The 288,358-nt window shown below is 40.2% G+C and overlaps 2 protein-coding genes and 2 non-coding genes across 19 annotated transcripts; all 4 read right to left on the reverse strand.

Annotated features, from left to right (window-relative positions):
- On the reverse strand, window positions 12,141–174,498 carry HUWE1 (HECT, UBA and WWE domain containing 1, E3 ubiquitin protein ligase). 16 transcript variants are annotated; one of them, XM_013986152.2, is made up of 85 exons: window positions 174,380–174,498; window positions 174,080–174,179; window positions 168,191–168,321; window positions 140,234–140,302; window positions 135,345–135,443; window positions 134,148–134,354; window positions 131,533–131,685; window positions 120,886–120,948; window positions 118,082–118,159; window positions 117,182–117,229; window positions 117,033–117,101; window positions 116,478–116,577; window positions 114,476–114,597; window positions 113,733–113,883; window positions 113,456–113,583; window positions 112,758–112,898; window positions 112,449–112,554; window positions 111,590–111,715; window positions 111,009–111,110; window positions 110,481–110,561; window positions 97,885–97,991; window positions 97,320–97,497; window positions 96,360–96,451; window positions 95,517–95,728; window positions 89,352–89,409; window positions 88,208–88,384; window positions 84,187–84,432; window positions 83,045–83,178; window positions 75,863–75,957; window positions 71,594–71,782; window positions 69,215–69,431; window positions 68,223–68,345; window positions 67,158–67,395; window positions 66,540–66,770; window positions 65,204–65,326; window positions 64,670–64,765; window positions 63,531–63,800; window positions 62,387–62,539; window positions 60,279–60,406; window positions 59,591–59,672; window positions 58,757–58,933; window positions 58,133–58,292; window positions 57,486–57,844; window positions 54,934–55,129; window positions 52,753–52,920; window positions 51,016–51,161; window positions 50,617–50,683; window positions 48,404–48,618; window positions 45,119–45,330; window positions 44,478–44,660; window positions 41,350–41,522; window positions 40,849–40,997; window positions 40,025–40,100; window positions 39,077–39,175; window positions 38,355–38,488; window positions 38,002–38,170; window positions 36,493–36,721; window positions 35,694–35,872; window positions 35,321–35,410; window positions 35,005–35,159; window positions 33,614–33,659; window positions 31,880–32,167; window positions 30,290–30,545; window positions 29,643–29,773; window positions 28,942–29,156; window positions 28,577–28,865; window positions 28,337–28,439; window positions 27,001–27,547; window positions 25,267–25,870; window positions 24,340–24,458; window positions 24,071–24,227; window positions 22,832–22,964; window positions 22,354–22,556; window positions 21,681–21,808; window positions 20,062–20,158; window positions 18,273–18,428; window positions 17,595–17,840; window positions 17,193–17,310; window positions 16,438–16,578; window positions 15,262–15,549; window positions 15,046–15,151; window positions 14,520–14,637; window positions 14,041–14,222; window positions 13,572–13,762; window positions 12,141–12,776 (listed from the first exon to the last, which is right to left on the reverse strand). In XM_013986152.2, the coding sequence occupies exons 4-85, from the start codon at window positions 140,276–140,278 to the stop codon at window positions 12,674–12,676; spliced, it is 13,269 nt and encodes a 4,422-aa protein (XP_013841606.1). In that variant the 5' UTR covers window positions 140,279–140,302; window positions 168,191–168,321; window positions 174,080–174,179; window positions 174,380–174,498; the 3' UTR covers window positions 12,141–12,673. The 16 variants fall into 16 exon arrangements, with proteins under 16 accessions (XP_013841606.1, XP_005673709.1, XP_020935841.1 ...); XM_005673652.3 differs by having other exon boundaries at window positions 12,145–12,776; window positions 114,476–114,576; XM_021080182.1 differs by having other exon boundaries at window positions 12,145–12,776; window positions 75,890–75,957.
- MIR98 (microRNA 98) lies at window positions 32,564–32,643 on the reverse strand. Its single transcript, NR_038546.1, has one exon. It is a non-coding gene; the product is annotated as a microRNA 98 (primary transcript).
- MIRLET7F-1 (microRNA let-7f-1) lies at window positions 33,428–33,510 on the reverse strand. Its single transcript, NR_038500.1, has one exon. It is a non-coding gene; the product is annotated as a microRNA let-7f-1 (primary transcript).
- L1TD1 (LINE1 type transposase domain containing 1) lies at window positions 80,104–83,038 on the reverse strand. The gene has a single exon (XM_021080187.1). It carries the CDS (start codon window positions 81,433–81,435, stop codon window positions 80,641–80,643), a length of 795 nt encoding a protein of 264 aa, XP_020935846.1. The 5' UTR covers window positions 81,436–83,038; the 3' UTR covers window positions 80,104–80,640.

Genomic DNA, 288,358 nt, shown 5'->3' on the forward strand with positions numbered 1-288,358 from the left:
ACCCAGGAGTTCCCATTGTGGCGCAGCGGAAATGAATCCAACTAAGACCCATGAAGTTGTAGGTTCCATCCCTGGCCTCGCTCAGTGGGTTAAGGATCCAGTGTTGCTGTGAGCTGTCGTGTAGGTCCCATGTTGCTGTGGTTGTGGCGTAGGCCGGCAGCTGTAGCTCCAATTAGACCCCTAGCTTGGGAACCTCCATATGCCATGGGTGCGGCCCCAAAAAACAAAAACAAAAATCAAACCAAAACAAAAAAATAAACCATCACCCAACCCTTTCATTGTTACTAAGGAATCTAAAGAAAAAAAAAAGATTATCAAGATCTCTGCAGATTGGACACAGCCTTGAGGCAACACTTTGAAGTTATACTGTTGTTCTTATCAGGTGAAAGAAAATGGTTTCTTATAGTCATTAGGCAGGCTAATAGCTGCATACCAAGCTCCAGGGGTTATGTTAAGTTGTTCCAATAATACTTTAGCTGGAATAGCAGCTGCAATTCGAGTCACCATCTGATTAAATTTATGATAGTCTGTGGTCATTGGCCAAGATTCGTCTGACTTCTGCACAAGCCAGACTGGTGAATTAAATGGAGATGTGATACGTGTCAACACATCCACTTCTTTAAGTTCTTTTATGAGGCCATTAATCTCTGCATTCCCCCAAGGATGTGTTATCACTTCTGGTTTACTAACTTTGAAGGGAATGGAAATTAAGAAGCCTAAATGCACTTCTTACCATAATGGCTCTCATTATTATCAGCAAGCTGATACTGGTATTATGCCAGTTTCCAAGCATGTTTATTCTAGGGATAAATTTAGGAATTGGAAAAATAACCACAAGATGGGTTATGGGACCAACTGGACTCAATGGGAATCAGACCTGAGTTAAGACTCTATCACCTGATAGTCGTAAAGCCCCCACTTTGACTGTTGGGCCACAGTTACCTTTTGGGTTCCTAGGAATTAGTGTCAAATCAGAAGCAGTATCAGTAATCCTCACAAAGTCTGGGTATTTCCTTTTCCCCAATGCTTCTTCACTTTTTTAAAAAAATTATATGGATTTATTTATTTATTTATTTTTGTCTTTTTGCCTTTTCTAAGGCCGCTTCCTGCGGCATATGGAGGTTCCCAGGCTAGGGGTCTAATTGGAGCTATAGCCACCGGCCTCCGCCACAGCCACATCTATACAGGATCTGAGCTGCATTTTTGACCTCCACAGCAACGCGGGATCCAAGCCATGTCTGTGATCTACACCACAGCTCACGGCAACACCAGATCCTTAACCCACTGAGCAAGGCCAGGGATTGAACCCTCAACCTCATGGATCCTAGTCGGATTTGTTAACCACTATGCCATGATGGGAACTCCTATTTATGTTTATTTTTGAAGTAATTTTTTTTTTGTCTTTTTAGGGCCACACGTGTGGCATATGGAAGCTCCCAGGCTAGGGGTTAAATTGGATCTGCACCTGCCAGCCTACACCACAGCCACAGCAATGCCAGATCCCAGCCCCGTCTGCAACCCACACCATAACTCACGGCTTAACCCACTGAGTGAGGCCAAGGGTTGAACCCATGTCCTCATGGATACTAGTCGGGTTCGTTACCACCAAGCCGCAATGGCAACTTCCCTCCTTCACTATTAAATGGCCACAGGTCCGCCTGGGGAAGGTTTGTAGGAAGATATTCTTGCAGCAATGGTGTAGGCTCCTTTCTCAAGGGGACTTGGACTGTCCTTCAATCAAGGGGCTCTGGGTCTGTGAATTGATTTCTGGAAGCAGAGGCTGACTGTCTACTGTCTACTGTGGTGATTTCAGTCAGATTTTTGGCCACTAGATCTAGAATTTTTCCTGTCATATAGGTTGAGCAATATTCTAGTAGCCTATTCATCTGTTTTATTCCTAGGAACATCATAATCATTTGCCTGTACGTTCATGCTGCCCTTTATGTAGATGTGCCCATCTTGTCTTTGGCAGTTAAGTGCTGCCACTTGGCCCCTGCTTCTCTGGGATTCTGTCAGGGCCACTGAAACCAGGGAAACTGTCTTAGCCTGTTCTGGTTGCTCTAACAGAATATCATAGACTGGGTGGCTTATTAATAAGCACTTACTTCTCACGGTTCTGGAGGCTGGGAAGTCCAAGATCAAGATCCAAGTCACTGCTTCCTGGCTCTCTTCTTCCTGTGTCCTCACATTGGTGGAAAGGTCTAGAGATCTCTCTGGAGCCTCTTTCTCTCTCTTTTTTCTTTTTAGGGCCGCACCCATGGCATATGGATGTTCCCAGGCTAGGGGTCAAATTGGAGCCACGGCCACAGCAACATGAGATCTGAGCTGTGTCTTCGACCTACAATGCTGTATCCTTAACCCACAATCCACTGAGAGAGGCCAGTGGATACTAGTCTGATTCGTTTCTACTGTGCCACAATGGGAACTCCTGGAGCCTCTTTTATTTTATTTTTTTGTCTTTTTAAGGCTGCACCCGTGACATATGGAGGTTCCCAGACTAGGGGGCCAATCAGCTTCCGGCACACCACAGCCACAGCAACGCGGGATCCAAGCAGCGTCTGCGATCCAAGCACCGCAGCTCCTATACCACAGGTCACGTCAATGCCAGATCTTTTTTTTTTTTTTTTTTTTTGTCTTTTTGCCATTTCTTGGGCCGCTCCCTCGGCATATGGAGGTTCCCAGGCTAGGGGTCGAATCGGAGCTGTAGCCACCGGCCTACACCACAGCCACAGCAACGTGGGATCCGAGCCGCGTCCACAACCTACACCACAGCTCACGGCAACGCCGGATCATTAACCCACTGAGCAAGGGCAGGGACCGAACCCGCAACCTCATGGTTCCTAGTTGGATTCGTTAACCAACGAGCCATGACAGGAACTCCTCAACGCCAGATCTTTAACCCACCGAGCAAGGGCAGGGATCAAACCCTCAACTTCATGATTCCTAGTCGGACCTAATCGCCTTCCAAAAGCCCCATCTCCAAATAACATCACACTAGGGATTCGGTTTTAACATATGAATTGTGGGGTAGAGCATATTCAGTGTATAGCATTCTGCCCCTGACCCTCCAAAATTCATGTCCTTCTCACAAGCAACATTCCATCCCAGCAGCCTGAAAAGTCTTAACTTATTCCAGCATCAACTCTAAAGTCTAAAATCCAAAGTCTCATCTAAATAAATCTGATGATAGGGTGAGACTCAAGGTACAATTTATTCTGAGGAAAATTGCTCTCCAGCTGTGAATCCAGAAAGTCTTGCTTTCTTTTTTCTCTTTTTTGCCTTTTTGTCTTTTTAGGCCGCACTGGAGGCATATGGAGGTTCCCAGGCTAGGGGTCGAATGGGAGCAGTAGCTGCTGGCCTACACCACAGCCACAGCAACGTGGGATCCGAGCCGCTTCTGTGACCTACACCACAGTTCACGGCAACGCCGGATCCTTAACCCACTGAGGGGGGCCTGGCACCGAATCCGAGTCCTCATGGATGCTAGTCAGTTCGTTAACTGCTGAGCCATGATGGGAACTCCAAGTTTTGCTTTCAAATACAGTGGAGGCGCTGTACATGCTTCCAAAATACAGTGTTAGGACAGGCATAGGCTGGACATTCCCATTCCAAAAGGGAGAAATAGGAGAGAAGGAAGAAGTGACAAGGGCCTGAGCAAGTCCAAAACCCAAGAGGAAAATGCCGTTAGACCTTAAGCCTTGAAAATAATCTTCTTGGCCAGGTGTTCTGGCCTCCAGCCCACTGGGGTGGAGGCCAACCTTTCAGATACACTGGGGTGAAGCACAGTGGGGTGGCTTTTTTGGGCAGGGGTTGGGCCCCTAAAGCTTTGGACAACTTGCTTCCACATGGTTCTCTGCCAGAGGCTTGTGGCTCTTGCCTCTGGAGTCCTGAACCTGGAGCTCTGCCAGGAGGCCCAGTCCTTTGAAATCTAGGTGGAGGCACAATGTCCTATTGGTTCTGCTCAATGCAGCCCATACTACCCCAGGCCGCTGGAGATGCACCTGGGGCCGCTGGGGAGCCCAGTGGCAAGTGCGGTAGCAGAACCCACCACGTGAGGTGGTGCCAGGCAGTGTTCCAGTGGCCCCTTCTTTGAAATTACCCTGCCCCCAAGTCCTTTGGACTCTGGGTCTGTGATCAGAGGGGTAGCCCTGATGATCTCTGGATTGCCTTCAGGAACATTCCTCCCCTACAGTCATTCCTGGCCTACAGAAGAGAGAAACCACAGGACTTTCCAAGGATGCAGGTGCTCTTCTCACTAAAGTTTTTCTCACTGTCTTGGTGAAGGTACTGTCTTCCGAGCCTTGTCATAGAACATAGAAGGGGGTTGTGTGCTGTCCAACATTCTTATCACTCTGAGCCTTTGGATTCTTCCCTCCATATCATGCCAGGGCACCTCTGGTATCTCAACCTCATTCACTGTAGGCCGTAATTGAGTCTCAGTTTCAGCTAACCAACCAAGTAAACTCTTAGCAGCACCACCTCCAGCTGCTTGTGCTGACATATTAAATCCAGAATCTCTAGTAGGTGTACCCATATCAATGATGTCTGCACAATCTAGAGTTATATTTTGCCCTCCTTCATCTAACACTCTCACAATCCTCTTCTGCGTATATTCCCCAGGTTTCTGCCAATATATATCAGCAAAGTCTTGCAATTATTTTGGTGTGTAAGCTATTTCTTCTTTGGTCATAGTGTGCACTTGTTCACCTGGACCATATTGAGATTCGACTTCAAGGTCTATCAGCAGTAGGGGGTATTTGTGGTGGATCTTTTTTTTTTGGGGGGGGAGTGAAGGAGAAAAAGATAGCTTTATTGCTTTGCCAGGCAAAGGGGGCCACAGCAGGCTAATGCCTTAAAGACTGTGTCCCTGTGGCGGATTTTTTTTTTTTTTTGGTCTTTTTAGGGCCATACCTGCAGCATATAGAGGTTCCCAGGCTAGGGGTCTAATCAGAGCTGTAGCCACCAGCCCATGCCACAGCTACAGCAATGCAGGATTCAAGCCATGTCTGCAACCTACACCACAGCTCATGGCAATGCTGGATCCTTAACCCACTGAGTGAGGCCAGGGATCGAACCCACATCCTCATGGATGCTGCTCGGGTTTGTTATCTGCTGAGCCATGATAGGAACTGCCCTGTGGTGGATCTTGAGAAGAATGAGCATCCCTTTTCTAGACATCTGGACCTAGTGAGTTAATCACAGCATTTTCTTTACATTCTTTTTTCTCACATTATCCTCCATCATGTTCCATCATAAGTGACTAGATATAGTTCCCTGTGCCATACAACAGGATCTCATTGCTTATCCACTCCAAATGCAATAGTTTGCATCTATTAACCCCAGACTCCCAGTCCATCCCACTCCCTCCCCCTCCCCCTTGGGATACCACAGTGGTTTTTAAGAAGAGAAAGGTTAATCTTAGACACTGAAGGGCAAGCTACTTCCATCAGGAAGGAAGGCTCAAAGCGACTTGGTTGTTCATGATTGTCAGTTTTATCTGGGACCAAACAGATGTCGCTCTTCCAAGTTTCTGGATCCCCTTCGTTACCAGTCAATACCATAACTTTCACATGAGAAGCTTGTCAAGACTGGGAATTCAACTGTCATTGTAATGCAACAACTTTTACAATTAAATGTTGTATTTGCTGTTCAGCAATATTAGCCATGTAGCTAGGCAGCATGAAAGCACTGTGGTTCTTAGATTGTGACCTAAACTGAGAAATTAACAGACAGACCTAAGGGAGTTTCCGTCATGGCACAATGGAAATAAATCTGACTAGGAACCATGAGGTTGCGGGTTTGATCCCTGGCCTTCGCTCAGTGGGTTAAGGATCCGGTGTTGACGTGACCTGTGGTATAGGAGCTGTAGTGCTTGGATCGCAGATGCTGCTTGGATTCTGCATTGCTGTGGCTGTAGTGTAGGTCAGCAGCTACAGCTCCAATTCGACCCTTAGCCTGGGAACCTCCATATGCCACAGGTGTGGCCCTAAAAAGACAAACGACAAAAAAACAAAAACAAAAACAAAACCCACACCTAAGCTTGTTGGTTTTCTCTTTTAAGTGCTCAAGTGGATTCAAAATCACCCATCCCCCAATCGTGGTCTTCGTAGTCATGATTACGGTCATAATAGTCAAGTGCAGCAGCCATTTCAGCTTCCAGGGCACATGCTTCAGTTGGCACTTCATCACAGTCAACCCAGGTTGATTACTTGTTATATACCACTGCGTACCATGGATTGCTAGCATCCATTTCTCATTGGCAAGGAGTTCAGCACTGTGTCTAAGCCCAGAGGTGTGAACAAACCATCCCAAAGTCTCATCTCTGTGGATCTATTTCCTGGCCCCACTTCTGGTAACAAATCTGTATCAGCCTGAGTCCTATCTGGAGAGAGGAATGACACAGTAATTTGAACAGGGAAAGTTAATATAAGGAATTACCTGTAACAGGGGATTGGAGTCATGAGGGCTTGGTTAGAGAGATGTGAAGAGAACTCTAAAGAATACAGAAATGGCAGATATAAGAAGTAGTCACTATCCCTAAGGCTGAGAGAGAATGCCCCTGAGCCTGAGATCCAGATTTTGTTGGAGAGACACGACTATAGTTCACTGTATGGCAGAGAAGTCACTGCAGTGCTGCAGTGGTGGAATTTGCCAGAACTCTGCCTGCTGGGAGGCAGGAGAAAGCTGTTCATTGACGGCTGCTGGCCTCTGTGTACCACAGGAGCCAGGCCCCGGGGAAGCTATGAGTACCTCAAGATCCAGAGTCATTCTGCAAGTTTCCGTCATGGCTCAGTGGAAACAAATCTGACTAGTATCCGTGAGGATGCAGGTTTGGATCCCCAGCCTCGCTCAGTGGGTTGGGGATCTGGCATTGCCGTGAGCTGTGGTATAGTTCGAAGATGCGGCTTGGATCCCATGTTTCTATGGCTGTGGTGTAGGTCGGCAGCTGCACTTCCAATGCGAGCCCTAGCCTGGGAACCTCCATGTACCATGGGTGTGGCCCTAAAAAGACAAATAAAGAATAAAAAATCCAGAGTCATTCTGCTTGTTGCCAGACTGCCTGAGGGTGAGTGCTGGGGAAGGAAAGGTCAATGGGTACCACCATGCATTGTAGAAATCAGGCACTGGATGAGTTTGTGATAACTGTAGGAGTCTGATGCTAGAAAAAGCTATGCAGAAGGAGTCTGCCAAGCGAGCACACAGGAATCAGGAAGGAATCCTCTTTTCCTCTTGCAATATCTCTCCAGCACCCTCTACTGAGAAAGCTTCAGTGCCAGCTGGCAAAGGAAATATAGTTAAAATACGCTTCATTATCACAGACTAGGCAGAAAGAGTGAATTTGAACTTGAGAAGCAATAGATTGATAACCAGCACACCATGGGTCAAAGAAGAAATCCTAAGAAAAACTAGCAAGTATTTTGAGTGGAATTAAAATGAAAATATAGTGCATCAGGATGTATGGAAAGCAGTCAAAGCAGTACTTAAAAAAGAAAAGTATAGCATTAAATATGTATATTGGAAAAGAATATTCCCAAACCAGTGACCTCAGCTTCTACCTTAAGAAATTACGATAAAAAGAGGAAATCAAACCTAAAGTAAGCAGAAGAAAGAAAATAAAAAGGAGCAGAAATCACTGAGGTAGGAAAAAAAAATAGTAGAGAAAATCGAAGAAACCAATAGCTGGATCTTTGTGAAGGTCATAAAACTGATAAACCTCTAGCAATGTTGATGAGGGAAAAAGGAGAGAAGAGCCAAAAGACTAATAACGGGAGTGGGATTTTGGACAACACTACAGATCCTGTAGAAATTAAGATGACAAAAAGTGATGTTGGAGTTCCTGTTGTGGTGCAGCGGAAACTAATCTAATTAGTATCTATGAGGATGTGGGTTCAATCCCTGGCCTTGCTCAGTGGGTTGGGGATCCGGTATTGCTGTGAGCTTGGATCCTGCTTTGCTGTGGCTGTGTAGGCCGGCAGCTGTAGCTCCAATTTGACTTCTAGCCTGGGAACTTCCAAATGCTGCCTTAAAAAGTAAATAATAACAGGAATTCCCTTCGTGGCTCAGTGGTTAACGAACCTGACTAGGATCCATGAGGATGTGGGTTTGATTCCTGGCCTCGCTTAGTGGGTTAAGGATCTGGTGTTGCCGTGAGCTGTGGTGTAGGTGGCAGACGTGGCTCAGATCCTGAGTTGCTGTGGCTGTGGCGTAGGCAGGTAGCTGTAGCTCCGATTTGACCCCTAGCCTGGGAACTTCCATATGCCGTGGGTACAGCTCAAAAACAAACAACAAATTGGAGTTCTCATCGTGGCTCAGTGGTTGGCAAATCCGACTGGGAACCATGAGGTTGCGGGTTAGATCCCTGGCCCTGCTCAGTGGGTTAAGGATCCAGCTCACAGCTGTGAACTGTGGTGTAGGATGCAGACACAGCTTGGATCTGGCGTTGCTGTTGGCTGTGGTGTAGGCCAGCAGCTGCAGCTCTGATTGGGAACTTCCATATGTCACAGGTATGGCCCTAAAGAGAAAAAAAAAAAAAAAAAAAAAAAAAAAAAAAGGAACCTAGGCACAGAACTTACATCCTTCAAAAAAATTAACTCAGACCCAAATGTAAAATGGAAAACTACAACTCCTAGAGGAAACCATAGGAGAAAAATTTAGATGACTTTCGGTTTGGCAATGACATTTTGTTTGTTTTTTCTTTTTGGCTGAGCCCATGGCATGTAGAAGTTTCTCCAGTCAGGTATGGAACCTGAGAAACACCCCTCACTCCTCCACAGCAATGACAACACCCGATCCTCTTAACCCACTAAGCCACAGGGAAATCCGGGAATGGCTTTTTAGATATATCACCAAATGCATGTTCCATGTAAGAAAGAATTGATAAGCTGGACTTCATTAAAATTAAAAACTTCTGCTCTGTGAAAGGCACTATCAGAATGAAAAGACCAGTTGCAAACTGGTAGAAAATATTTGAAAAAGATGTGTCTGGTAAAGGATTATTAGCTGAAATAAACAAAGAATTCTTAAAACTCAACAGTAAGAAAATGAAAAATCCAATTAAAACATAAGCCCCAAACCTGGGAGTTCCCACTGTGGCTCAGTGGGTTAAGAACCTGATAATGTTTGTGAGGATATGAATTCAATCCCTGGGCTTGCTCAGTGGGTTAAGGATCCAGCGTTGCCGTGAGCCGTGGTGTAGGTTGCAGACGCAGCTTGGATCCCGCGTTGCTGTGGCTCTGGCATAGGCCAGCGGCTACAGCTCCGATTCGACCCCTAGCCTGGGAACCTACATATGCCACGAGAGCGGCCCAAGAAATGACAAAAAGACCAAAAAAAAAAAAATTTGTCCATCTCAAAACATTGTGAAATATCTCACATGTATAAGTTAACCTACATGCTCAGTACCAGCCACCTTAATAAAACAATATAGTTTAAGCCCTCTGGGTAATGTACCTCTTCCCAACTGCATCCTCTTCTGTCCCCCATAGCTTATCCTGAACATTGTGCAGCACTTTGTCATACTCATGCATGGGCTTCCTTACTCTTCGTACATGTGGATGTGGTTTTTCATGTTCCTGGTACATATGTATATAGTATTTTTTGGTAATTTTTAAACAGGTAGGTCTCATAATTTACTGCTGTGTAGGTTTTCATTATATGAATTTATCAGATTATTTTCACTTGGATAATAAATGTTTACATGAATGTTTCGTTCATTATAATCAGGCCTCTTGCTGGACTTACTTTTGAGTTCTTTTTTTTTTCCTTTTTTTTAGGGCCGCATCCATAGGATATGGAATTTTCCAGGCCAGGGGTCAAATTGGAGCTGCGGCTGCCAGCCCACGCCACCCATACCACATCCACATCCACACGGAATCCAAGCCACATCTGCAACTTACACCATAGCTCATGGCAACGCCAGATCCTTAACCCACTGAGCAAGCCCAGGGATCAAACCACATCTTCATGGATACTAGTCGGGTTCATAACCCGCTGAGCCACAATAGTAACTCCTAAGTTCCAATTTTGATTTTCTTGGTTTAGCAAAATAGTTTCTCTTCAACAGCCCCACCTGGTTTCCTACTTTATGGAAACAGTTAGAACTGGTAAAATAGTGTTAATGGTGATCACTGACCACTTGATGCGCTCGCAGTGATGATGGCTGTTGGTCGGAGGCTACCTTATTAAGGTAGTATCTTTACCTTTAAAAGTTATCAGGAATAGCTACTATTAGCAAATGCCTTTGCATCTTTCTCTTTTGATACTCAAGCGACGAATATCACACCATAAGCATATCTTAAAGGCCAATGATGCTTGGTCACATTTGGTTTTTGTGGTATGCCATTGAATTAGATTTATTTCCTTTCAGGATTATTCCATCTGTATTCTCAACTTCCAGTCCTTGCACCTCTTTCAAATTTAAATGACCTATCATTCTTTTCAAAGAACCAGTTCTTAATTTTTATTTCTGCTTACTTATTCTCTCAGGCCACTATCCTGCGTTCAACCATGCCCTATCAACTGGGGCCTCCTGCTGCCTTGACCTAGATTGCATTCCTATCCTTAATTTTCACTGTCACATGGTCTTATGATCCAACCCAAGTGCCCTGACAATAGAAAGCCTTTCCTGATCTCCCAGGCTAGACCAGGTACTTCTCTGGGCTCTCAGAGACCCCTTCCTACATCTGGTCACAGAAATGACCTGTCTCCTCCCTAGAAGAACTAGAAGGTTATAGCAGGGACAGGGTTGATTCACCAGTCTTCTCAGTGGTCAGGAGGGCCAGGAACAGACAAGTGTGAAAAAAAAAAAAAAAAAAAAAAAAAGACTAGCAGCCATTTACATCAGGACCAAGGGATCAAGTTAAGGCCACACATACCACTGTTTTCCTAGATCTACACTTTGGAGCACGGCCAAGAGGAAAATATTTAAGTAGAGCCTCAGAGAATGAGAAAAAACACAAAAAGTGAGTACTACTTGAGATTTTCTTTTTGCTTTTTAGGGCCGCACCCACGGCACATGGAAGTTCCCCAGCTAGAGATTGAATTGGAGCTACAGCTGCCAGCCTACACCAGAGCCATGGGATTCCGAGGTATGTCTGTGACCTACACCACAACTCATGGCAACGCCAGATCCTTATCCCACTGAGCGAGGCCAGGGATCGAACCTGCAACCTCATGGTTCCCAGTTAGGATTTGTCTCTGCTGAGCCACAAAAGGAACTCCAAGGTTATTTTTCTAACTAAACTTTTATTACTTTTTTCTTTGAAGGCTCGAACCAAAGTCCTTTTTTTTTTTTTTTTTTTTTTTTTTTGTCTTTTTGCTATTTCTTTGGGCCGCTCCTGTGGCATATGGAGGTTCCCAGGCTAGGGTCGAATTGGAGCCGCAGCCACTGGCCTACGCCAGAGCCACAGAAACGCGGGATCCGAGCCGCGTCTGCAACCTACACCACAGCTCACGGCAACGCCGGATCGTCAACCCACTGAGCAAGGGCAGGGACCAAACCCGCAACCTCATGGTTCCTAGTCGGATTTGTTAACCACTGCGCCATGACGGGAACTCCTCAAACCAAAGTCCTTAGATCAACTTTAAGTGCTGGATGGAGAAAAACAAGAGACTGCTGGGTGATCTGTGAACAGACTGGCAGAGAAACAGATGATGAAACAGAAAGGATGGGAAAACTGTTCTGAGGAGCAGAACAGTTAAATTAATTGCTCACTGAAATTTGTTAGAAATAAATGAAAACATTAATAAATGAAACCAAAATTTTAAACTCAGCTCCAGACTTGAGACCTTTATAAATGCTCACCAAATAGAACCTTTCAGTTGAGTGATTTCTCAGAATCTTCCTTAAAACCTGCTAGTTTGTTCCCCTAGAGCAAGGTGATGCTTTGTTCTTGGCTGCAATCTCTTAATACCATCACCACCCTCAAGTGCAAGTGCAAATCCCATTCTGAAAAAGCAGATTCCTCCAGTTTCTAGTGGCTGCTGATCTGATTGTGGGGAAAATGACTCTGAAGGAGGATGCACCAGTGTGGTGACAAAAGACTATTGTGGAGAGTCCATTTGGATCTGTTCTCCAGCCATCTAGCATGTGCTCAAGCAGTGTTTCTTTTTAAACTTGAAAAAAACTCCATTGTGAAAAGTGAGTTATGAAGAGTGCGCTTTATTTGAAACCTCCACAACACAGACGCCAATCTTGTCTCGCATTGAATCATTAGCTGTGCACATCAACACATTCCAAGCACAAATTAAGAAATGCAAACAGAACAAAAAAATATATATATATATAATTTTTCCCCTATCCAAAGGTTTCAAGTCTCAATGCAGCAAATCCTTCTGAACACAGAATCTGAGGAGCACACTGTTCAAACAGTTGGGACAAACAGGTCCCTGCAAAGGCTACTGCCTTTTTAACACATGGGGTGGGGGGATCATGGACGGCATGGAACGGGGAGAGGAAGTGAAGAAAAGGGAGAAGGAGAGAGAAATGAACAGGAAAGGGGGAACGGGTATGCTCTGGGGAAAACTGGGTAGCTGGGACACACACATGGTGAGTTGGTGGATTTCATTTATTGGTTTTTGACATTTTCTTTCTGGTTCTTTTTTTTGTTTCCACTTCCCCCCTTTCCAGGTCCAACAATGGTAGAAAAACCCCATAGTAGTGGGCAGGGCCTTATTAGGCCAGCCCAAAGCCTTCAGAGCACTCCTGGATGGCCAATAGTAGCATGTGGCGGAGCTTCTCAAAGCTCTCATAGGCAGGCAGGTCCAGCTGATTAAAACTAGGGAAGGAAGAAAGACCAGTCTGTGACAAAAGATGACAACCAAATCCCTGTGTTCCCATGGTTCCCACTTGATTTCTGCTCATTAACTCCTAATCTTGTCCTAGCCCTGCCTACCCTCCTCTAATCTGGTCCCAATATTGACCACCAGGCACCTAAAGCATAAATCTGACCCTGCCACTCCACCTTAAACACTGTGGCCCAACATGAAAGCTCCAAGGAGGCATTCAGGATCATTGGTCACCTCTGTCAAGTTCTTTAGCATTCTGCTCCCTGCAACTCCTTGTTCAGGCCATGCTAAGCCCTGGAATACACTCTGCTCTCAACGTGGCAGTGTTTACCTGCAATGTTTCCCTAGCCTCACTAGGAGTCTGGGCCAGCTTCTCATCTCAAACATAATTTTTGCCACAAAAATCACTAAATTGTGAACTACATCAGGTCCAGGGTAGCCAGAACCAGATTTGGGTTCCTGACCATGGGGCGGGGCCTAGAAGTGACAAATATGTAAGTTTAATCCAAACACCAAAAAGGAGGAGTTCCTGTCATGGCTCAGCGGTAACAAATCTGATGAGTATCCATGAGGATGTGGGTTCAATCCCTGGCCTTCCTCAGTGGGTTAAGGATTAGGTAATCGCTGTGGCTGTGGTGTAAGCCAGCAGCTATGGTTCCAATTCCCTAGCCTGGGAACTTCCACATGCCGTGGGCATGGCCATTAAAAAAAGAGAGAGAGAAAGAGAGAGAGAGAGAGAGAGAGAGAGAGAGAGAGAGAGAACAAACCCTTCATCTAAATCTTACCATGTGTGAGCTGAAGGCAGGCGGTCTGTGGACCTGTCATCTCGATGGATCTGAAACTTCTGAATGCCATTCATGCCTTCAAGGGCAGCAAAACCCTGCAGGGGCACCTTGGAAGTGCCCGTGACAAATTGGAGGAACTTGGCACGGTCAGCTTGATCAAAAGAACGCAATGCTCTCCAAAACCACTGGATCTGCAGGAATGGAGACAAGAACCCAGCATTAGGTAGAAAGCTTCTGGAAGAAAGAGGGATGGGATTTAGAATGTTAGGCAAGTCTCTTCTGTGAGACAGGTTTCAGTTTCTCCATTCATTAGATGACCAACGACATCACCTGAAAATACTCCAGAAGAGTAAAGAGTTAGGTACAGAAACACATAAAACTCCCTTCCCATAAGAGTAATGGTTTTATTTGGTGTCATACAAACGAGCACTGCTTAAGGATACAGGGAAGGATGCCAGCAGCAGCTCACCTGAATAGAGTTGGACTGGTACTTGTGGTATTCAGTGTTGGATTTCAAATCGTCAATGTCAATTGTAGGCAGTCCTGATATAAGCAGTTCTAACTCCTGCTCAGTGAAGATGGAAATGAGGCGCTTTGGAATGATCTCATAGAAGCCTTCTAAGAAAGCTGCCAGCTGTTTGCGGATGGCTCCTGGAGAGAGAACCAACAAGCCATGTGGCATCTGAACTTGAGCAACTGTTAGAGGTCAGAGATTCCCAACCTGGCAGGATGCTGACTGATCTGCCTACCTCACCTACCACTCTGTTTCTAGGCCCTCGTATGAGGGTGGATGAAGGGAAATATTTTTGGTCAGGTTTTTGGACTCCATTTATGCAAGGCATTTGTGGCTGGCATAGGGGAAGAGAAGAAACAATGTCTGTGAAATGAGTAAGGCCTGAGGTCTTCCCATATTGAGCAACTAGGGGGTCTAAGGGACATTTCCCCTACCTGTCATTCTCATCTGGCACACCAGGTGTACATACTCCTTCTTATTCTCCTCTGTTACCAAGATGTTGGCCCCATTGGGTTTGAGGTCACGAACTTCACAGACTCCAAACTCTTGGACCTAGAATATCCAAAACGCCAGTAATATGAATCAGGTTTGGTCTAGGATGGGACTTAACATAGATACCTGGGAACATACCCTAAACTCTTAACTATATCCTAGGCAGAGCGATGGCATAAGGTCATTAAAAATAGTGACTTTTCTCATGAGCTCATAACCCCCTAATAGGGAAAGGCCAAGGGTTTGGTCCTAAAATGCATAAAGGCCAACAGTAAGGAAACTGTCAGTAGTAAAAGGGCACAGCTAACACAAAACACAACACGATCTATGGAAAACAGTTTGGGGTGAGAGCAGTCTTTTTAAAAATTTTCACTTGTATTTACTTGTATAATTTTTCTACAGTGAACTATCTTTGGGGATGAACCTAGACTAGCTGGGATATGCTATGGTCAGGATCTCCTGACCTACCTCAGTGCTGAAGGTGAGGTCATAGCCTAGTGTGGAGACATCATTTTCCAGCAGATAAACCAGGCCCTGGTAGAAGTGGTAATCTTCGCTCTCCATATCTGTATATCTAGATAGACACAATTAGGGTCATCAGTTGGGGTGGAGAAGCAGCCTATATGTATGGGACACAAAAAAAGGACCAGATTTCTGGGACTCAGGGTTTTGTTGTATCCTCACCTGACAGACTTGCCCAAGATGTGTTTGTAGAAGGACCGAGTGAAGTAGCACTCCAGAAGGCGGTTGTCATATACAGCTTTGGCCACAATGCGTCCAACAAACTTGAAGTAGCTGAGGTGGTTGGGGTTGCAGTGGGAAGATGGATTGATGGTGTAGGTGACCCGATCACCAGGTGAGGTACGGAACAAGGCATACATAGGGTTAAACATCTCCCGAGAGATGATCATATACCACTCCCGCAGGAGCCCTCCAGCATCCTGCCCTTCTTCTCCTTCAAACACTATATACCTGGATAAGAGAGAAGAAACAGATGTGCAAAAAGCGTAGGACATATCATGCTTTTGTACAGCATGGTCCAAGTGAGTAAGTGATTGAGTGAAGCAGTGGCTAGGGGAGTACCGTGCCAGGGGAGCCTGGAGGACAGGTGGGGATCTGGGACAAAAAGGGGCATTGCTGATGGAAGAGATGTCCTGAAGTATCAGTAAAGGCTCACTGATATTCCAGAACACAACAGGAAAGGTATGAAAGCATAATAAGGCCTCCCTTAGGGAAAGCAAGAAGAGGAGTCATCAAGTGGTATCAGAGAAAGCTGAGCTCAGAGTATTGACATCTCTAAGGATTTGGTGGTGGAGTAGGGTTTATCTCGTCTTGGAAGCCTCTCTTGACTCCCTGTGGGATAACATGGATGGTAAGCCCATGCCACAAGGGAAGGGTGGAATCTAAGTTCCTGAGTTCAAGAGCCTCAAACTATTTCAGTAGGTCTTACCATCTCATTGGCTCCCATGACATGCGGTATTGCAAACTACATTATCTCCTCTGGGTGGCATCAGAATCACTAGTGAGTCATTACCAACTTGTTAGGGGTCCCCCTCAACCTAGGATACCATTTGCTCAGCAGGTTTCCTGTTTCTGGTGTAACAATGGAGAAAGCTCTCTTTGCAAAGCCATCAGGTGTACCTTTGTAAATGCCAAATATTCTGTCCAGGAATTACTGCATAGCTCAGCCCAGGAACCAGTTGGCTCAGTGATTAAGCCAGATTCCTATTAGGATTCCTACTGGTGAGGGCAGCACCCCTCTAAGTTCTCCTGTACATCTGGGCCCTGAGTAAGACTTTACCGCCATGTAGGAGGGTCCCAACCCTCTCATCCCATCTATTTTCTGCTCTGGCCTCTTACAATCGATTCTTCATTTCTTCAGGGGATTTCCGGTGCAGCTCACGATAGGAGTCTTCAAACACATGGTCACGGCGGACGTGCACAGCCATGTCCTCTTTCCGGAGCCCCTCATCCAAACGCTCCAGCTCTTGGCGGAAATATCTGGAGATAGGAAAGGAAAGAAAATAAGGTTAGGAGTGACAGGTGCCTGATTATGATGAAGACCCACAGTGATGTTCCCCAAATCCTCCAGACACTTTTGACTCCTGCTCCCCACCTGTTCCCCTAGGGAAATGCCCCCTATCTGGTAGAGTCAGGTCATTCACTATCAACTCTAATTTTTTCCCATCTCCAATAAATAGGGCCCTCAGACATTATGGCATAGAGTTTCTGTAACAACAGGGTAATTAAGTATACGTAGGTGCACAGGAAGGAAGAGAATAAAAATGACAGGGGTGCTGTGGAGCCCTCCCCCACGCCCTGCTGTAAGTATACTATAGCTACCTGTACCTCCTGATTACCCCAAAGGATGGACTGGGACTTTAGAAATGATGTGGTTAAACAAAAGCTTGCATTTCTCTGATGAAGAATGGAGACTGGGCTGGAGAAGGCCAAGGAGTCTTTAGGTGGCACAATGAGTCTCTTCTCCCTGCCCAGCACCATTCCAAGGGCTGCCACCAAGGGAATTTTCCTTCCCTAAAAACACTACCCCAGAAGGAATTCTGGTTCCTTTCTGGGAGGGGGGAGGCCATTCCCCCAATGAATAGGGCACATACTTGCGCTTGACATCAAAGTCGAGGACACGAATGTAGTCTACCAGGACAGCAAAAGGCCCATCAGCAAGGTGCGTGGTAGACTGCCGTAGGATCTGGTTTAACACAGTGCGATGAGTCTCTGAGGGGAAAAAGGACAGCAGGAATCAGCACATCATGGGTCCTGGAAGAATGGATGACAGCCAACCAGCCGGTAACTCTTTTCCTCATTTCAGAGGAAAAAAGTAGTGTGGCACACAAGGACTTCCAGTCCCAGTCCCTACCTCACTAGCCTCACTTTCCAACATACATATCCCCTCCCTCCCTCTTTCTCACCCTGCAAATCAGATAAGAACAAAGTGTATGAAATGACCCTGTAGGAGAAATGAAGCCTTCTACATTTGAGGGCCTAAGAATTCCCTGTACCTGCAAAGCGAAGAAACTTCTGTGTATCAGGGGGCAGGCTTGAGGAGATGTGCATAGACGAGGGCTCCCGGGAGAAGAATGGGTCAAGGGAGGAAGGAGTGGCTGGGGTTAAGGGGGCAGGGGAGAGTGGAGGAGGCTCGTCCTTGATATGTGCCAGCTGGCTCTCACGGGTGTCTCGGATAGGAGGCTTGCTCTCCCGCTCTGTGGCATGGACCAGAAAGAAGGCCTCAACAGCAGGCTGTAGCACTGAGGATAGGATTGAAAGGAAAGTGACATTTTACTTTATAAACTTCAACATACAAACCTCTTCACCTTCACAATCAAATTTCAAAAGTACTATATGAAAAAACAACAAAAACCTGCAGGAGAAATATAATGGTACCAAAGAAAAATGAAGCCACAGATGAAGTCAGAGCTTCCCAAAAAAAAAAAAAAAAAAAAAAAGGGATAGGCAAAGAGTTATAGATTCCCCAGGTCTAAACAGTAAAAGAAACCAGCTAAAAAGAGAAGGCAAAGTTTTCTGATGCTGATTTCAGAGGGAAAAAAAAGTTTCTTTGAACTCTCACTATGGAGACACTGAGGGAGAGGAGTAATCTGGAAGGAAGAAAATTAAGTTGGCAGAAAGGGCCTCAGAGCAGATCAGTGGGTTGGGACCTGGGCCCTGTGGCCACAACTCACCTAGAACTGCATGTTGGTCATGAGATTCCTCCAGCTCCTTTAGACACTCTCCCAGCATGTCCCAGAGCTCATCCAGGCTCAGCTGCTCACTGAGCAGGGGTAACTCAGGTGGCCTCTCCTCCTTTTCCTTCTCCCCCTGTGGAGTTCCATCTGAGCCTAGAGGGCACACAGAGGAGATATTCAGGAAGCCCTTGAGGCTTTTCCTTCATTCACATCAAATGCACAGGCCATCAGACAAATGAGTAAACTAGTCTACTGGCCACTGAGTAACATATGAAAGCAAGCTCTAGTCCTAGACTGGATGGTATTTAAATTTACATTGAATAAAATTAATACAAGAAAAAGTTTGTTTAGTTATTTACACTAGACACTTTTCAAGTGTTCAATAGCTATCTGTGGCTAATGGCTATTGCAAGGAAATTCTACCAGACAGCGCTGGTCTTCTCATTGCCTTATTAGCTCCCACAGAAACTAAGGGTCATTAAATGGTTTAATGTATTTTTAAAAAGGGGGAGTTCCTGTTGTGGCTCAGGGGAAACAGCCCGACTAGTATCCATGAGGACGCAGGTTTGATCCCTGGCCTCACTCAGTGGGTTAAGGATCCAGTGTTGCCATGAACTGTGGTGTAGGTCATAGATGCAGCTCGGATCCCTTGTTGCTGTGGCTGTAGTGTAGGCCGGCAGCTGCAGCCCCAATTTGACCCCTAGCCTGGGAACTTCCACACGCTGCCAGTGTGGCCCTAAAAAACGAAAAAACTGGAGTTCCCGTTGTGGCGTAGTGGTTAACGAATCCGATTAGGAACCAATGAGGTTGCGGGTTCGGTCCCTGCCCTTGCTCAGTGGGTTAACGATCCGGCGTTGCCGTGAGCTGTAGTGTAGGTTGCAGACACGGCTTGGATCCCGAGCTGCTGTGTCTCTGGCATAGGCCGACGGCTACAGTTCTGATTGGACCCCTAGCCTGGGAACCTCCATATGCCGCGGGAGCGGTCCAAGAAATAGCAAAAAGACAAAAAACAAAACAAAACACAAAACCCAAAAAACCCAAAGTATTCTTTTTTTTTTTTTGGTCTTTTGTCTTGTCGTTGTTGCTATTTCTTGGGCCGCTCCCGCGGCATATGGAGGTTCCCAGGCTAGGGGTCCAATCGGAGCTGTAGCCACCGGCCTACGCCAGAGCCACAGCAACGTGGGATCCGAGCCGTGTCTGCAACCTACACCACAGCTCACGGCAACGCCGGATCGTTAACCCACTGAGCAAGGGCAGGGACCGAACCCGCAACCTCATGGTTCCTAGGCGGATTCGTTAACCACTGCGCCACGACGGGAACTCCCCCAAAGTATTCCATATGAAGTTAACCTTGAGAAGTGCTGCTAATGATAGCACCTGGGTGCTAGCTACTGCTCTAAGTGCTACACACACACACACAAACTTATTTAACTCTACGAACATCCCTATTTTAAACAAGGAAACAGAGAAGTTTGCCTCAGGTCCCAGAGATAGTAAATGGGGAGACAAGACTCAAATGCTGTCTCCACACATAATATCGTATCATAGATTTTTTTTTTAAACTACAGAAATTGCAATGTGTGCTATAATTCTCCGACGAGGACTGGTGGTGATGGTTAGTGATCTTAGTTGATTGGTATGTGCCTATCAACATACAGAAACCAGGGTTCAGAACACAGTGGAAAACACTGAGCTTATGTATGTGGAAAGCAGGGGATCTAGCAGCCATTCCATGAGGACTGACTCTCCCTTTTTTGTTGGGTTGGAAATGGGAAGTAGTACTGACCAATGGACTGAGTATCTTGAGCACTGGGAGATGGCTGGTCCACATCCATGGGTGACTCCTCCCTTCGAACAGATGCTTCTGACTGGCTTGACTCCGACTGGATAAAAGGGAGACAAAGTCACATAAAGGTGCAACTCTGTTTTCCTTAGGGACAGGCTAGAGACTGCTCTATAATTTCTCATACATCATAAGCTTGGAAAGAAGCCTCCCATACAGAAAAAAGTTTCCCTAGGAAGCTCTCTAGGACAAAAGAATGGCCTTCCTATGTCCTTTGTGGTCCTCCACCCTGAGCTAGCAAGCTTTTCCAAAGAGCTTTCTGAATGCCCACATTTGCCTCTACTCCAGGCCTGGGTCTAGTCAGGCACCAGCCTCCTGGATACAGACTTTAAGACTTCTAGGGACAGTTTACATATGAATATATGTGTGTGTGTGTATATACGCACACACACAATCTATCTATCTATATATATACACACACACATCCCTCATACACATGGGCAGAAGGTAGGTTTGCTCGTTCCTGTTTGCTCACAAAAGGGGAAATGAAGGGAACTAGTGAAACCTTTGATGGGTTGGATTTAAAAAGCCAACATCTGGAGTTCTCCTCGTGGCACAGCGGAAACAAATCCGACTGGGAACCAGAGGTTGCAGGTTCGATCCCTGGCCTTGCCCAGTGGGTTAGGCATCCGGCGTTGCTGTGGCTCTGGCATAGGCCGGCAGCTGTAGCTCCCATTAGACCCCTAGCCTGGGAACCTCCATATGCCGCAGGTATGGCCCTAAAAAGAAAAAAGCCAAAAAGCCACCATCTGTCCTAGCAGGTGTGGGAAAAGACTGGGCAGGAAATATACTGCAGAATAGTTCTCTATTGTTTCCTTCTACCTTGTTGGAGCCACAGCCCTCAAATTCTAGGCTGTTCCCAGCATGCTCAATGAAATGACACTGTGTAAGAGTAATTAGATATAAAGGAAAAACAGGCCGCAGGGTACATTTCTATCTCGGATCTTGGGAAGGTGACTTGCATTGTTACGCAAAGATAGGAAAACAGTAAGTGCCATAGCATACACACAAGATGCCAGGCTTTTCTTACGGCCACTCTGCACTGCGATTCCAATAATGAACTGGCTACCTAGGAACTTGAAGGCTTTCTCCTAAAAGTGCCTGAGTGTCTGGGTGCCAAGGGAGTATGAATAGAGGCAGAGACCAGGGTGGAGGGACCAGGCAAAGTAAGAAGAGGCTATATGGAATATGGGCCAAGTTTGGGTGAGTTCCAAGGGCAGGATCCCTGACATGTCTCTGATGTAGTTGTATTGTTCCGTAAGACTGGAAAATCTTTATCCCATATCCCCTTAGAACCCAGACACTTAGCATTATGCAGTCTGCAAAAGCGCCACTGCTGACTGGATAGCTGGGAGTGAAGTATGATGGCCAAGCTTTAAATCAAACCAAACCAACAAACAGTAACGAAAGCACCAAGAGAAAGTAACCCTATTGTCCAGAAGCATTCATACAGCAAACTTAATGCAAAAGCATACAAGGTAAGGGCAATGAAACCCCACTGATGATGTGGTGGGGGAGGGAGGAGAGACAAATGAATGAGGGGCCACAGGCATCATGCTAACCGTTGCTGCTTGTTGCTGTCTCCGCGCCCTTTGACCCTCACGTACCATTTGTATAATGGCATCAGCCTCAGCCTCCAGCTGCCGAACAGCTGCCTGGATGCTGCTAGCTGAGCCTAAACCGGAGGAACCTGGGAGAAAGAAAAAAGAAGGTAAGATGTAAACTGTAGAAAAAGGGAATGCTCAATATTCTCTCTCCCATCTCCTGGGCTGCCACAGGGCATCTGGCTGAGGTCTTTGAGCTTTAGCTCAGGTAGCCTCAGAGTGCTCATCACCAGGCACTAAGAGCTACCGTCACAGATAAGGATAGGAGACACGGGGCTAGACAGATGGATGGTGGCAGGTGAGAGGGCTCTGTGGAACGGGGGGAAGACATAGCATTTGGCAGGCCATGGCTGAGGCAACATGGCTATAAAGTTTTAGCCAGGAGTGATCAAGGAAGCAGAAAGGAGGCATACTCAGTAAGTTAAATCTTGTTCACCAAAAGACAGTGAAATTTCCTACGTAGACGGCTTGAGTGAGATACAGAATGCAGCCACCAACATTTTAAGAAAGGATCATCACTTCCTTTTGAAAAAGTCAAACAGGAAGGAGACATGACATTAAGTCTTGTCCTCCAGGGTCTTGTTTTTCTACCACCAACCCTGCCCCTCAACTGGATACCCCAGTTCCATACCTAGCCTGCCTGTCTGCTTGGCTTTCTTGTTTGCTCGGCGTGTGTCGTCCCGGAGCTGGATGATGACCTGCAGTACCCTCAAGAAGAACTTCTGAGTAGATGTCTTGGATGTCAACATGGACATAGAAGGCAGCTGGAGCTCCCGACCACCCAAAGGTCGCTTCTGAGATGCCACGATTACCACATTCTCAGCCATGTCAAACCTGGATAGTGTAGAGGTGGCTTGCATATACTGTGTGTGTTTAGAGCATCAAAGCATAAACACCCAGCGCAATCAAGGCTTTCTGGTGTTAACCAGAGGGATAAGGAATTTCAGGAGAAACTCACACAAGCAGAAAAACAGGGTCAAGTGTATATGGGACAGAAAGAAAATCTGCCCAGAGAGGGGGGAAAAATAATAACCAGGAAACCAGTAGGAGCAACTTTTTAGAATGTCCCAGATCCCAGCCCCATAGCCAAATGGGCAGCTGCTCCCTACCTGCTCTGCATTTTGCCTTTCAACTTGGTGGTCTGTGGCTGCTCCTCAGGCAAGCCATCAGGAGAGAGGGTCTCACACTGGGCTCGCCGCTGCTGTTCCAGATTGTATTCCCGTAGCTCAGCCAGAAGGGTTCCTGGGTAGGCAGAGAAGCCAGCAAGTGTTCAGAGACTTCTCTAATGAAGCAGCTAAAAGCCAAACCTTTCCAAGAAACCTTCCTAGACCATCCTCTTTGCTCAGGTGTAGACAACCTGGAGTAAACAGGAATTTTGCTCTGTTCACTTTACCATATGTGCTCCTGGATCAACTGTTCAGGGACCACTGGCTCACCTGGCCTCTAGAATTTGTTCAATCTAAATATAGCTCAGTGCAGAGGGGAAAATAGTATCTCTCTTGAAGCCTGTATAATTCTTGAACTTCTGAGTTTTTTGTGGTAATCTGAGAAAAACTGTTTAACCTCTCTCCCAATTTGCTCATGTATCTTATTAATGGGCCTGATACTGCCTAATTTCAGAAGGATGTCTTGAGAATTAGGAGATAACTGTCTAGTAGAGTGATAGGACACTGCCTGGCCCATGGATACTGAATAAATGGTGGCAGTCAAGAAATGCCAGAGTCCTCTTCTGGAAGAACTTCGTAATTTTCATACAACAAAGAATACCCTAGGTCACCCTAACTCTCATATCATCTCAACCTCCAGGGATGTTTGTGAGGAGGTAACTTAAGCAGTTAGCTGAGACCTAGGGAGACCCATGACTGGGACAGGGGTAGGAAAAAGCCAAGAGAATCTTTAGGCTGAAAACAAATCTGGCTTTGCTCTTTGATTCGATGACTCTGTTACCCCGGGTTTTAGTTTTCTTCTTGATAAAGCAGGAAGAAGACTGAAACCAGATGCTTTGTAAGTGTTCTCAGAATTTTTGTACCCTCAAAACTGCACAAAGGCAGAGGTTGTTATTCTGACTCTCAATTCCTGAGCCTAAATGTAGTGCAGATGCATGTAGTGGATCTGCCTCAACAGGCTCATCATGTGCCTTTTATGAGTGTCCAGAATGGAAAAGCAACCCTGGCCCTATGGGTGCTCATTTTCCTTCACTAAGCATCAGATGAGAGTGCATGGGGGCTGTGCTACAACAGCATAGCTGAGTTCAATTAAGCCGGGGGGTTCAGGGAAGGCTTCCATAAAGAGGTTAACACCTAAGTGGAAGGTTTTAGAAAGATAGGGTGCTTTATTCCTATTATTACCTATCTGTTTGCAAAGGGTATAACCCAGATGGCGGGCTCCATTTAGTAGCAGCTTCAAAACAGTGTCCCGGGTTCCAGGGTCCCCCCGAGAGAGCTGCAGTAATACATTGGCTGCATCTTCTAGGCCCTCTTCAGAACAAGAGTGGGATGTCAACACCTGGGAAAAACAAGGGAGATGGGGTAAGCCCCAACATGTGAACTAAAACATTATCCACCCCAGTTAACCCTTTCTCCCCCAACCTTGGAAGGTCAGAAGAATTTGGACTTACCTCCACAGAGAGCTGGAGCTGGTTTTCAGTGAGGCCAGAGGATACCATTTTAAAGTCTGTGCTGCTGCTACCCATATCACCCACCTTTGCTGGAGATTTGCTGGCCTTAGTAGTAGAAGCTTTGAGGAAACACAAAGAACACTGTAAGCCTCTGAAACCTGCATGTCAGAGACTTCAGTGGTAAAGCCAAGGAATCACTGTACTGTTCAGGGCTTCAAAATGGAAAAGTAGTGAAAATGATAGCCAAATCCAAATGACTTCAGATGCCAAGGACTCTTATGACTACCTTCTAAAGTGACAAAGAATCCTAGACATTTTTCTCAACTGTTCTACCATCACCCTCAGAAAGCCCCCTCCAAAATCTGTTCCTTCCAATGATGTTTACTAGTCTGTTACAGAGCTCAGTCCACTTGCTTCCTGGGATTACCTGGCCATTCCATTTTACCCTAATTCATATTGTATCCTGCCTGCTCTTAACTGTTTGCTGAGAACTGGCTTCTTGAACCAGGTTAGAAAGTTTGGGAAGTCTTTGAAAACAGGGACTTTCCTCCTTTTGGTGCTTAGCCTAGGGGAAGCCACATTCAGCGAATGCCTTCTGTTCTTCACAGGAGTGGAAAGGAGGGAGGGAGGGAGAGGGAAGAATGGGGGCGGGGGGAGGGAGGGAGAAAAAGAAGGAGGAAAGGAAGATAGAGTATGTGTGTTCATGTGTATGGGTATGTGGAGGTGGGGGGGAAGGGAGAGGAGGAAAGGAGGGGAAGAGGGAAGACAGAGGAACTTGGGCCAATGAGGATGAGAATGAACATGTTTGGCTCTCACAAACACAAACCAAGCCGATTGCTATCATTTAGGGAGGAATACTGGGATGCAGGAGTGGGGGAGTGAGGTAGGTGTACACACCCCAAATTCCCAGCTTACATCCACACTTACTTGAAACAGTAGTGGTAGCAGTCGTGGGGGTAGTCACTGTGGTCGAAGCGGCTACGGCAATGGTGGATATAGCCGTGGCAGCAACCAGGGCTGGAGCAGAAGTGACAGGGGTGGTTGCAGCAGGGGGAGTGGGCGTGCTGGAGGCAGCAGTGGTAGTGGTAGTAGATGTGGTTGAGGTGGCAACAGTGGTGGAAGAAGCACTGCTGCCAGAATTAGCCTGTGCTTCCGACACTTTGTTTTCTGGGAGAGCAATTGAGATGAGAGAAAGGAGTCTGAGGAGTTTCTCGGTTAAGAGAGAGCTCCGGCGGATGACTGGGTGTGACAACATGTTCATGAGCTGCCCCAATGGAGAGGCCTCAAGGCTGTAGGGGGAGGTTTCCCCCTCACCACCAGCGCTCACTGGCACTGACTTCACGGAGTTCTTGCCTTTCCGGCTGACATTCATGTTGTCCAGTTTTACCAATAAGTCCCAGAAGTCTGTGCAAATGCCACTGCTGGTGGACTGTGAAGAGCATGGGCTGCAGGCCTGCTTACTACCCCTCTCCCGATCACTCTCACAGTTTGTTTCTTTGGTCCGCTGCTGTGTGAAGTGGCTGGGAAACACCTGCCGGGAAAAGAAGGATGGGCTTGGTCTAGGAGGTCTACATAGAAAATGTCTTCCTGACAAGTAAAGACAACTGGCACCTAGATGTAACACAGGAGTTTTATCCAACTGATGTTGTGAAGCAGCCTAGAGAAATGAACAAAAGCTTGGTAGGGAGGAGTTCCTGCTGTAGCACAGCAGGATCAGTGGCATCCTGGGAGTGCTGGGACGCAGGTTTGATTCCCAGCCTGGCACAGTGGGTTAAGGATCTGGTGCTGCCACAGTTGCAGCTTAGGTTGCAACCGCAGCTTAGATGTGATCCCTGGCCTGGAAACTCCATACATTGCAGGGTGGGAAAGAAACAGAAAGAGAGAGAGAGAGAAAGAAAGAAAAAGAAAAGCTTTGGAGAGACACAGATGATTAGCAAACTCTTCTAAAAAATTTTTTTTTTTTGCTTTTTAGGGCTGCGCCCATGGCATATGGAAAAGACCAGGCTGGGGATGCATCAGAGCTGTAGCTGCTAGCCTATGCCACTGCCACAACTCAGGATCTAAGCCTTGTCTGTGACCTACACCACAGCTCATGGTAACACTGGATCCCCAACCCAGAGACAAGGGATCGAACACGCATCCTCATGAATACTAGTCAGACTTGTTTCTGCTGTGATGCAATGGGAACACTGATTAGCAAACTCTTTCTGAGCATCCATCTCCATACTTATAAAATGGGAGGCTACCTATACTGCTGTGCAAAACTGTTGAGATTAGAGATAATTTGCATAGTGCCTGGTACAAGGTAATCCCTCAACAAATGGGAGCAAAATTATTAGAAAAAAGACTAAACTAAGTTCCAACCAGCTTCATCACTTATTAGTCACATGACAAAACTAAAAATTTTTGAATCCCAGCTTCTTCATCTGTAAAATGGGAACCATACAGACTGCTGAGGGTTGTTCTGAGGACTGAATGAGATTATGCATAAAAATCATAAAGAGTGAAGATAAAGAACCCCACAAAGTTATTTACTACACAATTTCCCAGAAGCAATACAGGCCTCAGTACCAACAGTGAAGACTTGTTAGCTCCCCCAGAGTTCAGATTTCACCTAGTAACTGATACCCCTCTTCTATCTCTAGGAGTTGGGTTCCTCACCTTGGCCAGTTGAATGAGTGTGTCCAGAACATGTCTGCAGACAACAGGAGCAGCCTGAGGATGGATGTGGACAGTGGAGCCACTGCTTGCATGCTTCTCAGTATGTTTGCGCCCTCCTGAACGCTGAATCTGGAATATATTAGTCCTGCAGCCTAGGGCTGCATCCATGGATACTGAGAGCCAGGAAAGCTGGTTGGAGCTCTTAGATTCCATTTTGTGTAGTAGGTCCAGGGGCCGGTTCTCATGGCTGCTTGACCCACAGCTCTTGCTTGACTTTTTGCCCTTTTCCTCACTTGAGGACAGCTTGGGTGTTTCAATGCATAGCTCACTCTCACTGCTGCGTTGCAAGATGGAGAGGAGGCTGCGGATGACCCAGTGGCGGGTCTGGGCATGGTAGCAGAGATTTCTCAGTACTCGGTGCAGACGGCTAGTATTGAGCTTTGGCTCATCCACAAAAAGCAGTACCAGAAGACAAGACAGGGCTTCGTGATCCAGGAGGAGCCGTCCCCGGAGGCGTAGGAGAGTATCCACGTTACTGCCAGACGGCCTGGAACAGTGCATGGTTTCTGGGTAACACTTTGGCTAGAGCTCTGGGATTAGGCACAGGCTTAAGGGAGGGGGATGAACTGGATACCTCCCAGGAATCTCAAGAAGGGAGGGTGTCCAGTCCAAGGACTCTAAATGGTAACAAGAGTTGCCCCCTCGAGTGCTTACTACGTACCAGTCACTTTACAACATGTATAACAGCTTCCTCACAGGGCTACTGTAAAGATTAGAGAACCCAATTGTGAAAGGAAGAGCAAGAGGCTCAGATAGGTTAACTGACTTGCCCTACATCACACATTCCAGCCTAAGTCTGTATCATCAACTGTTAAAATTGGACTGTCCCTAGAGTCTTAGGAGATAATGCTTATTTCAGCCTTCTTTAGACTACCAGGAGATTGCCTGCTGTATAGAGTGATTACTCCCTTCACATTTTGGCATGGTCCACTCTGGCCTGGTTAGTAATAAATTCTCTACTTCTGCAGCCTAGATGTTATATTCTCAAGGCAAGCAGCTCACTCTTCTCCTATGTGCATGGGAGGCAGGTGGCTTTTCTTGCTGTAACCACAGCTACTGCCTGCTACCTTACTTTGGGATTATGGTCTACAGTAGCTACACTAACCCAAAAGTGTGGCTTTCTGAAGGGGGAGTCCAAAGATCTGGCTTCCCCCCATTCATTCAAGCAAACATTCTAGAGAGATATCCAGCCTCTCCACCTATAAATAAAAGGAATTAGACTAGTAGCAGACATGAGAGGTGGTATGGCAAGGTGAACAAGGACAGGCAATAGTACCTGTTATGACTGCTGCTACCCCCCATCTGGAAGGTGCCACCTCTCTGCACAGCAAGGCGAGTGTACTGGACCCCACGGTTGCCACTTAGGCGACTGGTGAAAGCTGGAAGGAAAAAAAAAACGAAACTAAAATTGGGCAGGGCATGTGTACTGCACTACATCCAGGTAATACAAAAGGAAAGTGTCTCATGTGGCTAAAGCTAGACATTCCAGAGCCCTCCCACTTGTCTCCCTCTGTACCCGGGCTTCGGAGAATGGCAGAGAGTGCAGAGGTGCTGCTGTGCCCAAAGAGCCGCTCGTGCATGAGCTGCCTCTGCCGGGCTTCCTGCTCTCGCCTCAGGGCTTGGGCCTCGGCTGCAATGTCAGGTGGCATCACGGCCAACACACTGTCCTCCATGTCCTCTAGGACACTACGGCGCAGGTCTGAGGGCAGAGTCTGGATGAAGGTCACAGGGTCCATGGGGGTGTCCGAGCTGGCATTCTGTGCCAGTTCTCTTCGCTGTTGCTCAGCTCTCTGCTGTGCCAGCACCTATGGAGCAGGAGGAGTCAATGGGGGCATACCTATGGCTAGGCAGCCTGGTCCCACCAGCCCCCCGCTCACATACTTCTTCCTGGATGGCTGGAGGCAGGGCAGCCAGGAACTCAGGGCTCACTTCAGTCACACCAGGATTCCCCACCACTGCAGGAGCTGAGCTATTTGTTGAGGGGGCAGTCCGTGTTGGAGGACGAATGCCCAGCTGGTTCTGCAGGACTTCTCGGCGGATGTCATCAGGCAGAGCAGCCAGAAAAGAGGGGTCTACACCCTCGGGGAGACTGATACCTAAGGGAAGATGCAAGATGTGAAGGGACTTCTCAATTTTACTGATGCCTAAAACATACTTGGATGAAAGAAACCCATGGCCTTGTTTTGGGGGAAACCACCTTTGTCTGTTCTTACTACAAGCCAATAATACAGAACACAGAGAGAAGGCCTACCCACCCTTTCTCTAGGCTCAGAACAGCTCTTGTTATGTGCCAGGTTCTCTGTGTGCACTGTCACTTAACCTTCAACAAGACCCCACCATGTAGCTATTATTACCGTCTCAGTATCAATGAGGATCAAGATGCTGAATAATGGCTCCAGATCCTAAAAGGTGGTGGGAGAGTGAGGATGACTCCAAAGGCTTTGGCTCATTCCACTGTGCAGTGTCAACATCCCCTTACTACAGATCCTCCTCCCATATATATGCTGCCCTCTGTCTGGTTTGAACAGTTTGACTGGTGGGCATTCCTAAGCTAAGATGGCCTGAGCATACATGCAACTCACCTGCAAGAGGATCTTCTTCTTCACTGCTTGTTGAAGGCAGTGGCTCTTCTAGGATTCCCCGGGAATCTGCTCCAGAAATGGCCACAGCAGAATCTCTGGTGGAAGAACTCTCAGAGGATGCAGGGGGAGAGCTGAAGGAAATCATTTTCAGGTTGTTCTCTGTATTACATTTTCCTACTTATTTTATTTTTTGTCTTTTGTTGTTGTTGTTGCTATTTCTTGGGTTGCTCCTGCGGCATATGGAGGTTCCCAGGCTAGGGCTTGAATCAGAGCTGTAGCCACCAGCCTACGCCAGAGCCACAGCAACGCAGGATCCGAGCCATGTCTGCAACCTAAACCACAGCTCACGGCAACGCCGGATCGTTAACCCACTGCGCGAGGGCAGGGACCGAACCCGCAACCTCATGGTTCCTAGTCGGATTCGTTAACCACTGCACCACGACGGGAACTCCTTTTTTTTTTTTTTTGTCTTTTGTTGTTGTTGTTGCTATTTCTTGGGCACAGTTTCCTACTTATTACCCCTTTTCTCACAGAAGCCAAGTTGACTTCCCCAGTATACAAAGCATGTGCATTAGTTAACATGTACGAATGTGGCTTGATGTACCCGCCAACACATCCTGCCCTCCTCTTACTCACACAGAGCTCACCTGTCCTCAGGGGGCTGGGTAGGTTCCCCTGACCCATCACCCCTGCCTTGTACATCTGGCACAACTGGTGGGGCATCCCCAGGAGTGGAGCTGCCAGCTGTGGGCTGCTCAGAACTGCCAGCTGCTGAGGTGTCACCCACAGCCTCCTCCAGGGTGCAGGAAGCCAGGCTGCTGGTGTCCATAGGAGAGCCTTCCAGTTGACTGCTGACAGCTGTCAGAGCATCAGAATCTTCAGCTCTCTCTGGGGAAAGAGAGGCTAGGAGGAAGTCACATGGAGAAGTTAGATCTCTGCCTCGAAGAGGGGGCTGAATTAAGAAGCAGCCAGACAGACTTCTCACTTCTTCACCTTCATTTCACGCTGGTCTGATGCTCCCCCCTCAACTTCATTTGCTTTTAAAGGACTCAGCTTAAGTCCTTTCTATCATCTCTTGAACATCTATAGTGTTCCAGGCATGCATGTGAAGTACTTCTCTAGGCACTGAGGTAAGGGATCCTGTCACTTCCAAATTCCCTGCAGGCACCACTTGCATATGTCCTTTGGTTCTGCCTATCTAAACAAACAAGGTTCCCTGAAGGAAAAAACCCCTACACCTTAAGGTTTCTCCAGAGCATGTCACAGGCAGTATAATACAGAATGGCGATAGCAAATAGGCTTCAGTTGACCCTGTTGGAACAGTGCTGAGAAGAACTTTGAGGCCCCATTTCAAACTAGTGGAAATAGTGCCATGAGATAAATGGTGTTGGTCAGGATGGGAGAGCTGCTCTATGTATGGTCATGTGCTTGCCATTCCTGGAAATGTTGAAGGAAAGCAAGCTTCGGAGTTATATAGACCTGAATTTTTTTTTTTTTTTTTGCCATTTCTTGGGCCGCTTCCGTGGCATATGGAGGTTCCCAGGCTAGGGGTCGAATCAGAGCTATAGCTGCCAGCCTACGCCAGAGCCACAGCAACGCAGGATCCGAGCCGCATCTGCAACCTACACCACAGCTCACGGCAACGCTGGATCGTTAACCCACTAGGGCAGGGATCGAACCCGCAACCTCATGGTTCCTAGTCGGATTCGTTAACTGCTGCGCCACGACGGGAACTCCTAGATCTGAATTTTAATCACAGCTCAACCACTTACTGAGTGATCTTGGGCTAATTATTTCACTTCTGAGTTTCAGTTTGTTCATGGAGATAACACCCTCTACTTCGGAGGATTTTTTTTTTTTTTGGCCATGCCTCGCAGCATGTGGAAGTTCCCAGGCCAAGGACTGAAGTCGCTGCATCTTTAACCCTCTGTGCTAAAAAGGAACTCCTGGAGGATTGTTTTTTAAATAAGCATGGCATGATAGCCAGGAACAGAGCAACTACCTCAAACTGTTGGCATCATTACTAGTATCATTAAGATACTCAGATGTATAATCACATGAGTACAAAAAGAAACGTCGACTTTAGCTAAAATGGTAATGTGCAAGATGAGATCCTACTATGAGGGCTTAAGCTTCTATTATTCCTCTAAGGTAAGAGAGTAAAGATAAACCACCAAGATGTCCATTCTTCCCTCCTGTTTTATACCTCCAGCCCCAAACCCTGAAATTCTACTCACTTATAGTGGGAGCAGGAGATAGTTCCATCTGAGTTGTTTCCGCTTCTCCACTTGGCCTTGTGGGACCCAATTCTTCTGGCTCTACAGGCATCAATAGTTGTGTAGAGCTCCCCCCTTCTCCAGTTGGGGACTGCAGCTCTTGAGGAATCTCTCCCAAGGCTGGTGGGGGTGGGAGTGTTGGTTGCTGTTGTGAGGGCTGCAGAGTTACAAGGGTCTCCTTGGGCTCAGATGTAGCTGCATCAGTTGAAGATGGGGTTGTTGGGTAGCTGTCAGGCATGGGAGTCCCATCTTTCTCGGAAAGAAAGACAATGGGGTTGTCATTCAATCAGCACATGTGGCATGACAAGTATCCCACTCAGTGATGCAAGAGTCCCCTCAACCACCAAGTGCTTCTAGGATCAGCTTGTGGCTGGTCTAGTATACTCAGGATGAGGGCTAAGGCGCAGTGCTATCTTAGTCCCTGAACTGAAGATGTGACTCCTTGTAGATTCTAAGAATTAAATCATTTCTGTGCCCCAGGTAGAAGGGGGAGAGTTCAAGTCACTCTAATATTTGCCTCACCTTAAATATTACCTGTCCCCTTCCACCTCCCTTGTCTTGCAGTCCTGACTATCCAAGGAACATCTAAACCTCTGATGGAGGCAGCGGTATCAAGGTTAAATGTGAACATGCTACACCCCAGGGAAAGTAGTAAGTTGTATAGTTATCTTCTAATTGGGGCCTAAAATCCCTACCCCACAACAATACAACTTACTACCTCACCCCGGCATGAGCAGAATCCTCTAGAAGGGCAGGAGGCAAAGAGCCATTTTACCTGACGACAGGCCATTTCAAAGACCTTTTGCTAGATTCATGGCCACCAGGACACCTAACCTGTTTCACTGCTTTAAAAAAACATTGTGTAGGGTTTGGTAGAATCATTTCCCAACTCAAGTGCCAAAGGAGACAGAAGATATAGGGAAGGAGAAGAAAATTGAGGAAATAGGGGTGGAGGAGACATATAATACTACATGGATCAGTTGTTAGAATTACAAAATGGTGCTGACATTAGGAAGATTAGACGGAGGAAAAGAGAGCATATAGTAGTAATACCATTTAGCCCACAGAGCTGTCTTCCCTCGAAGCAGACTGTTCAAGACAATATTCCTAGACTTTTAGATTCCACAGACCCAATGAAATCTTATATAAAAAGAAAAAATAACCAACTTTTATTTTAGCCAAGTAAGAAAAATATCCCATTAATATCACTTATTAAAAATATTTGATACCAAAGAAGTAGGAAATACACAATCTTCATAATTTATAATGGTTTTTTAAATTGAGCAAATTCAGCTTTCTGAAAAACTCATCAAACCTCCCTTGTTCTGTTTATTGCCACTGAGGACTGGTATTTAGGAACCACTGTCATCAGGCACTCTCATGGAAGACCACACCATGATAGTCACAAAAGGGGACAGGACCCATGGCCTTGCTACATATGCTAGAACACAGCACAGCATAATCAGAACGAGAACCTAAACAGAGCACGTCGGAGGGGAAGTGTACTACCGTGGGAAAGACAGTAGACTGTATAGTTATCTCCAAGATGGGGTATGACCCTAAAACTATACAATCTACTACCTCATCCCACAGAGCACTAGTGTTCATCTTCAGCCCACTTAGGCCAGCTACTTGGAAGGGTCAGGATAAAGAACCAACCAATTAGCAAGAAAAAGAGAAGGGAGGGAGAGTTACCTGAGAGGTTCTGTTCAGTGGAGTCATTTGTCTTAGATGCAGTGCACTGCAAAGAAAAGGGACAGACCAATGTGGGACTTTGAAAGCACATGAGTTAGAGGTCAACTGTAATAGTCATCATCTCCCACATATGACCTAGATGGAAGATGAGCACTTTAACATGCAAATATATCTAAAAATGTTCAAGGATGGCTTGGGAACAAGGGGGAAAGAGCCAGGGAGCTGAACAGTGAGAGGAAAGGATAATTAAAACTATGTTAGAGTTAGGCTTGGGCATGGTACATGACCTGAAAATCATCATTGAGACCAGCAACAATTTCTTAAAAAAAAGTTTCATCTATGATATCTATTTCCCTTCCTTGGGTTCATGATGTACACTTTTCAATCACATGTCAGGTTTGCTTATTTCCTATCCTTTTTCATGTGTTTGAAACAATGTTATTAGCTATTAGGTAAAAGTTCTATACAAAAGTATTTGTTAGATCAAGTTTATCACAATTGAACATTTCAATATCCTTTAAAATCTATCTGCTACCCTGAGTGTTGAATGTGGTTTAATAAAATCTTTCAACTTTAGTCTTTTAATTTCTTTGTATTTCTTTCTTTAATATGGTCACATCTGTGGCAATATGGAAGTTCCTGGGCCAGGGACTGAATCCAAGCCACAGCTACAACCTATGTCACAGCTGCAGTAATGCCAGATCCTTTAACTCACTGCACCAGGCCAGGGATTGGACCCGAGCTGCTTCAGTCAGATTCTTAACCCACTGCGCTACAGTGGGAACTCCTAATTTCCTTGTATTTCTATCAGCATTTACTTTGTATATTTTAATGCTATATCGTTCGAAGTTCCAGAGGTTTCAGAAAAAACAAAATCATGTTAGAGATTTCACAAATTGAGCCCTAGAAAATGACATGTGACGTTCCGGGTAGGAACATTTTCTCTGATCTGAAGCCTAGCCCAACTAATTCAAATGTTGGAATGGTATCATATTGGTAAGGTATCCCCAATACTTGGCAAGGCAATCCACTGAGAGAAATGGGAGTGAAACACCAAGAGCATGGGCTTAGTCAAGGTCATTCTTCTAGTCCACCAGTAGTCAGTGAAAGTAGAAGCTACATAGTGTAATTGGTGAGTTAGGAGGCGCTCTTGGTCTGGCTCATTTCCCCCTGCAAAACACTGGAGAAGTAATTCCCCCATCCTCCGGGTTTGAATTTCTTTGCCTAAAAACCATGCAATTGTACAGTGAATTTGGAATGGGATATCTCTCAGGTTCAACGTGAATGTCCTGGACTCTTCGGTGACTCTTGATGCCATGTGTATGCCAAAACTGAGGTAAAGTTAAGGCTGACATAGCCAAATAAGAATACTCTCAGCTCTTGGGAATCACCTGTGCACTCTGATCCCTGTTCTCCTTATCTTCTTTGCCTTTGTCGGTTATCTTTGTTTCTTCCTCAGCTAGCTGTTTCCTGCGTTTCTCCCGCCTTTCTTCCAGCTCCTCATCCCTCAGGAATTCCAGGTGATTGACAATGGGCACTTTAACAACTGGACCAAAGAAGCAAGGATCAGAGGTTACTCAGGGGAGGTGGGGGAGAAAGCCAAGAGGCAGAGCTTATGGCCACAAAGAACCAGGGAAACAATTTTCCACACAACTGTCCCAGCCCTGGAAGACTCACTACTGCCTTGATAAGCAAGCTGCCACACACCTGAAACACAGTCATGCATGCTCTCAGCATCAAGAACTTTGCATTCCTCTGTCCAACGGGTCAGAGCTGTGGGGATGCTGGATAGGGTCCCTGTAGAGGAACAAAGGAAAGTGAGACTCTACCTTATCAAATATCAATGAATCCAAAAATTGCAGTACTTCCCTAACAGGACCCAAGGTCTATCACAAAGTTTGGCACACCATAGGTATCCAGATATAATAGTTTTATTATTGCCCTTGGTCTCAAGTCACTGAATGGTTCTGGCTCCTATAAAATGGGGTTTCTCTAGGCAGGGTAGATACTGTTTTGCTTTCCCTCAGAAGGGAAAAACAACCCGACAAACATTACCCTCTCTTTCACCACATAAACTTGCCTGCTTGGCTGGTAGCTGTGCTCTGATCATGGAAAAAGTCATCCAGTAGTTCATCATCAGATCGGGCGATGATGTGGACGTCATCGTTGCCCACTAGGAGGCGGGCCCGGCCCCGGCTTTGAAGGGGAAGGCTGCTGCTTAGCTGAAGGATATCAGCAGCAGCAGAGGGACCAAGCAACCTGTAGGGTAATGGTGGGATGCCATGGTCACTGAACATTTATAAGAGCCCTGCAACCTGTTACTGTGAGATCCTTCCTGTATTCTCTAGGAAATGCATAAGACTATCATGGACCTGATCATATTGTATGTAAGTCTTATGTTTCTAACCACTCCATTAGTTTGAAACTTCTTTTTGGCTGAGGTTGCAAATTTCTCCATAGTTCCTAGATCGATGTCACTGATAATGAATGCCAGGTACTGCATTAGAGTATAATACCTTTCTTGTACACCTACTATAATCTGTATATTGACCACTCTGACACCTTTATTTTTTTCTTTCACTTCTACAATGTTTCTTTTTAGTGGGGAAACTCTAAGCCCAAGGGCAAAGATCCTGTCTTGTCTCTATCTTTAAGTGCTATGTGCTTGGCATATGAGACAATTAATGATTTGCTGAATGTATACATGGAGCACTTAAGCAAAAGAACATGTTATACAATCTGGTGTTCCCCTAAAATATGCACATATAATTCACAAAGAAACAGGACTAAAACATTTGTGTGTGTGATGGGAGCATTATCCTCCCAGGTCCAGACAATACTGAAACTCAGTAAGTCCAACAATCTTTCTTGTGACTCACCTCTGGAGTATAAGAGGAGGATTGGGCTGGCGATTCCCAGGGTAGTGAACGTGAATGGTATGGCCTGTATTGGCTGTCAGCTGCCTCAGGGTCCTCTGACTGCGTCCGATGCCCTGGGTAAGACGCGTTGTAGAGGAGCCACTGCCCAGTGTCAGGGAACTGTGGTCTGCATGGCGTACCATCAGTGGGTGGGTGGTAGGGATATTTCCTGGGGATGGGGGGATGTCTGCTGCAAGGACAATATGCAAAGAGGTCAGTGCCAAAAAGAAATTTCTTCCATGGTTGTTCAAGCAGAACCATGTCTCCTGGGCCTTACTTCCTCACACGGAAACCTGAGCTTTGTCCTTTCTCCCTCATTCCCACATTTCATCTACAACCACTGACACTATCATAACTTATGCCACTACCTCTCACCTAGATACTGTAACAGACTGCTAAATAGTACCTTTTCCCAATCCATTCTCTACACTAAGCCACAGTGATACCTGTAGGCCCCTAAGAAACATGCTGTTCTCTCGGCCTTGAGGCTCCTCTCCCCCTTTTTCACCTGTTCTTTTGATCTTAGCCTAGATATCACTCCTTCTGATTCTACAAATTGGCATAAAAACCCTTTATTCTCTGCTTTCTTACCAAACTACAATGTAATGCCTGCTTACTCCTAATTCCTAACAGACTATAAGCTCTTACGAAGGAAAAGGACTGCTGTATCCCTGGTAGGCACTCCTCAACTATTTGTTCAATTTGCTGAATGGACAGAGGCTCAACTTAGTAAGAAAGATTGATGGAAATCATAAAAACGCAAAGAAAATCACAGAATAAAAACTATCTTGAAAATAATGTAATCCACCCCATTTTTCTTTTTACATTTTTAATTTACAGGTGACAAACTGAGGCTCAAAGAGGTAAGAGACTACTTGGCCAAGACAACAGACCAGAACAGTTCAGTGTTTTCTACTATGTTGTACTTGTGATCTGAGGGTAAAGACCTGCCTTCTCAAGACAGCTTAAGAACTCGATGCTAAAAAGGCAATTCTGATGTTGATGGGGGAGGAGGGAAGATTCTCTCTCTCCTCCGAAAAGATGCATCCTTGATGAACAGAGTGAATGTGTTTAAATCTACTCTCCAATGCCAAGCTCAAAGGTGTCCATCCAAACTCTCAAGATCCACTGCTACAGACATTAGGATTAGTAATTTCCCTATCACTGTAGCGTGCACATGGGTGCCTGATGCAGTCAGCCTTGGTCTCACTTTTTAAAAAAATTCAAGAGTATCATCAAGTTGTCCAGGCTCTAAAATGGCTGCCTGTTTACTGAAGTGGAGAGAACAAAAGCAGCCTCTCATAATTCCTTCTTCTAGGTTTATACTTATTGAGAAAGATGGATTCAGATATCCCTTGCCCCAGAAAGTCAGCATAGGAAAAGAAGTGCTTTCTGTATCAGATTGATAGCTGCTCTGGTTCAGGGTGTAAGAATCAAGAGATAAAACCCAGCTGAGCCCCTGTATCTTACTAGCACTGGAGAACATGTTGTCAAACTCAATGATGAGATCATCCTCCCGGTCAAAGCGCTCAAATCGGACCAAGGGAGAAGCGTTCATATCAGGGTAATCCTCATCCAATTCCATTTCAGAGCCATCGTCGTCATCGTCTTCATCTCCCTCTTCACCTTCATCATCCTCCTTAAGGGGAAAATAGGAGATGGAGAATTGCTGGAGGTAAGGATTTTCTGAAGTCTGGTGTCATGGCCACATTTGCACATGAGGGAGGGAGGCGCTGAGGCTAGCAACCCAGACTGTTGGTTTTCTCCAGCTGTGTTCCCATGGAAGAGGTTGTCTGAACCACCCAAACACAGTCCCCCCTCACCTGATCATCTTCCTCATCTTCCTCCTCCTCCTCCTCTTCATCCTGACTATCATCCTCATCCTCGTTACTGCCACTGCTGTCCTCTTCCTGAGTGTGCTCCTCCTCATCCTCAGGGTCCAGGATATTCATGGAATCTAAAACAAAGGGAGCACATTGGAGGACTATACTGAGTAGCTAGAAAACAGGCTACTGTGCAGGCCGGCAGACTGAGTGGGAAGGCAATGGGGTATTTGACTCTAGGAGAGGAAGAACCAGATCTGGGGTGATGTACAGACTTAGTGAGCCAGCCCTGATTTCCTGAGAGTGCCAATCAATGCATCAACACGCTGAGAAGGGTGGCTGAATGTGGAGGCTGGCTGTACAGTGGTGCTTGAGGAGCCATGGTCTAGGACGTGGCCAAGTCTGTTGGTGCCCCCTTGCCTTTCCAGCCCTACTTTGCTACTGACTGCATCCTGTTGGTAAGAGGGAAATCTGTAGCGATGATAGCAGGTGGGTGAGAAGAAAGCGAACCAAGTAAGAAGTGACAAACTTTTGGGCAAGCAGTAGTAACATGTTATTTGAAAAACTGGCTGAGGATAAAGTGGATGGTGTATGTCAGCGCATGCAGACAGATGCTTCCTTATTCTGCACATGTGGGCAGCTGCCTCCAGGAAAACCCTAGTGTAGTGTCTGTCAGACGTGCAGGGCAAGAAGGGAGGCCTTTCTGGCCTCGGCACTCTCACCTTCTCGGTTGGCCTGCAAGGTGGAAGCTTGGCTGAGGTTGGAAGGAGCTTCATCCATCAGCACGTCCTCTTGTGATTCATCCTCTCCACTTCTGCTCACTGAAGGTTACAGAGCAGAGCCTTCACTGAACAACAGAGGACTTCCCTTTCCAGATTGGGTGCGCCTAAAGTAGCTATGTACACCCAGCAGATATCCATTTTTTTTTTTTTTTGGATGAGGGAGAAGACCTGGGTTCTCTGCTGTTGACTAGCTAGGTGAGCTTGGCCAGTCACTTTACCTGTCTGAGTCTCAGTTTCCTCATCTGTAAAATGGGATGATCACATCTGCCCTGCCAATCCCACTAATGTGAAACCACGGAGGATAAATGGGTGTGAAAAAGCCTTGTCAAATTTAGGAATACATGTCTACTTCCGTTTTTCCTTTGATTTCCTTCATCAATAAAAGTAAAAAAAACAAAAAACAAAAAACAAATAACACATACCCTTGGAGCCAGGTGACAGTAGAGTACCTTTGCTGTTTTCCCTCTTGAGTTGTTAAAAGGGCTATCCTTAAGGGAATGATCACTATTTTTACACTACTGAGACTCAGAGGCAGAAAGCCCCTGGATTTCACTGAAGAACTGAAAGTTAAGTGCCTTCTTACCCTACAGCCTCTATAGCCTCCTCTAGGCCTCCATGAATAAACACTCTTGATGTGCCTGATGTATTATCTATACTGATGGCCACCCCCTCCACCCCTCCCACACAGGCAATGCTTCAGACCAGCCACAGGTCTGTAGATGGCTTGTGAATTTCTCATCTGTAAGACTGTCAACATCAAGACAAGCAGCAATCTAGGCTGGCTATGAGCCCTTAGGCAGAGCTGAGCAAGCAGATGATGAGAAAAAGGGTCCTCCCAAGAGAGACTGAGGCAAAGGAAGAGGCTATACTCAGTTCTGGGGCTCTCACCTATAATTGTACTGTTCCCAGATCCGCCATCCCTCTCAAGCAACTCATCTATCAGGTCCTCCAGCTCATTCTCAACCTGGAGAGAAATAGAACATATATATGGATGCACACAAGTCTATCATTGTGCTCGCACTGAAACCCTAAAAAAAGCCAGCAAGGGAGCATATATTTCTAGGATAATATGTGACAGAGGATATTACATAAACACCACACACTTGGTGCTAAGAGCACAGAAACTACCACGTGCTGCCAATCCACACTCAGACTGTCCTTCAAATAGGTTCGCCCAGTTATCTGAGACCAGATTAAGTCTTTATACTGTTCAGGAATACATGCAGATCTCCTTAGAGCTAGCAGCTCAGGACTATAGGCCCCGTTTCTTACTATTGCTACCAGCTCCAGAAATTATAACGCTTTCTTTAGGGTCTTTAGAAGACTGCCATTTGAATGCCCCAGTGAGAGCTGGTGCTATAGGTGCAACAGTGATGTTAAGGAGCTTCCATTAATGACTAGAGCCAAGTAAATCAAAGACCCTGGGCCCAAAGGGCGCAGGCCAGCTTTCCACATCAACATTTCAGCCATGACTAAGTTTTCCTGTTGGGATCTATTCCATTTCATAGCACATGGCATCCAGGCCCTGAACCCACCCCTCATTTAATACAATTGAAACACATTTGCTGAGCATCTACTAAGCATATCATCTGTGCTCCTCTTCAAAATAGACAGCATTTAGGCAAGGATCTAAAGTACTCACCCACCCACAACACTTTGGGGTTTTGGTTCAGTGCCACAACAGGGGTATGCTGGGTGATCTGCCTCCCTACCTGCATCTCTTGTGAACTGAGCACCTCAGGCTGCCCAGCAATCACCACTGAGTCGGTTTCAGCCTCCCCATCCATGATATCCCCATCTGCCACCTCTGTCTGAGTGACATCATGATCCTCCTCCTGCACTTCTGCTTCCCCAGGCTCGCCTGAAACAATCAACCAACCAGCAAAATAATCAAAGGGTGCCTATGAGTGGGGCACCACGAGGCAAGCATGAAGACAATAAGGTCCCTTCCTTGGGAAAATTTGCAAGTTCTCAGAGAATAAATGAATGGGTGACAAAGGAAAAGACAAGGCTACGTGTGAGGAGAGCCAAATAAGGCTGCAATTTTAAGGAATTCTTTGTGGGGCAGATTCCCACGCCACTATGACAGATCTGTGGAAGGCCAGCAAGTTCCCAGAGAAACAATACCAAGCCAGAACAGTTGTGATGCCATGCCCATAAAATAACTATGCCCACCCAGCCAGCTTTCTAGTCCATTGGCTCTTATTCCCTACCTGGATCCTGCTGGTTGCTATTAGAATCCTGAGCAGCTCCTTGGGCATCCTGCTCAGACTTGCTCTTGCTTGAAGCACTCTTGCTGCCAAAAAGGCTACTGGGCTGGTTCACAATCCGGGAAAGTGTTTCCAAAGGCTTCAGAGCAGCATTGACCGTGTTGGCCATGTTGGGACTGAGATAAAAGAAGATATAGAGATGAACTGAGCACAGAAATCCATGCTAAGGGAGTTCCCGCTGTGGTACAGTGGGTTAAAGGATCTGGCATTGTCGTAGCTGCAGTGTAGGTGGCAGGTACAGACAGGATTAGGTCCCTGGACTAGGAACTTCCATATACCATGGGTATGGATGGCCACACAAAAATATAAATCCATGCTAAAAGGAACCAAGGCTAATCAGAAGGTGAGCCTGAGACACCTTATGCCAGAATGCCTGCAAAAAAGCAAGCTTAAAAAAATTAATGGGGTCATCACTACAGGCCAAATTTGGTCATCAAAAAGAATAATGACGGTAATGGATTATAACAGATTAAATATACTCTACAACCACAGGGATACCAAAAGCAGGCAGAAAGAGGTCTTCATTATATAAGAACACCAGCTAATGAAAAGGAATGAGAGCATCAGAAAACTATCACTTTGCAACCAGCAATGTAAGCGATCTAGGCAAAGATCAATAATGAGTGCTAAAACTACTGAGTTGAAAATCTTCAGGCATAGGATATGCATGTGATCTTCACATGAACTCAAAGGATCATCTCACAGATGAGGCAAACATCACTAGATAGTATTCTTGTCAAAAAAGTTTACCCTGAACCTAGCCATAGGAAGCAATTAGACGAATACAGACTATGGGATGTTCTCTAAAACATTTAACCTTTTGGATTCTTTAAAACAGTCAAATGTCAAGAAATGAGACATGCGACAGTCAAATGCAATGAGTGATGCCCACTGGATCCTGGATCACCACGTTCTTCCCTAGGTTATAGACACTCTTGGAGTAATCGGGGATATATTAATATGTAATATATGGTGGGTACTAATATATTAACGGTAAATTTCTTAGAGGCAATGATGGTATTCTAACTATGTAATACATGGGAATGTTTGTTCTTAAGAGACACATGCAAAAGTATACAGAGGTTAAGCATCACATTGTTATAACAAATTTCAAACAATTTAGCTCCAGAAAAGAGGAGGAGAAGGGGGAACTAAAGCACATAGGACAGAATACTCAGTACTGTTTAGTCTAGGTGAGACATACAATGCTCATTACACTACTATGAGCTCAAAATTTTTAGATGTTTTAAAAAAATCGATGAGGTTGTATTAAAAGGACAAAAAAGTCAGCTTTAAGAAGCCCCATAAAGCCAAAAGATGTAATGAAAAAGAGCATGAAAAGGAGAATGACTATAATGATCTAGGTAATTCAGCCAGATTTTAAAATTCAAGGAAAATTCATGACTCCATAATGTTCTGTTTTCTTTCTCCACAGAAAACAGAAAGCCAGAGCTGGCATTTGAGGAGACTGTTGAACCCATTTTTGACTTTACTCTGAAAACTGGGGACTAAAGGGAAAAAATGAGGTCTTTATCTTGCCTTTTAAAAGTAGGAACTGAGAGTTCCTGTTGTGGCACATAGGAAACAAATCTGACTAGGAACCATGAGGTTGCGGGTTCGATTCCTGGCCTCGCTCAGTGGGTTAAGGATCTGGCACTGCTGTAGCTCCAGTTGGACCCCTAGCCTGGGAACCTCCATATGCCGTGGGTGTTACCCTAAAAAGACCAGAAAAAAAAAAAAGGGACAAAAATAAATAAATTAAAAAAAGGAGGGACAGATTTTCCCTCTTGAACTGGAGCTATAATCACAGAAAAATAGCAGCTAGTAATGTAGAAGGAATGACAGAAATTAGCAAGTTGCACTGATGACCCTCTAGGAAATTAAAAGACACAGGCAAGGATTATCAACTGGTGTTAAGACCATTAATTAGGTATACAGTTGATATATAGTTGAACTAGAGTCCAAAGTAATAATATAGTTTATTTTCTAGTAAGACGGGGGAAAATTTAACAGTACAATGATAATTATAACTCTTCCCTAGTGGTTAACCTTACCATGATTAGTTCAAAGAGATGTATCTCCCCGTGACACAATATGAGATGTACATCATCTATGATATATCTTAGCCAATAATGTTTAAATTGCTCTGTTAAGCCTCTACCTCTAAGTCTACAGCATATAGGGAGTAAAGGAACATGTTAAATTGCACTGCATGAAACAAAGTGGACCAAATCTCAAAAAAACATTCTGGAGAACAAGAACTGGCCACTTCAACCAGATAGTGTCATGAAAAACAGCAATAAAATGAAGATTTAAAAAAAATTAAGGATCTGTGTTAGAATAACAGAGACTCAGAGGATATAACCAGATGCAATATAAGGTCCATAATTGGATTCTGGTTTGAACAAAAATTATGAATATGGATTTGGGCATTAGACAGGATGAAAATTTACTTACACAGAAAGGCAGAGATGAGTAACAGAAAACAAACAAAAAAACCCTCCAAACGGTAACAACTCCCCAAATCAAAAATAAACAAGTCCTCAAACAAAACTCACATTAAAAACAAAAAACAACCCAAACCAACAACAAAAAACTCCCAACCCAGGTTATACAATAGCACATACATGATCATTTTAGTAAAACATACAATATGTATGTGAGGAAAACCACTGCATACCTATATACAGTAAAATAATAGTGGTATCTGAGTGATAGGAATAGTGTCTATTTTTGTTCATCTGTATTTGTTACTGTTGCAATATAATTTTCTTTTAATAAAAGGTTACTTTTAATTAAAGGGGGGAAGCTTGGGAAAAAAATTACTGATACAGTTGAACTCCCCAGTTTGCCAGCAAATAAGAAAACTAAGGCCTAAAGAATAGAATGTGTTTTGCTTAAAAGTCACAATACTAAGAACTCAGGTTCCCACCTACACTCAAACTTTTCCTATTATACCGGCTGCTCACTAATTACCTGGTGAGGGCATGTGAAATACTAAGCAAATGAAGTATGCAGCATGATTAAAGAAAGGGTAAAAGCCTGGGGCTAGAGCTCAGGAATGATATTACCTGGACAGGTCCAGGCTGTGAGGTACTCTGGCCAGGTCATTAACCAGTCCCTTCTTCAGGAAGAGTCGAATGATGTTATTCATGCCATTGTGTTGGGTCTTGGCTGTGGCACTGCTGTAGAAGCTGGAGGTGGAGGGGCAGGACTCCATGATAGTACTGATGATACACATCACTGCCTGAAGCCTGGGAGAGAAGTTCAGCATCTCCATCATGTGAACACAGCCTATTCTTAGGTCACATCTTCACTAACTTGCCTCGGATAACCCTCCTGCGCCCTTAAGTGCTTCCTTCTGGAAGTAACATCTAAACAGGTAAGAATTCACTCCCTGGATGGAAGCATTCTTTATTTTCTTTAAACACAATTTTAAAAAGTAAAGTTGAATATAACTCAACTTCTCACATGAAGACCCTAGAAATATAATGAAAACATCCCGTTGTTTTCTCTAAGCCATCTGCCTACCTCCTCCAAGTATCATCAGTGTTTTCAAAATTTTGTAGCGCTAGAACTATCTAAGAGAACCAGAGAATGTATAGTGCCAGTATGACCAAAACTCCCATTCAAGTGCAAGGAATCCCATAGACCAAGACTGGAGTTAGGGGATGATACTGGTTATCAGCACTAAGTTGGGCATGAAGTTTACCTGGCATGCTTCTCTGTACTCTCAGCCATAGCCAGTGCCCTTCCCAGGGCTGCTTTTACTTCATTCACAAGGGCCACCTGGGCATCTGTGCCACTCCCTGCGGCAGCCAGGCTTGCGAGGAATAGGCGGGCCAGGGCAGGTGTATCCTTGTCTTCTGCATTCTGGGTATGTGGAAGGAGGTGGTCCAGAACAAAAGCTAGCACACTGCAGTCCTGAAAAGTTATTAATCATGACATTTACTCACAAGCACAATTATGCCATACTGTTTGCACATCAACAAGGTACACACATACACAGAACTGATCCTTGAAGTCACCCATTTTTTTTTTTTTGGTCGTCTTTTTGCCATTTCTGGGGCCGCACCCACGGCATATGGAGGTTCCCAGGCTAGGGGTTGAATCGGAGCTGTAGCCACTGGCCTACGGCAGAGTCATACATAGCAACTCGGGATCCGAGCCGTGTCTGCAACCTACACCACAGCTCACGGCAACGCTGGATCCTTAGCCCACTGAGCAAGGCCAGGGATCGAACCTGCAACCTCATGGTTCCTAGTCGGATTCGTTAACCACTGAGCCACGATGGAAACTCCAAAGTCACCCAATCATTATTAGGCCCACTTTACAGATAAGAAAATCAGGGCTTAAAGGTGCAAGCTAAGTGAGAGCAAATCTAGAGTTTATGCTTCCAATTCCCTTTCATTTCTCACTATAAGTTTACACTTCATTAATCTTCATTAATCTGAGGCCTAAAGAAATGTGGCTTGAACAAAGAACTTAGGTCAACGGTGATGATTCAAACCTTGAGTCCTAACTGAGTGCTATAATCATTTACTGACACTTAGAATGTGCCCAGGGTCCTAGGTGAGAAACTGGCAGGGGCTGAATAAGAATCACACAGCACAGTCACAGATATGAATATGCAGAAATATTTAATGCAGGATTACTTAAAATAGCAAGAAAGGCCCAATAACAAGGAAGGAAATAAGTCAGACTTTTTTCCCCCTCTGACATTGATTTCTACCCTGATAATTCTTTACCTTAGAAATAAACTTAATTCTGTTGTCATTCAAACACATCTTGGATGAAAAATGCACTAGAAATTTTGGAATTAGAGATGATAGACACACAACGGTGAACGTACAAAATGCCACTCACTCAATTGTATACTTTAAAAGCTTTGCAATTTGGGAAAGCATTGTGACTGAGTATAAAGAATTTGGATATGAAACTAGAGACCTGGCTCTAATCCTAGTCCTGCTACTCTGCAGAGTGGCCTTGGACAAGTTAACAATGTCTCTGAGCCTTCTCCTTTCTCTGTTAGGGGAACAATACCAACAACCTTACAGTGCCCAGGTGAAGATTTTCAATAGTATCTGTAAAGCATCTATGGGTATTCATTGCTAGTAAACAGTCATTTGACATATATGAAAGTAGATACTTATTCAAATGCAATTAAATGTCTTATTCCACAAGTATGCTATTATAACTACAACTGGCATAAATGAGTTTAAGTTTTGAAATAAATGTCTAATGTATATTTAATATACATACTCCATAAAAGACTTACATCTAGGATATATGAAGAACTCAGGAGAAAACAAGAATAAAAGACTTTTTGACACTTTGGAAAAAAGACTATCCAAATGGTCAATAAAGGCAGGGGCATTTTAACCATAATGCAATAGCACTATGAACCTGAATGGCTAAAATGAGAAATAGGAAAAATACCAAGTACTGGCAAGGAGGTGAAATAATCCAAATTCCCATATGCTGTGCTGGTGATAATATAAACCGACACAACTGCTCTGGAAAACTGAGCACTTGCTAAAGCTGAAGAGAGCAGCAATTCTCTTCCTAGGCATATACTACCCAACAGCAATACTTATGTACGTTTACCAAGATATGTATAAGAATGACTGTAGCAGCACTACTTTTAATACTTCCAAAAGGAAAACTAGCCAATTGTCTATCAGATAAAGAATGGATAAGACTGTGTTACAGTCACACGATGGAAGTCGTTATAGCAATGAAAATAAAACAACTACACACAAAGATGAAGCTTGCAAACATATTAAGCAAAAGCCAGACACAGGAGGACACAGCATAAGATTCCACAGCATAAGTGTAAAAACCAATTTATGAACTCAAGATAATGGAAGCTCAAAGGGGACGGAGAGATGCACAAAAGGCATGAGTGAGGTAGCTTTTGTGGAGTTTCTAATGATTTGTTTAATGTTTTGTTTAGGGTGGTAGTCACCAAGAAAAATTAACTGGAGTTGTGTATTTTTGTATATATTTTTAGAGCTTGGATTAAGATAAACATTGCTTAAAATAACAGTAGCTGCTTTCATAGATTCTTTGCCTGCAACGTTACTGCTCCTGCTCCATTCTCACACACACCCTTTACTGCTTACTAACCAAAAAATAATTATGGTGACCTCCAAAACAAGGTCCCCTTTATGAAAAAAAAAAAACTCCTCGAGCACCCATTTTACATAAATGGGACCATGATATGGTTTCTTAAAGTGCCCTCCCACTTGAAAAAGTCCACCCTGTAGATAATTCTATATCAAGACACATAAAAAATAACTTCATTCTTTCCCACACTCTATTGATAAACATCATTTAGGCTTTTCTTATATTCTGTTTATAACCAATACTGTTACCACATCAGCTGTCTTTGCCAGCTGTTGAGTACATCTAGTAGATATCAATATTGTGTATTTGGTTTATTCTGTCCCCGAGATACTACTCAAATTCCACATATTCTCTTTAAACCAATTCTTCTTTTACCAAAAGGAATAACCCCCCCCCCCACAAAACAAGCAACATCTGAGTCCTTTATTTCATCTTCATGCTCCACATCCAAATCTTGTCCATCTCTACCTTTAAAACATCTCTTCAACTCACTCATTTTCCCTTCCAACTTCACCAAGGTTCTTTATTACCTAGACTACTATATCAGAGTCCTAACTGATCTGACTCTAATCTTGCCTTTTGCAGTCCCTATAAGGCAGACCAAATGATTTTCTAAAAGACAACACAAACAAAAAACCCCCTATATTACATCAATTCATTCCCTGCAAATGAGCCTGATGGAAAAAAATCAGGCCTAGCTAGCATCATAGAAAAAAAAAAAAGGCCTAGTTCTTTAATGTGTCTTAAGAGGCCTCTGGCTCTGTCATCACTGTGCTAGCATGCATGGGTTCCTAGCAAAGCATCCAATATATAGCAGGTATTCAAATGATGACAGTATAAAATCTTAAGCAGGAATTAGAATTATTACCTCTTTGATCAGCTCAGACTGGCCCACAGTGTAGCTGTAGTTGGCAATCAAAGTAGCAATACCAACATAGGATCTCACCAACTCTGCCAGAAGACGAAGAATAGTGGAGGTGGGCATTAAAGGTTTGCTGCCCTTGCCTTTCTGCTTGCCTTCTTCAGAGGCCCGGTCCCCTTCTTTATCTTTCTTCCCATCCCGAGACTCCTCTGGAGTTGAAGCTGTTGAAAAAGAGCCAAACACTAGTTCAATTCCACACTGGAACATTGACAAAATCAAGCCTTAGGTGGAAAGGATACCACTTTAAGCCACTAGTACAAATGAAATGCCCTCTTCCTACTGCAGTGGAAGGACATATAGCTAAGATGACTCAGGTCTCAGATATGCTCTATGGGTATAGTACAACAGGGAGGCTTTTCCCAACTCTTCACACATCTTCCGTCATTTCCCTCTACTTATACATTTTATGTTCCAGAAATATTGTACTAGTAGTAGTTCTCCCAACATGCCTCGTATACTTTTACCTCTTTTTCCCACATGTCTGCATGGCACATGTTTACTTAATCTAGCTCAGCTCAAATGCTCATCTCCTCTATAAATGCTTTCCTGTTTCATCCAGGCAAGCTAAGATAGTATCATATCATGTGCCTACTATACCTTATCCCAGTACATCTCTACTCCAATAGTTGTATTATCTTAATATTACAATAATTGTGTCTCCCTTATTAGACAAAGGTGCAGGGAATGAATCTGATTAATTTTGGTGTCTACTACAGTTTGCCACATAATAGACAATGATACCGAATGATACTGCCATCACCCGTACTATACACTACATATGAGTAAACCCACCAAAAGAAGTTAATCAACACTTTACTAATTATGAGCATTTAAAACTCATCTCCAGGGACTAATCTAGTATTAAGTACAACATCTATTAACTCAGATTTCAAAGGTCTTTCTTATCAAGGAGAAGTAGTTCTTGAAAGGTCTCATTAGAATCATTTCCACATGACATTTCGCTAATTTTTGGTGAGTAGCCAATGAGCTCTGTTAGAAGGCAAGAATCCACCATGAAAACCTTATAGCTAGAACAGCATTACTATCACCAAAACTCTATAAGCCAGCATGGAAGCTACCAAAAGAAATATATGGGAAGGAATAAAGAGTAGAATTAAAAGATGTTACCATAGCAACCGCTACTAGGTTAGTTAAGTTACAGTTCTATTAACTTTATTTATTCATTTATCTATCCATCCATTCATTAATTTTTCTTTTTAATGGCCACACCTGCAGCATATGGTAGTTCCTGGGCCAGGGGTCAAATCAGAGCTGCAGCTGGGGCCTATGCCACAGCCACAGCCACATCAGATCCTTAACCCACTGAGTGAAGGCCAGGGACCAAACCTGCATCCTCACAGTGACAACATTGGGTCCTTAGCCTGTTGGGCCACAACAGAAGCGCCCATTTTTTTTTTTGTCTTTTTTGTGCTATTTCTTGGGCCAATCCCGTGGCATATGGAGGTTCCCAAGCTAGGGGTCCAATCGGAGCTGTAGCCACTGGCCTACGCCAGAGCCACAGCAACGCGGGATCCGAGCCGCGTCTGCAACCTACACCACAGCTCACGGCAATGCCGGATCCTTAACTCACTGAGCAAGGCCAGGGATCTAACCCGCAACCTCATGGTTCCTAGTCAGATTCGTTAACCACTGTGCCACGACGGGAACTCCAGAAGTGCCCATTTTATTTTCTAAATGAAGTACAGTTGTTGTACAAGTTAAAGCTGTATAATACAGTGATTCATAATTTTTTCTTAAGGGCTGTACCCATGGCATATTTAAATTCCCAGGCTAGGGGTTGAATTGGAGCTGTAACCACCGGCCACAGCCACGGCAGATCTGAGCCATGTCTGCGACCCACACCAGAGCCCACACCAACACTGGATCCTTAACCCATTGAGCAAGGCCAGGGATCGAACCCAAACTAGCATCCTCATGGGTACTAGTTGGGTTCGTTACCGCTGAGCCATGATGGGAATTCCCAAGTGATTCATAATTTTAAAGGTTATACTGCATTTATAGTTATTACAAAATATTGGCTATATTTCTCGTGTCACACAATCTATGCCTGTATTCCCCTATCCCCTGACCAGGGCACCCAGTTTCTTCAAGCTGTCCTCTCAAGAAATAAGAACAAAAGAGAAAAAGTGGACCATTACCTTCTCCTTGGGATGTCCCAGATGTGGAAGTCTCAGTAGAGGCACCATCTGCAGCAAAGACCTGACTCTATGGAAAAAAAAAATTACTGAGCCATTGTTAATTTCAAAGACCACTATCCCTGAATGGCAGGACTCCTTTACAGGGTACTGGTTACAAATGCTATAGATTCTCTTTGTTTCATCTTTCAACACATTTTCCCTTTATATACTAAATCTGTGGGACACCATCATTATAAACAGCAACTGAGAGACTGGGGGGAAAGGGAACAGGGGAAGATGAGAATGAAAAATGAATTACATAATTTACAGATACATCAATTAATACCTTTGAAATTTTGTTGGCATAACCCTAAATACTAAGAACACAGATATTGAAAAGGGAGGTTGGAACTGACTTACATTAATGGAAAATCCTGACTGTGTATCAAAGTCACTGCTCTGACGAGTAAGTGACCGGTATTGCTGGTATACATCATCACCCATGTCTTGCAGGAGTTGGCCAACTTCTTGAGTCATACCCCCAGGTTTAGGATCAGATTTGTCTGCTAGAAAAACAAAAACAAGATGAAACTCTTCAAACTGTGTAATGTTAATACAGTCTGGTAGCTCGGTCAGTTCTGCTTCAAGTTGGTACAACTGTTTACATGGTAATATGGCTAGACTTTAAGAATGAGAAGTATATATAGGGAGTTCCCTGCTGGTCTAGTGGTTAGGACTTTCACTGCTGTGGCCCAAGTTCAATCCCTGGTCTGGGAACTGAGATCCCACATCAAGCTGCTGCATGCTGTGCTCCCCCCAAACCCCCAGAATGAGATATGTAGAGACAGCACGATTGAAAGCCTCATTTTATCACTAGTTTTGGGACCACAGGCAATTTAGTTTCCTCACTGTCCTTAGCTGTCGCTACTAAACTTATGAATATACCTGATATTTTGCTTAGTATAGTGGGAGGTGAATAAATGGTTGTTTATATAGCTAAATAATTATATTTTTTTTGGAGGGGAAGGGTTTAGGAGGTGGGGGTAAAAGTTTTATGATTGGGGAGTTCCTGTTGTGGCTCAGCTGTTAATGAACCCAACTAGCATCCATAAGGACGCAGGCTCAATTCCTGGCCTCGCTCAGTGGGTTAAGGATCCGGCACTGCCGTGAGCTGTGGTTTAGGTTGCAGACATGGCTTGGATCTAGGTTGCTGTGGCTGTGGTATAGGTCAGCAGCTACAGACCTGATTCGACCCTTAGCCTGGGAACCTCCATATGCCTTGGGTACGGCCCTAAGGAAAAAAAAAGATAAGGTTTTGTGATTGTAGGAAAAGCAATGAGCTCTGTATGTATACGAATAAGAGTGCTACATGAAAATTTGACTTATTAAATGCACTATTTATCAATTTTTGGCAATTCTGTGGGACCTATCAAATAAGTATTTCCTGAATAAAACCCAGAAAGATTAGACTGGATTGGGTCTGGGTTCCATGCAATTCATTCATGACCTTCCTAATACTTAAAAGTAGCACCTTAACTAGGAAGAGAAGATTGGGATGCTGGTCTCAAAGGTCAGAAAGCCTAGCTACACCTTCTAATATTGTTCCCAGCTCTTTGGGAAACAAAGATTTTTTTCTCCTTTTCCTTTTTCTCTGGCTGCCACCACGGCATGTGGAGGTTCCCAGGCTGGGGATCGAACTTGTGCCACAGCAGCCACCCAAGTTGCTACCGTGACAACACGGGACCCTTAACTTGCTGCACAAGAAAACCCCCAAAGATATTTTATTTTTCTGAGTGAAAACATTAGAGACTTCTTGGTGTTTTATTTTCAGCCTGCCCATAAGATGTTATTATTTCCTTTTTTAGTCTTTGTTCATTATTCCCTCTATATGGGATGTACTTTCATACAACGACTCTAGTAATCTCCTTATCTCGACTTATTTTAGAAATCACTTAAGAAACTTTTCTATAGGTCCCACCTCTACCTTGGCATCTGTCATCTTATGTGACTATTAACTTGTTCAGAGAAGTGCATTATGTGTCTTATTCATCTTGATTCCTAAGAAGTGGGCAAACAGTTGAGAGCTCATTAAGCCATGAATTGGTTGAAATGACCCAAGCAAAGTGCCCAGCCTCCTCAGGCGGGCTAGTTACATACCTTCCTCTGGAGCATGGTATGCAGCCAGAGCATTTAGCATGTCGTAGATCACTTCCTTGATAGTATCCGGAATAACAGGCAGAGGTGAGGGCTTCAAAGGAGTTGTCTTCACTAGCTGTACAGCATTAGGGCCTTTAATTCTAAGATTCTCAAATTCATCATCTGAGGCTAAGCCAAAGTGAGACAGAAAAATCATTAATGAAGCAGTACCTATATTAGGTTACAGATAAGACTCAGGAGGGGGGCCACTTCCAAGCATTGTTCAAGTAGTCTACTTGAAAATCTGGCTTTTATATTCCCTAAATCCACAGACTTTAATATAGCAGTATCAAATAGTTTTTTTTTTTTTTTTTTTTTTTTGTCTTTTGGTTGTTGTTGTTGTTGCTATTTCTTGGGCCGCTCCCGCGGCATATGGAGGTTCCCAGGCTAGGGGTCGAATCGGAGCTGTAGCCACCGGCCTACGCCTGAGCCACAGCAAAGTGGGATCCGAGCCGCGTCTGCAACCTACACCACAGCTCACGGCAACGCCGGATCCTTAACCCACTGAGCAAGGGCAGGGACCGAACCCGCAACCTCATGGTTCCTAGTCGGATTCGTTAACCACTGCGCCACGACGGGAACTCCCTCAAATGGTTTTTTAATAAAAGAGTACAGGCTTTGGAGTTGGGGACACTTTGTTTTGAAATCCAGTTCTGTTACAGGATCATAGCCAAATTACTTCAATAAGCCTCGATTTTCTTTCTTGAAAATTTGAATGATTAAAGGGGGCCATACATTAGCAAAAAGGCTCCAAAAATAATCAGGCCCTTTCCCAACTTTTTATTAAAAATAAACAAACCAAAAAACCAGAATTCCTGTGGTGGCACAGCAGAAATGAATCTGACTAGGAACCATGAGGTTGCAGGTTCAATCCCTGGCCTCACTCAGTGGGTTAAGGATCCAGCATTGCCATGAGCTGTGGTGTAGACTGCAGATACAGCTCGGATCTGATGTTGCTGTGGCTGTGGTGGAGGCTGGCAGCTGTAGCTCTCGTTGGACTCCTAGCCTGGGAACCTCCATATAACACTGGTACGGCCATAAAAAGCAAAACAACAACCAAAAAACAAAACAAAACAAAAAAAAAAACCCCACCCACAATTCAACAGAAAAGTTGAAAAAGGTTAGTACGAAAAACATCCATATATTTTTCATCTAGAGTCACCATTTGTCTACCCCTAAATATGTCTGACAACCTGTACCTCCTAAGATGAAGGATAATTTTTGCTTTTGTTTTTCTTTTGGCTGCCCCATGGCACATGGAGTTTTGGGGGCTAGGGATCACATCTGAGCCACAGTTGTGACCTATGCTCCAGCTGCAGCAATGCCAGATAGTTTAACCTACTGTGCTGGGCCAGGGATTAAACCTGTATCCTGGCTCTGCAGAGATGCTGCCGATCCCATTGTGCCATAGTGGGGACCCCCCAAGTATTTTCCTTCGTAACCAGAATACCATAATATCCAAGAAATTTAACATAGATAAAATTACATTATCTAATATATAGTAAGTACTTTAATTTCTTCAACCCCCCTTTGTCTAGATACAGAATCCCATCAAGGTTGGTGGTTTTCTCTCTGGTTACCTTTTATCTAGGAGACGTTTGCATTTCCCCCCCTTTCTTGACAGCAGTATTTTGGAAGAGTCTAGACCAGTTGTTTTATGCAATGTCACACAATTTGCATTTATCTGATTATTTCCTCATAATTAAAGGTCAAACATTTTTGGCAAGAATACCCCAACGATATTATGTACTTTCTATTGCATCACGTAAGTCACATGTCCATTTGTTCCTAAATTATCACTCTATCGATAATTATCACTCTATCTACAGAGATAATAATAGTTCGTAAACTATTCACTGTATTGTGAGCCCTACTGCCACATCAAGATAAGTTCTTTTAAGGCAAGGACTAGATTGAATGAGTCCTTGGCATCTCTAGCAGGAATCATCACAGGGCAAGGAGCAGAGAAGCTACTGAACTACCTATGAAGTAACCCACATGATCAACCAGCAATATCCTAATGTTTGCCTAAGGAGGTTTTCCAAGATATGTGTCTCCTTGCAGAAAATCTTTGGGGTTATACTGCACAATTTTGAGCTACAGACCTCGAAGTCTCAAAGGCCAGGAGAAAGGTAAACCCACCAGTTCCTGAGCCTCGAGGGGCTGGAAGGGCAATGCGGATACAGCAGTTGGCCACTTCTGTGAAAATGTCTGGATTGCGGCATGCGGCTGGCCCAAGGACACGAAGGATATAGTTGATCTCCCGAGAGCCAAGGCTGCCTGATACAACACCAGAGGTAGTGCTCCCAGCTCCACTTGTAGCTGCTGAGCGAACAACCTAGTAAAGAAACAGAGAAGAGTACTGATTAAAGATCACTTTCTAAAGCACAAGGACATTCAAGGAAGAGTTACCAGGATTAAAATACTAACCAAGCTCTGCCTCAAGACAGTGGATGACAGCCTTTGATCTTTGGGAGAAAGATACACTTGGGTCTTTCAAATCCTACTCCTTCCCCATTCAAAAAATGTGGCTTATAAAAAAGTTACAGCATTCAATGTATCCATAAAACTACCAATTATAAGACTAGATGGTATATGATCTTCATAGAAATTGGCAAACCTACACTCCACTATGTAGATCACTGATCATCCATCCGGATTATGGCTCCCAAATTTAAGTGCCAGCTGCTAGTCTTCCCATGCCATCCCTATTTTAAACCAGAATGGTTCAAACTCACCCACTGTATTTTCCAGGATCTATTTCTTTGTGGACTATGTACCTAAAGGTAAACATCTTTTGGACTCTTAATGCTTTTCTTAACAAATCAGCTATGATCTTTAGTTTAGCAATATTAACATCTATATTTTGCTTATCAGGCTGCAATCATAAAATAATTCCGAGTTTTAAAATACAGTCAAGTGTAATTCCACTATAAAGAATGTGTCATAGTTTATTTATTCAGTCCTCTGCTGGATATTAGATCTCTAGTCTTGATATTACAAGCATTTCTACAGTGAACATTTTTGTATATGTACCTCGGCATACTTGACTTTAGTTATCAGATAAATTCTTAGCCATAGAATTTCTAGGTCAAAGGATATCTTAAACTGACAGTACCAAATTGCCCTCCAATGTGGCTGCACCAATTTCCACTCCTACCAAAAGTAAGAGTATGCCTGGTTCTCCACACCCGTACCTGCAACGGATATTATCAAGCATTTACATTTTGCCACTTGATATGTTAAAACTGCCACTGATTTTCCTTTGTTCCCCACACCCCCCAAATAAATTTAAGTTTAGAAATTCTCTGTCATCCAACAAAAAACTCTATTCTTTCCTAGCATTTTTAAAAGCTGTATAAGCTTTAAATGTTTTAAATATATCTGTCTGTATATTGCAGTTTCTTCCCTGCTAGGCTGTCTCCTGACCTTGGATCAGTGTACATGCTGCCTTTAAGAGCCCTCCTTCTTTTGACTTTGCTCATGTCAAGTAAAATCAAAGAGGTTCCTCGGAACTGTCTGAAGAATGTGAGATATATACTCATATATACACAGATGAATAAAGTGGCACCAGATTTCTGGTAAGCAAGGTAAAAAAAATAATTTATACCTTTTGATCCAATTTTTAAGATTCTATAAGAAAAACAATAAAAATGTGACAAAGCTATGCACAAAAATGCAAATAGCAACATGACATATAAATGTGGGAAACAATGTTCCAAGAGAGGAAACTGGAAGTGAAGTCTGGTAATATTCACATGATGATTGTTGACAAAGAACTAGTAGAGGGAAGTGTGTAAAAGTACCAAGGAGAAAAAGCCTTACTAGTAAGATGTTAGCCCCCAACCCCTCTGTTGATGTCTTAATGTTGATGTTATAAAGGTTATTATTTCTCTAATTACTTTATTTCTTCTACGGTTTTATATGTTTCCTAAAATAAACATATTAAACCTCAGTTTTCCCATGTGCACAATGGATATTTGTAAAAAGAGCTTATCACAGTTATAAATATTCCATAAACTTTACTACAGCTGACACCTGAATGGGGAGGTGAGGGGCACAAACCCTCTGTGCTATTGAAAATCCAGGTATAGTTGGCCTTCCACACTTGGAGTTCTATATTCATGGATTCAACCAAATGTGGACTATGTAGTACTACAGAGTTTACTATTGGAAAAAATCTGCATGTAGAAGTAGACCTGGGCAATTCAAACCTTTTTTTGCCAAGAGCCAACTGTACTTTTAGAAGCCTGTTTAGAAAACAGCCTCTTGGGTGAAGTACTCCTACAAGGGAATGAATTTTTTTATTTTTTAGCTTAAAGACTTTAAAAAATTTTATATTGGAGCATAGTTGATTTATAATGTTGTATTAATTTCAGATGTATGGAAATGATCTTTAAAGCATGAACTTGGTAGAAAGTATTCCAGTCCTTTATTAGGAAGTTTTGGTTTAAGAAACTTATATTGCTAGAGAGGACTTTCTAGATAAGAACTATCATTATATTGAATTTAAATTTATTTTTAAATGTTAAGCACCTGAGCAGATAGATGGGACATTTTTGCTGGGCAGAGCATATTATCTATAATACCTAGCTATATACCTGAACAGATACCAGAAGTCTATCTGTTCTGAGACCAAGGAGGACAAAGTAAAATATAAAGCTACACCAGAATTAGACACCAAAAAGACTCACCTTTTCCATGGTATGACGGAGGGTGCAGGGGTCCTCAATGATATGTCTTAAGAGAAGGGTGACCAGGGGAGTAAACCCATTGAAGCCTGAACTCTGGGTCAAATTCAAGATCATGCGGGTACTCTTCAGCTCTGCAAACATCATGGCATATTTGTGGTCTCGGGTGAGCCTCAGGCAGAGGCGAAGGGTGGCATGCAAAGTGTCTGGGTCCACAGGGACTCCTAGCATGCTCACACAGGCCCGGATTAAAACAGTCACCATATCCTCTGTCAGGCCCTGGATCAGTATCTCCCCAATTTTTGTTTCTTCCAGGCTTGTCTCCTTTTCAGTATTTGTACTGTCTAGAGCCAAGGGGGTATCTACAAATGGGAAAGTAAGTGTTCGGACAGTTAGCCTGACATTTCCTCTCATCTGCTCCCTCCTAAGTAACCAAATACTTAGGTCCCATTAAGAGAAACATACCAAAAAACAATGCTAAGACCAGATGAAAAGGGATATAAAAAGGAAGGACTATGTATCTTTAAGTCACCAAGCAATCTGATGGGTAAGAAATTACTCATGATGAAAATGGCCAGAATTTAAGCTATAAAGACATACTAACTTTATGTAAGACACTCCTTGAAAGATTCAAAACTAGAAGTCCATACCATTGGCTTTATTTTCTTTACGTTTGATATCCATTTCTTTGCTTTCTTCCAGTGTCTTCTCTAGTTCCTGTCCATTGCTGTTTTTAGAATTTTTATTCAGCCGTGGTACCCTCAGGAGTGTCAACATCACAGGGCGCCGGTTCCCTGTTTCCTCATTAACCTATGAATTCAAGCAGACAGAAATATCTCTACCAAAAAAAGAGCTGTAAGGGGGGAGTGGACAGGTTGGAACTCCCCCGCAAAATTCTGTAATGGAAGGAACCTTGGCAATTTATCCCATCCTTATCATATATAGAGAGAAAGCCTGAAGGTCACCAGAAGGAAAGTTGTACGTACACACAAGATCCTACTGCAAATTATAAACTTCACAACAGAGCAGACACCATCCCCAACCATTCCCTAATCCTTGACTAAACATTTAAAATCATTTCTGGGTGGAAGAGTATCAAACTGCCACAGCCTCAATGGCCTACCTAATGACTTTAGAAAGATACAGTTCTCTGAAAACTGTATCTCATTTAATAGTGGTAATAGTGGTAACACAGGTCAGGATTGCTAGTTCAGGAAGAAGCAAATGGAAAGGCATACCCAGCCCCTTGCCTTTTCAATCAAGTGAGCTTGTACCTGCACCATTGTAGTGAACTGGACAGTGTATCTTCTTCGGCCTGCAGTGAAACGCACACTTGTCTCTCCAGATTTCCAGGCAGAATCAATAGTGCTGTTGTTGCTTGCACTGTAACTACACCAACGTCCAGAGCGGTCATCAAACCAGCGCCAGTTGTTGTTGTTGGACTGTAGATACTAAATATAAGAGCACAAAGTTTATTTCCTATGAGGTTGACTGTTAGAAAAAAATATTATTTTCATCAGTGTTCATTGCTAAAGCTAAGCCAGGAAGAAGAAATATAATGGACATTTAATGTATTTTGGAAACCAAGAAATAAGTTTTTATATATGTTAATCCTCACATTCTGGAACCTCTCCATAGGCACAGAACACTTTATTACCCTTATTCTGTGATCTACTGCTTTCCTTTTGTTTCCAACTATTTTCCACAAAAGGTAAATGTTTAGATGTACTGGAACAAAATTTCTCTTTCTGAGAAGGTACTGAGATGATACGGCATATATAATTTTCACATAAGGAGCACTTGCTTTTGGAGGAATTGTTGCATACTCAGTCCTTCACATAACAGAAGAGCCACTCCTCCTCTGGACATAGCACATTTCTTTAACATTTACTTCCAGGGTAAATTCTTAGGCCCTATGGCAAGCAGCTCCATAAAAAAATTAATTCTAACTTTCCATTCAGAAGAGGAAACTATCAAGATAAGATGCCTCAAGAGATCTATGCTTTGATCAGAGAACATTTTTTTTTTTGGTACCATATTCTCTTTTGGTCTATTCTTGCCTCAAGATACCAAGTGGTTCTGCTCACCATATACACTATATTACGTACCTTAGTCATTTGGGCTCTCCTTTTTGAGGATATGGCTGTCTTTTCATAGAAGTCAATCAGGAGTAACACTGGGGTGATCCACCTAAAACAGGACAAACGATTTACTCAGGGCAAGCCAGAAACCTGCAGACAACAGGGAAATGTATCTTGATTTCATCAGATACCTCACAATTTTTCTATTTTACAAATTTTATTTTATTTCATTTTTTGTCTTTTTAGAGCTATACCCATGGCACACAGAAGTTCCCAGGCTAGGGGTTGAATCGGAGCTGTAGCTGCTGGCCTACACCACAGCTACAGCATCGTGGGGATCTGAGCCACCACATGTCACGGCAACACTGGTTCCTTAACCCACCGAGTGAGGCCAGGGATTGAACCTGCATCCTCCTAGATACTAGTTAGGCTTGCTAACGCTAAGCCACGACGGGAACTTCTTTTTTTCAAATTTCATGGCTGCACCCATGGCATATGAAGTTTCTAGGCCAGGAACTGAACCCTCGCCCCTGCAGTCGGATTCTTAACTCACCATGCCACAGCAGGAACTCCATCTCACAATTTTCAAACTATAAAAGGTAGCCAAGATTTGTCCCACAGATGCTCCAGAAAAGTGCCTGACTCAAGCCCTAAGCTGAGGGTCTAAGCTTTAGGGCAACAGAAATGAGACCAGGAGAGATACAGGGTAACTCACTTTGGGGTCTGGACTTCCTTTTGTTCCTTGGCGGCCTGTAGGCAGGGCTGAACCACTTCCAAGAGTTTGATTAGGACATTAAGGATGCCACTAGATTCAACCACCCAAGCACATGGTAGTTTCAACTCCTGATTGATCAGAGGACAAAAAAAACAAACAAACAAACAAAAAAAAAACCAAAAAACCAAACACCAACTTTTACTCAGTATCAAGTATTAGCATGGTATAGAACATAAAGGTGAACACTAACAGAATTGGTTGAATTCAAATTCCACTTCCCCCACTTATGAGCTGTGTGATATGAGATGAGTTCCTTAAATTTTCCAGGCCTTGGGTTCTTCATAGGTCAAAGGGAGTAATAATTTCTTTCTTTCTTTCTTTTTTTTTTTTGACTTTTTAGGGCCGCACCTGAGGTATATGGAGATTCCCAGGCTAGGGGTCTAATTGGAGCTATGGCTGCCGGCTTACGCCACAGCCATAGCAATGGGGGACCTGAGCCACAACCTCATGGTTCCTAGTCAGATTTGCTTCCACTGTGCCATGACGGGAACTCCAAGGGAGTAATAATTTCTATACCCAGGGTAAATGTGATGGTGTCCAACATAATGTTTAGTATATTAGTGTGTGCATCATATGGAAACTGTTATTAGTATCCTTAATATCATTAAGAACTGCCATCTAGTCTAGCTGAAAAGCTTCTGATTAGAGAAACTTTATTTTAATAATTTTTATTTACTTTTTTTGTGTCTTTTTAGGGCTGCACCTGTGGCATATGGAAATTCCCAGGCTTAGGGGTCGAATGGGAGCTGCAGCTGCTGGCCTATACCATGGCCACTGCAACACGGGATCAGAGCTGGGTCTGGGACCTACACCACAGCTTGTGGCAACACTGGAACATTAACCTGCTGAGCCACAATAGGAACTCCAAGAGAACCTTTATAATCTTCCAAGGACATTGGAATAATTAAACACAGCAACCAGTTAATGGGTTGCTTTATTACTTAAAGTGTTATTTATTTAACAGGAAATGACTGGAAGTAATTTAAATGCCCAACCGCAGGTAATAACTTAAACGAGGGGATGTCCAAGATGTAATAATATATACATGACATGGGAAAATATTTATAATACCGAGAGAAAAGAATATAAAACTTTTTAAATACAAAGAGTCTGATCTTGTGTTTTTTTTCTTTTTGGCCACACCTGTGGCATGCGGAAGTTCTTGGGCTAGAGATCGAACCTGCGCAACAACAGTGACCCGAGCCACTGCAATGACAACACCAGATCCTTAACCTACTGAGCCACAAGAGAACCCCCAACTATTTAAATGTATATTAAAGACTAGAAGAATATTTAACACTGTCATTTACGATTTTTTTTTAAAAAGGGGGGGTTCATGAGTGGTCATTCTTATGATTTTACTGGGGATCCCCAGCATTCGGTACTTTGCAACCTTTCCCAAAAGTATCTATTCATAAGTGCTATAATAAGAACTACCACTTCCATCACAAAGGAAAGTTCTAAGACTGTAGATACATAGTTTGACACATACTGAACTTAAAACTCCTGAGTTCTATAGTTTACTCCATTAAGTCCAGGTTTTTCAATTAAATAAGAAAGGAACAAGTGAAGAGTAACCTGTTCAAGGTCAATCCCTATGCTTGTTAGAACAAGAACATGTCCTGGCCAAACCAAACTTTACCTCAAATAATCTGCTGACTGACCAGGTAGGAAAGAAGAGATAGAGTCTATATGACACCTACTACCCATTTCCACATCTCTGGCTGCTAGTTAGTTTTCCTCACAGAAGCCAAAAGTATTCCACAACTTAATTGTGATAGTCATTCTAAATACCTTCTTTTAATTGCCACCCCTCAATCCTCTAAGACCCAATTCAATTAATTAAAATTTGTTCTGAGAAACCCTTCTCAGAAATGATGCATATATTGCCCTCCCTGAACTCACATAAAATTGTTTATACCATTCGTGTGGCATGGAATGCTGTATTTTGTACTTTTCTCTCTACCTTCTCCAATTTCTCAAATAGTAGGTGTTTGAAGATTCTTTGATGAATGAATGAATCTCAGGGGCCAAGGTCTAAATCTTACCTCAAAAAGCAGTGTTAAAAGCAAGATTCTAGTAGCCAAATTGGAGGCCTGGGGCAGGGTGGCCATCTGACTGATCCACTCTGACACAGTTTTTGTGTCACTAGTTGTCAGGGGAAGAGCAGCTTTGATCAATACATCAGCAGCTTCCCACACCTAGAAAAGCAAAGAAGTGGCCAAGTCAAATTAACTGTAGATAAAGTATGATGAGGTTTGTCAAAACATTCTCAACCTTGTAAAATACCTCTACCTCTAACACATTCACTGAAGGAAGGTAAGTAAATATTAACATATTTACTCTAGGGATTTAGTGTCTGTATCAAAAGAAGATGTATGCTACTAACGGAGCACCTCTAAAAAATTATTTTCTTAGGTTAGATTACAAGTACTCTAAATTCTAAGTTAAAGGAAATTAATATTTTACACATTTCTGGTGCATAATATAATCAACTCCATAAAGGTTCTACCAACTTAAAATCTTTACTACACATGTCCCAGAATTATTAAAAACAGAAACCCCCCCAAAACCCAGAATGTTAGAAACATTGGTCTTGCTTTAGTATTCATGTTGAAAATTTCTTGTAATGAATTCTATATAACTGGTTTTTCCTATTAAGGTTTTGCACAGTGACCCAAGCAGTAACAACACTGGATCTTTAAACCCCTGCACCACAAGGAAACTCTAAGAGTTATTTCTTATTCTATTTCAACAACTAGCAAACATTAATTTTACAATGAAGAAAATCACTCCTTGAAAAAAGCCTACTCATTAGGAAGGGGACTCACTTGTCAAGATGGTTGTTATACAGAAACAGAGGGGAAAACATTTATTTACTGTTAGTCCAGAGGGCCTAATATGGCTCAAGAGATACATTTTGGACATTTTAGATGAATCTAATAAGAGTTATGTAGAAAAAAAAAGGAGCTTTGATTTTTCCTTCCAAAGATTTTTTTTTTTTGGTAAAGTAGTTAATTCATGTTTTCTAGGAAACAAGAAAGAGTTAGATAACCAGATCTATAGAATTCCAAGAAATGCATCCACATTGGATAAAATGCAAACACTGATTTCAAAAAATAAATCAGGCTTTGATAGACAGTAGGGAAACCATTTTATATACTCACTTCTTCTGGCCTCTGGAGAACTTACCTGATTAACTACTTGCTTCAGAATCATGTCTCGATAGTCTGCTCCATTACGTTTGATTGCTGTCATGATCAGATCACACACTCGGTACACTGTGTCTGGGAGCTCATCAAGAAGGTGGAAGCAGCCTGGCAACATGGTATCTGTGAAAGTGTGGAGCTCATCTTGCTCCAATGGATCAGCATCCTGGAACTTCTCTAGACATTTAGCCTCTTCCTCTTCCTGCTTTTCCCGAGCTTTTCGTTCCTCCTCCTCCTTCCGGCAAGCAACTTCCTGGAGGCAGGGAAAGAAAAATGATAGTATTTAGGAGAGTTGAAGGAAGGAAGTGAGAAGACTCTAAGAATATATTTGCCGGGAGTTCCCATCGTGGCGCAGTGGTTAACGAATCCGACTAGGAACCATGAAGTTGCGGGTTCGATCCCTGCCCTTGCTCAGTGGGTTAAGGATCTGGCGTTGCCGTGAGCTGTGGTGTATAGGTCGCAGATGTCGATCAGATCCCACATTGCTGTGGCTCTGGTGTAGGCTGGCAGCTACAGCTCCGATTAGACCCCTAGCTTGGGAACCTCCCATATGCCGCGGGAGCGGCCCAAGAAATGGCAAAAAGACAAAAAAAAAAAAAAAAAAAGAATATATTTGCCCTACCATATGAATATTCTCCACCTTCTCTTCAAGTAGGTGATACATTCATTAGGGTGTGGCAACGAGTATGAGGGCAGCTATACAGGCTAAAGCAAGACAGGGGAAGAACGCTGCCAATCCTCAAAGCATTGGCAACTTATTTGCATCATCCTACATCACCTCCCACAAAATCATTTGTAGACACTGTCCTGCATTCTCTTCCAGTATGGTAAACTGAAGTGATTATTACCTAGGAAAAGACAGACATATTTGACCTAATGGGCACTACCAAGTACATTTTGGGCCTCTTATTTGATAGTAAATACCAATGCTTTACCTGTTTCACTTAAAGCTTCAGGTCAATACAATGCAGATTAGTGATGGCAAGGTTGGGATGAATGAGCACTCTCATGTCTTTGTTTAGACTTTAAATCCACCAATCATTTTGTAGTAGTAGCAGAATGTTCGTAGAAATACTAAGATTAATGTGTCAGACCCTCTTGGATGCCCCATTTCCTAGTTACCTCAGGTGATTCTGCCCTTTGATCCATTGGGATATCCTGTCCCAGAGACATGGCAATTGCTCTCATCATCTGGTCTTCTTCGGACATACTCAGATCCTAAAGAGCAACAACAGAAAAATCCAGCAATTACACACACCTCATAAGGAATCAGACATCCTGTGCTCAAGCTTTAGAGAGGAAGAGAAGGGGGTCTGAATGCCTCTCCCTAGAGTCAAACTCAATTAGGCTTACCTCGTCATTACAAGGATAAGAAGGAAAAATCACCATGAAATTAAATATAGGAAAGGAGCTTCAATGTAACCACCTATTCTGCATCTCAGAAAAGAACCTCTCCAATCACTTTCTGACTGTGGATAATTTATCATCTTCGGCAAAAGTCTAGTAATTTGCACAGTTGAGAGATAGGAAACTTCTGCTTCTTATATTCTAGAGCTATGACGGTTAGCACATACAGAAAATATTGACATAGAGAAGTAAAGCACATCAGTAGCCAAACCAATGCCCTGAGAGATTAAAGCCCCTGAGCCAACTCACCCTAACAACTCCTCCCATGATCGGGGGAGGGTGGGTTAGAAGGTACTCTGTGGCCTGCTCCATGGTGCTGGTGTTCAACAGGGCCTCCATGGCATGTTCCCTTGTGAAGCCCATGTCCATGAGCTACAAAAAGAATGCAGGATCTCAAAACCATGGTAAAAGAGAAATCCAAATCCAAACATTTTAAAAGGAATCCTTGAAAGGTGGAAACAAATTTTCCTAACTTCTTACTGAGAACATTTACCAAGCTAAGGGATTTAGATAACATGAATGATCTTTTCTCCCTGGTGCTTCCATACCATTTCAACAGAACTACACATTGAGGCAAGGAGCCAAGGTGATTCTAAATTCTATCCTTTAAGAAAATTCAGCTAGATGATTATTATCAAGATTACTCTAATTCAAAGACTGATATTCACACACAGAGCAAAAACAAGTCCTACTTTTCTTGACCAACTGGCAACAAAACAAGAGCCTGAAAAACTGACCCAGAAAATATACAACTAGGAAATCATCATGAGATGCACAGAAAGATATGTACCAAAATCACCCCCACACACCACAGCTTTACAACATCAAATAACAAGAACACCAACATGTCCAGAAATAAAAGAATGACTAAGTAAAAAAGACCTATTTTCTTAATGATAATAGTATAGGATTATATACTGGATGATGTTAACGATGTAAAAATATGGCATAGAACTAAGTGATGAAAAAGGACACAATGACTATCTTATTTTGGTGTATTTCTAAATTTTCTTCAACTGAACATTAAAATGTGACATGTATATAGAAGACATGTTTGATCAGGACTCTAGATGTAAAGAAAATACATGAACGTACACAGAAATTCCTGGAGGAATATGCTAGATGCTTTTGAGATTGAAATGTTAGGATCATAAGTGCTTCCTCCCCACTTCTAGTCTCCAATTTATTTTTATTTAAAAATGAAAACAATGAATAAGATTTCAGAAAGCTCCTGCTGGGAAATAAATCTGGGTTACAATATCCTTTTTCTCTTAATAGGTTAATCGGAAAGAAGTTGAGGATTGTTTGCCTCTAAAGAACATGGCAGCTGAAGCCTATTGAGAAAACTGTAAAAGAGCTCCAATACTAAGCATGCTAGGGAGGACACAAATCTTTTACCTATTAGGAGTACTGGGACTTCACACCAGCTTTCTCAGGAGAAGAAAATAAACACTAAAAGAGGCAGCAAATTTAAATCTATCCCCTGACTAACAGGACTATGTACTTAGAAACTCAGAAACCCCACAAGCAATGCACTCCATCAGGTGCAAAGTCTGGGCCCTGGAGTGTGAGGCTTGAACCCCACCTGTTGTAGTTGTTGCTGGTTGACTTGTGGTTCCCGGCGAGAGCCACCTTCCTCTTGTCCTGTATCCTCTTCTCCTCGAGACCCCTCCTTCTCTTTGCTCAGTCTCTCTCGAATCACAGGTTCTCCTCGGAGGATGTGGCATAGGATGGCCAGCATGGATTCAGCCATCCGCCCACCATACACTTTCAAGGGTTTCCGGTTCCACAGGTTCTTGATGCAAGTAAAAGCTGCCTATAAGTCATTTAAAAAGCTGTGTGAAGATCATTTTGTCTCAACTCAAAGCCCCATGAAGAATAAGTCGAAGACCTACGAGATGGTCCTTCTACTAATCCATTAGTACAAACAACAAAATCCTAGTTAGTACTGAGGGGGCTCGAGGAAGCACAGAGAAGGGGCATTTAACCCCACCTAGAGGTAACCAATCTGAAGTTTACAGCCCAAATGTTTACACCACAGAAAATTATAAGTGGTCTTGAGACCATTCTGCACAAGGTAGTGCAGAATACAGTGGGAGGAAGATCCACGGGTTCTCCAACAATCAAGTTATTTCACTAAGGAGAACAAAACAAAGTAGAAACTACCTAGTTGGCTCTTGGTTTTTGAATGCTGAATACTCACTTTCTGAGTTACCACAAGGAAACGGAGGGCACTGAATTGTGGAAAGTTCTGAACACCTCCAGGCAATTTGGCAGGCAGAGAATGCGGAGATTCAAGCACCGTGGTGGGATTCACCATCTTCTCCACCAACATTAGCCAGGCATCCAGGAATTCTCCTGTACCATCAGGTAAGTCTGAATGTTCTAATCCTTCAGCAACAGGAACTTTGCCACCCATGGACAGAGCCCAATTGAAAGTTCTAAATTCAAATAAGAGAAAGTGTAGAGGTAGAATATTAGTATTTTAGATTGAGGTGAGGGAAGAGAAAGATAGGAACACATTAAAAAAATTCCCAAGTCCCTCCTGGAGCTGTTACTTCAGTCTGTCCAATATTTATTAGCTTTACCTTTAAAAAAAAATCTGAAGTACAGTTGATTTACAATGTTGTGTTAGTTTCAGGTATACAGCAAAGTGATTCAATTCTCTCTCTCTAGAATATATATATACACATATATGTATTCCTCTCCATTATAGGTTATTACAAAAGATAGTGAATATAGAGCTTTACCTTTTATTTGGGTTTTTATTCCAGCTTTGCCAATATATTATTGACATATAACATGTGTAAGCATATCTAAGTTTAAGGTGCATGAAGTGATAATTTGTTATATACATATATGGCAAAATTATTACTACTTCTACCTTTACTTTTTAAAGCCAAAAACAAAAAACCCAAAGTGAAGCATAGCTTAGAATTTTCTGACCAAAAGCATAAAAATTCTCACATTCAGATAAGTAGTAGAAAACGATGTCTAATAGAAAAATATGTATCAGGCATTGAATACCAACTTAAGAGAAAAGGAGGCCCTTACAAACATGTCTAGGACAGGCGAAATCCCTCCCTCCAGGAAAATGGAGATGTATATATACAGTTAGTCCCTTAAACATGAGAGGGTACAATCAATGGCTGTCTCTATATATTCCACTGTCACAGGATAGGTGGCTTAAAAAGTTGTGGGCTTCTAAGGTACACAGAAAAGACCAAACTCGAAGCAATGCTTCTCTATGAAGCAACATGATTCTTACTCAAAAAGAGCATTGTGGCCTCCAGAACAGAGAAATTTCTGTAGCATGAGGTGGTAGGGATATTTCCTCTCATCAAACAGCATTGGGGATGTAAAACCAACTGAGCAGATGAAGAATGTTAGCCTGAAAGAAAAAAGCAAAAATCAGACACAACTTAGAATAGATTTACAAGGAGATCCTACTGAGTAGCATTGAGAACTATGTCTAGATACTCATACTGCAACAGAACAAAGGGTGGGGGAAAAATGTATACATGTAAGGATAACTTGATCCCCTTGCTGTACAGTGGGAAAAAAAATAAATAAATAAGGAAAAAAAATTTAACCTTCTCTGAAGAGACACAGAAGCAATGGGAAATTCAAGTAGTAGAAGTCAAGAGTAAAATTTAACACTGCACTCAAGTTACTAGCAGATTGACTAGAATACAGGTGGGTGACTAGTTTGGATATTAAAATTTCTAAGGCAAAAAAGGGTGACAGTTCCTACCTACTACAAAATACAAGGTTACTGGAATGCAGTTTGATTACAAATGCATTTTATTTATTTATTTATTTGTCTGTCTCTTTGCCATTTCTTGGGCTGCTCCCACGGCACATGGAGATTCCCAGACTAGGGGTCTAATCGGAGCTGTAGCTGCCAGCCTACGCCAGAGCCACAGCAACGCGGGATCTGAGCCACATCTGCGACCTACACCACAGCTGACGGCAACACCAGATCCTTAACCCACTGAGCAAGGGCAGGGATCGAACCCGCAACCTCATGGTTCCTAGTCGGATTCGTTAACCACTGCGCCACGACAGGAACTCCACAAATGCATTTTAAAATCTCTTTATTTTAGACCAAGTAGAACCAAAACAAGTACCTTAACCTATATTTGGGGTATAGATATCTAGTAAAACAAGGGACCTCTAAGTCCTCCAATTCAGTGGCTTACTCTACATTCAAGTAGAGAAGGAACCAGTTAGCTATTTCATCTCAAGCAGAAATCTCACCTGAAGCGCGGAGTAGGTGTATATGGTGGAGGCTGCCAAGATAAGCCCTTTGTGAGGAGCTTAGTGAGGGCTGAGGCTGTTGATCGGGCAGCAGGTGTTGGTGCTGTGGTGGTGCTGGCAGCATGATGGCTCCTTCTCTGGCGGACAGGAGACCCCACACAAAGTTTAACAAGGAGTCCAAATAGTTCAGCAAGTGCTCTGCCTAACCTGGAGGAAGCTGGAATCCAAAAGTAAGAATAAGGCTGTATAGTATTTTCAGAATGGTTTCATTATAACAGACACGTTACTGTTAATACATTTTAATGACTGACGACTCCCCTCTCCTACAACATTCAATGAAACACCTCGATTTGTCTCTACATATGATAATCTGAAAAAGAAGTTCCACAGGGAATAAACGCCTCTTGAGGGCAAGAGGCAGAGATGTATGCTGGCACTCAATATATAATAAATATGAAAGACAAACAAGATAAGCATTCACACTGTTTGAGGAGGTATAAATTGAAACCACCTTTGTAGAAAGCAATACACAATATAAACTAGTTAATAAGTACATGATACGTCTATGTGTTGAATTACTGAGTCACTTAAAATGCCTACAGAGAACTTTTAAAATGGCAAAAATGTTAACACTTCAGACCAGAAAAGAACTTCTCATATATATTAATGGTGTTTTATCTCAACATTAAATGTATGGTCCCCAAAGGAGAAAAAATTGTTAGCATAAAAATTTAAAAAGTGGCCTTCTTACAAAAATTTTATAAGGTGTTAGGTAGATTATAAGCACTTCCAATGTTCATTTGTAGGAAGCTTTTTAGTATGTATTACTGAACCAAAAGAAGTAGAATCCAAATAAATACATGTACAAGGAAATGTATAGAAAAAGGGGAAGAAACTATTTCTAAATATATGAGTGTTTCCTTGCTTTGCTTAAAACATCTCTCTGTACTTTTTCTACAATAAATATTACTCTTAAAATCACAAAATGCTCACTGTATTTCTGAAATAAATATTATTTCATCATGATCTACAGATAAAGACTAGTTTTAAATCAAAGTACTTCTCTTATTTATATACAGGTACATGTTTTATATACATGAACCCAATGTGAAAAAATACGTTCTACTTGAGCTGATGTCACATATTACACCCAAAAAACTTAGTTAAGCTCTGAGGTATATAGAATAATAAGAAAGGAACAGGTTTTCCTTCTTCTTAATCCATTCAAATTAAGATCTCCTAATCCTAATGAGGGAACAGCCTACAGACACTTGCACTGCCTGGCTGGAATCTGGGTATGCCTAGACTGAGAGTTTAATGCATCTAAAAATAACATTTAAGTTTTATACTTTTCCACCACTGACCACAGGTAAATAGACAGCCAATTTAGTAGTAAAAGGTAGCTAAGAAGGATGAAAGAGAAAGAAGGCCAGTAACCAGAAACAGACATCAAAAGCACGGGCTGGGCCTACAGAAACCTCATTAACATTCCAAGGTCATAGAGCATCTTCTTGGATGGTCAATTTCCCTTCAGTTTGGGGAAAATGGCAGTAGACTTTCAAATTAAAACACAAGGAGAAGAATAAAAGAAATCAGAACAGGACATAAAATTCAAGGTGGTTGTAAGTAACAAGTGGAAACACCAAAGGCCATGTTTTGCTTGCTTTTGGGGGCAGAGCTCCTGATTCTCAGGAATTGTCTTCATTTTCCTCTAGATTAAGGTATCAGAAAGTGGCAAATATCAAAAAACATACAAAATAGGTTTCCCAAATACTAATATTACATGAAGGGGCAAATGATGGCAAAGACAGATCAATGCACATCCTCACTGTGGTCTTGTATCATGTTAATGCAGTCTCCAGAGAGCTGCCAAAGTAACTAGTAAAATATCAATCAGCTGTGTCACCTGCCTGCTACGTTTAAGGGAGAGAGAAAGGAAGAGGAGGCTGAGTACAGTAGTCAGACAGATAACAGGAGAGAAGGACTTAATACCACAAAAGCCAAGAAGAGTATTTCAAGAAGGAGGAGAAGGTAGGTCAACCATCAGCCCTCAGACAAGTGAGAAGAGAAATGAAAAGTATCCAATGGACTTAGGAACAAAGAGACAAGTGATACCTTGGTGAGACATTTGAGGGGAATGGTAGGAGCAGAAGCCATCTGCAGTAGTAGAAGAGGCAGTAGAAAGGAAAGGAGGGGTAGACCTGCCTTTCAGAAAGCGATTCTCTCGTCTCTGTATCCCTGACAGTTAGTATAAGCCTGTCACATAGCAGATACCTGAAAACGAGCTAGTTAAGTTTAAAACTTCCTTAAAGCCATACCAACTCAATCGGTATGAAGACTGATTAAGGCTCTAAAAGACAGTGGAACAGAATTACTCACCTGATAATAATGGCTTGATTTGCTTGATTCTGGCAGCCATGGCAGGTGTGATTTTAGATTTGCCCTTAGAGTCTGAAGCAGGTTCATCTGTCTCCATAGGAGCCAGTGTGTCACCATCAAGCCCAATGCCTTCCAACAAGCCTTGGGTAGAAGCATCCATACTTCCAGCGGTTCCATCCTGTTCCCCATCTGCAGACATAAGAGGGGAGCAGTAAGACCACGTTGAACCAGCACTTACCTGGTTCCATTTTCTCAAGAATCCCAAGAAAGAGCTACCTGTAGTATAGTGCTTATTACTCTTTAAATGTCCACAACTTCCTAAATCTTAACCCCCCCCAAAAAAAAACCCCCAAAAAACTGTACTGTTGGAGTTCCTGCCATGCTGCAGTAGGTTAAGAATCTGACTGTAGGGGCTCAAGTTGTTGCGGAAGTTTGGGTTCAATCCCCAGTCTGGCGCAGTGGGTTAAATGATCCAGTGTCTCCACAGCTACGTCCTGGATTCAATCCCTGACTGGGGAACTTCCCATATGCCATGGGTGCTACCATAAAAAAACAAAAAAACAAAAAGCATACAACTGTACTGATAAGCTTCTCTCCCTGGATTCCTTCTAAGTAGCTAACACTGACACTTTCCCATGAGAGCATATGAAGTCTTAATCCAGTGCTACCTTGGAAGACTATAGGTACACTGCATGATTCAGGAACTTCACATAGACTATAATGTGCACAGTGATCCCACACTCTCAAGGTGCATGCCCTTCTAGAATTTTATAGCTTATTAATAAACTCAAATCATACATCACAGATTACCACTGGAAAAACACTTCCTAGAATTTAAGATTTTTGTTTATGAATGTTGAGATGTGTCTTTTATTATTATTTTTGGCATAGTGCTCTGAGACCTAAGAATCAGCATTAGGAAAACTACAAAACACTTCCAAGTTTTCTTTGTAATATTATGGAAAAACTGTGGAAATGGAGTAATCTTTGTTAAGTGTGTGAAAGAAACGCTAGGGAAAAAAAACTGAGTTGTTATGCAAGGCAACTCTTTGACCATGAGTCCAATTTTTTTCTGGGTTCGTTGTAAAACCAAGATTTTATTCTTTCCTTGAATACTTTGACAAAATTTGAGATTCTAAAGTTTTTTAGTGTATTATCTTCAAAATTAACTTTGCCAGAGGTTTGTATATATTATCTCCCCTTTCCCCACAATACAATAACTAGATGTCATGTAAGTCCTTACTTGTTTCATAAATTATCTCTGCTTTCTTTCTTTCTTAGATCCTTAACCCACTGAGCAAGGCCAGGGATCGAACCTGCTTCCTCATGGACGCCAGTCAGATTTGGTAACCACTGAGCAACAACAGAACTCCAGCCACAACAGGAACTCCTCTGCTTTAAGTTCCTTAGCATTTTCTCTATCTATGGTAATCTCACAGTACAATTTCAAAGTTTAAACATATTTGATAGTTTTTAATACACAGAATGATCTTTACTATTTTCTTAATAATTTCGTCAAATTTATTTTCTCCCTGAGGCAGAGTATAGGACAAAAAACTTTCTAGAAAAGCTGGTCTTACTAATTTTAGGTTTATTGCAGTAGAGCCAGAAGACTGTATAATTTCTGCTTATTGCAATTTGGAACTTCTTTTGTAGTATAATATAAAAGTTACTTTCTAAAATGGCACTGTCCAATAGAAATATAATGTGAACAACATCTGAGCTTGGCTAGGGAACGAAACTGTGCCACCTCAGAGACAATGCTGGATTCTTTTTTTTTTTTTTTTTTTTTTGGTCTTTTTGTTGTTGTTGCTATTTCTTGGGCCGCTCCCGCGGCATATGGAGGTTCCCAGGCTAGGGGTTGAATCAGAGCTATAGCCACCGGCCTACACCAGAGCCACAGCAACGCGGGATCCGAGCCGCGTCTGCAACCTACACCACAGCTCACGGCAACGCCAGATCGTTAACCCACTGAGCAAGGGCAGGGACCGAACCCGCAACCTCATGGTTCCTGGTAGGATTCGTTAACCACTGCGCCACGACGGGAACTCCACAACGCTGGATTCTTAACCTGCTGTACCACAGTGGGAACTCCAAAAGCTTAATTTTTAGTAATACACTACTTAACCCAATATAATAAAAATTGTTACTTCAACATGTAATCAAATATAAAAATATTTAGATATTTATGTAATTATTAAAAAAGGAGATATCTCTTTTAACACATCTGAATTCAATTTTCATTAATTGATCTATATTTCATGTAATTTACTGGAAAAAAAAGATTCACATACCTAAGTTGTACATACTTAAGTCTTCCAACAACTGAATAAAGTAATAATTGTTATATTTAAATTAATAAGAATTAAAAGTTCTGTTTTCTCTGTCCAACCTATGACTTCATCTTAACTACATATCTGCAACAATTCTATTTCCAAATAAGATCACATTCTCAGGTGCTAGGAGATTAGTACTCCAACATATAATTGTGTGTGTGTGTGTGTGTGTGTGTCAGGGGAACCACACAATTCCACCCATAATACACTCCCCTTAATAAGGGGCTGGGGAGAAGGAGGGAGAGAGAGAGAAAGCATGAGTGAGAGCATGCACATGGAAAGGAGGAATGAAAGAAATTTTTTTTTTAATTTTTTTTTTTGCTTTTTAGGGCTGTAGCTGAGGCATATGGAGGTTTCTAGGCTAGGGGTTGAATTGGAGCTGTAGCCACTGGTCTATGCCACACCCACAGCGACAGGGGATCCGAGCATTGTCTGCAACCTTCATCACAGCTCACGACAAGGCTGGATCTTAACCTACTGAGAGAGGCCAGGGACCGAACCTGCATCCTCATAGATCCTAGTCAGGTTTGTTAACCACTGAGCCATGAAGGAAATGCCTATTTTGGTTTTTTAGAGTTGCACTAGCCACATTACGAGTAGTCAACAGTCACACATGGCTAGTGGTCACCAAATTGAACACCTGTGGTTCTAAAGTGATCCACAGCCACTTAGAATGGTAATTTACCATATTTAACCTAAGAAATTAAGGTTCTGAAAAATAAGCATATAAAAATTAAAGTCCTGGAGTTCCCGTCGTGACGCAGTGGTTAACGAATCCAACTAGGAACCATGAGGTTGCGGGTTCGGTCCCTGCCCTTGCTCAGTGGGTTAATGATCCAGCATTGCCGTGAGCCGTGGTGTAGGTTGCAGATGTGGCTCGGATCCCAGGTTGCTGTGGCTCTGGCATAGGCCGGTGGCTACAGCTCCGACTGGACCCCTAGCCTGGGAACCTCCATATGCCGCGGGAGCGGCCCAAGAAATAGCAAAAAGACAAAGTAAATAAATAAAAAAAAAGATAAAAATTAAAGTCCCATCATACACTTTGATAAAGCAATTTCTAATTTTTTTTTTTTTTTTTGGCCATGCCTGCAGTATGTGGAAGTTCTTGGGCCAGGGACCGAACCTGAGACATTGCAGTGACCTGAGCCACTGCAGTGACAACACTGGATCCTTAACCTGCAGCACCACAAGATAATTCCTAAGAATCAATCTTATATTTGCATAAAACTACATACAAAGATGTTAATTTTCCAATATAGTACATTAGAAACTTAATAGTGAATGGTTAATTCATGGTACATTTACATGGCACTTAATGTTAATGGAAAAAAGATCTATGAAGTATTTTATCTATGACAATCACAACAATGTTAATAAAACATATCCTCAGGGGAAAAGATTAGGTAGACACTTCTGAAATATTTTTTGTAGTACAAACATGGGTGATTCTTCTTTCTACTACTACATTTCCTAATTTTTATCATTGTATTTTTAATAGAGAAAATAAATGAAAATAGTTTAACATAAATAATTAAAAACTAATGAAAGAGGAGTTACCATCGTGGTGCAGCGGAAATATATCCGACTAGGAAACATGAGGTTGCGGGTTCGATCCCTGGCATCGCTCAGTGGGTTAAGGATCTGGTGTTGCTGTGAACTCTGGGTCGCAGACGCGGCTCAGATCTGGAGTTGCTGTGGCTCTGGTGTATGCTGGCAGCAACAGCTCCAATTGGACCCCTGGCCTGGGAACCTCCATGTGCCGCAGGTGCGGCCCTAAAAAGACAAAAAACAAAACAAAACAAACAAACGAAAACAACTAATGAACAGAAAAAAGAAGACTACAGACGATAGAGCTAACTAAAATTTCACAGCAGACCTGTAAAGACACAGAGACAGAACTTAAATGGCTAGGATTTTGGTTTCTTGGAGTTACCTGATCTTTTTCCGCCCTGGGTCGTACCTGCCTTCTCATCCTTTGGAACAAGTTTCTGCATGTCCGCCTGACCAAATTCACACCCAGATGGTAGGCTGCAAGGAGAGAAACAGTGAGCAAAAAAAAATCCCTGACAGCTGTCTTTTTTTTTTGGATTATACTATTTCCCTTTTTAATAAATTTTCACATATTATAAAGATGGCTATTTGCATGTATGTTTTTTTTTTCTACCCTCCACCCCAGGTCTAGTGATTGGTAATTTTTTTTTTAAATATTTTTTTTTTATTTTCCCACTGTACAGCAAGGGGGTCAGGTTATCCTTACATGTATACATTACAATTACATTTTTCCCCCACCCTTTCTTCTGTTGCAACATGAGTATCTAGACAAAGTTCTCAATGCTATTCAGCACGATCTCCTTGTAAATCTATTCTAAGTTGTGTCTGATAAGCCCAAGCTCCCGATCCCTCCCACTCCCTCCCCCTCCCATCAGGAAGCCACAAGTCTCTTCTCCAAGTCCAAGATTTTCTTTTCTGAGGAGATGTTCATTTGTGCTGGATATTAGATTCCAGTTACAAGTGATATCATATGGTATTTGTCTTTGTCTTTCTGGCTCATTTCACTCAGGATGAGATTCTCTAGTTCCATCCATGTTGCTGCAAATGGCATTATGTCATTCTTTGTTATGGCTGAGTAGTATTCCATTGTGTATATATACCACATCTTCCGAATCCAATCCTCTGTCAATGGACATTTGGGTTGTTTCCATGTCCTGGCTATTGTGAATAGTGCTGCAATGAACATGCGGGTGCATGTGTCTCTTTTAAGTAGAGTTTTCTTCGGATAGATGCCCAAGAGTGGGATTGCGGGGTCGTATGTATAGATTTCTAAGGTATCTCCAAACTGTTCTCCATAGTGGCAGTACCAGTTGACATTCCCACCAGCAGTGCAGGAGGGTTCCCTTTTCTCCACAACCCCTCCAGCACTTGTTATTTGTGGATTTATGAATGATGGCCATTCTGACTGGTGGGAGGTGATATCTCATGGTAGGTTTGATTTGCATTTCTCTTATAATCAGTGATGTTGAGCATTTTTTCATGTGTTTGTTGGCCATCTGTATATCTTCTTTGGAGAACAGTCTATTCAGGTCTTCTGCCCATTTTTCCATTGATTGATTGGTTTTTTTGCTGTTGGGTTGTATAAGTTGCTTATATATTCTAGAGATTAAGCCCTTGTCAGTTGCATCATTTGAAACTGTTTTCTCCCATTCTGTAAGTTGTCTTTTTGTTTTCTTGTTGGTTTCCTTTGCTGTGCAAAAGCTTGTCACTTTGATTAGGTCCCATGGGTTTATTTTTGCTCTCATTTCTGTTGCTTTGGGAGACTGACCTGAGAAAATATTCATGATGTTGATGTCAGAGAGTGTTTTGCCTATGTTCTCTTCTAGGAGTTTGATGGTGTCCTGTCGTATATTTTAAGTCTTTCAGCCATTTGGAGTTTGTTTTTGTGCATGGTGTGAGGGTGTGTTCTAGTTTCATTGCTTTGCATACAGCTGTCCAGGTTTCCCAGCAATGCTTGCTGAATAGACTTTCCTTTTCCCATTTTATGTTCTTGCCTCCCTTGTCAAAGATTAATTGACCATAGGTGTCAGGGTTTATTTCTGGGTTCTCTCTTCTGTTCCATTGGTCTGTCTGTCTGTTTTGATACCAGTACCACCCTGTTTTGATGACTGTGGCTTTGTAGTATTTCTTGAAGTCTGGGAGAGTTATGCCTCCTGCTTGGTTTTTGTTTCTCAGGATTCCTCTGGCGATTCTGGGTCTTTTGTTGTTCCATATAAATGTTTGGATTGTTTGTTCTAGTTCTGTGAAAAATGTCATGGGTAATTTGATAGGGATTGCATTGAATTTGTAGATTGCTTTGGGTAGGATGGCCATTTTTACAATATTGATTTTCCCAATCCAGGAACATGGAATATCTTTCCATTTCTTTATATCTTCTTTGATTTCTTTGATGAAAGTTTTATAGTTCTCGGCATATAGGTCCTTTACCTCCTTGGTCAGGTGTATTCCGAGGTATTTGATTTTGTGAGGTACAATTTTAAAAGGTATCGTATTTTTGTATTCCTTTTCTAATGTTTCATTGCTGGTATACAGAAATGCGACTGACTTCTGAATGTTAATCTTATATCCTGCTACTTTGCTGAATTTATTAATCAGTTCAAGGAGTTTTGGGGTTGAGTCCTTAGGGTTTTCTATGTATAGTATCATGTCATCTGCATACAGTGACAGTTTGATCTCTTCTCTTCCTATATGGATGCCTTTTATTTCTTTTGTTTGTCTAATTGCTGTGGCTAGGACTTCCAAAACTATGTTGAAGAGCAGTGGTGAGAGTGGGCATCCCTGTCTTGTTCCAGATTTGAGTGAGAAGGCTTTCAGTTTTTCCCCATTGAGGATTATATTTGCTGTGGGTTTATCATAAATGGCTTTGATTATATTCAGGAATGTTCCCTCTATACCCACTTTGGCAAGGGTCTTGATCGTGAATGGATGTTGAACTTTGTCAAATGCTTTTTCTGCGTCTATTGAGATGATCATATGATTTTTGACTTTTTTTTTGTTAATGTGGTGTATGATGCTGATTGATTTGCGTATGTTGAACCATCCTTGTGAACCTGGGATGAACCCAACCTGGTCATGGTGTATAATTTTTTTGGTATGTTGTTGGATTCGGTTGGCTAAGATTTTGTTGAGAATTTTTGCATCTATATTCATCAATGATGTTGGGCGATAGTTTTCTTTTTTGGTGGTATCTCTGCCTGGTTTTGGAATGAGGGTGATGGTGGCCTCATAGAATGTCTTTGGGAGTATTCCTTCTTCTTCAACCTTTTGAAAAAGTTTAAGGAGGATGGGCACCAATTCCTCTTTATATGTTTGATAGAATTCACCTGTGAATCCATCTGGTCCTGTACTTTTACTTGTAGGGAGTGATTTTATGACCTCTTCAATTTCATTTCTAGTGATTGGTCTGTTCAGTTGGTCTGTTTCTGCTTGATTCAGTTTTGGCAGGCTGTAAGATTCTAGAAAATTGTCCATTTCTTCCAGATTGTCAAACTTGTTGCCATATAGTTGTTCATAGTATTTGAGTCTCTATTTTATTGATTTCTTCTTTGATCTTTATAATTTCCTTCCTTCTGCTGACTTTAGGACTTTTTTGTTCTTCTTTTTCTAATTCATTTAGGTGGAGGGTTAAGTTGTCCATTTGGGATCTTTCTTCTTTTTTGAGAAAGGCCTGTATTGCTATAAATTTCCCTCTGAGCACTGCTTTCGCAGCATCCCATAGGTTTTGAGAGGTTGTGTCTTCATTATCATTTGTTTCAAGGTAGTTTTTAATTTCCTTCTTGATGTCCTCATTGACCCATTGGTTTTTTAGTAGCATGTTGTTTAGTCTCCATGGAGTAGGTTTTTTCTCTTTCCTTTTCCCATGGTTGATTTCTAATTTCATGGCATTGTGGTCAGAGAAGATACTTGAGATAATTTCTATGCTCCTAAATTTATTGAGGTTAGCTTTGTGTCCCAATATGTGGTCGATTCTTGAGAATGTTCCATGAGCATTTGAGAAGAATGTATATTCTGATTTTTTTGGATGTAGTGTCCTGAAGATATCAATTAAGTCTAACTTTTCTATTGTTTCCTTTAGGATCTCTGTGGCTTTATTGGTTTTCTGTCTAGAGGATATGTCCATTGATGTGAGGGGGGTATTAAGGTCTCCTACTATGATTGTATTCTCATCAATATCTCCCTTTATGTCTGTTAATATTTGTTGTATGTATCTGGGTGCTCCTATATTTGGGGCATATATGTTGATGATAGTAACATCCTCTCCTTGGATGGATCCCTTAGTCACTAAATAGTGTCCTTCTTTGTCTTTATGTCTTTTGTTTTAAAGTCTATTTTGTCTGATATGAGCGTTGCGACTCCTGCTTTTCTGTCATGTCTATTGGCATGAAATATTTCCCCCCACCCTTTCACTTTCAATCTATATGTATCTTTTGTCCTAAGGTGAGTTTCTTGTAGGCAGCATATTGAAGGTTTTTGCCTTTTTATCTACTCAGCCAACCTGTGTCTTTTGATTGGGGCATTCAGTCCATTGACATTTAAGGTGATAATTGATAGATGATTATTTATTGCCATTTGAACCTCGTGTTCCAGTTGATTCTACAGTTCTCCATTCTTCCTTTCTTTTTTTTTTTTTTTTGGTTGGATGGTCTCCTGTTATTATCTGCTTGAGCGTATTTTTTTCTTTTTTTCAAATGCAATATTTGGCTTTGGCTTGTGGTTGCCCTGTTTTTTAAGTATGCTAACCCCTTCCCATAATTGTGTGTTTTAGCCTGATGGTCCTGTAAGTTCAAACCCTTCATTACTATATTAAAGTTAAGAGAGACATACAAACAAACAAAAAGGGTTATTTACCTCCTAACATCCCTTGCCCACATTTTATGGTTTTGATGACTCTTTCTTATTTTTTTCCTTTTAATTTTATTTTGTTTGAAGCATGTTCATGATTAAATCTGTATGCTGGCTTATTTGAGTGACTGCTCTCTGATTGCGGTTTCCTCAGTCCTAGTTCTTCCTCTTCTTCTTTCTTCTTTTTTCTTTTTTCTTCCCTTTCCTGCCTTTCTTTTTGGTTTAGAGAAGCCCTTTCAATATTTCCTTTAACCTGGGTTTTGTGTTGCTGTATTCTTTAAGTTTTTGTTTGTTGGGAAAAATTTTTTATTTCCCCTTCTATTTTAAATGATATTCTGCTGGATAGAGTATTCTAGGTTGCATATTTTTTCCTTTGAGCACTTTAAATATCTCTTGCCATTCCCTCCTGGCCTGTAGTGTTTCTGTAGAGAAATCAGCTGATATTCTTATGGGGGTTCCCTTGTAGGTAACATTCTGTTTTTCTCTTGCTGCCTTTAGGATCCTCTCTTTATCACTAACTTTTGCCATTTTTATTATGATGTGTCTTGGTGTGGGTCTGTTTGGGTTCAGTTTGTTTGGGGCCCTCTGTGCTTCTTGTATCTTGAACCCAGTATCCTTTAGATTTGGGAAGTTTCCAGCGATAATTTCTTCAAATATATTTTCCATCCCCTTATCTTTTTCTACTCCTTCTGGAATTCCTATTATGCGTAGATTGGCCCGCTTTATATTATCCCATAGGTCTCTTATATTGCTTTCCAGTTTTTTGATTCGGTTTTCTGTCTGTTGACCAGATTGAGTGATTTCCATTATTCTATCTTCCATATCACTGATTCGTTCTTCTGCATTATTCATTCTGGTTTTTACTGCCCTTAGTTCAGTTTGCATCTCTGCAAATGAATGTTCTAGTTTTTCTTGGCTCCTCCTTACATTTTCTAGCTCCTTTCTGAGGGTATCTGCATTACTGTTCATATCGTCTCTTAATTCCTTCAGTATTTTCACTATTTCTCTTTTGAACTCCAGGTCTGTCAGACTGCAGAGATCTGTTTCATTGTTGACTGTTTTAGGTGAGTTCTCCTGTTGGTTTGACTGGGGGTGGTTTCTCAGCTTCTTCATCTTGCTTGTTGTTTTCTTTCTCCTGAGGGAGTTGTACTCTCCGTTATCGGGCAGTGTTTGCCTTGTCACTGCCGTGGAATATTTCCTGAGGGCTGGCGTTGGTGCTCAATCTTTTTTGAGGCAGTGTGGCTTTTCTGGAGTGTTAATGGGGCTAACAGTGTTTCTTTGAAGCAAAGGAGGGCTTCCTGAGGGAAGACAGAACTGGGAGGTCCACATCACGATGGTAGCAGATTTCACTTGGTCATGCAGAGCTTGCTCTGGTGTTTTTAGGCTGTGGGGTTCTTGCAGGGGGTTGGCGGTGTTGGGCAGCTGTTCCTCAGGAGTGCAGCACCCCCTGGGGGCTGGAGCAGCTATCTGGGTCGCTGAGAACCTAAGAGGCTCTTCCCTAGGGCAGCCCACCTCAGAAGGACAGCCTGAGAATGTAGGCGGATCTTTTCACAGTCCGGCCGAGCTTGTTGCAGCTTTTCTGGGCTGCAGGGGCTCTTCCAGGGGGCTGGTGGTGCTGAGCAGCTATTCTGCGGGAGTGGGGCACCCCCTGGGGGCTTGGGCGGGTAGCAGGGCCACTGGAAGCCCAAGAGGCTCCTCCCCAGGGCAGCCCGACTCAGAAAGACCGTCTGAGATCTTTTCCCGACTCGGCCAGGCTTGTTGCAGCTTGTCTGGGCTGCAGGGGGTCCTGTCTGGAGCTGGCAGTCCTATGCAGCTGGTCCACTAGGTCTCAGCACCCCCTGGGGGCTTGGGCGGGTAGCAGGGCCGTTGGAGACCCAGGAGGCTCCTCCCCAGGGCAGCCCGACTCAGAAAAACCGTCTGAGATCTTTTCCCGACTCGGCCAGGCTTGTTTCAGCTTTTCTGGGCTGCAGGGGGTCCTGACTGGAGCCCTGACAGCTGTCTTTTTAATGTTGTGCTTATTTAATGTCTCTGACCCGCTTCACTGACACCAACATATACCTGTTTTTAAGTTAACCTAACAAAACATCTGCAATGATGGAATTCTTGAGGTAGCACTCAACAAGGTTTCCAACTCAACTCTCTAGATCTGGCTAACAAAAGGACCAAATTATAAATACCTACCGTGCTGACACAACATAACTGGGATATGAGGTCAAAGATGTACAAGACGACACATCTGCAAGCAAGTCCTTCGGCTGCTAAGTGGGAAAGACAATGTATGGATGCAATGTTTGTGTCCCCTCAAAATTCAAACACTGAAATCCTAATACCTGATAAGATGGTATTAATAGTAAGGCCTTTGGTAGGTACTTAATTCTTAAGGGTGAAATCATCATGAGTGAGACTACTGCCTTATACAATAGGCTCCAGAGTCCCTTGCCACCTTGTGAGGATACAACGAGAATTCTGCTATGTGGAAGAGAGCCCTCACCTAACCATGCAGACTTCTAGTCTCCAGAACTCTGAGCAATAAATTGCTATTGTTTATAAAGACCCAGTCTGTGGATTCTGTTATAGCAGTCTGAATGGACTTAGACAGACAAGGAAGCCTCTGAACTCACTTTTCTGTCCTTGACCAAAGCAATCCTCCAGGCTTACTAAGCTTAGTTTCTCTGTTAGGAAAGACAACAGAGACAACAAAAGAGATTAACAATTCCCTTACCTGTTTGGAGTACACAGGGATAGAAGGACAGTGCTTTCCCACACCAGGGAACAGTATAACTGGCTCAGCTTGCTTAGAACACTCAGACCCAACTGAGAGCCCCACTGGTTTACGGAGATGGAACGAATTTCACTCTGCAACCAAAGTAAAAAGGAAGGTGATCTTTGGGATGACCTCTGAATAATTACATTCAAAATCAGCTATTTAAGAAGGATAAGGGATTCTATTTTTCCTTATTATTTTCGGAGTTGTCTACTTCATCCAAATTTCCACATTTAAGATCACAGTTCCACAAGGTATTCTCTTACAATATTTATCTGTCTCTAACATCCCTTCTCATTGCTTTTTTGTAAAGTGAAAAACAGGAGTCACAGGCATCTCCTCTTTTCTAAATCAATTAAGGAGTTTTATAGACTCATTGACACTTTCTAATTTTTTTAGGTGCTGAGAGGTCTTGTTATTTCCCTTTTATTTCTTTACTTCAATAAATAAATAAAGCCCTCAAGCTTTGTCATGTAATTATTTTTTAAATAGTTCATAACTATGCTTTTCATTTAATTTGATCCAAAGAACACACTCCTGTTCAAGGGCATAAAACAGGGCTGCTAAAAATATTAAACCATTAATCTTTAGACTTGATGCTTGACTACTAAAGGTAGTAAATAAAACTGTGAACACTCAAAAGCAAACAAAACCCCAAAAACTTAACTTTCTGGAACACGTAACATGGGCTGCAGTTACAAGGTTTGATATTTGGAAAGTCCTTAGTAATCTGTTAATGCATTTGTAGAAAGAGTAGGAAATAAGGCCAGATGAGCACCCAATTGAGCTTGCCTGCTAAAAGGGGTGACTATATATACCCCTATGATCTCTATGGATGTTATAGATCTATTAATGCCTGTTACTTATCTCAACCTCACAAAACAAATCATATGAGCACTCAACTTCTAATGAAAAAGATACTAAGGGAAAGTGAATCTAGACAGCAACCTGAAGCGTAAACTCAAGTGACCCACCCAAAAAAACTCCTCACCCTTAAACTGTTCTTTTATAGCAACTAGCCTAAGTAGAACTGCTTCTAAGCACACTAAAATGCCAGGTATATGCCCTAGGTATCTCACTGACTTTAAGATAATTCTTACCTGTCCAACTCTGCATGTATGAACAAACATCATGATGTAGGCGTGAGCAGCAGTGAGTGCATGCAGTAGAGGTGTGGCCTGAGCTGATAGGGTAGCATCAGCAACATTGCCTGCACAAGCCAGTTCTCGCAGCAACACTGAGCCCCCAGGGGATTCAATTGGGCGGTGTAAGGGCTCCAAGGAGGAAAGAATGGAGTCCAACTGCAGAAGACCCTCCTGAAGGACTTTGGGTTCATGTGACAGTGTCTGAAATAACAATAATAATTAAAGCATTAATGTACAATTAACTTCATGTGCATATATCTTGAACAGTCACAATGAAAGAAGTCGAAGACTGGTTTCACTAATTTCAGATGTGGCCATGGTCTCTCACCTGTTAAATGGAGCCAAAATATGAATGCAGTTATCACATACCTTTATGCTTCCTTTAAAAATAACATATTACGTCTTTAAATGAGACTTTCAAACATGGTCATATTTAAAAGATGGTGATGACCAAATTGGAATATTGTTACAACAAAGACTCTGTGCACTAAGATTAATCTCAAATTTTGCTCAATAGAGAGCAATATTAGGCAAGGTCCCAAAGCATGGAAATGACCCACTATTACAAATGTACTTTTTTTTTAAAACCACAATAAGAGACAATTATAGGATAGGCATCAGCTAGGTAGGTATTTTCTTTTTCTGGAGACAAGTCAAGGATTATACGGCATTTGTAATTTCTTTTTGAATCTACAGAAAAATCTTGACAGTAAACACTATTACTTGCCATTCAAAGACAGGAGAATTTATGTGTCTTTCCTATGGCTTTATTTTTTTTTTTTTGTCTTTTGGTTGTTGTTGTTGTTGTTGCTATTTCTTGGGCCGCTCCCGCGGCATATGGAGGTTCCCAGGCTAGGGGTTGAATCGGAGCTGCAGCCACCAGCCTACGCCAGAGCCACAGCAACGCGGGATCCGAGCCGCGTCTGCAACCTACACCACAGCTCACGGCAATGCCGGATCGTTAACCCACTGAGCAAGGGCAGGGACCGAACCCGCAACCTCATGGTTCCTAGTCGGATTCGTTAACCACTGCGCCACGACAGGAACTCCTCCTATGGCTTTAAATAAATCTATCCATCCTCATGCAGTCTATCTTAAAGCAGGTAGTATAATGATGGAGCAGCTTTTTCCCCTCCCTCCCTTATGAATAACACTTAAATATTTGCAAAAAGAGCAAAATGAAATATTAAATGCAGATGTCACAATTATGGATCTTTCCATGTAAGAAATTGGATTTCTGATTTTTAGCAGAAATTACTTATCATTGCACAACCCAACTAATAAAGATGCTTCATAGATTTAATGCATCAATTCTTCCTAGAATCCCAACACCTTTTTTGTTAGAAACAGAAAAATCCCTCTTAAAATTCATACAGAATCTCAAGTGATTCCAAATAAATATATAAGTATCTTAAAAAAGAAAAAGTTAAAGGTCTCACACCCCCAGATTTGTAAACTTACCACAAAGCTACAGTAATCAAGTGTAGTACTGGCATAAAGACAGACATCAGTACCAATGGAATAGAACAGAAAGCTCCAAAATAAAGACCTGCATACACGTATGGTCAAATGATTTTTTGACTGGGTTGCCAAGACAAGGGTGCAACAGGGGAAGGGCAATCTTCAACAAATGCTGTTAGGAAACCTGGATAACCACGTGCAAAGGAATGAAGTTGAACCTTACCTTACACCATATAAACAATTTATTCAAAACAGATCAAAGACCTAAAACTACAAAACACCTGGAAAAAGCCACAGGATAAAAGCTGTATGACACTGAATCTGGCAATGAATTCTTAGATATGACAGAAAAGCACAGGCAACGAAAGTAAAAACAAAAACAAAATAAAACTCCCCCACACAAAACCAAATTGGACTTTATCAAAATTAAAACCCCCTTTTTTTTGTTTCAAAGGTTACTATCAACAGAGAGAAAAGCACCCATGGAATGGGAGAAAACAACCTGTAAATCATTTACCTGATAAGATTAATATCCAGAATATAAGAACTTCTACAACTCAACAACAAAAAGTAAATCCACCTATTAAAAAATGGGCAAAGGACCTGAAGAGACATTTTTTCTCAAAGACATACAGATGGCCAATAGGCATATGAAAAGATGCCGACATTGCTATCAATAGAGAAATGCGAATCAAAATCATGAAATCTTATTTCATACCCCTTAGATTGGCTAGTATCGAAAAACTTAAAAAATAACAAGTATTAGTGAGGATGCAGAGAAATCACAGAACCCTTGTGCTTTGCTGGTTGGAATGTGAAATGGTAGAGATGCTATATGGCAGTTCCTCAAAAAATTATACAGTATGGCAGTTCCTCAAAAAATTAAAAACAGGAGTTCCCTTTGTGGCGCAGTGGTTAACGAATCCGACTAGGAACCATGAGGTTGCGGGTTCGGTCCCTGCCCTTGCTCAGTGGGTTAAATGATCCGGCATTGCCGTGAGCTGTGGTGTAGGTTGCAGACGCGGCTCGGATCCTGCGTTGCTGTGGCTCTGGTGTAGGCCGGTGGCTACAGCTCCAATTCGACCCCTAGCCTGGGAACCTCCATATGCCGCGGGAGTGGCCCAAGAAATAGCTAAAAAGACAAAAAAAAAAATAAAAATAAAAATAAAAACAGAACCACCATAGGATCCAGCAAATCCTAATTCTGGGTAGATACCCAAAATAACTGAAAGCAGGGTCTCATTTTAAAGTCAAACTCAGGAATTCCCGTCATGGCTCAGTGGTTAATGAATCTGACTAGGATCCATGAGGACGCAAGTTCTGATCCTTGGCCTTTCTCACTGGGTTAAGGATCCGGCATTGCCGTGAGCTGTGGTGTGAGTATATGCTATAGGTCCAGCCCTAAAAAGCAAAAATGAATAAATAAAATCAAACTCAAACTTGGGACCAGAGACTAGAATGGTTGCCGGGGGTGGGGTGGGGTGGAGAGTTACATAGTCAAGGGTACATATAAAGTTTTATTTAGAAGATTAATAAGTTCTGGGGATCTAATGTAAAGCATGGTGAGTATAGTTGATAAATACTGAATTATTTATTAGGAATTTGCTAAGAGAGCAGTAGATCTCAAGTGTTTTCACCACATACATAAAAGCAGAGTCTTGGAGAAATATTTGTATACCCATGTTCCATAAAAGTGGAAGCAACCAAAATGTCTATTGATTAATGAATGGATAAATGAAATGCAATTTATATACACATTGGACTATTATTCAGCCTTAAAAAAGGAAAATGCTGACATATGCTACACACAGATGAAACTTGGGGACATTATGCTAAGCAAAATAAGCCAGTCACAGAAAGATATGAATTCTATTTACATGACATACCTAGAACAGTAGGTATTCAGAGATAGAAAGTAGAATGGTATTTACCAAGGGCTGGTAGGGAAAGGGGAATTGAAAGTTGTTGTTTAATGGGTACAGATTTTCAGTTTTGCAGGAGAAGAGAGTTCTGGAGATGAGTTTCACAACAATGTGAATGTACTAAACTAACATACTTCAAAATGGTTAAGGTGGTAAATATCATGTTATGTCTATTTTTCCACTATTTAAGATAAAGAAACTTCATTTTTGGGCAAAATTTGAGCAATGAACTATAGGTCAATCATACTTAAAATACACAACTATCAAGCCTGAGAAAGGAAAAAAAAAATACATGGCTAAACAATACCAGATTGTGTTAAAACCTAGCTCCAAAGATTTCTTGGAGATGTACTTTCCCTTCCAATAACCTCATAATGTTAGAACTATAAACAAACATAGGAACAAAGAACACTTTGACTTTTCTGTAAGAGATAATATGGTACACACTATTTATTAGCCACAAAATTCACTTGTAGTACATAATCACAAATTTCTTCATTATGTTTTAGTTCGAGGGGAATAAAAACACATATAGAAGTATTGCAAAATTGATTTCTAAAAGAAATGAAAACATTTGGCCAGATGCTTCTTACCAATATGGATTTGCAGACACCTGCAACAGCCTGACAAGCTGCAGATGTGGGAAAGTCAATGGGCAGATTAGGAAGACCCAAAATGGTAACCAAAGGCAAGAGTCCTTTCTGATTCACAAATTCCTGGCAGTGGTCATCGGTTGTATTGTTGCTCAGAATAGATTCCACAAATTTCATCTAGGTAATGAAGATTTTAAAAAAAGGTTATTAGAGTTTGACATTTGGAACTAAAATGTCAACTTGGAATAAGGACATGGGTAACCTTATAGTCATGAAATCAGTATTTTCTAGAATATTAAAATCTCAGGTAAGTGGAGATAGATATATATGAACCCTGAACACCCAGAAAATAAGGCCTAATTACAACTTCTTCCAAATTTACCTTTTCAGCCACATCTAAAATCATATAATTTGAAGGCACAAGGCCACATCATGAATTAGTGGCAGAATCAGATCTTATCTCTTAATGTGCTCATTTAGCGCTTCTTACATGATAATGTGTTGCCTCTCCCCTGGAAGAGGATACTTTCCTTCAAATGTACTCATAATGCTTATAATGCAAATGAAACCTAGAACTCTGGAAGAGCATTTTATATGGGTAAGAAAGTAAAGTGTGGGTCACAAACACTTTAGGAAAAAGAGAAACCATCTCTGAAAGTCTGGAAGTGCATTACTGGGCTAGAACAAATGCTGAGTGGGCTTCCCCTTATATGTAAATAATTCTGAGAAAATTCAAACTCTTCACTTTTTCCTGTGAGACACATAGGAAATTAAAAGAAAACATCACTATATATATGTATTTTTGGGGGGTAAAAGAGAAGTTAATGGGAAAAAATGGCAAGTAACAGGAAAAAAATATGTTGGTACAAATTCAAAGAACATAATTCTGGATTGGCCTAATCCTCTTGCTTGGATTCCAAAGGGGAATGAACATAAAATTGGGAATACCAATAAAAAGGGGTTGTTAGCTAATTTTTGGCAAATTAGTCCCACAGAACAAGGTTTGCACATCTTTCCCCACTACTCTGCACTCGAAGGGCCCCAGTGAAAATAAACACTGAAATTATTAGATTACTTGGTAACCCCACACATTTTCCAGAAAAGCACACACCTTTTATTCAGTATGCCCTACCATTAATCTTACCACATTAAGGATGTAATCCATGAGGGGAATAGGAATACGTTCCTCTGTACCAACAACCCTGTTAAGGAGAAAAGAGTTAAGTTACACGGAAATCCACAATATCAGTGCAAGAAAACAAAGCAAAGAAAAGGAAACAGCATGAAATTCTAGGACTTCTTCTCAGACTTACAGCCTTTAGTATATAGTATATGGAAAAAAAGAGCTGAAATTAATTTTCTTTTTAATTAAAAAAAAATTTTTTTCTCTCTTTTTAGGGTCACACCCATGACATAATTCCAAGGCTAGGGGTCCAATTGGAGCTGTAGCCACCAGCCTATGCCAGAGCTATAGCAACGCTGGATCCATGCCTAATCTGTGACCTACACCTTGGCTCATGGCAATGCCGGATTTCCAACCCACTGAGCAAGGCCAGGGATCGAACCTGCGTCCTCATGGATGCCAGTCAGGTTCGTTAACCGCTGAGCCACAATGGGAACTCCTGAAATTAATTCTGAAGCTAGCTTTCTTAGCCTGAGCACATTGAGAGCACAAAAGGAAAAACCAAGCTTTCACAAACAGCATTTGTACATATCACAAAAGAAATTATTCTATCTTGGGAAAACTAAAAAAAATTCATCAATAGGAAAGATATTAAAAATAAACAAGTTCAATTAAGAGACTATTTAAATATTTGCTTGAAGGGGCTAGGCAATGAAACAAATACAAAAACATCTTTACCATGTTCTTACAACAGGTTTAAAGTTATAGAGAGCGAAAAATGGAATTTAATTTTGCTCAAAATTCCATGCTTAGATTGACAAACCATTCAGAATAGTTGAAGTTCATCAAAGAAATTTCCAAGGCTTCCTTCTCTAACAACCTTTTCCTGAACTATCCAAAAATTGTAATTAGGTCTTTTTTTTTTAAGTGATTTTTTTCTCCATTATAGTTGGTTTACCGTGTTCTGTCAATTTTCTACTGTGACCAGGTCCTTTTAGTTCAGATGCTTCAATGCTGCACTGAAGATAAAAAGACTGCAATGCCATGCTGCAGAAAATGCAGTCATTAGCTCAAAGGAAAGAGATGTAAAAAACTCCAAAATTATACTGAAATGAAACAAAATCTACATATTAAGACAAACCCGGAGTTCTCGTCGTGGCACAGTGGTTAACGAATCCGACTAGGAACCATGAGGTTGCGGGTTCGGTCCCTGCCCTTGCTCAGTGGGTTAATGATCCGGCATTGCTGTGAGCTGTGGTGTAGGTTGCAGACGTGGCTCGGATCCCACGTTGCTGTGGCTCTGGCATAGGCCACCGGCTACAGCTCCAATTCGACCCCTAGCCTGGGAACCTACATAAGCCACGGAAGCGGCCCAAAGAAATAGCAAAAAGACAAAAAAAAAAAAAAAAAAAAAAAAAGACAAACCCTAGCAAAAAACAAAACTTGAGTCAAAATGGAGCATTTTGGATATAGGTCCTTGGAAGAAAAGGGCAGAAAGGAGAGGTAGGGGAGGGAGAAGGCAGGAAAATTGGCAAGAGCCTAGTAATTTTCATCTCTGAGCAAGATAAAATGTGATCAAAGATTTGCTAGGCATGAGGACATTTGGCAGCAAAATGAAAACTAGGCAAAGAGAGTGGAGAGAGAGACATGACGAATGGCTTTAGAACCAAAATATCCAGACCTTGGGCTTGTGTAGGTGTTGTGAACATGTGAATTTGGGCAAGAACTTTGTACAAAGGGAGGACCTATAAGCTAGGAATGAAATGATTCACAGGAAGATTACAAACTTTTCCTTGACTATAAACTTTCTCAGAACCACTGCAGCGCTCCCTGGTACATACACCAATTGTCCACCCCAGCTTTTCTTCACCTCCTTAGGAAGACCCCAGAGATCCACTGCTACAGCTAAGGAGTGTGTGGCTCTAGCCTAAGGAGACATCTGCCCCTTTGCAGAAGCCAAATACAAAGGTAAAGAGCCGAAGTACTATCATGAAATGGGACCTAGGTACTCCCTTCATTTGCTAGATGTAAGTTGGGGAGAACAAGAGAGAAAACAAACCAACAGTGGTTCTCCAGGAACAAACTTGTTCACTAACCATTTTTCTCCCAACCCTCATCTTCTCAGCTTCCAGGCTCAGGACATCATATAGGAATAGTAAAATGATTAACTCTGTTCAGCAGAAATCCCCCTACCAAATGGTTTTAAGAAAAATTCTAATCCTAACTTCATATGAAACTCTGACCCACAGCATCTTTGAAACAATTAAAGACAACATTCCCACAGTAAATGAAACAATTTACCTTAACTGTCATATTTAAAACTTCTGCCTCTCCTCCTCCAAAACATGCAAACATTCCCAAACTTAATTTTACCCTGGTCACTTTTACATGTGTATTTATGGTTCTGGAGCCCTTAATCAGACATAGACAAGGATTCAAACTGAGTGTCATAGTACATGGATATAGGACAACTGATCTCATGTTTTAGGTTTGGGGGGGGGTGGGTAGGAAAATCAGGTCTTTCTTCTTACTCCTGAGAGACAGCTGCCTTTAGCAAAGGATTCCTCCCAGTCGAACAACTGCTTCTCTGCATGTGCTGCCTTTAAAGCCCAGACAGTTGCTATTCAAGTTCTAAACACATGGTTTTATATAACCCATTTCTTGTTCAGGATAGGTTGTTAGATCAGGTAAAATAAATGGAATAGATCACAAAAATAAACCATGGTGCCTCAACTAAAAACCATGGTTACTTATCCGCAAATATATTCACCCCAGCAATATTAGTTTTGCTGAAATTAAACAATTTAGAAGGCAGAAGAAAAGAAGCCAAAAGACAACTATTTAAAACTACTTGTGGTGAATGCCTCTGAATGTAGAACAGAACTCCATGTATTTGGGGTTGACTAATTCCAGATCCCTAGCACAAAACATGTGTCTCAAGATCAAATAGGAACAACCATTTTTTCAAATGCCGACTGCTGGTTTCGGGGGCAGGGGGGAGGTAAAAGCACACTGTTTTAGCCTGGGGGGAAAAAAAAACTTGTAACAAAAGTTAATCAATAGAAGAATAGATAAATGCTGTAGTATATTTAAACAACAGAATACTATTCAGCAACAAAAACAACATACTGATAAGACATACCATGGATTAATTTCAAAACATGCTATTTAAAAGAAGCCAGATATAAAAGAGTACATTCATCAGATATGATACACATACATATAAGACTCCATTTACTCTATTTATATGATATTCCAGATAGGCAAACTTTCCCATTAATAATAGAAATAAAATAAGTAGCTGCCTCAATTTAGGGTAGGGAAATAGGAAACTTTGTACAGTTAGTGGATTATAGAGAAATCATACCTCAATTAAAGAGAATGGAAAAAATTTACTTATGTGTGTATTTAAGGCATTGGAAAACAGATGTGGGTATGGGAGACAAGAATTTGTTTGGAAATGCAATTGAAGAATTTTGGATTAGGTGGGGCAGGGATACAAACATGACTTTTGGGGAGAGGGGTGGCACGCAATGTAAAATTTTCTAAGCCGCTTCCCATATTGGCAGAAAGTATAGCGCAACTCCCACAACTATCTGAGATAAGGAGATAAAAGAACCAGTTAATAGATTGTGGCTTTCAAAATGGAGGTTGCGTCCAGACAGTCTTTTTCATTCCCTTGAAGCTCTAATAATCCACATGATGACCCAAGCTTGTAAAAGTGGCAAAAGTGGAAAAGTACACATATTGCTATCTGTGAGACTCTTGAACATGTCATGTCATTGAGGTACTGATCAACACCCAGACCAGGGAGACTACAGAGAACACTGATACCATGAACAGCAACTATTAGAGTCCTTTGCAAATTAGAAGCAACAAATGACTAGTACTATGGTAGGGCATAATGTTGTGAGTCTAGATTTTTTTTTTTACTATTTCTTTATTCTCGTTCATGTTTCATGAGGCCCAGCTCTCTTGGCATTTAGGACTTGGAATCCTTAATCTAATGCTTTTATTTAGGGCCGCACCCGCAGCATATGGAAGTTCCCAGGCTAGGGGTGGAATCGGAGCTATAGCTGCGGGCCTACGCCACAGCCAGAGCAACGCCAGATTCGAGCCATGTCTGCGACCTACACCACAGCTCATGGCAAAACCAGATCCCTGAGCAAGGCCAGGGATCAAACCTGCATCCTCATGGATACTAGTCAGATTCATTTTCACTGCAACACAATGGGCACTCCCTAATGCTCTTGATTCATTCCATCAACCCACTAAATAAAATTGACTGATTATCTACTATATACAAAGTAACTGGGATACTTTGTAGAATGATACACTGTCCTTGTTTTGGAGAAGATTAATGGGGGAAATCATTAGAATATATAAACAATTTTAATAACACTGTTGGGAGAACACAGAAGATCAACTTCCCATTTGGAGATTAAAAAAAAAAATTCCTATAAGAATAAGACATTTGAGCTGGAGTTGCAGGAAGCTGACAGATGGAAAAGGAGGAGATAATCTGGGATGGAAGATATATATGGATAGAACATAGTAACACATGACATCCCAAGAAAAGAACTGAGAATGAAGATATACGAGGGCTTGAGAAAATATCAATTTACTACAACAGCTTAAAATCTGGGCATGTTAGACAAAAGGTACAAGATGTCCAGGCAGAACAGTTATGTGCAGATGAATGTACACAGCTTGACTCAAAATCTCCACCACTGTGTACAATCAAGAAATCCTCCCCTAGTTTACAACCAGGAAAGGGAACCCTATCCCAGCAAGGTGGCTGACAATCAAGGGTGTGGCAATGAAGCACCAAGATTCCAACTTCTTTGCAAATAACGTCTTGCCTTCTTTTAGGGTATCCTCCTTTTCCAGAAAGAGAACATTCCAATCAAAACAAAAGATGGTGCTAGATGAAAGTAAGGTTGCCTTTTTAGATAAGGAAAATATATCTGCCCAAGAAAGCAATGCACTTAGTTAATGCATTATCTCCAAAAAGATTCGTATCAACAGGCTCATTACTTTCTAGAGTTCCAGGAGGGCCTACCTGTTTTGGATTCTAGACCAGTTGCTCTTCCTATCTACTCCACCATAGTCTTCTCCTAAGTCCAAAGCCACCCTTCAAGACCAGCTCAAACCCATTCATATCCATGCGTAAAATGCTTATGCTTTCCTCATAGCTACTTTTACACATCAAAAACAGTTATTAAATGAGTGAATGCATGACTGTCCAGAGGAATCGCACCCATTTCTAGCAGGAAGGCGATTAAGAGTTCCAGCTACAGCAGGTGCATTTCATCCCTTGCATGCAAACATGGTAAGTAAAAAACCAAAGTGGACTATCTACCAGCAGTCTTTAAGTTCACCCTCTCCCAGTAAATCAATTTTTGTGTACAGCACACTGCAAATAAATATTAGAAGGAAAATCTACTGTGCCTAGATAAAATAGTATACTTCAAAGTCTGATTTATTTGGAGTGAACAGATCAAATGAACAAAAAACAAAGACCAACCAACAAGAAATCTCTTAACCCTTAAGAACTTGTTAAGAGATAGGCTTCAAAAGTGCAACATGTCTCATATTCACTTACGGAAACATTTAAGCAATCAGTGACATGGAATATGAAATCAACAAAGTGAAACCATCTGATTGTTCAATTTGATATACTAAATTCTGATTCAATTTCATGAACAGTTTTTTTTTTTTAACTTTTGTCCTTTTTAGGGCTGAACCTACAGCACATGGAGGTTCCCAGGATAGGGGTCTAATCGGAGCTGTACTGCTGGCCTATGCCACAGCCACAGCAATACCAAATCCAAGCTGCATGTGTGACCTACACCACAGCTCACGGCAACGCCAGATCCTTAGCCCACTGAGCAAAGCCAGGGATCAAACCCGCAACAACCTCATGGTTCCTAGTCAGATTCGTTTCCGCTGTGCCACAACAGGAATTCCTCATGAACAGCTTTTTAAGAAAGAAAGCTTTACTGAGGCAACCAAAACAATTAAACACCAAAGCACAAATGACACACAAGGGTCAAAGAAAGAAAAACTATAGACATTCAGGGACTGAAGAACCTTAAAACTGGATCTAATCCAACTCCCTTAATTTTACAGATGAAACAATGCTCTAGATCACAGTGTTAGAGAATTTGTCTTGTGAACACTCACTGCTGATTAGGCTCAGTTTCATTCTGCTGGGTAGAATTAAAGCTCTGCATGGCCTGTACTTCCTCTTCCTCTTCATCTTCACTAGAGGCCTCTTCTGCAGCATGATTAGACCTTGGGGGAGGAGCAGTGGCAGTGCCATCTGCCTTCTGGATTGATGGCTTCTGACAGATGTACTTAGGGTCTCTTCCAAGATTACAGATTTCTTCAAGTAACTAAACGGCAAAGGAAACAAGATTGTTTATTAGTAATTAAGGAATGTGGAGATGACTAACATTTTTGGAGCACTACTTACATACAGAAATCCCAAAATACTTTATACATCATTCCTGGAATGTAGTTATTAACCTCGTTTTACAAAGAAGGAAATTGAAGTCCTATGAAGTTAAGTAACTTCTTCAGGGTCACATGGCTATTATGTGACTGACTGACTGAGATCTGACTCCAAGTTCTAACTTGCCAAGTACCAGTAACTCATACTAGTTTCAACAATTCTAAGAGGTAACTGGCATGGATAGTAAATGTGAACAAAAACCAAACTCCAACCCAAAAAAACCCCATAAGCAACAAAGATTATAAAGGGTAATTAATATGCTTTTACAAACAGAAGCTAAGCCTTGGCAACTTCTTAATATCCTATAAAAGAAAGTAACACATAAGTGACATTTGTCAGGGGAGGGACTGGGGGTGGCCTGAAGAACCAACCCAAGGACTTGGGACAAAATGAGGCAGACATAATGCTCTTGTAGGTATAGTCTAAGAATCCAAATGACTTCCAGTAAACTATGCCTTTTCCTAAACACTCCAATTTCACTGCTTTTTCATGCCCAACGGGCCACTTCCCACCTTGATGATCGCAGTTGTCGCATCTGTTTTGAGGGTGGGCTGATGTCTCATAAGCTCATCAACAGCACTCCCCAGGTTGGAGGCAGTATCCCCTTAAAGCAAAAAAAATGGAACTGTTAGAAAGACCGCATAAAATATAGCTCGAGCTATTTTTTGTGCCAATATAAGGAGGAAAGAAGAAACCGAGCTGGTAGTGTTTTTCTAATGCCATGCTTTCACAAGTGAATTCACACCAACCTCCGCAACCAAATCACTAGGCAGGAAAAAGGAAACCTATCAGTCTAGTAAACATATTTTAAAGCAACCATGTGTGCTATATTCTATCCTAGTAATCTCTACTGCCAAAGTCTGAACTAGTATTATAGAGTGAAGAGAGAGCAAGAAAAGAAAGAAGTATATAAACTTTTAGTCCTTTCTGCTCCAGTAAAGAATGTTAGTGGGTAGAATGCTACAGTGGTGGCTGAAAGCACAAAGCACATTTTTGAAAACTGGATTCTTTCTGGAACCTTACCTTCCTTCTATGTCTCAATGGTCTGGTCTCAAATACATTGAGAAAGAAACCTATTTATTTGTGACTATCTTAGGGACCTGGACATTAGAATAGAAGATTACCAGGATCAACACCTTGGGACTCCCTATCTCCCGTTGCTGAAGACTAGATGGTAGACCTGAAAGTCTACTGCTAATTCTCTAATATCTATTTCTTGCCAGCAGTATAACAGAACATTTAACTGTTGAGAAGCATGGACGTATTATGAGCAGAGGTTATAGATGAAGTATTCTTTTTTACCTGCAAGAGAATGTATGGTGATAATTCCCATTAAGCTTAGCATACCTAACCACAGAAATGGAATAAGGGCAAGGAAGAGTTTCCTTGCTAAATGGTGGCTTGATAATCACCTAAATCTTGGCATGACAGCAAACCAATTATGTACTGTGAGATAAATTCTGGTGACTTACCAAGAGGATCAGAACTCCTCCTCCTCCGCATGGCTGGGAGGTAATCTGGAGACAAAAGAACTTTGAAGAGACGTTCAAAAGGTTGACACTGTACAAATGACTGAAGACCTCGGGCATTCAAGCAGAGTGCACTGAATACATTTGGGAGGGAGCCAAGGACTTCACGGGTAGCAGGAACCTAAAGAGATGATAAAGTGAACTTGGAGACACCTGAAAGAGTCCAGATAGAGTTAGGAAACTCTGGCCAGGGGTACTATACACAAGACTCCTTACAGGAGTTCCTGTGGTGGCGCAGTGGAAACGAATCCAACTAGGAACCATGAGGTTGCGGGTTCGATCCCTGGCCTTGCTCAGTGGGTTAAGGATCCGGCGTTGCCATGAGCTGTGGTGTAGGTTGCAGATGCATCTCGGATCCAGTGTTGCTGTGGCTGTGGTGTAGGCTGGCAGCTATAGCTTTAATGGGACCCCTAGCCTGGGAACCTCCATATGCCAGGGGTGCGGCTCTAAAAAGCAAAAGAAACAAACAAACAAAAAGATTCTTTACAAAGCAGCAGAAAGGACTCACATCTTTGATAAGCAGAGCATGCAGCATGACATCTGTCAATCCATTATCCTGGAGTGAGGACAGCAGTGATGGTTCTTGAAATACGAACACAGTCACCACTTCAGTAGCTAAGAAAAAGGATAAGAAATATAAGAAACTGAAAGATTCTCCACAAGTATTAAAACTCCAAAGGCTCAAATAAAAACAAAGAACTCAATGTACAACAATTTAAATGCATGCATATGCTTACTATGAAGTAAAAGTACTTAATACTGCTCATTAGAGATCGATCACTGTTAGGAATTTAGTGACTACCCTTTCAAGATTTTTGGAGGGTAATGTACAGGCATGATAATTATAGTTAATAATATTGTATGGAGTATCAGAAATGCCAAGAGTAGATTTTAGGTGTTCTCCTCACAAAAAAGAGTAAACTATGTGAAGAGATAGTATGTTAATTAGCTTAACTGTAGAAAATATTTTACTAGGTATATCAAATTATGTTGTATACCTTAAATACAAACAATTTTTAAAAAATATGTAAAGTGAAAAATTTAAGATTTTTTACATTAATGAACATATTTTTACATTAACGAGGTTAACTTTTTTCCTAATTGTAATATGCCTCCATATGCCATGAATGCAGCCCTAAAAAGCAAAAAAAAGAAAAGAAAGAAACGCAATGCTTTTGTAAGAAAATGTCCTTAAAAATTGCCTATCAAGACAGTTCCCTTCGTGGCTCAGTGGTTAACGAAGCCGACTAGAATCCATGAGGATGTGGGTTTGATCCCTGGTCTTGCTCAGTGGGTTAAGGAGCCGGCATGGCCATGAGCTGTGGTGTAGGGTCGCAGACGCAGCTCGGATCTGGTGCTGCTGTGGCTGTGGCACAGGCTGGCAGCTATAGCTCCAATTAGACCCCTAGCCTGGGACCTCCATATGCCTTGGATGCAGCCCTAAAAAAAAAAAAAAAAAAATGCCTATCAAGAAATGAAAGAAAGGCAGAATAGACCAATAATTACAAGAGTTTTTTAAAATTAAAAATACTACCAAGTAACAGAAAGGAACCAGGCCAACAATTTTAGATGTATTATGAAACCTTCTAGAAGCAATTAAAACATGGCTTCCTAATTCATTTAATGAAATTTTTGAAAACTTTATAAACCATCTATAAAACAAACTTGTAACTGTTGATGCCTGAGAACTAAAAGAAACCTGAGGATTTTCAGTTCAAGATGGTGAACAAAACACCACTCATCAAATGCTATTGAAACAGCAGATAATACTGCTAATTACTGGGACCAACAGTTGTCAGTGAACTTTGTTATTTCTGATGAGCTATAAATGTATGGCAAATGTTAAGTCCTTTTGGGGTTTCTACTGGTATATGACAGACCCTTCCATAGACTTTCATTTGTACAAAATGTGTAGATTCCAAGGAGCTACTAAAATTGAGTATTCATAAACTAAAACTAGTGTATTACTAGAGGTTACTAAGACATCAAGTCTGTCATTTTAAGGAGGTCTAACTATAATGCTAAGTCATAATAACACTGTGCAATGGGGACAGTTTAAACTCTCTTTTAATATTAATGGATGATTCCTATTTGTCTCAGCATATTTTCCACTCCACTTCTCCAGAGGGAGTCACTTAATCTCTTTCTTAAGATCCATGATATAATAATCTCTGTGAATGTAATTGTGTTTAAATATATGTATTTTATTCTGTAAAAAAAAAATAAAAATAAACCTCTACTACTTGATTAAAAAAAAAGAATTACAAAAGTATATTATTGTGTATGGCAAATATTTTGGGGGAACACACACCAAAATTATGAATAGCAAGCTCTCTGTGGGCTGGACAGACAGGCGCTTTCACTTTTCATATCTATAATGTACTATACCCTAATGTTTGCGGTTTTTTGGTTTTTAAAATTTTTTATTATAGTTGATTTATAATGTTGTCAATTTCTGCTCTACAGCAAAGTGACCTACTTATACATTTACATATACATTCTTTTTTTCACATCATCCTCCATCATATTCCATCACAAGTGACTAGATATAGTTCCCTGTGCTATACAGCAGGTCTCATTGCTTATCCACTTCAAATGCAGTATTTTGCATCTACTAACCCCAAACTTCCAGTCCCTCCCATGCCCTCCTCCTCCTCCTCCTTCTGAAACAGTCGGTAAGAAAATAAACAAGTGCCAAAACAGTATGAATAGAAGATAGGCTTTAAAAAAAACAGAATAATAATTACAAAAGTACATTATCGTGCATGGCAAATATTTTGGTGGAATACACACCAAAATTATGAATAGCAAGCTCTCTGTGGGGCTGGATAAACAGGGGCTTTCACTTTTCATATCTATAATGTACTATACTGTAATGTTTGCACTTTTGTAAGAGCTAATGTTACTATTTCATAAGCAGGACGATGATTAAGATCCATTAAAAATAATACAGAGCAGATGGCAAAACAGCGTGACAGATGAATCTGATGACTCGCCTCACTGAGTATGCGCTTTAGTGGAAGGAGCCCTAAACTCAGGGTCCTAATATCTGGCCTGAAGTCCCAGCTTCCTCACTTTTTAGCTCTCTAATCTTCAGGAAATCACTTAACCTAAAATCCTCCATTCAGTCATCTGTTTAAGGATCATGATAATAGCAACCTCAGAGATGTTTATGAGGATTAAATAGAATACACACACACACACATAAACACACACACACAAAGCCTAGGTAATCTATAAAGGGAGTAAAGAAAATTACTAAGGTGAAAGATAGACTGGCAGTTTCTCAAAAAGTTAGAGTTACCACATGACCCAGCAATTCCATTCTGAGTATACAATCAAGAGAAATGAAAACGCATGTCAACAGAGAAACTTCCACACTTGTTCATAGCAGAATTAGTCTAACAGTCAAAAAGTGGAAAGGACCCAACTGTCCATCAATGGATGAATGGATAAAAAAATGTGGAATAGCCAAGCAATGGAACAGAACTTATCTGTAACAAGGAATGAAGTACTGATCCCTACTATGACAGGGATAAACTTTGAAAACATTACGTTAAGTGAGAGGGGCTGAACACAAAAGCCACATACTATATAATTCCATTGAGATGAAATGTTCAAAACAGATAAATCCACAGAAATGGAAGGTAGATGAGTGGTTGGGGGAAAGTAGAATTGGGAGGGAGTGCTAATGGGTTTGGAATTTCTTTTGGTGATGATGGAAATTAGACTGTGGTGATGGGTGTGTAACATTGGGAATATTCTATACAAACACTAAATGGTATACTTTAAATGGTAAATTTTATGTTGAATGAAGCACATCTCGAAAAATACAATAAAAAGAGTATTACCAGAGAAAAAATAAAATTAATAGATGATTAAAAATTAAAATGGACACACACAAAAACCAATTAGCTCCAGATGGAACCAAGCAACTAACTCCTAAGACAAAAGTTCTCTTAAAAATAAGCTAATAGTTGGCAATCAAAAGCATCTTGGAAGATTATAGAGAAATTCTCTCAGAAAGCAAATAACAGGAGATCAATATGATAGTCTTACTGGCTACACAATAGGGTTTCCAGAAGAGAACATATAGGTTAAAAGGAACCAATGAAGTTTTCCTGAAGCAGAAAAAAAAAATCAGATTTTACAAAGTGCCTAATGAACTGCTATGGGAGCACTGAAAAGAAATAGAACTAAATATATTCTGATAAAATTTGTGAACTTCAAGGGTGAAGAGAAAATGAAGTTTTCTCTTTACAAAGAAACAAGAACCAGTTTAACATCTGGGTTATCCACAACATGAACATAAAAAAAGAGAAACATCCACAGAATTCTTTTATTTATTTATTTTATTAAAGTATAACTGATTTACAATGTTGTGCCAATTTCTGCTGTGCAGAAAAGTGACCCAGTCTCATTTATACACACAGGATTCTTAAAGAAAAGGAAGTATAAAACCCTAAAAATTACTGAAAGACATATTCCAACTAACTTAAAAAATGAATCAAAGAAAGAAGTAAAGGCAGGCTAAAGGTTTTATTTTGTCTAGTATGGCAGAAGACAGAGTAAGACATTTTAAAAGTCTAGATGTTGATAAAACAATAAAAAAATTAAAAAATAAAAAAATTAATGTAAGATCCAGAATACGAAAACAGCATTGAGAATTCAGAGGCTCAGGCTTTTGTCTTGAGGGTAATTTACCTAACCAAGTGACCTCGGTTTTCAAGACTGTTCAGGGTACTTGGAATAGGACATAAAAGCACAGGGGCATATATTTAACGAGTAGAAAACCTACTAGAAAGAGATTTCATTTACATTATGGACGGCAATCACATGTGATAGAGCCTGCTCAAGAGTTGCTGCTTTCCATTTCATGACTGGGTCACTCTTGATTAAAGGATGGGACTCAAGAGTCAACACAAAAGCTGACTGTGGTTATTTGGCACTGCAGAACACACTTCGACAAAAGTATGTCCATTTCCCATGTTTTCATAGATTCCTGGGTGGCAGTTAATGGTGTTTTTCTGGCGAATGGACTCAAATTATTATCCCATTCAGGATCATACCCTATGGAACCTTCCACATTGGGGCTACATTGCTGCTCAGACTTTGCATATTACAATTGGTTTCATGCCTCAACTCAAGCGAAGACCACAACAGAAGCACATTTTAATGCTCAACTCAAGCGAAGACCACAACAGAAGCAGATTTTAATGCCACAGCTAACAAGCCCACACCTTTTAAATAAGCTCAATGGGTCCATGAGATGGCCAGTCACTGTAGTCCCCAGACCCTTGAGTAAATATTGGGTTAAATATTGTGGTATCCCCATGGACAATGGCCTTACCCAAACTCTGGTTTCTTAATGTGATCTTTTTTTTTTAAATAATACAATTGTAGAATGTTATTATTTAATTGTATAGTTGCATTATTTAATTATAAATATCATCAATTCTTTGATGGAGAGGAAATCAGAATCAGATGTAAGAAGACTTCAGCATTCTAAGAATGATGTCAAATGACTGCCTTCATGGTAGATTAAGCACTTATTTACTATGAGATAATACTTCTTCAGAGATTCCTTGTTTGTGTATCAATTGTAGATTTTTGGTTTGCAGTTATTCTAAAGTTTTGATATAAGAGTCTATATGTATATGAGATTGCTTTAAGTTGTTGTTCTCTTAATTGCAAGGGCATCTCCAGTGTCCTGCATTTGTACCCACCTCTTCTCATGATTTCTGACTTTGGTGGGATAATTGTGCATGGATGATTTCGTATCTTTAGTGTACATTTACTGGCGAGCCTTGTCATTTGTGGAATTTTTGTTTCTGCTTGTGGCCTTTTCTTTTCTGCCTAGAGAAGTTCCTTTAGTATTTGTTGGAAGGCTGGTTTAGTGTTGCTGAATTCTCTCAGCTTTTGCTTATCTGTGAAGGTTTTGATGTCTCCTTCAAATCTGAATGAGAGCCTTGCTGGGTAAAGTCATCTTGGTTGGAGGTTCTTTCCTTTCATCATGTGAAGTATATCATGCCACTCCCTTCTGGCCTGCAGAGTTTCTGCTGAAAAATCTGCCAGGATAGCCTTATCAGGGTTCCCTTGTATGTTACTTGTTTCTTTTCCCTAGCTGCTTTCAAGATTTTCTCTGTCTTTAATTTTGGTCAGTTTGATTAACATGTGTCTCGGTGTATTCCTCCTTGGGTTTATTTTGTATGGTACTCGTGCTTCCTGGATTTCAGTGAGTGGTTCCTTTCCCGTGTTAGGGAAGTGTTTGGCTGTTATCTCGGAATATTTTTTCTGTCCCCTTCTCTCTCGCTTCTCCTTCTGGCACCCCTATAATACGGATGTTGGCACGTGTCACGTTGTCCCAGAGTTCTCTGACTCTCTTCATTTGTTTTCAATCATTTTTCTCTTTTCTGTTCCGCAACCATAATTTCCACTAATCTGTCCTCCACCTCACTTATTTGTTCTTCTGCCTCCTGTATTCTGCTGTTAGCTTCTTCTAGTGAGTTTTTTATTTCAGTTATTGTATTTTGCATCTCTTCTTGTTTTATATATTGTATCTCTTTGGTCACTGTGTCCTGTAAGTTATCCATCTTTGCCTCCAGTTTATTTCCAATGTCTTGCATCATCTTCAGCATCAACAGGCTAAAGTCTTTTTCCTAGAGGCTGAGAATCTCCTCATTGCTTAGCTGACTTTCTGGGGCTTTTCCTTCCTCCCTCATCTGAGTTATAGTTCTCTGTCTTTTCATTTTTACAGGTTTTTGGTGTGGTGACCTTTTATAGATAATAGGGTTGTAGCCTCTCTTACTTCTGGTGTCTGTCACCCTTGTGGCTGAAGTCTGTATGGGGGCTTGCTGTAGGCTTCCTGATGGGAGGGACTGATGCCTGCCCACTGGTGGGTGGAGCTGATTCTTATCCTTCTGGTGGGTGGGGCTTAGTCTCTGGATGGGATTAGAGGCAGCTGTGTGCCTGAGGGGTCTTTAGGTAGCCTGTTTACTGAGGGGTGGAGCTGTGATCCCACCTGGATTGTTGTTTGCCCTGGGGCTTCTCAGGCTGACTGACAGGTGAGACCAGATTTTCCCAAAATGGCCACCTCCAGAGAAAGGGAACTGCTGAATATTCCTGAGACCTTTGCTTTCAATGTCCCTCCCTCACAACAAACCACATTCACCCCTGTGTTCCCAGGATGTCCTCCAAGAACTGCAGTCAGGTTTGACCCAGATTCCTATGGAGACCTCACTCTGCCCTGGGATCCAGTGCATGTGAAAGTCCGTGCGCACCTTTAAAGAATGGGGTCTCCATTCCCCCAGTCCTGTGGAGCTCCTGCGCACAAGCCCCACTGGCCTTCAATGCCAGATGCTCCAGGGGCTCTTTCTCCCAGTGACAGATCCCCACACGTGAGGGTTTGATGTGGGGCTCAGAACTCTCACTCTTGTAGATGAGTCTCTCTCTGTGAACCAGTTAGTTTTCAGTTTGTGTTGCTTCCCACCCAGGAGGTATGGGGTTGTTTATGCCGTGAAATCGCCCCTCCTACCTCTTGATGTGGCCTCCTCTTTTTCTTCTGGAATAGGATATCTTTTTTAAGCTATCTGGTCCATTTGGGTGGGGATTGCTCAGCTTTTAGTTGTGAATTTTGTTGTTTTTAGGAGAGAAGTTGAGCTCCAGTCTGGAGCCTCTTAATGTGATCTTTATGTACTGCCCTCATTGGCATCATGGCCAACAGAAATACATGGAAAGGAATAAACAAACACCCCTTCTCTGACTAGCAAATTTGTAAGCGATTGCCCCAATCCACTGGCACAATGCTGTGTCCTCACAAAGACTGATTGTTATACAGGCCTGCTCTTGGTTTATCCTTCCTGCCATCCTACTTCTAACAACACCACTATTATAGGCATCGCAAAATGTTAGTTCCCATTGGGCTTCCTAGTAACACTGACTCTCATGAGGGTACATATTTTACTGCTCATTCAGTCTGGATATGGGGTGTAAAAACAAGACATCACTTGAGCTTCCAATCTGTCTTATTGTCCACAGACAGCAGGCATAACAGATAAACATAACAGTCTACTCAAGGACACTCTCTTAAACTTATAAAAAAGACAATGTTCTCCTAAATGGGTCTCTCTTTTGCCCACTTTCTTAGTTATTCTGAATTCTTAGCCTTTTAAGTCATTTGACAGCCTAACAAAATTCTGCTAGGAATTGCTATTCTCTTTTCTAGCCAGAAGGGGGACACTCCCCATATGGGAATCTATCATACCCAGATGAAATCCTTCCTCACTTAAAGATCATTCTCTTTTTTTGGAGTTCCCGTCGTGGTTCAGTGGTTAACGAATCTGACTAGGAACCATGAGGTTGTGGGTTCGGTCCCTGCCCTTGCTCAGTGGGTTAACGATCCGGCGTTGCCGTGAGCTGTGGTGTAGGTTGCAGACGCGGCTCGGATCCTGCGTTGCTGTGGCCCTGGCGTAGGCCGGTGGCTACAGCTCCGATTGGACCTCTAGCCTGGGAACCTCCATATGCCGCAGGAGCAGCCCAAGAAATAGCAAAAAGACAAAAAATAAAAAAAAAAATAAAAAAAAGATCATTCTCTTTTTGATTCTGGTGTAATCCATAGACTGGCACTTGTATTGAGAATGGATAATGGACTGGGATTCACTGAAAATTAAGAGCCCTCCTCCTCCCAAACTGACTATTTTGTATGCCATGAGAAATTTTCTGCCAAACACCTTTTTCAACATGATAGTCTACTACCTGGAGAACCCTCTTTGCCAGAAATGGAGATCTTGGTGCCTAGCTGGCCCCACATCCACAACTTTATGGTTCTTCCAAAGAGGAAAGGAAAATCTTAAATTAGTTTCCAGTACCAACATTCTTTTTTTTCTTTTTTCTTTTGCTTATTTTAGGGCTGCACCCATGGCAATGTGGAGTTCCTAGGCTAGGGGTCTAATTGGAGCTACAGCTGCCAGACTATCCCACAGTTGAAGCAACACCAGATCCGAGCCGAGTCTGTGACCTATACCACAGCTCATGGCAACGCGAAATCCTTAACCCACTGAGCGAGGCCAGGGATCCAACCCGTGTCGGATTCATTAACCACTGAGCCATGACAGGAACGCCTTAAATTATTTCTAGCACCAACATTCTTAAGTAGGATGCTAGCTCTGGATCCATTCTATTACAGAGATACTGAATGAGAAACTACTACATTATCTGAGATAACAATGCCAATGGCTCCTATAATAAGTGGGAATCTCCAGCATGCCAAGGCCCATAGACCACAGGTCTGAAAATATTACGAACATTCTAGTTCCATCTGGCCTGGCAATACTTCATTTGGCTGGTTTGGGTCTGGGATCCTACCATTCCAGCTCAATGCCAAACTTTTCGGGTTCTTTCTTATCCATGCTATAACCTCACTCAGGCCACAGTTTTCCTGTAAGAAATTATGCTATAACTCCTGGAGACAAAGCAATTCAGTCACTTTTATAATTATTTCTCAAATGTATAAAACTTTCCTTCAAGGTTTTGGGGCTAGGCCAGGACCTTCTACAAATCCAGAATCCCAGATGATGATTTCAGCATAACTGATAATCCTGGCCTCAATGCTGATACCCTCAAATGTTAACTGCCCCCTAACTGCTGTCATATCACTCAAAACAACTCCATGGCTCCATGAGCTGATTTCTCCTCATTTGACAGTCCCATACTTCACTCTACATTATCCCACATTTCTTTCTTCCTCAAACTGATGGGCAATATTTTTTGTAATAGTAACAGAGAATGTCACCTAACCGCTAAACCTCCAATGTTACCAGGTGCCCCAGAGGCCAGGCAACCACTTACACAGATAAATATTGCCTCCTTGGAGGTCTTCAGTATTCATACTGACTGTCATCCTCCCTAGTTAAGCAGTCCACAATCACTATGCTGTTATTGGCATTAGCTAGGCTAGGGACAAAGCATATGTATACATCAACAGATTAAAATGTGGCAAGGATAAGACAGGAGGTAAGAGAGAAGAAAAGGCAATTGGGGAAGTTAAAGGGGACATGGCTGGGTATAAAAGTTGGGGGAGTTCCTGTCGTGGCTCAGTCATGAACCTGACTAGGATCCATGAGGATATGGGTTTGATCCCTGGCCTCGCTCATGGGTTAAGATCTGTCACTGCCATGAGCTGTGGTGTAGGTGGAAGATGCGGCTCGGATCCTTTGTTGCTGTGGCTATGGCTGGCAGCAGCAGCTCTGATTAGACCCTGCCCGCCCCCCAGCCTGGGAATGTCCATATGCCGTGGGTACGGCCCTAAAAAGCAAAAAGTGGGGTAGAAGCGCCAGAGATGGGCTTCAGAAGGAATCAGAATCTTTATTTGGTGAGTTTCAGCATGTAATTATTGCAGTGGGACTTCATAATCATAGCAGGTACTTTCTCACTGACTTCTTCATGATCTCCCTAGCCTCCCCCACCAATTGAGAGTTTTTTAATTTTTAAAAATTATAGTTGATTTACAATATTCTGTCGATTTCTGCTGTACAGCAAAGTGACCCAGTTACACACACACACACACACACACACACACTCTTTGGTTCACATCATCCTCCATCATGTTGCATCACAAGTGAGTAGATACAGTTCCCTGTGCTAAACAGCAGGATCTCACTGCTTATCCAATTGAAAGTTTAAACGGCTATCTTGCCCTTGCATGTCTACCCTGATAAAATTTGCTGACTAGAAGCTCTACCCTCCAATGCCCTTAGGCTACTGGTTCTCCAGTAACACAACTCCTGCTCATCAGGGTCTTCCATACTTCACCACCTGTGCCCTTCTAAATCCATATACCTTCACCCATGTCCTATGGATATCTGATACCCAGGGTACCTTAGATCTGACTAGAAAGCTCTTTCATCAAGTCCTGTTACAAAAGAGACCATCTTTTTAGCTATTATATTGGGCTTCATCTTTGGTATAACAGCACAAGTTGAGGTGTTTTCAATTCTGTAACACACATCTCATAAAGACTACCCAGACAATGGCATAACTCTTGGCTGACCATATAAATCCAACAGCTCAGACCTTAGAAGCCCTTAATGAGGGACAAAGCAATCTTTGTTAACAGATTAGCATTATATTACCTACTGGTATTTCAAGGTAGAGCTTGTGCCTTACTTAAAAGGGGACTTCCTGTTGCATGTGGGTTAATAATATAGGAAAGGTATCCAGAATAGTTCAACAAGTAAAACAACAAACTAAAACAGCTAATAATATTACTAAACTTCTCTAAGAGATTCTCAGATATCCATTAATTTCTTTTCCTGACCATCTACTTTTGCCTGGGTTTCTGAAAGGCTCCACACTATCATTAATGAAGCTAAAATAATAATTGCTAATTATTCTGGGTTTCTTTTGCAAATTTGGTCCCTCTCCAATACAAGTTTGTTTATAGGAAATCTGGGAGGCTGTTAGGCTAATTCAAACACCAGGATGAATTAAGACTTTAAAGAAGGAATTTTGATCTCCATCGACATTTTGTTGTGTATGTGCTCAAAGGTTTCATTTAATGCTTCCTGAATTATCCTGAGACAGCGCACCTGCTCCCCACCCCTACCTGACAAGCACATGTATCCTCCTGTTGCTTCTTAAACTGCCCCTTTAGAGAAAAGGCCTGTGAACTTGTTCTTCTCTGTTCTAGGGCTTTCTCCCAAAGAGAGAGCCATCATTCCCTGACCCTTGACTTGGGGTTTCTCCAACTGTGTAATTAATCTTTCTTTTATTATACAAAAGGACTATTGTTATGCATTTTTCCACCTGAAACTAACCTTGGAAGGAAGTCTCTCCATGTTAAAATGGAGTTGCTGTAACACAAGGAAACACTTCCTTGATCTGGTCAAGAGGAACAAAACATTCAACACAAAAATTTTCTGTTAACCTCAAACATAACGGTGAAATACTGAGTGCTTTTCCCCTAGGAACAAAACAAAAAGGCCCATTCTCACCATTTCTGTTAAGCATTGTATTAGAATCTTTGTCAAGGCAGTAAGATTAAAAAAAAAAGCATAAAAATCATAAAGAAATAAAACTATTTGTAGATGACAAGACTTACAGAATATTTTAAGAAATCAACAAAACAACTATTAACTAATTTAGTGAGATCACAGGATTCAAATATACAAAAACCCTAAATTGCTTTGGCAAGGGAGTTTTGCCAAACACAAAACACAAAGTATGTGCTGGCAGTATCCAAAACTACTTCCTCTAGACACCCCCAAAGTATTAAATATGTGTGATACTGGTACAAGGAGGGCTTCTCTATTCTATACCTCTCACTAAATTCTTTTACAGTTTTAGGGAGAATTCCAGAAACATATATATCTCGTGTATTGTCTTGAACTTGTACGGCTCTCAATAAATGCCAAAAAAATGAGGTTTTAACAACAGTAGTACTCAAAGTAATGCTAACGTCAAAATGCAAGCAAATTGTCTACAAATAACTACAAAGTACCCACAGGTTCCAAAACTGCATTTTTTACAGAGAGAAACAATTTCTATAGTACAGCTAATGGGTGTGACATTTTTTTTTTTTCCATGACTGCACTTGTGACCTATGGAAATTTCTGGGCCAGGAGAAATACCACAGCCAAGGCAATACCCAATCCAAGTCACAGGTTGCAGAAACGCAGGATCCTTAACTACTGAGCTAGGCCAGGGACCGAATCCACATCCTCGGAAACAATATTAGGTCCTTAACTCACTGAGCCACAACGGGAACTCCTGACATTCAATTCTGAGAATGAAAACCATTCTGATTGGACTTTCTAGACCAAGGTTAGGGACTAACTGTTGAATAAAGATGTTTCTTATCACACCTGCAAAGAAAGTGTGGCACAAAAAGCCAAATGCAAACTAATACTATGTATTACAAATGATTCGTAATACACTGCAAATGGATATTTATTTGAAACTCAATTTTGACCTTTCTCTATTTCATCACCAACTAGAAAGATACATAATCACACAGTAGACAAATGTGGATAGTAAAATCCTGCAAGGGTATAAAACACACAGAGAACTCTTTTATTTTAGTTTGATACAAACATCAACTCCACTTACCTAGGAGAAAGAGCGATGGGCCATAGTATTCTGCGTTGCTGATGATGTGTTTCAGGGAGGTAGGCAGAGAACCATCCATCACTAAGAGAAAAGCAAACGTCAAGGAGAATACCATCAGTCTGGGAGTAGTTTGATGAGTGGGGATAATGGAGCAATCAATATATTACATATGCCACACAGTGGTGAACAAAAATCTATGTTGATTCCAATTTAATAGCCCCCACTTGTTTCTTCCTAATATTCTATTATTTATTCCCTTTCCATGCAATAAATAACCTTTTAACTGTGGGTCAAAGAATAAAAGAATACAGATAATGAGAGACAGAGTGGGATAGCAGGCTGGAAGTAAATACAGATTGAAAAGCTGAAAAGGAAAAAAACAGGTGAATCATTATGATATCCTTAGGTCTAGGAAAAGTGACACTAAACTAAAAGCTATTCAAAGTGGCATAGCCTCTTCCTAAAAAGTATGAAAAGGACCAATCTTTGAGAGAGTCACCCTTCCAGACAGTATTTAGAATCAAATACCATGTCGTATGCCATCTGAGAAAGCAGGGTCTTGAATGGCCTTCTTGAGGAAATTCAACATTGATTTGAGAAGTGCAGCTCGCTGTGGAATACACTGGACTCCTGGCAAGGGAGAAAGAGGATTATACTGGATTCACCATTAGACCACAAGTAATAATTTTTAGGAGAATCATACACACTATAGCAACACTAGCAGGTATTCGAAGTGGTATCTCTGAATGTTGGGACAAACACTTACCTAAGCCTTAAAGCTGGAAAAAATAAACCACCAAGGACTACACAAAACTACATTAAAATTAAAAGTCTAGAGTAAAAAAGAAAAATTACAAAGTAAAAAGATTAACTCTTTGATCGCCAGTTACTATTACCTGCCCTCAGACATGGCTATTTTGATAAAATTATAAAACACTATGAAATAAATGCTAATATGAGAAAATGAATGCTGGAATGGTAAAGTAACATGCCCAGTCTTAAGAGGCAAACCTTCAAATGTACCACTTAACGCTCCCTCAAAGCACCCTGCTTCACTAGTTTAGTAATTCAATCAGTGTGACTGGCTGTGTATCTACATGTCTACACACCTGGACGAGGGCCAGGGCCAGAGGAGATGCTAGTGCTGCTAGAACTTGATGCTCTTAGTTCAACATCCAGCCGATGCTCCATAGAGATGGATGAGCCAGGACTACTTTCCATAGTCACATCTGCAACTAAAGTAAAAGTTATGATGAGGAAATTACTTTGAATAAAAGGCACGACCAAAAGAAAGACTGTGAATATTTTTCCTATGAGGTGAGATGAATGATATCAATGTGAGGATTAAAATATTGAAACCCAAAATGAAAATAAATTTGACCATTGAACAACACGATTATGAGTATCTGGTCTTCTTCCTGATATTATGATTTGAAGGTGGTTCCCTACCCAACAACTTTTTCACCCCTTTCCTTTTCAAAATAGCCAGATAGTTTCAGAGGGTCTCATTTTAGAGTCCATATTCTCCTTATCTTTCTGTAACAAATATTTAAACACCTACAATATATTAGACACTACCTGAGATTATAACAGTGAACAAAACAGTATCCTCATCTCATAGAATTTACATTTTAGAGGGAATAAGGTAATGAACCAATACTTAAGGAAATAGCTATTAAGTCTTGAAAGAAAACAGATTAACACCATGGAGTGACTGCAGAACTCTACTGCAGCTCCACCACCTGCTTTACTTTCCATTTCTATTCCCAACAACTTGTGCCTCCCTTTTCTGGTTATCCTTGTGGAGAACAATACACAAATCGTTTATGGAGAAAAAATTGTTTTGCTGCAAACAATATATGCTCAAGTCAGTTGGGCACTTTAGCATTTATCAGGAAGAATGAAAATTGGGGTTGGATGACAGGAAGATGTCAAGCACAAAAATACTGACTTAGTAACTGTTATTACCATCCACATCAGTTTCCATTTCTTCTCCTTCTTGTGTAGTACTGGGTCTCTGGATCTTTGGCTTGATCACAAAGGGACATTCTTTTCTGCACAAATCTACTTCATGCTATGATCAAGGGAAAAACAGTAAGATAATCCTACACATATACTGGAGATTAAAACAACTATAACAAAACAATGTCACAGGCAAATTATACAATTAGTTTCTAAAAACAAAAGAGGGATAAGATGGCTCTTTAGGGTTATTATAAGAGTTCCCAGACTCAGCTCTCACTACATTTAAGTACATGCAAACTGTTTCTTGTATACCTCAAGTCTATAAATGAAGATAGAAAGTCCACTATGAGACTGAAAAGCTGCCATGTCCAGGTTGGTGATGAGATCAACCACTCTGACGGCTCTGGTGACAAATGTTATCTGGTCCTGTTCATCACCAAGAAACTTTATGACCTATCAGGGAGAGGAAAAGGTAAAACCAATAAAATGGAAAGACAAAGCTGTAAATTATGTGCTCTTTTGGAAATAAGCAGTCAAAGGTCTCAGGGAAACAGCATGGTATAGCAGAATAAAATATGTTTGATTTTTGGCGCTTGTCAAATGATAGCTCTATCACTTCTGAGAGACAACCTCCTGAAGTAATAGGGACATAAATTACTTTTTAGGATTAAATATTCAGGAAGAAAAGAGCTGGTGCCTGGTGCCCAGCACATAGCAAATCCTATCATTACTAAAGTCATGATAAGATGTGGCAACATCTTAATTAGAACCCAAAGCCTCCTATCATACCATGCTGGACTATGATCAATTCTTAATAATGGAAATAGCTGCTCACAGTTGTTAATGAGGTAACTAGAAGGCCAACTTGTGAAATTAAGTACAACATTTTCTGAGTAAGCTTTCTTATGCTAACTCTTCTCACTGTAAACCACTTCAAACTTAGAATTAATTCTATACCCTTCTCTTAGTTGATTCCCCACAGATATATATTTTTTAAAAAAGTAAAGCACCTTCAATAAGGCTTCCATCATTCCACAGGAGACCAAGGCTTCACCACCAGCATCATAGCTGGCCAAATGGTATAAAAAAGAGAAGAGAGCAGTGGCAAACTGGTGAGGGTATGGATCCATGGAAGGATCTACAAGGGAAGTTTGGGAGAGGGAGAGAAAGAGCAAACTCAGAATTTGGTGTTAAGTTGGCAGGATGTTAAACAAAATCAGGAAAAAAAAAACAAACAAAAGGGTAGGGCTCTTCTTGGTACCTAGGATAATAACCACCAAAACTTACCAATCATGGCCTGGATACAGTTCCGCACAAGTACAGGCAAAAATCCATGGTAGGAAGCAGTTCCAGTACAGTCAATAATACTGCTGAGTTTGGGGGTTCTTTCTAAGTGGACAATTGATGTTAATGTTCGTAAAGAAGCAGCTTTAATCTCCTATGAAAACAGAAGTTAAATATACATGAGATGTGTTAAATAAGAAGTAAATGACTGAACCAAACAGTTACAATACCTATTCTAAAATTTAAGTCATTCTATGGAGTTCCCGTCATGGCTCAGTGGTTAATGAATCCGACTAGGAACCATGAGATTGCGGGTTCGGCCTTGCTCAGTGGGTTAAAGATCCAGCATTGCTGTGAGCTGTGGTGTAGGTTGCAGACACCGCTCGGATCCCGCGTTGCTGTGGCTCTGGCGTATAGGCCAGTGGCTACAGCTCTGATTCGACCCCTAGCCTGGGAACCTCCATATGCCATGGCAGCGGCCCTAGAAATGGCAAAAAGACAAAAAAAAAAAAAAAAAAGTCATTCTACTACTACTGGTAATTGCTTGGGATAGATAAAAGTCTGGTGAGAATAATACTGAAAATCCACCATATGTTAAATTTATAGCTAAATATCCAAAGAGGAGGAGGAAGTAAAAGGGCTAAACTTCCCTCTTGTGGTTCATTCTAAACCGCTAAGAAAAACCAAAAGGCAAATAAATACATAACAAGCCTGATATACACAGGAAAATATTAATAAATACTCACCATAAGCTGCTTATCTGTTATCTGAAGGACATCTACCAACTCCTCTATCAACCCATTATACAAGATACTGTTTGCTGACTCCTGCAAGGCATTGGAATACACTGCAAAAGGAGAAATAAACACTTTAGGCAAGAAGGCAGTGGTCAAGCCACTGCCCAATGACAAACCTTTGGCATCTACTGGTTCTGGGGAAGGATTCCCTTCCCACCAGCATTAGAGGGCAGAATCACTGAATTCTAGAGGACTGAATTAAATACGGTGATAAGCTCTAAATACCTACCAAATCAGAACATTCTTCTATTAATGGTATTGTCTTAAGCTAGGATTTTCAGGATTGAAAGTATGAAAAGAGAATGAAAGGTTAATTTTTTATAACATCACTACTTGATAAGTATTATGCCATGGACCTCCATTTTAATCTCTTCATGTATTCCTGTTTTTCACTGGAAACACATAAGCTCTAAAGAACAGATTTAATGGACTATTGCAGACTGAGAAACTTGTATGACACTGGAGTAAAACTTGAGAATGTGGAGTTCCCATTGTGGCGCAGTGGTTAACGAATCTGACTAGGAACCATGAGGTTGCGGGTTCGATCCCTGCCCTTGCTCAGTGGGTTACACAGCTCGGATCCTGTGTTGCTGTGGCTCTGGCATAGGCTGGCAGCTATAGCTCCGATTTGACCCCTAGCCTGGGAACCTCCATATGCCATGGGAGCGGCCCTAGAAATTGGCAAAAAGACAAAAAAAAAAAAAAAAAAAAGTTGAAAACTTGAGATTGTGTGTAAATCCATTTCCAATGAATCCCACAGAGGTAATACTGGAGAGAGCCTTCTAAAGTGCAAACTAGTGAGATTTGAGCACATTCATTTAGTTACGCTGAGCATAAATAGTACAGTAGAATTTCACTTCAAGGAATTCAGTGTTTAAAAGAGTAGAAAAACAATAACATAATAAAGAATGGTAATATTAACAGCAGCTACCATTTCATACCTTCTATGGGCCTAGCCTGTGCTTTACAGGTTTTCATTTAATCCTGATCAGCTTATAAAATACATACTGTCCCAATATTAAATGAGGAAACTGAGGCCAAAAGAATAAATAGGTGCCTAATAATCTGCTGAGTCAGGGTGAAAGCCCAGGACTGACCCCAAAACCAATGTGCTTTCCGCTCTACCTACCACCTTACAGGAAAAAGTAAAATGCACAGTATTGACTATTTAATGAATTTCAAAACTTCACTCCCAAGAGTACCCATCGTGGCACAGCAGAAAGGAATCTGACTAGAATCCATGAGAATGTGGGTTTGATCCCAGGCCTTGCTCAGTAGGTCAGGGATCTGGCGTTGCCGTGAGCTATGGTGCAGGTCGCAGTCATGGCTGGGATCTGGCATTGCTGTGGCTGTGATGTAGGCCGGCAGCTGTAGCTCCGATTCGACCCCTAGCCTAGGAACTTCCATGTGCCATGAGTGTGGCCCTAAAAAAATACAAACAAAAAACTATACTCCTAAAGAAGAGGAAGATGAAATGGCAAGAGGGAAAAATAGGGTGCAGGGGAAAGATGAGTATCTGAACACCCCAAATTTAAAAAACAAACTAACAAAAAAAAGGCATTCCCACTATGGCATAGTGGGGTTAAGAATCCAACCATAGCAGCTCAGGTCACTGTAGGGAGTTTCATCCCTGGCCTGGCACAGTGGGTTAAGTGATTCAATCCTTGACCTGGGAACTTCCACATGCTGGGGATGCAGCCATTAAAAAAAAAAAAAAAGACTAAACTCATGTGATATGTCAATAACCATCACATCCTCTTCTGATCCATCATTTGGGAGCCCAAGAATGATAAATAACAGTGAAAACTAGGAATGCTGGCAATTTTACAATGTAACTTGCCACCTAGGTAATTACAATAAGCCTTAAAGCAACAAAGACAGATGAAATTCAAAGGAAATCAAGTCTAAACTGCCTAACCAAGGCCTGTTAATTATAGTGTTATTCGCTTACCTAATATGGATATTGCATGCAGCCTGGCCTGAACAGCTTGCAATCGCTTCCTATGATTAGAAAAGCCATGGGCCAGCCGTATGTGTGTAAATAACAGCATCTGTAGAGACATAAGACCTAAATTAGAAAACCAGTGGAAAAGGTGACTACATTTTCTGAGGGCTAAATCTTACTCATTGGGCTATTTGATAATTAGCAAGAGTTCTAATTTTAATTTTTTAATCAAATTAAATATTTAATCACCATTACAATGAGCAGGAAAAACAACAACAACAACAACAACAAAAAACTAAATGTTTTCTCTTTTGGTACCCAAAAGCGTTGAGCTACCAACCACTTATTAGATACTCATGGTGAATAAGACAGCTTGGTTTTCCTCAAACTCTCATAAGGGCCTAGAAAGTAAGTATCAGCCTCATAAAAGATGAGGAAACTAAGGCCCGAGAGGCTAATGTGGTCGTGGTCCGACTACATTATCTCCCAGCCCCAGCGCATACCAATGATCTTATATAGGTAACAACTACACCCTTTAGATATTTTTAAGACATATCATACCTGCTTATCCTTAGGAATGCTGTACATTTTGGTAAGAGATTCCATGATTTCAGAAGGACTTTCTGAAATCTACATTAGAAAAAAAGAGTTAGGAACAAAAAGTGAATCAAATATTAAGAAACTAAGCAATAGTCAAAGATTTCTCTTACCTTGTCAAGTTGCTCTATGTGAATATAATGTAGTGTATTACTAGTTGTCTGAAATTTAAAAGACAGAAGAATTATTAGGAGTCACTTTATACCTTAGCTTCCCCTGCCTGCAATTACAAGAGCTATCTGAAAAACAAATGTCACCCTAGGTTGAAGCCTCAACTAATGCTTTTAAAATCAAAGTATCTTTTGAGTCTCCCCAAATATCCATTACATATAGATTATATTCTCAGGAAAGCTTCTTGGAAAGCAGCAGAATCAAAACACAATGCACACAGTCAGATACGTTTCATACTCTTCCTTACCCTTTTTTAGCCTTCACTGACTAAATACCTAGAGCCTCTGTTCCGTATTCACAGCAAAGAACGAATCCATGAAAATGGTCTCTCTCTAAATATCTATTAGAGCTGTTCTCAGGGCACCACTAATCTAGAACGATTATTATTTTATATTACATACATTGTAATGTAATAGAAAAAAGATCTTATTCACTAGTCTACTTCTAAACCAAAGTGAAATTTTGTATCTCCTCAAAGAATATGGAACAACCAGATAATTGAAGCAGGACCCTGTAAGCAATATATAGACTTCTTGCAAGCTGGCTAAAGTAGAGAAAGTTGAGCCATGACTATCCAGACTATTGTACTACATGGTGGAAATCTCAACTGAGACTGAGAAAAGTAACAGTGCTTCATAAATAGAGTCCTGTCTTTTGGCAATTTCAACATGAGAGAGATTCAAAGCTATCAGAGCCAGGCATACATTGAACACATTTCTGGGAAGTTGCTGGGTTTATTTAGCTTAGCAGGGCAGCAATGTAGCTTAACATCATTCCCTCACAGAAGTCAATCCCAGCTATAGATCACAGGCTGTATTTGAGCAAGTGTGAATGAAACTCACCCTTTTCTCAATTTTGACCTCGGCCCCAGGGTCTGCATAGAATTCAAAGTGTAGTGTAGTTGCACTGGGTGGGTATTTCTGCATATAAAACATATGAAAGAATCAGATACCATCTTGTCCCAAATCTTCCCTCAAAGCCCTAGCCACTTGTCCAACTCATTGTGGCAGCAGAATGGGCAGCATAGTCAGCAGCTACAGTGCCTTCACTCCTTGTTTTAGCAGAGCTCAGATATAACAACACAAAATCAGGAGAATGGAGCCCAGAGCTCCAAAAGCTTTCATATTCCTTACTTGCAAGTTATTAGTTGCTTTTTCTCGCAAGAGATCAATTTTGACTATAGTTATTCTTAAGAGGAAAGAGGGTCAAGTCTGCCCTCAATAATGAATAAAAATCCAAGGATGAAGGATAAAGACAAGGAGGTATGTTCCACTTCGAGACTGGAAGAAAATATTATGGAAACCTTAGTGTGTATCACCACTTTTTGAAATATTTTACTCAAACTTTGCCCCATGGACACACCTCCATAATTCTTTAAATACTCCTTCCCATACCATTCTACATCATTTCTCATGATATCCAACTGCTTTTCTGCACAGGTAGATACCAAGTCAATATAAACCAGACTCTCACAAAAACTCCTCTTTAGCTCTAGAAAAAGCAACATGAAAAACAAATTAAGACTGTCAATCCAGGGAGTTCCCATCGTGGCACAGCGGTTAATGAATCCGACTAGGAACCATGAGGTTGCGGGTTTGATCCCTGGCCTCGCTCAGTGGGTTAAGGATCCGGTGTTGCCGTGAGATGTGGTGTGGGCTGCAGACAGGGCTTGGATCTTGCATTGCTTGTGGCTCTGGCATAGGCCGGTGGCTACAGCTCTGATTAGACCCCTAGCCTGGGAACCTCCATGTGCCCTGGGAGCGGCTCAAGAAAATGCAAAAAGACAAAATAAAACAACAACAACAACAATAATAACAACAAACAAAGACTGCCAATCCAGCAGGCCCATTAAAGTGTATCTTTGAAAGAAACCAGTAGCAGTGGTTGTCTCTGGAGCTGGAGAATTACTATACACTCTTTATACTGAAAAAATTTTTAATGTGTATGTCTTACTTCCTTTTAAAATAGATAAACTTTTCAAAATCCCATGACATGCCAAATATCAATAAAATGATGCATGATTTCTCAACATAGATTGGGACCAAGATGGGTAACAGACACCATAAAAGACTACAGAGTATACCATACTGTTTTGCCTAAGTGGCCAAAAACAAGATTGATACACAAAAGGAGCCTCAGAATTATTCAACTAAACTTTAAGATGAAAAACTAGGGAGTTCCCATCATGGTGCAGCGGAAACAAATCCAACTAGGAACCATGAGGTTGCAGGTTCAATCCCTGCCCTCTCTCAGGGGGTTAAGGATTTGGCGTTGCTATGAGCTGTGGTGTAGGTCACAGACACAGCTCAGATCTGGTGTTGCTGTGGCTCTGGCGTAGGCTGGCAGCTACAGATCCGATTAGATACCTAGCCTGGGAACCTCCATATGCCATGGGTGCAGCCCTAAAAAGACAAAAACAAACAAACAAAAAACACCCAACCCAAGAACTATTTTCTCAGAATTAGAATTCTAAACTGAAAACCCTTTAAAATTTATATAGCTTTGATGATTAAAACAGGCAAATATCACCTCCCATATCAACCAGTATACATTCATATAATGCACACTAAAGAAAGTATACCAGCTAAGGTGGGAAAGTAACTTGTTCTAGTTTGCAGTTTTCTGTGACCAGAAAAAGAACCATTCTCCCAGAGGAAAAAAGGCTTGCTAAGATAAATATGCTAAATTTCATTGCAGCCATTTGTCCTATACACGACAAACAAAACAGTACATCTGCTGGGAAATATAGTTGCTTCATGGCATGGAATTAACCCAATTGTGCTTTATGTGTTAATAACCCAATTGTGCTTTATGGTTCTACAGTAACACATCAAAGCAGAGGGGTGGATGGCCTGAGCTCATAACCTAAACATGGGTTTGCCACCACCGTGAGACAGGGCATGAGGGGAAAACTTGGAAAGCACAAGAACATTTCAAGTTCTCAGTAACCCAAATGGCAGAACTGTTCTCCAAGCAGCCATTCTTTTTTTTTTTTTTTTTTTGTCTTTTGTCTTTTTGTTGTTGTTGTTGTTGCTATTTCTTAGGCCGCTCCCACGGCATATGGAGGTTCCCAGGCTAGGGGTTGAATCGGAGCTATAGCCACCGGCCTATGCCAGAGCCACAGCAACGCGGGATCCGAGCCGCGTCTGCAACCTGCACCACAGCTCACGGCAACGCCGGATCGTTAACCCACTGAGCAAGGGCAGGGACCGAACCCGCAACCTCATGGTTCCTAGTCAGATTCGTTACCCACTGCGCCACGACGGGAACTCCAAGCAGCCATTCTTAAGTCATGCCAGAGTGCCCAGAGTTCTGACAGTTCCAGTGAGATAACACAAGGAAATGTACTTTCTGGGATTTTTCATCACTTTCAAACTGATTTGCCAAATTCAATTTCCTACTCAAGAGATGGGTATGATCATACACTGTATACTGTGTTTCTCAGATTTTTCATTTACCACCAGTACACCAAGGACCCAAGCATTTCTACAAAACGTATCCTAGGTCTCAATTGTTCTCAGGTTCCTCAAAGGTCCTGATGTGAAGTGGCAACTTTAAATACCATATATTCATTATTAAGTAAGGCTCAGAAAGAGACCATACACAGCTCTGCCAAAAGACATTCATATCCCAAAGAGTTACTTACCATCATATGCAAGTCTCTGCAACACTCTGCAAGTCCAAAGCCATTCTCCTTTCCACCCCAGCTCTTGGAAAAGGAAAAAAAGACAGTATTAAAACACTGCTTAAGGCCTATTTGTATATAAAATATTTAAGAGTATGTGGTTGTTTGGAACACAGTGTTAAGAAGACATCCAATGTTAAAGTCAAACAAAAAGAGGGAGCAAACAAAAGCAAGGACTTAAGTAAAACTCAAGGCAAGATGGTCTGCCTAAAAGTGATTTCTCCAACAAGATCAATTTTATTGTTCCGTGAGGATGCTACTGGGAAGAACATAAGCAGCTATTGCAAGCTAAATGCATTTTACATGCCTGTAGTCATGCTTGCTGAAAAGTCAGTCCTGATCCATGGGGTCATTAGTACTACTATGTTTTCCATGCTCAGCCTGCTCACCTTGCTCACTAGTGTGGAATCACATGCTCTCCAGTTCCTCACTTTTTGGCATAGCCAAAGTGCAAAGTAGAAGATTCTGCATTGCTTACTACTATTGTACTCTGCCACCACAGTCTAAAAAACTCATCAGGTAAGGTAACGGGGGAAAATAGCTCAACTGTACACTAATGTTGACTTCTAAATTTCAAACCCTAGCCATACAATCTTGCTTAAAACCCAGCCTACATTTTCAACAGCATTTGAGAAATCAATCATTTTTGTCTAATTCAGAACTCTCCCAGGGGTAGGGTGGGCATTTGCTCAAAACATTCAAGAGTAAGCATATTAGTCCCTGCTTCCTAGGAAAAGGCATACAGTTGGGATAAAAAACAGTTAAATCGAAAAGTTTGGAAGAAAGGTTAGGGAGTAAGATGCTTTGAAAAGCTCCAAACCTGAGACTCTAGGAGGCCACATGTATGCCCAAGTTTGGGCACATTTTCAGAAAAGACCTCAGAAAGCACTAAATTTCCACACCTCTGGCTGACATTAGGATCTAAGCAAGCCAGGCGTGAAGGCTAAGCCAGAGTTGTAAACTTCATGGTGGAATAGCAACAATAATGAGTACTGATACTGAAGATGCCAACATACACATAAAACCCATAGGAGAAGACTGAGATATTTTTATTTTCAGTTCTAAGAGTTTAAGGCAAATCACTAGCAGAGCTAACAGAATAAATTTCAATGACCATACGAAACCAGTTCAGCAAAGTCTAAACAAATACAAACCATAACAATAAATCTTAGGAAAGGGCAAGGATCTGATTTTCAGAGGTGCCACATTACCTTGATTACTCAATAACAAAATGAGGCATGCAAAGAAACAAGACACTATAAAACAATCATGGGGCGAAGACATGGGACAGTATAGCAACCTGAGGAGTGATATCAGCAAGATGGCTGAATAAGATGTCTTTTGTTGCCCCCACCCAAATCAATTTGGCATCCATCCAAGGACAAAAGTGCCTTTGGAATTCCCATATGCAAAGGGAATTGGGAGAAGTCTTGCCCACCGGTTTGTTGGATAATAGGCATAGAGACCTCAGTCTCAGCTGTGGACCCTGCAGATGCCTGTGAACTGACTGCAGCCACTCTCAGCAGCTGTTTGAAAGCCCCAGAGCACTGTCGTAAACAACCATCCATGGATGATAAAGAACAAAAGCATTTTTTAAAAAAAGAGCTAAAATAATTTGTTAATGAATACACAATATAAAAAGAGGTAAACTGACATCAAAAACGTAAGATGGGAGGGGAGTCAAAAGCAAAGTTTAAGGAGTTCGTGTTGTGGTTCAGTAAGGAACCCAACTAGTATCCATGAGGATGTGGGTTCGATCCCTGGACTCGCTCAGTGGGTTAGGATCTGGCATTTCTGTGAGCTGAGGCTATGGTGTAGGCTAGCAGCTGAAGCTCTGATTCAACCACTAGCCTGGGAACTTCCATATGCCACATGTGCGGCCATGAAAAAAAAAAAAGAGCAAAAAAGTAAGGTTTAAAAAAGTGAAGTTTTTTTGTGATCAAAGTTAAGTTGTTAACACCTTAAAATAGACTACTATATCTCTAAGACGTTTTACGTAAGGCTCATGGTAACCACAAAGCAAAAACCTAGATTAGGTACACAAAAAATGAACAGAAGAGAATCAAAGCATACTACTATGAAAAATGACTAATTCACAAAGAAAGGCAGCAAAAGAAAGAGACTAGGGAAATATAAAACATCCTAAAAAGAATTAATAACATAGTATTACTGAGTCCCTGGCTATTAATAACTACTCCAAATGTTGATAGACTGATTTCCTGACCAAAAGGCACAGAGCAGCTAGATGGAACAAAACAAAAAACAAGCCCCAACTAAATGCTATCTTGAAAAGACTCATTTCAACTTTAAGGACACACAAAGTCTCAAAGTGAAGAGGTGGAGAAAGATGTTCTATGTAAGTGGAAACCAAAAGACAGCAGGGGTAGCTATATCCATATCAGACAAAACAGGCTTTGATTCAAAACCTGTAATGGGAGACAATTAAGGTCATCATATAATGATAAAGGGGTCAATTCAAAGAGGACATAACAATTCTAAATTATATGGCCATATATGGGAGCATCTAAATGTATTAAGCATATGTAGTTCCCGTCATGGCTCAGCAGTTAGTGAACCTGACTAGTATCCATGAGGATACAGGTTCAATCCCTAGCCTTGCTCAGCAGGTTAAGGATCTGGCGTTGCCGTGAGCTGTGGTGTAGGTTGCAGATGCGGTTCGGATCCTGCGTTGCTGTGGCTGTGGTGTAGGCCGGTGGCTGCAGCTCCAATTGGACCCCTAGCCTGGGAACCTCCATATGCTGTGGGTACGGCCCTAAAAAGACACACACACACACACACACACACACACACAAAAGTATTAAGCATATACTAATAGATATGAAGGAAGAAATAGAGAACAATACAATAATAGTAGGAGATGTCCATATCCCACTTTCAACAATGGATAGATAATACTGAGAGAAAAATCAAGAAGGAAACACTGGACTTGAACTATACTTTAGACCAATGGACCTACTAGGTGTATATATGTTTTATGCAACAGCAGGAATACACACTCTTCTCAAGCCCATGTGGAACATTCTCCTAGATAGATTATAATGACAGGTCACAAGACAAGTTTTTGCAAATTAAGGGCTGAAATCCTACTCTTTCCAGACCCCAATAGTATGAAGCTGGTATTAGCATAAAAACACACATAGACCAATGGAACATAATCATGAGCCTAGAAACAAATCCTCACATGTACAGTCAACTAATATTTAAAAGAGAACCAAGAATAATCAATGGGAAAAGTATAATTTCTTTAATAAATGGTGCTGGGAAAATTGGATAACCAGTTTTCTGGATAACAGAGAAAAATGAAATTAGACCCCTATTTTACGCCATTTGAAAAATGAACTGGAAATGAATTAAGACCTGCAACCATAAAACTCCTAAAGAACTCATACAACCCAATAACAACAAAAAAAAAATCTGATTTTAAAATGGGTAGAGGAACTGATAGACATTCTTCTAACATACAAATGGCCAACACTTACATAAAATGGTACTCAGTATCGCCACTAGTTATCATGGAAATGCAAATCATAACCACAATGAGAAATCACCTCATACCTGTTAGAATGGCTATTTTCAAAAAGACAAGACATAACAAGTATTAGTGAGTATTAGAGAAAAGGGGACCTTTGTGCACTGCTGGTGGGAATATAAACTGGTATAGCCACTAGAGAAAACAGTATGGAGGTTCCTCAAAAAATTAATACTACAACTATCATATGATCTAGCAACCCCAGTTCTGGCTATATATCCAAAGGAAATCAGGACAAAGATATATTTGCAGTCCTATATTCAGCGCAAAATTATTCATACTAGCCAAGGTACAGAAACAACTGTTTATGGATGAATGGATAAAGAAGATGTGCAATACACACACAATAAAATATTCAGCCATTACAAAGAAGGAAATCTTGCTTTTTGCAACAACATGGATGGACCTTGAGGATATTCTAGCAAGTGAAATAAGTCAGAGAAGGACAATTACTGTATGGTATCACTTATATCTGGAATCTAAAACAGTGAAACAGAAATAGAGAGTATTTGGTTGTGGGAAAGTGATGGGGGTTGGGAGAAATGGGGTGATGTTGGTCAAAGGGTATAAACTTCCAATTGCATGATGAAAAAGATCAGGGATCTAAAATACAGCATGGTAATTATAGTTAACAATACTGTATTATATACTTCGAAGTTGCTAAGAGAGTAAATCTCAAATGTTCTCACCGCAAAAAAAGAAATGGTAATTTTGTGAGGTGATGGAGATGTTAATTAACCCTACTGTGGTAATCACTTCTTAACATGTATCAAATCACCATGTTGTATACCATAGTTACATGATGTTTCATTTCAATTATATCTCCATAAAACTGAAAAAAAACTAATAGAAACTGTTCCTGACAAAGTCCACAAACTAGATTTAGTAGGCAAAGACTTTAAACAAACTATTTTAAATATACTTAAAGAGCTAAAGAAAATCATATATAAACGACTAATGGAAACCATGAGAATGACGTCTCATCAAATAAAGAATATCAATAAAGGAGTTCCCGTTAAGGCACAGAGGAAATGAATCTGACTAGTATCTATGAGGATGTGAGTTTGATCCTTGGCTTTGCTCACTGGGCTGGACATCTGGCGTTGAACTTCTGTATGCCACAGGTGTGGCCCTAAGAAGGGGGTGGGGGGGAAAGTGCTATACAGGAGCAAAGATTTTATTTACTTTTTTGTTTGTTTGTATTTTAGGGCCACACCCCTGGCATATGGAGGTTCCCAAGCTATGGGTCCAATCGGAGCTACAGCTGCTGGCCTACATCATGGCCACAGCAACATCAGATCTGAGCTCTGTGACCTATACCACAGCTAATGTCATCTCCAGATTCTTAACCCACTGAGAGGCCAGGGATTGAACCTGCAACCTCATGGTTCCTAGTCAGATTCACTTCTGCTATGCCACGACAAGAACTCTTTTTGTCTACTCTTAAAATGAAGTTGGTATTGGTGCTCCCATTGTGGCTCAGTGGTTAATGAATCCAACTAGGAACCATGGGGTTGCGGGTTTGATCCCTGGCCTTTCTCAGTGGGTTGAGGATCTGGCGTTGCCGTGGGCTGTGGTGTAAGTTGCAGACACGGCTAGGATCCCACATTGCTGTGGCTCTGGCGTAGGCCGGCAGCTACAGCTCCGACTGGACCCCTAGCCTGGGAACCTCCATATGCTGTGGGAGCGGCCCAAGAAATGGCTAAAAGACCAAAAAAAAAAAAAAGGTTGGTATTAATTTGAACCAACATTTCAATAATGAAAATATTAGTTGTAATACACAGGAAAAACATTAATAACTAGACAAAAGATAAACAAGAAAATAGAAGACTTTAGCATTAAATCAACTAGATATAACAGATAAATACACAGAACAATCCACCCAAGAGCAGAATACACATTCTTCTCAAGTACATATCCCATATAGACCATGTTAGGCCACAAAATAAACTTTAAGTTAAAAAGAAAAAATCTTATAAAGTATCATACCCAGTGACAATAGAAACTAGAAAGCCACAATAAAAAGAAATCTGGAAAGTTAACAAACACATTGAAATTAAAAAATATATTCTTAACAACCAATGGGTAAAAGAAGAAATCAAAAGAAAAATTCCTTGAGATGAAAGCACTTCATATCAAAACTTATAGGATACACTTATGTGATAAAAGTGCTTAGAAGGAAATTTACAGCTATTAATTGCCTACATTTAAAAAAGAAAGATCTCAAATCAGTAACCTAACCATCCACCTTAAGGAACTAGAAAAAGAGCAGCAAACTAAACACAAAGCAAATAGAAAGAAAGAAATAGTAAAAATTGGAGCAGAGATAAATGAGACAAAATAGAAAACCAGCTAAACCAAATTTGGTTCTTTGAATAAATCAACAAAAATAGACAAACCTTTAGCTACACTGTCCCAAGAAAAAAAAACTATGTTCTTGCTTTCTCATGCCTTTTCTTTCTTTTTTTTTTAGGGCCGCATATGGAGGTTCCCAGGCTAGGGGTCCGATCGTATCTGAAGCCTCCGGCCTGCTCCAGAGCCACAGCAATGCCCAATCCGAGCAGCATCTGTGACCTACACCAAAGCTCATGGCAATGCCAGATCCTTAATCCACTGAGCAAACCCAGGGATTGAACTTGCATCCTCATGGATGTTAGTCAGGTTCGTTAGCCACTGAGCCACAATGGAACTCCCATCATGCTTGTTCTTTTTAAATATACATATAAATAGGAGGAACCAGTGAAAAGTGGAAGATTTAAGATAGCTACTATGTTCATCTTTAATAGCACCCAAAACAAGTTACTTGATTTCTCTGATTTTTACCTCAAGATTGAGACTATGCACAGGCATACCTTGTTCTACTGTGCTTTTGCTTTACTGTGCTTATAAGATGCTGTTTTTTTTAAAACAAATAAACAAACAAACAAATTGAAGGCTTATGGCAAACCTGCATTGAGCAAGTCCACTGTTTTTTCTTTTTTCTTTCATTTTTCCAACATCATTTACTCACTTCATTCATGTCCATTACATTTTGGTAATTGTTGCAATATTTCAAACCTTCTCATCATTATATTTGTTATGACGATCTGTGATCAGCAATCAGTCATCACTGATGTTACTATAGTCACTGATTTGGGGTGCCAGGAACCATGCCCACATAAGATGGCAAATGTAACGGAAAAAAATTGTGCATGCTGACTGCTCCATTGACTGGCTGTTTTCCCCATCTTTCTCCCTCTCCTTAGGCCTTCTATTCCCTGATACAACAATACTGAAATCTGGCCAATTAATAAACATTTAATGGACTCTAAATATTCAATTGAAAGGAATAGTTGTGTGTCTCTCACTTTATATCAAAAGCTAGAAATGACTGATTGAGCTCAGTGATTTTTACACACTGGATCTGTTTCTGGAAACTTTCCCACTGTTATTACACTATTTAAATTCCTTTTAGCTTTATAGAAAAGTTTATTACCCAACAGCAAAATTACTTTCTCATTCCATTTTCACTATTTTCTTGGCTATTCCCAGGACTTACAGTGAAGTAACACAGAATTTGCTCAAAACCATGAGGATAAAGGGATATAAATACTTGGTACCACATAGACAGGTAAGTCAAACCAATGATGTGAATTTGCAAGAGGGAATAAGCTTGAAAGGCTATACATCTTCATAATTACTTTCCTTTTGTTTCTTCTATTGTCACAATTGTTTTAGAATACTTCTATTACTGTCACTACCAAATCTATCTTTTGTGATAAAATAAAGATCAAGCACTTGTAAGAAAGTTGTAGGGAAGTTCCTGCTATGGCACAGGGGTTAAGGATCCAGCATTACTGCAACTGTGATGTAGGTTGCAGTGAGGCTCAGATTTGATCCCTGGCCCAGGAACTTCCATATGCTGTGGGTGTGGCCAAAAAATAAAAAGTATTTTAAAATAAAGTTGTGGTAGAGTTCCCATCGTGATGCAGCGGAAACAAATCTGACTAGGAACCATGAGGTTGAGGGTTCAATCCCTGGCCTCGCTCAAAAAAAAAAACAAAAAACAAAAACAAAACAAACAACAAAAAAACTCACTTTAATGTACATTTCCCCTGATTATTCCTAGTGTAATCTTTTCTTGTTCAATTGGCCAATTTTAAAGAATATTCCATACTCCTGTGAATTATCTATTCATATGCTTTTATATATTCTCCCCCTGGATTATTTACATTTTTATTGATTTGTAGGAGCCGTTTACACATTTTATTATTCCTTTGTTGTACATAGAGCAAATATTCTTCCCAGTTTAAGTCAGCTTTTATCTATATTTATCTTATACAGAGGTTTTAATATTTTCACATAATGAAATCTATCAATTTTTATTTATTTTATTTATTTATTTGCTTTTTAGGGCTGCACTGGTGGCATATGGAGGTTTCCAGAATAGGAGTATAATCGGAGAGCTACAGCTGCTGGCCTACACCACAGCCACAGCAATGTGGGATCAGACCCACGCCTGCAACCTACATCACAGCTCATGGCAACGCTGGATCCTTAACCCACTGAGAGAGGGCAGGGATCGAACCTGCAACCTCATGGTTCCTAGTCAGATTCATTTCATCGTTGTGCAATGATGGGAACTCCACTCTGTCAATTTTTAAAACAGCTTCTAGACTTGTCTTTCTTAGAAAATCCTTCCTCATAAAAGATATTGAAAGTTGCCTTATTTACCTCTAAAAATATTTCCAAAATCACGTGAACAGTGTGAAGTGATCTAAACACATTTTCCCCTTAAACAGCCAACTTTCTGTTTGGATCATAAGCAACATGAAGCTTACTATTTCATTTTAGAGGCACATTTGTCTCTTCCTGTGACAACCAAGAACTTAAAAATCATTACAACTTAAGACATTTTGTTATCTGATACATTAAAATGACCCTGATTCCTTACCAGTGTTTTCTTAGATATTTTTGTACATTTCAACTTTTTGGATATTGCTATTAACAGGCCTCCACTAAACCAACTTGACAGATTAACTGTATTTTCCATGCCTTCTGTAAAACACATTGACTGAAGCAGTCTGCTGCAGGAACTCTTTTGCTTCCACCAGATAGGCATATACATTCCAAGTCAGGTGTGTTTGGCCCCAAACTCAATTATGTCAGTTGTATGTATTATAATTATATAATTTAAAATACTATGTATTGGAGTTCCCACGTGGCTCAGCGGAAACGAATCTGACTAGCATCCATGAGGATGCATGTCCGATTCCTGGCCTCTCTCAGTGGGTTAAGGATCTGGCATTGCCATGAGCTATGGTGGAGGTTGCAGAGGCGGCTCAGGTCTGGTGTTGATGTGACTGTGGTGTAAGCCAGCAGCTGTAGCTGATTTGACCCCAACCTGGGAACCTCCATGTGACATGGGTGTGGCCCTTATAACACACACACACACACACACACACACAAATACTATGTGTAATGATGGCTTAAACTGAAAAGGAGATTATTATTATTATTTTTTGCTTTTTAGGGCCGCCTATGTGGCATATGGAAGTTCCTAGGCTAGGGGTTGAATCCGAGGTGCAGCTGCCGGCCTACACCACAGCCACAGCAACACAGGATCCAAGCTGTGTCTGTGACCTATACCATGGCTCGCGGCAATGCTGGAACCCACTGAGCCACAAGGGGAACTCCTATTTTATAAAAGCTAAGCTGAATATTTTGTAAAGACCAAAAGGCAAGATGCTAAAAAAAAAACTGTCAAACTAGGGAAAAGAGATTTAGGGTAAATTATAAAGATTTTAATTCTGTATTAAGGTTCCTTTATAAATTAAGTCTTTACATTGTTGCTCCACTTTAATGAAATCTGAGTATAGCTGTGGTTTATTTAAGAGACTAAACAGTCTTACTACAAGTCAAGTCCTTGGCCCTACATTAAAAAGACAAGTAAGGAAATCGACTTTTGCGTTTTAGTTTTTTAAAAATGGTATGTATTAATCATGTAAAAAACACCTCCAACTACTGGCTCTAATTTAATCAAAGACAGCTTCTATTATATCAAGTCTCATGCAAAAAAGATGTATTAACAAATGCAGACCACCACCTTTTGAACTAAGTAAGAAGCTTATTAGTTTTGTTCTAACACCTTAAATACTGTTGCTCAGGTTTATTTTCTTTCACATATTTATATAAATCATTTGCCCCATTATTGCCCATTCACATTCCTTTCTCCTCACTGTCGACCTAAAAAAATGGACAACCTGAAAACTGAGAGTTAAATTTTATTTGGAGCAAAATTAGGACTTGGGAAGATGGCATTTCAGGTAGCCCTTAGAAACCACTCTGAGGATAAGAGGGAGGAGCTAGAAGACCAATTACTAAGCACAGTACTAAGAACCCTGTTTTTATTCTGAAACTACTCAAGTAGATATAACTAAATTCTCAATGAAAAAACTGGTATTCAGAGCTAATAAGGTGGGCCAGGACTCAAAACCCAGATCTTTTATTATACCCAGTATTTCCTTCTAGGTAGAATCTGATTCTAAACTTTTCAGAAAAGTGGCTTTTTTTTTCTTTTGGTCTTTTCAGGGACACACCCATGGCATATGGAGGTTCCCAGGCTAGGGGTCTAATCGGAGCTACAGCTGCCGGCCTACACCACAGCCAAAGCAACGCCAGATCCAAGCAGCATCTGCGACCTACACCACAGCTCATGGGAACGCTGGATCCTTAATCCACTGAATGAGGCCAGGGATCAAACCCCCAACCTCATGGCTCCTAGTTGGAGTCGTCTCTGCTAGGCCATGATGGGAACTCTGAGAAGTGGCTATTTCTGAACAGAGATTCTCCTTTGCGAGCCACAGATTCATGAAAAAACTACTTCATAATAATTGAGACAACTTCCTAGGATTTTTTTTTTTTGGAGCTTAGCTAAATGGGCCCCCATAGTTCTACTCAACTAAGCCAGTAAAGTTAATATAGGGATTCCTATTCATTTTGACACTAAGAAAACACCTGTGAAAAGGAATGATACAGTCCAACTTTTATGCCCTTCCAAATCTTCATCCATGACTCACCTCTGCCAAATGCTGCAGCCGGGTTAGCAGTGGGGTTCTCTTGTCAGATCCAAGGCGTGTGATGTAGTTTGATCTTTTGCTAAATACATACAGAAGGTTAAGGACTGCCAGCACCACTTGCATATCAGAGGAAGCCAATAAAGTTGTCAAATGCTATAGGGCACAAAAAAAATTGGGGGGCAAGTTTATGGTATCAGGCATACAAGACTTTGAAAACTTAAAAATGCCAATGGAATAATAGATTTATCAACATTTATAAAGCTACCAAAAGTTAAACAATACAAAAAAAAATTATAAATACTTGAGCACCTACAACATGCATCCTTATCCTCAAGAAGCTTACAATCTAACAGCAAGCCAAAGTGTTCAACTAAAGTAAAAAAAAAAAAAACTGAATGGGAAATCAAAATTGCATAGGTGTCTCCACTGGAAGAAACAGATTACAAAAGAGACAAATGTGGTATTTCAATAAACAGTAGAGCTCAAGAACATTAAGTCTCCAAACAGACTAAAAGTATAGACTAAGATAATTTTATGCTCCTTCTGTATCCTTACAATAAATATAAAACTGGAGTTAATTAAAGCACAGGGTCCTTCACATAGAAACTAAAAATAATAGGAGTTCCCGTCGTGGCTCAGTGGTGATGAATCCGACTAGTTCAATCCCTGGTGTCGCTCAGTGGGTTAAGGATCTGGTGTTGCTGTGACGTGTAGTGTAGGTTGCAGACGATGCTTGGATCCAACGTTGCTGTGGCTGTGGCTCTGATTCAACCCCAGCCTGGGAGCTTCCATATGCAGCAGGTGCAGCCCTAAAAAGACAAAAAAAAAAAAAAAAAAAAAAAAAAAAAAACGGAGTTCCCTTTGTGGCACAGCGGAAACAAATCTGGCTAGCATCCATGAAAATGCAGGTTTGATCCCTGGCCTGGCTCAGTGGGTCTAGGATCCAGCATTGCCATGAGCTCTGGTATAGGTCACAGATGCGGCTTGGACCCTGCATTGCTGTGGCTGTGGGGTAGGCCAGCAGCTGTAGCTTCGATTAGACCCCTAGCCTAGGAACCTCCATATGCCACAGGTGCAGCCCTAAAAAGCAAAAACAAAACAAAACAAAACAAAAAAACCCAGCAAAACAAAAAACAAAGAAACCCAAAAATAACAATAGGTGTCATGACACTTATGTCTGGGAAGTTCCCATTATGGTGCACTGGGTTAAGAATCCAACTGCAGCAGCTTGGTTCAGTGCCATGGATCCCTGATCCAGTGCAGTGGGTTAAAGGATCTATCACTGCCACAGCTGCAGGGATAGGTAACAGTTGTGGTTCAGATTCAATTCCTGGCCCAGGAATACCATATGCAGAGGCTGCAGCCATTAAAAAAAACAAAAAAACAAAACAAAACAAAAACAGGGAATTCCCGTCGTGGCTCAGTGGTTAACAAATTCGACTAGGAACCATGAGGTTTTGGGTTTGATCCCTGGCCTTGCTCAGTGGGTTAAGGATCTGGCGTTGCTGTGAGCTGTGGTGTAGGTTGCAGACGTGGCTTGGATCCCTGGCTGCTGTGGCTGTGGCACAGGCTGGCGGCTACAGCTCTGATTAGACCCCTAGCCTGGGAACCTCCATATGCCGGTGCAGCCCTGGAAAAGACAAAAAGACAAAACAAAACAAAAAAACTCAAAACAAAAAACAAAAAACCAATTATGTCTGTTACGTTACACAGTGTAGGTAACAAAAGCTTGACAGTGACTACTTTGGCCTTTTAATATAACTGAAATTCACCAACATATTCAAACATTTGGTTGTGTTAAAATCAGTATATAATTTAGTTGGAAATGATGCAAAGTATTTCTGGTTGCTGATTATCTGAAAGGCTATGGATTTCCTTTTGCAGCTTATCTATTTCATCTTTAACAGACTTTTTATCCACCTCCCATGTAAAACTGTAGGTGCTAGGTCTTTAGTTCGGTTATGGCATTTCTCTTAAGCCATTTACTTTCTACCCGTTTTGATTCTGATTCTTTTAAAGAAGACTTTGAAAAATTAACATGTAATAACAGGGCACTAAATCAATGATGATAAAAAGTCTAGGATAAAGTAAGAGTTTCTTCTTACACTGATTTTTAACTAATTCAAAAGTTCACTGATTGCTGCACCCACCTGATTAAAGAATATATAGTATGTTGTTAATATACATCTTGGGGAGGGGGAGAAGAGACTGAAAAACAGCATGCTAAAACTTAGAAGAGCAGAAGGTACAGTAAAGTAATGTGTCAAGGAAATTAAACTACATCTAATGTTTTAAAGGTAATTTGGGGCTGCTCTAAAAACCTGGGACAGAGATCAATTCCTGAAAATCCAGAATATTTCGATACTTCGATACATTCTCATTAATTTCTTGAATCTTAAAAGACAAGGTGAAGGTGACAGTAAAAAGAACCTTCCCATCAACCCAGTGAAGGGTATCTTTAGAAATATCCTACCACTGTCTTTGACGCTGAAAACACCAAAACTCCATAATGAAAAGGAAACAAGCAATCATTAGAGAGAAACAGTAATTTCCTTATTTCTGGACACGAACAATTCTAGTTAAGAACAGATCACATAGGCCTGAACCTCTCCTACCTCTATGGAACTATACAGATGCCGGGAAAAGCTGTACTCAATGAGCAAGGCTGTGAAGTTCAACACAGCCAAGAGAAGCATTTTCAGTTGTTCTCTTTCTGGCCTATCGCACACGAGCATCCATGACATATTCTCCACTGTCTGTCCGGCATCTGCCAGAATTCCATCGAAGCGGTCCAACAGATCCACCCAGTGATATAACTCGCACTGGAGCAGGGAAAAAAAAAGAAGAGGATATAAGAATAAGGTAGAAGTACTGTGTGGGTGCTTTACAGCTGAGCTTTGCTACATTGCTGAGCATGATGCCTAGAGAATTTCACTTTGCACCTTTGCTTCTCTTCAACCCCAGATCAGTACAGGCACCTATGAGAAAGATCATACTTTGAGCCATGTGGACCTGAGTTCATTGTTATACCCATCAAGATATATATGTGCTGGAGTTCCCATCGTGGCTCGGTGGTTAACAAATCCGAATGGGAACCATGAGGTTGCGGGTTCGATCCCTGGCCTTGCTCAGTGGGTTAAGGATCTGGTGTTGCCGTGAGCTGTGGTGTAGGTCGCAGGCGCGGCTCGGATCCTGTGTTGCTGTGGCTCTGGCGTAGGCCGGCGGCTACAGCTCCGATTCGACCCCTAGCCTGGGAACCTCCATATGCTGAGGGAGCGGCTCAAGAAATGGCAAAAAAGACCAAAAAAAAAAAAGATACATATGTGCTAACACCAGGAGACACCACAAAACCCCTAGCTAGGTCTTCAGAGAGAGAATTCTGGCAACAGTGTGAGGTCTAAAAATATAAGGACTTTCCCTGCCAGAATGAATTTTTTCAAAAGTGTCCATTTTTAGAGTTAACTAAAGAAGAGCCTTTTAAATTAAAAGTAAAAACCCTGAGACTATCTCAAACTCATATTGTCAAACTAAAATTTTGTGGCTGAGATTCTTTATTACCTTGTATATAAACAACATTCTTCATCCTCGGCTAGCAAAATATTCCTTTTACATTTCTTGTCTTTCAAAATTTCCTTGGCAACCATTCACAAACTAAAAGTTCCTGATCTAGAGCTGTGCCAGACACATATTAAAATAGACGCTTAATTGCTGAGCGAGGCTACCTTATTGTGGTTTCTTTTCCATATCAGAGCATATAAAATGATGTACTTAGTCCAGAGAGCCCATCTTTTTGGGAGTATGGGTTTATATACCTTTCCAATGTTCCATGTTTTGATCTGCTGCAGTTCCAAGAGGAGTTGCTCATCATTACAAACTTTGAGTTTGTCTATTAAGGCTCTGCAGTCTGCAGGCTGAGAAAAACAAACAGGTATTCACAAAAGGGTGTTTTGGAGTTTGAGGGAAACATAAAATAATGAGAAGGAATACAAGGAAAAAACCCTATACCAACACACTCGACAATTTAACTTTTGACAGAATGCACTACTTAAGTGGAAATTTGCCAATCATTTGAAATTAATATGGAAATCTTATAACGAAATTAACCTGTGTATTTTTTTTAACTGGATGAACTTGTAGATATAGACAAACTACTTGGAAGGGTACAGAAAACAGAAATAAAGGAAAAAGCTAAATATCAATAAAAGCAAAATGAAGGAATCTGTATCATGGCCCAAAAGTTAACCAGAATGCCTGATAAGAAATGTTTAATTAGAGAAACACTGAGACACCCTCATTAATTCACAAAGATAAGATTAGTATGGGCTATATTGTTCTGCAGTATTATTGTTATTTTTTTATTTTATAATGATTTTTATTTTTTCCATTATAGCTGGTTTACAGTGTTCTGTCAATTTTCTACTGTACAGCCAGGTGACCCAGTTACACATACACATTCTTATTGTTCTGCAGTATTAAACCACACAATTATAGGCGGCAAAGAGCTTCTGAACTATGTAAAATTAGGACTCCATTCTTGGGATTTCTACTTCTGTATATTCCTGCTCTCTTTTACTGATGAAAGGGCTTGTGTGTCAGGTAACAAGGTGTGGATTCAGAGTTCACAGTAAAGTTTCTGAAAATGGAGGGGAGGGGAAAGGGATAGGGACTGGGGCAGAGAAGCTTATATTAAGATGGCAGCTGCAAGTGATTATACTTGCTCTTTAACTTTGTAAAAGCAGTATGGTATCCTGGGAATGGGCCTAGACTTGGAACCAAACAATTTGGGTTCAGTTTTTAGCTTGATGTTTACCAAGCAAATCCAACCTCTCAGCCACGGTTTTCTTAGCAAGAAAAAAAGACCTAAGAACTATCTGGGAAATGTGAAGCTCAAATGTTTACACGTACATAAAGCACTATCTTATATAATAGGAGCTTAAACACTGAAAGACAGCAGACTATTACAAGGAGCATGGGCTTCAGAATTTGGTAGTTGGTAAGCTACTTCTTCAAAGCTCATTATCATCTTCTGCAAAATGAATTAATACAACCAATTTATCCAGCAATGTTCCAAGATTTAAACTAGGGGTATTTTCAGCACCCCAAATGGAATGTGGAACAATAAGGACTTAAGAGCAAATGGTTTTTTAAAAAGCTAAATCCAAAACCTTTCCTCTCTTTAAAGTAAGCATTATTAAGAGATACCTCCAATTTCTGTGGAATTAAAGTGATGTAAAATTCTTGGTATAAAATCTTTCCACAAACAGGCCTGCACTTTTTCTTCCTCTTCTTGAAGTCACACAGGTTGAGGGAGAGGTGGTGAAACAGTAGAAACAGGTAACATGGGAGTTATCCATCTGCTCATGCAGTTCACTTGTGCATTCTGGACCTACTCAGGCCTATTATCAAATACACCACTTCAATTTCCAAAGGATTGCAACTATATATATGAAGATCCAATTTTATGATTCGGTGGACCAGATGGCACCTAGTTCATGACAAACATCTGTGTCCTGTAATCATTTGGTATCTCATAATCACGCAGTCTTTTTTATCAAGGCCCAGTAGCAAGCCAGACACTGCTTTCCTAAATAGCTATTGGCAGAGAACAGCATGATCAAGCTCTACCCTCTAGGTCTTAGCTGTGATTCTACTGGGCCTTGCCAGAGGCATCATATAGCATCTTTGGCTGACACTTAAGTCAGACACCTGGATCTACTAGGTCATAATGTCCACAGAGTAGGGCAGTTTACATCATAGCCTGAACCCTTCAGTCTTTTCTAGATCCAAACCTTACTACCACTTTAAGTTATCCAGTAAATGGGTCAAAAACATGCCTAAATGTGATATATGATGGCTCCAAAATTCAAAGAGGCACCCTACACACTGCTCCTCTTTCTTCATGGTGTGTGGTACAAGATGTAGAAACCTGTCTCTCTCTTTAGAAGGGAAATCCCGACATCCCAGACCTTTGGACCCCTAGAAAATGTCCTGATGTGTCAGGCTCTCAACCTTTGAATATATCTAAGGCATCTAAGGTGTCTGTGTTTTCTGGTCACAAGACTGAGGTGGCACAATGGTATCTGTTTGACATAACCAGTATGATGTTGTTTTATCAGGAGTATAAAGATCCCTCTGGGCCTTGCAGTTTGCAGGATGCACCAGGGACAAAAGTGTATCTTTACCGTCTTGTCCCTGCAACATAAATGCAAACTAAATGTGATTTTCCTTACTCATGGTAACACAAAAGAAAGCACCTGCCAGTTCAATGGCTGCATACCAATTGCCATGGTTTATACTGATTTGCTCCAATAAAGATGTCAAATCCAGGGAAGAAAATACTTTGCACAGCTGCCAATACATAATGTGATCAACAAATGTCTTTCTTGTGAGGTCACTATGGAAAATAGTATGGAGGTTCCTTAAAAAATTAAAAACAGAACTACCATATGATCCAGCCATTCCACTTTTGGGTATTCATCTAGAGAAAATGAAAACTTGAAAGGATACATAAGCCCCCATGTTCACTGCAGCATTATTTATAATAGCCAAGACATGGAAACACCCTAAGTGTCCATCGATAGCTGAATGGATATGGTACACATATACAATGGAATACTGTTCAGCCATAAAAAAGAATGAAATCTTGCCATTTGTGATAACATTCATGGACCTTGAGAATTTTATGCTAAGTGAAATAATTCAGAGAAAGAAAAAATACCATATGATCCTACTTATATATGGAATTTAAGAAACAAAAAGAACATGGAGTTCCCATTGCGGCTCAGTGGGTTACAACCCTGACTAGTATCCATGAAGATGCAGGTTCAATCTCTGGCCTTGCCCAGTGGGTTAAGGATCTGGCATTGCCAGGAGCTGTGGTGTAGGTCACAGACACGGCTTGGATCCCACATTGCTCTGTTGCTGTGGCTGTGGCATAGGCTGGCAGCTTCAGCTCTGATTCAACTCCTAGCCTGGAAACTTCCATATGCCACAAATGTGGCCCTAGAAAGCAAACAAACAAACAAATGAAATGAAACCCACGCTCATAAAGACAGAGAACAGACTGGTGGTTGCCAGAAGTGGGGGAGGCAAGAGGGGAAGGGGGGAATGAATAAAGGGGGCCAAAATGCAAATAAATTTTCTTAAAAATTATATCTAGTATTGACCACAGCATGGGGAATTGAGCATGCTGCTTGAGGAAAGTGTCTTCTTCAAACCTTAAAAATGTACACAGTCAATGATCTAAAAATTTCATTTCTAGGAGTTTCTCCTAAGTAATTTTCTAGTAGCTATCAAATGTCATGAGCCAAGAACTTGTATAAGTGTGACTCCAAGAACAAAGTCATTAACAATCCACTAGGTAAGAGAAAAAGAAACGAAATTTCCCCAATTATCTACAAGGTTGACTTATTCTGGAAGTTTAATGACTTCAAACAAGTTTTCTTTTTGCTCTTAGGTTTCCAAAATATTTGAGATTATAATTGTCAAAAATTCTAGATGCCAAAACACATCAAAAAAACAAAATGAAAAGGAAATGAACAGGTTTGTAAAATGAATACACTCAATATGTACACAATTCAGTAAGAAAGTAATGTTCCAACGTCAAATACAAAATAAACAGCACTAGCAAACAACTGATGTAAGGCCAAAAAATGTGGAAATATATGTATTAAAGCATGCAAATTAGAACAGGGAAGTACCTTTTCTCCGTTAATTAACAAAAATTGTAAAGATAATCTGCAATGCTGGAGAGGATGTGGAAAGACAGCACTTCTCATACTTATTAGTATAACGCTGAATAAAAAAGGGCAGGAAAACTGCCCATGCGATTATTTTTTAAAGACTGTAACAAATACAGCAAAAAAATCAATAGCGATACCTGTGGGTGATACTCACCAGGTAGTTACAGTTTTTAAAAGACCAAGTAGCCTTTATTTAGAAAATCAAGTAGTTAATTATGTGCCAGATACTCTGGCTAAGCAAAATGCCTCACATCAATGAAGGAGAAATTATCAACCCCATTTTACAGCTATGGAAACCAGGCAAGTTAATAAAATGCAAAGGAAGTGAGTTAATAAACTTTTAGACACCAAAATCTAGTAAGATTCAAACCCGTGTCTAATTCCAAAGCTTGCGCTTCTTGAACTACAGCACATAGGGTCTATAGGAATGTCATAACAATGCAATACTTTCTTAATCTCAGAATGCACCATAAGCTAGCCAACAGAATATTAGGAGCTGGGATTTCTACACAGGATCAACAGATATGGCCACTTGATACACAAATTAATAAGGTTAAGCTTAACTGTATGATTAAGAATCAGCAATAAAGAGAGCTGAAACACTGGCCTCACAAGAAATTTACTAAGAAAGGTGTTACTGCTTTAATTTTCTAAAAAAATTGAGAAAGACTCTGCAACTACAGACAGAATCTGAACCCATGTCTGCTCTTCCTACTACAACATACTGCCTTTCAATGCAGAGGAACAGCAGCCAGACATAATGCTACAAACTGTTTAGTGCTCATTACCCATCGATCACTAGCTTATTCACGTTTTTAAAGAAGAGAAATTCAAAAGAAAATTCAACTGTTTCAAGACAAATTGCTGTTCTGATGATATATTTGGAAGATCAGTATGAGTGAATGGCTACAAAGATTTTTTTCTGAAATGAAAAAAATAGGCAAACTTTGGATACTTACGGCCTCAGTAGGTGTCTTTTTCAGTTTAGTCCTGTCTACTTTCATGTTTTCGATTTTCTGTTTTATGATCTGAAAAGAAAATCCCCCAAAAGTGAGAACTTAAAAAGTACAATCTTAATCTCTACATGCCTGTACACAGACAATACAGAATAAAGAGGATACAAATTCTTAAAGTAAAATTGGAGTTAATGATGCAGGCCAACTCAGAGGCACAGCTATGAAGTTGGGGAGGGGGTATAGAATCTCTCCAGATAAAACTGGCCCACATTCATGTTACATAAGCCTGTAACCAATTTAAGCCAAAATGAAAATGCTCCCCCACTCCCAAACTTCTCAAACTCATACTTGAAAATAGGAGTGAAATGTTTTTAACACACCTTGGGATGGAAAAATTCACTATATTCTTTAGTTTTCTGGAAAACTTAGCAATTCCACTTTCTGGGAATTTATCCAAAGAAAATCATAAGGATGTTTACAAATATTTGAACATAAGAATCCATACTGCATGACCATGTACAATAGTGAAGAAACAAAAAGGATCAAACATCCAAAGTAAGACTGGTTTAAAATAGAACATTATACAACCATTAAAAACACTGCACACAATTATATAATAAAAAAGATGTTCATGGTGAAATAAAAAGGTTACAAGACAGAATGAATAGCATAAACCCATGTCTAATGAAAACAGCTTAGAAGGGGTATGCATCAAAAATGTTAGCTCTAACTAAAATGACTATATATTATTATTTTACCTGTGTTTTTCCTATATCTTCTACTGTTTTAACCAATAAAAATATACTGTGTCATAAGAACAAAGGAAACAAAATACTTTCATTTTTTTTAAATTAGCAAATGAAGTATAAGACTCCCACTAGAAATGTCCTGAGTACAGAACACAATCATTTTACTAAGGTCCTCTACGATGCTCTGGCCAAGGCACAGGGAGAAATAAAGCTCCCCCCATTAGCAACTAGGACATATGCAGAGGTAGAGGTGATCTGCAGAGCTCTTTACTTCTAATAATGTATTTGTTATACAGCAGTCACTAGAGGTCAATGTTTCTACTCCAAGAAGGCTGGCATACTATACAGCTGACCAAGCACAAATATAAATTTAGGCAGCTTTTGGTCTAGATCTAGTCCAACATACTCGGTATTTTAGAAATAACATGCATTTGCCCATATGGCTAGCATCCACTCAATCAATGAGCATTCAGAAAGAGTCTGTGCAAAATCCAGAATACATTCTAAAATGTTGCTGTAGGGATCACTCCTAAAGAAAAAAAAAAGATGTTTTCCTTCTAACATTCACATTTAGGGTATGATTCTAGATTACTTAAAAAAAATTTACCTCAGCACCTAACAGAAAATAAGCAAAATGCCTTCGGCCAACAACTTCCAAATGAGGCCAACAGGACTCTAGCAACAATCTGATTCATGTAGTGGAAGCTATAAGTGAGCTATTTGTACACATAGTCGGGTTTGCTTTTTCTCACAAAACCTCACACCCATTACTTGGGGCAAGTGGCTGTCACATCATTGTGGCTGTCATCAGTTGTGGGAGGCTATAAGACTTCCTCTGCTGCAGGAAGCAGAAATCAGCCCCAACTCAGTACAACCCAAATCACTGAATGCTCTCCCTCCAAAATTAGGAACAATTCTTAGGAGATCTGGTCCCACCACTTTTATTCAACATAGTGTTCTAGTCACTGAAATAAGGTAAGAAGAGAAAGTAACATACACAGATCAGAAAGGAAGAAATAAAACTGTCCCTATTTATAGATAACAAAGGATTATCTAAGTGTAAAGTCCCAAGGACTCTACAAAAAAATCCTCCCAGAACAAGTGATCTCAGCAAAGGTGTAGGATACAAGATAAACATACACAAAATCATATTTCTGTATACCAGCAATGGACACATGGACTCCAAATTGAAAAAGTACAACACTGTTCACAATTGCTCAAAAAAATCTGTAATACACAGCTGTAAATCCAAAAGTATATAAGGACTTGTATGCTAAAAACAACGAAATGTTGATTTGGAAATCAAACACCTAAAAATACTAAGGGATATACTATATTCAGGGACTAAGAATATTCAACATAGTAAAGGCAAAGGAACTACAACAGGTAAAACAATTTTGAAAAAGAAGAGGGAGGGAATCACTCCTATCCAATTTTAAGACCTCCCCCCCGACTCCTACAGTAGTCAAAACTATACATGTAGTAACAGAGGAGGTACAGACACATATACCAATGGACCAGAATACAGAACCAATAAATAGATCCACACAAATATGCCCAAATGATTGACAAAGGTGAAAAAAGAGTCAATCAAAGGACAGTTTTATCAACAAGTGGTGCCAGATCAAGTAGACATTTACAAGTAAAAAGATGAACTTTGTTCTCAGTCTCACTTTATATAAAAATTAACTCAAAATGCATCATGTGGTAAAGATGTACAGAAAAGGGAATTCCCATGCACTGTCAGTGGGAATGTAAACTGGTGTAGCAACTACAGAAAAACAGAATGAAGGTTCCTCAAAAAATTAAAAATATGATCTAGCAATTTCACTTCTGGGTATTCATCTATAGGGAATGAAAAAGCTAACTTGAAAAGGTATATGCACTCCACGTTTACTGCAGCATTATTTACAACAGCTAAGACATGGAAGCAAACTAAGTGTTCACTGATGGATTAATAAAGAAAATGTGGTGTGTATTTACTAAATATATAAAATGTGTATTATTCAATCTTACAAAAGAGAAGGAAATCTTGTCACTTGTGATAACATGAATGGACCCTGAGAGCACTATGCTAAGTGAAATAAGCCAGAGAAAAGACAAATTCTGTATGATCTCACTTATATGTGGAATCTCAAACAAACAAAAACACTAAACCCCAAAATACAGAACTTATAGGTACAGGAAATAGACTGCAGAGGCAGGGGTTGGGGGTGAAATGTGTGAGGGTAGTCAAAAGGCACAAACATTCGTTTATAACACGAAGAGTCACGTGGATGTAATATGCAGTATGATGACTACAGTTAATATATTAGTATAGTTATACTGTGTTGTATATTCGAAAGTTGCTAAGAGTAGATCTTAAAAGGTATCACAAAAAAATTTTAACTATGTGTAGTGACTTATTGTACTCATTTCACAATAAATACAAATATGGAATCATTATGTTGTACACCTGAAACTAATATAATGTTATATGTCAATTACATCTCAAAAAATATCATGGACTTAAACGTAAAACTATAAAATCGACCAGGAGAAAATATTTGCAAACTATATATACTATCTAGAATATATAAAGAACTCTCTACCAAAACCAAAGATAACACCAAAACAGAAAACTATCAGCCAATATCTTTGATGAATATAGATGCAAAAATTCTCAACAAAATCTTAGCCAACCGAATCCAACAACATAACAAAAAAATCATACACCATGACCAGGTTGGGTTCATCCCAGGTTCACAAGGACGGTTCAACATATGCAAATCAATCAACGTCATACACCAAATTAACAAAAGAAAAGTCAAAAATCATATGATCATCTCAATAGATGCAGAAAAAACTTTTGACAAAGTCCAACATCCATTCATGATCAAGACCCTCGCCAAAGTGGGTATAGAGGGAACATTCCTGAACATAATCAAAGCCATTTATGATAAACCCACAGCAGGAGTTCCCGTTGTGGTGCAGTGGTTAACGAATCCGACTAGGAACCATGAGGTTGCGGGTTCAATCCATGCCCTTGCTCAGTGGGTTAACGATCCGGCGTTGCCGTGAGCTGTGGTGTAGGTTGCAGACGCGGCTCAGATCCCGCGTTGCTGTGGCTCTGGCGTAGGACGGTGGCTATGGCTCCGATTCGACCCCTAGCCTGGGAACCTCCATATGCCGCAGGGGCGGCCCAAGAAATAGCAAAAAGACAAGAAAAAAAAAAAAAAACCCACAGCAAATATAATACTCAATGGGGAAAAACGGAAAGCCTTCTCACTCAAATCTGGAACAAGACAGGGATGCCCACTCTCACCACTGCTCTTCAACATAGTTTTGGAAGTCCTAGCCACAGCAATTAGACAAACAAAAGAAATAAAAGGCATCCATATAGGAAGAGAAGAGATAAAACCATCACTGTATGCAGATGACATGATACTATACATAGAAAACCCTAAGGACTCAACCCCAAAACTCCTTGAACTGATTAATAAATTCAGCAAAGTAGCAGGATATAAGATTAACATTCAGAAGTCAGTCGCATTTCTGTATACCAGCAATGAAACATTAGAAAAGGAATACAAAAATACGATACCTTTTAAAATTGTACCTCACAAAATCAAATACCTCGGAAAACACCTGACCAAGGAGGTAAAGGACCTATATGCCGAGAACTATAAAACTTTCATCAAAGAAATCAAAGAAGATGTAAAGAAATGGAAAGATATTCCATGTTCCTGGATTGGGAAAATCAATATTGTGAAAATGGCCATCCTACCCAAAGCAATCTACAGATTCAATGCAATCCCTATCAAATTACCCATGACATTTTTCACAGAACTAGAACAAACAATCCAAACATTTATATGGAACAACAAAAGACCCAGAATTGCCAAAGCAATCCTGAGAAACAAAAACCAAGCAGGAGGCATAACTCTCCCAGACTTCAAGAAATACTACAAAGCCACAGTCATCAAAACAGGGTGGTACTGGTATCAAAACAGACAGACAGACCAATGGAACAGAAGAGAGAACCCAGAAATAAACCCTGACACCTATGGTCAATTAATCTTTGACAAGGGAGGCAAGAACATAAAATGGGAAAAGGAAAGTCTATTCAGCAAGCATTGCTGGGAAACCTGGACAGCTGCATGCAAAGGAGTGAAATTAGAACACACCCTCACACCATGCACAAAAACAAACTCAAAATGGCTGAAAGACCTAAATATAAGGCAGGACACCATCAAACTCCTAGAAGAAAACATAGGCAAAACACTCTCTGACATCAACATCATGAATATTTTCTCAGGTCAGTCTCCCAAAGCAATAGAAATGAGAGCAAAAATAAACCCATGGGACCTCATCAAACTGAAAAGCTTTTGCACAGCAAAGGAAACCAACAAGAAAACAAAAAGACAACTTACAGAATGGGAGAAAATAGTTTCAAATGATGCAACGGACAAGGGCTTAAACTCCAGAATATATAAGCAACTTATACAACTCAACAGCAAAAAAGCCAATCACCCAATGGAAAAATTGGCAAAAGACCTGAATAGACATTTCTCCAAGGAAGATATACAGATGGCCAGCAAACACATGAAAAAATGCTCAACATCCCTGATGATTAGAGAAATGCAAATCAAAACTACCATGAGATATCACCTCACACCAGTCAGAATGGCCATCATTAATAAGTCCACAAATAACAAGTGCTGGAGGGGGTGTGGAGAAAAGGGAACCCTCCTGCACTGCTGGTGGGAATGTCAACTGGTACAGCCACTATGGAGAACAGTTTGGAGATACCTTAGAAATGTATACATAGAACTTCCATATGACCCCACAATCCCACTCTTGGGCATCTATCCGGACAAAACTCTACTTAAAAGAGACACGTGCACCCGCATGTTCATTGCAGCACTATTCACAATAGCCAGGACATGGAAACAACCCAAATGTCCATCGACAGATGATTGGATTCGGAAGATGTGGTATATATACACAATGGAATACTACTCAGCCATAACAAAGAATGACATAATGCCACCTGCAGCAACATGGATGGAACTAGAGACTCTTATACTGAGCAAAATGAGACAGAAAGACAAAGACAAATACCGTATGATATCACTTATAATTGGAATCTACCATACAGCACACAAGAACATCTCCACAGAAAAGAAAATCATGGACTTGGAGAATAGACTTGTGGCTGCCTGATGGGAGAGGGAGGGAGTGGGAGGGATCGGGAGTTTGGGGTTATCAGATACAACTTAGAATAGATTTACAAGGAGATCCTGCTGAGTAGCATTGAGAACTATGTCTAGATATTCATATTGCAACAGAACAAAGGGTGGGGAAAAATGTATACATGTAAGGATAACTTGATCCCCATGCTGTACAGTGGGAAAAAAAATAAAATAAAAAAAATAAAGACCTCTCAAAACCCAACAATAAAAAAGCCAAAAACAAACAAACAAAAAAACAAACAAGAGCACCAACTTGTGCCAATAACTCACAATGGTTTTACTGGTTTAAAAAATGTAGATGAAGTCACTGGCAAATCTTTACACAAAAAAGTGTGTATCTCACTTTAACTAAACCTTATTTTGACTTATGATTTTGTACCAGTCAAGGGACTGGGTTAAGAACAATAGGCTTAGGCTAACTAAAGCAAAAAAGTGATTTACTTACTGGAAGGATAACTGATAAGATAGCTCATGCAATCAACAGGAAGGCGAGATCCACATTCAGAAAATAGGAGTAACCAAGGAAGCTAAGCAGGCTGCAACTACAGCCAACAACCTCCCATAGACACAGCTTAGTTGGGGGTGCCTCTGCTAACACTAGACTCTGGGTGCCTGAAAGCTACTGATTGTGGCAGTATGACTTCTAAATGGGTCTCAGGTTATCTGCATCAGTGGCTCTAGATGCAAAGTCCCAAGTGTGAGTATCTAACTGGTCAAGCTAAGCTCCCATGCCTATGCTTGACAGGGTTCTGGGAGAACAAGTGCATCTGGTTTTTTCAATTGCCACAGTTTCCAAACTATTCATAAACAGATTCAGATGACAGGAACCCAATTTTTAACCAAGCCAAAAGAGATGAACAAAGGAGCATATGTCCCCATGTTGGTTAATACTGCACTTAACATGAGTTAAGTTTCTATAACTGCAAGAAACACCTACAGTTTTAAAAAAGATAGATATCACTGCCTTAGAGACATCAATTAGGAAAATTCAAAGTTAAGCATTTTGGAGCACCTTGCTCCACCAGGGCCATGCTCCAATAATTTGGAAAATGTTATAAATTTCTCTTCTTTTAGGACAGTCGCATGGCTCACTGACATTACTAACAGCTCCAAGAAATCCTGGGTAAAGGAAACTTATCAGGACACAGAACCAGTTTTTTTCAGGTGGCATCTACTGCAAGTCCAATTTAAGTATCACAAAGAATATACTTTTGAGACATGCTGCCTGGGGGCTTCATATAATCCTCACCACTCAAACCAAGTTTTGTCCTCATTTACAGATAGAAAACTGAAGCTCAGAGAAAATTACCTTGCCTAGTTAATGTTGGCCCCAAGATCTAAATCCAGGTCTTTCTGACACCCAAGTCCATGCTTAAGTAACATGCTGTTCACTTTATTTACTAGTTTTATTACAACAATAAATGCTTGCAGATGAAAATACAAATTTGTGAGATTCCTCTACATTGTTGGATCCTATTATCCAAAAAAAAAAAATACTGTAAGAAAAGCTGAGATACTGTCAATCTCTCTAATGATGGAAGACTAACTAGGGAATGAGTTCTACCTAATGCTTAGAAGTTAAATAAGTGAAAATTCCATTACATACATTAAAAAGCCTCTAACAAAAAGAAGTTAATTCCAGGAGTTCTGTTGTGGCACTCAACAGTGGGTTAAGGATCTAGCATCACTGCAGCGGCCCAAGTTGCTGCTGTGGTGCGGGTTTGATCCCTGGCCCGGGAACTTCCACACACCACAGGTGTGGCCAAAAAAGCAATGAAGTTAATTCTAAACAAATGCCTGGAAATGGCCTACTGCCTTTGTTAGGTCATACCAGAACTCCGTGTACCAAGCTATCTCTACATGTCGTAATCACCTCCAGTTGATCAAATTTAGAATGACTTTCAACACTGAAATCAGCTTAAGGGCAGAGGACAACTGTAGTTCCCAAATCTGGGTCAACATCAGGTGAATGTACTGGTAGATTGGCCTTACTTTTCAAAGTATGGTCAAAGGATCAGCAGCACTGACATCACCTGAGAGTTATAAAAAATGCCAAATCTCAGGCCCCACCCAGACCTAAGAATCAATCTGTATTTTAATAAGATCCTCAGGTGACTCATATATTGAAGTTTGAGAAAGCAACAGATCATAATACAGGCTTCAAATCAGGAAACCCAGGTTAGAATCCCTCATATATCACTTACTGTATGAGCATGGACAAATCAGCATATGGTGCACTTCTGTTTCCTCAACTGTGAAACTTATCTCTCCACTTCCATACTCACGTTCATCCAATCCACTCTCCAGAGAGCAGCAAAAGTAATCTTCTTAAAACATAAATCAGCTCATGTTACTTCCTTCCTTAAAACCTTTCAACAGTTTCCCTAGAATTATTTCCAAACTCTAACCATGACCCAGAGGGCCCTGGCATGATTTGGCTCCTGGAACTCTCTTCAATCTTCCTGCACAACCACATCAGTCTTTCTGTTTAGTTTCTGGAGTACTCTAAATTCTTTCTGAACTCTAGACTGTTTAGGGTGCCATTCCTATCGGAATGCTTCTGTTCCACACTCCCATTCCTCCCACAGCTAGTTCTATTTGAGGAACTGACTTAAAACCCAAAGTGGCTTCCCAAGGCAACCTACCTAAAACTAGTCTAGTTGTTATTTTTCTGTGATAGTACCCCTGGCTTTATTTCTTGCATTGCAAATATCAATTAATATAACTGGTTTGACTTTCTACAGTTGTTAAGGTCTCAGTATCTAGCACAGCATCTTCCACATAGTATGTGTGCAAATATTTGTAGAACTGAGTTCAGGAAAGAAGTATGCACTGAGAATAAAATCTGCGATTGTCAGCATATAGACAGTACTTGAAGCCATGGGTCTGGAAATGATCACTTACAGAGAATAAAGGAAAGAGACCCAAAACTTGACTTATTTGATCTAACATTAAAGGCAAGGCTAAAGAGGAGAATCCAGCAAAGGAGAGGCTGGTAAGGTAGAAGTAAAACTAGTTCACTGTGTTATCATGAAAGACAAAAGACAGTGAGACTGATCAATTGGGTCAAATGTCAAAATGAGGTATGTCCAGAAAAATGTCCATTGAAATTGGGACTAGAGATAATTCAATAAGCATTAGTTTCAGTGGGGTGGTTGGAAAGGAAGCCAGACGGGAATGAATCAAGAAATCAATAGAGGGTGAGGCAATATAGATGGCATGTGTAGAACACTCTTTTGAAAAGGCTGACTATAAGTGCAAGCAGAGAATTATAGGGTCTCATTAAAAGGTAAGGGAGGGGAAGAGGAGATAATGGAAAGAAAATCCCTAAGAAAATTGAAGGTAAGGGACTGTTTAGCTTCTTACTATTTCATCTTCACATAATGAACAGTCAGATGGATTTTGACCTGCAGAAATAGTACTAACCAGAATTAGAACAATCCTCTTCCTAAGCTCTTAAAACTTGATTGAGTGTCCCTCCCTATGTGCTCACACTGTACCCTGTACCTATGACATCTTGATTATTAATGAGAAAATGTCTGCCACAGGGTGAAGAAGCAAACAAAACAAAACAAAACAACCCCAAACAAAAACCCTGGGAAAGGATGAAATATACAGCATTATCATTATCGGTAGTTGCCTCTAGGTGGCAAGATAACACATAGTTTTATTTATGCTTCATGCTTTTCAGAGCTATAATCACACATTCATCTATAATGAGAACTTTTTCTTTTATACAGTTTTTAAGGTAGAAAACAGTAGTCCCTGAGCCAAAGGGCATGCATCAAATTAAGAACAATACTGTCGGAGTTCCCATCGTGCTCAGTGGTTAACGAATCTGACTAGGAACCATGAGGTTGCTGGTTCGATCCCTGCCCTTGCTCAGTGGGCTAAAGATCTGGCGTTGCCGTGAGCTGTGGTGCAGGTTGCAGACGCGGCTCGGATCCTGCATTGCTGTGGCTCTGGCATAGGCCGGCGGCTACAGCTCCGATTTGGCCCCTAGCCTGGGAACCTCCATATGCTGCGGGAGTGGCTCTAGAAATGGCAAAAAGACAGGAAAAAAAAAAAGAACAATACTGTCTAAACAAATGCCTTGGATTGGCTGCTGTCTGCTCTTGAAGTTTCTTTCCTATACCTTATGCTGTTTAAATCTTGAAGTATGGCACACAGCAAGCATTCAACATTTATTGGTTTATTATTGGTAGATTAAGAAAGGCTGCACACATATACGGGAGTGTGAATGAATCAAAGCCAGCCTAAAATTCCCACTGAAATCATGGAAAAGCATTATGGGGGTTTTTAAGCAATGCTTTAGAGAACACTAAACTCCAATGTCCTACAAATACAAAGCATAATACTTGATTATATTTGCCTTTTGTCTCTCTGCAGTTTCTCAAAGTAAATTCAGGTGAAAAACGCCCAGACCATGCATCCATCATGTCAGGCAACAGCAAGGTGAATCTTGAAACCCAGCCTACTATTCACCATTTGCTTAGAGGCAGAAACATCACCATTAACTGATTTCTTAAAGGGGATACCACTTGATTATGAGGCCTTTCCATCCAGCTATTATTTACATTAATACCAATCAAACAAATATTCTAAGAACCACTTACCATCATAATAGCAACAAATAACATTTACTGACCAACTAGAATGCATTCCCTCTAATACTTTTAACATGGAGGTGAAGATCATCCCTGGTTTTCTGAGGACAAGAGTAGCCACATACCAAGCAAGTGGTAGAACCTAGATTCAAACTAAATTTGCTCCACGACTCCACAGTACACAAAATGTCTATATGCACAGTCCACCCTGCTACCTCCTGCTATGGACACTGATATCCTTATCCTCGGCTACATAAAACATGGCCCTGAGGATTGCTGACCTAGATTTTACTGGACACTGATGATAAGACGTAATAATAAAGCAACTGAGGAATAACCTTTACTCGTCAAGCCAAATTTGAAAATAGTCTACTGAAATACCTTGACAGGGTCTCTCCTTCGAAATCTGAAAACACTATACCTCAGATCTAAGTTTTTAGGCTCGCTCTTGGTGCTTTTCTCTACCGCAGTATACTCATAATAAGGGAAGAGATACAGAGGAGGAGGAGGAATGTGAAACCTCCAACACTGACTGACTATGGAGGTAAGAATGGTGTTTGAGACCATGCCTCCTACACATCTACCCTATAGATCTGGGGAGCTGTAGAACCAGGAATTATCCTTCTGGTCATTACTCCCAATTACTTAGAGTGAGATACACTGGCAACAAAAGAATTAAGGCAAAAAAATATGCCTCACTGAAGTTGTAAATCAGTTTTGCCAATAGAGAGGAAATGGCAGCATGCCAAGAAGCCCTTCCTAGCATTCCCAAAGAAAAAAAAAATAAAAACAGTAATGCCTGCATGAAAGTTATGCTTATTAAAGAGGAGAGGAAGAGACTCCTTGCCTATACATTTTTGGTGCTCTGGAATAATCTTAGTCTACCCTTTAAGGATGGTTTCTCAGAGTTCCTGTTGTGGCTCAGTGGCTTAAGAACCAAACATAGGTTTGTCTGTGAGGCTTGACTCCTGGTCTCGCTCAGTGGGTTACGAACCTGGCATTGCTGCAAGCTGCAGGTTGCAGATGCGGCTTGGATCCAGCATTGCTGTGGCTGTGGCCCTAAGCCAGCAGCTGCAGCTTCGATTCAACCTCTAGCCCAGGAACTTCCATATCTGGCCATAAAAAATAAAGAATGATTTCTCTCCCATCCCCTTCCTTAATTGTGGCTGGATTTGGTGCAAAAGATCAATTATAACAATGACTGGTTGGTTATTCTCCATCTCACCTTATCCAATTTCAAAGATGGAAGTATTTTTTCAGTCTTGTCCAGCTCTAGCAGAAAATTAAGACATCAGCCTTTAAACTAACACTCTCTCTTGAATTGTCAACAACTTAACCACACAAAACCCTCCCAATAACAGGTGAACGTCACCCAGAAGAGCCACAGGTAGCATTCGGTGAGTTCAGGAAAATACATGTCAAAAGTCAGAGGTAATTAAAAAATATCTTAAAAATAATTTACTTAGGGAGTTCCCTGTTGGCCTAGCAGGTTAAGGATCTGGCATTGTTACTGCTATGGCACGGATTTGATCCCTGGCCTGGGAACTACCATATCCTGTGGGCATAGCGCCCAAAAAATGTATTTAAAAATTAAATCTGGAGTTAGCAACCCTGGCTGTGCAAAATCAAATAACACTTAATTTGAAAACGAAAAATATCTGGCCATACAAATTATCTGACTCAATAGATATGAGGTGAGAACCTTCTCTTTTTTTCAAGATTTCACAGGTGATTTGGCTGCATAGCCAGACTTGAGAGTCAATTAATATCTGTTAGATATTAATTATGCTTTGCCAATCTGTGATTCATTTAGGAATTTGCTTTAAAATAATGAGAGAGGGGAGTTCCTGTCGTGGCTCAGTGGAAACAAATCTGACTAGGAACCACGAGGTTGCGAGTTCGATCCCTGGCCTTGCTCAGTGGGTTAAGGATCTGGTGTTGCTGTGAGCTGTGGTGTAGGTTGCAGACGCAGCTCGGATCTGGCATTGCTGTGGCTGTGGTGTAGGCTGGCAGCTGTAGCTCCGATTTGTCCCCTAGCCTGGGAACCTCCGTATGCCGCAGGTGCAGCCCTAAAAAAGCAAAATAATAATAATAATAATAATAATAACAATATGATGATGATGATGATGATGATGATGAGGGAGGGAGGGAGTGGGATATAAATAAAATAAGTATAGCCATGTGTTGACAACTGTTGAGGCCAGGTAACAGGTACATGGGGATTCATTATACTATTTTCAAACTTTTATGTGTTTGAAGATCTCATAAATTAAAAATATTTTAAATTATGACTTTATCCTACTAGATCCCTCCACTCCCTCCTCACACTGCTGCCAGAGCAATCTCCCTCAAACTCAGAATCTACCTACATCCAACATCCAAGACCCCTAGGACCCTTACCTAACCATCATCCAAGACCTCTAGGACCCAGTCCCTCTTACCAGGGCCATGACATTACATAATATTCCTCTCGGCTTCCCACATGCTTTACCCATGTTAAGCTTTTTACAGTTTCCCTACCATTCAAGACCTTTGATACCTTGACTCAAATTGTTCTCTCTGCCAATGGGTGCTCCCTGCATATCCCCTAAAGCTCAGTCTAAATGTCACTTACCTTGTCAAGCCTTTCAGCTGTTCCCTCCCCCAGAGTAAAACTCATCACTCCTTCGTGTCCCCACTGTATCTTGCATATACCCTTAATCAACACACCTCTCTTTACAATTTCCCCACTGGAGTGAGATATGCATGAGTGGGACTTTGTCTATTTATCTTTGCATTCCTGTTGCCAGCATAGGAGCTGTCACTTAGTAGATTAATAAATGAATGAATGACTACCCAGTAAATGTTTAACAAAGCTAAAAAAATCCAATCAAGTCATGTTTTGGAGACATTTTCAACTGAGAAAACCAATCTATAAGATTCATTCAATCTGTACCTTTCACTCAATAAATAGCTATGAATATACTATATGCAGGGCATTGTAATAGTATGAGATGGCCAGGTGTAAATCAGAGAAAAGGGAAGATTAGAAGCAATGGTATTATAAGAGCAACAAAAGCCAGTACACAAAAACAAACAGTTAAATTACAACTTCCTAGTGGTCAAAGCAAAGCCAGAAACACAATCAATTATAAGATCAACACAGTATATAAAGATAAATCCTTATATAAGGCCAACCATAATCCTCTTCCTTTTTAAAAAATGTGGATTATTAGAGATTAAAGTTGCATAAAGCAGAGTACACCTTTAGTAAAAGTGAAACAATTAGCCCAGCTTCCACCTTTGGGCATAGTGCTTTGGTCTAGAAATATATATCCTAGGAAATGTAAGAACAAACAACAGCAATTTGGAATCCTCTTATAATGAATGATATGTGGAGAAATATCTAGATTCCTTCATGTTCTATATTGAAGGATCACTATAAAAATCCCAAAATTCTACAGAAAAATTTCACATATATATTTTCCTGAGAAGATAGTTGATAGCCTTCTTTGGCTTCTTAAAGAGATCTGTGACCTGAAAAAATTAGGAACTATCACCCCACAGAAATATCTCCAAAACACTTTTGCTTAGCCACTACAATGCTTTCACTTTCATTTATGAAACAGAGGCATATGGTATTTCCCCTGAAGCCACATGACAGGCCACTATCAAAAAACAATAAAGACGGTAGAGGAAACCAAAGAAAAAGAATTCCCATTCTTTTGCATTATTCGGCTCCAATTCTCTCATATTCCTAGGCTTATAAAGAAATACACAGCATCTCTAAAATTAAGCCTCCCCTATGGAAGGGGGAATTCTGTATTCTTGGATAAAATCCTCTAGTTCTCTGTCCTGAAGAAAGGCAGAGAAAGCAAAATCTTTTTATTAAAAAGCTAGATTAAGTACATTTCTAAATAAAAGCAAGGTTTTAATGACAAAATATTCTGACAAAAGATATATCTATATGAGAGGAGGAGAGAACTCAGTAATGTATTTACCTGCTTCCATATATGTGGATTATTGTTTTAAATTTCAAGACAGAAACTGAGAAATACTACTGGAAGAAAGTAAAAATGAAGTAGACGACAAAAGAAGAATGGAAGGGCCTGGGAGTCAGACAGGCTGGGCTTAAATTCCATTTACTAGCTGTATAATCTCAGACATGTTACTATCTTTCTCTGAGTCAGTAACCTCTTAGAAATAAACAACAGAGGGAGTTCCCATCGTGGCTCAGTGGTTAATGAATCCTACTAGGAACCAGGAGGTTGTGGGTTCGATCCCTGGTCTCGCTCAGTGGGTTAAGGATCCGGCGTGTTGTAAGCTTGCAGACAAAAGCTGGATCTGGCGTTGCTGTGGCTCTGTCGTAGGCTGGCAGCTGCAGCTCCAATTGGACCCCTAGCCTGGGAACCTCCATATGCCGTAGATGCGGCCCTAGAAGAGCCAAAAACAAAACAAAACAAAACAAAAACCCAAAACAACAGAGACTAACTCATAGGATTGTGCCTGGCAAAGAGTAAGTCAATTATTTGTTTTATTTCTTTTAGCTCCAGATTAATCTAAGGGCCAACAATTTTATGCTGGATCCCTTTTCTCTCTCTCTCTCTCACATACACGCCCCCACCCCCACACACCTGAGAGCCAAAAAAGCTGTTCCCCCTCAGCCTTTCTACATGTTATCTGCATAAGAAGAACATAAGGAATATATTAATCTCCAAACTGTTAGCTTTAAGTACTGACATAAACTCAACTTTGTAGACAAGACTAGGAAGCTCCAGGTCTTGTTCTCAGTCAGTTGTAGTTCTCCAAAGGTTAAATAATCTACTAAATAATGTTTAGGCAATGCCACTTAAGATTCAGAAATTCTAAGTGTATCTCAACTATCTTGAGGTACTTTAAATTAATTGACTAAAGACAAAGATCCTTTTACATGGTTAAAAGAAAAAGTTATTTATAACAATTATCAGCATAGCAGCAAACTCCTTTCAGTATGCTGAGAATTCCAACTTCACAGGTTTGTTATGAGGATCAAATTAGTTCATTGATAAAAAAGCTTTAAAACAAAGACTTTAGAAAAAGACTATGTCCCAACATACAGACAGAACTAGCGCTGAGTAAATTTAACACCACCACATACAGCCTGGCACATAGTCCTTTCCAATGTTCTTTAAATAAACCAAACAAAGTGAACATTCTGCTGCTTTAAAACATTTACAACTTGAAAGGTATTTGCTAAAAATGAAGGAATGGTATGCAAAGGTACTCTGGTTCCTTGCCACAAACTGACTTTGTGACTTTAAAACAATGTGAGCCTCCAACGTAGGTAAAATTGAAATATGGTAATTAAGATCCCTTAAAACATTATCTATAACACTATGCCTTCAGTTCAAGATAATTGTTAAAAGCATTAAACATGAACAACTTGAATTATTCTCAAAAGCTAAAAAGCAAAAAGTAACCAACCCAGTTTCCTACCTGGCACAAACTCCAACTCAAAAGAAAAAAAACCAAGCTGGAAGTTCCTGTTGTGGCTCATCAGTAACAAGTCCTACTAGTATCCATGAGGATGCAGGTTCAATCCCTGGCCTCGCTCAGTGGGTTAGGGATCCAGATTGACATGGCTTGGATTGGGTGTTGCTGTGGCTGTGGCAGAGGCCAGCACCTATGATTCTGATTGGACCCCTAGCAGAGAACTTCCATATGCCACAGGTGCACCACTAAAAAGCAAAAAACAAATGAAAAACTATTAAAAGTATTAGAAGATAATTCAGGGAAATATTCTTGGAATCTTGGCAAAGAAAATATCTTCCAATGTATAACTGAATCACTTTTGTTGCACAGCAGAAATTAGCACAACATTGTAAATCAACTACAATACAACTTTAAAAAAATGAAAGATGTGCACCACAGAAACCATAAATGAAAGAACCAACTACATAAAAATTCCAAACCATAAACATAAAAAATATCTGCAACAGGAAAAAGGGTTAATATTTCTAATATACAAAGAACTCCCCAAACTAACTCAGACAAATAATCCAACTGAAAACCAAGTAAAGGGGAACTTTGCAATTTGTAGAGGATATAAACATTTGTCTAATCTTACTAGTAATTTCAAAATGCTAATCAAAGGGAGGAGATGCCATTTCTTACTCATAAGACTGGTTAAAATTAAAAGGATCAACGGGTGGAGAAGGGCATTTACAAACACTGTGGTGGAAATGACAATTCAATATAGCCTTACTGGAGGTTATTTTGGCAGTACCTATCAAAAAATTAAATGGGTAATTAAACCCACCCTTTGACCCAGAATGAATTCTACTTCTAAGGCTCAACAACAGGGAATGATTAAGTTATAGCAGACCCATGCTTGGGATGCAATGCAACCATTAAAAAGAACAGACTATATGTATGACTGGGTCACTTTGCTGTATAGCAGAACTTGATACAACATTGTAAATAAATTATACTTTAATAAAATTTTTAAAAATTAAAAATAAAATTTACAAAAGAGAATGGAGTCCTGCTGTATGTTCTAACATAAAAGGAAGGGAAGTAAAGATGAGCTTTAGAAAACATCACTTTTTTTTTTTTTTTGGTCTTTTTGCCTTTTTGAGGGCCGCTTCCCACGGCATATGGAGGTTCCCAAGCTAGGGGTCCAATCGGAGCTGTAGTCACCAGCCTACGCCAGAGCCACAGCAACGCGGGATCCGAGCCGCGTCTGCAACCTGCACCACAGCTCACGGCAACACCGGATCCTTAACCCACTGAGCAAGGGCAGGGACCGAACCCGCAACCTCATGGTTCCTAGTTGGATTCGTTAACCACTGCGCCACGTCGGGAACTCCAGAAAACATCACTTTAAGTTGAAAGATTTACAAGCAGAAAATTTAGTCCCATCTATAGGTTTACAGCCTTGATAAATATGCATGAAAACATGCAGCATCGAATTGTCCCATGAAAGAGCCCCAGGCTGATCTCAAGTTGAAAAGTAACAATCATAAACAAAAGGGCAAAAGAAACTGAGCTTTCTTTGGACTTTCTCATTTACCCTTATACTCCCTTAAATTTTCCTCACTTGGGGGGGAAATAAAACAAGGGGGCCACTTATCTTGCATTTCTATGGATGACACCTACTGGCACATTTAGAAATAAATTCAACTTTCAGCAAAGATATAGATAGCATAGGAGAAACATACCAGACTAAGTAACCTGATTTCAATGGCCAATACCACTACCAAGCAGCCATGTTACTTTGGGCAGGTCATTTCTCCTAAATGTACACCTATAAAATAAGGAGTTTGATATGGATAATACTAAATATAAGAGTTTTATTCAGCTCCTTTGTTGGACATGGAGAAGACTACCATTTTTAAAGCCAATGGTAATTTGTATTGCTAGAGGTAGATATTTGAATTCACCCATGCAGGTAGTTTGCCCTTGCTTTTAAAAAAGCAAAAATCTAAAATGCTCTATGTAAAAGGCTGTATTCAAGTGACATCTGTACCTCTCCAGACTATACTTCCTTTTAAGGCTGGCCTCACCAAGGTAGCTAAGGAAATTTGAGGAGCAGAGAACTAGAGCCCCAGATTATGTCAAAAGACTGCAAGGCACTCTAAGATGGAGAGGAGTCAAGCCAACTCCTGCCAAATATGGCAGCAGTTATGGGTGTGAGAAAGGTTATCTATAGAAATGATACTGGATATATCCAGGTTTATGCTCTTAGACTAATATATCAACCCTGAGGTGTTGTCATTCTGTAAAGTAACATGGACTTTATGCTAAAGATATCACAGTGAATAACACAGGTTGTCTTTCTAAAGAGCAATTCAGCAACAAGTATCAGAAGTCTTACATTTTGAATTCCAGTCCTGGAAATTTCTTAAGGGAATACACATGTATGTCACAAAGATTTCTGTTAGGATGTTCCTATATTACTTTCCTTTATTCAACACTTATTTATTACCAAATGCCTATTAGGAGGCATTGTCTCTGTTTTTTTCCTTTTTGGCTGCCCCGCAGCATACGGAGTTCCCGGGCCAGGGATCAGATGCAGTTGCAACCTACACCACAGCTGAGGCAACACCAGATCCTTAACTCACTGTGCCTGGGCAGGGACTGAACCTGCATCTCAGCGCTGCAGAGATGCTGCCAATCCCATTGTGCCACACCAGGAGAGAACTCCTAGGAAACACTTTTTAATATCACAAAAAACTAGGACTTAAAAGGTTTGAACATAGGGAATTGGCTATAAAATTGTAACTCATGCATACAATAGAATATAATTTAGTGATTAAAACATTATAGAAGTACATAGTGTGACAGGGAACAGAGGTAAATATATTAGGTGAGAACCAAATTTTAAAATAAGATTTCTATATTGGTTTGGATAAATAGATAAAAAAAGAGACAATTTGGGAACTGAGGAAATCTGAATATGGACTACATATAATATTAAGAAAAAGAACAAATTTCCTAGTTGTGATAATGGTAATGTGGTTTTGTAGGTACTTTTTAAGACATGCATACTGAAGGATTTAAGGATGAAGTGTTATTCTTACTTGTTTCAGAAAAAAATTAAACATGCAAATGTATATATAAATCACATAGGGTAAATTCTTAAAAATTGTTGGACATAGCTGATGATATACGCATTTTTATGTTTAAAAACTAATAAAAATGTAGAAGGTATCAATTTTCAAAAATAGTATTTTTAAAAAATATATATGTTTATGCTACACAGGCATAAAGTAAAGCCTTGGAAGAATATACTGTGCACCACCATGTTAACAGTATTTGCCTCTGAATGGTAGGATTTGGGGAGATTTCTGTGCTTATCTGTACTTTTCAACAATAAGTTATGTATACTTCTATAATCATGAATTTTTATTACTTAAAAATAGCTAAAAAGTTCCATTCCCCAAGCATTCTTATTAAATGATTTTGCAACTCTAAAATCGTATGCAAATTTAATCTTATATAATAACAGACTGTTGTGTGGACATCACATAGTATCTGAATTTCTACTTACATGAGTAATTTATACCATTCTCACAGTATAAAAATTCAAGCAATTCATGGTAATGATTGCAGGGAGGAGGGGAATGCTGGTTTAAAGTATTATTACACCCCCCCAGGACTTGAGGCAAAAATAAATGTTATAAATGATAAGTTGGAGTTCCTGCTGTGGTACAGTAGGTTAAGAATCTGACTGCAGCAGCTCAGGTTGCTGTGGAGGTGCGGGTTCAATTCCAGGCCTGGCACGGTGAGTTAAAGGATCTGGCATTGTGGCATTGACTCAGATTCAATCCCTGGCCCAAAACCTCCATATGCTGAGGGTGCAGCCGTTAAAAACAAAATAAAACAAAGCAAAAAAGAAAAATGGGGGAGGGAGGAGGTAGGAAAAGGTTTTTGCTATATTATTCTTGGTACTGTTCAATACATTTACAATTTCTAATAAACAGAAATGCAAACATTATAAAAAAGTTGACCATTCCTCCCAAATAAACTCATCGGTTTACTCTAGTTTAAAAAAAATATACGAACAGTACCACATAGTATATACTATAGTGCGATTTGCCAAAATTACCTCCAAAATAGCCATATTAATTTGCACCACTTGTGAGCAGTATTACAAGACCAGACTATTCTGTATTTTTGCCATGACTTGATATTACCAAAATATTTTTTGCCAATCCAATGGTTTTAAAAGATCTCATTTTAATTTGCATTTCTGATATTCAGTTTGAGTATCTTTTCTTGTTACTGGAAATTTTTACTTTTATTTAAAATTTTTTTCTATTACTTTTATTTGTTTTTTAGGGCCATACCTGCAGCATATGGAAGTTCCCAGGCTAGGGATTCAATTGGGAGCTGTGGCTGCCGGCCTACGCCACAGCCATACCAGACCTGAGCTGTGCCTGTGACCTACACCGCTGCTCACGGCAACGCCAGATCCTTAACCCACTGAGTGGGGCAAGGGATTGTACCTGTGTCCTCATGGATACCAGTTACCAATGAGCCACAACAGGAACTCCCTGGGAATTTTTAGTTCCTATTCTGGGAAAAGTCTGCTCCTAATTTTCTACTGGATTTATTTTTTAAATTTTACTCTTATCATTAAGATGGGAACCAACCAACCAAAATGCTAATGGTAACTGAGTATCATTGTGGGAGCAGGAATCTTTTCCCAAAACAGGAACATTTTCTAGTTTTTTCCCTAAATTTAGTTAACTAGAAATTAGAAAATGGGGATAAAGTGAGTTAAAAAAAAATCCTCTTGGACCAAAATATTACTTCCAGGGTACTCTACTATAGGAATTGAAAACACTCTTAAAGACTCATAAAATCTAGCTTGAAGAGGGAGTTCCCTTGTGGCACAGTGGGTTAAGGACCCAGCACTGTCACTGCAGCAGCCTAGGCCACCGTTGTGGCATGGGTTCAGCCGCTGGCCCAGGAACTTCCACATGCCACACGTATGACCAAAACAACAACAACAAATCCTAGCTCAAAGAAATAAAACACATCTAAAGTACAAGTCTTATGAGAAAATGAAATAACAGTTCAAAGAAACTATTGATTCTTCTGGGATACATTTAATTTAAGTAACTTCATTTGTATAGTATTTTTGAGTTGATGGCATACTTTGTATCTTGTTAACCCTAACAAAATTCTGTGCGACATTCTCTGACACCCTCCTATAAACTGCTATAGCACATCTTGTTCACTCATGTTATTGTGCTGATTCCCTTGATTATGATTTACAAGTCTCCCTCCTCTAGTAGACCACGCTGCCCTCCATTCTCCGGTTTCTCAACTGTGTGTTCCCAGTATCTGCACTACTGAGTATATTCTCAAATATTTGTTGAATGAATATCATCATTCTCATGTAAAGGATGAGGAAACTGGCTCAATGATGATGCAATTTGCCCCAAGTTAACACAGCTTTTAAGTATCTATTTTATGTAAATTATAATTGCCTTATCTTTATACGGTACTCTATAATTTAAACATTTTCAATACATCTCACTTTAGTGCTCACAGCAACCTATGAAGCAGACTTTTTGATTATGATTTTATAGATAGGAATGAAAATTTAGCAATAAACCCCAGGCCCAGTCAAATCCTACTTTATATCAAGTATAGCTGTCTTTTTACATATTTGAGAGATCACTAACTGTGTACAGGAGCCTCTATCTTTATGTAGCAAATATCCTGGGGGTGGTAGAGGGGAGGGAAGGGGAGGAAGAAGGCGAAAGGAAGACAGTTAAAGCAACAGGACAGAAACTGGAGACCAGGTGTGTGTAGGTCCATCTAAAGACCATAAACTAACTGATATGGCGGTGTCAACCGCATGTGCCACTCTGAAATCCAATCTTGGCCCAAAAGTTTTTCTTGATATTACCCTGTATTCATAGAAGACAACTGCATGCTTTCTCACACTCAGCAGTCTCAAAGGCTGGGAAGGGATACAGAGGTAAGGAAGGCTTTGAGAAACAATAGACGGGTTATATCACGTACAGACAAAGCACAAGAAGAAATGATAACACAAAGAAAAAGGAACTTTAAGCATGATCTCACATACAGTTCTAAATTGGACTGTGAGTTTCTCAAGGGCAGAGACTAGATCTCATTTATTTTATGTCTTTAAGCTCCTTGCACTTAGAAGCCCTCAGTGAATGCTTACTGAAGAGACAATGTGAGAGGGGAAAAAAAAGATATAATATTAACCATAACAACAACAAAACTGGTTTCCAATTTATTGAGCACTTACTATGTGTCATATGCTATATTTTATATAAGATATGTTAAAAGTACTACTCAAGTATGTTAATAGTTATGATACTATTACCATTAGGAAGACTCATGTTACTAAGCTTCAGCAGAACCTTGAACTGAACAAACTAAAACAATAGGGGGCCATGTAGCTGGAGGGTGGGAGATCAAGGCAATCAATGTATTGCACATCACCACAGAACTGGGTTAAGAGCCTTCAGAGGGTATGCTTGTGACTCCCAAGGCTTGGCAAAGTGAAAAGCTACTCTGGTGAAACATTCAGTTGTCTCTGGCCAGAGCCTTAGCCCCTAAATGATCAGAGAACAAATACCATTCCTCCCTAACCACAGACCTGAAGGGTCCAGACAGGCTTTGCTAACTGGTTACTTCCCATCATCAGTTACTTCCCATCTTTGAGGTGCTAGAGAGATTGAGTGAAATAGTATGTGAAAGAAATTACCATCTAATGACTATCTACAGTATACTAACACCTTATTTTTTCTCAATAACCCCACAAATAAGGCAATTAATAGGTTATTAAGTTAACTTGTCCAAAGGGACAGAACTAGTTAAGTTGCCAGAAAAAAAATTTTAAAAGAGCATTTATTCCTCCTTTCTTATATAAACTCTATCACTTATGAAATTATTCCAGCTGATATAGGAAAAAATGATAGCGTTAGAACACTATTTTGCAACTCCCAATGAATTAATAATGTATCTAAGCTTTGGGCAGCAGTGGTTGTTAACATCAAAAAAATAAAAATTAAAAAATCCAAGACACCACTCCAACCTAACAAATGAGAATGAACACATGAGCACACCACCAATAACTTTGCAGAAGAGAATGAACCTGAATTTATAAAGCTTCTGGATATCAATTTTCAAGAAATACTGAGGACAGAAGAACACGTTGAACTGTACTGAATGAGTATGCAATCAGTAAAATTCAGACCGTGGGAAACTCTAGAGATCAAACAGCCTGAGTTCTTCAATAGACAAAGTATGAAGAAAAGGAAGAAAGGTAAGCTACAGATACTTAAAGACAAACCGAATTTTAAAAAATGGACAAAGTAAACTACACTGTCCAGGGATGCACACTTGTAATGATAAAACCCTAACAATGCAAAGAAGTGACTACAATAAAGTCAGAATAGTAGTTACTATCCAGAGGGAGGGAGAATGCTATCATAGGGATGGGCACATGGAGGGACTTCTAGGGTGACAAGCAAAATTCTAGTTCTTGACTTGGGTAGTGGTAATACAAGTGCTTTAAAATAATTAATCTATAAATTTGTTGGGGGGAGTGATTTTCATATCTGTATTTTTTTAATAATAAAAGGAAAATATTTTAATCACATTAAAGCCACTAATATATGGTAAGACTCCATTTGTATGAAATGCAGAATAGACAAATCTATAGACATAAAGTAGATTAGCGGTTGCCAGGCACTAGGGTAGGTGGGAGAAAGGAGAAGGGGTCAGACTAACAAACATTGGGTTTCTATCCTTTAAGGTGTTGAAATGTTCTAAAACTGACGTAGTAATTAATGGTCATACAACCATGAGCATACTAAATAAAAACCGCTGTACACCTTTTTTTTTTTTTTGGTCTTTTTAGGGCTGCACCCATGGCATATGGAGGTTCCCAGTCTAGGAGTCGAATCAGGGCTGCAGCTGCTGGCTTACACCATAGCCACAGCTACTCGGGTTCCAAGCCACAGCTGCAACCTACACAACCATAGCTTACTGCAATGCCGGATCCTTAACCCAACTGAGCGAGGCCAGGGAACAAACCTGCATCCTTATGGATACTAGTCAGATTTGTTTCCACTGAGCCATGATGGGAACTCCAAAACTTCTGTACACTTTAAATGGGTTAACTCTATGTGAATTATACCTCAATAAAAGTGATAATAAAAGTCTAAGACACCCCACAATTAAGCCAAGACACACATTTAAAATAAAACTGGGGTGGAGTCTGAAAAATGTGCATTTCTGACAAGTTTCCAGCTGATGGTGCCTCTGCTGATTCTGGGAACCACATTTTTTGAGAACCACTGTAACAAAAGGCTTCAAAACTGCTTCTGGCTGAAGGTGGTACTAATCAGCACTGGAGAGTCAAGCGTTTTACTCAGGGACTGGGAAATAGTCCTGAATAAAAAGTTAACACTTTGTGCTAAGCACTGTTCTATTCCACTGGTTCCCCGACCGAATCTCCTTTGGAACTTGTTGGAAATGCATTATCTCAGGGCCCTTCCCAGACCTATAGAATCAGATACTCTGGGGGTGGAGCCCAGCAACCTGTGTTTTAGCAAGCCTTGTAGGTGATTCTGATGTTCCCTGAAGTTTCAGAACCATTGTTCTAAGAACTTTACATGCATTAACTCAGCTACACATCTCCAAAACCCTATGAGGTAGGTAACACTATTATTACTATTTTACAGATTAAAAACTGTGACACAGAGGTGAAATAATTTGCACAAGATGACACAGCTGGAAAGAAATGGAGTCAGAACTTGAACCCAGGGAGCCTGGGCTCTTAATCACTGTGCTGAAAGATCTGTCCATCTACACGAACTCAATCAGCAGAATGCAGTAAATAAAGAATTACACTAGTAAGTTTTAAAAAAAAGCAAAGATGAGGAGAAATACGACTCACTATATAAAGACAGGCAAATAAGCAAATAATTGCAGCAAATAATGTAATCATTAAAGCAATCTCCCAAATGTGTTCCGAAATATAAGGAGCCACCAAATACAATATACCGAGTATTTTCAGACCAATTATCTCTGGAACCTAATTATAAAGACTCAAAATCTGTGTTATGCTAAAGATGGTACATAAATTCATGGCAGTATGTTCACACTTACCAATCTTTAAAATCTAAATGATTATACTAAAAACTCATTCCAGAACAATTTGCATCTCCCTACTCCTGGTCTCTTTTAGTCACTACTTAAAGATTACCGAAAAGGAAAAACTGTTTTCTTTCAACATCTAAGATCATACAATCAGAATTTTAGAGTTGAAAAAATTTTCACATTCACCTAGTCCAATCAGCAATCCAAACTGAATCAATCTACAATACTAAACTCCATTTAAAGATACATTCATAAGAAGCTAAAAGAAATCCCAATTTGCCGTAAAATCACATTCTGGAACCAATCCATGTCACCACTGTAATTTTTAAAGCCAAATGATTAAAACTTTTTAAGGGAATTAAAAGTTGAAAATGCTCAGGTTTTAACAGCCTGAACAAAACCTACACTTGTTTACTCATAGAAAAACACTCCTTCACTATCTGAAAGTGTTTCTATAACCAAGCTGGTCAACAAGTACATCGAGTTTCAGCAACTCGGCCCCTATGACACATCAAATGAGAGCGCTTCCAAAGAATCTTGTGAGCTGAGTTATCCCTGACATTAACATATAAACATCTGGTAACCCATCATTGAAGAAACGAGTCAGAGAACAATACAGCAAAACACCCAACTGCTTGTGACTATCAACCTTACAGATAATGAAATCATTGTAAAGCAGCCAAATATGGTTACAGCTACACATCACATTTTCACAACTTAAGTCAAACTGCAAGAGAGGTTAACATGGAATGCGAAGGGCAAATACTTTCAAAGCAACCGATTTTGGCATTTCAGTAATACTTTGAATCCATGGTTGAAAACACAAAACAAAAGGGGAAAAAGGCAACAGAATTTCCATTGTAAACTTGTAACTCTGGAAACAATTCAAATACTGAAATGCCTACTGTGTGCAATGGTCTGTCCCCAAAATCTACAATTACCCTAGTTTCACAAACTCAGGATTAGAAGGTTTAAAGGAATTTTGTTCAAACTTCCAAAGCAGAGAAAATTCAGGATAAAGGTAAATATCTAATCACTTTACATAATGGGCACACATTTTTTTTGTTGTTGAACTAATGAATGGATTTCACTTCTTTTATACTTAGTAAATTTACAACTAAGGATCTAATTTCTCCCTTAATGAACAAAGAACTGAAAAGCCTGAACTCATCATGATTCACTGCAGCGGTAATTCACAATCATATTTCATCTAAATACCTCAGAAACTTTAATTCATGACCTCTAATCCTCTCTGGCCCTTCAACTTGGAATTACACTCATTTTAAAGGTAGGCACAAGTGGCCCTGCTCTGCCCACTTGTGCTTAAGTCAAAGGCTGGCTGGAGCATATATGTCTAACTTCCATTCACAATTTCGACCATGGAAGGGACATTAACAGTGGATCCAATGCTGAACAAGGAAATAAATGAACAGCTTAAAGGACTCTATGCTGGGGAACAGCATTTTCAGAAGAAATAAAATGAAAAAATAACAACAGAAAAACTGTATTTGTGTTTAACAGGTAGCAGGAAAATCAGGATATAAGTGGAAGCTCTCAAAAATTGTTTAGTATTGCCATTTCAAAAACTATATTACAGCCAAAGGAACTCATCACTAAGTCTTAATAGCTTAGAAGTTATGGATCAGAGCAGCTGAGATACCAACATCAAAAGAATAAAAAGCAACTTTATAAGATAGTATAAAAATAACTAAACCACCTAAGGAAATTGAAACCATGGTGAAAAACCCCAAAGGCACAATCAGGTCATTATCTAGGAAACATTAGCTTCTTCCACAAGGAGGCCTACTTTTCATGTAGAGCCGTAAGCAGGGCCAAGACATGGGACTGAAGTCAGGTATCAATTAAATCAGACTCTGCCACAGAAAAAGGAACCCATGACTAGTTATTTTGGGATAGTGCTTAAGCCAGCAGTATCAACTCCAACTGGGATAGAGGAGATTATTGCCATTGTTCCATTATAATGGGGTCCTCCAAGGTCTTTAACTTAGCAAGAATGGGTTAGATACCACTTTGAGAATGTAATCACCAAATGTGGGGGAAACTCTTTAGGGCAATTTCTTCAACAAATAAATCAGAAGAAAAAGGGAAGGAACCTACAGATTAAAACAGATTTAAGAGGTATCAATCCTCCTTTGTGATAAATGGATTTTCTCTGGATCCTGATTCAAACTAAAATTTGAACAAACAAAATTTAAAATATTTGCTATTTTAAAAAGTCAGTTAATTTTTTGAGTTGTGGCAATGGTTCTGAAGTGATATTTAAAAGTATATATACAAGTATTTTGCAAATAGAAAGAAAATGCCAGCAGGGGTTTATGTCAAAATAATATAAGGGGTAGGGAGTGAGGGGTTGGAGTAGAGTACAGGTAAAAAGTAAAGGCTGCAAGTTGGTAACTGTTACAGCCAATGATGGGTACACAGGGGATCCTTATATTATCCAATTTTTATATGTTTCAAAATTCCAAAAAGAATTAGACATAATATCTTGCAATTTTATTTTCTGAATGATACTTAAGGTGATTTTAAAAATCATGTAACAGAGAGAACTCATTTAAATTTTAATTTAGTAATGAGCTGCATTTAAACACAAGAAACAGTCAGTACCACATCAGATTCAGATAATGGAAAAAACCAAAGTAGCTCAATTACAGAACAGAAATACACCCCCCCCCACCATCTCCATTCCAGGAAGTAAAATACAAATACTACCCAAAAAGATCCACAAAAACTAACCTAAAATCACAGCCAATCATACTCATCCTGGTGGGAAATCCCAACACTGCTCCGACAGCTTCCTGAACCTTCCTGACACCAAGTTGGTCTGCTGGTTCCTCTGGAGTGCTCAGGTCAGACTACTGGAGGACCTACAAGAAAAAAGGAGGGGGAGAGATACACAACACATTTATTAGGGTGTGAGCGAGCTAACCATTATATCAATGCTAAACATAATCACAGTTATTTCTTAAGCAATAGCCCTCACATATCAATTTGCATTTTTAGGAACTGCTTTGAGCAGTAACAAGAATTCAGAACCAAGGCTAAAGCAATTTTAATCTGACCTTGCGACAACATCCCCAAAAAACTCAATTCTGCTCTCAAGTGAAATAAAATTATAGGGAATAGTGATTATTTAATAGACAATGTTATATCCTTTCTGTGAACTGACAATAAGACAATGTTAAATTTTTAATTTTTTTGTGAAAAAAAGTACACACATAAATCATTTTTCACCTACATATGCTTTTTGGCCATACTGGGGGACAAATGACAAATACCCTGGAAACAGACTGAACTTCGCCACTGAACCTTAGACGAAGTTTTTAACTAGTATTGCTACTCCTTCCTCTCTTCTCAGAGACCAACCGAGAATAAATTAAACCTTTTAGGTCACACCTAGATTATCATTCCCAGATTTAATTCTAGTTTTGAATACAAAACTCAAATAGAGATTTAATTTCTGATCACTGCTTGACCCATTGTGAACACCAAGGCAAAATCTCAAACAGAAAGTGATCTCTTGCCCTCCAATGAAAAAAAAGGGGAAAATCCTATTACCTCCAAAGCACCTCAAACTAAATAAAGCAAACCCTAAATAAAGCACAAAACCAATGTCTGCATATAGTTAATTATGATGGTTACCCATGATAAAATTTTAATCCTACATAAACTTTTCACCATATTCCTTTTTCAAACCCCATCATCCACCCAAGGTAATTAGAAAAAAAGCATTCACTTTAATAGTGGGTCTAATTAAAATATGAACAGTGGAAAACTACATCCAAATTGAATACTTCTACTTAGTAAGAATGTTGGAAAACACAAAATGGTAAAAACACAACAGGCAGTACTGTACTAAAGGAGGGTCAGTAATTCACTTTGGAAAAGCTCGGTATCCCAAACAACCTTTCTAAAACCCCAAACCTCTTAGATAGGAATTATCCTGCTCAGGTAAGACCAAATAACATATCCCCACACTGATCTCAGGGACCAAAGAAAGGAGGTAGGGGAAAAGAGGTATGAACACTTAGGAACTAGCTAGCAGAAGTTCCCTTTCTTACTGTGAAAAGCATGGCACCAAATTTCATTACTTTTATAAAAGGTGAGTGACAAGACACATTGACTGCCTTTGAAGGAGCAAAGGAGGGAGGAGGCAAGGGATGAAACACCCCTTCCAAAAGGCAGAACATCTGGGTGTGGTTCTTGACAGAAACATTATGGCCAGTGGTCATTCCAGGATGGTGATTTTCCATTAAAATTCCTAGACTAGAAGGTTAATACAGGTGGGAAACACCTTCAAACATAGTAAAATATTGGAGATAAAAAGTTTGGCTTATGAGGGGGGAAAATATAAAAAAATGATGACTGGCCCAGAAATAAACTAAAAATGATGGCTGGCCCAGTTAAAAGAACATAAATCTCTTCTTTCCCAGGTCATAAAACTACCATATGACACAGATGCATCTGCCAACGTATCCTAAAACCAAGAAGAAGTAACCAGTTTATTGTATGTCTATCATAAGGCAAACACTTCATAGATTGTTTAATTCTAGCAACTACTATCCCATAATAAAGATGCAAACAGAATACGTAAAGTAATTTTCCCAAGGTCAGAAGGTGTGATGTGAACCCAAAGCATACAGTATATCTACCATACCAGGCTGCCTCCCTTGAGTGAGTAATGCTGGTGTCTCCTCAAGCTACGCAACACTGGGGCTAAGAGAAAACAATGTTGAATATGTAATCTAAAAAGGAAACAAATGATAGGGAATTAATTGCTATAGTAATTGTGGAATGGGGGGAGAGCAGAACAGGGTAATGATTGAGGGGCAAGAATAATCTAGCAAAGCTATTTTATTTTCTAGCACATGGAGAGGGATAAATGCAGTGGAGCCTAACGGGAGGCTATTTTCTCTCTAGGGGAGTCAGCTCCCAGAATAAGAGCATGGGGGGGGAGGCCCGCAGGGAACAGAGTACTAAGAAATGAGAAACATGTAAGAGATGGCTAACAGCAAAAAAAAAAAAAAAAAAAAAAAAAAAAAGAGAGAGAGAGAGCGAGAGAGAGCGCGAGCGAGCGAGATGGCTCTCAAGCTTCTAAGGGGGAGTGTGGCGGAGAAAGAAAAGCAAAAAGTTGGTTTACTGGAGGGATACCCTCCACAGCCTTTTTTTAAAGTTCTTTTTTTCCCCCTTTTCAGGGGGATTGGGTGTTATGAGGAAGGGAAGGCTAACGGCCCTGAAAACGAAGAGGTCATGAAGACTGCAATCATACAACCACCAATCCATTCATTGTGCCACCTAAGAGTGGTTGAGCAGCAGAGTTGGAGAAAATCAGTGTCCTGTGCTCCGGATCAGGGTCATACAAGCGTGAAGGCTGCTATGACTCCATCCACGAAGGTGGAATAAAGGCAGGGAACGGCAAAGGGTCTCTAGTCAACGCCTGTGTCAAGGGGACCAATGGAAGAGGGGAACAGAACGGGTTAGGGGACTTGGGCTAAGCTCTTCCTTAGCAGTACAGGGTGACAGGGAAAAGCTCTGACTCTCCCTCTTAAATATAAGCCTCAAATATCCATGTAGATGAGAAAGATTCAATGGGACGATGGAATTAGGGGAGAAGGGGGAGAAATACGTCAAAGGCACCAAAGCGTGACCCCCTCCCTATACCTTAGTTCGAAGACCCTGGGAGTCGGGGAAGTAGAGCCCACCCCAACTCAAGAAAAGCTAGAGGAATCATTTAGGCCCTGAAGGAGCAGAGAACCGAAACGGGCCCGCAAAAAGGCAAAGGGGAGGGAACCAGTCGTCGTAGGTTGGTCCCTTCTCCCCCACTGCCCAATCTAACCCCCAACCCCACTCCCCAACGAACTCTAGGACTCCCGCCCCCCCTCCCTTCCCAACCCGCCCACTGCGGCGGCGACAACGGAGGCGTTGACCGATTGGTGGGGTAAAGGCGGGCCCACACGCGGCTGAGGCCCGGGAAATGGTGTCGCCTCAACCGACTAGAGGCGAGGTGGTCTTCGCCTCAGGTTAGGCTTATTGGCACCTCTGCTTTTCGCCAATCGTCACCTCCTTAACGTCGGGTACCTGAGAGGCGTCACAAACGCCAACACCTCAGTCCCGGGTACTGGCCGGACAGACATCAGCTTCCGCCGCCATCTTAACAGCAGGCGGACCGACCCTAGTCACTGCCCCCCCACACCCCCGAGCTACCTCCGCTACCGCCAACGGATCCCACGAGTACGTAACCCCGCTCCCGCGAGAACTCACCGGGTAGGAACAGCACGAGCCGAAGACGCCGCGGCCGCCTCCGCGGTTACTGCAGTCTGTAGCCCAGCCGCGGCCGCCTCCGCGCGATCCCGCGAGAGCTTCTACCCGACGGGAACAGCCTGAGCCCAGCCCTTCCCAGACCCCTCCTCCCACCAAAGCTTGAAGTCGCTACGGCTCCGCTCTCACCCCACGCGAAGCAAAAAGCAAATGACGCACAACCTCACGAAGCATCGAGGGGCGGAGCCAATCTGCCGCCGGGAGCTCTCGCATGCGCCATGAGAACTATCGCGATAATACGTTTTGGTCTCCGCGAGACCTTCGAATTCACCGCAGGATGCCGCCCTCGCCTCGCCTGTAGGAAACATGAGATCTCGCGAGACCTGGGGCACGCTCCTAAAAAGGAGAGAGGCGGGGCCCCCACGAAAATGACTGGGAGTTTTCAGGGGAAGGGAGGAAACTCGCGTCCTGCAGGGATCTCGCCTACCACGAGGTTTCCGACCCACTGCGGAGCTGGCTGCCAAACCTCGCGATGACACAGCTCAGCGCCAAATCTCGGCCATGTCCTGAAAACTGCCTCCGCCCCCGATCTAAGGTGTCTAGAGCCTAGTGCTTGAGGAAAATTTAAAAAGTCAACCTGTTTATTCTCACGCTTCCGGGCAGAGCTGTACCAATTAGCCAAACTCCATTCTGGAAGAGGAGCAATAGATCTCCCATTGTTAGCTTCCTCCAGGAATTACATATTATCTTGGACTAACACATAGAAGACGTTCAAATCTCACAATAAACACGCAAATGCAAAAGAAAACAATGACATAACAATTTCTGCCCATTAGATCGGAAAAAAAAAATTTAAGACCGATAATATCCAGACTCCTTCCCTCGCCGCACTGCAGGCTACTGAATCCATCTTAATCTAACTAAAGGCTCATATCGTTAGTTCTAGCTCCAAAGCCACTAATTTTAACTCCTGAGGCTCTACCTTGGCACAACCAAAAGCTTCAATAAAGTGGTTTTCTCCAAACAAAGGAGTCTGCCCTCAAAGGAAAATTCAAGCTTCCAAGGGGGGGGGGGGAATGCGTGCTTGAAGCTTTTAATATGGCAGTTTTTCCACCTCTAGCCAACAATATTTCTCCAATAAATCCAGGATTCCAATCTGGCTCGATTTGTGGGCTTTCCTATTCTAATGCATTGTTCTGTCTATTCTAATTTATATATTGTTCCTTTAGAGTACACTTTAATAGCTGGTAGTACAAATACCCCCATCTTTACTTATCTTTAAAATATTTTCTCGTTTATTCTTTGCCATCTTTTTTCTGGATGAACTTTAGAATCATATTAAGTTCCAAACACTTGGTATATTTATTGAAATTGCATGAATTGTGTAAATCAACATAGGAAAAATGGACACCACTACAAAATTAAGCCTTCTTATCCAGAAGCATGGTATTCCTTCACCATGTATGCAAACGTTCTTTCATTATATTCCTCAATAAAGTTTTGTGGGTTTACTTCTAGGTATTTTTATTCGTTTTTCTTGCTATTGAGAATAGGGTTTTTTTTTTGGTATTAAATTTCCAAAATGCTTATTGCTTATAGATAGGAAGACTATTGATATTTGCCTGTTTACTTTTGCAATCGGACAAATAAAAAATAATTTCAACTTCGCTAGTAATCAGGTAAATGCAAATGAAAACAATGACATACCATTTTTGCCCTTTAGACAAAATTACAAAAATTGATAATTCGTGTTGGCACAACTGTGGAAAAATGGGCACGCTCGCACAACATTGAAGAGTGTAATTAGTATAGCCTTTGGGGAAGGCAATTTGGACAAATCTATCAAAATTCAAAGTGCATATACACTTTGACCCAGCGATTACTCTTCTAAGAATTTCTCCCACAGAAATACACATGTGCATGATATATAGATATATATACATATATATGTATATATACAATCCCATTTATTATAGCATTGCTTGTAATAGCCCCCTCCCTCCCCCAAAAGGGAAACAAGCCAATGTACATCAATGGGGAAATGATTAAATAAACTGTAGTACAATCATACAATGCAGCTGTTTATAAATGAGATAAATTTAGATTCCCTGATATAGGAAAATCTACAAGACGTATTAAGTTTTTAAAAAGCTGTTAGCCGAAATGAATGTGTGCGTGTGTGTGTAGTACCATTTATATACCAAAACATACATATACGACGCCTAGTAGTTACCCGCGAAGCCTGCTTGCCAGCCCCTCACCTTCCCCCTTCTCTGAGGCCGCCTTCCTTTAACCCCTGAGAGAAACGCAGAAGGCCCGGCCTTTACTCCCTCTCTAGGGCCACTTGGCCAAGACTAATGCCGGTACCTCGCATCCCCACTGTCCGCCGCTCTCTCGCCGCGCTGCCAGCCGCTGCCCGGGCTGCCCCCGAAGATGCGGCGAGCCTTCCACTGGCGCCGGCCGAGGCCTGGGGGAGGGGAGAGAAGGCGGGGTTTGAGGGAGGGCTGAGGCAGGCCGCCGGGCCCCTTCACCAGCCTCTCCCGCAGGCTCCCCAAGGCCGCCACCTCCGCGTCTCCGCGCAGGGTCCCGTGGGAACAACCCCCTGCGAGGAGCCGAGGACGGCCGCGCGAACAGAGCCCGCCCCTCAGCCCGGAGGAAGACGCTCACCTCGGCGGCAGTAGCTCCGCGGGGCCCGCAGGAGCGTGCCGAGTCCGCGGCCCTGCTTTAGACCTGCTCCCCTCGCTCGCCCTCCGCCGAAAACCTCCCCCCGCTGGCTCTCCTCACACTCGGCCTGAGGCTCCGCCCCCCGCTCGAGTAGCCCCGCCTCTGCCACTTGGGAGGGCGCTCCCTCCGCGGTGAAGCCGGGTTCCCTGCAGGGGACCGCGCCTGAGCTACTCCAGGCTCAGTAAACGCAGCCAAAGAGGATAGTAGTGTCGCTAAGGAATTGGGATTTGATTCGAGGCATGGTGGAAACCGCTGAAGGGTGATATGATTTGATTTGATTTACATTTAAAAATTAATCTCCAGCTGCCTAGTGAAGAATGGGGGTCAAGAGGGCGAGTGGGGACACAGTGTGGAGGGCAGGAGACGTCGGGGGCGCCTACCACAGTGAGTTTACAGGGGCAAACCCTTACAACGCTTACTTCAGGCACGTACTGAACCCTCAGTAAGAAGTCTCTCTTTTTCTTCTTGGTATTTTTTGGGGTGACAGTGCAATTGGCAAAGAGCTTATAGAGGATCTGCATTTGTGAACGCGTAGGAATAAAAATCTGTTAGGAGTTACCCCATTAACCATGCTTCATCTGGGGTGCAAAATGAAATTGGAGGGTGAGAAGGGAAGGGAGCTTTGAGTCAAAACTAGATACTTTGGTAAGGCTTGAAGTTTTAACAAAAAGTATGTATTAACTCAGTATTTTAAAGTATACAGACAAAATCACTATCTGATGTACTACTGACACATAGAGGAAATAAAAATTTTAATTGTACCCTCCGGTTCTAATTCCAACACTTTCAGAGCAGTGGTTCATGCACCAAATTGAGAATCTGATGAATGGATCTACTGCCTGCCAAATATATTTACACAAAATTTTGTGTATAATCTCAGCTTTATGGAGGCCCCTTTGAGATAGCTCGGACCATTAAATATTCTTACAAGCTATTTTTAATGGGTGAATGTTATTCTATTATAATGTTAATTATTTATTTAAGCAATCCTCAATGCCAGGTTTTTTGGTTTTTTTTTTTTTTTTTGCCAAGCAGCTGGTGGCATGTAGGAATTCCTGGACCAGGGATCAAACCCACCCCACAGCAACAACCCAAAGCTGCTGCAGTGACAATGCCACATCCTTAACCCCCTGTGCCACAAGAGAACTCCAGGTCTTTTTTAATTATAAGAAATACATGAAATTTGATGTAACTAAATATTTGCATATTTCTGAGACTTCTCAAGGAGAAATTTGTAGAAATAAAGTAGCTAGGGTCAAAAGGTCACTCCCCCCAAACATAGAATAGGCTCTCTAGAACAGTTAACAATAAACAGTCCCACCAGAAATATATTAGAATTCCAGTGTATTCAGATATTCCTATACCTTCACCAATATCGCTATTATAGTTTTCAAAAAACCTTTTAATTTAATGCACACTTTGTTTTTTTATTTTATTGGAGTATAGTTAACTTACAATGTTAGATTAACTTCAGGTGTACAACAAAGTGAATCAGTTATACATATACATGTATCCATTCTTTTTTAGATTCTTTTCCCATATAGGCCATCTCAGAGTATTGGGTGATTTCCCTGTGCTATGTAGTAGGTCCAACAAGGACTTTGATTTTAATTCCAATCTCTCACAGCATCTGCATTAATTCTAGCTAACGCCTAACCTTTAAATTTTTCTGTCGATTCCTAGGCCTCGGAAAGTCTAGTTCCCCAACTCCTAGTTCTAAAATCCCACATACCCTACAATCCTAGTTTTAATTTCAGTCTGCAGTAGCCTTTATTTCTCTTGCCAATTCCACTCCTTTTACAGTCCTAGTTCAACCAATACCCTCACGCACACCTCTTGTTTCTTTTTCTTATTGCAGACTATTTAGAAAATATATGAAAATACCAAAAGATAAAAAACTTGTAATCCTACCACCTAGAGAGGACCACTATTAATGTTTTGGTTTTATGTCCTCAGCCTTTTTCTATGCATTGTGTATGTATTTATTGTTCTAAACAAAAATGTTATCATAACATTCAATAACCTAATGAATATTTGTCATATCATTTACTATTTGTCCATAATATAATTTTAATGGCAACATGACACATTCCTTTCTTTAACATGTAATTACATGTAATTTAACATGTAATTAGCTTCATTTTTGTTCTTTTTTTCATTTAAAAAATGTTGCCTAGGAGTTCCTGCTATGGCACAGCAGGTTAAGAATTCAACTATAGGAGCTCCTATTGTGGCTCAGTGAGTTAAGGACCTAGTGTTGTCTCTATGAGGATGTAAATTCAATCCCTGGCCTTGCTCAGTGGATTAAGGATCTGGCATTGTCACAGGCTGTGGCATAGGTCGCCGATGTGGCTTGTATTGTTGTGGCTGTGGCATAGGCCACAGCTATACCTTCAATGCCCAGGAACTTCCATATGCCACAAGTGCAGCCATAAAAAGAAAAAAAAATGTTTGCCTAATTACACTTGAATGAATACATTATTCTAAAACACTCAAAACAGATAAATGTAAAATTCCTCTTATATTTATATACCCATGTAGAAATACATAGCTTTGTTATGTTTTTTTACTTTTTAAAAATATGAATATAAGTTGTATGTATTACTCTAATTGCTTTATTCACTTACTATGTCTTTCAGATCTCTCCATGTCAGTATATATAAATCTACCTCATTTCCTTTATGTAGCATTCTACTGAATGAGGGTACTAGAGTTAACTATTGATATTATTATATATTCATAGGTATAAATTCTTTTAAATCTTATACTGTTAACATTGCTTTTTTTCTTAACTATCAACAATGCTGCAATGAAAATCCATGTATATGGTTTTTTTGTGCATATGCTAAAATATTTCTGTAAGATAAATATGAAGAAGTAAAATAGGTGGCTCGAAAATAACATGTTTTAGGATTTTAATATGTAAAGCCAAATTGCCACACAGAAAGACCCAGTTTACACCTCCCCCAGCAGTGAATAACTATTTCCCTAAATTTTTAACCATACTGAGTATTAACCAATCATTTGAATATTGTGCCAGCATGCTGGTTGAAAAATGTCTCATTATTTGTGTTTACCTGGTTATTATTGAAGTTAAGGGATATTTTCATATGTTTGTTGGCCATTTGCTTGTGCTGTTTTGTGACTTTGCCTGTTCATATTTTTTATCTGTTTTCCAATTGGATTGTTTGACTTAGTATTAAATTATGTAGTCTGGGTATAAGTCTTTGTTAACAGGTATGGGAAAATTTTTTGCAGAGTTTATTTTTAAACTTTGCTTATGGAGTCTTTTTGGGTATAGATGTTTTAAATGTTGATGTGTTTGAATTTATCAATCGTTTCTTTTATGGCTTTTGCATTTTGAATCTTGCATAAGAAGACCTTTTAGAGTTCCCGTCATGGCGCAACAGAAACAGATCTGACTAGGAACCATGAAGTTGAGGGTTTGATCCCTGGCCTTGCTCAGTGGGTTAAGGATCTAGCGTTGTCGTGAGCTGTGGTGTAGGTCGCAGACACGGCTCGGATCTGGCGTTGCTGTGGCTCTGGCGTAGGCTGGCAGCAACAACTCCTATTAGACCCCTAGCCTTGGAACCTCCATATGCCGCAGGTGCGGCCCTAAAAGGACAAAAGAAAAAAAAAAAGAAGACCTTTCTACTCCAAGATTAGAAACATTGTTCTATGTTTCCTTGTAATATTTTAGAATTTAGGTTTAGTTCTTTAATTTTCTGGAATTTTTTGGTAAACATTTTTCTAAGCCATTAAATGTTCTAACAATGGTATGTTTAATAGGTGACTATTTTTCCATTGTAATACTAATTATGTATTAGTATTTTTCATAGGGCCCTAAACATTTATGTAGCAGATTATTCTGTCTCTTTATCAAAAACCAAATTCCTAAGTGCATATATGGCTTTGAATGTAAATCATCAGTTCAATAGTCTTTCCCATATAGATTATTACAAACTATCAGGTAGATTTCCCTGTGCTATACAGTAAATGCTTGTTAATTAAATATTTTATACAGTAGTGTGTATATGTTACTCCCATCCTCCTAATTCCTCCCTTCCTGTGTTTGTTTTCTATTGTTGCATAATAAATTACCACAAATTTAGCCATTAAAAACAACACCTTATTGTCTCACAGCTGTAGGTCACAAGTCCTGGTGGGCTTGGTTGAGTTCTCTGTGTAGGATCATACAATGCCAAAACCAAGGTGCCCCCAGACTTGGCTTTTACCTAAGGTTCTCTGTAGAAGAATCCACTTCAAGTTCATTCAAGTTATTGTCAGGATTTAGTTCCTTACTGTTGTAGGACTAAGATCCCCATGCTCTTAGCTTTTAGAGGCTGCTCACATTTTTCCTCACTATCTCCTTCCATCTTCCACCCAGCAGTGGCACTCTGAATCAATCCTTCTTTTGCTTGGAATCTCTCTGACTTTCCTGTTTGCCACTAGCCTGAGAAAACTCTCTGCTTTTAAAAGGCTTATGTGACTAGATTAAAGGCTACTGGGATAATACAGAATAATCTCCCTATTTTAAGGAGAACCTTAATTACATCTGCAAAATCCCTTTTGCCAGGCAATGTATCAGAATCACAATGTAATAATTACTGTGGGACATCTGGGGGGAGGGGGGAATTCTAGGATTCTGCCTACTATAGGTTTATTTTCCATTTTTCAAGCAACTATATCAGTCATTCTGGTTGTAAAAGATTCAAACATCACAGAAGTACGGTACCTGGAGCAAAGCATGAAAGACATGTTTTACCACCCTTCCCCCTCACTACTACCTCTATTTAGAAGGAGTGAACACCTGCATACCCACGACATAGATTTTATCATTAATGTTTTGCTATTCTTACTTTATCACATAGCTATCATATGTCTATCTATCAATCAAACCATGTTATTATTTTTATGCATTTCTTTCTCTTAACTAGATTATGGAGGTTTTAACTAGATTATAGAGGTTTTGTTGATATTTTCAAAGGACTATTTCTCAGATTTATTTTCCTGTTCTACCACTTTCCCCCATCCTATTTTCTACTTAATAATTTTCAGCTTATATAGTTATTAATGTCTTCTAGTTCTCTTTAAGTTTGTTTTGCTATTTTCTTTGAAATGGCTTATGTTAAATGTGTGGCTTATTCATGTTCAGTCTTTCTTATTTCTAAAATCCCTTAAGGTTATAAATTTTTCTGTGTTTGACCTCACTATGTAGTGCTTTCATTCTCATTAATTTCTAGTCTATAATTTTGGTTTTGATTTCTTTTTTGACCATGAGTTATTTAGAAGTGTTGTGTATTTATTTTTTGGCTATGTGTGGGGCATGCAGAAGTTCCCAGGCCAGGGATTAAACCTGCGCCACAGCAGCGACCCGAGCTGCTGCAGTGACAATGCCATATCCTTAACCTGCTGTGCCTCAAGAGAACTCCAATGTAATATATTCTTTTTTTCTTTTCTAGGGCCGCACCTGCGACATATGGAGGTTCCCAGGCTAGGAGTCAAATCAGAGCTGTAGCTGCTGGCCTATGCCACAGACACAACACTACCAGATCCGAGCCTCATCTTTGACCTATGCCACAGCTTGCAATAATGCCAGATCCTTAACCCACTGAGTGAGGCCAGGGATTGAACCCACATCCTCATGGACACCATGTCAGATTCTTAATCCACTAAGATTTTTTTTTTCCGGTCTTTTTGCCTTTCCTAGGGCCGCTCCCGCGGCATATTGAGGTTCCTAGGCTAAGGATCTAATCAGAGCTGTAGCCGCCGGCCTACACCAGAGCCACAGCAGTGCCAGATCTGAGCCGCGTCTTTCGACCTACACCACAGCTCAGGGCAACGCCGGATCCTTAACCCACTGAGCGAGGCCAGGGATTGAACCCGAAACCTCATGGTTCCTAGTCAGATTCGTTAACCCCTGGGCCACGATGGGAACTCCTCCTAATGTATTCTTGACATGCTTTCTGTCAGTTTATATACATCTGCCTTATTCTTTTAAACTAATCTCCTGAGGAAGCATTTATACAAAGTGTCTGACCCATCACTATCTTTTTAAAATTCAAATATCCCTTCTGGGAAACCTTCCCTCACCACCCCAACCCCAAACTAGACCAAGGAAACCTGTAATACACTTTCATTATATTCTGCTATATTACTCCATAGGCACCCAAGACAGTTGCACAATTAAGTGCTTGATGTCTGTTCCCCCCCACCACCACCACACACAGACATTCATACACTCTGCATACATACATCCTATAGTGGACAATGAGCTCCTTTAGAGCAGAAGCTATGTCTGTTTTGTTTATATTTGTACTCTAGCACCTAGCACAGTGCCTTACAATTTTATCTGTTCAATGAATATTTTTTGAAGGAATGAATGAATAAACAACACTGTGAGCAATATTAGAATTATGCCCTTTTTATGGGTTATAGAACTCTTACTAATTTAAGTAACAGTCATCCTACAAGAATCTCCTGAGGATCATGAGGAATACGTGGATAAGATAACAATAGATTATGGGTTTCTTAATATGTCGATACTTAAATATTCACCTTTTTAAAAAATTTAGTTGCACGGGGTGGGTGCTCCTTTGGATTGTTACTGAGCTTTCATTATTATAGGGTGCTAAAATGACATCCTTGTAAATAGATTTGCACATGTATGTACTTTCATAAGAAAAATGATGGAAATGGAATTACTCCAATGGGTATGCACATTTTACAATTGGATAGCATGACTTTTCAACTTGCCCTCTGAAAAAGATTATACAAATTTATATTCATAGTACCAGAGTATGAGAAGGATTTTCCCCCATGCTCTTACCAAAACTGTTCATTCACTCATTTTTTTCTTTGCTAGTCTGATACAAAGTGGTATGTCATCGCTTTCATTTTCATATTTTTGATTTTTGCTAAAGTTGAGCACTTTTTAATTTGTTTCTTAGCCATTTGCGGTCTTATTCCTTTTTCAAATGTGTAGCTTATTTGTGTTGCTTGCCCATGTTCTTATTGAATTTAGTATTTTCTTACTGATTAGGAATAATTCTCTCTTTAAAATTTATATTTAAAAAAATTTTAAGTTGAGGTAACATTGGTTTATAACATTATGTTTCACGTGTACCTCATTATATATTTCTACTTCTGTATACACAGCAGCAGCTCACTACCACCAATTTATTTTCCATTCATCACCATACAGCTGACCCCTTTTACTCATTTCACAGTGCCCTTGTCACTTCTCTGGTAACCACTACTCTGTTTGCAACAGCTTAAATCAATCCTAAAGGCATTGTGCTGAGTGAAAGAGGATGACTTCAAAATAAGTATTGCATACTGTATACTTCCATTTATATGACTTTTTTTTTTGGCTGCACCCATGGCATGTGGAAGTTCCTGGGTCAGGGATTGAACCCATGCAGCAGTTGCAGCCTGTGCCACAGCTGCAACGATGCTGCATCCTTAACCTGCTGCACCACAAGGGAACTTCCTATATGACATTTTGAAAGGACAAAAATATACTCATGAAGAACAATCAGTGGTTAGAAGAAGGGGAAGATGTGACTTCAAAGCAAAAGCATGATGGAGTTTTATGGGGCAATAGGACCATTCTGTATCCTGATTACAGTGGTGATTACACAAATCTATGCATGTGCTAAAATTAACAGAGCAATGTACAAAAAAAATAAAATTTACTTTGTGTTAATTAAAAGATAAAATACAAAAAATAATGCCAGAATTGGCATGACACCTCCTTTGTCTGGCAGGTATACAACTGCATCTTCGTTTAACCATTTTTTATTTGTACAATTTCTTCTAAGAATTCTAAGCTCACTATAAAATATCATAAGCACAGTTAGGCCTCTGAACTCAAACTAGTTAAGCCTGTGATGTCCTGCAAAGTGCATCAGTTAGAATTCTTTCAATTGCAATTAACAGCAAAACCAACACAAAGTGGATCAACCAATAAGGCCATTTTATTATCTCCCCAATAACAGAGGGAGAGATTCAAGAGCAGGTGATTCAGCAGCTCAGCAACATCAAGTACCCACTTTACCTCCATCCTATTCTACTATCCTCAGCCTTTTTTTTTTTGTCTTTCTTTTGTCTTTTTGTCTTTTGTTGTTGTTGTTGTTGCTATTTCTTGGGCCGCTCCCGCGGCATATGGAGGTTCCCAGGCTAGGGGTTGAATCGGAGCTGTAGCCACCGGCCTACGCCAGAGCCACAGCAACGCGGGATCCGAGCCGTGTCTGCAACCTACACCACAGCTCACGGCAACGCCGGATTGTTAACCCACTGAGCAAGGGCAGGGACCGAACCCACAACCTCATGGTTCCTAGTCGGATTCGTTAACCACTGCGCCACGACGGGAACTCCTATCCTCAGCCTTTTGGTCCTTCATCTTATAATCCTGAGATGGCGCAGCTACTCAGTCATCGTGTAGTCCTACACTAATATCAAGAAGAAAGAACATAACTATTACATGTCCCTTGTTAAGACCAAGAGAAAACTTTTCCCAGGATCCTCCTGTAGACATTCCTTTTTTTTTTTTTTTTAAATTGTTTGTCTTTGTGCCTTTTCTAGGGCTGCTCCCGCGGCATGTGGAGGTTCCAAGGCTAGGAGTCTAATCGGAGCTGTGGCCACAGGCCTACACCAGAGCCACAGCAACTTGGGATCCGAGCGGCGTCTGCGACTTACACCACAGCTCACCAGTGCCGGATCCTTAACCCACTTAGCAAGGCCAGGGATTGAACCCGAAACCTCATGGTTCTTAGGCGGATTCATTAACCACTGCGCCACGACAGGAACTCCCTAGACATTCCTTCTTATCTCAATGGCCAGAAATCGTTTCTCATGCCCATGCAGAAACCAATCATTTGGCAAGATAAATAGAATTACTGTGATTAGTTGTCTCAGATTAGTCTCAGTATGGTCCCTGGACTGGTGCTAATCTGTAAACTGTTGGTTACTAACTAGGTGCAGAGATTGAGGTTATACATTTAGAAACTTTTTAGAATTAAAGTATAGTTGATTTACAATGTCATGTTAGTTTCAAGAGTACAGCAAATTGAGTCAGCTATATATGTATGTGTGTGTGCGTGTATTTTTATACATTCTTTTTCAGATTCTTTTCTATTATAGGCCATTATGAGATATTGACTAAATTTCCCTGTGCTATACAGTAGGTCCTTGTTGATTATCTATTTTATATACAATAGTGTGCATTTGCCAATCCCGGCCTCCTAATTTATCCTTCCCCTCATTGGGTAACCATAAATTTGTTTTCTATATCTTTCATTTAGAAACATTTATAACAAGTTCACTGAGTAGTTGTTATGTCTTTTGAATATTATAAAAATTGGGGGCTGGCATTTTGCTTCTTCTTCTTCTTTTTTTTTTTTTTTTTTTTTTTTGCTTTTTTTTTTTGCTTTTTTTAGGGCCACACCTGCGGCATATGAAGATTCCCAGGCTAGGGGTCTAATTGGAGGTGGCCCATGCCCCAGCCACAGCAACTCGGGATCCGATCCATATCTGTACCTTACACCACAGCTCACGGCAATGCCGGATCCTTGACCCACTGAGCAAGACCAGGGATCGAATCCGCAACCTCATGGTTCCTAGTCGGATTCATTTCCACTGTACCATGACGGGAACTCCCAAGGGCTGGCATTTTGTAGGCAGATCTTCATTTGAGAATCTCAGCTCCCATGATGCACAGGGTTGCCCTAAATAGTCACAAAAATGGAGGCTGTATTAGGGAGGAAGAAAGTGAAGGATGGCCATTGGGTAGGGTACCAACAGTATGGGCCGTGCAAAAAAACAGTGGGAATGATGTTGCCTCTAGAAACCGTGGAAAGTTCCAGACAAGAATAAATTTTGGATCCGGCACTGCCAAGCAGTCTTTCCTTTTGGCTTCACTTGCACACTCACCTGTGGTGCTTCCACTCCCAGGGAGGAGCAGCCAGGTGTAGTTATGCCTCTCCTGAGAAGCCACACCCCAAAACCTGTTTCCCAGCTGGCCCAACATTACCTGTGTTTTTTCTGATACCAGAGAATCCTCCTTAGAAGGCTATATTTGGCGTACATCTGCCATTCTTGCTCACAACAGCAAAAACAAAAACAAAAGTGCAAAAAAAAAAAATCCACTAGACATGCCAAATTAGGCACATCAGTTGGCTGGCCTCAGTGACTCACTCTGTAGCCTGTGACAGGAGCTCTTAAACTTTTCTGAGTTCAATTCACAGAGTAAGAAACATACTTGACAGCACAAATACATGCGCACCTACGCACACATGCACACACACATCTGAAAGAAGCGTTTCACAAAACAGTATTTACTGTGTGTAATACAACTTTTTTTTTAAAAATTGTACTCAGCTTTTTTTTTTTTCCATTATGATCTCATCCCACTAAATCAACATTACAGCCCACCAATGTGTTACAACCTGTAGTTTGGGAAAGTGTGCCCTAAAGAGGGGAGATGTAAATGTTTATCAATCCGAGAGGCATTTAGAGTGGCTACCAGTAGCTCTGTGTGAGATGTTGTGGCTTCCTCTGTATCTACTGCCAACACTTGAGCCCTAACCCAGGACAATGCTTCTGCAACCTTATCTTTTTCCTCATAAGCTTCCCTGACCTCAGAGCTCTTGCCTCTTAAATCAGCTGCCTTAGCAGTGAGAAGGCCAGAGGCCCTCCAGGCTGTTCATGGAACCTGAGTTGCCCTAGCAACACTTGGCTGTAATTGACTCCCGCTGTCACCTGCTCCAGCCTAGCCTGCTTCTCCATGCTGCGGGCTGTGGCCCCCTTTTCTCTTGTCTTTCATAACAATTTCTCCATCCTTATTACATAGACAGACGTCTTCTTAGCCCTCCTCCTGATGTATGGTCAGATTCTTGGCACACACCTCCCTGGCACTCTCCACATTGCCAAATACTCGCTCTGACATGATTAAACACTCACAGAGATAGATGATTTGTGTGTCTTTCATATCACAATCTCTAGTGCTTGTCAGTTTAAATCAGAGATCATAAACTCAAATGTACGCAAGGGCTAGGCAGGGCACACAAAAGCCTACATGGAGACTGTGCCTCTTCCTAAAAGAAGCAGTGGCTACTCTGTCCAGCTGATTTTGCCATACAGAAGCTGATTTTGCCATCCATATGGCCAGAATCTCCCAACTTTTCCAGGGAAGCCATAAGTTTTACATGAACTCTAATAATTTTATATACTGATGAGTAATTTAATAAAATATTTTTTTAATTCTTTTTTTTTGTCTTTTTGCCTTTTCTAGGGCTGCTCCCTTGGCATATGGGGGTTCCCAGGCTAGGGGTCTAATCGGAGCTGTAGCCATCGACCTACACCACAGCTCATGGCAACGCCAGATCCTTAACCCCCTGAGCAAGGCCAGGGATCGAACCTGCAACCTCATGGTTCCTAGGCGGATTCGTTAACCACTGAGCCACAACAGGAACACCCTTAATAAAATATTTTTAAAAATTCTTATGGGCCAAATCAAACCCATCTGTGGACTGGATATCTGTTTAGCAGGCTACCAGTTTGCAAGCTCTGTTTTAAGCTTTTATCCTCTGTCTTGCATTTGGACTTGATGTCTTCTAACTTTTGGGGCAAAAGAAAAAACCACCACCAGTAACTGGGCTTAAATCCTCTTTAAAGTTCTTTCTCTCTCCCAGATGGCCACGGTAATCAGGCAAGACTCTTAAGAGATGTTCACAGGGTTCATAAGGTTCCACTGTTTCTGCCATACACTGGAACACCCATTTCTACATATTACTGTGTTCTAGATTGTCTGGTCATGCAGTGAGGCTATAAAGCCAGCCACTGGAGAAAGCCCTAGCCTTTTGGAGAGGGAGTGCTTCTCTTGGTGCTTCTCCTTTGACCCTATCTATTAATTATGTGTTATTTCCCTTTTTAGTGTTCCCATCTGTACCTGAGCTGGAAACTTTTGCCCTTCTGGATGTATTGGGAAGGGAGTTTCCCAGCACCCTCTGCACTACCTGCGTCTTCACTCACTTCCTCCCTGCAGTGACTAATGGGTGAGATTCCAAAATGTCATCGAAGGCATCCTGCTCTCTTTTTCAGAGCTCCCTTGTTCATAGCATGCTTGTGTCATCCTCTCTGCCCTTCTGTGTGGTCAGCCCCACCAAGGTGAGCTCAGCAACATGAGGGTCTGCTATACAGACCCACCTATTCCCTCAGGAAGGTGCAAAACTCTAGTCTTGGGATGAAAAAGTTGAAAACCTGATTTAGGCTTTAGACCACAGACCCCTTCTCCAAACCAGTCAACAGTAGATCTTAACATTTTGATCCCTCTTTGTCTCCTGTACATGTGTCTCAATTAGTTCGGGATTTGGGGGAGAGAGTAGGGTGATTGTAGGAACTTTAGAGAGAAAACTTGAAAAATGGATACAATGACTGGTATTTGAGATCTAGAGTAACATTTGAGAGAGGGAGTTCTCCTTGTGGGAGTGTGGTGGCTGGTATGCACAGGTGTTGCAGCTGCTTTTTTTTTTTTCCCACAGAGGTAGGTCATGAACCTTGTTGGCTTTGGGAGTTTGCAGAAGTTTATATTATGATTGGTGTCTGCAGGTATGCAACTGCTTCTAATAGATAGCAGCTTTAGAACTCACAGGCCTCATAGGTTTTTGACCCTATAGCTGTGGCTGGCTTTTGACCCTATAGCTGTGGCTGGTGTCTTATTAGGGTCCACTTGGACCCTAATAAGAACAAAGTACATGCTTTTGTGGCAGAGACAGGGATTAGAGTATCAAGAAAAGAATAGTTTGGTACCCATTAAAGTTCACCTAAAAATAGCTTCAAAACAGCATCAGAAGGCTAAAAAATTTTTGCTCCCTTTTTTCAAATTCTTAGGACTATAGGCTGGGGCATTTAATTGCAAAAGTAGCTAAATTCCAGGCGAATACTAAGGAGTGAGATTATATCTTTACATTCAGTAGGTGGCATTCCGTCAGTGCTGTTTCTCCATCTTGATTTGAATTGCATCCTGTCCCAGAGGCAAGGGAAAAACTCTGGAGGAGCCGCCTTCTTGAATTTTTGTGGCATATCCATAGACTACTAGACTCACCCTACCACACATACATCACATGGTCTCAGATTGGCACTGGATTTATTAATGACATGAGCCATGACCATGACTTTGGATTTTAAAGACCCACACTATGGCCTTAACCAAGGAAAATGGGTGATTTTTATTAAGGTACAGATAGAGAAATGAGAGTCCTTACCATATATCAGATATAGCATCTTCTTGTATCGAGGTGGAGAAACATATCTTAAAATTATTAAAATTCCAAAGGCTAAACAAAAAACCGTTTTTTATTTATTTTTGCTTTTTAGGGCCACACCTGCAACATATGGAAGTTCCCAAGCTAGGGGTCCAATCAGAGCTACAGCTGCCAGCCTATGCCACAGCCACAGCAATGTAGGAGATCTGCACATCTGCAAACTACACTACAGCTCATGGCAATGCTGCATCCCCCACCCACTGAGCGAGGCCAGGGATTGAACCTGCATCCTCAAGGATACTAGTCAGATTCATTTTCACTGCGCCACAACAGGAACTCCCCCCCAAAACTTTAAAGACCATCTTCTCTAGGAGTATGATTTACTCACAAAATCAAGGTGGTACTGGCTTTCTTTCAAAACAATGCTTCATACTAATTTATATGTGAGTGATATGACATGATGTTTGAGATTTGCTTAATATTCCAGAAGAAAATGTATGGATACATGAATTAAAAATTGGCGAAGCGTTGATAATTGCTGAAGCTTGGAGTTCCCGTCATGGCTCAGTGGTTAACGAACCCAACTAGTATCCTTGAGGACTCGGTTCAATCCCTGGCCTCGCTCAGTGAGTTAAGGATCCAGCGTTGTGGTGAGGTGTGGTGAGGCCAGCAGCTACAATTCTGATTTGACCCCTAGCCTGGGAAACTCCATATGCCACAGATGTGGCCCTAAAAAAAAAAAAAGAAAGAAAGAAAGAAAGATAATTGTTGAAGCTAAATGAATAATTATTATTCATAGGGGTTCATTTAGTATTCTAATTTTGTGTATGTTTGAAATTTCCCTTAAGAAAACATTAGAAAAATAAAAACAAGCTTTGGTCTTACTGTCAGAACAAAATCAGTGACAGAATGAAAGGAAAAGATCTAAGAAGATATGCTATTTAAGCTGGAGAAAGAGGGATTTTCTTGGGAAAACGTGATCTTGGAGAACAGGCAGAGATGAAAGGGGAAAAGGTGATACACTCATAACTAAAGTGCCTTAAAGATATAACTAGAAAATGGAGATATTTTAATTGTTACTAGGTCAGAGAAGTTGCCTGGGTCCCCAAGAAACCAAGGAGACATAGGGAAAGAAGAAAAAATGCACTGGAATTACTCTACCAGCAAGAATCCAGATCTCCAGTGCTATGAGCAGGTTTCCCATAAAAAGGTGTTTCTCCAAATCTGACCTTAAATATCTATATTTAGAGCAGCTGAGAAAAAACCACATAGTACAGGCAAAATGTGTCTCCTCCAAAGATGTTCATGAACTTGTGAATATGATATACTACATGACAAAAGGGACTTTGCAGTTGTAAATAAGAGTACAGACTTTAAGATAGGAAGATTATCCTGGATTTTCTGGGTAAGCCCAATCTAATATCATGAACCCCTAAGAGCAGAGAACCTAGCCTGGCTGACAGCAGGAGAAATATGGCAGGAGAAGTCAGAAGGATTCCAAGGGTAGGATGTAGGGGCCCACGTGCAAGGACTGAAAAGATGTCTTTAGGAATTAAGGGCTGCCCTTAGATAATAGCCAACAGGGAAACACAGTCCCCAAGTCTACCAGTGGATTTTAACAATAACATGAATGAGCCTGGAAACAGATTCCAGAGCCTCTGATAAGAGCCCAGCTGGCCAATATCTTGATTATGGCCTTGTGAAACTCAGAGCAGAGAAACCAGTTGAGCCAAACCTGACTGCTGACCTCCAGAACAGTAAGATAACAAATTTGTATTATTAAGCCTTGAAGTTTGTGGTGATTTGTTACAACAGCAATAGAAAACTACTATATGCCATAATATTAAGTGGGTATGAAACATTCGAAAGGATTTATAGGAGGGAGACTAACAAGATCATTACAGACTACTTCAGGCATTTTAGATGAATTTCAAGGCAACAAAATTATGGGTGGAGAAGCATGTAGGACTTGTCTTTTTGGGCACAAGCTCAGAACACGTATGTGGTTAGGACTCCAAGAGAAGGAAGCAAGGAAAATGAAACATATAGCAGGGAAATGAGGCAAGACAAAAATAGATTGAGTTGGAGCTCCTGTCATCGCTCAGTGGAAACAAATCTGACTAGCATCCATGAGGAAACAGGTTCAATCCCTGGCCTTGCTCAGTGGGTTAAGGATCTGGCATTGCTGAGCTGTGGTGTAGGTCGAAGACACAGCTCAACCCTTAGCCTGGGAACCTCCATATGCTGTGGGTGTGGCCCTAAAAAACAGATTGAGTTAAGTCTGGAATAGACATTAATTTTAATAAGACAGTACCTCCTGCTGGAATTACCCAATTCTGGGAGGTGAAAGTAGATAAGAATTGTTGAACCGTGGATGTTTTTCCAGATCCAGAATTTCTTTCTCCCCCAACCCTAGTTTTATTGAGGTATAATCGACATATGACATCACATCTTGAAAGGGCAATTACAAAACCTTTATCACACCTAAGGAAGTGAACAATAATATTCTCACAATAAAACTTTAATATCACTTAATAATATTATCCAAACCTTAAGAAGATTTCCCTAAGTTGTCCCCAAAATGTCTTTGCATAGCATTTTTAAAAACCAGGATCCAGTCAAGTTTCATGCATTGCATTTTGTTATGTCTCATTAGTTTGTTTGAATTTGAAACATTTGTTCCACATTTTTATAAAATATTTTTAAAGTTAAAAAAATAGACAGCTGAGCTAGAAAGCGAACAACAACAACAACAAAAAGGAGCTCTCTAAGGGGTTAGCAGCAGAGAGAGCCTGGTCTAATCACAATCCTGTGGGTCTTTCAAAGTGGAAGAAGAGTGGATCCGAGAGATGTGATACAAGAAGGACTTGACCCATGTTGCTGACTTTGAAGGTGGAGGAGGGGCTACAAACCAAGGAAGGTAGTTAGCCTCAATTTGTAGGCAGCAAGAAAATGGGAACCTCAGTCCAACAACTGCAAAGAACTGATTCTGTCAATAGCTCAAATGAACACCAAATAGATTCTGTCCTGGAACCTACAAACAGAAAAAAACAAGCCTTGTAACACTTGATTATCAGCCAGTGAGACCTATTTGGGACATTTGACCTCCAGAACTGTAAGAGAACACATGTGTATTTTAAGCTGCTTTGTTTGTGATAATTTGTTTCAACAGCAATAGGAAGCTTTTATAGCAAGATTCTGAACCAGATTCAGAGCCACGCTTGCTTCAGAAGGTGATGGCTGTTCACAAGTGTATGGAGGCTGGGTCACCACACCAAACCCATCCCCAGGGCAATGGCTGGGATGACAGGGGCCTGGAGTTCAAAATGGGAATATAAGTAGTTTCAAACAGAAACAAGGATGACCTGAGGACTAGGGGTGCTACCCCAGAAAATCTCTTAACTTTTCAAGAAAACGAAACTGTCTCAAATGCTACTCTCCAAGAGAGGAAACAGTAAATATGCATGGAACTCCACCCTCCCCGATAGGGTAAAAAATACCATTGTTAATCTCTTGATAAATCCCAGGAGAGTTTAAATTGAGAGATTGTAGACCCTAGCCTAGACAACTAACCCACTCTAAATTGCCTCCTGTTGAGGCAGAAAGCAAGATGATTCTTTCTTTCTCTCACATTTTCTGTGGTTACTCTTCTTTCCTCCAGATAATCACTGTCTTTGATATATGCTTTGCTTTCCGATGGCAGTGTGGATCTGGACAGTATTATGTACTAGTTTTTGGCAACATATTTTTGCTTCAGATAATTGCTTCAGGGGCTGAATTTTGTTTGTGGCTAATAATTTTTTCTTTTAAATAACTTTTTATTAATATAGAAGCAGTGTAGATGCATTATAGAACACTAAACAATATAGACAAACAGGAATATAATAAATGATTAAATAAGTAGAATTTCCATTACCCAGAAACCACCACTGTAGGACCTGCAGGATCTGTGTGTGTGTGTGTGTGTGTGTGTGTGTGTGTGTGTGTGTGTGTGTGCATATACATGCTTTTATTTTATCACCAAACTGAGATCTTACTACATACTATTCTATAGCCTGCTTTTTTTAGTCATCACCCTCTATTTTGCTATTTTAGTAAATTTCAACTTATCTAACACCCAGATCCAATTCATATTTCCCCAAATGACCTAAAAATGACCTCTACAGCTGCTTCATCCAAAGCAGTACCCAACACAGACCATGCATTGCCTCTAGTCTCTGTGTCCTGTAAGTCTCTTTTAATCTAGCACAGATACCATTTAAAAAAATCTTTTTTTGTCTTTTTAGGGCCACACCCATGCATTTGGAGATTCCCAGGCTAGGAGTCGAAACATAGCTGCAGCCGCTAGCCTATACCACAGCCACAGCAATGCCAGATCCAAGCCATGTCTGCGACCTACACCACAGCTCATGGTGATGCTGGATCCTTAACCCACTGAGCGAGGCCAGGGATTGAATCTGCGTCCTCATGGATGCTAATTAGATTCGTTTCCACTGAGCCGCAGTGGGAATTCCACAGACATCTTTTTTTTTTTTTTTTTTTTTGTATTTCTGCTATTTCTTTGGCCGCTCCTGCAGCATATGGAGGTTCCCAGGCTAGGGGTTGAATCGGAGCTGTAGCTGCCGGCCTACACCAGAGCCACAGCAACGCGGGATCCGAGCCGCGTCTGCAACCCACACCACAGCTCACGGCAACGCCGGATCGCCAACCCACCGAGCAAGGGCAGGGACCGAACCCGCAACCTCATGGTTCCTAGTCGGATTCGTTAACCACTGTGCCACGACGGGAACTCCCACAGACATCATTTTTAATGATACTGATTTGCAGAGGATACCAGGCCAATGGTTCTGCAGAATGTTCCACTTACTGGGTTTGTCTGGTTGTTTTTTTGCATTATTTTCTTCTAAAGTTTGTACATGTACCACTGGTACAGGGAAAATCTTATGTGTCCAATTACCTTTTTGAACTCTTGGACAGTAAGACATATGTGAATCTTGGATTAATTCTTTTTTTTTTTTTTTTAATCTTCGTAGGTCTGCACCTCATGGATCCTATTTGGGTTCATTACCGCTGAGCCATGAAGGGAACTCCAGATTAATTCTTTTTTAGAGGTCCTGCATGAGCTTCACCTATTCCCAGTGGATGATAGCCCAGGTTGCAGTTGTCAAAGGAAGCTCCACTCACCTCACACCTTAGAGTGAGACCCTTCTAGCTGAAAATGATTAGAAACAGAAATCAGAGAGGAAATTATTTTGGACGTAAATTTCTTTGTAAGTCTGAAATTAATTTTCCTATCAAGAATTTCAGAAGAGGGAGTTCCCATTGTGGCTCAGTGGTTTAAGAACCCAACTAGTATCCATGAGGATGTGGGTTCAATCCCTGGCCTTGCCTGGTGGGTTAAGGATCTGGCATTGCCACAAGCTGAGGTGTAGGTCACAGATGCAACTCAGATCTAGCATTGCTGTGGCTGTGGAGTAGGCTGACAACTGCAGCTCCAATTCGACCCCTAGCCTTGGAGCTTCCATGTGTCGCAAGTGCAGCCCTAAAAAGAAAAAAAAAAAAAAGGCATTTTGGAAGAGGAGAAATTTCACATTGTTCAAGTCTAGGACACTTGTACATTATTTTGGATATTTTAATGCTATCATTTAGGTTGAATGTGTAACTTTTGGTGGACCATATTAGACAATGTGGCTGGACATAATTTAGGATGGGAAAATACAATAGGGATAGACTGTATAACCCAGGATGTGGGAGGGAACTTGGAGTTGATTTGATTAATGTCCTATCTGATCCACTTCAGAGCCTTTTGTAGACCAAGTGGCAGTGTGGAAGTGTCCAACACTGCTCCTAGAGGGAACAGGGGTTGGTACTGGGAGAATGGTCTTGTGAAGGTAGAATCTAGATTGCCCTGTTGAACTCTAGTTTCCTACCCCTGATGCAGGCAGCCACGCTCCCAAAGGATCATCAGTTTGGCTATTAAACCCAACAGGTTAAGGTAACAAAAAGTTGAGGAGTTTTAGATGAACCTCTCCTTTGTTATGGACTGAATTGTATCCCTCATTCATACGTTGAAGCCCTAATCCCCAGTACCTCAGAAGGTGACTGTATTTGGATATAGGGCCTTTAAAGAGGAAATTAAATTAAAATGAGGCTGTTAGGGTGGGCCCTGATCCAATCTGACTAGGTAGAGGAGATTGGGGCACACAAAGAGACACCAGAGGTGAGTGCGCACAGAGAGATGACCCTGTGAAGAAGTGGCAAGAGAGCATTCATATGCAAGCCAAGGAGAGAGGCCTCAGGAGAAATCAATCCTGCTGACACTTTGATCTTCAACTTCTAGTCTCCTTGTGAGAAATAAATTTCTGTTGTTTAAATCACCTAGGCTGTGGTATTTTGTTCTGGCAGCCTAAGCTGACTAATACATTCTTTTTCCTGTGTTCCTGCCAGTCCACAATATAGAAACACCCCTTTTCAAAAGTATGGACATCACCTGAACTGTTTTAAAAAATAGTGATATCGGGAGATATTGATGAGAATACAATCATAGTAGGAGACCTAAATACCCCCCTCACATCAATGGACAGATCCTCCAGACAGAAAACCAATAAAGCAACAGAGATCCTAAAGGAAACAATAGAAAAGTTAGACTTAATTGATATCTTCAGGACACTACATCCAAAAAAAGCAGAATACACATTCTTCTCAAATGCTCATGGAACATTCTCAAGAATCGACCACATATTGGGACACAAAGCGAATCTCAATAAATTTAGGAGCATAGAAATTATCTCAAGTATCTTCTCTGACCACAATGCCATGAAATTAGAAATCAACCATGGGAAAAGCAAAGAGAAAAAACCTACTCCATGGAGACTAAACAACATGCTACTAAAAAACCAATGGGTCAATGAGGAAATCAAGAAGGAAATTAAAAACTACCTTGAAACAAATGATAATGAAGACACAACCTCTCAAAATCTATGGGATGCTGCGAAAACAGTGCTCAGAGGGAAATTTATAGCAATCCAGGCCTTTCTCAAAAAAGAAGAAAGATCCCAAATTGACAACTTAACCCTCCACCTAAATGAATTAGAAAAAGAAGAACAAAAAAGTCCTAAAGTCAGCAGAAGGAAGGAAATTATAAAGATCAAAGAAGAAATCAATAAAATAGAGACTCAAAAAACAATAGAGAAAATTAATAAAACCAAGAGCTGGTTCTTTGAAAAGGTGAACAAAATTGATAAACCCCTGGCCAGACTCACTAAAAAGAGGAGAGAAAGAACCCAAATCACCAAAATTATAAATGAAAAAGGAGAAATCACAACGGATACAGCAGAAATACAAAAAACCATAAGAGAATACTATGAACAACTATATGGCAATAAGTTTGACAATCTGGAAGAAATGGACAATTTTCTAGAATCTTACAGCCTGCCAAAACTGAATCAAGCAGAAACAGACCAACTGAACAGACCGATCACTAGAAATGAAATTGAAGAGGTCATAAAATCACTCCCTACAAATAAAAGTCCAGGACCAGATGGCTTCACAGGTGAATTCTATCAAACATATAAAGAGGAATTGGTGCCCATCCTCCTTAAACTCTTTCAAAAGGTTGAAGAAGAAGGAATACTCCCAAAGACATTCTATGAGGCCACCATCACCCTCATTCCAAAACCAGGCAGAGATACCACCAAAAAAGAAAACTATCGCCCAATATCATTGATGAATATAGATGCAAAAATTCTCAACAAAATCTTAGCCAACCGAATCCAACAACATATCAAAAAAATTATACACCATGACCAGGTTGGGTTCATCCCAGGTTCACAAGGATGGTTCAACATACGCAAATCAATCAGCATCATACACCACATTAACAAAAAAAAAGTCAAAAATCATATGATCATCTCAATAGATGCAGAAAAAGCATTTGACAAAGTCCAACATCCATTCATGATCAAGACCCTCGCCAAAGTGGGTATAGAGGGAACATTCCTGAATATAATCAAAGCCATTTATGATAAACCCACAGCAAATATAATCCTCAATGGGGAAAAACTGAAAGCCTTCTCACTCAAATCTGGAACAAGACAGGGATGCCCACTCTCACCACTGCTCTTCAACATCGTTTTGGAAGTCTTAGCCACAGCAATTAGACAAACAAAAGAAATCAAAGGCATCCATATAGGAAGAGAAGAGATCAAACTGTCACTGTATGCAGATGACATGATTCTATACCTAGAAAACCCTAAGGACTCAACCCCAAAACTCCTTGAACTGATTAATAAATTCAGCAAAGTGGCAGGATATAAGATTAACATTCAGAAGTCAGTTGCATTTCTGTATACCAGCAATGAAACATTAGAAAAGGAATACAAAAATACGATACCTTTTAAAATTGTACCACACAAAATCAAATACCTCGGAATACACCTGACCAAAGAGGTAAAGGACCTATATGCCGAGAACTATAAAACCTTAATCAAAGAAACCAAAGAAGATGTAAAGAAATGGAAAGATATTCCATGTTCCTGGATTGGAAAAATCAATATTGTGAAAATGGCCATCCTACCCAAAGCAATCTACAGATTCAATGCAATCCCTATCAAATTACCTATGACATTTTTCACAGAACTAGAACAAACAATCCAAACATTTATATGGAACAACAAAAGACCCAGAATCGCCAAAGCAATCCTGAGAAACAAAAACCAAGCAGGAGGCATAACTCTCCCAGACTTCAAGAAATACTACAAAGCCACAGTCATCAAAACAGGGTGGTACTGGTATCAAAACAGACAGACAGACCAATGGAACAGAATAGAGAATCCGGAAATTAACCCTGACACCTATGGTCAATTAATCTTTGACAAGGGAGGCAAGAACATAAAATGGGAAAAAGAAAGTCTATTCAGCAAGCATTGCTGGGAAACCTGGACAGCTGCATGCAAAGCAATGAAACTAGAACACACCCTCACACCATGCACAAAAATAAACTCCAAATGGCTGAAAGACTTAAATATACGACAGGACACCATCAAACTCCTAGAAGAAAACATAGGCAAAACACTCTCTGACATCAACATCATGAATATTTTCTCAGGTCAGTCTCCCAAAGCAATAGAAATTAGAGCAAAAATAAACCCATGGGACCTCATCAAATTGAAAAGCTTTTGCACAGCAAAGGAAACCCAAAAGAAAACAAAAAGACAACTTACAGAATGGGAGAAAATAGTTTCAAATGATGCAACTGACAAGGGCTTAATCTCTAGAATATATAAGCAACTTATACAACTCAACAGCAAAAAAACCAATCAATCAATGGAAAAATGGGCAAAAGACCTGAATAGACATTTCTCCAAGGAAGATATACAGATGGCCAACAAACACATGAAAAAATGCTCCACATCGCTGATTATAAGAGAAATGCAAATCAAAACTACCATGAGATACCACCTCACACCAGTCAGAATGGCTATCATTAATAAATCCACAAATAACAAGTGCTGGAGGGGCTGTGGAGAAAAGGGAACCCTCCTGCACTGTTGGTGGGAATGTAAACTGGTACAGCCACTATGGAGAACAGTTTGGAGATACCTTAGAAATCTATACATAGACCTTCCATATGACCCTGCAATCCCACTCCTGGGCATCTATCCGGACAAAGCTCTATTTAAAAGAGACACATGCACCCGCATGTTCATTGCAGCACTATTCACAATAGCCAGGACATGGAAACAATCCAAATGTCCATCGACAGAGGATTGGATTCGGAAGATGTGGTATATATACACGATGGAATACTACTCAGCCATAAAAAAGGATGACATCATGCCATTTGCAGCAACATGGATGGAACTAGAGAATCTCATACTGAGTGAAATGAGCCAGAAAGACAAAGACAAATACCATATGATATCACTTATAACTGGAATCTAATATCCAGCACAAATGAACATCTCCTCAGAAAAGAAAATCATGGACTTGGAGAAGAGACTTGTGGTTGCCTGATGGGAGGGGGAGGGAGTGGGAGGGATCGGGAGCTTGGGCTTATCAGTCACAACCTAGAATAGATTTACAAGGAGATCCCGCTGAATAGCATTGAGAACTATGTCTAGATACTCATGTTGCAACAGAAGAAGTGGTGGGGGAAAAACTGTAATTGTAATGTATACATGTAAGGATAACCTGACCCCCTTGCTGTACAGTGGGAAAATAAAAAAATAAAATTAAAAAAAAAAAAAAAAAAAAAGAGACCCTCACCCAACCAGTGGGGCAACAGCAAAACCACAAAAAAAAAAAAAAAAAAAAAAAAATAGTGATATCTGGGCTCCACACCCCAGAAATTCTGATCCAGTTGGTCAGTGTGGTGGCGTGGATATAAAGAAATTCTACACTGTTGAGAGTTAAGATACTCCTATCCTGACAGTTCAGCCAAGAGTTCTGTGGTACGGCAACTGGAGATGATTGAAACAAGGGCTTCACCAACAAAGCAAAAGAATGATAGGAATCCAGGCACCCCATGTAACTTTTAGGGAAAATTTGTCCTATTTCTGGGACCATGGACTGTTCGGTGCAGATTGATTTTTCAGCATTCAGTGATTCTGCTAAGCCTTTCATTATGCACATAGATGTCAGTTTTTAGGGTCCAGGAATAAATAGTACTATATTAATATAAAAGGAGAACAGATTCAGCCTTTAGGAGCCTGAAAAAGCCATGCCCATTACCCTCCTTACACATCTGATTTCTTGACCCTAAAAAGGGCAGTCACTCATAAGTCTTAGAATTTCATATTTTAGGTGGCTACTGAAGTATGAACTGAGAGCCACACAGTACTTTCAGATTAGCTAGAGACACTGTCCTGCACTGTGGTCATGTGCCCACAGGCTGTGCCACTGTACAGCCACAATTCACACATGGAAAATGGATATTATAGCATTCATATTCTTTAAACTTTTAAAATTCATTTTTAATTTATATACAATAAAATTTACCTCTTCTTAGTTCTATGAGTTTAGACAGAGCCTAGAGTCATAACCATCACCACAATCAAGATATAGAACAGTTCTTTCACCTCCCCCCAGATTTCCTTCCCAGCATGTATATATACTTGGTATGCATCCTCTGCAAGGCCCACATGCTTAGAGCCTCTGTGGGCAGTTTTGACACAACACCCAATGCAGCCCACTTTTGACCCTCCCAGAGTGGGCACAGCAGTTGGAGATAAATAGGAAAGGTGAGTCCTGGTAGTCATGAGAGTCATGGCCTTCCCAGACAGACCCACATGAGTTGAATTCAAAGCTTTAGCAAGGGCTGGCCCTATTTTGGTCAGGTTTTAAGACAATGTTAATGCCTTATCATTTAGGGCTAGATTCTATACCAGAGCTTAAAGGGAGAACCAATCGCTTACCAGATTTCAAATGCATCAAGATAAACTTTGAAAGCCTTCCTGCTCGTGCTCACTGGAGCAGCAGCCTCAACACCAGACAGTTATTGCATCATCTCAAAAGAAACACACTTATAATCAACTAAACTCATTACATTTGAATATTTAGTTCCTGCCAATGCACATTTTAAATCCCCATTTCAAAATAATGTATTCACAAAGACCAGGTCTACTATATAAAGGATGTTGTGAAACTAATTAATTCAAGAAGCATCATAAAGATTTTGCTGGGGCAAAATATCTTTAAAAGGGGCTTTCCAACATTGCTCAGAACATACATGCTCACTGATAACTAAACTAGATATTGTGGGACAGTGGTGGGTAGCCTCTTGTTTCTAATTTTAGCTTTCATGACAGACTGGACATCTACAAAGAATCCCCTTCAACTCTCCCTGGGGACAAAAAAAAAAAAAAAAAAAAAAAAAGCCCTTTGGGACTTCTCGGAAGTAGGACAAATTCCTGAAGGAGATAGAACTGTGTGTCAGTCCAGATCTTTGATTGTATGCAACAGAATTCAACTCTGAGTGATTTAGGCAGGAAAAGAATTCATTAAAAGGATGTTGGGCAGCTCCCAGAATCAGCAGATGGGCTAGAGAAGCAGGTTTGCAGACAGGAACAAACACTCAAACCACGCCACAGAACTGGTCTGGTAAGGAGCCCACTGCAGCACCTCTGAGCACTTCAGTCTGCAGCTTTCACCATTGTCACCCTGCAAGGAGCTCTACCTTTTGGTGAATGCTAGTGCTAGTGCTGGAGACTCTGCTTGGGTCCTCGATTCTTTGTCTCTCTTAGGACAAAATCTAGCGTGACTGGTCTAGGTTATGTGCCAACACCCTTACTACAAAGGAGGATAAATGTAGCACTTTCAAGTCTGTAGGGGGAGGCAGGCTTCAGCTCCTTCCAAGAATCATAAGATGGGGAAGTCCCTAACCAGAGGAAGTGGGTTCAAATGCACACCCAAAAAGAGTAGCAAAAGGCTTAGCAAAAGCTGACAGTTGGGGGCTGCTTGGTATCACGTGGCACTAAGTGAGTCATTGCTACCTCATTTGGGGACAGAGTAGAGGAAGGCAGAGTGGGCTGACCCTGAGCTGAGGAAAGTGATCAAAGAAAGAGACAAGGGCTCTATTTCCTCGGGGCCTTCATATTTTCTTGCAAGTTTGGAGAGGAGAACTGCCTAATGGTTGGAGGTGGGGGCTGTATCTGGAGCTTCAGTGCCTTGTACAAGGCAGAGAAAGCAATTGGTGTTGTCCTCAGAATATAACTTCCTTGTCTAGAGACTGGCATGATGACTTAGGTGATCTGGGAGCAAGTGGGTGGTGGTGGTGGGTGGAGGAAGAAAATTTAGAGTACTTTTCTTAGCAAGCCATTGCCTTTGATCCCTTGATGAGATGCACCTGAACATACCTGGGGACAAAATCAGGCAGCACAATATATTCTCTGATTGCATCAATTTAGCTCCAAAGCTTTAGGAAATTCCTGCTCTAAAATTCTCAGCATATGAATCTCCCTAGATTTACATTTCCTGACAATAGTATTTCAGTTAGCTAGGGTGCAGAGGTTCAAGATTGAGCCCCATGTCCCTGGGGAGACCCAAAACTAGAGAGGTTTAACTACCTTTTATTAAATATATTTGGGATGCTCATCTCTGATCAGAAAATGCAGTGAAGCCAATATGAGGCATTCTTAACACACATCTAAAATGCCACCAGGATGAATCACTGCCATAGGTTTTGCTGCTGCTTTTTGGTGTTTGGAAAATACACTTGGCTGTTCACTGATCTCTGATTTGGAATGGGTGAGGGAGGCAAGACTACCAGGAAATTACCCATTGTTAAACTGCCTTTAGTATCCTTAATAGTGGCTGGTTAGCCACTACTGCCTTTTACCATGAACAAGAAGAAAAAAAAAAAGGGAAATGACCGGATAAGGGTCCTGTTATTAAATTTGAAGCTGCCCTGTGAGCCATCATTAGATAGCAACTTTTTAGCATGTAGTAAGGAAACTTGGGTCCCTTTACTGTATACTAAGTGTAATCGGAAAGTGGGACAAGTTCAGATAAAGTGATCTACCAAAATAACTTATTGCTCATAAAGGAACTGGTTAGGAAAACTCCCCTCACATATCCTGGTGTAGATGGGAAACAATCTTTCCACATCCAGAACAGAAGATAACAGCAAATCCTTTGAGGGATTCAGCTTTGTATGAAATTGAAGAAAACAGAAACTTAACCATCAGAGAGTAAGGGAGTTGGGTGGTGAACTCAAATGGGGATATGGAAACAGCTACCTTTCAAGCTACCCACCCACCTACAGCCCTTGGGAATTCTGTGCAGCATTCTTTGAACCAAATAGTCAAAGGAGGTAGGTGGGTAAAGCAGACAAGGCCAGGTGTTTGCCCACATCCATTTCTCCTCTTCCTCCTTGCTGGCATGATCCTGAAGTGGTCGTGTGCTTAGGGATGAGACATAGCCTAGACCTGTGTTGAGGTGGCGGTGGAATCTTGAATAGTCAATGCCAATCATTGATGACCTGATTCTCCTTGCCAGTGACTGGTTTAGGTATGGTTATGTGACCCAGTCTAGGGACCCGAGGGGAAGTCTACTGGGGGACTTTTGGGGATGGTTTTCCTCAGTCACAGAGGGAGATTTATAGGAGGAAATTCCCCTCTTTTAAACAGGATGTTGCTATGTCTGCATGCAATGCTGGAACTGCTACAGCCATCTTGCAACCAGGAGGAAAGATCTCTCAGTAGAGGAAGGCAGAGAAAAAAAGAATGGATGCCCCTGTGCCTTTGATGATGTCATGAAACTATCACGCATGTGTTTTTGAACCAGTTCTAGAAAATGACCCATTCCTTTTTCTCTCAGAGAGGGATGTGGGATGCAGAGTGAGTTTTCTTTGTGGAGGCAAAAGATTTTCAATGGAAGCATAGTGTAGTAGATTATGAGAGCCCAAATTGTGACACACACATTGTGGCAAGAAGTCCTTCTTGGGGGTAAGCTGAGATCTTGAAAAAATGAAAACATTTACCTGACTTTTAAGGTAATGGAGGACTTCCCCTGTGGCTCACAGCATAACTACTCGGTGTTGCTTCTACAGTGGCTGTGGCTTGACCCCATATGGAAGCTGGGGAACTTCCATATGCCACAGGTGCGGCCACTTGTTTGGAGTTCCCATTGTGGCGCAGCTGAAATGAATCCAACTGGGAACCATGAGGTTGCGGGTTGGATCCCTGGCCTCGCTCAGTGGGTTAAGGATCCAGCATTGCCGTGAGCTGTGGTGTAGGTCGCAGATGAGGCTCGGATCTGGCGTTGCTATGGCTCTGGCGTAAGCTTGCAGCAACAGCTCTGATTAGACACCTAGCCTGGGAACCTCCATATGCTGTGGGTGCGGCCCTCAAAAGACAAAAATAATAATAATAATAAGGTAATGGACACCAGCCACTGGATATAGTTACATAGCTGGTCAGTGGCTGAGAAGGGCCAGGTAAGTAGAAGGGGATATTGCCATGAGAAAGACTGCTTGGGACCAGAGAACCAAACCCAGAGCCATAGCCAGGGCCTAAGTCTCAAGGGTATCCGTCTCATTAATGGAAATATCACCTTACTTGTACTTTGACATCTTGACACCCAAGCCTCTGCATAAATGAAGAGATGCTCCGCCTGTACCCCCAAACCTCACTTCCTCATTGCCTTCTTGTTAAAAGAATGGATACAAGATCCTGTCTGTGCCTCGAGACCTTGTACAACAATCATCTAGCCAATGTGTGAGGACTCTGAGCCATGGCACTTAAAGGGATACTTTCTGGTCACCCTGCAGTTGTCAGAGAGAAGCCCCTATATCTTTGAGACAAGGACTGGGGTATGTTAGTATATTACTAGCTAGGGACAGAGGGGCATAGACACTGTTATATACCTAACAGCTGAGACAATATGCTTTAGTATCAACCTTAGTACCAAGAGTAGTGGTAACATGTGTGCTAAAATTAAATGGATGGACCTGACTATAAGACAGTCATTCATATCTAGAATCAAAATCATAATTAGATTATCATCAAAAGAAAAATCACAAAATTAAAATATTTTATGAAGAATTTGTGAATTGAGAATACGCTTTTGGACCCCAAGAAGGCCATGGACCCTAAGTTTGAGAAATATTAGGTTGGGACAGTCTCAGAAGGGATTATCAATATGGGAAGAAATAATATTGAAACCTAAATTGGACTTTTCTCTGCATAACATGAGAAGAGTGACAGTATACCTAAGAATCATCTAGAATTCTTATTGAAGTGAAGATTCCTAGGCCTCCGGCAATTCTGATTCAGTACTTCAGGGGTGAGGCCAAGGAGTCTGCATTTTAAACAGGTGATTCTGATTCAGATGCATCATGGATCATACTTTCAGAATCACTGAATCTGCCAACAAGAAGTGGGCCACTAAAGTGATACAGCCCCAAGAAGAGGAATTCTCCCCAGTAGCCATCTTCTATGGGGCCAAGGGGAAAACAGGCTGGAGAAACTTTTCCAAGACAAATCCAGATTTGGGAGTAGAAATATTGGTTGATCAAGGGATCTATTCTACTATCAGAGGAAGGGAAGTTTTGTTATCCCAGTAGAGTCTGGATTTTTGGACTGGTAGCTGACTGCTATGTGCTGTTTCCTTTTCTCTTTTCCAAATGCTAATTTTAATTTCAGTAATCTGGTTTTCCTTCCATCATTGTGCAACTGGGTGTATTGGATGTTGGTTAAATGTATTATTTAGACTTAGTTCGTCTATCACAATTATATCAGTTAAAAACTTTAGTTAAAAAGGATAGAAAACACTATTAGCACATTTGAAATCAACTATACATTGGAGTTCCCGTCGTGGTGCAGCGGAAGCAAATCCACTAGGAACCATGAGGTTGCAGGTTCAATCCCTGGCCTAACTCAGTAGGTTAAGGATCCGGCGTTGCCTTGAGCTGTGGTGTAGGTCGCAGACATGGCTTGGATCCCGAGTTGCTGTGGCTCTGGTGTAGGCCAGCAGCTACAGCTCCGATTAGACCCCTAGCCTGGGAACCTCCATATGCCATGGGTGCAGCCCTAAAAAGACAAAAATAGAATTAAAATAAAATAAAATCAACTATACATTAATAAAAAATTGTAAAAAGTGATAGAAAACCCATATACACTTGTGTAAGCAGTTTTTTATTTTAATATTTTTATTGAGATTTAATCGATATGTAGTGAATTATAAATATTTAGTGTACAATTAATTGAGATAAGTTTTGACATATATGTGTGTATATACGAAACCATTATCACAATCAATATAATGAATATATCCATCATCACCCCAAATTTCCTATGCCCCTTCGTATTTCCCTCACCTACCCTTTTGCCCTACCCCTAGGCAATAAGTTGCTCCGTTTTCTGTCACTATAGACTAGTTTGTAATTTCTACAACTTTATATAAATGGAGACATGTAGCAAGCAGTCTTTTTCGTCTGGCTTCTTTTACTCAGCACACTTTAGTTTGAGATTCATCTGTGCTGTTGTATTGTAGTTTGTCCATTTTTATTGCTGAGTAGAACTCCATTGTATGGATGTATCACAATTTGTTTATCCGATTGACCTGTTATTGGACTTTTGGATTGTTTCCATTTGGAGACTTTTACAAATAAAGTGTGGAGTTCCCGTTGTGGCTCAGCGGATTAAGGACCTGATGTTGTCTCTGAGGATGCAGGTTTGATCCCTGGCCTTGCTCAGTGGGTTAAGGATCTGGCATTGCCACAAGCTGCTGTGAAGGTTGCAGATGTGACTCATATCTGGTGTTGCTATGGCTGTGGCATAGGCCTGCAGCTGCAGCTCTGATTTGATCTCTAGCCCAGAAACTTCCATATACTGCAGGTACAGCCTTAAAAAGAAAAAGAAAAAAAAAAAGTGGCTATACAAAAAACACACGAGAAGATGCTCAACATCAGTAATCATCAGAGAAATGCAAATCAAAACCTCACAGGAGAGGGTGTGGAGAAAAGGAACCTTTCTACACTGTTGGTGGGAATGTAAATTGGTGCAGCCGCAATGGAAAATAATATGGAGGTTCCTTAAAAAACTAAAAAGAGAACTACCATATGATCCAGCAATCCCATTCCTAGGCTTCTATCCTGAGAAAACCATAATTTGAAAAGATACATGCACCCCAACGTTCGTTGTAGCACTATTTACAATAGCCAAGACATGGAGGCAACCTAAATGTCCATCGACAGATGATTGGATAAAGAAGAGGTGGTACATCTATATACAATGGAATATTATTCAACCATAAAAAAGCATGAAATAATGCCATTTGCAGCAAACATGGATGGACCTAGAAATTATCATAGTATGTGAAATAAGTCAGAGAAAGACAAATATCATGTGGAATCACTAATACGTGGAATCTAATAAAAATGATACAATAGAACTTACAAAACAGAAACAGACTCAAAGATTTCAAAACCAAATTTATGTTTACCAAAGCGGAAATGTGGGGGGGGCAAATTAGGGGGTTGAGATTGATGTATACACATACCTCTATATATAGAATAGATGGGTAACAGTGACCTACTCTATAGCTCAGCACTATGTGGTAACCTATGTGGGAAAAGAATCTGGAGAAGAACAGGTATATGTATATGTATAACTGATTTACTTTGCTGTACCCCTGAAATTAACACAATTTTGTAAGTCAACTATATTCCAATAAAATTGAAAAAATAAAGTGGCTATAAACTTTCTGGTACAAGCCTTTGTGTGAAAATATACTTTGATTTCCCTTGGTTAAATTCCCTGGAAAAGAACTATTGAATCATATGGCAGATGTATGTTTAACTTTTTAAGAAACTGCTAAAATGTTTTCCAAAGTGGCTAGATCATTTTACATTCTGCTAGCAGAGTATGAGAGTTGCAGTTCTTCCACATACTCTAGCAATTGGGTTGGTTAATTTTTTTTAAATTCTAGTCATTCTGTACTCTATATTGAGTAGTAGTATTTCATTTTGATTTTAATTTTCATTTCCCTAATGACTAACAATGTTGAGTGTCTTTTTATGTGCTTATTGTTGTCCATATGTCTTTTGTGGTAAAGTGTTCGGTCAAATATTTTGCCTGCTCTTAATTTTAATTGTTTTTGTAATTATTGAATTTCGAGAGCTAGTTATAGATTCTAGATTCAAATCCTTTATCAGATATATGATTTGCAAATATTTGCCCCCATTTTGTGGCTGTGTTTTCATTCTCTTAACAGTGTCATTCAATGCGCATAATTTTTTTCTGTGATGAAGTAAAAAAAAAAAAAAAAAACTAGAAAAACCCAAACAGTCTTTTTTTTTTTGCCTTGCCCGCAGCATGTGGAAGTTCTTGGTTCAGGGATGGAACCAGCACAATAGCAGTGGCAATCCTGGTTCCTTAACTGCTAGACCACCAGGGAACTCCAAAAAAACTAGAATTGTTGACTTACTGTTTTAGTTAGAATTCCTAACAGAAAATGTAACTCAATAAGAAACAATAATTAGGAGTTACCATTGTGGCTTAGCGGAAACGAATCTGACTAGCATCCATGAGGACCCAGGTTCAAACCCTGGCCTGGCTCAGTGGGGTTAAGGATGTGGTGTTGCCCTGAGCTGTTGTGTAGGTCACAGATGAGGCTCGGATCCTGTGTTGCTGTGGCTGTGGTGTAGGCTGGCAGGTGTAGCTCCGTTTCGACCCTAGCCTGAGAACCTCCATATGCCGCAGAGGCAGTCCTAAAAAGCCAAAAAAAAAAAAAATTAAAGATAAGAAAGTTGTATTATCTCATGTAATAGGTAATAAGGTAAGATGGCTCCAGCATTTGTTAATTTAGCTACTCAACAATGTCATCAAGGACTTGAATTCTTTTCATCTTTCTGCTCTGCCATCCTCAGGCTCCTGGCTTTATCTTCAGGCTAGTCTCCTCATAGTTGCCAGGTGGCGGCTAAAGTTCTGTGTATCATATACGAACATGAAACATCAAAAAGAAGAATCTGGACTATCTTTTATGCCTGTCTTTAAGGATGAGGAACTCTCTCTTGGAAGACCCCCCAGCAGATCTTTCCCCATATCATATGACCATCCATAAACTAGCAAACCCCTTAGATCAGGGGTTGACAAATTAACACCACTGGGTCAAATACAGTCTGTGAACTAATAATTGTTTTTACATGTTTAAAGGGGTAAAAAAGTCAAATGAAGAACAATATTTTATGACGTGAAAATATATGAAATTCAAATTTCAGTGTCCAAAGAACTTCCAGTTTCGACTTGGAGACGTAGAGTGTTGGGAAGATGTCACTCCTGCCCTAATAAGTAAAAAGCTGGATGGTCTGCAAATTAATGGCTCTTCATAAATATATCACAGAACTGAGGCCACAAACCAAATGACCTGGAGAGACACAGGTGCCTATAGGGAGTTACAGGATCCAAAATTTTGCTTCCCTGGGGCAGACATTACTTGATGCCCTATAAGCCAGTAAGAACATTAAACTAGAAAATTTGATGAAGTGCTGAAGGCAATTGCTGGAGTGGGAGATAGTTTGACAGAATGAATCTCCTGGGAGTATCGTGACAGGGACATTCTCAACTTCTTGTTGCATTTTCCTGCAGGAATCCCGGCCCCGCTTATTCTCACAATAGGATGAGGAGAATCAAAAGAAGTTCCCTTCCTCCTCTCTTTTTCCTTCTGTGGTGTTGGCTGGGGGAGTGGAACAGTAGCCTCTGTGAAATTCAAAATCCACCTAAACTCTTGCCCCTGTCTCCTGTATGAAACAAACAGTTTAATCTGCAAAGGATGGGGATCCCATGGAAGACCTTGATGGGGAATCACAACCAAGGTCTTTAAGGGGTTGAGATACATCAGTGCCCCTTTTCTCAAGCATTTATCTCCTTTTGAGTAACACATCTTGGTTTGCTCTGGTGGAGACTGAATGCCTTGACCCTAGGCATACAATACCCTTAGGCATATAACCTAAACTGCATATCATTATTTTTTTTCTGATATACCAAGCAATAGCATGTGGCACTCCCACAAGTATTCCGTAAAGAAGGGGAAGTAAATGCAAGATTACATTCAAGCAGACCCTGGAGGCACAAGCAAGTTGCATGAACAGGTGTTTCACAATCCCTGGATCCCACACCAATGGGATCATGAAGAATTACCTAATGTCAGATTATAGAGGAATAAAAAACCTATTTGGCCTAGTTTACAGATTGTTCCATGTTATGTTTGCTGTTACCAAGGAAGTAGACTGCTACAGTGTTACAGTTTCACTCAGGGATGACTCTGAAGGACAGTGGTAAAGGAACATCTTATCAGAGGGCAGAACTTCAAACAATGAAACTGGTTCATTTTCCAGAAATGAGAGAGAGAGGCGTGGGATGTACACTAAATCATGGACAATTTCAAATGGTTTCATTGCAGGATTGGGAACTGGAAAGGAACAAGATTAGAGGTATAGTGGCATAGGTACCTGGGGAAGAAGCATGCACAGTGAACTCTCAAAATGGTCCCAGAATTTAGGACTGTTTATATGACTTGATAATACTCACCAAAGTTCCCAGCTACAGAAGAGGCTCTCAATAATTTGTTGAACAAGATGACCCAGCCTGTGAACTTCAGTCAACCTCCCTTCCCAACCACTCCAGTGCTTGCTCAACGGACTCATAAACAAAGGGCCAACTTCCCCTCAGAAAGGTTGGATGGCTCTTTGCTGAGTAACCATGGCAAGCAATGAGATTCCAATGAGGGGTTATGGCTAGTGAGGACAAACCAGCTTCATACATGTTGATTATATTAGACCCCTTCCTTCATGCAGCAGGCAGTGATTGTTGTCTCCGTAATGTCTAATTATTCTGGAAATGGATTTCCCTACCTTGCTCAGCATGCTTCTACAAATCTCAATTTCCCTGGGCCTATTGAATACTTCATTCATCATTATGATATTACACAAAATATCGTTCTAATCAAGGGACTCATCTTACAGCAGAAAAACCAGGCAGTGAACCGATGTTCACTGTCTTACCACATATCTCATGACCCAAAAAGAACTGGCCTTATAGACTGGGAAGGGAATTTAGGGCACTAGTTGGGATGTAGCACCTTGTTAGGGTGAGTTGCCATTCTATAGTAACTGATAAATATATGGTGCTTTTATCTCAGAGCCAAAACATAAGGGTCCAGGGATCAATGAAAAAGGGAGTGATCTTTCTCACTATTACACTTAATGAATCACTTATAAAATTTTTGCTTCCTGTTTGTGTGACTCTTAACTCTCCCAGTTTAGAGGTTTTAATACTGAAGATAGGAATGCTCCCCCTGAGGTATAATTGACTGCTGCCACCTTGTCATTTCAAGCTTCTTGTGCCACTGGAAAGGCAGGCCAGAAAAAAGAAAGGGAGTTATTCACTAAGTTGTGATGATTGACTCTATGAAGGGGAAATAGGGTTACTACCTCCCAATGGGGCAAGGATAAGTATGGATGGTACCTGTAGGGGTTCTGCTGGGGACACTTCCTGCTACTACCATGTCCAGAACCTAGTGGAAGTCTAAAGCAACTCCATATATGCAGGCCCACCAAGGGCTAAGAATTTAGAATGGATAGTCAGGAAGGGAAGTCATAAATACCAGCCACAAGTTCCTGACCAGTTTTATAAATGAATTTTCTTTTCTTTTTCTTTCTTCTCTTTTTTCTTTTTTTCTTACTCTCTCTCTTTTTTCTTTTTAGGGCTGCACTCATGGCATATGGACAGTCCCAGGCTAGGGGTTGAATTGGAGCTGCAGCTGCTGGCCTACGCCACAGCCACAGCAACATGGGATCTGAGCCGTGTCTGTGACCTACACCACAGCTCACGGCAATGCAGGATGCCCCACCCACTGAGCAAGGCCAGGGATGGAATCTGCATCCTCATGGATACTAGTCTGATTCATTTCCACTGAACCACGACAGGAACTTCCTAGAAATGAATTTCCCCTTGAATATCTTTATGTGTTACACATATGTTAAGTACATATTTATATATGTTTTAAAATTATTTTTTTAACTCTCCTCCATTGCTATTTGTAGAAGTGATGGATTGACCTTTATCATTTAGCACACTATAAGGATCAGGATGGAACTGGAGAAGGAAAGACATCACACAGAGATCCTGGACTTGGATCTAAATGTCATAGCTGGTGAGGCTTTTGTTGACTCTCTATAAAGAAGACGAGAGTGTACTTTCAGTTGGACATAGAATAGTTGCATTATATAAGGGGTTGCATGTAATTTGAAATTACATGTATAGGAAGGTAGACAAGAGTGGGTAGACAAGAATGACCTGTGGTGGACAGCTATTGTTTTTGCCTATGCACCATCCTTCTTTTAGTAATAACTCATTTTTCCTAAGGGGAAGTATCCCACTCCAATAATCACACACATTTTTGATGAAACCAATATTTAAGTCCTGTTATTTCTCATGGTGAAGGGGTGAGCATGTGATCTAGTTTAGGCCAGTCAGACTCTTTCAGGAACTTGAACCTTTGTTTAATAACGCAAAGATAGGAAATATATCATTGGAGCAGGTCCATCTTGACAATGGCATCCTGTCCATTAGAACTGACTACCTAGATCCTGAGTTGTCCTGGTTCTTGTCCTTTCTGAGATTCAGTTGCTGTTTTTGTTTTTTCATTAATTCTGTGAATTATCTCATTCTTCTTCCAGTAAATTCCTTTGGTTTTTGTGTTAGAAAAAAAATCAAGTTTGGTTGCTTACAATCAAGGGACCCTAATTAGTACCCCACTATATGTTGCTAAATGAAAAGGCAAATCATAAGATAGTATGAAGGAGAGTAGATCAAGATGGAGGAATAAGCACATGCTCCAACATTCTGTTCCTACTCTAAATATTTGGAAAGGATATAAATGATATATTTTTAAAAGAAATAAATATTGTCCTTGAAAACTAGAAGAGGTACTTTCAGTAGGCCTAGAATTATGAGGAATCTGTGGAAGATGGAAGGCAAATGTTATTGGAAAGACAAAAGAAACCAAACCCTTGAATCAAAAAACAGGCAAAAATTTCTACAAAAGATTAAGCCATCTTGGGGGAGGAGGTGTTCCAAACTTAGAGATGATAGAAACTTGTAGCCAAAGAGAGCCAAGGGTGTTTGCTTGAAGGATGAAACAAGGGTAGCTGTGTGAGGAAAAGCACTTGGGCTGCAGAGGCAAGGTAGTACCCAGGCAGCTGATGCCCACTGGAAGCCAAGGAATAATTTCCCTACTCCCAGAAGACTATCTAAGAGTGTACTGTGTCCAGCAGCACCCTGACCCCATCCCCTAACACTGAGTGCAATTTCTGGTTAACATAAAGTAGCATTCATGCAGGGTTCAGAGAAATCTTCATATCAGCCTATAGTATGATTCCATCTATTTGATCTTTGCAAAAAAGAAAAAAACCCTCACCAACCTATTTATGGAGAGTATACATACATCTTACATGCATGACAAAGGGTCTGAAAGAATATACAGCAACCAATTAACAATAGTTACCCCTTAGAGGTGATCAGAAAACTACTTGTACTTTTTACTTTGTGGAGTTCTTTATTGTTTAGATTTTTAAAAATAAGCACGTATTTGTTTTTTTATGGTCTCTAATTATTTTTCTCATATGATTATATTGTTGAATTATTATTCACATTCCAAAAAATTCACTCCTTTAAAGTATACAATTTAATCTTTTTTTGTGTATTCACAAGTTTATATAATCATCACCAATATCTAATTCTAGGTATTGAATATTCTAAAATATTTTCTTCTTCCCATGAAGAAACCCCATGCCCCTTGGCAATCACTCCCCATTTCTCCTCTGGGGACCACTGGCAACCACTTCTAGTCTCTGTACATTTGCCTCTTCTGAACATCTCATATAAACGAAATCACACAATATGTAGCCTTTTATGTTGGCTTTTTTACTTAGCATGTTTTCAAGATTTTTCCATGTTGTAGCATGTATTAACACTTCATTCTTTTTTATGGTTGAATTATATTAAATTGTATGAATGTACCATATTTTGTTTGTCTATTCATCAATTGATGGACATTTGAGTTGTTTCCACTTTGGGGCTATTACAAACAATGCATGAACATTTGTGTACGAGCGTCTTGTAGACATATGTTCTCAATTCTTTCAAGTATATACATACCTAGGAGTGGAATTTCTGGGTCACATAGTAATTCTATGTTTCACTATTTGAGGAACTGCCAAATGATTTTCCAAAGCAGTTGCACCATTTGCATTCCCACTAGCAATGTAAGAGCGTTCTGATTTCTCCACATATTCACCAACATTTGTTATTGTCCAATGTATTCATCTTTGTTATTAAAATAATCAACTATAAACACCTCTTAGAGGACTTTGGGACCCACCCTAGATACTTCCAGACACCAAGTTTGTAAACATGACCCTGTTCCTCCGACCACAGGATTGGACTGGGAATGGGCATCTGATATAAACAGAAACAATAAGCCCTTTCAGAGGGGCCCTTGAAATTGAGACTAAGAGATTCCAGTCTCAGTTTGATAGCTCTCTTAAACGATGGAGATGGAAACTCATGAGCTGTTTGTAATCATTTCCCACTTTGTGGACCAGGAAGCAGCGAGAATCAATTGGCAGTGAGAGAGAGAAGAATGAAACAAGTATGTATTGAGTAGCAGAGATTAGAGATGGAGAGAGAGGACTTCCTGGGTGTTTGAGATTTTTGATTCCTTCCTGAGGCCCAGTTTCTTTCTGCCTTTGGATTTCTCTAGACACTCCTGTATCTTATAAAGCATTCTCTTTCATGCATAAACTAATCTGAGTTTGATTCTGCTACTTGCAACCAAAAGAACATTAACAAATAAAACATGAAAATGACAATAAAGGGGTTTTATAAAACAAAAACAAGTCAGCCTCTTTAGATGATCAAGGTCAGGAAAATAATTCATTGTTTCTCTTTTCTTTCTCTCTCTGGATCCACTTCCATTCTCTTTCTTTTTTCTGCAAATCCAATTCTTTCTCTCTCTCAGAGTCTCACTGTTCCACCATAATTTCAACATGCAGGTCTACAATGCTGGTGACTCCTGCCCTGACCTTAAATGGCCTTTTGATTCAAATGCCCTGACCAGTACCTTAGGGTTCCATTTCCAGATCTCAGAATAACCTGACTGGCTCAGTTTGGGTCATATGTCCAGCACTAGTCCAGAGGGCTGTGGCCAGGGGTTTGGAGCCACCTTCCGTGGTCTGCGCACAGAGAAGTTTCTCTACAAAGCAGGATTAGGCATAGAGAAAATAAATGTGAGGAAATAATTCTGAGTCCTTGCATATATGGGATTGTCTCTTTTTTTGCCTTCATACACAAGTGATAGCTTGGTGGGATATAGAATTCTGGCATCATAACCTTGGTTTCCCCTAAAACTCCATAGACAATGCTCAATCGTCTTCTCACATTTTGGGGTGTAGAACAAAGTCTGAGGGTGACCTGATTTTTCCCCCCTTTGTGGTTAACCTATTTTATTCTCTCTGTACTCTTAAAGGATTTCTTTCTTTACTAATGAAATTATTTCATGTTGCTTTTCCTTTTTATGCATTATCATCATCTTTTCATTTTTTAGGTTATAGAAGACTTTTTTAGTCTTAATTGTACATAACTGACTTGGCTTGCAGCAGGATCCAATGTACTGTTTACTATCTCCACTGTGTTTTCAAATTTGGTAATTACATTTTTCATCTGAAAGTAAGCTTGAATTGTTCCTTCTTCAGACTTGAAATGTCCTCTCAAATCTCATTGAAAGTACTAGTTTGCAATCTTCTCAAGTTGTCACCTATTTGTTACCTTTTATCAAAGTAAATATTTCCTCAGAATGATCTCCTCTCTTAATTTGGTGAATCTTTTTGCAAGCTCATTACTTGTTTCTGATGGCTCATTCTGAAGAGGGGCCTATATTTATCTATTACTGTTAGAGATAGTCTCCCTCATCCTAGACCAAGGGGGAAAGAGAAAGTTTATATTTTCTATAGATTTATTTTTCTATGTTGGGGAACATGATGGTTATGGAATGAGCTACCAAAAATTGATCATATGCCAGGCAGGCTAACTATTTTGTAAAATGATCAGTTTTTTTCCCTACAGCCATTCTGTGTGCCAGCACCATGTCCCAATGTCTCTCATGACTTGAATTTTCTCCTGAGAGTAAACTTTCATTCTATTCTTGCCTTAGGTTTCTGCTGTCTGAGATTTGGAACTCTTGTGTTGGATCATAAGTCTAATTGCCCGTGGAAAATAGGGAGCCCACAGTACAACAAGGAATGGTTCTTGATGTGCCAATGCTTATTGTGATAGCCGCAACCTAGTTGGAGCACAACAGCCTTTCTCTAACTGGTTAAACTACTTTTTTTAGAATATTGCTAAAAAAGTGATGCCTCCCACTTTGCTTGCCCTCTGCAGGAAATGAAGGCTGGGGTCAGACTTCAGCTGGTTGGTTCACATGTGGGATGCTGGAACGGTTACCTCAGTCCTTTGGTTTTCTCCCTGGTACCTGTCTTATGTCCTACCTCTGTTCCAGGCCATGATGCTGACTTAGGACATCTCCAAAGCACTTCTGGGGAATAGTTCTCTTACTTCTTAGATGGAGCCTCTACGTTGCCTGAATCGAATTGTAGGTTACTGACTGCTTTTATCTGTCTTGTAAATGTTTTTAAAAGTTTCTGATCTATTAATTGTTAACACATAAAGACTTTTTCCCATTTTTATAGTTCTTGGGCTGTTTCAGTGGGATTATGAAAGGAAGGAACTTAAATACATGTGCTAAAATAATTATCTTTTATGCATACTTAAGTACTTAGGGATAAAGTATATTAATATCTCTAACTTACTTTGAAATGCATCAAAAAGTAATATGGGTTGATGGATAGCTATGTGATAAAAGAAATATAGCTAAATATTAATTATAGAATCTAGGTGGTGGGTATATTAATGTTCACCATATAATTCTTAAAATTTTTCTGTATGTTTGAAAAAAATCACAGCAAAATGTTTTAAAAAATCATTATTTTTCCAACTGGAAGTCGATTCTTAAACTTTGTTTCACCATTTGTTTGGAGATCATCTTCAAGTAATTTTCACAAGAAGGGGATGTATACTTTTCAGCCTATTGTCTTTTGCCTTCTCAAGGACTTCTCTCCTTGGGTTATCCCCTCTTCTGCATTAAAGCATTCTTTTCCATTAGATTAGTGACATACTCTGGTTTATCCAACCTTAAAAACCCTCTTTTGAGTCTTTATCTAGATACTTTTCCACATTAGGGCATGTGTCACCCTTCCATGTTTACAGATATATCCCCAGAGCCTAGAAAAATGCCTAGCCTATATTAGTGATTCAGTAACTACTAGCAGAATGAATGAATATCTCTCTTCTCCTTCACAGCCATAGTTCTCAAAATGGCTGTCTATACACTTCTTTGTTGCTACTACCACTTGACTTCCTTTTACTCATCAATCCATTCAAGTTGGGCTTCCACCCTCATAACTCAACTGAAACTTCTCTTATTATGACAAATGGACTCCATGTTGCCATATCCAATGGCCACCTTGCTGGCTTCTAAATCCTACTTTCATCAGGATTTGGTAGTTTACCATTCCTTCTTTCTTGAAATGTTTTTCTTTCTCAGCTTCTGGGAATCCAGTCACAGAAGACTTGCAGATTTGCTCCTTACATCACTGGCTTCCTCTTCTCATATTTCTTTTATGACTTCTCTTCCTCTATGCATTAGAGCGCCTCAGGACTTGGTCCTGGTCCTTTTCTCTCTCTACACGTCCTCTGTAAGTAACTTTGTCCAGTCTCATGGCTTTAACCTGAAGATTCCCGTGTTAAACTCTCTAGCCCAGACCATTTCTCCAGGCTCTAAATTTATACATCCAATTGCCTACATGAAATCTCTGCTAAGAAATCTCACAGACTAAATTCTCACAGCATGTCCAAAATGAAAATGCTTCTTTCCTCACCCCTCCCCTTGAAGCCCATCTCTGCCCTTGTCTCCTCTATCTCAGAAAAATGCTAGAGATATTGAACAGTTTCTATTTGATTCTTTTTTTTTCCTACTCCTCATACCCAATCCAATAGCAAGTCCATCTAATTCTATTTCCCACATATATCTCAGATGTGTCTGTGTATATTTGATTCCACTGCTATCACTCTAGTCCAAGTTACCATATCAGTCCTGGAAAAATGCAATAGTCCCCTAACAAGTGTACATGCTCTATCTTTGCCTCCATATAGGCCAAACTCTTACAGAGCAACCAAAAGAAACATTTAACACTAATTTCTGGACTTCCAGTTCTTTCAAAGATGGAATAATCCCATTCCTCCCAAGTCCTCCCTCTTATAACTAATACACATAACACAACAAGTAAGCATAGGAACACTCTGAAAGGTGGAGAGATGATAGACTGCCTAGGGACCTTGGGACTTGAAAAGCAACACAGTGGTGAGTTCCCTGGGTTTCCTTAGTGTCTTCTGTATATCCTGATTGGATAGGGCGCTGCAGGAGCCTCCAACCCTGAATTGCCAACAGGCACACATGCAAAAAGCTCCAAGAAAGGCCTGTTCCCCTAGCCAAAGGACTAGGAAAATAGTGGCCTACAGCAGAAAATCTTTTGGCTTTTGTTTTCAGTCCATTTTCCTCAGGGGGCTGCCGTAGCTTTAAACATCAAACTCCCATTCAACCACGTCAAAAAATAGCATAGAAAAATTCACCTTGGAGTTCCCGTCGTGGCGCAGTGGTTAACGAATCCGACTAGGAACCATGAGGTTGCGGGTTCGATCCCTGCCCTTGCTCAGTGGGTTAATGATCTGGCTGGCGTTGCCATGAGCTGTGGTGAAGGTTGCAGATGCGGCTCCGATCCCGCGTTGCTGTGGCTTTGGCGTAGGCTGGTGGCTACACCTCCGATTCAACCCCTAGCCTGGGAACCTCCATATGCCGCGGGAGCGGCCCAAGAAATGGCAAAAAGACAAAAAAAAAAAAAAATTCTCCTTGGAGTTCCTGTCGTGGCTCAGCGGTAATGAACCCAACTAATATCCATGAGGACGCAGGTTTGATCCCTGGCCTTGCTTAGCGGTTTAAAGATCTGACATTGCCATGAACTATGGTGTATGTCACAGATGCAGCTCAGATCCCGAGTTGCTGTGGCTGTGGCATAGGCCAACAGCTGCAGCTCTGATTCGACCCCTAGCCTGGGAACTTCCATATGCCACAAGTGTGGCCCTAAAAAGACCGGAAAAAAAAAAAAAAAAAAAGAGAGAGAGAGAGAGAGAGAGAGAAAAGAAAAAGTTCTCCTTTGCATTTTATCAGGGAGAGAAGTCTTTCCAAGAAGCCTCACAGCCAACTTCTCAGGTCCCATTGGCCAGGATCACATAACTGGCCCTTAGTTGCAAGGAAGGTTGGGTAAGTGGGTGTTTAGCTCTCTCAGCCTCTGTAATGATAAATAAGGGGTCTCTGTCAACAAATAAAGGGGCTGGGAATGATTTGTATTGGGAGACCAATAGTACTTGTCACACACATATTGTAAATTAGGTTCTCCCATGTTATTCTGAATCATAGCACTTCTGTTTCCTTTATGGAATCTATCTCATTTTTAAAGTATTTCTTCATTTTGTTTAGTTGCTTTTTCATTCTAAACCTATTTCACAGTACTTTTGGCAGGGGAGCTTCATGAAGGCAGGAAACATATCTTTATTTTTACTATTTTATCTCCAACACCTCGCACATTGCCTATTACAGAATAGGAGCTCAAAATACCTTGTAGAATAAATGAATGAAGTTGAACATGTATTTATGTCTTTCATATATGAAAGACAACTTGGCTAAGTATAAAATTCTTGGGTCACAAGTATTTCCATTCAAAACTGTTGACATATATCTATTGTCTTTTGGCACTTGGTATTGCAGGGAAGGTCAGCTTGATTTGTAAGCAACCTGATTTATTTGTTAAAGAACTCTTTATTTTGAACTAAGTATAGATTCACAGGAAGTTAAAAAGATAGTACAAAAAGGTCAAATGTACCCTTCACCCAGTTTCCCTAATGGGCATTAGTATATAAGGTACCTAGATGTGTGTAACTTCCACTGTAATCAACATACAGTACTGTTCCAAAAACACAATGATCTTCTGATGCCTGTATAATTATATCCATCATTTCCTCAACTCCTACCATCTCTAACCCTTGGTAGCCCCTGATCTGTTCTTCATCTCTATAATTTTGTCATTTGAAGAATGTGATATGAAAGAAATCATATGATGTTTGGCATTTAGGGATTGACTTTTTTTCATTCAGTATAATGTCCTTGAAGTACATTCAAATTTTTGCATGTATCAATATTTCATTCCTTTTAATTTTTTTAATTTTTATTTTTGGTCTTCTTAGGGCTGCAGCCATGGCATATGGAGGTTCCTAGGCTAGGGGTCAAATTGGAAATTGGAACTGTTGCTGCCGGCCTACGCCACAGCTAGGCTTATGCCACAGCTACAGCAATGCAGGATCTGAGCCGCGTCTGAAACCTACACCGCAGCTCATGGCAATGCCTGATCCTTAATCCCCTGAGCGAAGCCAGGGATTGAACCCACGTCCTCCTGGATACTAGTCGGGTTTGTTAACCACTGAGCTACGATGGACACTCCTCATTCCTTTTTTATTCTTGAGTATTATCCCATTAAATGTATGTTATCATAGTTTGCTCAGCCATTCACTTATTGAAAGATATTTTGGTTGTTGCTAATATTTTTGCTATTAGGAATACAGCTTTTATGAACATTTGTGTACAGGTATTTGTGTGAACATAAGGTTTCATTTTTCTCAGATAAATATCCAAAAGTGCAACTCCTGGGTCATATGGTAACTGTATGTTTAGTTTTATAAGAAACTATAAAACTATTTTCGAGCATGGCTGTACCATTTTGCATTCTCACCAGCAATGGATAAGAGACCCAGTTTCTCCACATCCTTGCCAGAGTAGGGTTTACCATTATTTTTTATTTTAGCTGTTTTAATAGGTGTACAGCAGTATCCCTTTATGATCTTAATTTGCATTTCTCTAAGGGCTAATGGTGTGAACATCCTTTTCATATATTTATGTGCCATCCACGTGTCCTTTTTGGTGAAATGTCTCTTCATATCTTTTGCCTATTTTCTAATTAGATTGTATTTTTTTATAGTTGAATTTTGAGATTTCTTTATAAATTGTGGATAGGAGACCTTTATCAGGTATATGGTTTGCAAATGTATTCTCCTAGTACATAGCTTATCTTTTCATCATCTTAACAAGGTCTTTTGTGGAGCAAAGTTTCAAAATTTTGCTGAAGTCCAATTTGTTGATTATTTTTCTTTTATGGATCACCCTTTTAGTGTCAAGCCTAAGAACACTTCAAGTCGTAGGTTCTGAAGATATTCCCCTATGCTTATTTCTAAGATTATTATAATTTTGAATTTAAATATATGATCTGTTTTTAGTTAATTTTATTGTTTATTTATTTTTAAGCTTGCACCTGCAGCATATGGAAGGTCTCAGGCTAGGGGTTGAATTGGAGCTGGAGCTGCCAGCCTATGCCACAGCCACAGCAACAGCAACGCAAGATCCAAGCCGCGTCTGTGACCTACACCACAGCTCACGGCAAAGCTGGATCCTTAATCCACTGAGTGAGGCCAGGGATCAAACCCACATCCTCATGGATACTAGTCAGATTTGCTACCACTAAGCCATAATGGGAATTCCCATTTTTAGTTAATTTTTGTGTAAGGTTTGGGGTTTAGTTTGAGTCTCCTCTATTTGCCAACAGATATCCTATTGTTCCAGTACCACTTGTTGAAAAGGCTACGTTTCTTCCAATGAATTTATTTTAGAGCTTTGTCCAAAATCAGTTGGCTGGACTTGTGTGGGCCTATTTTTGGGTTCTTTATCTCTGTGTCTATGCTTTCACACACAGTCTTGATTATTGTAGCCATATAATGTGTTTGGAAATCGAGTGGGTCTTCCTCTTTATTGTTCTTTTTTTTTTTTTGACACAGAAGTTTATTTTATTTTATTTTATTTTTAATATATATTTTTTTATTTTCCCACTGTACAGCAAGGGGGTCAGGTTATCCTTACATGTATACATTACAATTACATTTTTTCCCCCACCCTTTATTGTTCTTTTTCAAAATTGTTTTATCTATGGCAGTTCCTTTGCTTTTCCACATAAATGTTAGAATAATCTTGTCTACATGTATAAAACATCTTGCTGGGATTTTGATAAGAATGTCACTAAATATGTTCACTAATTTTAGGAGAACTGACTTTATTAATTTTTTTCACAGAATTCTCTCCATTTATTTAGGTCTTAAAATTTCTTTCATTGATATTCTACAGCTTTCAATGCATAAGTCTTGCACTTTTGTTAAATTTATTTTTAAGTATTTTATTATTTTGATGCTTTCATAACTAGAATTTTTTTTTCCTCTTTATGGCCCTACCCATGGCATATGGAAGTTCCCAGGCTAGGGGGTCAAATCAGAGCTGCAGCTGCAGGCATATGCTACAGCCACAGCGACACCAGATCTGAGCCACATCTGCAGCCTATGTCACAGCTTGCAGCAACGCTGGATCCTTAACTCACTGAGTGAGGCCAGGGATCAAACCTGCATCCTCACAGACACTATGTCAGGTTCTTAACCTGCTGAACCACCCAGGAACTCTTGGAATTGTTTTCTTGATTTCATCTTTGAATTATTACCAGTGAAAAACAATTGATTTTTATTTATTTTTTGTCTTTTTAGGGCTGCACCTGTGGCATATGGAAGTTCCCAGGCTAGGGGTCTAATCGGAGATGTAGCTGCTGACCTACACCACAGCCACAGCAACATGGGATCCCAGCCACATCTGCAACCTATACCACTGAAATGCCAGATCCTTAACCCACTGAGTGAGGCCAGAGATCAAACCCGAATCCTCATGGATGCTAGTCAGTTTTGTTACTGCTGAGCCACCATGGGAACTCCACAATTGATTTTTATATATGAGTCTTTTATAGTGTGAACTTGATGAACTCAATTATTAGTTGTAATGAATTTTTTGTAGATTATTTAGAAGTTTCTATATACAAGATCATGTCATCTGTGATATATATATAGTTTAACTTCGTTTACAAGAAGTTATTTCCTATTGCCTAATTACACTTGTAAGAACTTTCAGTATAATGTTGAATAGAAGTGCTAAGAATGGATATCATTGTTTTGTGGCCCTAGCAGGGGAATAGTCAGTCTTTCACCATTAAGCATGATATTAGATGTAGGTTTTTCATAAATGGCTTTCCTTTATCAAGTTCAAGCAGTTACACTTTATTCCTAGTTTGTTAAGTTTGATTGTGAAAGGATACTGTATTTGGCAAATGCTTTTTCTCTGTCCACTGAGATGACCTTATGGTTTTTGTCCTTTATTCTATTATTATGCTATATTACATTGCTTGATTTTTGTATATGAAACCAGCCTTATACTCCTGGATTAAATGCCACTTGGTCATGGTGTACAATCCTTTCTGTGTGCTTCTAAATTCTGTTTGCTAATATTATGTTGATGACTTTCACATCTATATCTATAAAGAACATTGATCTGTAGTTTTCCTTCCTGGTGATGTTGTTGGTTTTGGTATCAGGCTTCATATAAAAAGTGTAATCTCCTCTTCTATATTCTGGAAGAGTTTATATGGACTGATGTTAATTTTTCTTTAAACATTTGATATAATTTACCTGTGAAAGTGTCTTGTCCTGAGACTTTCTTTGTGGGAAGTGTTTGGATCATTAATTAAATTTCTTTACTTGCTATAGGTAAATTCATATTTTTTCTCTTCTTGGGTCAATTTCAGTAGTTTGTGTTTTTCTACAAATTTGCCCACTTTACATAGATTATTAAATTTGTTAGCATGTTTCCATTGTATTCATCTATAATCATTTTTATTTCTTTAAGTTTGCTAATGATGTCCCCTCTTTCATTTCTTTTTTTTTCATTAACATTTGGGTTTATTTCAACAATAAGTTTGAAACTCTTGCCAAAGGCAGTACTGCAGTAATTATATCAGGAATAGACAATTTCTTACACTGTCAAATACATAAAAGTTTCTTTTGCATTTTCCTCAACCCTGATCAACAAGCAGATTCAGTCCACATTTGCTTTCATCTATCTACTGAGTGTACCCAAGCTTCTTCTTCAAAGACTCTGGCATCTCAGGTGGAGGAGGGTGAGGGAGCCTGAAATAGACCTTCACAGAGTCATAAATGAACCACTGTAGTGCAGTCAGAGTGCCAATCATGATGATAAGGGCAAAGAGTCCCTTCCGGGAGTTCCCATCATGGTGCAGTGGTTAACGAATCCGACTAGGAACCATGAGGTTGCAGGTTCCATCCCTGGCCTTGCTCAGTGGGTTAACGATCCGGCGTTGCAGTGAGCTGTGGTGTAGGTCGCAGACGTGGCTCGGATCCCATGTTGCTGTGGCTCTGGCGTAGGCTGGCCGCTGCAGCTCCGATTCGACCCCTAGCCTGGGAACCTCCCATATGCCGCGGGAGCGGCCCAATGAATGGCAAAAAGACAAAAAAAAAAAAAAAAAAAAAAAAGGTGTATGGAGTCCCTTCCATACACCTCTAAATCCAAGTCTCCGGAGGACCTGAGAAGCACTGCTACCCTTCTCTTTATTCAACAGATACCACAGAATCAGCAGGGCCCTCTTCCATTTCTTTCTTTTTTTTGTTTCCCTTGGGCTTTTTAGGACTGCACCCGCGGCATGTGGAGGTTCCCAGGGTAGGGGTCTAATCGGAGCTACAGCTGCCAGCCTACACCACAGCCACAGCAAGGCGAGATCTGAGCCGCGTCTGTGACCTACACCACAGCTCACGGCAATGCCAGATCCTTAACCCACGGAGCAAGGGCAGGGATCGAACCAGCAACCTCATGGTTCCTAGTCAGATTTGTTTTTGCTGCACCACAATGGGAACTCCCCCTCTCTCATTTCTGATATTAGTAATTTGAGTCTGCTCTCTCTTTATTTCTATATCAGTCTGGCTAAAGATTTGTCAATATTGTTGGACTTTTCAAAGAACCGATTATTGACTTTGTTGATAGTCTCTATTGTTTTTCTGGTCTCTGTTTCATTTCTTCATTTACTTCCTCTCTAGTTACTATTCTTCCTTCTGCTTGCTTTGGGTTTAGTTTGCTCTTCTCTGCTTAGTTTCTTAAGGTGGAAGATTATGTTATTGACTTGAGATCTCTCTGCTTTTTAAAATATAGGCATTTATAACAATATTATAAGTTATAATAAGCACTACTTTTTCTACATTCTATAAGTTTTGGTATGTTGTATTTTCATTTTCATGCATCCCAAAGTATTTGTAATTTACCTTATGGTTACTTCTCTGAACTATTAGTTATAAAAGAGTGTATTGTTTAATTTCCACATATTTGTGAGTGCCTCATTCTTTTATTACTGATTTCTAATTTCATTATGTTCAGAGAACTATTTTGTGGATTTTAATACTTTAAATTTATTGAGCTACCTTTTTTACAGCTTAGAATGTGATATATCATGGAGGATGTTCCATGCATACCTGAGATGAATGTGTATTTTGTTGGTGGTGGTGGAATGGTCTACAGATGTCTCTTATGTCTAGTGTTTGTATATAGTAATTTGAGTCTTCTAATTCTTTGTTAATCTTCTACACAGTTGTGTTATTTATTTCTGAAAATGGAGGAATAAGGCCTCCAATTAGTGAAATTGAATTGTCTGTTTCTGTCTTAAATCTTGTCAGTTTTTGCTTCATATATTTTGGGGGCACTGTTGTTAGGTTCATTTATGTTATATACTCTCGATAGAGACACTTTTATCATTATGAAATGTCTTTTCTTGTCTCTAGTAACAATTTTTGTCTTCAAGTCTATTTTGCTTTCTATTAGTATAGATGCTGTAGCTCTCTTTTGGGTATGTTTCCTTGGTATATCTTTTTCTATCCTTATGCTTTTAACCTATGTGTGTCTTTGAATTAATGTTTGTCTCATAAACAGCATATTGGAGTCATATTTTTTTCCACTTTGCCAATCTTTGCTTTTTTTTTTTTTTTTTTGTCTTTTTGCTATTTCTTGGGCTGCTCCCGCGGCATATGGAGGTTCCCAGGCTAGGGGTCTCATCGGAGCTGTAGCCACCTGCCTACGCCAGAGCCACAGCAACGCGGGATCCGAGCCACGTCTGCAACCTACACCACAGCTCACGGCAACGCCGGATCCTTAACCCACTGAGCAAGGCCAGGGATGGAACCTGCAACCTCATGGTTCCTAGTTGGATTCGTTAACCACTGCGCCACGACGGGAACTCCGAAAGTGGAATATCTTTTTTTTTTTTTTTTGGTCTTTTTTTTTTAGGCCCGCACCCATGGCATATGGAGGTTCCCAGGGTCTAATTGGAGCTACAGCTGCAGGGCTATGCCACAGCCACAGCAACATAGGATCCAAGCTGCATCTGTGACCTACACCACAGCTCATGGCAATGCCAGATCCTTAACCCACTGAGTGAGGACAGGGATTGATCCTGAAACCTCATGGTTATTAGCTGGATTCATTTCTGCTGCACCACAATGGGAACTCCAGGTTCCAGTCTTTTAAATCAATGATTGTTTAGCAGTTGGTTGTGATTTTGGTTTGCTAGAGAGAGGAGGTGAGCTCAAGGTCCTTCTACTCCATCATCTTGTCTCTTGCCCCCATTAGCTACTCTTAAAACACTGAAAGGATTCTCTCTCTCAGATTTCTTCAGAATCCTCTTTAACTTCTTGCTCCATTTTAAAGACATCAAAACTATAACACATAAATAATGAACAGTGAGTATGGTTTATACAGGAAAAATGAGAAGGCCAATTAGTAGGAGTACACACAAAGAAAAGACCTTGATATTAAATGAATATATATTTATACATTTATATGTTTTAATTATAATAAAAATTTTACTCTATTGTGTCATGTCTATGACATGAATATACATTTATATGTTTTAATTATAATAAAAATTTTACTCTATTAATGTGTCAATGAATATACATGTATATGTTTTAATTATAATAAAAATTTACTCTATTAATGTGTTATGTCTATAACATGAATATACATTTATATTTTAATTATAATAAAAATTTTACTCTATTAATGTGTCATGTCTATGACTCCCTGCTTTACTTTTTCCATTAGCTGACTAACTATAGCTGTAATTGCATCGGATAAGAGTGCTTCTATTCTATCAAATTCCCTCTACAGAAATCTTGTTTTATAATATGCAAGGTTTTCAATAATATTGTACTTGTATACTTTATCGTCCCATAAATTTGACTTTTTATAACATTTGCTACCCAGAGCCTTAGAGTTTTGTACTCCTAGAACAATAAGAATATTAATGGTGTATTAGTCATCTCATCATATCATTTTGAGCTTTGAGAAGACTGATATGATTTACAAACAGACAAGAATACTTGAGTAGCGTGTCCATGGGAACAGTGTGGTGATTATGCATATCATCTCCTTTTCTTTTTGTTCCCTTTACACTTTTGGTTGTTGCTCAGCACAAACATCCTGGAATTGGCTCCAAAATGTTACCCTCTCTGTCAGCATCATTTGAGAAGAGTCCCAAATTTCGCTTTCTGTGACATATTTTATAATGTAAAACACACAGAAAAGTACAAAGCATAATATAACAAACACCCGTATGCCCAGGCTTCTTCATTGTTAACATTTCATCACATCTACTCCAAATCTGGGTTTTTCAAAGCTATAACAGCAATTAAGCATTCAGATTGAAGTGCCCTCTCCCACTCATCCTCAATCCTCTTCCCTTCTTTCCACTCAGATACAAATGCTTTTGTGAACTCGGTGTTCATGTTTTAATACTATTTGCAAACATTTATATCTCTATAAGCAATAAAGTATTGCATTGTGCACCTCTAATTTTACAGAAATGGTTTCAGAATATACATATACATAGTATATATTATTGCATAATGTTTATAATATATATTATTTTACAACTTGTTTTTTCACTCAAATGTTAATACATAAATCCTGTTCATTTCTTTTAGCTGCTATGTAGTATTTGATTGTAGGACTATATCACATTTTATTTATCAATTCACTTACTGAAGATCATTGTCCAATTTTATACTATTACAGTGCTGCAGCAAATATCTCAGTACATTCTCCTTGTGCACACATTGAGGAATTTTCTAGGGAAAATAATTGGAAGTGAAATTACTGGGTAATATGGTAAATATGCCTTTTATATTTTTAAAGAGTGTCAAAATTCTCTCTAAAGTGATTGTCTCAATTTACACTTACAGCAACATTACATTAGGGTTTCTGTCGTTCCACATATCCTGTATCAGAAGACTTAAAATTTTTGCCAATGTGATGGATGTGAAATGGTTTTTCATTGTTTTAATTTCTATTTTATTGATATTTAGTGAGGTTAAATATCTTCTCATTTGGTTTTCCTTTTCTGTAGCCTTTTCACATACTTTGCCTCTTCCTCTCTTTAATTTTGTCTTTTTGTTTGTGTATGTGCACTGCAGGAATTCTTTATACCACTTTTTTTTGTCTGTTATGTGTGTTACAAATCTTTTCCCAAGCTAGCACCTGTCTTATAAATTTGTTAATAGTGCTTTTATTTTACACAAGTTTTAATTTTAATAAAGTCAAACTAATTTTTTCCTTTATAGTTTGGGCTTTCTGTAACTTAGTTAAGAAAACCTTTCCTACTCCAAGGTCATATTATATTTTCATATATTTTCTTATAATAGGTTTAAAATTTTGCTTTCCACATTTAGAGCTTTAGTTCACTTAGCATTGTTTTCTGTGTTAGATACAAGGCAGAGATATAATTTCATGTAAAAATTTGTTCCTCCAAAATCATTTATTGGTCTTGAATATTTATTGAATATTCATTCTTTTCCCCAGTGTTTGAAATGCCAGTCTATAATATTCTAAGTTCCACAGACCTGTTTCTGGGTTTTCCATTCTCTTCCAAAAATCCGTTTGTCTATTTCTGAGCCAGACTTAACACTGTTCTAATTACTATAGCTTTAAAATAAATCTTGATGTTTGGTAAAATGAATCACATTCTCTCCTCAATCTTTTCCAGAATTGCATTAATTATTCTTGAACAAATCTATTTCATATGAATTTTAAAACCAGTTTAGCAGATTCCATGAAAAATCCTGTTGAGATTGGGAATTTAATTTAGAGATTAATTAGGGGAGAGTTAAGAGTTTTATGAACTGAGCTCTACCATACAATAACTTATATTTTCCTATTTTACCATGACTTTGTATTTATTTACTTATGGTTTTTATTTTTTCCATTATAGTTGATTTACAGGGTTCCACCAATTTCTACTGTATAGCAAAGTGACCCAGTCATATATATATATTCTTCTTTTTTTCACATTATCATCCATCATGTTCCATCACAAGTGACTGGATATAGTTCCCTATGCTATATAGCAGGATCTCATTGCATTTCCACTCAAAATGCAATCGTTTGCATCTATTAACCCCAGATTCCCAGTCCATCTCACTTCCTCCTCCTCCCCCTTGGCAACCACAAGTCTGTTCTCCAAGTCCATGACCTTCTTTTCTGTGGAAAGGTTCATTTGTGCTGTATATTGGATTCCAGATATGAGTGATATCATATGGTATTTGTCGTTCTCTTTTTGACTTATTTCACTTAGTATGAGAGTCTCTAGTTCCATCCAGGTTCCTGCAAATGGCATTATTTTGTTCTTTTTTATGGCCGAGTAGTATTCCATTGTGTATATATACACCGCATCTTCCTAATCCAATCATCTGCTGACGGACATTTGGGTTGTTTCCCTGTCTTGGCTATTGTGAATAGTGCTGCAGTGAACATGCAGGTGTATGTATCTTTTTCAAAGAAAGTTTTGTCCAGACAAGATATATGCCCAAGAGTGGGATTGCTAGGTCATATGGTAGTTCTATATTTAGTTTTCTGAGGTACCTCCATACTGTTTTCCATAGTGGTGGTACCAATTTATATTCCCACCAACAGTGTAAGAGAGTTCCCTTTTCTCTACACCCTCTCCAGCATTTGTTATTTGTTGACTTGTTATTGATGGCCATTCTGACTGGTGTGAAGTGGTACCTCATAGTAATTTCGATTTGCATTTCTCTAATAATCGTGATGTTGAACATTTTTTCATAGGCTTGTTGGCCATCTATATATCTTTTTTTGGAGAAATGTCTGATTGGAAATGTCTGAAAAAAAGCCTTTTGCCCATTTTTTAATTGGGTTGTTTTTTTGTTTGTTTGTTTTGTTTCTTTCTTTCTTTTTTTTTTTTGCTGTTGAGTTGTATAAGTTATTTGTATATTTTAGAGATTAAGCCCTTGTCAGTTGTGTTTGAAACTATTTTCTCCAATTCCATACTTTGTCTTTTTGTTTTCGTTTTTAATGGTTTCCTTTGCTGTGCAAAAGCTTGTCAGTTTGATTAGGTCCCATTGGTTTATTTTTGCTTTTATTTCTGTTGCCTTGGAAGATTGACCTAAGAAAATGTTTGTGAGGTTGATATCAAAGAATGTTTTGCCTATGTTTTTTTCTAGGAGTTTGATGGTGTCTTGTCTCACATTTAAGTCTTTAAGCCATTTTGAGTTTATTTTTGTGCATAGTATGAGGGTGTGTTCCAGTTTCATTGATTTACATGCAGCTGTTCAGTTTTCTCAGCACCACTTGCTGAAAAGACTGCCTTTCCCCATTTTATATTCTTGCCTCCTTTGTCAAAGATTAATTGACTGTAGGTGTCTTGGTTTATTTCTGGGGTCTCTATTCTGTTCCATTGGGCTGCATGTTTGTTTTGGTACCAGTACCACACTGTCTTTATTACTGTAGCTTTGTAGTATTGCCTGAAGTCTGGGAGAGTTATGCCTCCTGCTTGTTTTTTGTTTCTCAAGATTGCTTTGGCAAGTTCTTCTGCCAGCATTCAGTAGATGTTCTGTGTGAATCCTTCTATGTGTAGATGTGTTTGTGGGAGAAGGTGAGTGCAACCAATGTCTTACTCCTCCGCCATCTTGATCCTTCTCTCATACAGTAACTTTTTACGGCTCTCCATTCAGGTATGTTCTTTTTGATAGTCGATAATGTTTCATATTTTTTTCTCAAAGATGTGTTGCACATTTTTTGTTATATTTATTCTTAAATGATTGGGCAGAATTCTAACATGGTGCACCAAAGGTATCCATTGTCTGGTATGCATGCCCTGTATATTTACCTTCTCTTGAGTGTGGATAGGGATATGATTGGTTATGCCCTTAATTAGATTACATTATATGGTAAAGGTGATGGGATAGTTACTCCCATGATTATGTTATGTTATGTAAGACTCCATCATAGCAAGCTGGGGTGAGATTCTCTTGCTGGCTTTGAAAAAGTCAGTTGCTATGCTGTGAGAGGGGCTCTAGCTCAGACCTGAGTCTGGCTCCTAGGAACTGAGAGTGAGCCCCTGGCTGAAACTCGGCAAGAAAATAGGGTCCTCAATACTACAACAGCAAGGAACTGAATTCCTTCAACAATGATTTAAGTTTAGAAGAGGATCCTGAGCCCAAGATAAGACTACAGGCCCTACCAACATCTTGATTGAAGTCTGAGACCCTGAGCAGAGGATCTAGCTAAGCTGTGCCCAGATTCCTGACTGACAGAAACTTTGAGGTAATAAATATATATTGGTTTAAGCCTCTAAGTTTATGATAATTTTTATGTGGCCATACAAAACTAATATACTAATATACCTCATTTTGTCCCCCATTATACAGTGAATAGGTTTGTTTCCTTTTTTCTATGAATTGGTTCTTTTAAAAATTTCATTTAAGGAGTTCCCGTCGTGGCGCAGTGGTTAACGAATCCGACTAGGAACCATGAGGTTGCGGGTTCGGTCCCTGGCCTTGCTCAGTGGGTTAAGGATCCGGCGTTGCTGTGAGCTGTGGTGTAGGTTGCAGACGCGGCTCGGATCCTGCATTGCTGTGGCTCTGGCGTAGGCCAGTGGCTACAACTCCGATTAGACCCCTAGCCTGGGAACCTCCATATGCCGCGGGAGTGGCCCAAGAAATAGCAAAAAGACAAAAAAAAATAAAAATAAAAATAAAAATTTCATTTAAAAGAGGTCATTATTGGTTATAGGAGTGCTATTTTTATATATTTTTTTCTTTTTGCTTTTTTTTAGGGCCACACCCATGGCATATGGATGCTCCCAGGCTAGGCGTCTAATTGGAGCTGCAGCTGCAGGACTATACCCTAGCCACAGCAGCTTGGGATCTGAGCTGTGACCTACACCACAGCTCACAGCAACGCTGGATCCTTAACCCACTGAGCGGGGCCAGGGATCGAACCTGTGTTCTCGTGGATGCTAGTCAGATTCATTTCTGCTGAGCCATGATGGGAACTCCATTATTTTTATATGTTGATCTTTATCCAGCAACTCTGGAGAACTCTCTTCATCTCTGATAAGATCTAATAATTTGTAGATTTTTTTGTATTTTTTCTATGTGGACAATTATATTGAATAATAATAATGACAACCTTGTCATATATATTCTGATTCTTATTTTCTTCCTTTCTTCCTTCTTTCCTTTTTGCTTTTTAGGGCTGAACCTGTGGCATTTGGAAGTTCACTGTAGGGGTTGAATTGGAGCTACAGCTGTTGGCCTACCCCACAGTCATAGCAACGTGAGATCTGAGCCGTGTCTGCCACCTGCACCACTGCTCATGACAATGCTGGATCCTTAATCCACTGAGCAAGGCCAGGGTTATTGAACCCGCATCCTCATCCTCATGGTTACTAGTCAGGCTCACTACTGCTGAGCCATGATGGGAACTTCCTTCCTTCCTTCCATTTCTTTCCTTCCTTCTTGCATTTTTGCACAAATCAAGCCTTTTAGCACAACATTGTGGCAGAAGATAAAAGAATTCTTGTCCTGTTTATGACTTAAATGAAATGGTTCCATGAATTATCCACTAAGTATGATGTTTGCTGTAAATTTTTGTAGACACTGCTTTAAGGACTTTGTTAAGAACTTTTGGACTTCAAAAAAGTTAAACTTTAAAGTTAGGGACTTTGGGAGTTCCCGTCGTGGCGCAGTGGTTAACGAATCCGACTAGGAACCATGAGGTTACGGGTTCGGTCCCTGCCCTTGCTCAGTGGGTTAACGATCTGGCGTTGCCGTGAGCTGTGGTGTAGGTTGCAGACACGGCTCGGATCCCACGTTGCTGTGGCTCTGGCATAGGCCAGTGGCTACAGCTCTGATTTGACCCCTAGCCTGGGAACCTCCATATGCCGCGGGAGCGGCCCAAAGATATAGCAAAAAGACAAATAAATAAATAAAGTTAGGGACTTTGTTTTTTGTTTTGTTTGCTTGTTTGTTTTATACAGTGTGGTGATTTCTATCTCCTAACTGGAGCATTTAAATCTATCTACTTTGAAATGGCTGCTGATGTACTGGATTTTAAATCTTCCATTTATCTTATGCATTCTCTTCAGATGCCAATTCTGTTTCTTTTTCTCTCCTTTTCGGCCTTTTATTTCCTTTAGATTGAGTATTTTTATTAGTCCATTTTTTTCTCTCTCCTAGTTTAGAAGTTATATCCTGATTTCTACTTCACTGGTTACCATTAATCTGAACAAAGTCTGAAGTTCATCAAACCTCATCCCAGATTTTTCTCTTTATTCCCTCCCAACCTATATTTTATTGTCTGACACTTTAATCATTTAATCCTCCTAGACGTTATTATTACTCTTTAATATGGTCAATATTTACTTATGTATTCCCACATATTTACCACTTTCTTTGCACTTTATTCTTTTTTGTACCTCAGACCTTCCATTTGGGATCAATTCTTTTCTTTCAGAAGTATATCCTATAGGATCTTCTTTAGTGAGAGTCTGATGGTGATGATGATGAACTAAGTTTGTTGTCTCTGAGAGGATATCTTCATATGCCATTGTTTGTAAATGAGAAAGAGCTGGGTATAATATAATATATATATAATTATAGGTTTACAGACTAATATGGCCCCCTCTATACCCCCTGGGGTTGAAGAAATGAGTTTAATTTTCATTTGCCCTTATCCTGACAGTGCAGATCTTTGGAATCCTCAGTTAATGTGGGGAGGGTTTTATTTATCTCCCCCACCCAGAAGGAGGAGCTGAGCGTTCACTTCCATCCCCTTCACCATTGAATGGAAGCTATGTATGATTTTGGACAAATACCTTCAAGGCAAAACTTCTCTGATGGTCTAATATTCTCCTTACCTCTCTGTATTTGGGTTTTACTTTACCCTCATCCACTCCCCCAAAATATAGCCTGGCAGTTTACCAACTATCTTTTCAGCTCTTCATTGTTTTAAGATTTTTATATGGATACACGTATACAGACTTGCACAATATTATATGTATATATACATATATATACTTGCACAATACTAAATGTATATATATACTATATATATACACAATACTATATATAGTGTGTGTGTGTGTGTGTGTGTGTGTGTGTGTGTGTGTGGTGTATATCTTATGCATTTTTAGTTTTATGTAGGAGAGTTGATCTAAAAAGCCTAGCCTAACCAGGAAATCCTTATTATTTTTAATTACTTTTTTCAATTGTTTCTCCTTCAGTGTCTTTCTACTTTATCCTTCTGAGACTCAAATATTTGTTAGATCCTCTCATTTTATTCTCTATGTCTTTTAATCTATCTTTAATATATTTTAATTTCTATATCTCTCTACATTGTTTTGGAATAAATTCTTCCCATAGAGGGAGTGGGATGGATTGGGAATTTGGGGTTAATAGTTGCAAACTATTGCCTTTGGAATGGATAAGCAATGAGATCCTGCTGTATAGCACTGGAAACAATGTCTAGTCACTTATGATGGGGCATGATAATGTGAGAAAAAAGAATGTATACATGTATGTGTAACTGTATGTGTAACCTTGCTGTGCAGTAGAAAATTGACAGAACACTGTAAACCAGCTATAATGGAAAAAATAAAAATTATTATAAAAAATTCTTCCCATATATCTTTAAATTCACTAATTATCTTTTCAACTGTTTCTAATATGGTATTTAACCCATGTGTAGAGTTTTTTAATTTAACAATTATATTTTTCATTGCTTGAAGTTCAACTCATTTTCTTTTATTATCATTATTATTTTTTAAATAGTTATTTCCCCAATACAATTTTTTTCCTACTGTACAGCATGGTGACCCAGTTACACATACATGTACACATTCTATTTTTGCACATTATCATGCTCCATCATAAGTGACTAGACATAGTTCCCAGTGCTACACAGCAGGATCTCATTGCTAATCCATTCCTTTTTTTTTTTTTTTTTTTTTTTGTCTTTCGTCTCTTTTGTTGTTGTTGTTGCTATTTCTTGGGCCGCTCCTGCGGCATATGGAGGTTCCCAGGCTAGGGGTCTCATCGGAGCTGTAGCCACCGGCCTACACCAGAGCCACAGCAACGCGGGATCCGAGCCGCGTCTGCAACCTACACCACAGCTCACGGCAACGCCGGATCGTTAACCCACTGAGCAAGGCCAGGGACCGAACCCGCAACCTCATGGTTCCTAGTCGGATTCGTTAACCACTGCGCCACGACGGGAACTCCTGCTAATCCATTCCAAAGGCAATAGTTTGTATCTATTAACCCCAAGCTCCCCAATCACCCACTCTCTCCTCCTCCCCCTTGGCAAACACAAGTTTATCCTGCAAGTCCATGATTTTCTTTTCTGTGGAAAGGTTCATTTGTGCCTTATATTAGATTCCAGATATAAGTGATATCATATAGTATTTGTCTTTCTCTTTCTGACTTACTTCACTCAGGATGAGAGTCTCTAGTTCCATCCATGTTGCTGCAAATGGCATTCTTTTGTGTTTTTTTTATGGCTGAGTAGTATTCCATTGCACAAATATACCATATTTTCCTAATCCAATCGTCTGTTGATGAATATTTGGGTTGTTTCCATGTCTTGGCTATTGTGAATAGAGCTGCAATGAACATGTGTTCATTGAATGTGTCTTTTTTCAGTAGATTTTTGTTTGGATTTATGCTCAGGAGTGGGATTGCTGGGTCATATGGTAGTTATATGTATAGATTTCTAAGGTATCTCCATATTGATTTTCTTTCAGGCTATTCATTTCATATTGATTTGTATTGTACACTTATCTTTGTAAATGTATCCTTTATTTCTTTAAACATTTCATACATAACTATTACATACTGGAGTGTTCCCAAATCTATTGTCTTGAGGATATACATGTCCTTTTCTTTTGTCTTATTTCTACTGATTCTTACAAATGGACGAGATTTGGTATTTGGTAATCTTTGTGAGACTATGCTCCATTTAATCTGTGCAAGGCCCAACTTGAGAAAAATTTTCTTCCTCAGGCTTGGCTCTGAGCTGGAGTTTCAGACTCAAGCTTCCTATTTCCTTGCTATCCCAATAATCATTACCCATACAAATGGATAATAGAGGACTCAGGATTTATGGAAATTCACTCCCTCCCTTGTCCTTGTCACTCCGGCTCTACAAATGTCGGACTTCTTATCCTGGCCAGGCTCTTTGCCTCTGTGGCTTTGTTGCCTAGTGGGTGACTGCTGGTTATTCCCACCAAGACCATTTCCACCAAGACTGCAGGTTTTCTGACTGTACCCCATGCCCAGCTCATATTGCTTGATAACAGCAGTGCAAGGTATTGCTGGAAAGCTCCTCTATCTTTTGTTGGAGGCACAATGTACCATATCTGGAGTCTAGTTTTTTGCAGAAGGTCTCTTGGAGCTCCTGCTTATCCATTATGCTTAAAGTGCAAGCCCATTTCTTCATTTTTATATTTAAAAATTTAAATGTTCATTCTGAAATAATTTTAGATTTGTGAAAAAGTTGCAAATTTAGTACAAAGAATTTGTGAATATATTTTACCCAGCTTTCCTAAATGCTAACATCTTACATAACCATAATACAATCTTGGAAAATAGGAAATTAACATTGATATAACTAGTATATAGACCTTATTAAAACTAATCTGTCCCAATAACGTGAGGTCCATGATTCCATATTTTGTTTAGTGGTCATGTCTCCTTAATCTCCTCTGGTTTTTGACAGTTTCTTAGTCTCTCTTTGTACATCATGACTTTGACACTTTTAATGAGTACTGGCCAGTTATTTGTGGAACATCTCTCAATTTGGATTTGTTTGGTATTTCCTCATGATTAAATCCAAGTTACACATATTTGGTAAGAATGTGGTAAGCCCCTCTCAGTAATTCCTATTAGGGTGTACATGCTTTCCGTATAGCTAATTATCATGATCACTTGGTTAAAGTCAGCATCTGCAAGGATTCTCTACTGAAAAATTTTCCCTTTGTAATTAATACCTTGTTAAAAGATACTTTGAGACTAATATTTTGTTTCTCATCATAAACCCACTAATTTTAGTATCCTTTGAGGACTTTTGCCTGAAACAATTGTTCCTGTGATGTTTGACAAATGGTGGCCTCCTATTTCTATCATTCTGTATATATTTATTAATTGAAATTCTACTGTAAGGAAGAGCTTTCCCCCTTCCCTAATTTTTTGTTTATTAAATTATTTATGTCAGGATGAACTCATGGATATTTGTTTATACTTTTTTCTCAAATTGTCCCCAATTTGCGCATCGGGAATTCCTTCAAGTTTGCTTTTGGGTCCTTTTGATGTGTCTCCATCATTTTTGGAGCAATTCCTTACTTCTTCACACCTCAAGATGTTATAGTCCTCCCTCCATTTCAATTCCAATTTTTAAATGATTCTTTTCCTGTTGTTGCTTTGCTGTGGACCAATTAAAAAGATTTTTCTGCAACAGAACAAAGGGTGGGGGAAAAATGTAATTGTATACATGTAGGGATAACTTGATCCCCTTGCTGTATAGTAGGAAAATAAAATAAAAAAAGATTTTTCATTCCATATTCCATTTTCTTCCTAATCTTGGAATTTATACACCTATGTATTTTCTTCTCGTGGCTAACTTAGACTATTTTAACATATTTATTGAGTCATATTTTATATCATAAAATTCAACTATTTCAATTGTATAATTCAATGATTTTTAGTAACTTTACTGAGTGTGTAACAATCACCATATGTTAGTTTTAGAACATGTTTATCCTCCCAATAGGTTCCCTCTTGCCTCTAAAGCCCCATTCCCATACAACTGTCACTATTTGATTTGTTTAACAACTCTCTGGAAAAGTCCAAATATCAGGACTTGTCTTGATTTTATCTTGCTCACTCAATGATGAAAGCTCTATTCTGAGATCCTTTCTAGAAAATAATTGGTGACAATTGCTTAACATGTAGATACCTAAGAATGAGTTACCAGTTGCAGCAAATAAGAGGTTAGCCAAAAAACTTAAATATTTAGCAAATTAAATGTCCATTGAGAGGTTTTAAAAATGCAAACATATTTCTAGGTATCTAGAAGTCAACGTGAATATCCAGGGCTGTGAGTGTGCTCAGGAAATATCTGAGAAAGCCATTATTGACTACCACATGCTGCAGGTGCGGCCCTAAAAAAGACAAAGGACAAAACAAATAAGCAAACAAAAACAAAAACAAAAAAACTAAAATGGAAACAAATTAGATAGAGACTAGAAAAATAATAGAGAATATAGATGCAAACTGTTACATTAAAAATGGATAGGCAATGACATCCTGAACTATATCCAACCACTTGTGATGGAGCATGATGAAAAAAATATGAGAGGAGTTCCCATCGTGGCTCAGTGGTTAACAAATCTGATTAGGAACCATGAGGTTGCGGGTTCGATCCCTGGCCTTGCTCAGTGGGTTAAGGATCCAGCATTGCTGTGGTGTAGGTCGCAGACATGGCTCAGATCTGGCGTTGCTGTGGCTCTGGTGTAGGCTGGAGGCTGCAGCTCCAATTGGACCCCTAGCCTGGGAACCTCCATATACCGTGGGAGCGGCCCTAGAAAAGGCAAAAAAAAAAATATGAGGAAGAGAGTGTGTATAGATGTATGACTGGGTCACTTTGCTGTACAGCAAAAATTGACAGAGCAATGTAAATCAACTGTAATAAAATTTTAAAAAATTGTTTTAATAGCTTGGATGAGAAAAAGAAATCTCCCAGAAAGCAAACCAAAAGGACAAACAGATAAAAAGAATTGAAAAAGATAATAAACTTCATAGGGTCAGTCTACAAGATCTAACATCTAACTAACAAGGAGTTCAAGAAAAGAACTGAGTAAATTTGGGGGAAATTATCAAAAGATATAAGACATTTTTTCAGAACTAAATAATATGAGTCTGAAGATTAAAAGGGCCCACCCATAATGAATGAAAAAGAGTCACAAGTGATATGCAGCCCCTGTAAAACTTCAGAATAGTGGAGACATGAAAAGACCCTAGAAGCGTTAAAGAAGGAAAAAAACAGGTCAGACATGATGGAAGAAATCAGAATGGCCCTTCATTTCCCAACAGCAATATTAGATGCTGGAGCACAACAGCAAGTCTTTCAAGTGAAACTGGGTTTTTTTGTTTGTTTGTTTTTGTTTTTAATTTAGGATCCTACACCCAAACTATCTACCAAGTATTAGGATTGAAAAGGGCATTTTCACATATATAATGATAAAAACTAAAGTTTATTTCTCATGCACCCATTCCTAGGAAACTAGAGATTGTGCTGAAAAAGGAAAGTAAACCAAGGAAGCTGTATGGAACAAGAAACAAAATCAACATGGAAAGCAGCAAAAAGAACTTCCAGTGTGAGAGTCAACAGACCTCCAGAGCAGCTAATTCAAGCAAGAGCAGAAATGCTGAGGTCTGCAGAAGCAAGACTGGCAAGGGAAAAAGTGGAATTGTTACATTTAAGATTTGGAAAATAATAGGTGATAAGATATTTTACAGACTTCAAAGTACACTAGGCTAGGTACACAAAACACTAAATAAATGAAAAATAAGGTAATAAATCCAGAAAAATAGTTACAAAAATAATAATAATACTAGGACAACACTTGATGCAACTGTGAATAATATTTACATAGTTATAATAGCATACTCAATCCCTCATGATTTATCCAAATATCATGTTATAACCACAAAGAGAGGTTAAGGAGAAAGTAAGGGTAATTATAATAGGGCTAAATCCTCATCCACCATGATAAAGTCAAGAGAGAAATGTCTAATATTGATAAATCAAATAAAAGTACATTAAAAAAAACACTGTGGTAAATACTAGGGGATAAAAAAAAAACATCTACAAGAATTGAAAGCCATTGCCTCTGGGGAGGTCTCAGAGTGGGAAGAGGTGCATCAGGGGACTGCTTTTGTTCCCAGTGAGTCTTTAATAACAATTTCAATTTTTTTTTAAAAAAGAAAATAATAGAGAATATCAACAAAACCAAAAATTGGTTCTTTGAAAAGTCCAACAATATTGACAAATCTTTAGCTGGACTGATACAGAAAAAAGAGAGAAGACGCAAATTACTAATAAAAAAGTAAATTACAGGAATTTCAAGAATGAAAGAAGGGGACACCATTAGCAACCTTAAAGAAATAAAAAGGATTGTAATAGGTGAATACTATGACAAATGACAACAAATTTAATTATCTGTATAAAATTGACAAATATTTATAAAAACAAGCTATTGAAACTGATTTGAGAAAAGAGAGAAAATATGACTAAACCTGTGACAAGTAAAGAGATTTAATTAGTGATTTAAAAAACTTCCCACAAAGAAAAGCCTACATTACTGGTGCAGATGACATCACTAGGTGAATTGCATTCAAAATTTAAATAATAAAAAGAATGGAGTGACATAATAAAAATGTCAAAATAGATGTTTTCTACCATATTCCCCCCAAAGAACACTGATTTTTGGCAATTAACTATGGGTGAAGAATGTTTGTGGAAGTCGGGAGTCAAGTGAAGTTCTAGTATACCAGCGGAGCAAAAAATAAAAATGAAAATGAAAATTTAAAAAAGCCCAATAATGGATGCATTAAAAGGGTAATAGGAACAGTTTTACTTTACCCACATCACCTCTTCCCCAAGATGGTACAGCTCAGTGCCAAGAGAGATCTTGGTCATGATTTCTCTCATGGGGAAAGCGAGAGCAAGTGAATGAGGGTCTGGCTTTCCCAACTGTGTTAGTGCCAAAGAGACACATTTCTTTCTCATCCTATCCAGAATAATGAGGTACTGCATCATGACTGGGGTATAGGGAGCAGCTGAGAGAACAGCAGCTAGGACCCTCAGAGGGCATCAAAGGGACAGGGATACTATAAACCACGTCGTGGACAACAGAAAGTCAGCCTGTGAGTTGCTGGAGATGCCTTGCCTATGGATCCTCCCCTAACTGGCCTCAGGTACCGCCAGTGCTCCATGCATTTTGCCTATACACTTCTCCACCCTCTAGCCAGCTCCCTGTGCACACTTCTGAGAGTGATCAGAGTTAGCCTTTTTGACAGGTTGTGAGCATGAGCAGAAAGCTAGCCTGACTCTATAGGACTGGGAGAAATTACACAAACTTGAGCATTCAACACTGCATTAGGAAGAGCAAATTGGAAACAGTCCATTCTTTTTTTTTTTTTTTTAATCTTTTTGCTATTTCTTGGGCCCCTCCCGTGGCATATGGAGGTTCCTAGGCTAGGGGTTGAATTGGAGCTGTAGCCACCTGCCTACGCCAGAGCCACAGCAACGCGGGATCCGAGCCGCGTCTGCAGCCTACACCACAGCTCACGGCAAAGCCGGATCGTTAACCCACTGAGCAAGGCCAGGGACCGAACCCGCAACCTCATGGTTCCTAGTCGGATTCGTTAACCACTGCACCACGACGGGAACTCCGGAAGCAGTCCATTCTTAGATGGACTTTGCAGGATTAAGAGAAGGCATAGAATCTTATGAATCTCCCTCCAAGAAGAAACAAGAAGTGTAGAGTAGGCATATCCATAGAATAGGTTTGAGAAAGAATTTCTAACAGGAATGATAAAAGTATTACTTTTTGGAAGTAAGTCAGTAAAGAATGAAGGTTGTTCTGTTTCTTCAAATACAAAGACAGTAATACAAGACTTCAAGAAGCATGAAAAATTAAGAAAACATGACACCATAAAAGGAACAATATTTTTTCCAGTAACTGAACCCAAAGAAATGGAGATCTGTGATTTTCCCAATAAAAAATTCAAAATAGTTGTTTTAAGGAAGCTCAGTGAACTAAAAACAAACAAACAAACAACAACAAAAACTACACAGAAAGACAAGTCATTGAAATAAGGAAAACAATACATGAACAAAAAGAGAAGTTTGAGAGATAGAAATCATAGAAAAGAACCAAATAAAAGTTCTGGATCTGAAGAATACAATGAATAAAGTTAAAAATGCAAAAGAACATCAACAGTGGACTTAATAAGGCAGAAGAAGGAATCTGTGATGCAGAAGACAAAGTCATATGAAATTATCCAGTCAGAAAAGAATGAGAAAAAAACCAATGAAAAAGAAGAAGAAAGCCTATGTGAACTATGGGATATCATTAAGAGAAACAATCTATATATATTTAGAGTCCCTGAATAGGAGAGTGATAAAGGGTCAGAAAGCTTATTAAAAGAAATAATGGCCAAGAACATTCCAAGAGATTTGGTCATCCAAATTCATAAAGTTTCATAGGTACCCCACCCCCAAATTTCAGCTCAGAAAGATCTTCTTGGAGTTCTTGCTGTAGCACAGTGGGTTAAGGATTAGGCATTGTCTTTGTAGTGGCATGTGTCTGATCCTTGGCCCAGTGCAGTGGGTTAAGGATTGGCATAGGTCCCAACAGTGGCTTGGATTGAGTCCCTGGCCTGGGAACTTCCATATGCCATGGGTACGGGGGAAAAAATAAAGAAAACATAAGATCTTTTAAAAGACATATTGTAATGAAACTGTTTAAAATAAAAGAGAGAATTTTAAAAGAAGCATGAGAAAAAATTCTTCATATAAAAGAGAGCCCCCATAACACTTATTAGTAGATTCCTCAGGAGCAAACTCACAGGCCAGAAGAGAGTGGGATAATATATTTGAAGTATTTAAAGAAAAAAACTGCCAACCAAGAATACTTTCCCTGACAAAGCCCTCCTTCAGAATTGAGGAAGAGATAAATACTTTCCCAGGTAAACAAAAACTAGGAGAGTTCATCACTACTAGGCCTGCCTTACAAGAAATATTGAAAGGGGATTCTTCAAGCTGAAATGTAAGGATGTTAATCAGTAACATGAAAATGTAGATACATCAAATACATGGGTAAAAGAATACATTCAAATTCAGAATATTTGAATATTGAAATATGGTGATGTTAATGGAATACTAGTCATCCATAAAAAAGAAAAAAATGCCATTTGCAGCAACATGGATGGAACTAGAGACTCTCATACAAAGTGAAGTAAGTCAAAAAGAGAAAGACAAATACTATATGATATCACTTATATATGGAATCTAATATATGGCACAAATGAACCTTTCCACAGAAAAGAAACTCATGGACTTGGAAAACAGACTTGAGGTTGCCAAGAGGGAGAGGAGGGGAATGGGAGGGACTGGGAGTCTGGGGTTAATAGATGCAAACTATTGCATTTGTAGTGAATAAGCAATGAGGTCCTGCTGTATAGCACAGAGAAATCTACTTAATCACTTGTGATGAAATGTGATCGAGGATAATGTGAGAAAAAGAACTGGGTTACTTTGCTGTACAGCAGAAATTGACAGAACATTGTAAATCAACTATAATGGAAAAATGAAAATCTTAAAAAAAGAAATATGGTGATATGATAATCATTTCTCTCTAGTATAAAGATTAAGGGATGAAAGTATTAAAAATAACTATAGTTATAATAATTTGTCAATAGATACACAATATAAAAAGTAAATGTTGGCCTCAAAAAACATAAAATGTGGGAGGGAAAAGTTAAAGGGTAGTGTTCTTATAAATGATTGAAGTTATCAGCTAAAAATAAACTCATAACTATAAGATGTTTTATGTAAGTCTTACGGTAATCACAAAGTAAAAATCCACAGTAGATGCAAGAATGACAAAAGGAATCAAAGCATACCAATATGGAAATCATTAATTCACAGAAGAAGAGAGCAAGAGAAGAAGAAAGGAACAAAGGGACTATAAAACTGCCAGAAAAAAATAAGATGTCATCGGTAAACTGATTTACATTTAATTGCTGTAAATGTAAATAGATTAAGTTCTCCAATCAAAAGGCACTGTAACTGAATAGATTAAAAGGAAGACCAAACTCTATGCTGCTTATAGGAGACTCACTTCAGCTTTAAGGACACACATAGGCTTAAAGTGAAGGGATGGAAAAAAAGATACTTCATGCAAATAGAAACCAAGAGAGCATAGGGTAGCTATATTTATTTCAAATAAAATAGACTAACTCAAAAGGTGTAACAAGAGACAATATCATTATATAATGATAAAGGAGTCAATTCATCAAGAGGATTTAACAGCTGTAAATATATATGCACCTCAAATCAAAGCATTTAAATATATTAAACAAATACTAATACATCTAAAGGGAGAAATATACACCAGCACAATAATAGTAATGGATTTGAATACCCCACTTTCGGCAATGGAAAGATCGTCCAGACAGAAAATCAGTAATGAGACATGGACTTGGACTATATTTTATACCAAGTGAGCCTAAAAATATATATAGAATCTTCCCCTCAACAGTTGCAGAATACACATTCTTCTTAAGTTCACACAGAACATTCCCCTGGATAGATTATTGTTTTGTGCTGATATCAGCCTATCAATAACCAGTGTGGTTGGATCAACCATGTGGTTTTTATTATGATTGTAAGAAATCTTTCAACAATAACCATCAGGGGAATTCCTGTCATGGCTCAGCAGTAACAAACCCAACTAGTATCCATGGGGATGTGGGTTTGATTCTTGGCCTTGCTCAGTGGGTTAAGGATCCAGCATTGCCCTGTGCTATGGTGTAGGTCACAGATGTGGCTCGGATCCCATGTTGCTGTGGCTGTGGTGTGGGTCAGCAGCTGCAGCTCCAATTTGACCCCTAGCCTGGGAACTTCCATATGCCATGAATGTGGCCCTAAAAAGCAAAACAAAAACAAAAACAAAAAAAACCTCAAACCAATCAACCACACAAAAAACCCATCAGGAAACACTGGAAAAATAGAGGTTTATCACTTATAAGACCTGGAAATTACACAGCACACCTGGGGCAGCACAGTGAGGTCACAGAGCATGGAGAGAGAGAGAGAGAGAGAGAGAGAGAGAGCACACACACAAGCACATGGGTCCTGGGTTCTGTTTCTTTGGGGCCAAGGGTGGATGCCCAAGGTTTCACAGGCTCACTACTGGTGAATTTAAAACATAAGAGCAAGAATTTAAAGTGTGAGAAAAGAAAAAAAAGTAACCCAAATAGTCAATTATTGAAGTCAATGAAGATCTCTAAAATAAAGGGACAACCTCCATGGGGGGTAGCCTGGCTCTTTATCTAGTCATGTGGCTGGCAACTGTGTTTATTTGAGATGGCCATCTTTGAAGTGGATGCCTCTTTGAGGTTGACCCCTCGGCAATCAAAGCTTAAGCCTGGCACTTGCATTATGAAAGGCGGGTGGGGGGGGAACCTCAACAATTGTCAGGGCCTACACTACGATTATATATTTGTTCACAAAACAAGCGTTCACAATTTGAGAAGATTGAAATCATACCAGTTGTCTTTTATGACCACAATGTTATGAAACTAGAAACCAATAACAAAGAAAATTGGAAAATTCACAAATGTGTGGAAATTAAGCACACTCCTGATCATACAATGGATCCAAGAAAATCAAAAGAAAAGTTAAAAATATATGGAAACAGGTGCATGTGTCTCTTTTAAGTAGAGTTTTGTCCGGATATATGCCCAAGAGTGGGATTGTGGGGTCATATGGAAGTTCTATGTATAGATTTCTAAGGTATCTCCAAACTGTTCTCCATAGTGGCTGTACCAGTTTACATTCCCACCAACAGTGCAGGAGGGTTCACTTTTCTCCACAGCCCCTCCAGCACTATTCACAATAGCCAGGACATGGAAACAACCCAAATGTCCATTGACAGAGGATTGGATTCGGAAGATGTGGTATATATACACAATGGAATACTACTCAGCCATAACAAAGAATGACATAATGCCATTTGCAGCAACATGGATGGAACTAGAGAATCTCATCCTGAGTGAAATGAGCCAGAAAGACAAAGACAAATACCATATGATATCACTTATAACTGGAATCTAATATCCAGCACAAATGAACATCTCCTCAGAAAAGAAAATCATGGACTTGGAGAAGAGACTTGTGGCTGCCTGATGGGAGAGGGAGGGAGTGGGAGGGATCGGGAGCTTGGGCTTATCAGACACAACTTAGAATAGATTTACAAGGAGATCCTGCTGAATAGCATTGAGAACTTTGTCTAGATACTCATGTTGCAACAGAAGAAAGGGTGGGAGAAAAAACTGTAATTGTAATGTATACATGTAAGGATAACTTGATCCCCTTGCTGTACAGTGGGAAAAAAAATAAAGATGAATCTGAGTTTGGAAAAAAATATATGGAAACGAACTATCTTCCATCATGTTCTATCCCAAGAGATTGGATATAGCTCCCTGTGCTGCACATTAGGACTTCACTGCTTATCCATTCTAAATGTAATAGTTTGCATCTACCAACACCAAACTCCCTGAAAAAGAAAGAAGAATCTATACATGTATGTATAACTGGTCATCATGCTTTACAGTAGAAAATTGACAGAACATTGTAAACTAGCTATAATGAAAAAAATAAAAATCATTATATATTAAAAAAAAGAATGTGTATATATGTATGACTGGGTTACTATGCTGTACAGCACAAATTGACACAACTCTGCAAATCAACTATACTCTCATAAAAAGAAAAGAAAAAGAAAAATATATATTGAAAGAAATGATAAATGATACACAAAACCTCATGGAATGCAGTAAAAGCAGTTCTAAGAAGAAGTTTTATAGCAATAAATATCTACATTAAGAAAAAAAGAAAGATCTCTCCTAACTTTACACTTGAAGGAATTAGAAAAAGAAGAACAAACTGAGCCCAAATTTAGTAGGAGGAAGGAAATAGAGATCAAAACAGAAATAAAAGAAGTAGAGAATAGAAAAACAGTAGAAAAGATCAACAAAACTATGAGAAGTTTTTTGAAAATGAAAAAAATTTACAAAACTTAAGCTAGGCTAATTAAGAAAAAGGAGAGAAGACTCAAATAAATAAAATCAGAAATGAAAGAAGAGTCAGTACAACTGATACCACATAAATGCATAAGATCATGAGACAACTACAAGCGACTATATGCCAACAAATAGGATAACCTAGAATAAATGAATAAATTCCTAGATACATAGAACTTAGCAAGACTGAATTATGAAGAAATAGAAAATCGGAACTGACCAATAATGAGTAAAGAGATTGAATCAGTAATCAAAAATCTCCCAACATAAAAAATCCTGGGATGAGATAGTCTTAATGGTAAATCTGCCAAACATTTAAAGAAGAATTAATGCCAATCCTTCTTAAGCTCTTCCAAAAATTTAAAGAGGAGAGAACACCCCCAAATGCAATTTATGAGGTCAGCATTACCCTGATACCAAAGCCAGATAAGGCCAGTGCAAGGAAAGAAAACCACAGGTCAATATCCTTGATAAACATAGATGAAAATATCCTTAACAAAAAACCGGCAAACTGAATTGAACAGCACATTAAAAGGACTACCCCTGGGATGCAAACGTGGGATATGCAAATAAATAAGTGTGATATACCACTTAATAGAATGAAGATAAAAATCATATTATCATCTCAATAGTTGAAGTAAAAACATTTGACAGAATATAACATCCTTTCATGATAAATAATATCAACAATTTGGGTATGGAAGGCATGTACCACATCATAATAAAGACCATATATGAGAATCCCACAGCTTACATCATAGTCAATGTTGAAAAGTTGAAAGCTTTTCCTCTAAGATCATAACCAAGACAAGGGTGCTCACTTTCACCATTCCTATTCAACATAGTACTAAAAGTCCTAACACAGCAACTGGGCAAGAAGAATTGAAAAGCATTCAAATCAGAAAGGAAGAAGTAAAATTGTCTCTGCTTGCAGATGATATGATCTGATATGCAGAAAAAACTGAATATTGCACCAAAAACTATTAGAACAAATAAATGTGGAGTTCCCATTGTGGCTCTGCAGTAATGAACCCAAATAGTATCCAAGAATATGCTAGTTCAATCCCTGACCTTGCTCAGTGGGTTAAGGATCCGGCATTGCTGTGAGCTGTGGCTTAGGGCACAGGTGCAGCTCAGATCCCCTGTTGCTATGGCTGTGGTGAAGGCCAGCAGCTGCAGCTTTGATTTGACCCCTAGCCTGGGAACCTCCATTGCTGAAGGTGCGGCCCTAAAAAGCAAATATATATTTATATTCATATATATAAAATGAATATATATAAAAAATTCATATATATAAAATGAATTTAGTAACATTGCAGGATACAAAATCAACATACAATAATCAGTTGCATTTCTATACAGAAGCAACAAAATACCTGAAGAAGAAAAAAAATTCCATTCACAATAGCATCAAAAAACCACTCAGGAATAAATTTAACCAAGGTGGTAAAAGATCTGTACACTAAAAATTACAGGATATTGATGAAAGAAATTTAAGATACAAATAAATAGAAAGATATTCTATGCTCATGGACTGGAAGAATTAGTATTGCTAAAATGTCTATACTACATAAATTAATCTAAGGTTCAATTCAACCTCTACCAAATTCCAATGGCGTTTTTCACAGAAATAGGAAAAAAATTTAATATTTACATGGAACCATAAAAGTCCCTGAATATCTGAAGCAATCTTGAGGAAGAATAAAGCTAGAGGCATCACACTTTGTGATCAAACTATTTTAAAAGCTGTAGTAATGAAAACAGCATGGTACTGGGATATAGACAGATACATAGACCAATGGAACAAAATAAAAAGCCCAGAAACATACAACATATACACAGTCAACTAATTCTTTGACAGGAATGCCATGAATACTCAAGAGGGAAACACTTCAATAAATGGGGTTGTGGAAACTGGATATTCACATTCAAAAGAATGATATTGAAACCCTATCTTCTACCACTCAAAAATTAACTTGAGGAGTTCCCGTCATGGCTCAGTGGTTAGCGAATCTGACTAGGAACTATGAGGTTGCGGGTTCGATCCCTGGCCTTGCTCAGTGGGTTAAGGATCCGGTGTTGCCGTGAGCTGTGGTGTAGGTTGCAGACGTGGCTTGGATCCCATGTTGCTGTGGCTCTGGCATAGGCTGGCGGCTAAAGCTCCGATTGGACCCCTAGCCTGGGAACCTCCATATGCCGCGGGAGCAGCCCAAGAAATAGCAAAAAGACAAAAAAAAAATTAACTTGAAATGGATTAAGGATTTAAATGTAAGACCTGAAACCATAAAACTCCTAGAAGAAAGCATTGGGAAAAATCTCCTTGACATTATTCTTGGCAATGATTTTTTGATATGTCACCAATAGCACATGGAATAAAAACAAAAACAAACAAGTGGGACTATATCAAACTTAGAAGTGTCTGTATAGCAAAGAAAGCTATCAATAAAATGAAAAGGCAACCTACCAAATGGGAGAAAAAAATTCAAACCACCTACCTGATAACAAGTTAATATCCAAAATGTATAGGGAAAATGAGACAGGTTGGGGGGTGGGGGGATGTGCTGGGGTTTTGGGATGGAAATGCTATAAAATTGGGTTGTGGCGATCGTTATACAACTATAAATGTAACAAAACTCATTGAGTAATGAAGAAATTATATTGGGAACTCATACAACTTAATATAATAATAATCTTATTTTAAAAATGGTCAGAGGGGAGTTCCTACTGTGTCGCAGTGGAAACAAATCTGACTAGGATCCATGAGGACGCAGGTTTGATCCCTGGCCTGGCTCAGTGGGTCTGGGATCCAGTGTTGTGGTGAGCTGTGGTGTAGGTCGCAGAAGTGGCTCGGATCTGGCATTGCTGTGCCTGTGGTATAGGCCAGCAGCTACAGCTCCGATTTGACCCCGAGCCTGGAACCTCCATATGCCATGGGTATGGCCCCAAAGAAGAAAAAAAAAAATGGTCAGAGGATCTGAATAGACATTTTTCCAAAGAAGACACGCAAATGACTAACAGATTTAAGAAACGTGCGCAACTGATCATCAGGGAAATGCAAATCAAATCTGCCTCATACCTGTTTTAATGGCTACTGTCAAAAAGACAAGAGATAACAAATGTTGGCAAAAATATGGAGAAAGGGAACACATGCACTGTTGCTAGAAGTGTAAGTTGGTGCAGCCACTATGGACAACAGAATGGAAGGTCCTCAAAAATTTTAAAATCGAACTACCAGAGTGGTTAACGAATCCGACTAGGAACCATGAGGTTTTGGGTTTGGTCCCTGCCCTTACTTGGTGGGTTAAAGATCCAGGATTGCCGTGAGCTGCAGTGTAGTTTGCAGACGCGGCTCGAATCCTGCGTTGCTGTGGCTCTGGCGTAGGCAGGTGGCTACAGCTCCGATTAGACCCCCAGCCTGGGAACCTCCGTATGCTGTGGGAGCGGCCCAAGAAATAGAAAAAAGACAAAAAAAAAAAAAATCGAACTACCATATCATCCAGCAATCCCACTTTTGGTTATATATTTGAAGGAAATGAAATTACTGCCTTTAAGAGATATCTGTACACCCCTGTTAATTATTCATAATAGCCAAGATATTGAACAACCTCAGTATCCATTAAGATGAATGGATAGGAGTTCCTGTTGTGGCTCAGTGGTTAACGAATCTGACTAGGAACTGTGAGGTTATGGGTTCAATCCCTGTCCTCACTCAGTGGGTTAAGGATCTGGTGTTGCCCTGAGCTGTGGTGTAGGTCGCAGACTTGGCTCGGATCTTGCGTTGCTGTGGCTCTGGCGTAGGCTGGCAGCTGTAGCTCCCATTGGACCCCTAGCTTGGGAACCACAATGTGCCGCGGGTTCGGCCCTAGAAAAGACAAAAAAAAAAAAAAAAAAAAAAAAAAAAAAAAAAAAAAAAGAAAAGAAAAAAAGAAAGAAAAAAGAAAAAAGAAAAGGAAGGAACATCTCTATTCACAAAAGATATGATCTGACATATAGAAAATCCTAAGGAATCAATAAAAATTATTATAGATAATGCATTTCAGCATGGTTGCAGATACAAGAACAAAAATCAATTCTATTTCTCATTCACTAACAATGAACAATTCAAAAAGGAGAGTAATTGTAAAATTACATTTACAACATGATCAAAAAGAATAAAATAAGGGAATTCCAGTTGTGGCTCAGCAGAAACGAATCTGACTAGCATCCATGAGGATGCAGGTTCGATCCCTAGCCTTGCTCAGTGGGTTAAGGATCTGGCGTTGCTATGGCTCTGGTGTAGGCCAGCAGGTACAGCTCCAATTCAACCCCTAGCCTAGGAACATCTATATGCTGTGGGTATGGCCCTAAAAAGACAAAAAAAAAAAAAAAAAAAAAAAGAAAGAAAGAAAGAAAGAATAAAATAGGAACAAAGCTAAAAAGGAGAAAATTTGGAGTTCTGTTGTGGCTCAGTGGATTAAGGACCTGATGTTGTCTTTGTGAGGATGCATTTTTGATCCCTAGCCTGGCTCAGTGGGTTAAAGATCCGGTGTTGCCATGGCTGTAGCATAGGTCCCAGCTGCAGCTCCGATTCGAGCCCTCGCTGGGGAACTTCCATATGCTGCAGGCACAGCAGTAAAAAGGAAAAGAGAGCAAAACTTCTACAGTGAAATCTATAAAACGTTGTTGAGAGAAGTTAAGCAGATCTAATAAATGGAAAGACATACCATGTTCATAGATTAGAAGCTTTAAGATCATTAAGATGGCAAACTCCCCAAATCCATCTACAGATTCATTGTAACCCTTATTAAAATCCCAGTTGCTTTTTTTTTTTGCAAAAATGATAAAATTATTGTAAAATTCTTATGGAAACACAAAGGACACAGAAAAATCAAAACATTTGCAAAAGAAGAACAAATTTGGAGGACTACACTCCCATATTTTAAAACTTACTACAAAATTATATTGTCCTAATAGTTAATGATTTTGAGCATCTTTTTATGTGCTTATTGGCCATTTGTACATCTTTGGCAAAATACATATTCAAAGCCTTTGCCCATTTAAAAAATTGTGGTAAAATATAGTACATAACTTACACCTCACCACTTAAGTCATTTTAAATGTATAATTCAGTAGGATTAAGTATATTCACATTGTTGTGCAAACATCATCTTATCTGACTCCAGAACTTTTTTATCATCCCAAACTAAAATTCTGTACCCATTAAACAACTCCCCATGCCCCTCTCCCACTCATCCCCTAGTAACCACCATTATACTTTCTGTTTTTTTAATTTGACTACTCTAGGCATCTCATATAAGTGGAACTGTACAATATTTATCATTTTGTGTCTGGCTTATTTCACTTAGCATGTTTTCAAGCTTCATCCATGTTGTAGTACGTATCAGAATCTCATTCCCTTTTAAAGCTGAATAATATTCCATTATATATACCACATTTTGTTTATCCATTCTTCTGTTAATGGACATTTGGGTTGTTCACAGCTTCTGGCTGTTTTGAATAATGCTGCTATGAATATTGGCTACAAATATCTGTTCAAGTCCCTACTTTTTTTACATTTATTTTTTAGTGACTTGGCTAAACTACTTTAATGAAGGCTATTTCCCTACAGCGTAAAACTCTGGTGTTGCTCCTTAGGGTTCTCAGCCTTGGGCATGTGCACAGTTACCATGGGATGACAGTGGTTTTAGCAGGGTTCATTTTGACTATCTCTTCCCCTGATCTCTCTGTTAAAATATCTCGTTTTATATCACACACAGTTGTCAGTCTCTACTAATTATTGGCTGATTGCTCTAGTATTTTTGTAATGTCCTGGAATATAATTTGCTCCACATTCTGTTCCAGTCAGTTTTGTGTATGGATATTTTTTGAGGTGAGACTTTGAGTTTTGTTATGATTCCAGCATATATTTCCCTGGTTCTTTTTGGCAAACTAACTGGCCTATGATTTAGCTTGCTACTCTTAATTAAGAGAAACTATTATTTTCAGGAGTGTTCTTTTTTTTTTAATTTTTTTTAAATATTTTTTTTTATTTTCCCACTGTACAGCAAGGGGATCAAGTTATCCTTACATGTATACATTACAATTACAGTTTTTTCCCCCACCCTTTCTTCTGTTGCAACATGAGTATCTAGACATAGTTCTCAATGCTATTCAGCAGGATCTCCTTGTAAATCTATTCTAAGTTGTGTCTGATAAGCCCAAGCTCCCGATCCCTCCCACTCCCTCCCTCTCCCATCAGGCAGCCACAAGTCTCTTCTCCAAGTCCATGATTTTCTTTTCTGAGGAGATGTTCATTTGTGCTGGATATTAGATTCCAGTTATAAGTGATATCATATGGAGTGTTCTTAAGTTTGAACTTCCCCATACTCTGTTTCAAATAAAGTTACTTCCTTTGGAGAGAGCTCTGGAGCTTTTTTCCTATGGACAGCCACAAATCAGTGCTGAACTGGTCAGTAGACCTTTGTCTTCTCAACTTGCTTCTCTCAGTGTGGAACCTTTGCCCTATTAGTGAGCTTGGTTAAGGTTGAATGGGTCATCTGTATTCTTGGCCTGTCATTCCTGGGGTAGAGCCTCTGCCCTAGGTAGAGCTACGTAGAGGAAGGGATCCCACTGCCTCTTGACTGTGCTCATCTCTTCAATGCGGTGTTGGAAGGGATGAGAAGTGCTGTGGCCTGCTCCTCTACGTGAGATATGGTAATAGTTGGCTGGATTCTGATGAGAGCAGGAGCGTCATTTTTTGGTCACACCCACCCACAGTGGAGCTTCCTTCAATCTGATTGGGGGAAGGGGGAAAGAGGGAGTGGGTCATGGCTTTGAAAGCCATAGATTGTTATTGTTACCAAGTTTTAATAGATTTTTTAAATAAATGCTTCCTTTGGTGTATGCCTTTAGGACAATTTTCAGAGATTTAAAATGGTTGCTTTTTAAAAATTATTTTCATTGATATTGCTTGTATGCTGGGAAGTGGGTCCATGGAGTTCCTTACTCTGCCCTTACTCTGCCATCATGGTGGTGGACTCTATGTCTTGGCACAGTTTTTGTTTTTTGTTTTTTGTTTTTTTTTTAAGATGTAAGAAACTCAAACATGTTTAAAGGCTGAGTCAGAAGAAAAATTAGAGGCTGAAAATACAGGAGGGAGAGAGGTAATTCACTGATCAGGTTTCCTGATAAGATAGCAGGCAATAGGACACAAAACACTGTTTGAAGGATAAGTCAGTAGGAAAAAGGGCAACTCTTTCACTGTGATGGGGGAAGGAGTGAGAGAGAACAAGTGGGGATGTTCATGAACTTGTAGGTAGTTTATGGCAAGGAATTGAGGAAATTTTTGTTTGGTGTCTTACTTTCGATGCAGTAGGAGGAAATTTTTTTTGGTGTCTTACTTTCGATGCAGGTGGAGGTGTGAGAGGGCTGAGGAGAAAAGAGGTTTGGCAAAAGTGCTGTGGAGACTTGGGATAGAATTTCACATATCCCTCTGTCTTCAGAGGGAGATGCTCAATCATGTGTATAAATAAGGCTCTTTAATGTTTCATGAAATTACAAATGAATTTCTGGTCCCAGATGTTTGCTGAGCTGGCCACAAGATAAGTCCTCTGGAATTTTAGTCTGAGACAAATGTCGGTTTAGACATATCTATGTGCCGCCTTTTATCCAGAAAATTGAAACTAGGGAATTTTGCTACCCTACTTCTTCCTGCTACAGCTGTCAGGAAGCTTAGGGGCAAACTAAGCTCCTACACTCTCTGAGGCGCCTGCTTGCATACATTCTCTTGGCTTCCCCCTTCAGAGATCTTTGCCTTTGATTGGCTCTACCTTCTGTTTTAACCTTTAAGGGGAAGGACCTGCCATTTATAGCTTAGTGTTTAACAGTGCAGGCTCCAAGGACTCAGATGCTGTTTGTGGGCCCAGTTCTCTGCTGCTGCCTGGGGCCCCTGGACAAGTTATTCACACTCTTTAAACCTCAGTCTCCTAATCTGTAGCACAGGAATGATAATAGCTCATCTTTCATAAATAATGTGTGTGGGGATTCAATGAGATTGTTGATGTAAAGCATTAGGGACCATACTTGCATTTTAGTAAGTGCTCAATAATGCTAATGATTGCAATTATCATCAAGTCTTCATTACTCGGTACCAGTGATTTTCAGGGAGGAATTTTCTCCAATTCTCCCAATGGTCCTTGCCATAGATTGCATGTCCCCATTATACAGATGGGAAAAGTGAAACAGAGTAAGTGAGGGATTTGCCTGCTGACCCACCTTAGGAGAAGATCAAAGCTGGGGTTTGAACCCAGGTCTGTGTCTGTCTCTCTCTCCTCTCCACATTCCACACTGTCTCTCTGGAACAGTAGGGTCAAATTAGGCTAAACAGTTTGGTGAGGGTGGCACATGATATAAGTGATTTCCCTGGGCCTATCCACTCCTCTCAGTGAAGGTGTGTAGCCCAGATCAGTGGTTATCCAATCTGACTGCACATCAAGTTCACCCACAAATGGGTTAAAACACAGATTCCTGGATCCCTCCTCAAGTTAGAGAAGCAATTCCAGGAGGGTAGGGTCTTAGATTCTGTATTCTTGATAGCTCACATAGTGATTCTGCTGTAGCCAGTAAGGACTTCCAATACCACAAGATGAGGTTTGAAGCAAGGTTGGCACTCTGGCCTGCAGGACCTGAGATGCTCTCCCCTGGGGGCAGCCTGCCCTTCACACTGTCCTCCCATTGCCCTTCCATTCTCTGTGGTGATTACAGAGGAAAGTGAGTGTGGTCTCTACTTCCCTTAGCAGAATAAATAGGAAAATGTTACTGATCAACTTATTCAGTCGTTCCTTCATTCACACTTATTTACTAATTAATTCATGCATTTACTCACATTACATTCACCCACTCTTTCCTTTACTCACAGATTCAATTTTCAATCTCACTCACTCTCTTTGTCAATCTTAATGCCATCGAAAAACAGATGGCATACTCAATGGGTAAACTAAAGATAAATTAGCAAAGACATAAGTGTCCTTAGCCACAAAGCAGGATGGATATGGGTGGAGATTGGGTCTGGGGGAGTAACTGGGAAATAACCAAAAGGGCACCCCCACCACTGTCAGCCTCCGAGTTTCCCTTGCTCCTGCTTGGGCTGGCCCAGCCACCTGTCCTACATCAAGATCTTTGATGTTGACACTTCTCATCACTTCACTTAGTTAAACTATTGCAAAAATTTGACCCACAGAATGTTGAAACTTCCACCTGGCCATTTGGAGCTCCTCATGACATTGAACCAATAGGCGAAAAAAGGGATGTTTACTATGTGGCTGGGATGAGTGATCTCAATTATCAAGGAGAAATAGGGAGTCTGCTACAAAATGGGGTAGGGAAGAGCATGTCTGGATCCCAGGGGTTCACTGGGTGACCCTAGCACTGCCATGTCCAGTGGCAAAAGTTCAATGCAGATTACAGCAAGCCAATAGAGGTATGACCTCCAGGAGCTCAGATTGTACACAATCCTTGTGGAGGCAACTTCTAGGGTCTCTTAGGAGCCCGATGCACAACTTACTCCTATAAGGCATGCTCAAGATTGCTGGACCCATTGGAGCAGGGCTTAATCTTCCTTCTGTATTTGAGTATATGAGTCCCTGGTAATCGTCTTGGTGTCTTTATCAATATCATATCCAGTGATAAAGATTATCCAAGGAATACAGTAGCAATACACATGCAGGACCACCAAGGGACTCACCCTACCAAGCAAATAAGCATGAACAGCTAAGGTGCTAGTTAAAGGGAAGGGGTGTACATGGATTCAAGAGAGAGAATGGGAAGTCAGAAACCCAGGTATGGCCTCTGGACTAGTTTCAGTAACAAAGACTATAACCATTCTCCTAATTTCCTTCCTTGCTGTGTGTGTGTAATTTATTTCCATCCCCTTTCTGCATCTTTGCCCCATTGTATAATATAGTGTGGGAATTATGGTTTGATATACCATCTAGTTCATAGCTTGTAGCATATCCAGAAGGAGTTGCAAGGTAGATGGAGAGGAAAGGCTATCACTGCAAAATTCTTGGAGTTGGAGCTATAGATAGTAGATAGTAAGATTTGGAGTAATGTCCTTTTGGAAAAGGGTTCAGCAGCTATTACATATGAATTAATAGCCTTATTTTGGACCAAGGCATTTTTGTAAGCGTAAGTTTGGAGAAAAGTTTGTCATCCATCTTGTTCTCAAGAATAGCTGGTCTCTAGCAGATAATTCATTTTCTTATATTTTTAGGGCCACATCCATGGCATATGGAAGTTCCCTGGCTAGGGGTTGAGTTGGAGCTCTAGCAGCCTGCTTACACCACAGCTCATGGCAACACTGGATTCTTAACCCACTGAGCGAGGCCAGGGATTGACCCCATATCCTCATGGATACTAGTCAGGTTCGTTACCACTGAGCCACAAAGGAACACCCAAGTTTATATATTTTATTTATTTATTTTCGCTATTTCTTGGGCCACTTCCGCGGCATATGGAGATTCCCAGGCTAGGGGTCCAATCGGAGCCATAGCCACCAGCCTACGCCAGAGCCACAGCAACACGGGATCCGAGCCACGTCTGCAACCTACACCACAGCTCACGGCAACGCCGGATCATTAACCCACTGAGCAAGGCTAGGGACTGAACCTGCAACCTCATGGTTCCTAGTCAGATTCGTTAACCACTGCACCACATCGGGAACTCCTGTTTTTTTTTTTTAATTTTTATTTTTTTATTTTATATGTATAATGTGTGTATGTTAATTCCAAACATACACACATTACCAAGTTACCAAAGGAGAAAGGGGGAGGAGTTCTGTGTCTGTGAGTCTATTTCTGTTTTGTAAATAAGTTCATTTGTATCATTTTTCTAGATTCCACATATAAGCAATATCATATGATATTTGTTTTTCTGTCTGATTTACTTCACTTAGTATGATAATCTAGATCCATCCATGTTGCTGCAAATGGCATTATTTCATTCTTTTTTATGCCTGAGTAATATTCCATTGTATATATGTACCATGTCTTCTTTATCCATTCATTTGTTGATGGACATTTATGTTGCTTTCATGTCTTGGTTATGGTAAATAATGCTGCTATGAACATTGTGGTGCATGTATTATTTTTAATTATTGTTTTCTCTGGTTATGTGCCCAAGAGTGTGATTACTGAATCATATAGTAACTGTATTTTTAGTTTTTTAAAGAACCTCCCATTGTGGCACAGCAGAAATGAATCCAACTAGTATCCATGAGAACGTGGGTTCAATCCCTGGCTTCACTCAGTGGGTTAAGGATCTGGTGTTGCTGTGAGGCTGTGGTGTAGGTCGCAGATGTGGCTTGGATCCCACATTCCTGTGGCTGTAGCATAGGCCGGCAGTTGTAGCTCTGATTCAACCCCTATCCTGGGATCGTCCATATGCTGCAGGTGCAGCCCTTTAAAAAAATCAGAAACTCAGTACAGTTCTCCATGATTTTTTTCTTTTATAAAATTGAGATATAATTGACATATTACAATATTAATTTCAGGTATACAACATAATGATTTGATATATGTACATATTGTGAAATTATCACAATAAGTCTAGTTAACATTCATCACCACACATAGTTTCAAATTTTTCTCTCGTGATTAGGACTTTTAAGATCTGCTCTCTTAGCCTTGGACATAATATTATCAGACACAAACATTTTAAAAAAGGGCAGAGGAAGAGGGGCCCACAAAAGGGACCAAGAAGTAGTGGCCTAAGATTAAAGAGTAGAACCAGGAGAGTGTGATGTCACAGAAACCAAATCATCTTCCAAATGGAAGGAGGGGTCAACATGCCAAATATTATACAAAACAAAGTCTGAAATCCAACAACAAGATTTAGCGATATGATCACTGGTACTTTAGCAGAGAACATGGAGTGGTTGGGGTGGATGTCTAATTACAATGAGTTAAGAAGGAAGGAGTGGAAGGCAAAATGCAAGAGCTAAGAAGTGACCAGAGAAAATAAATAAGAAAAAGAGTGAACAGGAAGCATGGATAAGGGTGCAATCCATGTCCTCAAGCTGATTTCCGTGACAGAGATAGAGATTTAGGGCAGAAGCTAGAGAGTGATAAGTGGATAAGTAAATGTTTTTGTTTTTAAACGTCCTTATTGAAGTATAATCATACAGCTTAAAATCCACCAGCTTTAAGTTTACAATTTAATGAATTTTAGCTTGTTTACAGAGTTGTACCAACATTGCTACAATTCACTTTTAGAACATTTCATTCCAACAAGATCCCTTGTGTCCATTTACAGTCTCTCCCTAACCTGCTCCCAGTCCCAGAAAAACACTATTTCCTGTCCCTCTAGATTTTCCCTTTTTTGGGGGGCGGGGAGTAATTTCATATAAATGACCCCATACAGTATGTATTCTTTTGAATTTGGCTTCTTTCACTGAGCATAATATTTCTGAGATTTGTTCATGGTGTATTATGTATCAGTACTTTGTTGCTTTTTATTATTGAATTGTATATACCACATTTTGTTTAAATGCATTCACCAGCTGAATGACATTTGGGTTGTTTCCAACTTTTGGTATTCTGAGTAATGTTGCTATGAACATTCAAGTACAAGTCTTTGTGTGGACATATGTTTCCATTTCTCTTGTGTAGACACCTAGGAGTGGAATTGCTAGGTCACATGGTAAATTTAATTTTGACCTTATAAGAAGCAAAGATTTTTTTTCAAATTCGAGATACTTGAATATGTTTAAAGGCCAAGTCTAATAAAGAGAAAGGCTGAAGGTACAGAAGGGATCACGTTTCCTGAGAATGTAGAAGGGAATGGGGGCACAGAACTCCAGTGGAAAAACTACTCAACAAGAAAAAGGGCACCTGTGACATCAGGGAAAGGTCAAGGATAGGTCAGGTGGGGATGCTCATGAATTTGCAGGTAGTTTGTGGCAAGGAGTTGAAAACATTGCTGTTTGGAGTTTTCTGTTTTAAGTGTGGTAGAAGGCGAAATGAGGGGGAAAGAGAGGAGAAAATGTGGGAGGGCTGAGGAAATGGGTATTTAGCAAAACTGCCCATGGAGTCTTGGAGAACTTGGCAGGGAAACAGAATTGCCATACAGCCTAATGGACCTAGTAGAGGTTTGGGGCCCATGACTCTTTAGGGGCTCCTGTCTGAGCAATTATATTGGCCTAGGATTGACATAGAGAAAGTGGATAATTGTATTCATCCAGGGTTGGGGCTGTGATGGAAGGACAACAAGACATGTGCCTGAGGACATTATTGGCTAGAGGATGGCAGATTGAGTAGATTTCTGTTTTTCAGGGAGTGAGGCAAGTTTCAATTAAGTCAAGGAGTTAAAAGATTGGTCAGTAGTAATATCAGCTGTTGGTAGTGAAGGCAACAGTGTCATCCTATCAAATAATTCCAGCAGCAAATCTTCGCTGTGTCATATCATGCCACTTGGTTCCTGACCCTGCCTGGTTCTCCAGGCCTCTCATGGATCCATGGATTATCTTATGCCCTTTTCTGTTAATCATGGTAGGGTGGCTTATGCTTTGATGTTAAATAACCCCCAAGTCTCAAGGACTTAATACGTACAAGTTTATTTCTTGCTCATGTAAAATCTACTGCCAGTCCAGTGGCTTTTCAAGACAGCTCCTTTCCAAGAGGTAACTCAGGAACACAGGCTGACACCTTGTGACTGTCTCATCTAGCACCTGAGGCTCCCTGGTTGCCATATCAGAAGAAGAGAGAGCAGGGAGTTCCCGTTGTGGCTCAGTGGTTAATGAATCCGACTAGGAACCATGAGGTTGCAGGTTCAATCCCTGGCCTTGTTGCTCAGTGGGTTAAGGATCTGGCATTGCTGTGAGCTGTGGTGTAGGTCGCAGACGGGGCTCGGATCCCGCATTGCTGTGGTTCTGGCTTAGGCCATCGGCTACAGCTCCGATTCGACCCCTAGCCTGGGAACTTCCATATGCTGTGGGAGCGGCCCTAGAAAAGGCAAAAAGACGAAAAAAAAAAAAAAAAAAGAAGAAGAAGAGGAAGAGAGAGCAGGATTGAGCACTAGTTCTTAAATGCACAGCCCATTGGCCAGAACTAGTCACATGGTCCCATCTAATGCTAAGAGGACTGGAAATGTGGGGGAGCACATGGATATTCAAGCAAACAGTAAATGGCTCTGCCACACTTTCCAGTAATTTCATTTTCTCTACAGTTAACCAAAGCCATTCCTGATGTTTCCATTCAAGGACCCTGACTAGTAAAGGATGTGAAGTTTAGAATGTTTAAAAATATACATTTTTGTAGCTCCCATTGTGGCGCAGCGGAAACAAATCTGACTAGGAACCATGAGGTTGTGGGTTTGATCCTGGCCTCTCTATAGTGGGCTAAGGATCTGATGTTACCATGAGCTGTCGCAGATGCAGCTGAGATCCTGCATTGCTATGCCTGTGGCATAGGCTGGCAGCTGTAGCTCCAATTGGACCCCTAGCTTGGGAACCTCCGTATGCTGCGGGTGTGGCCCTAAAAAGCAAATATATATATTTACATTTTCAATTTTTCTTCTGATTATAAAGTGATATTCATATAAAAATTTGAATAACGTACACATTTAATGTACAAAGTGAAAGGTCCCTCATAATCTCAAATCCCCAATTAACTATTTTCAATAGTTTGATATACATTATTCTTCATATATTTTCTCTGCTAATAGCAGGAAATTTTAATCAAAACAGGGTGTTACCATATATACTCCTTTGCAAATGCCTTTTTCACTTAATATCACATATTTGACATCTTTTCAAATGTATATAGGTTTATGTTCTTCTTGTTCTTTGCCCCTTAAAATTTTTTTTTATTTCCCAAATACATTATTTTTTTTCTACTGTACAGCCTGGTGACCCAGTTACACATACATGTATAGATTCTTGTTTCTCAGATTATCATGCTCCATCATAAGTGACTAGACATAGTTCCCAGCGCTACACAGCAGGAGCTCATTACCACTTCCCTTTTAAAATTTTTAATTACACAAGCAAAGCAGAAATAGGTCATCCATACTTTTTTTTTTTAAAGCTTTGTTAGGAGTTCCCATTGTGGCTCAGCAGTAATGAACCCAATTAGTATCCATGAGGATGAGGGTTCAATCCCTGGCCCTGTTCTTTAGGCTAAATTTATTTTTTAAATTAAAAAGAATTTTTTAATGTTATATTGGTGTATAGCTGATTTATAGTGTTGTGTTAGTTTCAGTTGTATAGCAAAGTGATTCAGTTATACATACATATCCATTCTTTTTCCTATAGGTTATTATAGGATATTGAGTAGGGTTCTCTGTGCTATACAGTAGGACTTTGTTGATTATCTATTTTACATATGGTAGTATATATAGGTAAATCCAAATCTCATCCTCCCTCACCTTTCTCCTTTGGTAATCGTAAGTTTTACTTATTTATTTATTTATTTATTTATTTATTTATTTATTTATTTATTTATTTCTCTCTGTTTAGGGCTGCACCCTCAGCATATCGAGGTTCCCAGGCTAGGGGTCAAACTGGAGCTCTGCTGCTGGCCTATCCCACAGCCACAGCAATGCCAGATCCGAGCCATGTCTGTAACCTACACCACAGCTCATGGCAATGCAGGATCCTTAACCCACAGAGCGAGGCCAGGGATCAAACCTGCATCCTTGTAGATACTATTCAGACTCGTTTCCACTGAGCCATGATGGGAACTCCCATAGTTTGTTTTAAAAGTCTGTGAATCTATTTCTGTTTTGTAGAAAAGTTCATTTGTATCATTTTTTAGATTCCACATATAAATATCATATGATATTTGTCTTTGTCTGCCTTTACTTAGTATGACAATCTCTAGGTCCACCCATGTTGCTGCAAATGGCATTATTTCATTCTTTATGATGGCTAGGTAATATTCCATTGTATATATGAACCACATCTTTTTTCTTCATTCATCTGTAAATGGATGTTTGGATTTCTTCTATGTCTTAGCTGTTGTAAATAGTGCTGCTATGAACATTGGGGTGTGCTGATTATTTTGAATTGTTGTTCTCTCTGGATATATGCCCAAGAGTGGGATTGCCGTATCATATGGTTGTTCTATTTTTAGGTTTTTATGAAACTTCTATACTGTTCTCCATAGCAGTTGTACCAATTTACATTCTTGCCAACAGTATAGGAGGGTTCCCTTTTCTCCACACCCTCTCTAGCATTTGTTATTTGTTGACTTATTATTGATGGCCATTCTGACTGGTGTGAGGTGGTACCTTATTGCATTTCTCTAATAATTAGCAATGTTGAGCATCTTTTCATGTGCCTATTGGCCATCTATATTTCTTCTTTGGAGAAATGTCTATTTAGACCTTCTGATCTTTTAAAAAATATTTTTCAGGGCATTCTTCAAGTACACAACATACAAAGGAGTCTTGAATGCAAACCCCCACACAGAAAACACCCAATAAAGAAGAGAGTAAAGAAAACAAAGGAAGGTGTTCAGTAACAGTCTAAAACCTAGTACCCCTGGAGGCCAGGCCATGTCCTAACCCACTCCCCTCTTAATCTCTCCTATGAGCAAAGAGGACATGCAGGTTGAAGTCTAAAATAATTTCCATGTCAACTTTGAAGAATGTACCGGAATGGGGACAAGATGTACTGAGGCTTTCCTTTAGCCTCAAGTAACACTATTCGCAGTTATGATATTCTGACCATTTTTTTGATTGGGTTTTTTTTTTTTTGTCTTTTTGCCATTTCTTTGGGCTGCTCCCGTGGCATATGGAGGTTCCCAGGCTAGGGGTCTAATCGGAGCTGTAGCCCCCGGCCTACGCCAGAGCCACAGCAACGCAGGATCCTAGCTGTGTCTGCAGCCTACACCACAGCTCACAGCAATGCTGGATCGTTAACCCACTGAGCAAGGGCAGGGACCGAACCCGCAACCTCATGGTTCCTAGTCAGATTCGTTAACCACTGTGCCACGATGGGAACTCCTGGTTTTTTGGGTTTTTTTTTTTTTGATATTGAGCTGCATGAGCTGTTTGTATATTTTGGAAATTAATCCTTTGTTGGTCACGTCATTTATTTTCTCCCATTCTGTGAGTTGTCTTTTTATTTATGGTTCCATTTGTTATACAAAAACTTTTAAGTTTAATTAGGTCCCATTTATTTTTGTTTTTATTTTCATTACTCTAGGAGGTGAATCCACAAGTTACTGCTATGATTTATGTCAAATAGTGTTCTTCTTATGTTTTCCTTTAAAAGTTTTATAGTATCCAGTCTTACATTTAGGTCTGTAATCCGTTTTGAGTTTTATTTTGTGTATAGTGTTAGAGAATGTTCTAATTTTATTCTTTACATGTAGCTTTCAGTCTTCTCAGCACCATTTTTTTGGCTGTGCCAGCAGCATGTGGAAATTCGCGGGCCAAGGATCAAACCCACACCATAGCAGTGACCCAAGCCACTGTGGTGGCAATGCTGGATCCATAACTCGCTGCACAACAAGAGAACTCTCACAGCACCATTTATTGATGAAACTGTCTTTTCTTCATTGTATATTTTTGCCTCCTTTGTCACAGATTAATTGACCATGGGTGCATGGGTTTCTCTCTGGGCTTTCTACCCCATTCTGTTGGTCTATATTTCTGTTTTTGTGCCAGTACCATATTTTTTGATGGTGTAGCTTTGTAGTATAGTCTGAAGTCAGGGAGCCTGTTTCCTCCAAGGCCATTTTTCTTTCTCAAGATGGCTTTGACTATTTGGAGTCTTTTGTGTATGTTCTTATTGCCATTTTGTTAATCGTTTTGGATTTGTTTTCATTTGCCTTTTGTCTTCCCCTCTTCTTTTGTTCTCTTCTGATTTGATACTATCTTTAGTGTTGTGTTTGGATTCCTTTTTAATTTTTTTTGTATATCTATTATAGATTCTTGGTTTGTGGTTACCATGAGGTTTTGATATAACAGTCTATATATATATAATATATATATGAAATATATATACATTATATATATGAAATGTTTTAAGTTGTTCATCTCTTAATTTTAAATGTATTTCCAATATCCTGCATTTGTACTCTCTTTTTTTTTTCATAATTTCTGGCTTTGATACTATATTTGTGTGTGGATGGTTTCCTACCTTTACTGTATGTTTGATTTACCAGTGAACTTTCCCATTCATAATTTTTTAAAGTTTTATTGAAGTATAGTTGATTTATGATTGTTATAATTTCTGTTGTACAACAAAATGATTCAGTCATACATGTATACATAGCTATTCTCTTTGAGATTCTTGTTTCTAGTTGTGTCCTTTTCTTTTCCAACTAGAGAAGTTCCTTTAGCATCTGTTGTAAAGCTGCTTTGGTGATACTGAATTCTCTTAGCTGTTGCTTGTCTGTAAAACTTTTGATTTTTCCGTTAAATTTGAATGAGAGCTTTCTAGGTAGAGTATCTTGCTTGTAGGTTTTTTCCTTTCATTCTTTAAATACATCGTGCCACTCCCTTCTGACCTGCAGAATTTCTGCTGCAAAATCAGCTGATACCTTTATGGACGTTCCCTTGTATGTTGTTTTTTGCTTTTCCCTTGTTGCTTTTAATATTTTCTCTGTCTTTATTTTTTGTCGCTTTGATTAATATGTGCCATGACATGTTTCTCCTTGAGTTTATCCTATTTGAGACTTTCTGCATTTCCTGGACTTGAGTGAGTAATTTGTTTACCATGTTAGGGGGAGTTTTCAGCTATTTATCTCTTCAAATATTTTCTCAGACCCTTTCTTTCTTTCCTCTTTCTGGGACCCCTATAATGCAAATGTTGGTATGTGTAATGTTGTCCCAGAGTTTCCCAAACTGTCCTATTTCTTTTCATTCTTTTTTTTCCCCATTCTGTTTTGTGGTAGTGATTTCCACACTACCATTCTGTCTTTCATCTCACTTATCCATACTTCTGCCTCATTTATTCTGCTATTGATTACTTCTAGTGTATTTTTGCATTGGTGAGCATAGCTGCCTTCCTTCTAGTGTATTTTTCACTTCAGTTACTGTGTTGTTCAATGCTGTTCATTCATTAAATCTTCTAGCTCTTTGTTAAACATTTCTTGTATCTTCTAGGTCTGAGATCTTGGATCATCTTTACCATCATTACTCTGAATTCTCTTTTAGATAGATTGTCTATCTCCACTTCACTTGGTTGTTCTTCTGGGATTTTATATTATTCTTTTGTCTGTAACATATTTCTCTGTCACCTGATTTTTTATGTGAATATTCAGAGCAGCTTTATTTGTACTAGCCAAATACTGGTAATTACCCAAATGTCTGTCAATACGTGAATGCACAAACAAACTGTGGTTTTTCCATACAATGGGACACTACTCACCAACAAAAAGGAATGCACTATTGATGCACCAAACAACATAAACAGATCCAAAATAATTTTACTAAGTCAAAGATAACAGGCAAGGAATTCTCTTGTGGTGCAGTGGTTCAAGGATCTGGCACTATCAATGCAGTGGCCTGGGTTCCCACTGCAGCACAGGTCTGATCCCTGGCCTGAGAACCTCCACATGCCATTGGTGTGGCCAAAAAAAAGATATCAGGCAAAAAATTGTAGATATTGTATGATTACATCTGCCATCTTATATTGTCTAACATTCCATGTTTGAAATCTCCACTCCTCAGGCTACAGGATTGCAGTTTTCTTGCTTCTGGTGTTTGCTCCTGGTGGATGAGGCTTGTCTAGGGACTCGTGATGGTTTCTTGGTGGGAGGAACTTGTGCCTCCCTTCTGGTATATGGAGATGGGTCTTGGCCATCTGGTTGGCAAGACCTTCAAGGGGTATATTTAGAGGTGGCTGTAGTCTCCAGAAGACTATGCAGCCTGTCTGTTGATGAGTGGGCTGTGTTCCCACCCTGTTGGTTTTTTGGACTGATGCATCCCAGCACTGGAGCCTGCAGGCTATTGGGTGGGGCCAGGCCTCAGTACCAAAATGTCAACCTCAAGGAGAGGTCATGCCAATGAATATTCCTTGTGGCCTCTGCCAGCAGTGTCCTTGTTCCCTGAGTGAGCTACAGCTGCCACCTGCCTCCCAAGAGACCCTCCAAGACCAGCAGGAACATCTTTCCCAGGCTCCTAAGGATTCACTCCTTTTCTCTGGGTCCTGGTCAATGTGAAAACTTGTGTATGCCTTTCAAGAGTGGAGTCTCTGTTTCCTGCAGTCCTGTGGAACTCCTTCACCCAAGCCGTGCGGGCCTTTAAAGCCAAGTGCTCTGGGGGCCCCTTCCTCATGATGCCAGAACCCCAGGCTAGGGAGCCTAACACAGGGCTCAGAACTCTCACTCTTGTGGGAGAAACTGTAGATATAATTATTTTCCAGTTTGTGGGTCACTTACCCACCAAGTATGGGATTTGATTGTTGTGAAAGCATCCCTCTTACCACCTTGTGTTGGCTTCTTCATTGGCTTTGGATGTAAAATATCTTTGGTAGTTTCCAGTCTTTTTTGTCAATGATTGCTCAGCGTTAGTTGTGATTTTGATGCTTTTGTGAAAGGAGGTGAGCTCAAGTCCTTTGACTCTACCATCTTGTCTCCACCTCCCTCATGTTGAAGGTGTTTTTCACCATCATCCAATTCTAATTTCCTCTCTGCCTTTTACATGCATTTGAAGGCCTGCATATTATTCCATTATATTAATGTAACAATTTATTTGAACAATTTCCTATTGATGGTTATCAACTTTTCATTGTTTTATGGGTTGCATGCAAGTTTTTCCCAAGTTCATTCTTTGATTTTTCTTTCTTTTTTTTTTCTGTCTTTTGTCTTTTTAGGGCCGTACCCGCAGCATATGGAGGTTCCCAGGCTAGGGGTCTAATCAGAGCTGTTGCTACCAGCTTATGCCGCAGCCACAGCAACACCAGATCTGAGCCGCGTCTGCAACCTACACCACAGCCCACAGCAACACCGGATCCTTAATCCACTGAGAGAGGCCAGGGATCGAACCCGCAACCTCATGGTTCCTAGTCAGATTTGTTTCTGCTGCACCATGACAGGAACTCCATTTTTTGACTTTTCTAAAAATGTCATTCCCTAAAGGAATGTTTAAAATTTTATACGGCTAAGTTTATCTATCTGTTATTAATTTTATTTTTTATTTTTTTATTGAGATGTAATTGACATATAACATTTTATTAATTTCAGGTGTACAACATAATAAATCTATATAAGTATATATTGTGAAGTAATCACAATAAATCCAATTAATATCCATTACCACACATGGTTATAAATTTTCTTCTTGCCGCACTCATGGCATGTGGAAGCTCCCAGCCTAGGGGCTGAATTGGAACTACAGCTGCCAGCCTATGCCACAGCCACAGCAATGCAGGATCTGAGCCATGTCTGCGACCTACACCACAGCTCATGGCAATATGGGATCCTTAACCCTCTGAGCAAGGCCAGGGATCAAACATGCATCCTCATGGATACTAGTCAGGTTTGTTACCACTGAGGCACAATGGGAATTCCGTAAATTTTTTCTGGTAGTGAGAAATTCTAAGATCTACTTTCTTAGCAGCTTTCAAATAAACCATAAAGTATTATTATAGTTAATTTATCTTTCAAATAAACAATACAGTATTATTAACTATATTTAATTTACTTATCTTTCATTAAAAAAAGGGAAGTCTAGTACAGTATGTATAATATGTTACTATTTGTATGATAAAAGAGGGAATAGGGACAAATATTCATATTTGCTTCTATTTACATAAAGAAACACTGGATGAATAAACACAAAATGAATAAAAATGGCTATTTATATGGCTCGAGGTAGAATGAATGGATGGTATCAGTGGGTGGGTGACACTTCTTAGTGTACGCCTTTTTATATTTTTATATAAATTTACTTTATATGAATATTTACATACATTTTATATATTTATATTGAACTATAATATATTAATTTTCTATTGTTGCTATCACAGATTACCATAGACTTAGGGGCTTAAAACAACATAAATTTATTATCTTACAGTTATGGAAGTCAGAAGTCTGATATAGGTCTTAAGGTACTAAAATCAAAGGCTATGGTCCTTTGGAGGCTCTGGAGATAAATATATTTCTTGGCTTGTGGCCTCTTCCTCCCTTTTCAAAGCCAGCAGTATAGCAATTTCAAACTTCTATGACCTCTGCTTCCACTATTTCCTTCTTTGACCCCAGTTCTGTCATCGCATTGCCATCTCTGTCTTCTCTGATCCTCTTCCCTTTCTCTCATAAGGACCTTTGTGATCACATTGAGCCCACACAGACAGTCGAGGATAATTTCCTCATCTCAACATCTTTATGCTTTTTAAAAAATGTTACCATTATTTTTTGTGGTGAGAACACTTAGGTTCTACCCTCTTAACAAATTTCAAGTATACAATACAGTATTATTAACTATAGTCATAGTCATCACGCTGTACATTAGATCTTCAGAACTTATTTGTCCTATAACTAAAAGTTTGTAATCTTTGACAAGCATCTCCTCATCCTCTCCCACCACCTAGTCCCTAACAATCACTGTTCTACTCTGTTCTACTGTCACAACCATTTGTAAATAATGCTGCAATGAACATGTGGGTGCAGATATCACACTGAGATAATGATTTCATTTCCTTTACCCAGAGGTGAGGTTGCTGGGTCATATAATAATTCAATTTTTAATTTGTTGAGAAAACTATGTTTTCCATAATGGATGTACCAATTTACATTGTCACAAAGAGTATACAGTGGTTCCCTTTTCTCTACACCCTCGTCAACTCTTGTGTTTTTGATAATAGCCAGTCATACAGGTGTGAAGTGTTAGCTCACTGTGGTTTTGATTTGCATTTCCCTGACAATCAGCTATGTTGAACACCTTTCCATATTATCTGTTGGCCATTTATATGTCTTCATTGGAAAAATGTCTATTCAGGTTCTTTGTCCATTCAAAAAATTGGGTTATTGGGGAAATAAAACAAAAAACAACCCCCAATTGGATTATTATTATTATTATTTTGCTATTGAGTTGTATGAGTTTCTTAGATATTTTAGATGTTAACCTTTCATCAGATAGATGGCTTGCAAATAATTTCTCCCATTCTGGGGGCTGCCTTTTTATTTCATTGATCTTTCTTTTGCTGTGCAGAGCCTTTTAGTTTAATGTGGTCTGACCTGTTTATAATTTCTTTTATTGCCTATGCTTTTGGTGTCATATCCTTGAAATCACTGCCAAGATGAATGTCAAGGAACATATCCTCTATGTTTTCTTCTAGGAATTTTAGGGTTTTAGGTCTTAAGTTTAAGTCTTTAACCCATTTCAAGTTATCTTTTCTGCATGGTGTAAGATAGGGGTCTAGCTTCATTCTTGTACATATTGATATCCAGTTTTCCCAATAACATTTATTGAAGAGACTATTCTTTCTCTATTGAGTATTTTTGGCATTCAAAAAAGAATGAAACAGAAGTTTCCATCATGGCTTAGCGGAAATGAAATTGACTAGTATGAGGATGCAGGTTCAATCCCTGGCCTTGCTCAGTGGGTTAAAGATCTGGCATTGCCGTGAGCTGTGGTGTAGGTCACAGACATGGTTCAAATCTGGAGTTGCTGTAGCTGTGGTGTAGGCCATCAGCTACAGCTCTGATTCAACCCCTAGCCTGGAAACCTCCATATGCCATGGGTATGGCCTTAAAAAAGACCAAAACAAACAAACAAACAGACAAAAAAGAATGAAATAATGCCATTTGTAGGAACATGGATGGACCTAGAGATCATCATACTGAATGAAGTAAGACAAAGATAAATATCATATAATATCACTTATATGTAAAATCTAATAAAAATGATACAAAAACTTATTTATAAAACAGAAACAAACTCACAGACTTCAAAAGCAAACTTATGGTTACCATAGGGGAAACATAGAAGGAGAGGGAGGAATTAGGAGGATGGGAAAAACATATACACATTACTGTATAAAATAGATAATCAACAAGAGCCTACTGTAAAGCACAGCAAAATCTACTCAATAGTTTGTGATAATGTGAGAAAAAAGAATCTATACATGTATGTGTAACTGGGTCACCATGCCATATGGTAGAAAATTGACAGAACACTGTAAACCAGCTATGATGGAAAAAAAGTCATTTTATATATATATATATATATATGTATACATATATATATATGTAATGATTTTTTTTGTCTTTTGTCTGTTTAGGGCCACACCTGTGACGTATGAAGGCTCCCAGGCTAGGGGTCTAATTGGAGCTGCAGCCACCGGCCTACACCACAGCCACAGCAATGCAGGATCTACGCTGCATCTGCGACCTACACCACAGCTCAGGGCAACGCCAGATTTTTAACCTACTGAGTGAGACCAGGGATAGAACCCGCAACCCATAGTTCCCAGTCGGATTCGTTTCTGCTGTGCCATGATGGGAACTCCTACAAAGAAAATTTTGATGGAAACTGAAAAAAAATAGTTTGTGATAACTTATCTGGGAAAAAAGAATATACTGATTATATACTGATATATATACTGATTCACTTGGCTGTACACCTGAAACTAATACAACACTGTAAGTCAACCATACTCCAATAAAATAGTACCATACTGTTTTTATTACTTATATGAGTGGACTTTGAGGATATAGCTTTATAATATAATTTGAAATCAGGAAGTGTGATGCCTCCAGATTTGTTGTTACTTCTCTAGATTGCTTTGGCTATTTGGGGTCTTCTGTGGTTCCATATAAATTTTAGAATGTTTCTCTTATTTTTGTGAAAAATGCCATTGGCATTTGATGGGGATTGCATTTAAGTTGAAGACTACTTTGGGTAGTATGGATATTGTAATGACATCAAAATTTCTAATCCATGAGTTTAAAATATATTTCCATTTATTTGTGTCTTCCTTCAATTTTTTTTCATTGGATTTATTCCCAATTTTATCTATAGACAATGCAATTCTGATAAAAATCCAAATTATTTTGCAGATATTAACAAAGTGATTCTAAAGTTTATCTGTGAATGCAAAAGACCCAGAATAGCCAACACAATATTTATGGAGAGAAAGTCTGAGGGGTGACACTAGCTAACTTTGTGACTTACTATAAAGCTACAGTAATCAAGACAAATACGGTATTGGTGAGAGAATAGGTGAATAGGTCGATGGAACCAGATAGAGAGCCCAGAATTAGGTCGTCTCAAATATATCCAACTAATCTTTGACAAAGGAGAAAAGGCAACTCAATGGATAAAGTTTAGTCTTTTCAAAAAATGGTGCTGAAACAACTGGAAAAACATTAGTCTAGAACAGGCCTTACACCCTTCACAAAAATTAACTCTAAATGGATAACATGCCTACATATAAAACACAAAACTATAAAATTCCTAGAAGATAACATAGGAGAAAAATCTGTGTGACATTGAGTTTGGCAATAACTAAAAACAACACCAAAAGCACAATCCATGAAAGAAAAAAAAATCAATAAATTTGGCTTCATTATTGGTGGAAGACACTATAAAAAGAATGAAAAGTCAAGCCAGACATATTGTATGATTCCACCTATATGACATTCTGGAAAAGGCAAAACTATGGAGACAGTAGAACAATTAGTAGTTGTCAGGGGTTGGGAAATGGTATGGATGGATGAACAGGTGGAGCACAGATTATTAAGGCAGTGAAACTATTCTATATGATACTATAGTGGTAGATACATGATTTTATTCATTTATCAAAATTCATAGAGCTGTACAATACAAAGAGTGAACTATAATGTAAACTATGGAGTTTAGTTAATAAGAATGTATCAATACATCAATTTTAACAAATGTACCACACCAATGCAAAATGTTAGTTAAAAGTATAACTCTCTGTACTTTCTATTAAAGTTTTCTCTGAACCTAAAACTGCTCTAAATAAATTAAAAAGTAAAAAAAAAAAAAAGAAAAGGAAAGCCAGAGAATAGGTGAAAATATTTGCAAAACATATATCTGGCAAGAGGCTGGTATCCAGAATATACAAAGAACTCCTAAAAAAAAAAAAAAACTCCTAAAACTAAAAAACAAGAAAACCAACAATCCAATTTAAAAATTGGCAAAAGATCTCAAAAGATACTTCACCAAAGAAGATATTCAGATAGCACATGAGCACACAAAAAAGTTCAATATCTATGTCATGAAGTAAATGCAAATTAAAACAAGATACCACCACACATTTAGGAGAATGTCTAAAATCCAAAATCAAATGCTAGCAAGGAGGTGGAGCAACAGGAACTCTTTCATTCATTGCTGGTGGGATCACAATATGGTACAGCCACCTTGGAAGACAGTTTGGCAGATTCTTACAAATCTAAATATATTCTTATTTATTTATTTATTTATTTGTGTGTCTTTTTGCCTTTTCTAGGGCCACTCCCATGGCACATGGAGGTTCCCAGGCTAGAGGTCAAATCAGAGCTGTAGCCACTGGCCTACGCCAGAGCCAGAGCAACGCAGGATCCGAGCCTCGCCTGCGACCTATACCACAGCTCACGGCAACGCCGGATCCTTAACCCACTGAGCAAGGCCAGGGATCGAACCTGCAACCTCATGGTTCCTAGTCGGATTCGTTAACCACTGCGCCACGACGGGAACTCCAAATCTAAACATATTCTAAACATATTCTATAACAATCCAACAATCATGCTCCCTAGTATTTACCCAAATGAGTTGAAAACTTATGTCAACACAAAAACTTGCATACAAGTGTATACAGCAACTTTATTCATATTTGCCAAAACTTGGAAACAACCAAAATGTCCTGTAATTTGCGATTGAATAAACAAACTGTGGTGCATCCAGACAATGAAATATTATTCAGTGATAAAAAGAAGTGAGCTATCAAGCCATGAATTTTCAGAGGAAACTTAAATACATGTTACTAAGTGAAAGAAGCCAATGTGAAAAGACCACGTATGTATGACTCCAAATATATGAGATTCTGGATGAGACAAAAGGATGGAGGCAGTAAAGAGATTAGTGGTTTCCAGGGGTTCGGGGAGAGAAAGGAAAGGATCAATGGGTGGAGAAGGGGATAATTTTTTTGGCCACCGCATGCAGCAGCATGGTGTGGGATCTCAGTTCCCAGACCAGGGATCAAATCCAGAACACAGCAGTGAAAGTGCCAAGCTTCAACCACTAGACCACCGCAGAACTCCCAGAATAGGGGAATTTTAGGGCTACACTGTACTGTATGGTACTGTACTGGCAGATACATATAATTATATATTTGTCAAAACCCATAGAAAGTACAACACAGTGAGTGAATCCTAATGCAAACAATGGACTTTAGTTAATAATAATGCAGCAGGGGTGTAGGTTAAGGATCTGGTGGTGGAGCAGGTTAAGAGTCCAGCTTTGTCACTGCTGCGGCTCAGGTTGCTAGTGTGGTGAGGGTTCGATCCCTGGCTGATAACTTCTACAGGCCATGGGTGCAGCACCCCCAAAATGCATCAGTCAGAGTCCCTGCTGTGGTGCAGCTAGGTTAATGACCTGGCTTTTCTTTGTAGAGGTATCAGTTCGACTGCCAGCCTGGCACAGTGGGTTAGGGATTCAGCATTGCTGCAGCTGTGACAGAGGTTGCAGCTGTGGCAGAGGTCACAACTCTGGCTCGAATTCAACCCCTGGGCCAGGTACTTCCATATGCCATGGGATTGGCTAGAAAAGAAAAAAAAGTGCATCAGTCAATCGAATCTCAATAAAGCTGGAAAGAAAAAACAATAATGTATTATTATTGGTTCATTGATTGTAACAAATGTACCACACTAATGCAAGATGTTAATAGTAAAGAAGACTGGGTTGGGTGAGGGTGTATATCGAAACTCTCTGTACTTTCCACCCAGTTTTTGTGTAAACCTAAAACTGCTCAAAAAAATAAAGTCTACATATATAAAAAAGGAATGAAGTATTGATACATACATGGATAAATCTTGTAAACATTATGCTAAGTGAAAGATGTTTGTTGCAGAAGGCCACATACTATATGATCCCATTTATATGAAATGTTCAGAACAGGTAAATCTACAGAGACAGAAAGCAGATTAGTGGCTTACTACAGATGGGGAGATGGGGGCTTTGGGTTGGCAGCAAATAGGTAGAGTATTTTAGGGGGTAATGAAAATATTCTAAAGTTGACTGTGGTTATGGTTTATACAATTCAAGATACCATTGAATTATACACTCTAAATGGGTGAACGGTCTAGTTTGTAAACTATATCTCAATAAAGCTGTTAAAAAATAAAAATAGGAGTTTCCGTGGTGGCTCAGCGGTAACAAACCTGACTAGTATCCGTGAGGATGCGGGTTCAATTCCTGGCCTTGCTCAGTGGGTTAAGGATCTGGCGTTGCCGTGAGCTGTGGTGTAGGTAGAAGATGAGGCTTGGATACCCTGTGTCTGTAGTTGTGGTGTAGGCTGGCAGCTGCAGCTCTGATTCGACCCCTACCTAGCCTGGGAACCTCCGTATGCCACAGGTGCAGCCCTGAGAAATAAATAAAAACATAGCTATGCACATACATTTGTATAGGCTTAGAATATGTACACAAAGGACACACAGGGAAGTGCTAACAGTGGAAATTCCCAGTGGAGAACCTGGGGAACTGAGGGTGGGGTGAGAAAGAGACTTATTTTTCTCTATATACCTTCAAGTGACACTTGAAGGATTTACACTGTGCATGTCTAAAATATTACAAAGTTTCCCTCAAATACTGCTTCAAACAAGCCTACCCTGCTTTTCCTAACTTCACTCAAACAACGATCTCTATGCTATCTCTCAAAATAAGACACAGAGAAAACCAAACCTCAACCCTGACCAAACAATTCTTTTTTATTATTTATTTATTTTTTATTTTATTTTTTTACTTTTATTTTCCCACTGTACAGCAAGGGGATCAAGTTATCCTTACATGTATACATTACAATTACATTTTTCCCCCACCCTTTCTTCTGTTGCAACATGAGTATCTAGACAAAGTTCTCAATGCTATTCAGCAGGATCTCCTTGTAAATCTATTCTAAGTTGTGTCTGATAAGCCCCAGCTCCCGATCCCCTCCCACTCCCTCCCCCTCTCATCAGGCAGCCACAAGTCTCTTCTCCAAGTCCATGATTTTCTTTTCTGAGGAGATGTTCATTTGTGCTGGGTATTAGATTCCAGTTATAAGTGATATCATATGGTATTTGTCTTTGTCTTTCTGGCTCATTTCACTCAGGATGAGATTCTCTAGTTCCATCCATGTTGCTGCAAATGGCATTATGTCATTCTTTGTTATGGCTGAGTAGTATTCCATTGTGTATATATACCACATCTTCCGAATCCAATCCTCTGTCAATGGACATTTGGGTTGTTTCCATGTCCTGGCTATTGTGAATAGTGCTGCAATGAACATGCGGGTGCACGTGTCTCTTTTAAGTAGAGTTTTGTCCAGATAGATGCCCAAGAGTGGGATTGCGGGGTCATATGGAAGTTCTATGTATAGATTTCTAAGGTATCTCCAAACTGTTCTCCATAGTGGCTGTACCAGTTTACATTCCCACCAGCAGTGCAGGAGGGTTCCCTTTTCTCCACACCCCCTCCAGCACTTGTTATTTGTGGATTTATGAATGATGGCCATTCTGACTGGTGGGAGGTGGTATCTCATGGTAGTTTTGATTTGCATTTCTTATAATCAGCGATGTTGAGCATTTTTTCATGTGTTTGTTGGCCATCTGTATATCTTCTTTGGAGAAATGTCTATTCAGGTCTTTTGCCCATTTTTCCATTGATTTATTGGTTTTTTGGCTGTTTGGTTGTATAAGTTGTTTATATATTCTAGAGATTAAGCCCTTGTCGGTTGCATCATTTGAAACTGTTTTCTCCCATTCTATAAGTTGTCTTTTTGTTTTCTTTTGGGTTTCCTTTGCTGTGCAAAAGCTTTTCAATTTGATTAGGTCCCATGGGTTTATTTTTGCTCTAATTTCTATTGCTTTGGGAGACTTACCTGAGAAAATATTCATGAGGTTGATGTCAGAGAGTGTTTTGCCTATGTTCTCTTCTAGGAGTTTGATGGTGTCCTGTCGTATATTTAGGTCTTTCAGCCATTTTGAGTTTATTTTTGTGCATGGTGTGAGGGTGTGTTCTAGTTTCATTGCTTTGCATGCAGCTGTCCAGGTTTCCCAGCAATGCTTGCTGAATAGACTTTCTTTTTCCCATTTTATGTTCTTGCCTCCCTTGTCAAAGATTAATTGACCATAAGTGTCAGGGTTTATTTCCGGATTCTCTATTCTGTTCCATTGCTGACCAAACAATTCTAAAGGAAGAAAGAAAAGTACTAAGAGCTATGCCAAAAACCATGCAGAAAGAAATTCGTTAAGTAGATCCACGCAATGGACTATTAGGAGGCCATTAGAATGTTTATAATGAGGACATGTTTATGTAAAAATGGCAATATATAACTGAATATACAGCATTATCTCAAGTATGTTTTTTTAGGCCTAGAATACAACTTAAAAGCACCAAGATTCTAACATTGGCTTTGTTTGTGCACTAGGATGTATTTCTTCTCCTCAAATTTTCATCAGTGAGGCTGTATTACTGTTGGAGCGAGGGATGTTTATTTTGGGGGGTCTTCTGAACAGAGGGTGAGAGAGATAGAGAATATATATATTTTTTTCTCTTTGTATCAATATATGATATATTAACATATATTTTTAAATAGAAAGGGCCCAGTCTGGGCCCAGCATTCTAGCTTCAGGCCCTCTAAGGCCACTCTCCAACCTCCCTTTCAGAGCACAGCCCCCACCAGGTCCCTGTCAACCTGGCCACTCTTATCCCAGCCCCTTGCTGACGCCACGGTGCACTCGGCTTCTGAGCTCTGCTCCTCCGCTTTCATTGTGGAGCCTGACATTTCTATGCCAGTCCTGCCCTTGCTGCCCATTAGGTTGTCTAAACTTATGTAAGTCACTTCTTCTCTGGGAGCCTCCAGTTCTTCAGAGATGAACCGGGATATTAGTTGTTTCCACATTAAGGGGCTGCTTTGAATGGTAAGAGGTTATGACCTGAGCAAGTAACAGAAGCTCAAAAAAGGTTCAAGCTCCACCCCCTGCTCTCTCTCCTCACCTCCCCATGCCCCCCCCCACCATAGGTCTTGGTGTCACACAGCGCAAGGTCACAACAGACATTCAGGATATAATTTCTTCTCTCTTTTCTGCCTTGACAATTGTTTCTCTAAGACTCTGGCTTGGGCACGACTCCACCGTTAACTACCAGAAACTGCTGATGTTGGGGACAACGTGGAAAGTGACTTGGAGTTGATCAGAGTTGGAGTCCCACCACTGCTGTACTTAGCTATGTGGCTTTGGCAAGTCACCTGCCTCCCTGTGCCTCACTTTCCTTACCTATAAGGGGGAGGGGAAATAATAGCACTTACCTAGGTGGGCGCCCTCACTTTCTATCCACACCGCACCCCTTCTCTCCCACCAAGCCTCTCCTCCCTGCTTACTGGACGGGTATGGCCTCACCAGCCAGCTGGCGAACCAAGCCACGCCCCTCCCAGAGCGGCCACGCCCCCAGAGCTGAGAGGAACCTGCTAGAAAAGAAGGATGTCACGCAAGCCCTTTGGGGAAGAAGTGCACAACCACAGAGCTGAACCCCAATTTCATTCGTCATTCAGCCGCAAATGCAGCTGAATGCATGCGATGACTACTCGCTGACCCTTCCTCTGTGACCAGCCAGAGACTGGGCTTTGCTGGGAATAATAGGCTGCCCCCAGGGAGCTTCTGGTATGTAAGAGAAAGAACTCCAGACAGCAGTTCCACGGAGGTGGGGGGGGGGTACGGCAGAGGGACCTCTGGGGCTGTGGGAGCTCAGAGGACCTGACAAAATCCACTTGGGAATCAAGGTAGGCTACTTGGCTGCAGTGACACTTGAGATGAGTTCATTAGGTTTGGAGGGTCAGTGTGAGGGGCCCTCCATGCAGGAGACATTGCAAAGACACCTAGGGGAGAGCCTGGGACACTGTAGGAGCTAACAATGTTAGTTAAACTTGTACTTTTAACAAACTTGTAGTGAGTTAGTGGCCAGAACACAGTGCGTGAGGCCAGCCAGGGTGGCAAGAGGTGAGGCTGGAGAGGCTTGGCAGGGTCCAGAACTGGAGGTGGCCTTAATTGCCCAACAAGTTACTAGAACTTTATCCCTGTGGGGGGGATGGGGTGTCCCAGAAGGAAGCCAATGTGTTGACTTCCATGCCAATGTCTTCTCACTGCCAGTGTGCAGAATTGTAGGTTAAAGATGGCAGTTTGGAAGCAGGAAGCCAGGGAGTAGACTTGGGGCTGTTCATGTGAGAGGTGTTGAGGCTGGAGCAGGGCAGTGGCAGAGGATGAGGAAAGAGGGTGGAGAACTTGGGAGACAGAAAGGAGAATCCACAGGACTTGGGGAGAGATTGGCGACAAGGAGAGAGGGAGAGTTTGGGCTGCAGGTAAAGCAGAGAACATAGAGGAAGCGTATTGTTCAAGAGCCAGGGGATGATTGAGGCAACAGTCATGGCACGAGGAACTCAGGGCTGAGAATGTAGTGTGGGATAGCAGGGGCAGAAACACCTTTCTGAAGGAGGAAGGATTCAGGCTGAGACTCGCCGTGTGACCTCGGGCCAGTCACTTTATCTTCCTCTGGTCTTTTCGGTGCCTGCTAAATTAAGAGACAGAGAATGATCATTGTAAGGAGTGAATCACATAAAAGAATGTCTAGGAGGTGCTCAGCCTTGTGGGTGATCTGGAGGGGGAGACGTGGGGCAGGTAGTGTTTGGTCCAGTGTAGGATAAGGCTGGGCTGCCATTTGTGCAGCAGCATTGCCATTAGCAGTGGGAAACACATACTTACAGAAGAAGTACGTGTGTGGGGAGGGGATATGACTTGAACATACGTGTGTTGGGTTTGAGGGTATCAAAGTCCAAGGCAGTCAAGCCCATTTTAACCTGGGAAGCCCTACCTTGAATCAGCAGTGAGGGACTTCTCTGAATGGTGAACCCCAGACTGCCGCTTCCTCAGGAAATATCTTGACTGAAGCCTCTGGGTTCTGATTTCAAGTCATCACCTGAGCTGCAGTGTGATCTTGAGTCAGTTCTAACACACCTTGGGTTCCAGGTTTACCATATAAACAACAGTAACAATAGAAGCATATGTGTTCTGGTGGGGAGGTGTATGAAGTTTTTTCAAAGATACTCTTCAGGTTTGTTATGCTTCAGTTCTATGACCTCGAGTCCTTTTTAAAAAAAATCTAGCCCTCTCTCCATCCCTTACTTACTGTGTGGCCTTGAGCCATCTGCTGGACTCTCTGGGCCTATTTTCACATCTGTAATATCAGGACATTTGGCAGGAGAGTCTCCAACATCCAATGATTCTCCCTGGAGGATGCTCACCCTCTTCTCCAGCTGAACGCTTCAGGCAAATCAGAGGAAAGCTGGGCACTGGTCACCTTCCCTCCAAATCTTCCATCTTCTCCCACTGCCCTCCCCTCCCTACTGCCAAGAGCTAGCAGCACAGGCTTGCTAGCCAAACCTGTTGCTATGGCAACAGTTACAAATAACTCAGATGCAGACAAAGATTTTAACCCAAGAGCTGCTGAACCAATGGCTTCTTCCTTACTCCCTACATTAGACTGAGGGAACGATCTGACAAATTTTTGGAGATCAAGCCACTCCCTTGATGACAAGCCTGCCAGGGTTCCTCTGTGTCACAAGATTAAATCTTGGTGTCTGACACCCTCTTAAAACCTGATTCAAATTTTTCCAATCACACTTCCCACTTGCTCCCATTAAAAAGTGGTCACTCTCATTTTGATTCAGCACCTACTGCCTGTCAAGCCCTGTGTTGGATGCTTTACATACTGTAGGTAAGAAGATGTTCCCAGAATTCTACCAGGTAAACACTATTATCCCCATTTTGCAGAGGAGAAAATTGAGGCTCATGGATGTGGTTTGAGTAAGGAGGTCAGCAAATCAGAATTCAAACGCAAATCCATCAGATTTCCAAAACTGGGCTTTTTCCATTGCTAGTGGTTCACAGATGTTGGTTTGCATGCTTGGGGCATATCCAGATAACCTGGGACAGTTAAAAATCCAGATTCTACTTCCATTTGAGATGGTGAAATATATCTGTCTCTTCTAATTCCTGAGACCTCATGAAATAAGAGTAAAGGCATCAAGTGTATAAACCAACATCTCCAAAGAAAACTGGAGGATGTTCCATCAATTTGGGGATATTTTAACAACTTTCTGGCAAGCAGAAAGGGGCTGGAGGGGCCATAGTGAGAAAGCAGGGCAGGGAAAGGTGCACATGGTCCACACGTGGGAGGGGATCCACAAGGAGCACGCTGGTCTATCCTGCAAAATTCTGGTGGGGCTCTGGTGCAGAAGATGTATCCTGACAGTGGGAGTAAGATGTAGAGCCCACAACAGGGGGAGAATTGAAAGTATTTGTTGGAAGAGTCAACTCTTCCACTCTCCCTCTAATCTTCCCTGTGCTCATGAGTAGAAATCACAAGATGTCTACACTCAAGCAGACTACAGAAAGATCCCCAAAGAAATCGAACAGGCTCAGAGCAAAGCCTCCACTTTCTGGATGTAGAGGTCCTCCAGTCACCTTAAGGGGAAATTTAGTAGTGGCCTGACAAACCCATGCCCCTCCCACAGGCTGCCAACCAATCAACTTTTCATTGGTTTCATCTTAAATCAAAGGGCTGAGAGGCTGGAATATTTGTGGGGAAATATGCTAATAGGTTTATGAATGAACTGATTAAACAAATGGCAAAAACTAAGGCTGGGCATGTTCCAAGCAAAGAAAAAAAAAAACCCAAGAAATTATTAAATTCAGAACACACACACACAAATTCAATTAAATAGAGTACATTTCTCTTCCTACCATCCTTTCTTTCTTCCTGTTTGCTTTCTTTCTTTTTCTCTTTCTTTCTTGCTTTCTTTTTTTTTAATAATTTTTTTTATATTCCCACTGTACAGCAAGGGGGTCAGGTTATCCTTACATGTACACATTACAATTACATTTTTCCCCCACCCTTTCTTCTGTTGCAACATGAGTATCTAGACAAAGTTCTCAATGCTATTCAGCAGGATCTCCTTGTAAATCTATTCTAAGTTGTGTCTGATAAGCCCCAGCTCCCGACCCCCTCCCACTCCCTCCCCCTCTCATCAGGCAGCCACAAGTCTCTTCTCCAAGTCCATGATTTTCTTTTCTGAGGAGATGTTCATTTGTGCTGGGTATTAGATTCCAGTTATAAGTGATATCATATGGTATTTGTCTTTGTCTTTCTGGCTCATTTCACTCAGGATGAGATTCTCTAGTTCCATCCATGTTGCTGCAAATGGCATTATGTCATTCTTTGTTATGGCTGAGTAGTATTCCATTGTGTATATATACCACATCTTCCGAATCCAATCCTCTGTCAATGGACATTTGGGTTGTTTCCATGTCCTGGCTATTGTGAATAGTGCTGCAATGAACATGCGGGTGCACGTGTCTCTTTTAAGTAGAGTTTTGTCCAGATAGATGCCCAAGAGTGGGATTGCGGGGTCATATGGAAGTTCTATGTATAGATTTCTAAGGTATCTCCAAACTGTTCTCCATAGTGGCTGTACCAGTTTACATTCCCACCAGCAGTGCAGGAGGGTTCCCTTTTCTCCACACCCCCTCCAGCACTTGTTATTTGTGGATTTATGAATGATGGCCATTCTGACTGGTGGGAGGTGGTATCTCATGGTAGTTTTGATTTGCATTTCTTATAATCAGCGATGTTGAGCATTTTTTCATGTGTTTGTTGGCCATCTGTATATCTTCTTTGTCTTTCTTTCTTCTCTCTCTCTCTCTCTCTCTCTCTCTCTCTCTCTCTCTCTCTCTCTCTCTTTGGCTGCACCTGCAGCATATGGAAGTTCCTGGGGCAGAGATTGAATCCAAGCTGCAGCTGTGATCTATGCCACAGGTGTGGCAACACCGGATCCTTTAACACACTGCACCAGTTGGGGATTGAACCTGTGCCTTCTCAGCAACCTGAGCCACTGCAGTCAGGTTTTTAACACACTGCACCACAGTGGGAACTCCCAGTACATTTCTTGGCTTCGTAGCAACTATTGATTTGCTAGTATTTGGGATATAAACATATTGGAAGAGTGAAGGGAGGGAAAATGAGAATGTGTGTGTGGAGAGGGATAAAATCCTCATATACCATAATGAGATATTGAGAGATAATGTCTCAAATTGCTATGTTAAGAAATAGTAGCATAAGAATATTATATAGATATATGGTGATCCTTGATTTAAAAATTCTTTCTGCTACAAGTAACCAAAAAATCCAACTGACCATGGTTAATAATCATTATTGATTCATTTATTTACAGAAGTGTAGCATGGGTTCAGCTGCTCAATAATGCCATCGAGGAACCAGGTTCTTTCTTACTTTTTCTTTTTTAATGTGTGGAGTCCTAATGCTCATCACCTCGTGGTCACAAGATTGCTGTCACAGCTCCAGGCAGCACAACTATATTCAAGGCAGAAAGAAGAAGGAAGGGGACAATATCGGCTCTGTGTGTCTCAAGAAAGCAAAAGTCTTTGATGGAGGCTCCCATAACTGGGATACATAGCATCTCTAGCTGCAAGGAAGGCTAAGAACACATCCGGTTCTTCAGCCTCTGAGTGGGAGATGGCAAGGAGGAGGGGGTTGGGAGTGGTAAATGCCAGAAGAAACCCCCATTGTTCAAAGTAGTTGCCTGCAGGGAGCAGGACTTACAGTGGAAGGAGTGGGACAGGATATTGATGGGGGTTATTATGAGCTCCTCAGCACTATTTTGTTTTTTAACTATGCAAAGTGTTACTTTGATGAAAACTAAAAATTTAGAAATAAAGTGTTATGGTTTCTGTGAAAGAAAAACACTTAAAAAATTAAAGCTGTAGCAGTTTTCTGTCTCTAGAGAAAAGGACATCGGTTCACCTTAGAAGCCAGCTAACCAGAATAAGCTCTTCATTGGACTAAGGTATCTTGGGTATCCACCCACTGATCTTAGAGAACATTGTGCCATCGCTGTTAACCTGAATGTGGCTGCTTCCAGTGCAGCACTGTGTAGCAGTTACATGGGCTGACGGTGGTTAGACAGTCCTGGTGCAATTTCCTGTCTGCCATTTATTAGCTCTGTGACCCTGAGCAATTGACACCTGGGAGCCTCACTGTCCTTCTTTATGAAATGAAGGTAATTCAAGTGTGTGGTACAGAGTAAGCACTCCGCAAATGTTACCAACTGTGATTCAAATGTTTAATGTTCTGAGCAGTGATATAATTTGGGTGTACTTTAACAGTATTATGCTTCCACCGAGTCCACTTTTTTAAACAATCCTATTCATGGGCTTGGACTGGACTGTCCCTGAAAATTATTATTTGTTCCTGAGAGATGTGTGCATGTATTTTTGCCGAGGCCTTTGCTCACAGAACATACTCAGTTTGGATCATCATGAAATGCACAAGCTTGAATTGCTGTTGACTCCACCCTGTGAAATGTGCTGCTGACTATTGTGATTGCCTTGTGTGGGTCACAGGGACCAGGTCACCACTGTGGGTATTAGCTGTGAGAATGTCCTGGAAAGAAAATGTATATAGGGAGTGTTGTGCTGGAGCAGGAAATATGGTTGGCTTGGGAGCGGGGGACAGAACATTGACCTCCTCTCTCTGATGTCAGGGTAAGAGCTGGAGATCTAGACTCCAGGTGGGAGCATATGGCTAAAACCCAACCAGTTGGTTCATAATAATCTTTCCCACACATGATATCAGACAAGGAGGCTAAAGAGAGAGACAGCTTGTAAGGAAGGGCATGGCTGACAGTCTTGAAGAGGTAATATCTGATATACATTTAAGTATTTTCTTTCTGGTCTAGTAATTTTCTTCTGTTACCTTTAAAACTCCAGTAAAATTCTATCAAGGACACATCCAGAGAAGAAAAGGATGCTGTGGAAAAAGTACCTTCAGAGAATAAATACGAGCGCTTAGGAATTTAAAACAATTACTAAAATAAAAAGCTTAATAGAATATAAAGTCAAGAAAATGTCTCAGAGTGCAGCATTTAAGACAAAGAATGGGATACTCTCAGTTTTTGGTATGGCATATAAGAAGTTTGGAATTTTTCACTGCATACACATAGCAAGAAAAAGGCTGAACAAATTGAAAGTCAACAACCCTTAGGGAACTGTGGCCATAGGGAAAACGTCTGCCTCCACAAATTAAAGAGATAGCCTGACAAGAAAAGAGAAGCACAGCTTAATGTAGCAGATGTTCAGGGGCAAAAATCTTTGTAGGATACAGTTCCACGGTGGAAAAACCTAAAGCATAACTGATGAATTACTAGTGGTTCAGTGTGGGAAAACTTGAAAGTTACAAGTTTCAAGAAAGCTTAGTGTTAGTGGCTTTTGACAGTTTTCTGAGTTTTACTTCCAGGCACTCTACCAGGTTCTCATAGTGAAGAGCAGGGGAAATTCTCTTTTGTATTTGGTAGGGGCAGTGGACATGTGAAATTAGCCCAAAGTATTGTGTTCTCCTAAACAAGGCCTGCTCTTAGAGTGAATGATTTTACCACAGTCTAACTTACTGGCAATTTATCAGACACCAACTGAACTGGTGGCCCTCCTGTCTCGCCTAACAGGGAAAAAACTGAGAAGCAAGTTTGAAATTCACAACCTAGGGACCAGCATAAGGATATCATCACAGGACTAGAGAACAATTTCCCTCCCCTGGCACCTTAGCTGAATAGGGCTTATGTATAAATAATAGAGGATTACAGCTGAAAGAACTGTGCATCTCAGATGTTATTTAAGAAGAGATCTCAAGGGAAACCCAAAGACAACAAGGGAGACAAAATAAGGACACCAGAGGAAATTTTAGCCTTTGACACCTACAGCTCTAGGAAACTCTGTAAGCACAGGATAGCCCCTAGCCAGGTAAAAACAATACCTCACACTAAAGGCCCATTTATCTCAGTTCATTTTACTCAGTACACTATGTCTGGCTTTCAAGAAAAAATTACAAGGCATATGAAAAGACAGAAGCAGGAGTTCCCATCACGGCTCAGTGGAAATAAATCTGACTGGCATCCATGAGGATGCAGGTTTGATTCCTGGCCTCACTCAGTGGGTTGAGGATCCGGAGTTGCTGTGAGCTGTGGTGTAGGTCACAGATGCAGCTTGGATCCCATGTTGCTGTGGCTGTGGTGTAGGCCGGCAGCTACAACTCTGATTCAAGCCCTAGCCTGGAAACCATATGCCATGATGTGGCCCTAAAAAAAAAAAAGAAGCAGCACACTTCGAAGAGGCAGAGCAAACATCAGAACCAGAATCAGATATAACAGATGTGTTGGAATTATCAGAATGGAAATTAAAATAACTATGATTAATATGCTAAGAGCTTTAATGAAAAAAGTGGTCGATGTGCAAGAACAGATAGGTTCGATCAGAGAGATGGAAAGTCTAAGAAAGCACCAAAAGGAAATGCAATAAATCAAACACCCAGAAATAAAGAATGCCTTTGATGGTCTCATCAGTAAACTAGATGTGGCTGAAAAAAAGAATTTATAAGTTTTAAGAAATGTTAATGGAAATTTCCAAAACTGAAATGCAAGATAAAGCCATAAAATATCACACAAGAACTGTGGAACAATTAGATATAGATGAATGTGTAATGGGGATACAGAAGGAGAAGAAAGATACAGAAGATATATTTGAAGCAGTAATGATTGAGAATTTCCCAAAATTAGTGTCAGACACCAAACCAAAGATCTAGAAAGCTCAGAGAATGCCATGAAGTGTAAACACACACACACACACACACACACACACACACACACCCTAACCAAACAAAACATCAGATATATCATATTTCAAATTACAGAAAATCAAAGACAAAAAAAGTCTTGAGGGAGTTCCCATCATGGCTCAGTGGTTAAGGAATCCGACTAGGAACCATGAGGTTGTGGGTTCAATCCCTGGCCTTGCTCAGTAGGTTAAGGATCCAGCGTTGCCATGAGCCATGGTGTAGGTCACAGATGCAGCTCGGATCTGGCATTGCTGTGGCTCTGGCATAGGCCGGCAGCTACAGCTCTGATTAGACCCCTAGCCTGGGAGCTGCCTTCCATATTCCACAGGAGTGGCCCTAGAAAAGATAAAAAGACAAAAAAAAAAAGTCTTGAAGAAAGCCATGGGTGTGTGTGCGGGAACCTTACCTATAGATGAACAAGGAAAAAAATTATCAGGCTTCACTTCAGAAACAATGCAAGCAGGAAGAGACTTAAAGTGTTAAAATATAAGAACAACCAATGTAGTGGAAAGAATGAAAGAGAAATACAGACTTTCTAATACAAAATTTGAGGGACTCTGTCACCAGTAGACCTCCTTGCAAGAAATGTTAAATGAAATTCTTCACAGAAAAGTAAAATGATATAAAAATTTGGATGCAATAAAGATTGTTAGAGAAGGAATAAATTTGGTAAAAATAAAATCTTTTTATTTTTCTTATTCTTATCTAACAGATAACAGTTTGTTCAACATAGTAATAGAATCAGTATATTTGCTGATTGTAGCTTATGGGTAAGTGAAATGAATAACAACAATGTTAGAAAGGATGGGAGTGGAGTATTGTAAATACTCTCTTATAAGGTAATTGAGCTACTTAGGAAGTGGTGTAGTGTTATTTGAAGAAGGACTTGGATCAGTTGTAAATGTATATTGCATACTGAAGGGCATCCACTAAAAAAGTTTTTAAAAGAAGTGTAATTGATATGCTGAGAGGAGAAAAAGATGGAATTGTTTAAAAAGCTCAGTTAAAACCAGAGAAGTCAGGAGTGGTGCAAGTGGATTAATAATCTGACTGCAGAGGCTTGGGCCACTGCAGCATCTCAGGTTGCTGTGGAGGTGTGGGTTTGATCCCTGGCTTGGTACACTGGGTTAAAGGATCTGCGGGTCACAGCTGTGGTTCAGATTCAATCCCTGGCCCAAGAACTTCCATATACTCTGGATGTGGCCATTAAAATAAAAAAACATTGAAATCATTAAAAGAGTGGAGGACAATAAAAAAGAAACACAAGGGCGACAATAGAAAACAATAATATATAGTAGTTATTAATATAAATATATCAATAATTAATTTAAACACCAATCATCTAAATTTACCTATTAAAAGACAGACTAAATATGGATCAAAAAACAGGATACAAGTAAGTATTGACTACAAGGAAACTACTTTAAATATAAAGACACAGAGTATACAAGTTTAGGGATGGAGAAATATATAGCATATTACTACTAATCAAAAGAAAGATGGTATCACTATATTAATTTCATATGGAGCAAACTTCATAACAAAAAATTATCAGGGATAAAGAGGGATATCACACAGTGAAAAAGGTGTCAGTCCTCCAAGAAGATATAACAATCCTTAATGTATGTGTGCCTAACAATGTAGCATCAAAATATGTAAAGCTAAATTTGATGGAACTATAAGGAGGAAAAGATGCATCCACAATTATAACTAGAGACTTCAACAATCCTCTATAAGTAATTGATAGATCCAAAAAAAAGTAATTGATAGATCCAACAGACAGAAAATTTGTAAGAACACAGTTCAACATCAATCAACTGAGTCTAATTGACATCTATAGAATATTTCTTCCAACAACAGGAGAATACACATCCTTCTCAAGCTCAAAATGAACATTCAAAAGACAGACCACATTCTGGGCCATAATACACCTTGAAAAATTTAAAAGAAATGAGATCCTACTAAGTATGCCCTAGATCACAATGGAATTAATAGAAACAGCAGGAAAAACCCAAAATACTTAGATATTAAACAACACATTTATGAAAAACACATAGGTCAGAGAAGTCACAAGAGAAATTTTAAAATACTTCAAATGACTATTAAAACACATCTTATCAAAATTTGTGGAGTGTGGCAAAAGCAGTGCATAGATGGAGTTTATAGCACTGAATGACTACATTGGAGAAAAGAAAGCTCTAAAATCACTAATCTAACCTTCCACCTTAGGAAACTAGTAAAAGCAGAACAAACAAAACCCAATGTAAGTAGAAACAAAGAAATAAAAAGTCGAATAGATATCCATTAAATTGAAAATAGGAACTCAACACGGAATAATGAAGAAGTAAACACCAATTCTTTGAAAAGATCAATAGATTCACCGCTAGCCAGGTTAACTAAGAAAAAAATGAGTCAAGACATTATTAATTACCTATATCTCAATTACTAATATCAGAAATGGAAGAGAGGCCATCATTAACTGATGCCATGGACACTAAAAGGATAATAAAGGAATGTTATGAATAACTCTATGCTCACAAATTTGATAACCAAGGTGAGATGGACTAATTAATGAAAGACAATCTATTAAAAATCATGCATGAGGAGAAACAATCTGAATAGACGTATGTTGATTAAGGAAATTGAATCAATACTTAAAAACCTTCTAAAACAGAAAGCACCATGTCTGGACAGGCGCACTGGTGAATTCTACCCAAATATTTAAGGAAGAAATTATACCAATTAACTACAATTTATTCTAGAAAATAGAAGCAATAGGAATACTTCTGAAATCATTCTATGTTGCCATCATTAACCTAATATCAAAACCAGACGAAGACATTACAAGAAAGGAAAACTCCAAACCAATATCTATAATAAACATAGACGTAAAATTCTCAACAACATATTAGAAAATAGAATCGAGT

The sequence above is a fragment of the Sus scrofa genome, chromosome X, assembly GCF_000003025.6.
Source record: "Sus scrofa isolate TJ Tabasco breed Duroc chromosome X, Sscrofa11.1, whole genome shotgun sequence".
Lineage (NCBI taxonomy): Eukaryota > Metazoa > Chordata > Mammalia > Artiodactyla > Suidae > Sus > Sus scrofa.

What these genes read in the sequence shown, in the direction of transcription:
- L1TD1 (XM_021080187.1), bottom strand. Translation starts at nt 81,435, where the DNA reads ATGAAGAAGCTGAGAAACCACCCCCAGTCAAACCAACAGGAGAACTCA.
- HUWE1 (XM_013986152.2), bottom strand. Translation starts at nt 140,278, where the DNA reads ATGAAAGTAGACAGGACTAAACTGAAAAAGACACCTACTGAGGCC. An exon ending in AATCAAGCCATTATTATCAG is followed by an intron (nt 69,432 to 71,593) that starts GTGAGTAATTCT and finishes TTTGGATTCCAG; the next exon opens with CTTCCTCCAGGTTAGGCAGA. An exon ending in TAGCAACCAGCAGGATCCAG is followed by an intron (nt 40,998 to 41,349) that starts GTAGGGAATAAG and finishes TGATTGTTTCAG; the next exon opens with GCGAGCCTGGGGAAGCAGAA.